The 236,864-nt window shown below is 36.2% G+C and overlaps 3 protein-coding genes across 20 annotated transcripts; 1 reads left to right on the top strand and 2 right to left on the bottom strand.

Annotated features, from left to right (window-relative positions):
• Positions 1-16,984: 16,984 nt before the first annotated feature.
• On the bottom strand, positions 16,985-141,158 carry jakmip3 (Janus kinase and microtubule interacting protein 3). Of its 18 annotated transcripts, none has more exons than XR_005635734.1 (24): positions 140,730-140,898; positions 131,091-131,173; positions 92,822-93,063; positions 79,944-80,429; positions 70,543-70,758; positions 68,316-68,435; positions 66,174-66,320; positions 65,577-65,708; positions 62,678-62,713; positions 61,683-61,742; positions 60,227-60,346; positions 58,194-58,322; positions 55,683-55,766; positions 41,917-41,979; positions 40,485-40,583; positions 38,947-39,045; positions 38,813-38,872; positions 38,621-38,686; positions 32,617-32,685; positions 32,452-32,529; positions 31,727-31,930; positions 30,912-30,977; positions 25,160-26,157; positions 16,985-17,043 (listed from the first exon to the last, which is right to left on the bottom strand). XR_005635734.1 is itself a non-coding variant. In XM_039770376.1 (24 exons), the coding sequence occupies exons 3-23, from the start codon at positions 92,954-92,956 to the stop codon at positions 29,672-29,674; spliced, it is 2,520 nt and encodes an 839-aa protein (XP_039626310.1). In that variant the 5' UTR covers positions 92,957-93,063; positions 131,091-131,173; positions 140,730-140,899; the 3' UTR covers positions 26,075-26,157; positions 29,650-29,671. The 18 variants fall into 18 exon arrangements, 17 of the variants coding, with proteins under 17 accessions (XP_039626246.1, XP_039626284.1, XP_039626278.1 ...); XM_039770376.1 differs by lacking the exon at positions 16,985-17,043 and adding an exon at positions 29,650-29,722 and having other exon boundaries at positions 26,075-26,157; positions 140,730-140,899; XM_039770383.1 differs by lacking the exon at positions 16,985-17,043 and adding an exon at positions 29,650-29,722 and having other exon boundaries at positions 26,075-26,157; positions 38,819-38,872; positions 140,730-140,899.
• An 11,833-nt stretch (positions 141,159-152,991) lies between these two features.
• bnip3 (BCL2 interacting protein 3) lies at positions 152,992-169,382 on the top strand. Its single transcript, XM_039770298.1, has 6 exons — positions 152,992-153,174; positions 158,846-159,017; positions 165,116-165,194; positions 167,171-167,277; positions 169,022-169,171; positions 169,293-169,382. Exons 1-6 carry the CDS (start codon positions 153,132-153,134, stop codon positions 169,336-169,338), a joined length of 597 nt encoding a protein of 198 aa, XP_039626232.1. The 5' UTR covers positions 152,992-153,131; the 3' UTR covers positions 169,339-169,382.
• An 11,602-nt stretch (positions 169,383-180,984) lies between these two features.
• Positions 180,985-236,645, bottom strand: ppp2r2d (protein phosphatase 2, regulatory subunit B, delta). Its single transcript, XM_039770285.1, has 10 exons — positions 236,456-236,645; positions 236,193-236,267; positions 210,737-210,834; positions 203,122-203,287; positions 196,065-196,177; positions 195,790-195,967; positions 191,848-192,012; positions 187,414-187,583; positions 185,696-185,787; positions 180,985-183,276 (listed from the first exon to the last, which is right to left on the bottom strand). The coding sequence occupies exons 1-10, from the start codon at positions 236,460-236,462 to the stop codon at positions 182,997-182,999; spliced, it is 1,344 nt and encodes a 447-aa protein (XP_039626219.1). The 5' UTR covers positions 236,463-236,645; the 3' UTR covers positions 180,985-182,996.
• Between the last annotated feature and the right edge of the window lie 219 nt (positions 236,646-236,864).

Here is a 236,864-nt window from a genome sequence, read left to right as displayed (position 1 = left end):
AAACCTCTCAGTAAATTATTAGATTTTTACAGACAAATGAAACAGTCTTCCATTTTAAAATATTGACAGAAGTTCCAAGTCAAATAATCGCGGAGATAAACATCATGAAGTGTTTCACACACACATTTTTTATAATCTTTTCATGGCCCTCTTTTTGTTTCCTCACAGAGCTTCATCATTGCTTATGAATTTATAAACTTCAGCCAATCTGGAGTGGAGCACACCAACCCTCAGAAGGGGGCTTGTGAACACGTGGAAGTCGTACCAGTTTAAGAATTCACTATAAATCCACCTTCAAGTGTGCCCGTCTGTTGGGTAGGAGAGGCAGTCCTAATCTGTACTTGGCTGGGGTGCTTGCTTTTAATATGACAATTCTTGCAAACTGCATATTTCATATGAAGCTCTTTCTTTGCTGTAATATTGTGAAAATTAAAATGAACCTAAACACACAACATAAAGGTGTCCAGATTGTTTGGTATTGAAAACTCTGCAGCAGTGTTCACATTTGTGGTACACCACCTGTAAGAATAAAAAACAAAACTTGCTGATGTGGTAGAGAATCTACTGGAAGGCATGTCGCTATGCATGTACTAGTAAAGTACATAGCAGAAATACAACATATGGCAAACGTTAGCCCTGCTGCACAGACTCCCATACCTATACATGGTGCATTAATGAAGAGGACAAAGGAATCCCAATACTTGTCTTCTATGTATTGATTAAAACAAAAAATATTGCAAAACTCAACTGTCCTGATTATTTTGCCCTCATCTCTAGTAATCAGTGCATGATACTCCATATGGTGTAGTGCTAAATTAATTTTTTTTCTGAGAGGAAATATCTTAGTAGGTTACAAAAAGAAAATATAACTAGAAATTAAGGCAATTTTTAAAAGCCTGCATAGTGCATTCAATGAGTTCAGTTAGTCCAAACACTGTTCGAGGATGTGCAAATGAGGAGGCAACCACAACCTTAAACTAAGCGCATCTGATATTAGAAATGAAGGGCAAAAGCAGACACCCACGTATATTAACATTAAATGTGGTACAAAAAATCAGCTAAGAAAAATGTAAAACGCAGGACGCTTAGAACACGTGTACAAGTTACTTGGATGTCCACTATAGCTCAATATATGTTTTCTCTTAGTGTAATTTAAGAGGCATTTTTTCCAGGCTGTTTTTATGAAATACTTGTTGCTTTAGAGTTCTTAGATGTTTGAGATGACCAGAGGGTTTCATCTCTGATGGCAAACATATCTTGCAGGTTTGGTTCTTCACCTAGCAGACCCATTCTTTATTCAGGATAACGGTGTTTTTGTTGCTGGTAATAAAAGGCATTAAATATAGTAGAATTAAATTGGCTCTCTCAGCAGTTCTTAAAAGCAAACTAGGATCGAGTGGGTTAGACTTCACTGTTCATAAAATAGCTGGCAGTTTTACACAGCTGGTATGAAAAAGCATGTCAGCAGGGAACTGGTATTTTCTTCCTGAAAAAGAAAAAAACAAATAATATTTTTGCAATATGATAACAGGAGAAATATATCTGCTATAATACTTATACCTGTCAATTCTAAAAAAGTAATTTACTTGCATTTATTTTTATTTTTATTTTTTTGTATTTCTTGGATATTGTTAAAATGAAATTCTTCTCAAATCCTCAAAACAATCCATTGTAGCAATAAGCTCCTATAAAACTGCATGATGAGCAAACTGATCCTCTTTATCTCTATACTATATATAAAAGGCAAAGTTGACTGATTGACTCACTCATCAACAAAAACACTATTTCCCGTTTAGTTAAAAAGCTGAAATTTGTCAGCATTGTACACCTAGTATAAAAACGTATTAAAAGTATAAAAACCTAAATAAACCAAAATATCAAAAATACATTGACCGATTTGATTGGAATCTGGTGACATTAAAGAAAAAATAAAATTAATTGACCAAATTTTTTATTTGTCGATACATTTTTTATTTGTTGATGTTTACTAATATTATGCTAACGTAATGCTCTGCCCTAAACTTCGCTGAGAAGGCTTTATGCAAATAAAGGACAGAGCAGAAGTAGTTTATGAGCCACATGAACAGCAGCAGTGCTAGCCAGTAGGCTGGTCAGATGACTGAAGGAAGGTTGCTGTCCTGGACAGGGAAAAGAGATGTTATGATGTTATGTTTGCCTTATACAGTCAGGTGTTAAATGGAAGGAGAAATTTCAGAAAAGCTCAAGGAAGACATGGTTAGCAAGCATAAAGCTTGAGTGCTGGTGCCAGGCACTGTGACTCTGTTGCTTTGCTAGAAGCAAAAAGGGAGGGAGAGAGAAATAGATAGATAGACAGATAGGTAGGGAGATAGAACTTTATTTTCCCCAGGGGGAATTTGGCTTTTTACAGAATCTCTTTAAATAAATAAACACATAAAAAGGTAAATAAAGATAATTAAACAACACATACACACTTTGGTCTGAACACACAACAGAATGAGTATAAAGCATGAGAATTAAAAAGAAAGAAACATTTTGACTTGGCTGTCACAGTTTCACTGAGATATTACGCAGATGTAGTGCTGTTGGTATAAAGGAATCCCAGGGGTATTTCTTGATACATTTATGCTCTATAATTCACTGGCTGAAAGTATTCAGTGTTAGTGAGTCAGACAGAAGGTGGGCAGCTATGTTCATAATGGCACTCAGTTTAGTTTTAATTCTCTCCTTCGCTACTACCTCAATGTGGGTTCAGAGTGTGTCCCATAACTGAGCTTGCTCTTTTAATCAGTTTGTTGATTCAGTGGGCCTCTGTTTATGTGATGTTACCAGCCCAGCAAACCACAGAATAGAAAATCGCACTGGCCACCATGTGTTATAGAACATGTGATGGATGTCACTTCCCACACTAAAGGAATACATTCTCCTAGGGAAAAGGAGCCCGCTCTGCCCTTTCTTATTTAGCTCCTCTGTGTTCCAAGAGCACTCCAACCTGTCATTGATGCGGACCCCAAGCACTTCTAGGAGTGGACCACCTCTACTAAGCAGAGGCAGAAGTGACATCCTTTGATCCAAGACAAACCTGGATCCATAACAACAGTTTAAACTTACTGGGTCCTCCATAAGCTTCCCCATTGTAATATACATTCACATTTATGGACTTTGAAAGGGGACCCCCCCCACCACCGATGTCCAAACTTGTTTACATTTACATGCACGCCTGCTTACTTTGAATGGGGATGCCCCACCCCCATGCTATCCAAAATTCTTTACTTTTATATTTGCGTCCGCAGACTTTAAAGGGGGAACACATACAAGTTAAAAAAACACAAAAAGAAATAATTAAGTGAACAATGTAAACAAATCTAATCTTCTTCAACTTCTTTTGGCTGCTCCCGTTAGGAATTGCGACAGCGGATCATCTTCTTCCATATCTTTCTGTCCTCTGCATCTTGTTCTGTTACACCCATCACCTGCATGTCCTCTCTCACCACATCCATAAACCTTCACTTAGGACTTCCTCTTTTCCTCTTCCCTGACAGCTCTATCCTTAGCATCCTTCTCCCAATATACCCAACATCTCTCCTCTGCATGTGTCCAAACCAACACAATCTCGCCTCTCTGACTTTGTTTCCCAACCGTCCAACTTGAGCTGACCCTCTTACATACTCATTTCTTATCCTATCCATCCTTGTCACACCCAGTGCAAATCTTAGCATCTTTAACTCTGCCACTTCCAGCTCTGTCTCCTGCTTTCTTGCCAGTGCCACCGTCTCCAACCCATATAACATAGCTGGTCTCACTACCATCCTGTAGAACTTCCCTTTCACTCTTGCTGATACTTTTCTGTCACAAATTACTCCTGACACTCTTCTCCACCCATTCCACCCTGCCAGAACTCTCTTCTTCACCTCTCTTCCACAATCCTCATTACTCTGTACTGTTGACCCCAAGGATTTAAACTCATCCACCTTTGCCAACTCTACTCCCTGCATCCTCGCCATTCCACTGACCTCCCTCTCATTTACACACATGTATTCTGTCTTGTTCCTACTGACCTTCATTCTTCTCCTCTCTACAGCATATCTCCATCTCTCCAAGGTCTCCTCAACCTGCTCCCTACTATCGCTACAGATCACAATGTCATCAGCAAACATCATAGTCCACAGGGACTCCTGTCTAACCTCGTCTGTCAACCTATCCATCACCATTGCAAATAAGAAAGGGCTCAGAGCCGATCCCTGATGTAATCCCACCTCCACGTTTAATGCATCCGCCAATCCTACTGCTAACCTCACCACTGTCACACTTCCCTCGTACATATCCTGTACAACTCTTATGTACTTCTCTGCTACTCCCGACTTCCTCATACAATACCACAGCTCCTCTCAAGGCACTCTGTCATTTGCTTTCTCCAGGTCCACAACAACGCAATGCAACTCCTTCTGGCCTTCTCTAAACTTCTCCATCAACATCCACAGAGCAAACATTGCATCTGTGGTGCTTTTTCATGGCATGAAACCATACTGCTGCTCACTAATCATCACCTCACTTCTTAACCTAACTTCCACTACTCTTTCCCATAACTTCATGCTGTGGGTCATCAATTTTATTCACCTGTAGTTACTGCAGTCCTGCACATCCTCCTTATTCTTAAATATCGGCACCAGTACACTTCTTCTCCACTCCTCAAGCATCCCCTCACTTTCCAAGTTTCCATTAAACAATCTGGGTAAAAACTCCACCACCATCTCTCCTAAACACCTCCATGCTTCCATTGGTATGTCATCAGGACCAACGGCCTTTCCATTTTTCGTCCTCTTCATAGCTGTCCTGCACTTCCTGAGTCACTATCTCCACATCATCCAAACTCTTCTCTCTCTCGTTCTCTTTATTCATCAGCCTCTCAAAGTACTCTTTCCATCTCCTCAACACACTCTCCTCGCTTGTGAGTTCGTTTCCATCTTTATCCTTTATCACCCTAACCTGCTGCACATCTTTCCCAGCTTGGTCCCTCTGTCTAGCCAATAGGTACAGGTCCTTTTCTCCCTTCTTAGTGTCCAATCTCTCATACAACTCATCATATGCCTTTTCTTTAGCCTTCGCCACCTCCCTCTTCACCTTGTGCCTTATCTCCTTGTACTCTTGTCTACTTGCTGCATCTTTCTGACTATCCCACTTCTTCTTTGCCATCCTCTTCCTCTGTATACTCTCCTGTATTTCCTCATTCCACCACCAGGTTTCCTTTTCCTCCTTCCTCTTTCCAGATGTCATGCCAAGCACCCTTCTTGCTGTCACCCTTATTATATCTGCTGTAGTTTCCCAGCTGTCTGGTAACTCTTCACTGCCACCCAGTGCCTGTCTCACCTCCTCCCTAAACTCAACCTTGCAGTCTTCTTCCACCATTTGATCCTTGGCTCTGCCCTCACTCTCTTCCTCTTCTTGATCTCCAACATCATCCTACAGACCACCATCCTATGCTGCTTAACTTCACTTTCCCCTGCCACCACTTTGCAGTCTTCAATCTCCTTCAGATCAACTCTTCTGCATAGGATATATCTACCTGTGTGCATCTTCCTCCACTCTTGTACATAACCCTATGTTCCTCCCTCTTCTTAAAATACGTATTCACCACAGGCATGTCCATCCTTTTGGCAAAATCCACTATCCTCTGACCTTCTTCATTCCTCTCCTTGACACCATACCTACCCATCACCTCCTCGTCTTCACTGTTCCCTTCAAAAACATGCCCATTGAAATCCACTCCAATCACCACTTTCTGTCCCTTGGGTACACTGTTCATCACTTCATCCAACTCACTCCAAAAATCTTCTTTCTCACCCATTGCACACCCAATTTGCGGTGCATATGCACTAACAACATTCATCATCACACCTCAAATTTCCAGCTTCATAATCATTACTCTGCCTAAAACTCTTTCTACCTCCAAAACACTCTTGACATACTGTTCCTTCAGAATAACTCCTACCCCATTCTTCCTCTTATCCACACCATGATAGAATAATTTGTAAACAAATCTAATAATGATAATATTTACTCAAATTTAACATTATTCCTATTGATTACCCATTTCATTACACTTTCCTGTAAAATTGTGCTTACCGATGACCATCAACAAAAGCCAAATCTCTAGGAAAAGCAGGAATTCAACTAATGCAAAAATGTTTCACTCATGGAAAATTGTGTATAGCATTTTCAAGAGTAAGCAGCTCCAGTGTTCTAATATTATTATTTATTATTTGACTGATGCCTTTATCTAAGGCAACCTACAACATATAAAATACACTTGGTTATATTTCTTTGGTTTTTACAATTAGAACACAGCTGCTGGATTTGAACATACATCCTTAGGAGTTACACCCTTAGGACTATGCCACATGTTACAGCCTTATGCTAAAGCATTAATTTGCCAATTTATTAAATTTTAAAAAACAAATATCACATTGACAAAAGTATTCAGACCCTTTACTCAGAACTTAGTTAAAGCCCCTTTGGCCGCAATTAAAGCGTGGAGTCTTCTTGGGTCTGACACAACAAGTTTTACACACCTATATTTGAGGATTTAGAGCCATTCTTCACTGCAGATTGGATAAAGACCATCAGTGGACATCTAGCTTCAAGTCTCTTCAGAGACATCTGATTAGGTTCAAGTCCAGGTTCTGTCTGGGTCACTCAAGTATACTCACAGAGTTGCCCCTAAGCCACTCCAGAGTTGTCTTTGTTTTGTTCTGTTTAGCCCAGAGCAATCTGGAGCTGTTTTTTTGTAAGGATATCTCTATACTATGCTCCATTCAACTTTCCCTTGAGCCTAATTAATTTCACAGTCCCTACCTCTGAAAAACAGGTATACTGGTATAATGCTGCTACCACCATGCTTCACCACTGGAATGGTATTGCGCAGATGATAAGCAGTGCCTGGTTTGCTTCAGACATCCTACTTAGATGTGAGGCCAAACAGCTGGTTTCATCATTCCAGAGAATCTTTCTTTTAACAGTCTGAGAGTACTTTAAGTGCATTTTTATAAACTCCACATGGGCTTTCATGCCTCTTGAAAAAGGCTTCTGTCTGGCCACAAAGCCAAGATAGGTGCAGTGTTTCAGTGATCCTTGTCCGTCTGGAAGATTCTCTCATTTCCACACTGTAACTATAGAGCTCAGCTAGAGAGACCAACGGGTTCTTGGTTACGTTTCTTACTAAGGTACTACTTCCCTATATGCACAGTTTGGCCAGGCAGCCAGATCTAGGAAGACTTGTAGTTGTTCTAGTCACCTGTGGGGCCTTATATAGATAGCTATTGGCCTTTCCTAATCATATCCAATCAATTGAATTGACAAAAGGTGGACTGTAAACAAGGTGCAGAAACATCTTAATGATGATCAATAGAATGGGATGCACCAGAGTTAAATTTCAAGTGTTATAACAAAGGGTCTGAATACTTATACTAATGTGGTATTTCAGTTTTTTAACAAATTTGCACAAAATCCAAAATGCTCTTTTTGCTTAGTTAATGTTGCTTGAAAAGGGAAAAATGATTTTAGTGCAAAGCTGCAACATAACAAAATGCATGTAAAAAGTGAAGGGTCTGAATACTTTCTGAATGCACTGTATATACCTCACCACCACCTCCTGTCTCCCCCGCCTCCTGCTTATCATTTATCTAAGAGCGGCCTCACTGTGCACATCCAGGCTTTCTCTGACCATCAAAGGGTTTACAAGGATTCACTATCTGCAGTGAAGAACACACATTATGGCAGAATAATAGAAAATGGCCATAATAACCCAAGGGTTTTGTTCTCTGTAGTTAATAAGCTACTTCAACCTGCATCTTGCCCAATAACCTCCTCTAATGAAGTCTTTTCCTTCAACTTTTCCATAATAAAATTTTATTTAAAGATTTTAATAATTCATCTAACATAAATCCATTATCTGTTTATATCTTTCCCTGTCTTCCCACTCCATCCAGCTCTTTTTTGAAATTTTCTCCAGTCACACATGCATATGTTAAGGACCTGCTTTGTAAGATGAGGCCCACTACATGTGTACTGGACCTCATCCCCCCATGGCTCTCATGCCATAATCCTAACAGTTACAACAGTAACAAATATATCCCTTGAAAATGGCTTTGTGCCAGCCACTTTTAAAACTACTTCTGTAACGCCTCTGTTAAAAAAGTCTGGTCTTATCTATTTGCTGACAGTCTTAACAATTTTCAGCCTATTTCTCACTTGCCTTTACTGTCAAAAGTTCTTGAGTGTGTTGTGGCCTCCCAACTCACCAATTACTTAACTTCTAATAATTTGATGGAACCCTTTCAGTCTGGTTTCAGGGCAGAGCACAGCTGTCACCAGATGCTTGACATAGAGGTTACTACAGTTTTATTTACTGTAGTAAGAAAACCTGAACATGTGGAGAAACATCCATGTAGTCAAGGGCAATTCTGCAAAAACAGTAACTCAAACCCAGTCTTCAAGAGCTGTGAAGCAAGGGCACCATGATGCTCTTCTTATACTCTCTCTAAACTTAAATATGAGTGTTACCCAGAATGTTATTTTTTTTGCTAGAATGTTATTGTAGTATGGTTTTAACATACTGATAGAACAACTATTGACTGTGTTTTGGTCTCTGGTTCAAAGTGATGAATCCATGTTTAGCCTGCAATAACAAACTATGAGGAAAAGATTTCTCCCTCTACTTTATAATGGGAGGGCAAATCTAAACACACCTCTTTCTTCACAGTTTTGTATTGAATAGGCTTCATAAAGCTCTTTCTGCATTTTGAGAAAGTTGCAGACATTTTTTGTAAGTTTCTCTTGACAAATAAAAAATGTCTTTTGATCAACCGTTGTATATCTCATAAAAAGTGTCCTTTTTTAGCCTTGGACAGTGATATGTCAGCTCCTTTTGAAAACGTCATTTTTGAGTATTACTGGAGAATCAGCCTTATCTACAGGACAGCTGCTACAACACACTGACAAAGAACAAATCTCCCTGTCAAAGAGATTACATTTCACTTAATGTTTCATGCATTATTCCACTACCAGTTGTTTGCCCCAGCAATTCCCTAGACATATTCACAGATGGGAATGAATTGCATTTGGTCCATCTGTCCCCACTGCTATAAAATGTATGGGTAGTCTGGACTTTGCTGCCATATGGCACCAAGCCACACAGAGAGGTAGCAAGCCTAACTGCCATTTCATGGGTTTATTAATGATGTTTGACGGAGAGGTTAACTTGAGCGCAGCAGTGTATTAAAACTCTAGAATCTTGGGCATTTAAATTAACAGCTTGCTGCTCTAGCCAAATGTGTCAGAATAATTTGAAATAGCAACAAAATATAAATGAAACCAATAAAAATGTCTAATGTACATGAAGATTTACAATGTTTTTCCAAAAGGCAATAAAACTGTAACTGAGTATGTGGCTTTACAAGATATACTGGCATTCATCTAACAGCATCAATATGAAGTCCTACAAAAGTGTAGGCGAAAAATAAGACTCAGCCTTGGATTACTGCCATGATTACATGGATTTGAATAATTCTGTTTAGTGCTAAATCTGATTGATGTCACTGAATCTTGAGAAAATCTGACTCCGCAGATCTTCATACAGTACACTGTGCTCATAACTGCTCCATTAGAAATACAAAATACTTTATTTTTATGTACTATTTTAGTCACTTTTTAAAATATTATTGACAATGTAAAATTATTTAGCTTTTAGTATTATGTATTACATACAAAATTATATTAGGTAACCAGTTTAACAGTTCAAGTAGGGGTTTAAATCTTATTTCTGACTTACTATGATACTCTGCACAAATTACTTATCCCTTTTCTTCAGAATACTGAAAAAAACCTGTAAGACATGTTCATGTCTTTGGCAATGAAAGTTTCTATATGACATAAACTTTATTAATGGTGAGTAGTAAAAATGGCCTAAGAACAGAAATATCAAGAGATAAACACAATCTCCTTTTACAATATTCGTAGAAGAAATGTTCAGGTACTTAAATATACTTGTATGAGTTATAGTTTATACTGTAAACCAGGTCATTTGACCTTTCTGGATAAGAAATCACGAATCATAAAAATATTGCCGTTGTATAAAAAATCACACTGAAAAACTTTTAAATAAGAAAGGGCAGCATCGGGAGTGTTTAGTGATGCTGACTGACTACCATGGTAGTTTGAATTCCTGGTCCAGTTACCTTCTGTTTCAATGGTCTCTCCATGTCTTTTCTCCAGGTACTCTTGCTTCCTGACACATTTTAAAGATGTGCATGTTAGGCTAACCCTAAAGTATTGGTCTGTGTATGTACTCTGCAGTGGAATAGTACCCCCAGTCAGCTACTGTTCTGGGTTGTAATGCTTGCCAGGAACAGGTATGGCTCCACACAACCCTATAAATGGGGAAAAGGATTAAACAAGTACATGAATGAATGAATGAATGAATGAAGCCATTGCAATTACATATGACTACACTATCAGAGACATAGATAGATAGATAGATAGATAGATAGATAGATAGATAGATAGATAGATAGATAGATAGATAGATAGATAGAGAAACTATAAAAAGGATCATCTTGTGATATTAAATATCAATTATGGTGGAAACATTAAATAGGAATACATTCAATAACAATTTTAGTGTAATCTACATGCTAAAAAAATGACATGCTAATTGTGCTAATTCTTTTTAAATCTTAATGAAGAGAATGGATGTGAAAATTGCAGGTTTACCACTGTAGGCAACAATAATGAACTGATTTCTGTACTTGTGCAGTCCAACAGAATGTCGCAGGGATATGTATCTTTGCAGAAGTTAGCTAAGTGAAAAATTCAAAAGAATTTGCAGGGAATACATAGAAACAGAGTCTGACTGATATAAGATTCATCTGCCAGAAACCCACTTAATGATGTACTTCTAAGAATATTGTATTATACATGTATTGTTATACTTGAGATATCTACTGTAGCTAATCTAGTGTTATGCTGCTTAATAGTGCACTTTATGCTTCAGATTTGTTTGAATCACAAAGTATCCCAGCCTCTTCCTAATTTGTGGCACTCTAGAAATGCAATAAACCACATGGTCTGGCCTTGAATATGCAAAAGGTCTAAATTATTTTTCCTACAAGTATATTATTGGTCGTCAAGGTGAGCATATTTGATCACATTTTTCGCAGTTGCTAAGTAAAGACCTTTAAAACCTGTGTTTTTTACTTTGAAAACTCTTCTGTAATTTTCTCTCTCTGTAATTTCTACAGAGGAGAGAAAGGTTGGGAATGTTTTAGGATTATCTGTTTTGCTATATTAATCTTACCTGAAATGTAATCTGATCTTCATTGAAGTCCTACTAACAGATAAAGACAATCTAAGTTAACTAATAATAATACATGCAGTATTGTAATTTTGAATGTGTTTAGGACATTTCCATCCAATGTTCACGATCTAAATGTGCAAACCCCTTTTAAGACAATAATATAATTTAGATGCTTAAATCCATATGAAGTCAAATAGATGAGACATTGTGAGGCAGTTCCATATAAAAAAAAAACACGAAGGCTGGCTGTTATCATCAATCTATTTGTCTTTACCATATAAAAAAAATGCTCATTTTGCTAAAAAGGGTTATAGAATTTTTTTTTAAGTTTTACGCCTTCATGCAGCAGCAATCAATTAAATGATATATGAATGAAGACAACTCAGCATCACTGCTACTTTTGGCTGGGGTAATTTTTGATAAATCTCATTGCTTGATTAAATTGTGAAGTATTGCAGGAAGAAGCAGACTGTATGGGCAATGGCAAAGAATTTGCAGGTCATTCATGTATATGGCTAATGTCAGTGAAAATGAGTCTACACTAAGGAAAAAAATAATTACAAGTACTATGAACAGCTGGATACCAGTAAAGAAAGCAATTATTTCCAAAAAAACTTTCCTTGTTTTAATAGAGGCCATTTTGGATGATCTTAAATTTGATTGGAAGAAAATTACACGGATACAAAGAACGAAAGTGGAACATTTTTAACAACAAAATCATGTTTAGTAAAAAGAAAAGCTATATTACAGTAAAGCATCCTCATCCTAGTCATGCCAATATACCTGTTTTTGCACTGAACAATAAAAGAATGTAGGCAGCATGATACTAATAAATACTCTTGAACTGACAAATCAATCTATGAAACACTCATGCATACACACATACTCAAACTAACAAACATTTAAAGATGACAATTAAGTTGCAGACCTTTAACATACAAACGAAAATGAGAGTATTCAAATACACACAGTGCATATGGGGTTGTGTAGACACAGATCTGTAAGAGTGCCAGTGCTGACTCCTGTCCACCGTTGAATGGACATGTAAGCATCTGGACCATGGAGTAATGGAAGAAGGTAGCCAGGTCTCATGAGTCACGTTTTCTTTTAGACCATGTGGCTGGCTGGGTGCGTGTGCGTCATTTAACTGAGGAAGAGATGGCAGCAGGAAGCAGTATGCGAAGAAGGCTAGCTGGCTGAGGCAGTGTGATACTCTGGGCAACATTCTGCTGGGAAAACTTAAGTCCTAGCATTCATGTGAATGTTACTTTGACACGTACCACCTACCTAAAGACTGTCAGGGACCATGTGCATCCTTTTATGGCAAAGGTATTTTCTCATAGCAGTGGCCTCTTTCAGCAGGACAATGGTTTGAGGAACACGACAATGAGTTAAATGTGTTGGTTTGGCCTCCAAATTCTCCAGATCTCAATCTGATCGAGCATCTGTGGGATGTGCAGAAAAAACAAGTCTGATCCTTGGAGGCCCCGCCTTGCAACTTACAGGACATAAAAGATCTGCTGCTAATGTCTTAGTACCAGATACCACAGGATACCTTCAGAGGCCTTGTGGAGTCTGTGGCTCAATGAGTCCTACACAGTATTAAGCAGGTGGTTTTAATTTTGTGGCTGATCAGTGTATATACATGCTTTACATAGTTATCTCTCTATTATAAAAAAAAATCCTGGCAGAGAAAGACTAGGAAGATGATGTAGAACATGAGACTCTTGCAAGACATGTCCTACTTACAACCAATATCAAATAAGACGACGGGCAGCTGTTGTGTTGTGTAAAGGCTTTGAGCACACACAGATCCAGGGCTCTCAGTGTATATAAAGTGTATAAGGACAATACATTACAGATTAAACGTCGACAACTAAGCGAAGAAGAAAGAGCAGCGCAAAGAAAAGAGACTCAAAAGCGTAGGAGAGAAAAAAATGCAAAAAATAATGTAGGTGCAAATTCAGAAAATAAGGTAATCAGCCCAGAACAAGTGGAATTGAAAAAAAGCAGGTCCAATTGGGCTCAGAATTAAAAGACAAAGAGTAAAAGGCAAAGCAGAACTTCATAAAGACGTTCAAAAACGTTGGCGCGATACACATGCAGAGCAGGTTAGAGATTATGAAAGCAGTGGAATTTGAAAGTCTCAAAAAAAACGTTGGCGCGATACAAATGCAGAGTTAAAGAATAAAGAATATGAAAGCAGGAAAATCAGAATGTATCAAAAAAAAAAAGTGAAGATCGAAGTAGTGCAAACAAACGGAAATTATTACTCGAAAAAAGGGAAAATAATAACCACGGACCAGATGTCACTGAAAAAAAAGTAGGACAAAGCAAGGTCAGAAAGAGAAGACAAAGAGTAGAAAGCAAAGTAAAACGTCATAAAGAGGTTAAAAAACAAGGGGGCCAAACACATGCAGAGCAGGTTACAGATAATGAAAACAGTGGAATTAAAAAGACAAAAAAAAACGTAGGCATGAAACACATGCAGAGCAAGATACAGAATATGAAAGCAGAAAAAAATGCGTGTCAAAACAAAGAAAGTAAACATCGCATTAGCGCAAACAAAAAAAAATTACTACTCGGATAAATAACGAAAAGGTGAATAGAGATCGAATATATGGACATAGGTTATATGTCAGAAGTATGTAAATATAGTAAGGCTTTGAAGTTTAAGTCAGAGAATTTCAAAAACGGGGTCTACCTCACATGCATTTATTGGTTACATCATTTTGTTTGTGCTGAAATTCCAAACAGAGAAACCTATCCTGAATTATAGTACAAAGTTATTAAACACATGTCTCACGGACCTCATTTAAAAGATTCAGCATGTTGGGACTCGAAAGATTCCAAATATAGTTTTTATCGAAGTTCTGAAATAAAAGTGAAACTAATGAAATAGCAACAATTCAAAGAAAAAAAAAATGTTAAAAGTGTGTATCCTGAAAACCAAACATGGGGATTGGCGAGCAAAGCGAGCAGGGGGTGAAGCCCCCTAGTATTCAAATACGTTAAACAAATGCTGGCATAATAAAGGCAACTTTTACGGATTATGTAAATAGTACCACTGCACACTTGTTTAATTATATATATACTCAGCAAAAAAAGAAACGTCCTCTGACTTTCAACTGTTTTTACTTTTAGTAAACTTAATGTGTAAATATTTGTATGAACACTAAAAGAATCAACACCATAAGACATAAACTAAAAATGTTTCACGATGTGTCCCTGAATGAAGGGAGGCTCAAAATCAAAAGTACCAGTCAGTATCTGGTGTGGCCACCAGTTGCTTAAAGTACTGCAGTGCATCTCCTCCTCATGGACTGGACCAGATTTGTCAGTTCTTGCTGTGAGATGTTACCCCACTCTTCCACCAAGGCACCTGCAAGTTTCTGGACATTTCTGGGGAATGGCCCTAGCCATCGATCCAAATCGATCCCGCTCCAGGGTACAGGCCTCGGTGTAACGCTCATTCCTTCGACGATAAACAAGAATCTGTCCATCACCCCTGGTGAGACAAAACCGTGACTCATCAGTGAAGAGCACTTTTTGCCACTCCTGTCTGGTCCAGCGAAGGTGGGTTTGTGCCCATAGGCGGCGTTGTTGCTGGTGATGTCTGGTAAGGACCTGCCTTACAACAGGCCTACAAGCCCTCAGTCCAGCCTCTCTCAGCCTATTGCGGACAGTCTGAGCACTGATGGAGGGATTGTGTGTTCCTGGTGTGACTCGGGAAGTTGTTGTGGCCATCCTGTACCTGTCACGCAGGTGTGATATTTGGATGTACCGATCCTGTGCAGGTGTTGTTACACGTGGTCTTCCACTGCGAGGATAATCAGCTGTCCTTCCTGTCTCACTGTAGCGCTGTCTTAGGCGTCTCACAGTGCGGACATGGCAATTTATTGCCCTAGCCACATCAGCAGTCCTCATGCCTCCCTGCAGCATGCCTAATGCACGTTCACACAGATGAGCAGAGACCCTGGGCATCTTTCTTTGGGTGTTTTTCACAGTCGGTAGACAAGTCTCTTTAGTGTCCTGCGTTTTTAGAACTATGACCTTAAATGCCTACTTTCTGTAAGCTGTTAAGGTCTTAACGACCATTCCACAGGTGCATGTTAATTAATTGATTATGGTTAATTGAACATGCATGGAAAACATTGTTTAAACCCTTTACAATGAAGATGAAGATCTGTAAAGTTATTTGGATTTTTAAAACATTATTGTTGAAATACACAGTCCTGAAAAAGGGACGTTTCTTTATTTGCTGAGTATATAATGCTATATATACATATATACAGTATGTCATTGTTGACTGCTTTTGATAAAAAAAACAGATAAATATCTCTGTAGAATATACATTCAACATGTCCTAGAAATATGCAGCACATCAATTAGAACAGTGGATGTATGAATTATATTGACAGTAAACCCAACTTGATCTGTTCTAACCTTCTGGCCTACACAACTTTACCCACTTTTGTATATTTTACTTCTGGGATTACTGTAACTAATTGCTCTGCATATTTTTAAGAAGGTAACATGTAATAACAGTTTGATAATTTCAAACATGCCTCTCTGATGCAGGACTTTTTTTGGTAATTCTGGGACATGATATTATCAGAGCAGCTACATACTGTATTTACAGTATATGTTTTTGTGTGTGGCTCAACAAGCTGTCTGTTTTGCCTTGTTTGACTTACCTATTATTCTGCTATCCTCTGGCACTTATATAATTAGCAAAATCACTTCTGGTGGTTCTTACCTCAGCACCAGTTGTTGAGCTTGCTTTCATGTACTTTTAAAAATGTGCAGGTGGCTGTGTGTTTAGTTGACGGGTAGCAGTTAGATGAAAAGGAGCTGTTTGCAAAGCAAGCTGTCAAGACTTCTGCAAATTTGGAAGGAAAAATAACAATGCCAGCAGCAGTGTTTTACAAGTGATTCTTGTTTTGCTTGTTATTATAGCTAGGGCTTCTGGTCATGCAATATTTTCTGCTATTTTGTTCTTTTGTTTCCTCACAGAAGTCAGTTAGTTGGTGTTCAAGTCGAGCAGTCATATGGCTGCTTAAGTAAAGCAATATGATGCAGATTAGGTTCCCATTTTCAGGCAGTTGATAGAAATGTGTTTTGTTTATTTGTTTTTTAACATCTTTGATGGAGAGGTTCCCTATTGGTCTTCCAAGTGATCTTACAACACTTGGTTTTGAAGCGCCATAATTTGGTAATTTGCTGTTACTTATGAATAGATAGGCCTTTTTTGGGGCTGTTTGTTGTGTTACAGGCTGCTGGTTTTGAATGTAGATGTTTGTATTTTAAAAATAGGATATAACTAACAAAGTGTACACAAGAAAAAAAGAAATATACATGTGCATGTTATTTATGATTTTATATTGAGCTATGTTTCTGATATCTGAGTTGACTCAGATCCCTCTCTGATTCCCTTTTTTGCTTCAGTTTTATCATTTCAAACAGTAATATAACATTTTTTATATTATATATATATTATTATATATTATATTATAACTGTTAATTATCATTTATTTGCTGAATTATTACCTATGCATAATTATGTATCATTACCATATGCTTATGTGTATAATGGGTATCATTACAGATTAATACTGTGCAAGCTAGGGAATAATTATGAGAAATATTAGCTTACCTATAATGATGTTCCTGTTACACAGTAAGTATATGCAATCAATATCCAGAGATTATCCCTGAAAATATATAAGAATTAGAGAGACGTAAAATTAAATGTTACCAATAGGAATTCAAGTAATTTACAAAAAAAGAAAACATATAATTACATTTTAACAACAGTATTTTGAAAAGAAATAAACAATTGTTATCGAATTTACCATTATAATTATTATTTTTATAAATATATAGCCTGATGATGTGTAATAGTATGATAAAGACGAATGCATACAAAGTTTAACTTATGGAACACAGTTACATAGAGACAAATATGCTTTGAAACTTTTTTATGAATGGAGATTAAATCATAAACAAATAAATTTGTCCGAATTTAAAACTGTGGAAGGCAAAACTTAACTGCACTAAGTACAGTATATCATAAGTACAGTAATCCCTCGTTTATCGCGGGAGATAGGTTCCAAGGCCGGCCGCAATAACTGAATTTCCACGAAGTAGGGACACCATATTTATTTAATAATTTAACGTGTATTTGGACATTTTTAAACCTTCCCTGTACTGTTTACAACCCAGCCTTTACTCTATTAATAACAGGGACAACTGTTAAGCAATATGAAATCGGTAGATAAGTTTACAGTTACTGTATAGCGAAGTACACGTACCTCATGGCATGACGTGATGATGGTGATAAATATGCTGTGCAGTAAAAATGATGACGATGAAAGTGATGATGACTTTTACTGCACAGCTGATAAATGTATTTTACGTCTCTTCAGACGGCGGTGCCATTTCCTGGGGCACCTCTTCCACGGTTTCCGAAGGTGTATCCGTAGTAGTAGTAGGAACTGGCTCTTTTTTGCGAGGATGCAAAAACATTGTGATTGGCAGCTGCTGCCGCGTCTTCTTTTTCTGGTTGAAGAGCAGCTTGTAGGCGGTCATGACGTCGTCGACCTTGTTGCAAAATTGGACCGATCGAACCATATCGTCATCCCATTCCTGTGACCGCTCTTGCAGATCCTTAGCCAGTCTGCAGCCACTGCCGCGAACGTTCTCCCTTCCTTCAACATATTCAGAAGTTTCACCTTCTCAGCGATCGTCATCATTCTTCCTTGGCGTTTAGGCTCAGCACCAGCCTTGGAAGAAGGAGCACGTTTGGGAGCCATTGCAAGGGGTGAAAATTGAAGCGAAGTTCAACACAAAGAAACCACAAAAAAATCACACACAGTACAGTGTAAAGTAAACCTCTCGGCGAAAGTTTAAGGCGAAATGGCTGCGACAGAGAGACAAGGGAAGGTGCTGTGGGATCTGGGCATTAGTCAAAGAACCAATCATGGGCCTGATTAGAAAGCGGGAAGCTGTGATTTGTCGTCTCCCTCCCATGTACCAATCGCAGCCCGTGTTACAACGCACTTAGTCACCAAACTTGTTTTGTTGTTCTTAGACTAGGAAATACTACTACTATATTTAAAAACCCGCAAAGTCGTGAATCCGTGAAAAATGAACCGCGAAGTAGCGAGGGATTACTGTATTTTGAAAAATGCTGCCATCTAGAGGAAGACCAATTGTGCAGCAGTGCATCTATCTATCTATCTATCTATCTATCTATCTATCTATCTATCTATCTATCTATCTATCTATCACATTACAGTGCAGTTAATATTACAATAAAATATGAATTGATTGGTGTACATATTGATTAGTGGTGTAAGAAGTGTCAATTTATAATTATAATATTACATCTTTAATGACAAAGATTTAAAATATAACAGCAGAGTCCAGAATCCTCATGATTTTAAATTAAACAGTGAAATACATAGTCATCTATATGAAATTAATTATTGCTGGATTCTGTTTTCAGGTCTTGAGAATTATGTAATGACAAGTATATTTTATGTAAATGCACAACTGGTTTATCTTGCTCACTTTGGAGAATTTCATGTGTCACAAGAAGCACTCACCATTAATAAATAGGTCTGTACGGCAGAGCACATTAAAGCCTTTCATAAATGTAAAAATCTATGGCAGTTTCCTAAATGTAAAATCACATCAATGATAACATTTACACATACATGACATCAATTTCAAGACATTATCAAAAATCAAGGGTCTATTTCTCGCCCCTTCATAACTCATGCCTCTGACATTCTACAAATTACACATTATTCCTTATTATTCCTTATAGTGTTGCATCTGTCATCAGATATTGACTCTTAGGCAAACTTAAAATACCACTCTTTGTGGCACATCCAGCAGATAAAATACCATGAACATGAATGTAAATGTTCTCAGCAAAGTTTTTTGGATTAGTTTCTTTTTGGAAGGCACAAAAGTTAATCAGAGCTGGGAGGATTTCCTATTGCTTTTGTGTTAAATGTAAAAAGGCTACCGTGTCCATTAGGGCTGCAATGATTAGTCGATATTATCGATGACGTCGACTACAAAAAATCGTCGATGCAGATTTTTTATTGTCGACGCGTCATAAACAGAACCTTTAATAGAGGCTCCAGTCACAAAGAACCACACTGGTTTTTGTAACTGCAATGCACTACATGAACGTCTGGGGACAGTATCGTTTGTTATTGTTTGTCAAGACTTCACACAGTCCTACCAACGAAGAACAACGTCTGAGGAGAAGAAGAATGTAGAGGAAAATAAACATGGTTGCAATGGCAAGTCGGATAGAGGAGGGGTAAGGAGATGGAAAAAAATGCAGATTATGTAAAGCGGAGCTTTCTTTTCACGGCAGCACCATCACGATGCATGAGCATCTGAAATGAAAGTATCATGTGATGCCGCCGTCTCTTGAGAATTTATGCTGGCGCTGTTAGTTAGTTAGTTAGTTAGTTAGGGTCAGATCGGGAGGGGAGGGAGAGTGTGAACGAGACTGAGAAAATAAAAGTAAAAAAGCTAACTTTTACAAGTAATAAATTTACACCCGATCTGTTCGTTTTCAAATAATATTGCATTATTGTGATGATGTTTTCTGATTAGTACTATTCAGGTCATACAATGATTTCTTCAAAATGTCACATATATTTGTCTCTTTCTTTTTTCCCCGCCCCAGTGCTGAGCTTATTAAGTGTTAGCAGCAACATGCAGGTGGCCGGTTGCTTGTGCTATAACAAGTTGACAAGGTGATCAAAGCACATGTACTGTACAAGGCATGTACGTGGTTCACTAAGAAAAGAACAGCGTTCATGGTACAACTTGCAGAGGAACATTCTTTCCTCTGCATGTCCTGGAGTCCTGTGCAGATTGGGCATGATCGGGGGAAAAAAAAACGCGGTCATTGAATACAACCGCAAGAAGGTACGCGAATGAATATGAATAATATTGCATCTGTGCCACAATGTTTTCTGAAATGTACTATAAGGTCATAAGTGAATAATTCCAAATATCATATATACCTATGTCTCTGTTTTTTTTGTCAGTGTGGCTTTGACATCACGGGCCTTAAGGCGCATACTAATTCAGCGTAAGCAGGAAAACTCAATAAAACTGAATAAAAAAAATCAACTGATAATGAGATACGAATAAGGCAGCTTTGCCAGCGTTTGTGTGTCAGCTTTTATCCATCCAGATCAAAGAATTTCCAGTTCGATTGTCTCAAAACACCATTCACATCTACAGTTATTCCCAGTTTCAGATTAAAAAGTAACAGCATCAGATCCCGGGTTGGCAGTAGTATGTATCATGATCGTGACTGACAGAATAAAAGTGAAAAAAAAAAATGGTAACTTTTACAAGTGCTATACATTTAATACTGTGGCTGTTACAGATGCAAACCAAATGTATGTGTTTATTGTATAATATTAACAATATTAGGAACTCACTACTCAAAATGGTAAATATATGAGGCAGCCAGGATCAAACCAGGGGACTCTTGATTATAAGTCAGCAATTCCTACCGCTGCACCACGGAAGTTATTGAATCATCCTTGAACCTTTTGTGAAAGTGTTTACTTGATCTTTGCACTTCAGGCTTTACACATTATATAGTTTATGCCTACATTTTGTCATTTATTACTAAAATATGAAAAATGTTTCAGTTTTAATGATGTATTTTTTGATTAAGTTAAATGCACTTTTTTTGTTTAAAGACTACGTGCACTTTAGTTTGTATTGTTTAATGTATTTCTTTTTTATTGTGATGGTCACACTTCATACAAAAACATCTGATTATTTTCAAATTCATATGTTTCACTGGTTATTTTAATTTGATCATTATTAATTTTAATCGTGTTAATGCAGAGACATCAGGGTGACATTCACAGGTTGACAGACGTGAGCAGATGAGGTAAGACATGCACTGGAGCCCAGAACAGGATGTGCAACCAGGTCGCAGGCATCAAAATAGTCAGGCATGAAATAATCATGACTATTCAACTAATCAAAAAATAAATTGAACAATTAGTTGACTACCAAAATAATCATTAGTTGCAGCCCTAATGTCCATAACACACCAACTAAACCCTGGTATACATAGATATATTTTGATTTGATTCACAGAATGCAATTTATACAGAATGAATAACCTGAAAATTATTATTCATCGATTTTCTTTATAATTATTTTTTTATTTGAACTCTGAGGAAGGCTTTAAATACAGGGTGAGTCAAAATTATGTTAACAGTAATGGTACTGCTATGTATACACTTATATACAATTTTTCTGGACAATTTATGTGCCACATATGGAACATATGTTGAACATGATTGCGAAAAGGTTGAGAGACATGCCTGTAAATCATCTTGCACATATGAAGTATGATTTGTAAATAAATTGTTTCCACCATTCAAATGTTAACATAATTTTGACTCGCCCTGTAATATCACAAAAACAAAATACATAGCTTACATAAAAAAAATGCAGAATGCACATTTTTAAAACCTCATTGGTGAGAAAAAAATTACAAAAACTTTCCATAACACATAACTGACAAGAAAGCAAGGAAGTATGACCTATTCTACTATGTAAAGAATGTGTGTGCTTATAATAAAATTAAACAATGTATTAAATAACATAACATGTGAGTATTTGCACATATTCATCTTACTCATTAATTTGCACAAATAAACAATAAATCACTTAGAACATGCGTATTTGCGAAAGACTGCAATGATGACATGAGTTCCTTTCAATCTGTAAGATGAGTAAAAGAAAATAAACATTTCTGTGATGCAGTTTTTAAAATTCTAACGCACAGTTGCCATGCCCATATATTTAATATTATGAATGATTTTATCAGCTGATGGTTCTTAACTCCAGACTTAAATTAATTTTAAGTTAATCACACTTTTAAACAGATTTTGCTTTGATCATATTATGCTTCCATAACAGATTACAAAAACAAAGCACAAATTATTCACATGGTGAACCTTCCTTAGGATTTATTCCTCATTATGCATCTTGTAGTCTTGTACTGTAATGGATATTAATTATTCATATTCTCGTAAGCTGCATGTCATGCCATCAAAATTTCTTGCAACTTCCTATGTCCATAATCTATTCAGTAAGGCATTAACAGTGATTTTTTTTTTAAATCATTTTGGGTCAGATGAAGTAAGACGAACTAACCATAGATTTCACAGCTTGGAAAGAAGTATGGTTAAAATGTAACAGCATGTTCACTTGTGATGACTGCAGTAAGAACACTATCACTGAACAACTTTCTAGTACATACAGTAGTACTAGGGGGCTTTGCCCCCTGCTCACTTCGCTTGACAGCCCCCAGGCCTGCGCTACGCGCTAGCCTCTTTGCTGTTCTGCCACACGCATATGGGGATGCGGATGTACAATTTAAAGAGATTTTTATTTTCATGGGAATTGTTACATATGCATAATAGAACTATTTTACATTACAGCGAGTAATAAACCGTACAAAATGGTAAAATGTAATAATTTGAAAGTAAAATATGTTTCATGTTGCGTTAGTTATTCGTTGAGTAATATGATTTCATTCTGTTTGGCTTTGAAATTAACACACAAATACTTTTTAAACTTACACTTTTTTTATTGAAAAACTTCAGTAAAAACAATTTCTTGAATTAAAATTTCGTCAATATCGCATTGAATTTTGATTCTGTGTTTGGACTTGCATTGTGACAATGCATTGTATAATTGCCTGTGACTGAATTTTGTTTCTTTCTCTTTATTAAATAAAATTACTTTTTTGAAAGTTTGGCTCTGAGATTTGTTAATTGTCTTTGCAAAAGTTATTCTAAAAGGAAACTGTTAACATATTAATGCAAATGGCATACCAAGATCTCCTTTGTTGTCTAATGTTGTCCACGGAAGATTTACTACATTACCTTCCTTGGATAAATCCTTCTTTCTACATTAATTTGTGCGGTGGAAGATATTGTAAGTTGATGTTTTCATGTTCTGCACGATCACCACCAACTGATTCAGCATAGTTTGTTTATTTATACGCATTTAACCAATTCGCTGTGTAACCGATTAATATTGTTGGCGTTAATTCATTTGTTTTTCTGGGCTAGGATTGCCCATGTACTCTGTTGATGACCCTTTATGATGAAATTCTTATATATATATATATATATATATATATATATATATATATATATATATATATATATATATATATATATATATATATATATATATATACCCTCTTACAAGAAATTAATTTTAAATCTCCAAAAATCACACCATCTTTGCTGTCCTCACTGGGCAGGGGTATGCCTATGTTCACTACAATGTTGAAGCAAGGCTTTCACTACAGTGAAGCAAGGCTGAGGTGAAAATCTGATGCCATTTGACAATTTGTGAACAAGACTGAAGTGCAGTTCTCATATAATTAATTGTACTCCACTATGCTGTGGGTTTTCTAATGTGCATTGTACTGTTCTCTAGCAGTCATCTGGAGATTATTTACAGATGTCAGCAGTTATGTCTGAAGGGTATTGCCACTATTACCCAGTAGCCCTCCATAAGCAAACTTCTTATGTCTTGCCTTCTGACACACTGCTTCATTGGCTCAGATAAAGGCATTGTGCATATTCCCATGCCACTTGCTACCATATCCATACAAGTCGTTACAGTTTGCAAATCCTGTACATTTCACACACAAAACCATTATGGCAAGTTTGACAATAGGTTGGCAATAGGTTTAAGAGAATGAATTGACATCAGCTGCAGTTCAGTGATTTAACTTAATTTTTAAGTGTTAGGATCTTGAGGTGGTGGACAGATACCCAAATATAGAATTTAATCGCTATTCTTCAAAGTAGGTTTTCTTTATATCAGCCATACTAAATATACACACACTCCTGAAACATATCATGCCCATAATTTCTGTCCTTCCCCTGTCTTTCTTCCTGCTTCTCTAAAAAAAGTAGCAGTACAGAAACATTATCATAAAGAGCATAAATTATAAATTATCAATGAACTTAATTGAAGAGTGTTATAGTGTACAAGAATGGATTTAATTAAAACTTAATCCAATTCAATGTCCAAACAGTATTCTAAGGGATCCATTATGGTCCACACCCAAATCCAAACTCACACTTTACAATTTCCAATTTCAAATTATCCAAGCATGCGTATCTTTGGATACAATTGTCAAAAGACAATTGTGCAATCTTTACACAATGACCAGGCATTTGAATTCATAACATAATAGTGTAATTATAGTAAATAGTAACCATTGAATGACCTTTTTGCTGTAGTTTTAAATTTTTCATTTACGTATTAAGTGATTATAACATATCATGAATGAAATATTTGAACTTACAGTAGACATGTACTATCATACATAGAAGTTGTGTAAACTAATAAAGGTAAGGTGAAAAAAAAGCTACAAACACATATTGTAGGGTAGATGACATGAGTTTATAAATTGATGGCCTTACTTAAAGGATTATTTGGTTTTTCAGAGCTAGTCTTTTTTCAAGAGCACAACTGAATTATACATATAATCTGATACCAACTGAAATTACTAAAGCTCCACTTTTGTTCTTTGACTGGTGAGTACAATGGAAGCTGGAAGGCCTACATTGGTCACTGCATTTTGGAAACTTTATTATTCTGCTTTTTTATTTTTACATTACATTTATTTTTAAAACTGAGATTATTTAACACAACACTGTACATTCTGTCAAGCTTCCAAAATAATGCCTGCATAGGGATAGGGTATACAAATTAGTTTCTTCTTACCTGTCTAATGAAGTATTTGACAGTCAATTGTTTTTGTTGTTCTTCACCAGATTCTCTTTTCTAAGTTTTGTGTCCATTATTTGGTCTTGTTACTCAGAGAGTCCAGATACAGCATGAGTTTTGACTGCTTCCTCTTTACTTCATCAGCTGTTATTCCTGCATTGGTAATAGACTCTCATTATCCCATGATCCCATTGCTTAATAGGCAAAAAATAGTATACTTAATAAAATGTTGATTCTGTGGATCTGCTGTAATTGAGGGATAATATAACATGTTGCGTTCTTTTTCTGTTGGGTCAAAGCACCACTTGATTGAGGTAAACATCTTCGTAAGAACGTGTTTCCTAAAAAAAATTATTCTTTCCATGATAAAAGTTCTTCCTGGGATTTTTTTTTTAAGCAGCATGCTTTATAAATGTCTTGAAATGACTTGTTTCTCATAGTCTTTTTCATAACATAAGTCTAGCTAATATAAATAAGGGTTCTCTTTATTATGAAATACATGAATACCATAAGGTAAAAAAATAAATAAAACAGACCCAAAGAAAAAGTCACCATTGCCTTTTTTCTCTTTTTCATTCATGCTCCTAAAAAAGAAGCAGTTCATAATACAACCTGCTCAGCAGGGAAAATGTATGTATATATCATTGGTTCTACACACTTAAATTTATTCAATCTCTCATCTTTAGATGTGTTATCCAAAAAATCACATTGCCTTGAAAAATCATCATCAGATACAAGTCCTGCCAGGATTGTTATTTTTCATTAAGTAATTGGTGTAGCGGTATTCAGAATACAACTTTAGCATTTCTTTCCAAAAAGATAAACACAGAGTTGGTTCTAGTTATCGTAGCTTCAGCTTTACAATTTCGTCCTAGTGGGCAGTTAAAAGCTTCACAGTATTCAGTACAAGCCCTGCAACAGACTGGTATCCTATCCAAGGTTTGTTCTTGCCTTTCACCTGATACAGCCAGAGTAGGTTCTGGACTCCAACAACCCTACAATGGAAAAAGATAGTTAATAGATGAAATTTAACAGATGATGAAGTCAGCTCTATATGTTTGTTTTTTACTCTCTGATTATTTACATTTATTATTCCATCCCGCTTTCTCTCACCAATTTTTTGATTCTGTTGTCTTGATTTCAATAAATACAAGTTTACATTTACCCGTTGACCTTAATAATAATTCTTTATATTGGTACTTTCAAGTAATCATAAATATAAAACTATTTTGTTGGCTAACAAAGCATTCATACTCTATAATAACACATACATACTCACATACAAAACCTATAGCCAGTATACACACCCTTTCAAAAAAAACATTTTTAAGTAAATCAAATGTTAGCTTTATATGTTTTGTTAGGTTGATATTTGTATTGATACAGTATGTGAACTTTCTTATGAAAAATCCTAGCCGTCAGATAAGATGTAAATGGACATTCTGTTGTCGGTCTGTCTGTGTCTGGGGGTACGCTTTTCACAATGGCGCCCAACGTGGGGGCCTCTGTCTGTTCCAAGACGGGGACCCCAAAACAAATATTTTGTGAACGGCCCGGAGCAGCAGGCACCCCCGCACACGTTTCGAGGGTGCGAAGTGCTCACGGCCCCGAGAAGACGAGAAATCCCACAGACCGCCACTAGAAAGCGGTCGGATTTCTACCTGGTGCGGCGATGCATCAACGGGTGTTGCAGGGGTGCAGCAGGTTACTGTGTGGGTGCTGCCAGCGAAGTCTTCCGGGACGGCGTGACGTATATGAAGACCATGCCGAGGCAGGCGACTCGGTCAGAAGGGATCCGGGACATAAGCTCTCTGCTTGCCGACAGCCAGCCCGGGAGGGCTGATTGTGTTTGTTATTCAGCAGGCAGGGGCTGCCCGGGTCCATACGGATGGCAAATGCATGCCAAACTGTGGCGCTTTGTGGACACGACAGCGGTGATGAGAGCCGCCATGGAGGAGACGCTGCAACACGAACAGCCAGAATGGCATCACACCAGGAGGAGAGGAGTGAAGATGGCCGCGGACCGGAAGTTTCTCCCTGAGACAGGCACGGGATTGGACGGTATATCTTGTGTGCCCGCCAATGACTGTATAGAGGCGGGACCAAGGAATGTCCATCTCGTGCCAAGGAGAGACCCGATTGGGCTAGAGGAGCCTCACAGAAAGCAGTCGGCCTAAATGACTGACAACCAGGTAGGTCAGTCGTCGACTGACTTTCTGTGCTTGTGTATGATGCAGGTGCTAGGTGCCATCCGTGTTGAACTGCAGAAACTGAAGGAGATGAAGGGCGCGTTAGTGACGTCAGAACGGCGCAATGCTGGAGTCTTTAGATGGACTGGTACCACGGAGACGGTGAGTAGAGCCGACTCCGTACAGCATAAAGGAGAACCCACCAAACTCGGCCATGATCAAAATAAACGGTATCAAGTAGGGGGTTCTCCGACACTGCATGCGACAGTGAGTTCTGTGTGCGAGGGGAGGGGAGAGACAGCGAGAGGGTTGGCAGGACGCGGGCTGATGAGTGCCCTGGGTCCTAGCACCCTATGCCCCAAGCCTGCAACAGGCTCACATCGCTCTATAGGGAAGCAAACCGGACAGGGTCTGTACCTTTCTCATAGGCAGACTCAAACCGTTATAGCGTCCCAGAATAAAAGGGGGATTACCAGGAAGACCCTAGACCTCGGCACTTCCGCCACACCAGGAAGTGCTGGGGGGGAAGAGAAATCAGGGACACCCAGAGTGCTTCTAGGGAGACAGCCGGCACTTCCGCCACACTGGGGCGTGTCAGTGGGAGATTGCCGGGAACACACCTGGAGCACATCCGGGTGCTTATTTAAAGGGGCCGCCTCCCTGCAGAAGGGACAAGAGTCGGGTGGAAGAGTGACAAGGTCTTTGGAGGAGGCAAGAGGCGGCCTGAAGAAGAGAAGAAGAGAGAGAAAAGGCATTGGATTGGCCTGGACTGAGGGGTATTGGGGATTGGTGAGCACGGAACTGTGAAAAAACAATGAAAAATAAAAGTGTGCTTGGTGACATGAGCGTGTCAGCCTGTCTGTGTCTGGGGCAATGTCCACAGCATCTTAAATATTTCGAAAGGCGACATGTTTCCCAAGAGTCAGTTGGGGATAACTTGTGCAGTTAATGGACTAAATTGTATTATAATGGTCTTTTGAGATACTGCCTTCAAAATCACCAGTAAATGTATGCCGAGATAAATTAGTAATTATTTAAAAAGAATGATCCATGACAGTTGGTTTGCTGTGATGAATAAAAGTTGCCAAATTAGTCTGTCTAATATATCATCCAAATCTCACCCTTTATGGGCTTGAACAAATTAATGTCTGACTACATTTCTACCTGACATTTATAGTTGTGCTCATCTACTCCATCTGCATTTACATGATAGTAAAATAAATTACCAGCTGTGGAAGTGCTGTGTGAGGAACATGAGGTCATATGTATAATTTATAATTTTTTCTGTATATTTTCTTTACTGCACACATGGTAGGTACATTAGTAGAGAACCCTTTAACATGAGCAACAATCTAATAATTATACTAGTGTTGCATCATTTTAGTATGTTAAACTTTCATTGTTTAAGTAAATATAATATATACTATATTATATATACTGTATATATATATATATATATACAGTATATTAAATATATTACAGCAACACATTAAGCATATCTAAAGATTTGTGGTAAAATATTTTACTCCTTAGATAAATGACAGCATAGAATGGTTCCTTGAACAATAGAAGTAGAACCAAGGCCAAATTTATTCAGTAATTTTCAGAATTTTATATTTACTCAAAGGTGGTGTGCTACAACACACTAAAACAAATAAAAATGTATCTCTCTTGGTATTAATTCAATATACCAATGAAGTGAAAATTTTGAAAGGATGTGTAGACTTTCTAAATGTGTATTCATTTAAAATAAATCCACAGGGCCTTTTGTGTGTTTTATGTCCAGACTGGGCATGCTAATAACAAAATATTGCATAATAGTATCACTTTTATAATTACATTTACTTGTTATTGAGTTGTATGCAATAATGCCAATAACTGTATGCCTAGAATGTAAAGGAAAAACTCATGAGAAAAGATTAAATTCTGACCCACCAGCACATTGTTTTAAAGGTTATATATATATATATATATATATATATATATATATATATTATATACTTTTCATTTTAATTTTAAGGCTAAGCTAAGAATATTTTCCCTTAAACAGAGAGAGACAGAGAGAGAGAGAGAGAGAGTTTACACAGATCATAGAGGAAATTAACTTTCTTTGACCTGTGGTTACAATTAAAAGGCAAACTCAGTCTTAGGACAAATGACCACCCACTTTCTAGATATTCAACAACACAAGTTAAGTTTCATGGTTTTAGTGGGCTACAAAGAAGATCGCATTCTGACATTGTGACTAATGATACTAACATCTTCCAGCCAATCTACAGAAAAAAGACAATAGCCCACCTTCTCCAGCTGCTTTGCAAAACTATGACCAAAGAATAAAAGCTAAAGAAAAAAACAAAAATAAAAATAAAAACTAAAAAATGGATTTGATAGACAGAAAAAGAGAAAACAGAAAGAGAGAAAGATTAATATATTAGACTGCAGAATGATACTCTGAAGTAAAATGTTTTTTTTTTACCATGAACAGTTTAAAACTATCTACATTTTAAATTAGCTGAATTTGAACAATATGTTTTAGAAATAAAATCCCTACGCACACCCTGTTAATAATTATGGACAATGAGAAACAAATAATGCCTAAACTTTTTATGTTCAAAGAGAAAACGACAATGTAAAATGATGATATCCCCCACTTCTCAGAATTATCGAAGGGGCTATACAGGCATTGATTAGATTTGGCAGTGTAATGCTAGACAGTGTAAGCAGAATGATAAAGTATTTTGTCAATTTAGATAGACAGACAGATATAACTTTATTCATCCCAAGGGAAAATTTAGCTTTTACAGAAGCTCAAGAAATATGGAACAAACAACAACAACAACCACCCTCAAAACACATGGAAGATTTACATAAAATAGGATGGACTGTGTAATTTAAAGTGGCTACCTTTCTGCTGACCCACATTTAAGAGTGGCTGGTATTTAAACTATTTTCACATAATCAGTATGTCACAATTCAGTAAAACATCTTAAAATAAATATTAAATAGACTTTAATAATTGAGTTAGAAGAAAATAGGAACTAATGCTTGATAATGTTTCCTTTTATTTCAATTTGAATGAATTAATTTCAATTACATCTCATAACTTTTTATTTGATGACAGTATTTTAGTAGCAGATTCACACGATAGTTATTGAGAGATAGGAAATTCTTAACTGCAGTAATGCCTAAAATGTAAATTGGTTACTAAGTCTAATGGTATGCCTAATGTTACTTCAAGGATTAATAATTTAAAAAAATGCACAAATGGTGCTGTGTTTCTTTTGTTCTACAGTACATTCCAGATACTGTGGCAGAACAGCCATACACTATAAAGAGTACAAAGATCAAAATATAACAAATGCTTTTTCTGTATTTCCAGTAAAATTTTGATATTTGTAAGCCAATCAATTTACATGGCATGTAATAATGGCCATAAGATACTGTATCAAATTCACTATTTCAATAAGGTTTTCAATTATACAAAATAAAAAATAATGACTAATTTGGACTGATATAACAACCTAGTACGTTGCAATATAGAATGTTATTTTAATGTTTACCTTCTCCTCCAGTTCTTTTATTTGCCGTTTTTGAGCTTCTATTTTTTCTTCTAGCTCTTTAATTCTCTAAAATATTAAGAAAAAGAAAGTATAACAGTCAACACACAAACTTGCCTGCTTTGATTCCTGTTTTTGATCATTTGTGACCCTGAGCAAACAGCTTAAGCTACCAATCCTTTAACCATAAAAATATATGTAAATAATTGCAATTTATTTTCTTTTTAGTCATGTTGGTTAAAGATGTCCAAAAAATAAACAGTAATAATAATAAAAAAGTATAGTGAGTGCAAGAAATATTCATTCATTAATCAAAACCACTGTCTCTCTTTCTGTGTTTTAATGAGCCAGCACCTGTCATGGTCAAATTAGATGCAAGGAAGGTACCATCACTGGAAGGGACACCCATCTTTTCTAGGGCACACTCAAATAATTGAGGCCAACGTAATGTGCATGTCCATGAGACAAAGGAGAAATAAAAAGTACCCACAGAAAACTCATGCAGGCCTCAGGTGGACATGTAACCCTTAAACATTCAATTAATGGCTATAAATTAATTAGGGAATCTAATATTTGTGCACTTTCATTATTTTTCCCAGTATGCAACAGTACCTATATTTAACATTAAAATTAAACTGTCATGAAAAGTCAATAATATATTCATCAAGGTTTTTCGGACTTGTAATACCTTTTTAGTATTTTTTTTTGGTCTTTGAATATGAGAATCAGCTCACAGGAAAAGAGACATCCTTTTTTAAAAGGATTATTATGCTCTGAGTGCCTGCTAAATAATTTTAAGAGCATTGTCTGATACATACCTGTTGTGCATGATGAACCAACTCCATCCGTTCCCTCAGTATCTGTGCATCACGTTCCCTTAGCTCACTCATGACTTGCCGTTTCCACTGCTCCACTGCACTTTTTAATGTTTCCCTTTCCTCCTCAGACAAAATCTCTGACATTTTTGCACCTGCTTCTTGCTGTAGGGCATCAAACAGCATAGCCTCCAATTCAAGAATCCTCTGACAATGTGTTCAGTGCAAAATGAAGAAAAAGAAAAGGTGTGAGTTTTAACATCTCTTCCCTGTTCCCTCTTCCCTCAACAAGCTACTATACAATGCATCTAAAGTATGACAAAAAATAAAAACATTCTAAACATTTGTGTATGTTTATGAATGTGCTGTTTTTAAATTAACTTCTGGAATGAATGATGAGTTTATTGAGTTTACATTATCTGATTCTTGAATGTGGAAAGCTTTATCTCTAATAAATAAACAACACTTTTATGTTGCTGAGCATTTCTTACATAACAGATTAAACTGATTAAAAAACATTGCAGAAAATAAAAAAATACATTTGAAACAAGTATCACAGTTACACAGTTTTAAATAAAGCTGAAATTGAATAAACTAAATGTATCAGTTACGCCGTCTGCTAATGACTACAAAGTAATTAATTCTGTGATAACCACATTACCAAGGAGAAATGTCTTACAAAGTGACTGTATCATTTTCCTCTTTCTCTCAAGCATTTTATAATTCACCTTGTGTGCCTGATCCATAGACTGCTTTCTGTAGTCCAGTTCCTCTTCCAGATAACCTTTCTGTTTACTGAAGAGATCCTAGCAAAGAATATGTAGACTATTGTTAGAATATAAAATATAATAAAAAAAACAAAATGCACAAAAATTTGAGAAATGCATTGTTACCTTTTCATTTTCTAGGTCAAGCATTTTTTGCTGTAAAGCAGATTTTGTGACTTCTATTTGTTGGAGCCACTGAAAAAAATTAATGAAGCAATAATAATAATAGGAAGCTGGAGAAATAGAAACATTTATATAATGCATAATAATACAAAAAGTAGTTATTTTAAAAATTAGTTGTTAACTAAAATATGCACTTAAAATGGGTGGCATGGTGGCGCAGTGGTAGCGCTGCTGCCTTATAATTAGGAGACCCGTGTTCGCTTCCCAGGTCCTCCCTGCGTGGAGTTTGCATGTTCTCCCTGTGTCTGCGTGGGTTTTCTCCAGGCTCTCCAGTTACCTCCCACAGTCTAAAGACATGCAGGTTATGTGCACTGGCAATTCTAAATTGTCCCTGGTGTGTGTGTGTGCACCCTGTGGTGGGCTGGCACCCTGCCTGGGGTTTGTTTCCTGCCTTGTGCCCTGTGTTGGCTGGGATTGGCTCCAGCAGACCCCTGTGACGTGTAGTTAAGATATAGCGGGTTGATAGATGGATGGATGAACTTAAAATGCCTAAAATATTATGCTTCTTAAAACACAAAACCCACAATGCAGTTGTGTACTGTAGTGTACTGAAGGTTGTTCATTCATTTTCTGAACAAAAGCTTATTCTCACCTGATTTATAGGTTTATCAGGTGACTCACATGCATGGCTGTGGTTCATCTTATTAGCTCAAATCAGATATCTGATGCCATTATGGGACAAGAGGGGGAACTGTCACTAACAGTCTTGACTCTTCCCTCCACAGCTCGGAGAAGATGCCCTTTGAGGGCGAATGATTTTGCCCTTCTTCCTCCCAGACACCCTGCCCCTTCCAATTCAGTCTTGACTTAAACCTACTGCAGGATGGAGCTCCCAAGACAGATGCTTAGCAAACTGCCATTAATGGCTACAACTTATATCTTTGTTTAGTGCTTACATCATCAAGGGCCTGTTTTGTTTTCTAAGAAAACCTGTTTTGTTGATTTATCATTAAGTTGGGTGTATGGCTTGGCACTGCACCATTTCTTTGGACTTCATCTGTCCTTTGCAGCATGACATGGGTTACTATTATCACATGTACTTCTTTGCAGGGAAGCAACCAAAACTAGAACATTGCTCAAAATATGCTGGATCTGTGAGTGCCTGTCTAAGTAGCACAAACACACTGATATGAAGTTAAACATGTTCATAAAAATTTTTGCTGGGTGCCATCATCCCATCTGCATTTCTTTTCAGCACCCAAATGCTGTGCTGTGTTTCCGTTTGACCATAAATAAACAGAAAACTTGAACTGTGATTAAAGCAAAATTTACTACTTTCACGTGAAACATTGACATAAATGCAAATTAAATTAAACTGTTATGAGCATTTTGAGCTACAATTAAATAGTATGATGCATAGGTCAGCTGGAATACAGGGACCTGGCTCTCTGTTGGTACCTGCTGATGCTCACACTATACTCATAGTACTGTACTGGGCTCTTTGCCAGTGTTGAATCTACTAACACATATGAGTATTGATCTTATAGTCTGACTCTGACTCCATACTAACACAACAAGCACAACAAAGAAAGTTTGTGTTTCCCCCCACCATAGAGGAAAATAAAGGGCAACTCCAGACCCATGCACATACGGAAATGAAAGAGAACATAGTGACTAGTATGAAACACCATGCCAAATGCCAACCATTCAAAGTATAAGTACCCATGCATGTGAAAAAGAAACAATATCTAAAGTGTAATAAAACTGGTGTTATGTTCCTAAAATGAAATGTTTTTTGGAAAGGGTGATGCCCATAGCAACACATTGTGAACTTATTTAAATACTCAAAAGTTTCAGTCAAGAGCAAATAGTTTTTTTTCTTTTCTTTTCATGGCTCCTGATAGATACCGCCATTAGGACGTTCTGTTCTGTGTTTTATGTATGGATAATAGGGACAAAAATTACCCTTGTCGTCATCCAAAAACAATTTTGATCCATGCCTTCTTGTCATGCTATTTGGTAATTTACTGTCTATAACAAGGTTAACTAAATAACAAATGACAATGTCATCGCAAAATTATCAGTATTAGGCCCCATACCGGCATTGATAAAAAATACATCTGAGAGATATATGAGAAAGAAATATCCAATCACGTTAGTGTGGAAAATCACACTCTTATTTTAAGAGATACATTATTCATAAGATAAATCCAAAGCTATAAAGAATGTATACATTTAGTGGAGTGATAGACTGCCTTGAATTGCTATTCAGCATCAGTGTCCTTTGAAAATTGTTCTTAAAAATTTGTTTTATTTTTAAGTTTCCATTTACAACCATTACATTTTACTGTCTATTTAAAATAACTCCATTAACTTGATCATTATATGTTTTAAAAATGTTTCAATATGAAAATAAAATGTCTGTTTTTATTTCTAAATTTCCATATTATGCATTTGTTTTCTGTTAAAAATGACCAAATTACAAATTATTTTCTCTTTCTTTTTCTGTTGTTACCCCTACCAGGAAGAACAATGGGGGTACTTTTTACTTTGCTTAACTTTTCAAACTGTGGTTGCTTCTTTTGTCTTAATATTTCATATTAGATGAGGTGTTTAATGAATTGGATTTTTTCCCATACTATTATGTGTGTGAATTTTTAACAAAAACTATTGTAGATGCCACATGGGCTGGACGAGCATCCCAGCCAGGAGAGGGGATATTCCCTTACCCGGATGGGAGACACCTAATAGGCAAATAAGCATCCTGGCTGAGAAGGAAAGAAGGAGCAGACCTGGAAGGATGGATCGGAAAGGATGGATGGACAACCCACTAAAAAGAAAAGATATCACTGGTGGTTTTTTATTCCCCCAGCATGCTAGATGGCAGCGGCACCGGATATCGTTGCCCAGTAGAAAGCCAGCAGGGTATTCAGGGAAATGTAGTCTGGCAGAGCAGCACTGCTGGAGTCACTGGGTGCCGCAAGAGGGTGTAACGGACTTCCATATGACTGGAAGTGGCACCAGAAGTGCTCTTGGGTCCTTAATAAAAAGGGCCGCACTCCCTTAACCAGGCGATTCGGAGATGGGAGGAAGAGAGGCAAAACTCGACTGGAGGAGGGCAGTGCGGTGGTGAGAGAATTGTGGTGAAGAGAAGAATTGTGGCAAGAGAAACCTGTGTTATTGTGCTTTTTTGCAACTTTGGAAAAGGATTTTGGTTAATAAACCACCCTTATTTTGAACCTGGGGCTGTCTTTGTGTTTGTGTTGGAGCTGGGCTTACTGACGCCCCGGTTTCCATAACACTATTTACTATTTGATAAAGGGATTAGTAATAAACATTATTATGTAAGGCTATCTATAAAAATAAGTGTCAATATTTAATGTCTAAAAAATCACTGTGGTTTGAAAAAGTGCTTTATAAAACAGTTGTTAATTTAAATACAGGACTGTAGGTGCTTCCTCTAATGACACAAAAGTGGTGAATGTACTGTAGATCAATGTATGTGCACTCAGGAATTTAATTAATATTCATAAGCATGAAAAATTACTGCTCCTGAAAAAATAAGTTATTCATAACCGTTCATTTTTTCTGTTTACGTAATGTCATTGCAGGGTCATTTTGTGAAAAGGTTTTACAATGTAATTAATGTTATTTGTAACTTGCAGAAATGAACTCACATACTGTCTGCATTAGTTAAGAATCAAAGAATGCACACATGATGAATCATATTGCAGTCAATAAAACAAACAGAAAAAAGTGGACAATTTTCAAAGTGAAAAAAAAAATTTAAGTTTAATTTAAGGCATGTGATATTTATCCTAGGCTAAAAATTGATCTCTCATTTATTGTGTTGCAATTTATGTTGATTTTTAAAATTGGTATTATGTATTTATTGTAGGCCCACTCACTTTGCAAATTCTGGCATCACCTTTGTGTTAAGAAATGTTTCTGGCTCTATACTGTGTGCTAAATGTGTGCTTAATTTGTTTATATCTTTCCTGAAGACAAATTGTGTATTTGCAATGATACCAACAATAAGTAGAACAATAAGTAGCCAATGTATTTGAAAAATGACATAATTAAGTACAGAAATAATTTTTCTGAAATAACTAGATCCATACATCTATTTGCTGGACCTAATTATGCATGTACAAATTGGCAAAAGCCAAACACTTTTCTTGACATAAAATGGGATGTATTATCTCAAATTTATCCTCACATGCTAACAGTCTTGCAGAGCAACATTCATTGGAGCTCCACTAAAACACAATGAGTCAAAATTATTCTTTTTTTAAAGTGATCATTCACAACAGCACTGGGTGCAAGGCAGAAACAACTGCTGTAAATTTTTAATTTAAAGAAGACATTGTTTTCAAAGGTTCATTATGAGGCATGGCGTGAAATGAAACATACTTAACATGTGTAAGTACAGTAAAGTGTAAAGGATGAGCATGGGAAATTTGGGCTTCCTACATATATTGGAAGTCGCAGAAATAGCGAGGAGGGGTTTCCCCTAAAGAAATGAAACCGCCAAAAAGAGAGGTTAGTTCCGAAAGTCCCTTATGGCATAATGGTGAGAACTGCCAAAAAGAAAATGTTGTTTTCAAAAGTTTGTTATGGGGTACGGCATGAAATGAAACATACTTAACGTTTGTAAGTACAGTGTAAAGGATGAGAAATTTGGGCTTCCTACATATATTGGAAGTCGCAGAAATAGTAAGGAGGGGTTTCCCCTATCTATATATACAGTTGAAGGGGTACATCTGTTACCAGCTTGGGTGTTGTAATAGGACATGAAACATACCTAACTTTTATAAGTAAAATGCAAGGAATGAGCACGTGAAATTTCAGCTTCCCACCTATATGGAAAGTGGGAGAATTAGCGATGAGTCAGTGAGGGCTTTGCCTTTTATATATATAGATAAGGTTTTGAAGTGCAGTATATGTGCCGCAATTTGCTCTACAATAGTTCTGCAGTTGATGCTGCTGACTCACTACCCCACCACTTCTAAGTTTAACGCTAACTCTGAAATGGACAAACACATGTTCAATATGATTTTTATTTTCACAATATAAAGTTAATCAACAACACCCTCCCTTTTCTCTGGCGATACCAATCACAAAATATACATGTACAACACCATGTGGGAAGGTGAGAATTGAAATGTGGTAACTTAAGAAATTATAGAACATGAATGCAGCAAATCACCAGGGGTTCTTTTCAAGAAATAACCTGCAATCGAGTAAGTCCTGCCTCACTGCCTCCATCTACTGGCAGAAAGACAGGGTGATCAAATGTATGTGCAAGTTTGCTATTGTTTTACTTTTATTTTACTGGTCTGTTTTAAGGCATTTGTTATTAAAAGATAATTTCAAAAGTACAGCTACAGGAATTTTATTAACTTTGTAAGGAACATACCTTTAATTGAAATATCTGCAGTGATTCTACTCAAGACTTTAAAGAGAAAACAAATTACATCCCTGGTCTTTTCTAGCATTATGAAATATGTACATAAAGTATTTTGTCAGTGGGTTACTTGGAGCTGTAGGAACCTGTCCCAAGGCATTCGACTAATGTTGTTGTAAACCAGGAAAAAAAAGACAATTCCAATATGACTTATTCATCAGTAAAAGGCTGAGCATAATATTTCAAATGATGTTTGGAATGTAATTTTATAAAACTATCCCAGGAGAAAGTAGGATGAAATGACTCCTTTTATTGGCTACCTAAATAGATTCACCCTACTTTCTCCTGTATCAACCTATGGCTAACATGGTACAACGCTCTACTGGTAAAACTATCACATTGATAGTTATGTTAGTAGAACAGTATGTAAATGAATATTGATAACAGAACTAGATGTACAACACATTTATAAATAAGGACTGTTATTGTATTTTGTTTTTAGTTCTTCAGACTCACAAAATTAACTGATATATGGATACCTCAAATAAAACATCTAACAATTGTACAATCAGTAGGTAGTATTGCTTAAAAAATACTTACTTTTTCTGCTAAAGCCAGAATAGTTCTTGCTTGTATAACAACAACTTGTTCATCATTTGTCAAGTTCTAAATGTGAAAATCAACACATTAAATATCACATTTCTAGCCTCTTTTAATTAAAACGTGTAAACTTTATAAAAAATACAAACATTGCCACATAAAATTCATGCACAATTTATAAATGCAACATACACTTACGCCGTTATCGCCTAAAATGTCCAATTGTTTCATAAGATCTGATATGATAATATCCTGACAGAATAAAAAAAATCTAATCAATTAAATGTTTATTTCACACATAACAGATTCATTTTAAATTGGCTTACCGTGACACCTTCTGCTTCACAATACACTTGGAGTGGACTTGTACCCTCTATGAATGGAATGTTTTGAAAATTAATTGCAGGAGATCTTCTTTCTCGCTCCTAAATTAAGATATTACATATCATAAAATGCAGTCTAAAACAGTCTAAAATTTACTTGCATAATCAAGTTTTAGAGAAAACAAAAGTTAATACAGTTAGAAATGCCAAAATACATATAGTATACTAGCTGTGTAAGCCTGTTCTGTAAAAAGCCCAGGCTTCTATAAACAATTGATTCTGGCACTTCAATCAATCAATCGCATCGGTTGTGCATTTCTGGTTAAGCAAGGTTCTCTTTTCAGCGGTTTCGTTTTGCCGACGTGCTTGCCTCCGTTGTCTATCAGCGGCTAAGCAAATTTCTCTCTCCTCAGAGGTTTAGTTTTGCCAATGTGCTCACCTTGCTTGTGTATTAGTGTCTAAGTGAGTATCTCTCTTTTCTCGGCGGTTTCACTTTGGCAACATAGTCGCTTTCTTTGAGCTTCATGCTGTAGCCTCACACTTATGGGCGGCCCTGAACTTTTGGGCCGGACAGACAGATACACACACTTCCATGTGTAGACAATTATATATAAGATACTATAGATGTACATTCATTTATTCTTAAGCTGACCTAATCCAATATAGAATCATATTGAACTGGTTGCAAGGTTGAAAACAGCTCTGGACAGAAATTCACATGTAAGACTCAGAAATAGATATAATTCACCATATAAAAAAATGCTAAATATATATAATATCTATTCTGAGACTACAAAATACATAAAGGCATGAGATGCACTATGTCATGTTTACAACAAATAATCATTTGTAATAAAATATTAGCCACTAAAAAAAAGGTAAAAGGTTTTGCTGTTATAATGATTTTTAAAAATCGTGTGTCATGATCATCTTGTAATATGTCAGAAACCACTACTTCAGACTTCCTAATAAATAGAAGAAGGTCAAATTTGCATGAAATTAACTATAAAGAAACATATTATAAAGGGGACTTGTTACTCACATAGTATATAGCACATTTTACATAATAGGTAATCAGAGAAAATAAATATAAAGGATATAGCATGTGATGTATGAAATATTACTAAATACCTTCCATCCATCCATTATTAAACTCACTTAATCCAGTTCAAGATTATGGAGAGCCTATCCACCAAGTCCTGGAAACCAACAACAGCTGGAGTATTACCCCATCAACTAACTCTTGCACCTATATTTGCTTAATGTAAAGTTGCTAATTATCCTAACTCAAACATGGGAGAATATTAAAGTACTCAGAGAAAAACTTACGTAGACAATGAAAATACAAACAAACTCCACACAGACAGTTGCTGAAGCAAAATTCAGACCAAAAATTCTGAAGCTTAGTGGCAGCAGCCCTAACCACTATGATACTTTACCTATTACCAACCTGTCATAATTACTTTTTGATAATATTTAATCAAAATAATACGAACATTCAGTAAAATAAAAAAATAATTTTAAAAAGCAAACATCCTCACCTCAAGTTCCAGGATGCGAAATTCTAACAGCTCATTTTGGTCTTTAACATCTTGGATGTCATGTTTTAACTTGCTTTCTTCTGACTCCATTTGCTTAATCTGAAAATCAAGAGGTAAAAAAATGAAAAATAAACAGTGCTGTTTATGTTGCCTTTGTGGATTTACAGTGAATATATTAAACAGATCTTGATTCAGCATAATTAAAACTCTGTAAATTATCTACATATGTGTTTAGGCTGCTCACAAAAATTATAAACACATAACGCTCATGCAACTTGGGCAGTAAAATAAGCAAACAATTTTTATTTATTGGACTTTATAGGAGTTTAAATTGTTTTTATAGAAAATAAAAAATGTTTCTGGTGCACAACTAATACAGTACTGTGATTTTTTTTTCTGTTATCTGGTATACATATAATATCTCACATCAAAAAAACCCACATGCAATAATTTTTGTCAAACAAATGCTTGTGAAATTTAAACTCTATTTTGTAAAGTTTATAAAAACACAACAGATGCTTTCCCTAAAGTAATTTGAAACCACGTAAGAATTATACATAATTGGACAATCTTGGTAAGCTTTATATAAAATGCACTATTAAGTGCATACTGTACTGTGTGTATCACTTCATTTATTGAACCTATTTGATTTAGTTCCTGTGCTGCAGGAAGTCCCAGCATCACTGGGTGCAAGGCAGCCCTGGACACTCACTAACACATGAATAAATTTGTTATATTATAGTTTTCCTCAAACATAATGATCTTCTTATTATTTAGTTATTGATGAATAGTGGTGTTCTAATGCATAAGTATGGTGTATCTCATAAAGATTTAGGTTCAAGCTTATCTTCAAGAACAATTAAGAAGTGAATCTCTGAATTCTTTATCTCTACTTTCATACTGTAAAATAAATGTTCTGCATGTAGACAATAAAAACTACTTGTAATGTAATTCACACCTCAAATAGACAAATTAAGGAGTGAAGGGTGGGAACTGTTTCATTCTATTGTATTAATTAATATACACATCTCTTTTGGGTTCACATCTAATCAAATGGAAAAAAAAATCATTTTCTGTGAGGCTTCTGTGTGCTTTATAATGAGTGGACAACTAATAGCCATGGTCCTAAAAAGTTAAAGAATAAGTAAGCAATCCACACTAGGAAAAAACTAGGCTCAGCATCAGTCAATTGTGAGTGTAACATGGATTATCTGTACTCTGGCATCATTCAAAATTTCCTTTAATACAGCTTAGAGAATAACTATAATCATAAAGGGTACAGGTACATGTACAGAAAAGCAACTGAACAAGCCATGTTAAATTTTGTTAACATTAAAACAGGTTGTCAAATGTGACTTTCCAAGCCACAGATATTTCAGATTGGAACTGCATATACAAAATAAACTACACAAAAAAATCCTTGGCAGAAGACCTTATCCACAAGTTCTTGGTTTCTTCGATAGAGTGCCTGCTTTTCTTCAATCCATTTCATATCCTAGAATTACAAGTTCAAAAACAGAGATTAATGATCCTTTCAGTACTATTTATTGTCTATTTAATGTAACTGGTTTCAAAAAAATGTAAACAATTTATTTACTGTTAATTAAATGAAACACATTAAAATAAAGCAGGTTAGAAAATTACTGACTGATTGACATATTAAAATACAGAGATACTATATAATATATTTTTCAATTAATTAATCTAGTACTTACTATCCTAAAATACTTTCTAAAACACACAAGAATACATATAAATATTTACCATCTTAACTAAGGACAGAAAGCTGTAGTTTCATCACAATAATTATGCATGTACGGTAATTACTGTATAGTTGTGGCCAAACGTTTTGAGAATGACACAAATATTAATTTCTACAGAACTTCACTTTGTGAAAACCAATATTTGTATTGTTCTCAAAACCTTTGGCCACGACTGTATACTGTAACTTAAAATTAATCAATTCATTTTATTTTGTTGCAAAAAGGATTTACTACAATATTTTGATATGCTTTTTCCATAAATGCACCTTTCTTACGTATTTGTTGATTCAGAAATTTCAAGCACAATGGGTTTTGCTGAGGATTTTTTAATACAATAGCCCATATGGAAAACTTTACTAAAAAGTAACCAAATTGTGATACCTAGATGCATGACAGATAATCAGTATAAGTTCTGTGGTGATTGCTGCATTGCTATACCTGGCATATGAAATTCCTTTACACTAAGGTTTAAAGTAAAAATGAATTCTCAAAAATGTGAAAAAGAGATCCTAAGAAAGTACAGAAAGTGTTGAGAAGGTATATTTTTGCAGTAGGAACAAGGTCAAGGTCACAAAGGAAGACAACTGTTGGTTAAATTCAAATTTTTGGGGTTTAAAATCCAATGCTTTAGCTAGGGCCACATCTCAGGCATCCAACTACTAAAGTATCAAGAAAATCTAACATACACTCTACATAAGTCATTAAAAAAGTCTTAAGATATTGCAGACTACATGACTGATAATATGTGACTTCTGATTCAAGTTAGCTTTCAATTATGTTGTACTAGCAAAATACCTGTGCTTCGCAGCGGAGAAGTAGTGTGTTAAAGAAGCAATAAAAAGAAAAGGAAACATTTTGAAAATAACGTAACCTGATTGTCAATGTAATTGTTTTGTCACTGTTGTGAGTGATGAGTGTTGTTGTCATATATATATATATATATATATATATATATATATATATATATATATATATATATATATATATACATATATATATATATACATACATACACACACACATATATAAACATATATATACATATACATACATATCTACATATATACACACACAGCTATTTCTATCAGTGCAATACGCTGTTTGTTAAAACGGTTGACTCCCGCTCTTACGTGCAATAACAAATCAAATAATTCAGTTGCCTTTGCTCATATGTCATTTTAGAGCTGGACGCCTGGCATCTTTTTTTGGCCACAAGTTCGTTTCTGTTTGGTGTGAGGTTCTGTGTTGTGGAGATTCTCAGGATGGATTGCAGGTGCTCATCAGTGAGGCGACTCCTGTGTGCTGTTTTGTTAGTCTTTATCACTGAGAAGAGCTTCTCACACAGATATGTGCTACCAAACATGCACAAGGTTCGAGCCGCATGTAGACGGACTTTTTTTGTTCTTCAAAGTCACCAAAGCGCCGTGCAAACTCAGTGCGCAATAACTCTAGCTTCGCAATAACTTGCAGCATCATAAGGTAGACTTGATTAACACGGTAAGTGTTCGGCAAGGCAGCTGAAGCGCTGCATTATGGGATCTGTAGTTTATTGTGTTACCAGCGCTTCATATACCCAGGCCATTAATAACAATAATACAGTATATAAAATGATCTCGGGGCGGATATAATTACACGCCGGGCCGGATGTGGCCCGCGCCCTTGAGTTTGACACATATGGACTAAATAGAACTTGAAAAGATATATTTTTTCAAATGTGATCGCGCAATTCAGATAGAGTTGACGCGCACTACAGCCTGCATGCCTCAATGAGTCATCCTCCCTCGCTCTTACTTTTTTACCGTTCATCTAATGAATACACTGAGTATGGCTTTACCAAAACAATCATTGATGGCGAATAAAGTATCCATTATTCGAGTATGTAGATCGGTATTTATATATACATATATATATACCCGCGTATCGCAGCGGAGAAGTAGTGTGTTAAAAAAGGTAGAAAAGAAAAGGGAACATTTTAAAAATAACGTAACATGACTGTCAATATACAGTATTTGTTTTGTGAGTGTTACTGAGTGTTGCTGTCATCAAGGATTTGATTATCATTATTTCTTTCAATCAGGTTCGTATTTGTAGGATGTGTTGTGTTCAACTTACATTCCGTGTTTGTCAATCGTTGTAAAGATGACAGGTTTCATTCATCGATTCGTTTCTATAGCATCAATAAACAGCTCGTCTTCTTCTTTATCTGAGACCTGACACACTGCATGCACGGGTTTTTTTTACACTGTCTTCCTTTAGCGGGACATTGACTTTTTCCACCGTGTGCTTTGTTTCCGCAGTAGCTGGATTTATGAATATGCTTATCAGACGCTTCATATTTTTGCTGCCTTTTCAATTGTGTAATTGGTTTTGTTCAGCTCTTTGGAACTGTTGCTTTTATCTGTGCACTGCGTCCAGTTCACGTGAGCCACTCGGTGTACATGCATCGAAGGTTCCCAGCTGTGCTGGTGCCATCTCGTGCTATGTCCATGGCTGTATTTAATGTTACCTTAGTCCTGGCACTTAAAACTTTCTCTCGCAGTTTCGCTGAGTTTGTGTCAAACACCACCCTGACCATCTCATCTTCCTCTCCATAAGCACAGTCCTTCACCCGTGAATATTTACCCGTGGCAGTTTGCTATTGGATTGCCGCTGACGGACGGCCTTATATGGGCAGGCACTAAATTACAAACGCCAGCGGCAGCCTGTCTATGAACTTAATTTAAAGTGTAGGTTTACATCGTGCTTTGTTTCAGTAGCAGAACTCATGAATATGGTTGTATATGTCACTCGCTCGCTTCTTATTGTTTCGCTGCCTTCTCAATTATATAATGCATGTTTTCTTAAGCGCTTTTTTGAGGTCTTCCTGGTTTTCTATGTACTGCGTGATTACGTGGAGGGCATGATGATGTCACACGAAACTCCGCCCCCACGGCGTTGAAGCTCATCTCCATTACAGTAAATGGAGAAAAACTGCTTCCAGTTATGACCATTACGCGTAGAATTTCGATATAAAACCTGCCCAACTTTTGTAAGGAAGCTGTAAGGAATCAACCTGCCAAATTTCAGCCTTCCACCCACACGGGAAGTTGGAGAATTAGTGATGAGTCAGTGAGTGAGTGAGTGAGTGAGGGAGTGAGTGAGTGAGGGCTTTGCCTTTTATTAGTATAGATACAGAGAGGGGTTGAAAAAGCCTGCATTACCAAAGCCCCAATATTTTGAAAAGGAGCAAGTTAATAAAACATTTTCTGTACAAGAATGTGCAGTATGTGCAATATTCTATAGTCATATTAGACAGTTCAACACAAATTAAAATGCAGAATGCACAGGAGGGGATGGAATGACATTTGGCGCAAATCTCCAGGGGCCTCATGTATAACGCCGTGCGTAGAACTCGCACTATAACATGGCGTAAGCTCAAAAAACGAAATGTGCTTACGCTACCTAAATCCCGATCAGCATGAAAAGTCACGCTCATGCACGCGCTTTATGTAATGCCCCAACTCCTCCCAGAATTACGTCTCTTTGAATATGCAAATCAATATAAATCGCCCTTAAGCTCAGCCTTCTGTGAAAAGACAATGGGAAAAGCACGGGGGAAAATATAAGAATTTCAGCGAATACCAAGTGGAGGCAAAGGAAAAACATACTATTTGTTCAAATAAACCGTGGTATAATCAACAAAAGGAAGTTGATCGAGTGACATAGCATGTTGGAGAATCTTGAAAGCTCACGTTAACAAAATCGCACAGTGTCGGAAATAAAAAAGAAGTCACATATCAAAGTCGCCGTGAAAAGGCGAGTTGTAGCCCACTGTTTGATTGTCATATGAAAGCTTTTTAGGGTACAGAGAAAAAAAGGCACACAGTGGGGAAAAAGCACGAAATGTCAACTTCAAACTCGACATTTCCACTTTAATCACGTAGTTTATTTTGTCATTAAAGTAGAACATCATAAAATCGTTTAATTAACCAGTTTCTCAAATCACATCGTAATTAAAGTAGCATGTTAAATGCTTTGTTTTGTATTTGATCTTCTATGTGCTCTATGTGTGTGAATCACTACTTGCTTCTTAAACCGGCTCTCTTCTCTTCCATTACATTCGTGATATTACAGCTCTCTGAATAACTAAAAAACTGAGATGTATACGTGATATCATTTTTATGATGATAGGAGTTAAAGCATGTTATTAAACATGAGTTTCACGGAGCAGTGATTGTGTGCGACCTTCGATTAAATAATTTATTGCAGCAGTACTCGTGGCAGCTCTAGGCTTGTGGTGGCACTGGGCAGAGGAAGAATCGGTGGCTCCTTCGCCCGCCAATGTCAGTAAGGTAGCTTATGCATGGTGGATGGCTACGTCCGTTGCAGACACTGCATAGCCGCCTCGTGCTCATGACACAAGCATTTCACTTTTGCCGAAATTTGTCGATGCGTTTTTAGTTGTGTTGTTATTTTCTCTTTCTGTTTTATATTCAACATATATTGGTGTAGCCGCCACTGCAGTCCTTGCTTTTCTTTCCCCAAATACCCAATCACCACACAATCAGCTCTGAAATAGAAGTTGAGCCATCTGTAAGCTTAGCGCCGATTCTTCAAAACGTTTAAGGAACATTAAAATATCTTCGTAGTACACGTTTAATTATTCTATCCTTCACGACACTCCCAGTGAAGAATATAGATTATTTAAATGAAGTTAAAGTTGTATCTGTGTAATATAATCAACATATTTTGCTGCATTTCATCTTAAAAATGATATCGTCATCATATGTAAATACGCGCTTTATAACGTGGCTCAGGTTGTGCGATATTATAACTGTAGTGTAAGTTTACAGTGAGGTGATTGTACTTATAAGTACAAACAGTTCTACAAGGAGCAATTGATTAAGTGCATTTAAAGTTCTTGGGATGAAACTGTTTCTGAACCGCGAGGTCAGGAAAGGCTCTGAAACGTTTTGCCATGGCTGAGGCAGCGTGTCCTTGAAGCTGTATACCGATAATTCTCTTTCCGATCAGCGCTGCTGTGATTCACACTCAGATACAGTGATATAAATACTCCGAGTGGTGCAGTGAGAGTAATATGGAAAAAGATGATCCGCTGTGGCAACTCCTAACGGGAGGAGCTGAAAGAAGAAGAAGAAGAAGAAGAAGAAGAAGAAGAAGGTGCAGTGAGAGGAACAACCCGAAAGCAGTTATGGTATTTGGAATACTATGGCTATTCCCTGGACAATTACATTGTTACAAGTTAATTACAATCAGATGCGTTACACTAATAAACAATATGCGGTTAGTTTCAGTGTATTTATAAAGCTGCGACAGGAAAATAAGGTGTAACCACACAGGAACAGTAGCATTGCTTTGACGCTGGGTGTCGCCAGTCTGCAAAACCGAGCAGAGAACTTGTGTACGACAAGGTATGAGGTTCCGTGGAAAAGTGCGTGGCTTTACACCAAGTGTAGGCTTTATACATCGCGATTTGAACGTGGAAAAGTTCTTATGCAACGCATCGGTGCATACGCACCGTTTATACATGAGGCCCCAGGACTGTGACTGTAGACTTCCCAGAGTTGTTTTTTTTCTCCAGGGATGCTGCTAACAGGAGTTTTTGTTTTCCTCTCATCCAATGTCAACTGGCTATATTGTAGGTCAACAATTATGTTAATGGACTGATACTGTTAGGTTGCAATTATGTTATGGGAACTATTTTTTTCTTCCTATGTGTTTAGACAAATTTGTGTCATTATGTGTATTCATTAACCAATTAGTATTATATAAAGCACTGTGATTCCACACTCAGGCGAAGTGTGCTATACAAAACTAAACTAATTTGAACTTGAACTGAGTACTTGGCGACGAATTGTGAATTTAAATCAAAAGTAAGATATCTGAAATTGAGTTTATTCACTGTGCAACCCTGGGACAAGTTACTGTGATATGTTGTAATCTAAAACTAGCTTCTTCAGTAGTAGTGATGAGTGAACCCTGCAGATTTCACTTTGCTGTAAGTTTGGTGAAATTGTGGAAATGTTCAGGAACTTAGCCAAACTCTTGAAAATGCATTGAATGGGAGAAGGAGGAACTTAATTAGTTTTGAATGGCTTATGATGTTGCAGTAGTTAAGTGTCCCTGAGGGCTAGAGAAGTACCTACCAACTATGCTGAACCAGTTATTGTGACCAAAAATGTAACCTGAGCAGTAAGGCAGCAGTGCTAACCAGTGTGCCACCCTGCCTCTAACAACAAAAGATGCAGCTAGAACAATAACCATAAACAAAATACAACAAATGGCCAAAAACTATCAGTAAGTAAAAAATATACATATCATTGCACTCACAGAGTTCTAATCTTGGGGTAAACACTGGCTGTGCCATGAAGCATCAGAGTGACACTGTCTCATTCGTTTATTTGAAATCACTGGATCAAGTTATGAAATCACACATGCACAAAGTAGATCAGCATGTGTTTTTTATATCACAACAAAATGGGCAAAAAAAATCAGGCAGAGCGTGCTCCTAAACTTGCCATAGATGTTAACCCTTCATACAGCAAGGGCTCCCTCAGGAAGAACACTATTGGCTGTAACATAAAGGGGGTGGCTGGGCTGTACTGGAAAATTGACACTGACTCAATAAATATGACATGAGCAGTGATTTTTAGATGTTTAAATTGACACAATCTGGAGAAAAGATCAGCAATTGTGGTTGGCAAATCTCACACACCCCTTGATTCGAAGTAGGGGAATGTGACATTGGCTTAAACCAGTCACAGGATGAATTTCCTGAAAAATATTCACTGAGCACAGCATATTCAATGAAAAAAAAATACTGGGAAAATGTTGATGATCAACACCATTCAGAAGGGGTGCAGGGTGTTTGGGTTGGGGGAGTATTACAGGGTTGTTGTGGGAGTTTATTGTTAATGGGGGTATGGAGGTGGGTGTTGAATTATGGCCTTGAATTTTTTTTTGGCAAGATTTGTCACTTGAATTTGGTGGCAGGAAGCTAGTACTATGCTCAACTTATGCTCCCTCATCCTATCAACCTTCTTTTCTTAATTTTTTAATCTTCTTCTTTTGGCTGCTCCCATTTGGGGTTGCCACAGTGGATCATCTTCTTACATATCTTTCTGTCCTCTGCATCTTACAAATTTAAATTTTTAATCAATTTTTAAATCTTGCTGGTTATGAATTAATTTTGAATATTGTTGGAAAAGCTTATATGAATGCTTTATTAGACAAATCACCTCCACCTTTACATCAGCATACTCCCAATTCCACCCAATTCTGCAAATTTATGTCTTCAAAGGAGTTTCCTTTTAACATTGGTAGAGACCATTCCCATTCTGCAACAGATTATATTTTTATCTCGTATTCACTTGCATCTTCCCTTTCAAATGCCTGGCTTGCATTACCATCACTCTCCAATCATAAGTCTGTTCTTTCTCAGCTTTATTTTTCAACAGCCCCGTCCCATGCAGCCCATTGGTGGGTTAACTCATTACTGCTGTGTCCGGAAGAGTTCATCAATATTAACTCTGGCTCTTTGGTAGACCCTGCTTATGTCTGGTTAGCAATTAAAGGGGCAATTAAAGGGGCAATTTGTGATTTATTATTATTATTATTATTATTATTACTAGTTATGCTTCTAGACTGGCAATGCCTGCCCCTGCATATTAAATCCTCATTATGAGTCGTTAATTTCTAATGTAAGAGCAGAGTTAAACTCCATTCTCTCACAGGAAGTGGAATTCGACATCCACTGGACACAAGCCAGATATTATGCTTCTGGGGCAGGCCAAATAATTGTTATAGCTTAGGCTTTGTAAGTGTGAAGCAACTGCTACTATTAGCTCATTATGTAATGCAGCTGGGCATCTTACTATAATCCAAGCAAGATCAACAGACACTTTTTTGAGTATTATTCTAATTTATTTTCTGCTCATACCAACCCCAACTACGCTGAAATCAACTCCTTCCTACCCAGTCTGTGACTTCCTAAACTTCCAGAAGATGATGCCTCCACTCTGGATGTACCTATTACTGTCGCTGAAATTAAAGAGGCTTTAAACTCCATGCACCCAGGGAAATCACCAGGGGCCTCATGTATAAACGGTGCGTACGCACAGAAATGTTGCGTAAGAACTTTTCCACGTTCAAATCGCGTTGTATTAAACCTACACTTGGCGTAAAGCCACGCACTTTTCCATGGTACCTCATGCCTTGTCATACGCAAGTTCTCCGCTCGGTTTTGCAGACTGGCGGCACCCAGCGTCAAAGCAGTGCTACTGTACCTGTGTGATTACTCCTTATTTTCATGACGCGGCTTTATAAATACACCAAAACTAACTGCATATTGTTTATTAGTGTAACGCATCTGATTGTAATTAACTTCTAACAATATAATGGTCCAGGGAACAGCCATAGTATTCCATATACCATAACTGATTTAGCGTTGTTACTCTCACTGTACCTTCCTCTTCTTATTTTTCTTCTTCTTCTTTCAGCTCCTCCCGTTAGGAGTTGCCACAGCTGATCATCTTTTTCCATATTACTCTCACTGCACCACTCGGAGTATTTATATCACTGCATCTGAGTGTGAATCACAGCAGCAGCTGATCGGAAAGAGAATTATATACAGCTTCATGGACACGCTGTCTCAGCCACTGCAGAACGTTTTAAAGCAATTCCTGTACGGACCTCGCGGTTCAGAAACAGTTTCATCCCAAGAACTTTAAATGCACTCAATCAATTGCACCTTGTGGAACTGTTTGTACTTATAAATACAATCACCCCACTGTTAACTTGCACTAATTATAATATCGCACAACCTGAGCCACTTTATAAAGCGCGTATTTACATATGATGACGATATCATTTTTAAGATGAAATGCAGCAAAATATGTTTATTAAATTATACAGATAAAACTTTAACTTCATTTAAATAATCTATATTCTTCACTGGGAGTGTTGTTAAGGATAGAATAATTAAACATGTACTACAAAGATATTTCAATGTTCTTCACACGTTTTGAAGAATCGGCGCTAAGCTTACAGATGGCTTAACGTCTATTACAGAGCTGATTGTATGGCGATCGGTTACTTTTGGAAAGAAAAGCACTGACTGCAGTGACGGCTACGCCAATATATATTGAATATAAATCAGAAAGAGAAAATAACAACACAGCTAAAAACGCAGCAACAAATTTCGGCAAAAGTTAAATGCTTGTGTCATGAGCACGAGGCGGCTAAGCAGTGTCTGCAACAGACATGGCCATCCACCGTGCATAAGCTACCTTACTGACGGGCAGGCGAAGGAGCCACCGATTCTTCCTCTGCCCAGTGCCTCCACAAGCCTAGAGCCGCCCCTGAGTACTGCTGCAATAAATTATTTCATCGAAGTGAAACACATGTTTAATAACATGCTTTAACTCCTATCATCATGAAAATGATATCACGTATACATCTCAGTGTTTGAGTTATTCAGAGAGCTGTAATATCATGAATGTAATTGATTCTGTGTCCAGTTGGAGGAAGAGAGCCGGTTTAAGAAGCAAGTAGTGATTCCCACACATAGGCACATAGAAGATCAAATACAAAACAAAGCATTTAACGTGCTACTTTAATTACGATGTGATTTGAGAAACTGGTTAATTAAACGATTTTAAGATGAAGTTTATGATGTTCTACTTTAATGACAAAATAAACTACGTGATTAAAGTGGAAATGTCGAGATTGAAGTTGACATTTCGTGCTTTTTCCCCACTGTGTGCCTTTTTTCTCTGTACCCTAATAAACTTTCATATGACACTCAGTCAGTGGGCTTCAACTCGGCTTTTCACGGCGACTTTGATATGTGACTTCTTTTTTATTTCCGGCACTGTGCGATTTTGTGAACGTGAGCTTTCAACTTTCTCCAACACGCTAAGTCACTCGATCAACTTCCTTTTGTTGATTATACTACGGTTTATTTGAACAAATAGTATGCTTTTCCTTTGCCTCCACTTGGTATTCGCTGAAATTCTTATATTTTCCCCCGTGCTTTTCCTATTGTCTTTTCACAGAAGGCTGCGCTTAAGGGCGATTTATATTGATTTGCATATTCAAAGAGGCGTAATTCTGGGAGGAGTAGGGGCGTTACATAAAGCGCGTGCACGAGCGTTAGTTTTCACGCTGATCGGGATTTATGTAGCGGAAGAACGTGGAAGTTGGAGTACGCACAGATTCCTGCATCTGAATTTTTCTGTGCGTAAGCACATTTCGCCTTTTGTGCTTACGCCATGTTATAGTGCGAGTTCTACGCACGGCGTTATACATGAGGCCCCAGGGCCGGAAGTGTTGCCCCCTGAGGGTTTTTCTATGTTTTGGAAGCAAATATCAGCTCCTTTTTTGCAAATGTTTGATTTTGCCACCTCCACTACCTGAATTAATTCTGTTAATACTGCTATGATCACACTCTTTTCTTAAAACTAGGTATAGAGCCAACTGATTGCTCAAGCTATCTGCCAATCTCTTTGATGAATTCTGATGCAAAGTTGTTTGCTAAACTCTTGGGATGCTGACTTCAGCTTGCAATCTCCAAGCTAATTCACCCTGACCAGACTGGCTTTATTCATTCTTGCCAGGCAGTGGAAAATATGAGGCGTCTTCTCCACATTATTGATGCAGCGCCCAAACTTCCACATGCTCCAGCTTTGCATTCTTTAGATGCTGAAAAGGCATTTGACCTCATGAATGGGGTCTTTTCTGTGGCAAGTCATGCATCATATGGGGTTTGGGGAGGCCTACATCAATATGATGAAGACATTTTACTCATCTCCTTCTGCTATTCTCACTAATTGAATTATTTCACAAACGTTTTGAATTTTGAAGGAGCAAGGCAGGGGTGCTACTTTCCCCTCTCCTCTTCAGTCTCTCTCTCAAGCCCCTAGGTACTGCTTTTCATGATTCACACCTAATCTCTCTCATAATCGTTCATGATACTCCTCACAAAGTTGCGTATGCTACCTCTTCTTCCTCCAAATAAATGTTGATCTGATGTCAGATCTCTTTTATCAAGATTTCTTTGGAATGGTAAAAAATCTTCCATTAGACATTCAACATTAATTTGTGATAGGTTGGCCAGGGGTGTTGCCTTGCCAGATTTGGAGTGCATCATTGGGCATTTCCACTTAGATCAGCTTGGTGCTCATTGGAACCCCCCTCCATCTTGGCTCCCAATTGAATTCAAATTGTTTTTTCCCAGATCTCTCTCATGTCTTCTTTTTGTTCTCTGAGACTGAGACAGCTGTCATTAAATTTGGTCCCAGTAATCGCTTATACTCTCACTATATGGCAAAGGTGGAGAAGCATTTAGACCCCTGGCCAAGATCACAATCCCTCCCTCACATTTTCCAAAATCCAGCCTTGCTCCTTGGCAGCAACCCTATTGCTTTTGCGACCTGGAGGCATTGTGGTATTTCCACGCTTGGCAACATTTTTGATGGCTCAGGGCATTGAATGTTCCAGTCACTAAGATCTGAGTTCTCTATTCCATCTTCTTCCTTTTTCTTTTATCTTCAAATTAGGACTGTTCTTAAATCTCAATGTGTTTTGTTGTTTTCTCCTTTGCCCTTTTCATCCTTTGCTGTCCTTTATTCAGTCTCTGTCTCCTAAAACAAAGCTTGTCTCTATATTATGTACAATCATGTGGAAAGATGCTTTTAAAACATTACCTTTGAATTTGGTTTGGGAACGTGACCATCTGTCTCTCACTATTCTTGATTGGAAGATGATTTCTAAGAATCTTACCTTAGCATCTAAAAACCTAATTATCAACATACTCAATTTAAATTTGTACTCTGTTTATATGTAATGCCCTGCAGACACTTTGCTCTGGGCTTACCAGCTGACCCATTGTGCTCCTTTTGTTTATGTATGTTCCAAGGTACCTTTCTACACATGTTCTGGGAGTGTCCCACAGTTATGGTTCACTGGGGTAATGTTTCAAAGTTTCTCTCAAAGGTTTAAAATACCTTTATTGATTAATTATTCCTTCTTTTGGACTTTTCAGCTGTATCTCTTTCTTCTTTCCAGAAAAGGTTATTCTCTATAGGCACAATTGCTGTTAAATTCTTCTTTGTCTCTTGCTGGAAGTCTTCTACTTTATTATCTTTTGATTTATGGAAAACCTCCTTTTTAAATCTTGTTTTGTTTGAATTATCTGTAGCATGGATTAATTGTTCATCTAGCCGTTGTATTGTGAAGTGGCAGAAAGCCATGCAACTTGTTCGTAATCAAACAGAGGGAAATAGCATTCCATGATCCACATAAGTTATTTACTTGTTTATTTACTTATTCTTCTCTCTATTCTCTCTTTTTCTTTGTTTTTCCATGTTTTAATTGTGCCTTCCACTCCAGGGGCCTCATGTATAGCACAGAATTACTCCGATTACATTTAGAAAACCGGATGTTGCTGCAAATTGTGCTTTTATGTTTTGCAGTTCAACCAGTGTAAAGAAATCTGGATGAGAAGCGGATAATACTATCCTATACAGCTGGAATGGCGCGACTTGGTGATGTTTGTGAAATACCAGATCGGTCAGCAAGTTCACCTTACAAAGGAGCAGGTACAGCACAATTCCTCAAAGTCTGCTTTTGTAAAGCTGGGCCCAGTTCAGCACATAGCTCCAAGAGAATGGCTCTTGGAAATAGAAATCGACTTAAAATAAGCCAGTCGTCATCATCTGTAAACATATGCACTCTCTTCCAATTCATCCATTTTTGATATCTTCTAACAATGCTAAAGCAGCTATGGTAGTTGGAATAGTTTGGCCATTCCATGCACCATTATATTGTGACAGAAAGATTACAATCAAGTGAATAAAATTTGTAAACGATATGTAATTAATTTTGTTGTATTTGATTAATCCCGCGTCATTGTTGGGAATATGAAAAAGAGAGGTAAATGACACAGCAAACAGTAGCACTGCTTTGACGCTATTTATACATGAGGCCCCAGCGCTATCATTGTTCATATAAGGCTAGGTGTGCGTAGAGTCTTGGGTGGGAGGTTGGCCCCATGGGGTGGGTTTTTTATTGCTATATTATAATGTACTTTTCTGTAAGCAGTTGTAATTGTTTACAATTTATACTTTGTTAATAAAAATGTGATCACGAAAAAAACACCATTCAATAGTATGGAACTTTAAAATGTATGTAAAAATAAACTGTAAAAGACCAATACAAACTTTGAACAAAAGATAATTCTTAAATAAAAAATCTGGATAGAATAATGGCATGACTGTGTACTGGGATTGCACGACAACATTCTGGGTTAAAGAGAAAGCTCTAAAACCTATGAGCTGGTGGTAGACTTTGAATAAACCAATTTGAAATTAATATTTTGATGCAGGTTTTATATATTTAGTGTATTTAGGAAAAAGGGAGAAAAAAAATGTCTTACCTGCCCCTGCTGTTCCAATGTTTTTTCCAGATCTTCTATCCTTGTTTGGTACCGACTAATTTCTGCCTGTAGTTGTTCACGAGTCTGTAATAAAAATCAAAAAACTAAATTACTACTAGCACTGCACATACATACACAAATGCATGTACTGTAAATATACTTAGCAAAGTGTTTCTGCTTTCCACACTTTACATTGCCTTTCGACTCTCGTGTTTTAAAACCAACAACCATCTGGTACTTATATTACTTTCTAGAAGTGCCTCTCCAGTACCCAGAGAGAAAGAAATTTTCTAGAACCACTGGAAACTGCCTACAGTCCCTACCAGTCATGTTGTTTGGGTATAATATGTAAAAGATTGGCCCCACATTACTAAATGTTCATTTAGATACCTTTTCCTGGAAATGCTGCTGATTTACAGAATTGGGACTGTATGATGATATTTGTTTGCTTGTACAGCATGCTTGAGATATCCTTGTACCAGCTCTTAAATTTATCTTAACATTTGTCCAACAAAATTAATTTTGTTCTTTCTTGTATGCACTGTGAAGAAAATCTTTTAGCACTTCTTTGTCTTTTTTATCTGCACATTAAGCTTCAAGAAAAAAAAATGTCATCAGACCTAGCTTGGTGAATCCGGATAAAGTGCTGCTCCCACCACTTCATGTCAAGCTTTGTTTAATAAGTCAATTTCTTAAAGCCCTATCAAAAGATGAAGTGTACCTTTTTGCCAAAAGCATATTGGTTTCTCTGATGTTAAACTGAAAAAGTGCATTTTTGCTGGACCTGGTATCAGAAAACTAATTGCTGATGCAGAATCTGATGATTCAAAGACATGAAATGAAAGGCTTGGGTATCATTCAAATAAGTACTTTTTTTAGGTAACAATAAATATCCAAACTATAAAGAAACTGAAAAGTTTAAAAAATTGGATTAAACCATGAGTTTCAAGGTTCTCTTTTTAGATTTGCATTCCCTCAGAATCTTAGAGTGGTAATTAAAGAGCAGGGTGAAAGAATCCATTTGGCTATCAAGGACATGGAAAAATGGTATCAGGGACGTTGGGATGTCAATATGATTATGGACTACTGCTGGATGGCTCATAGAGACACACCACAAAAATTATATAAACAATGGGCAAGCCAAACAAGTTTGGGATTTAAAAAAATGAAGAAGGGACAAAAACTAGACAAGTTATGTGTAAGTCGATGAATATGTACTATTGTTTTCTTTATACAGTATACATGTTTAAAAATATTACATTGACTAAATATTTTCCTGTAAAATTTATTAAGGACAATATTGTATACATTAACAAATTGTGTAATTTGTTCAATTTTAATTACACTTCTTTAAGAATAAGTAACAGATAAAAATGTAATTTTTGGGTGGAGTATTCGTTTACGGATCATACATCACAAGAATGTCTTTCAAGAATCAAATTTTCCTGATTTCTATGCACACCCGTAATGATTCTTCTCATTTCAATGACACCAGAACTGCAGAAACACTTACTGTATATTACGCTACTGCTGAAACAAACATGCTGACTCCAGAAATGTGTTTTAAAACAGCAGCAAACTCAAATGCAGAAACTAAACCCTATTTAGTGAGCCTGTTAGTTTAGTTTAGTTTCAACTCCACACTGATCATCTAACTATTATGTAAAGCATAGTATCTCTGGAGTCAGTGTGTGTTTGATGGGTAAGTTATACAAGGAGTTGTGCAAATGTGCCATTGTGAGAAGATACATTGCTGCATGGTATTTAGGAAAATATATGCTAAGATGGTAGCCTCATTGATAAGCTGCTGTTCAAGGGATAAATGAAACTTAAAGCAACCGCCTACATTATAAAGTAAAGTATTCAAGTGTTCTGCTATATTAAACAAACATTTTTTCTTACCCCACACAGCTTTTGAATAGGGTGCTGTGTATAAAGCATTGTTTGTATGAATATTTCGGCATGAACATTTTACTTTCTATGTATTTTACGTTGCACGTATACTGCCACAAATGCACAATGAAAGAGCTGACTGAGCATATAAACACTTTTTTATGTTACTTTCATAGTACTTTTTATAAATTAGATAAATTGCAAATGTACCTGCAATTCACTTAAATAATAAAAAAATATTTTTAAATGTGCAGGGGTTACTTATATATTTCTGAATATATTTGGAGGATACCTGTACAGTAATTCAATTTTAGACATTTTTAAATCATTTTAAGAAAACTTCTAAATGATAATGATTACAACATTTATATTATATCTTTTAAAGATTTCCTTAAATGATCATTTGGCTTGCCATACAATATTATTAATTGATAAATAAATAAGAGTTTTGCAGTATTAAGTTACAGTAAAACAACAACCAGCACTGAATTGATCAAAATATATTTGTTTCTTGGACAATGATCATAAAATAATGTATGTTTATGTTATCCAGTGCCATAACATACAATATATTATATTTCATTCTGTAGCTTTACAAAAGTCTTAAAAGAAGTATACCTTAACTTCTCTTTCAGCATCCAGTGTTCCTCCAACTTGTTCTTGTAATAGTGCATAGGCACGCTGAAGAGCCTGGTACTCCATAGTCAATTGACGAAAGCGTAGTTCAGTTTCTTCTTTGGCTAACCCCTATATTGCAAAAATCAATCTCACTGTTTACATAAATATATTAAATAATTTGCTCAAAACACCAACATAATATTATAAGCTTACAGGCAGAAGTTGCCAAGGGCCTTTTCCTATTGAATTTCAAAAATATCTAAACAATTTATTAAGGCAAAAAATAATGTGACATAATTTGTCTTGATTTTGTCTTTCACACCATGGAAAAACTGAAAATTAAATATAAGTGTGTGCACATTTTTGACGTATCTGTTTTATAGTGTACATTCACAAGAAAAACATTTCCATTTATTTTTAATTTCAATTGTTCCACGTGGGTTTGTTCTCAATTAAAATTAAGCAGAAGTGAATAAATAAAAAACAGTCTGAAATATATACGTGTTATGTTTTTGGGCCTTTTAATAAATTTCTCATGAATTTTTTTAATTCTGCGCTTCTGGGGTTTTTGAGCATGAGGAATCCACTTTCATAATTATTTTGCGAATTTCAGTGTGCTGAAAGTCCTAAAATATTTTACATCATGACATGTTGCCATGTTGTTTTTCACTCTGGACAACATTTTGTGGTTTTGTAGCTATGCCTGGTGACCTGATGCAAGGGGGTATGTTCATGAAGGTTGTGACCTGTGACAACACTAGCCTGACAGACCTCTCATTGTCCAGAATTTTGGATACATTCAGAATTACTTTGAACTGTATTAGCACACCTGTTCCAATACAATCAGGTTCTTTACACCACAAAACTATAATCTTTTTCATTATTCCAGTAAGGTATTTCTGGGTAAAATGTCACAATGTGGTATTCAATTGGGAAGTCAATGAAACTGTTGCCTATAGTTCTTCTTCTTCTGTATGACCTAATGTTACACAATGCAAAACAGTTGAGATGGTACCCTCATGTTATGAGGAATTTTAGAATATATTCAATAATCAGGAATCTACTGAATGACCTCATCCACTACTACTAGTATGACACTGCTGTTGAGTTTGTCTCAGATCCATGCAGAAAAGAAAATAATATCCTCTTTCTATACCAGAGAGTCAGGCTATGGACAAAGATATCCAGGAAAATTTAAAGACAGGGTTATTAAACTGTCTTCTACTCCAGTTGGACGTGGCATGCATTTTAAGTGTCACTGAATGAAAAGGAAATCTATAACAAGTATAGTGAAAATACACTGACAGCTGACCAAGATGAGTTTTTTTGGATTTAAATTGATTGCTGAGTTTCTAGATGATAGTTACAAATTTTTTTAAAAGGTTAACAGAAATAGAGTTGGAAGTAAAAACAAGAAAACATGAAATGATTACGAAATGTATGTACATACAGAAATTAGGTGGCCAAATACAAGAATCTTAAATATTATAATGACATTATTTTACATTCAATCCATAAATTGTTAGAGTTCATGTCAGTTCATTGTTTAATGCCTAGATTTTGGATGCCTTTCTGGATCACATATTATAACCCTAAGGGAGTATTTCAAGCAGGATAACTAGGAATTGCTTTTGGCCGCTATATGAATAAAATGTATTATTATTATTATTATTATTATTATTATTATTATTATTATGATTATTATTACTACTACTACTATTTTGATATAATATATTGCTCTAATTATTTCTGAAAAAAGTATCAATTTATTATTTGACTACTTTTTTTAAATACTAATTGTTATTAGCTAGTAGAAATTATATACTTTCATTTAAATGCTGATTACTTATTAAAATATGCTTTGCACATTTGAAAGTATTTAAATCTTACACGTAGAACACTATAGTACCTGTATTAAGGTGTAACATTATGTCAATTAAATGTATATACCATACAAGATATTCAGTATAACTAAGAATATCTATAGTATGTTTGTAAAATAGTTACATTTAAGAAAAAAAAAACATGCTCACATCTTCCAGATCATCATCAGGGGTGCAAGGAGTTCTGTCTGTTTGATATGATATTGAAGAGCCATCTGAATCCAGTGAGGCTTCTTCATCATATCCAAAAAATGTTTCCACCACTGGCTTCTGAGGACAAGGGAAAAGTATTAGTTTGACAGAAGAATTGAGATTTGTAAAGCATATAATCTGGAATGTGTTTCTACATTCTAGTTTAAGGCAAAAGACTAAACCTCTGATAGGTACTAAATAAGGGAAGGCTAGTTAGCCAATCATTATTATCGTATGAAAATGTGCCACTATGCCAGATATTTGCTCTATTACCTGTGACGATGGCAGCAAAGACCTAAATGTGAAGTAAAAGGAGTTCATTTAATTTACAGAGCTTTCATTAAATCTACTTTAGCTTTGAAATACAAATATGCTAAATGAAATATTTATTTTAACCAAAATTACATTGTTTTTATAAATATTTCTACTTGTATATATTATCTTTAGATGCTAAAATTTAATCAATTATTTTTCCAGTATATAACATATATAATTCAAAAAACGTCTTAATCCAGTTCAGGGTCTTGGGATGGCTCGAGTCTTTAATTTAATATATACATATAATAATATAGTACGGCAGTTTTAAGCAAATAATGACAAAATTCATCCATCTATTTTCAAGTACATTTGTCCAGTTTGGGGTTTTGGAGAGTAAATTCAAATCACAGCAGCACTATGCAGAGGTGGGATGCAAAATTGAGTAGGGCACCAGCCAATTTGTGGGCACAATTACAGACTTATCCACATGGGACCAATTTACAGTCATTACTTAACCTAATATGCATATCTTAGATGTGAAATCTGGAATACCAAACAAAACATTCAAACAGACTTAGGGAAAACATGCAAACTCCATGCAACAGATTCTATACCACGCTTAAATTAATTTTTTTTATGAAGTATTTTATATAAAGGTTAAATGGCTGAATGGCAAACAGAATAGCCCTGAAATATTCTGAGTGGAGTTTGCATGGTCTCATTGTATTCATGAATATTTTCTCAAGCATTTCAATTGTCTCTTGCACCATAATATGCTTATATAAGATATGCTGTCATGTTTCACCAATATGACTAATTGTGAGTGGGGGTGTGCCATAAATAAGTATAGCCTGTAGTGGAGTGCCATCCAGCATTGTTTCCCACCCTGTGTCCTATACTATAATGTGTCCTCATCATGAAAAATGTAGGATCCATACATACGTATCAGTAAATTCCAATATACTTTCAGATGTTTATTATACAGTATATGATTAAAATACTTGACATAACATGACATAACGTACTACATATATTACTTAGTTACAAAGTTTTCATTAATTTTGACAATTAATTGCTTTCTTAGGTTGGATATGTTTAGCTTCTGCCATATAGGGTACATTTAGAATAAAGCAAACCAAGTTGTTTTTCAACCTACCTTACAGGGCTTTACTATTTTTTTTCTCTGTATTCTGTATCTTAAAAGTTTGTCTCTTTCCTATATGATAAAAAAAACTGTTTATTACTAAACTTAGATACAGTTTAACATTTACAATACAGTTGATAAAGACTTTTCAGAAACTTGAATTATCTTTTTTATTAATAATGACTATATACTCAGTCTTAACTGTTATGGTATCTCATATAAATTAAGAATCACAGTAAATGTTGTGAATGTGATATTGTGGTGTTTGCTATTTTCTTTTCTAGCCACTCTTCCCTCAGCATATCTTGCTGCTGCTGCTACTGTGTCCGCATTGGTAATTAAGCCTAACATGATCCCTTATTGCTTAATTATTAAAAGTTTAGTGATTTCTTATATCAGCATTTCCGATTCTGGATTTTGATTCTGAATCTGTGCTTTGCCTATCACTCTTATTACTCTATCCATATGTGTCCAACTGTTACTTTGCTTTAACCACTCCCTCTACTTTCCCACAGCTACACATTCTTCTGCTTCTAGCACAACCTAACAATGCAAATATTAGCTTTATCTCTCCAACAGCGAAAACAATTTTACGTATCATAAGTTGTGAGTGTTGGGAAAACACTCTGGCACGGAGGAGATATATCTTGCCAAGCTGATGTACAGAACAACTGCTCAACTTTGCAAGGTTGTTTTAATCTTTACAAGTGTACGCAAAAAGTGTTTGTTATGAAGCAACTAAAATCTCATCTGTAAATTTCAACCATATCAACTTAAAAAAAAAAATAGTTGTAGTACTTAGATATATGCTCTTGGTCATTTATCAAGCAACAGCACTGCCTTACATCAGATAGTCTAAATTTGGATCATATTTAGTTATACTCCAATGAATTAGATCATATTTAGTTATAGTCCAATTAACATATACACCATTTCATAATCTGGTCATAAATTTACATAACAATAACATACCATGCAAGTCAATAGTATGATCTACAACTACTTACTATGACACTCTTTACATATCCGGCGGTCTCCAAAGCCTGCGAAAATGATTAAAGATTATTTTAAATTCTTAATCTTACAGTCATTAATAAGCCAATCTAAAACACAAAATGAGTAAATAACACCATCAGTCACAGTGCCTCATGTTTTCTGTATTTTTGTTTCACTTGTCTACCTGATAAGTGCTCCAATTAATGTCATTAATTTTGCAAGGACTGGGAGAAAACCAAGGTTAAAGTAAACACTTTTTTTCATTCAGTCTAGTTATATTCCCTGTATGCTTTTCCAGCTATTATTTTTTTTTCCTTTCCTTCCATATCAAGAAAGACAAGCTGCAAATACATGCCACAAAATGCAGTAAATGTACAGTTGATTATGTGGTAAAATGCTTGTGAAAAATTATGGTCATTTGGGCCATGCTGGTCTGAAAAACTTCAGATAACACAGTTTTCCTTAGCTTCTTCACAAATATCTTCTTAAATACTGTTGTATTTGGTAGGGACATCTAGTCACTTGTTGAACAAAAGGAGCAGAACATTCTGCAAATCCTAACCACAAACAGTAGAATTAACACAATCATATATTTTCAGAAAGTTTTGAAAATATTCTAAATAAAGCACCACACTAATTCTGAACTACTAGATATATTTATTGTGATACATTTCCAATTCAATATATTTTTGAAAAACAAATTACTTACAGTGCCTTCAGAAAATATTCAGATCCCATCACTTTTTTCACTTTTTCTTATGTTGTAGCCTTATATTAAAACCATTTAAATTCATTTTTCATGCATTGAACAACACTCAGTATCCAAGAATGACAAAGCAAAAATACGATTTTAGGAATTTTTGGTAGACTTTACAAAATATGAAATATATAAAATAATAAAAAAACTGAAATTTTGATATAAGTATTAAGTATTCTATTGATCACCAATGAGATGTTTCCACACTTTGTTTCAAGTCCACCTGTGTAAAGGGAAGGCACAAAAAATGTCTACAAACAGTTGGAGTTGGGGAAAATTTCCAGAAAGACAACCACCACAGTATTCAATTAACCTGAGCTTTATGGCAGAGTGGCCACACGACATATTACAAGTCTACTAGAAGTTTGCAAAAGGCACCTAAAAGACTCTTAGACTATGAGAAACAAGATTCTCTGGTCTGATGAAACCAAGATTGACCTGTCTCCCTCAATTCTAAACATCACGCGTGGAGAAAACCGGGCATGGCTCACTCCCTGCACAATAAAATTCCAAATAAGGCAGTGGTGGTGGCAGCATCATGCTGTGGGATTCTTTTTAAAGTGGCAGAGACTGGGAGATTAATAATGGTTGAGGGAGAGCTGAAAGGAGCAAAGTACAGAGATATCGTTAATCAAAATCTGCTCCAAAGCACTCTGGACCTTAGCCTGAGCCAAAGATTCAATCTGATCCTAAGCACAAAGCAAACATACTGTATAACACTTGGCTAAGGGTCAATTCTGTGAATGTTCTTAAGAGACTCAGCCAGAACCTGGACTTGAACCAAACTGAAATATCCCTGGAGAGACATGAAAATACCTGTTCACCGAATGTCTCCATCCAAGCATACAGAGCTTAAGAACGTAACATTGTGTAAAAAGTGAAGGGGTCTTGGTACTTTCTGAAGACAATGTATAATTGAAATAATGGTTATTCATTTCTGTGCAAACATATGTATTATTTAAAAAAATCTGTAGATAAGTTTCTTGAAGAATCCAAATGATAAATGAAGAAAGAAAAATGTTTTGGTACTTATGACTGGAAAACTATTTGTAGTATTTTGAAATTAACAATTTCAGTTCCTTTAAATAAGTTCAAATTCAGACAAACAAAGTTACCTCATTGACAGCACTGAATGGTAAATTTATCATTGCTGTATTCATTCAAAATTTATAACAACAGACAAAGTATTTTATACATTAATTGAATGTTATTTATGCATACCACTGTATACCTCAGTATACATTTCTTAGCTAGTAAATACAATTTAAAAAAAAAATGGAAATTCAATAAAATACTATTTAATATAATGTAAATGACTGCCTTGATGCTTGTATTTGTTGAGGAAATTGACACTTGTTTACTTATTTTATCATCACTCATGTTGGCATTTAATTTCACATTCTTGATATCAGTTTTATTAAAGACATTGCTTTCAAATTTGACACCAGCGTTTTATAATGTTTAACTAGAGATGAGTGAACCATGAGGAGATTGCTTCGCTGTGAGTTCAGCATAATCACAGAAATGTTAGTGAATCTCAACAAACTCATTGTTGGACTAGTTCTGAGTTGATTAAAATGGTGCAGTGGTCTTTTAAGTGTCCCTGAGGGCTAGGGAAGCATCTGTCAACTATGTTGAGCTGATTATTGTGGCCATTAATGTGATCTGAGCTGTGAGGTAGCAGTGCTAACCACTGTGCCACCGTGCCTCCATCAATAAAAGACGTAAACTGAATGATGACCACAAACAAAATACGTCCACAAACTAACAATACGTAAAAAAATATACATATACTGTACAGTACTGTATAATTTCACACACAGAGCTCCAAACTTGGGGCACACATTTGTCATGTGAAGAAGCAGGGTCATGAGACTGTCTCGTCCATTGTTTGAAGACACTGCACACATTATAAACAGTAATAAATCTTTTGTTATTATTTTATTTTATTATTTGATATTACTACATAAAAACAATGTCAGCAAAAACACTTTGAGTTGAAAATGTCCGTTTAGCATGACAAACAACTGCAGAGATAAATCTTAGGCTACACATGAAATCAGATGTAGAATAAGTTACATGTCTGAATTAAAATTCACAGATTATAGTACTGAATTCACCATTCACAAGTAATGCACAAACAATGAGCCTACCTTTGAAAGATCATCAATAATATTTTGCTGTTCAATAACTTGTAGCCTCAGAAATTCTATCTCCCTTTCTTCTTGACTTTGATCGAGGTCATTTAAGGAGCTGGGGCGTCTAATTGTTCCAACTCTTTCCCTCTGGACGAGTAATAAATCAAAGAAACTTAATTATACTTGATACACTACTGATTCACAGTTGTGAAAGAAAAGAAACGTAGACTTAAACCTGTAACTGTATGCTATAATCGTAGGTTTTATATGGTGGAAAATATATGTTAATTGACATATACTTTTTATACCGTACATTCAGAGTTACTAAAATAATGTTCAAACTAGCCATCTGTTTCTCCATATTAATAATTGTTCCATTCTAATTTTTGACTACTATGGCAAATACAATATAAAATTGGATAACATATTTGAAAGCTGATATTTTATAAATATACATATATTATTTTTTAATATTTCAGTTTAACATATTTAAAAGCCTACAGTAAAACTATACTTTGGCATTTAAAAATTTCTTGAAGATCTAGTCACATACAGAAGCATCTAAACGCTAGCCATTATAGGCATGCACAAAGAAGCAACATAAAAACTAACCATTTCCAAATTTTCCTGGGTGACAAATTTCAGTTTGTTATCCATTCGACGTAGAGAGTGATTCAGTTCTTCATTCTTTCTGCTGAGTCGCCTGTTTTTATCCAATAGGGGTTTATACTGACTCTCAGCTTCACGAAGACGTTTGAGCTAAACAGCGACAGAGAGGTTGAAATGAAAAACAGACAGCTGCTAAGAACAGAAAAAAACAAAAAAGAATAAGCTTATTACCGCTTGGGCATGCTCACTGTAATAAGTGTAGCTAATATAATTCATGTTTTATCCACAATTAATCATGCGAGATTCAACAAAGGTGACCTAGTTATTCACTTGAAGCAATGAATTTTAAGAATATGATATTACTTTATTAGTTTGAATTAGTTTGTATTTATTAGTCTTAATTGTATAATTAAAATGTAGGTGATGTAGGGTAAACTACACATACAGCTATACCAATGACTTTTAGTATATAACTGTCTATGATATTCTCAGGCTGATTTTACTGTGTTTTTTGTATTTAGGTCAGTGCCCTATGTGGTTTTTAGAGTAAGTGACATTAGAGTGGTTAGAGAAGATGCATCTTAAACTCTAAAGCTCAATTCCCAGGCACAGTCTATGTAGTTTCATATTGCTTCTTAATACTCAAGTTTTCTCATATTTCACAAGATGTGCACTGTATGTTAAATTCACAGTACACTCTAAACTGGTCTGATATGAGTGAAATGGAATTAAGGAGTTGTGGAAAATAAAAGAAGTCACTTTAGATATTAGGGCTTTCTTTTATCAGAGGTTCTTAATAACGATTTCATACATTCACATCAATTAAATAATCTGTCTTTTTACCTGACATACAAACCTGGAGTAGGCTGCTACATTATTCATTGCAATAATAACTAAAATCCAGAACAGTTATTTTAAGAACAAGAACAATATCATTTTAAAGAAAGATGAACAGCTTCCTTAAGTATTTCCAATTTTGTGAAATTAAACGTAAATTCTAAAGTATTTCTTGTTTTTAATTTCAAGGTCAATAAAGATAGCTCACTATTAATTTTATCAAAAATCATTGAGCATATTTAATTAGAAACATTTATTGGAAAAATATTTCAAAACATACCTTAATATTTTAAAAACTTGTGGTATAGTATACTGAAATAATATATACATTTATAGGTTCTACGTAACCTAATTTACTCAAACATTAACAAATTATATTTTAGGGTGTGAGCACTGGGAATGTTAATTTATCGTTGGTTATTTTCTAAATAAGAATCTTGACAATAATAAATGTCAAATATTATGCAAAAATTCTTTGCATTTGAAACTAAAGCTTCCAAGGCTAAACTAAAGGATTGTTATTGCTAAGGTGCAAGGCAAATAATTAAAAAAAAAAATTTTAAGTGGGAAGTTGTTACTAGAAAGTGTACAACACAAACAAACCTGCAAACTTTATACATCGTAGATAATAGTCTGGGATGCTCAAATAAACAGATATTAGGCCAATTATGATTTCAAATGATAACATATTTTTCAAAGATAAGATAAAACACAGCTGAAGATGGAAATAATTCATTATTTCTTGAAATTAAACTGATTTCCCATTTTGTATTTAAAGAACAGCCTCCATGAATTGTTTTGCATTTTTCTAATTTATGTTACATATATTTAATGCCATAAACTAAACAAAACCCAAGTAAATAAATAATTGCTTTAGATAATACAGTATAACTTGTTCAGAGTGTTACAAACAGAAATGCAGTGCTTTACAAAGACATCTTTATCATATGCCTCAACACTTTATGTAATCCAACTATTGATTAAGGAGAAGGCATAAGCTTGACCTGAATAAACTATTTAACAGTTAAGGCCAATAGCATATATATGAGCTGCATTCCCACATATACAAGGGGTCGCTGAACCAAGGGGGTAAGAGGCTTAACTGATGAACTGTGGCTTGTCTTTCTTCTTGAATCTACCTTATAAACAATCTATAAAAGATGACTGCCAGATTTCTTTAAAGCTATTGATTCATTTATTGGACAATCTTCATTTATTTGGTAACATTATACTTTTTTTTCTATTACTACATGTGTTTTCTAAATATGTGCATTGTATATACAGTACAGATATGTATATATTTCTTACCAGTTCATTTCTTTCTTCGGATAGGAGAGCATTACGGTCTTCTAATTTTCTAATAATTGCACTCATTTCAGCAATTTTAAGATGGAAGCGGCGGGCATCTTTTTCATCCAACTGCTGTTCCTAAAACAAAGAACAACTGCAAATAACTGAACATCACTGTGGTTAAATGTTTGCTGGTACTGCCCCACCACCTGCAAGAGCAAAAAAAAACACAAACACCTTGTGATTCATCTGTGCCCATTTCAAGAAAACAAAGCAAATGTTAACTATGCCTATGCCTGTATTTGTAGAAAGACGATTGAATAAAGAGAAGCAACAACAAAAAGTAAAGAATAATAAGCTAAAATAATTATATATAAAGTGCACAGCCACAATAAAAATGCATAATAATGATGGTAACATAATAAATATTTGTTTAGAGAAGCATGCAGATATTGATAGATAAATACGACCATTCAAATAACTGCTATCTGACACAACTTATTATTTTAGCTCAGGTAAACAGTGATACTAACCAAAAAAATTTACCAAACAAAATAAGTAAATAATAAACAAAAGAATGTACACAATAAATGTACTCACAGCTGTGAGCTGTAATAGATGATACAACCTATTCCCTTATAAATCCTGATTAGATTTTAGCCAGACTGCAATATCACAAATGCCTATATTTAGTCGACTGCTGACTTATGGCCATGAAGATGTAGTTTGTGAACTAATTATTTGCAAGAAAAATTTTAAATAATTAGGATTTAAACAATGGCATGTTTCTTGGAGGTCTTATTAAGCAAAAATACATTTCTATAGATTTTAATTTTCATCTTACTCTTCTTTTCTGCACGCTTTAATAACAGATACGAATTTATTTAAAAAAAAAAACTGCAAAAAACAGCTTCTTCATTTTGAGAATTCCATATACAGTAGGTGCAGGAGAGGCATCCTTTGCATACATAAGCTTGTTTTTTTGCCTATAACTTAACACACACACACACAAAACAGGCAATATTTTAAAATAAATCTTGATGAGAGCCAGCAATGAAAAATGTAGCATATGTCACAGACATATGAAAATTATTTAGAAACCAAAGCTCATTTAATATTTTAGCAACGTAAGGCAGAAGCAGCAATATGGCATAGTTATACACAGCATTTCCACACAGCAATAAGCGAAGTTCAGTATTAATAAAAAAGAAATACAAAAGCATTTTGCAAATTATTATGTTTATTATTTATTTTAAGTTGTAGCAATTCAATTCTTTGTGACTTCATACACATTGTAAGGCTTACAAAAATATATGGTATTTATTTGTCTCAGAGGATCTGGAAAGAAGTATATCAGGTCATGTGAACTTGATGCGCTTGCTAAATCCTTGAAAATTCTCCCAAAATATTCCCCTGGGCTTCTTCACTAAGTATTTTTCTAAAACTCATTGCCAAAGCAGCAGAATAACTACTATAAATGAAATACCAAATGAGTACTAACTGTTAAGTACATAATAATGCTGGATGAAAAAGGACAAATTTGCAAATTGTTAAGTTTGATTTCTTTTATAACTATAAAGAAATGTAAAATTAATCATGGTTTTTAAAGCTCTGAACTGGAAAGGTATATCATCTCAGAGTGAATTGTCAGATTGCAGTGCTGTACAAGATAATAAGATCATGGGTGAACATATCGAGCCTTTCGGTGAACTGTAGTAAATTATATAATCCTTTTCCAAATTCAGTTCAGGTCTTGTAGAGACAGAACAAATCAAACTGATGCTTTAAAAGATTTTTTTTAACTTGATATATGACCTTAAATTAAAAAGGTTAGCCTGTATTTGATAAGTTATTAATTTTGTCTGTTTTTTATTATTCTAAAGTGTTATTTCCCAGGTGCTACTGTCTAGAAACGTGGAAGCACCTTATGGACAGAATGACTAATGATTAGTGACCTTCACACCTGTCACTGCCACAACCTTTCTTCCTACAAAATACCTCAGCATAGTTTCTAAAACTTAAATTGTGAGTTGAGCTATTGAGGACTTTATCTCAGAACTCCACCCAACTGACACATTCTGTTCCACTCTTAAATAAAAACATTACTTTTAAAAATGGAAAAAAATTATTTTGACAAAGTGACCTTTGCAAAATGTTTTGAAAGGTGCTCTTTCTCTAAAACTACAGTCAGGTTTATCAAGATTTTGCTGATGGATTTAATATAAAATCAGTTGAAAGTGCTTACAGGGCTTCCTGAATGATCTGAAGCATCTCCTGCACCACTTGCAAATGGAAGCTCCCGTTTTGGGCTACCCAGATGTCGCTCAGCCTCTTTGAATTGGACAAGTTGTTCATCTAAAGCATCTTTTTGGAGCTGGAGTCTTTCAGCTTGCCCTGCCTGGACTCCCAACTCTCTTTCCAGTGTGCAGATTGTTCTGTCTTTTAATTTAATCTCATCCATCTATAAGGAGAATAGAACAGAATCACAAACCATGAACTGTACAAGTCTACTGTAATGATGGAAATCTATCAATTTCCCCACAACACAATACTGTACGATAGACTGTAACACTGGAAGTTGCTCTGGCATCAGCACACCAAGATAAGAAATGTATCTAAGCATCTGAAGTTCAAAGGAATCTTTTCTTCAGTTACAAAACTTCTAGTTACAAAACTAGAAAGAAGTCACATGTATCTCAAGGCAGTGATATGACTCTTTAGATATAGCAGATGTGTCTCAGTGTCATGAAAAAGTGGTATGAAAACTGGACACATGTTCAAAAGGATTACAGACCACAAAATATCAGCAAACACTTGGAAAAAGTCCCTAAAGCTTAATGATTATTATCATCCATCCACGGTAATATGGATATCCATTACAGCTCATAGAACAACTCATTCAAGTATACCACCAATGCAATTTTAGTGCTACTAAACCGAATATTCACAGCTCTTGTAAGTAGAAGGAATCCTGCAAAATCTGACGAAAACCCATTTCAAATCCTGAGAAACTTTACATAGCAAACACTACATAGCAACGATTTAACCAAGATTCAAACCTGGACCCCTGGACTTGTATTGAAGCGTCCCTATCCAATTCATCACCATGCCAGTATTGATCATTATCAGTTAATCTTCGTTTTTTATCATGACTATAACAATGAGAACAAACAGAAAACTTAAAAGCTGTTCTCACTACAGTAACATAAAAACTGGAAGAAGCTTTCAAATAACAAAAAGAACATGAAAGAATACCTTTAAAAATAATATGAATTTAAGGGAAAGTAGGTAAATTAATTGTAATGTTGTCTAGTTTATTTTGGTGGCTATCTTTATAAGCTTATTTTTATTTTGGGCAAAATCTTTACATTTTATATAGTGCTAGTGGATTATTCTAAAAATTACTATGATAATTCTTCTATGGAGTATACTTTATTTCCACACCCTAAAATCTGCTGCATCTAATCCAATCAATTACTCATCGGTCATAGCTCTACCTTCAGTCAGCACTGAAACATGCAGGAAAATGATTATGTTATTTCAGTTTTTATAAATTAGTAGGAAGAAGAAAGAAGTGGGTGACTCTGACGCCAAAGTAAAATCGCTGACGAAAGACAAACTCACTTAGCCGCTAATACACAACCAAGGTGAGCACATCAGCAAAACGAAACCTTCGAGGAGAGAGAAACTCGCCTAGCTGTAGGTAGACAAGGGGAGCGACCATATTTGCAAAATGAAGCCAACTGACTCTGCATTTCAATTTTTTTTCTGAGGATTTCAATAGCTTCTTGGAGCCTGAGCATTTTACAGCACGGGCTTACACAGCTAGCGGGCTTACACAGCTAGTGTATATATAATATATATATATATATTATCATTGCACACAGAGTTCCAATCTTGGGGCACACATTAGCTGTTAAACAAAGCAGCAGTGTGAGACTGGCTCATTCCATTAGCTACAAGTGCAGTTGGAATGTCTTTTTTGTTTCATGTCATTGTGCAGATGCTTTGCACTTTCCTCTTCCATGAAGGAGGTAGAAACACCTTGTAAACAGCAATTAATCATTCATTATTATTATTTCATAGGGTCAGAGTTTTTTATCTCTTGGGGAGGGGACCCCTTTAAGATTAGTTTTGGATTATAGCTGCAGCACATGACTACAGTAATTAAGTATGCAAATTTGCCAAGCAGCACTGCGGGGATTATGGTTATACATCCTATGGCAACACTCATAATATTCTCATTATAGTACTTCTTAAATGAAAATACTGCAAGTTTTTTTTTAAATGCATGTAAAGTGGAATGGGCTACAGTATTGATCAGGCTGTGACATTATGAATGCCCAAAACAGAACGGTAACAATCTTAAGAGTATGTATGTATAAAAGTTCTGCACATTGACTGCTACAGCTTTGTGGGATCATGCTGACCTCGCAAAAGCATCATGGTGCACAGGGGGAAAAAAAAATCTAAACCGAACCATATTGCAAATTTCCAGGAAAATATTCAGAGTAAAAGGTCATCAGCGAATACAGCATATTCACTGCAAAAAACACTTTGGTGATCAACGCTGCACCTGACATTAGCATGCAGGTACTAGTATTTGAATATTCATACTACTATGATTTCAAGTATTTCCTGAGATTAATTTAAATAAATACATTATATGTACAGTTCAGACCAGTATCTATCTATGACAATTGGTTATCTACATATAGCAGGAGGACATTCAGTTTCCCCAAAGTTTAAAGACATTCTGTTAACTTTGACAACAAAAGATAAAGAGACAAAGGAACTGTTCTAGTATAGGTAAACAGCAGAATAATAACCCACCAAAAGAACACTACATTAATATTTAGAAAACCATAAATCCATCTTCCAAACCTGTTTATCCAGAGAAGAATCATGTGGAAACTGGAGTTTATCCCAGCAGGCATCCATGTGCAAAGGAGAAATAATCCCTACACAGGCTCCAGTCCACAGACATAACACAAACACACACTTGGGCCAATTAAGCATTGCCAATCCACCTAACCTGTACAGCATGCCCAGAGAAAACCTACCTAGACATGGTAAGAACATAAAAACTGCGCCACTCATATTCAGAAAACCTCACATCAGAAATGAAAATAACAAATAAATGGATGGGTAGCTTTAGTATGTGGATGGATCACTGAGTTTAATCTAATATGCAGATCACTGGTATGTCAGAAGCCAGAGTATCTTGAGAAATTCAGCACAAACACAATAAAACATTCCATCTGCACACAGACAAAGGACGGCTATATCTTAATGCAGCAACACAAATGGCAGCATCAACTTTCTACCTGAAAAGATTTCTCCACTGACAGCTTCACCAGAATGATATATAAGTCCCTACTGTAAAAATGAGTGTCATGTTAATTTACCTGATGATTCAGCTAACCCAAATATACATAAGGCTGATCAGGAGGTCTGCTGACATCAGACTAGGATTACTGCCACAAATCTTGAAATAGGATACAGCTGAGATTTAATTGTCAATAGGATTTCATCCCTTTAACCCTATAAAGACGCAAACAACAACAACAGATTACTGAGCACATCCAACGACACTTGTTACCTGGGGAAATTCAGAGATGGATACCTAGTAATGCCTCCCGCCAATCTTAATTTAATTACTGTATTTTCACACTGCATATGTTACACCTTCCATATACTTTAAAATGTGTTTGTGCCTGTCACCAGGAAAAGCAAAAAGATAATAGTCTTATGCAAAAGATAATAATTAAAACAATCATAATTTAAACATAGTTCAGAATGTGTTTTGTAAACATTTCATTAATTGTAAAAAGCTTATCTTTAAAGTAGATCTAAATTTATACATTTTAAAACTATTTTTAAGAACTTTGGATGCAAATTCTACTTATTTTCTGCTTTTAATTTGCTCTCTGTTAAATTAATATTCAATTTCCCTCCTCCCCCAAAGAGGCTTGCATTATTATTCCGGTTCATTTTATTTTACGTGCTATTTCATGTACATGCAGCAGGATAATTACATTTGGAATTTTGCCCAGTGAATGGAGGTAACCAATTCCGACAGTTCATGGCCATGCAATATTTAAGCAACTGCAAGCAAAGCATATTTTAAAGGCACATTTCACTGTCTATAAATAAGCAAGGAAAGCATCTTCAGCTCCTGCTTAAAGTACTGTAACCCATATTTTTTTTGCAGGGAGATTTTTGCAATTTTATGCAGGGCAGCTTAATGAGATTAACAAAACAAACTGGCAAATAATTGAAAAAATGAGAAAAAATGATCAACATACAGTATATAAAAATTAATGAGTCTAATCGGAATCACAGCATTTTTTAAATTAATTTTAGTACAAAATATTAATAAAACAATATCTTGAAAAATTGAAACTGATGCACTGATAATCACTGAATATTCATCTTTAATAGAATAATTTAATTTGAATGTACATTTAAGTACTTACACAAGATTTAATTTAGCTTACAAATTATGTGACATATATATATTTGTGTCATTTTACTGCTGAACAGCAAAAATACAGATTTTCATACACAGCCATTGCTCTTTAGTTTCATTCATTGAAATAAACTAAAAAAAAGCTTACTTTTTTTCTTCTCACCTTTTACATAAATGCCAGAACCAGCAACTGTAAATGTCTCTCAGGGTTAAAGGAAGGAATGTATCACCCATTTCTAAATTTCATAAAATTCTTCATCTAATTTGTGTAAACGTGTATGCTCAGTGTGTTATCTAGCACACTTGAATGTGCTAATTGAAATGAATATTCATGCACATAGGTGACCAATCATCATTAGGAATGGCACCCTCCCTGTAACATTTGCTGCTCCCACTTCATTTCAAAGCAGTTTCATGTTACCTGCAAGTGACGAGACACCAACAAAATGTGAGAGAAGAAATCTGTAATTAGTGGTAGAGTACAAACTGTCTTTCTCTGAACCTATTTATTTACAAGTTATTTTCAAAAGGCTGTAACTACTGTACAGTGCATCCAGAAAGTATTCACAGCGCATCACTTTTTCCACATTTTGTTATGTTACAGCCTTATTCCAAAATGGATTAAATTCATTTTTTTCCTCAGAATTCTACACACAACACCCTATAAGGACAATGTGAAAAAAGTTTACCTGAGGTTTTTGCAAATTTATTAAAAATAAAAAAACTGAGAAATCCCATGTACATAAGTATTCACAGCCTTTGCTCAATACTTTGTCGATGCACCTTTGGCAGCAATTACAGCCTCAAGTCTTTTTGAATATGATGCCACAAGCTTGGCACACCTATTCTTGGCCAGTTTCGCCCATTCCTCTTTGCAGTACCTCTCAAGCTCCATCAGGTTGGATGGGAAGCATCGGTGCATAGCCATTTTAAGATCTCCCCAGAGATGTTCAATCGGAGTCAAGTCTGGGCTCTGGCTGGGTCACTCAGGGACATTCACAGAGTTGTCCTGAAGCCACTCCTTTGATAACTTGGCTGTGTGCTTAGGGTCGTTGTCCTGCTGAAAGATGAACCGTCGCCCCAATCTGAGGTCAAGAGCGCTCTGGAGCAGGTTTTCATCCAGGATGTCTCTGTACATTTCTGCAGTCATCTTTCCCTTTATCCTGACTAGTCTCCCAGTTCCTGCCGCTGAAAAACATCCCCACAGCATGATGCTGCCACCACCATCCTTCACTGTAGGGATGGTATTGGCCTGGTGATGAGCACTGCCTGGTTTCCTTCAAACATAACGCGTGGCATTCACACCAGAGAGTTCAATCTTTGTATGATCAGACCAGAGAATTTTGTTTCTCATGGTCTGAGAGTCCTTCAGGTGACTTTTGGCAAACTCCAGGCGGGCTGCCATGTGCCTTTTACTAAGGAGTGGCTTCCGCTGGCCACTCTACCATACAGATCTGATTGGTGGATTGCTGCAGAGATGGTTGTCCTTCTGGAAGGTTCTCCTCATTCCACAGAGGACCTCTGGAGCTCTGAGAGAGTGACCATCGGGTTCTTGGTCACCTCCCTGACTAAGGCCCTTCTCCCCCGATCGCTCAGTTTAGATGGCCGGCCAGCTCTAGGAAGAGTCCTGGTGGTTTCAAACTTCTTCCACTTATGGATGATGAAGGTCACTGTGCTCATTGGGACCTTCAAAGCAGCAGAAATTTTTCTGTAACCTTCCCCAGATTTGTGCCTCGAAACAATCCTGTCTCAGAGGTCTACAGACAATTCCTTTGACTTCATGCTTGGCTTGTGCTCTGACATGAACTGTCAACTGTGGGCCTTATATAGACAGGTGGACCACAGGTGGACTCCAATTAAGCTGAAGAAACTGATCAGGGGAAACAGGATGCACCGGAGCTCAATTTTGAGCTTCATGGCAAAGGCTGAGAATACTTATGTACATGTGCTTTCTCAGTTTTTTTATTTTTAATAAATCTGCAAAAACCTCAAGTAACCTTTTTTCACATTGTCATTATGGGGTGTTGTGTATAGAATTCTGAGGAAAAAAATGAATCTAATCCATTTTGGAATAAGGCTGTAACATAACAAAATGTGGAAAAAGTGATGCGCTGTGAATACTTTCTGGATGCACTATATTTCAAAGGCATGTGTGTTAGGTTAGGGTTAAGTGATAATTCTTAAATAGTCATATGAATGAGTGTAGGTGTGCCTGTAAGTGTGTTATTAGATCATCTTAGACTACGTTCAGCACTGGTCATTGTACCTGATGCAAAGATTAGATCTGCTACTTTAGAATGAGTGAAGTTCAAAATTAAATTAATTTTTTGTTTGGCTTCATTCTAAGAATATTATTCAAAAACTCAAGAATTTTATCACAGCACTCCTGATTAGGGCAGTAAGAAACAGAAAACCAGACATTTTTCCTCTTATTTAAGTAGAATGGTTTATTACTAAACTAATAAAAGATTTATCATCTTTAAAATGTAACCGATGTAATTCTTGTGATATTTTCTTAATATCCTTTGCTTAAACATTTTAGGTTTACAGTATACCAATTTTCTTACATTCATTAAACCTTTTAATATTTTTTTAAGTAGCTGATATATTTTTTCCAAAGTTACTATAATCTGTATATAAAACAAAAACACTCATATAGCAGATTAGGCTGTAATTGCAAAAAAGGCAAGTATTACCCAATATTGGGTACAAGTCTGGAATCAGCACTACATGGAATGTCAGTCCATCATAAGGATACCAGCCATCTCTCATAAAGGCCTAATATACAGCTTTCATTTAAACTAAGATACAGTACATAGACACATAGAAACCACACAAACTGCCAGGGCCAGATTAAGAATACAAAATTGTGGAGCAGAGCGCCAACAGTGCTAAGTACTGTGTCACTGTGCTAAAACACAATAACATATGATATAGTAAATCTTACAAATTGCTACAATTAAACATTATACATATGTTAGTACACCCTAACACCCTACTCAGGATTAAATAGGTTAAGAAAATTGCATGGTATTGTATGTTAATGTATAGTGGCAATAAGAAGGAGGAAAAGAAAAAACATTAAATACATTTATGCGTTAATTTTCTGAACTCACTTTGCCATTGGAAGGTTGCTAGGGCGCGAAGTCTATCCTGGTTGTATCAGGCTAGATAGGATACTAGTTCATTGCCAGGCACATTCAAGCAAATGCCAGTCTTATTCATATGGAAACTTAGAGTCAACAATCAACCAAAATATACATACTGTATTTGGGATGCACAGTCAAGTGTAGTGCTTGGAAGAAATCCACACCAGAGAATATGAAAAATATTCCATAAATATGGAAATATTGAGTTGAAAACCCAGATACATGGAACTATAAGAGACCATTTACAAATTCTAATGCCAAGACATCTGCTACTGTAACTCAAAGATAAAAATGCTTCTACCCATTTTCTAAAATACCTGCTAAAAACTGAGAATCACAAGATCCTGGGTCTACTTTAGCAACTTGAACCAGGTGTATAAATCGGTCCAGTATATCACGGATGATAAAGAGCACTCATGCACAACCAAATGTACTCACATCAGAGCCAATTTAAAGTCTTATGCATGTCTTTGGATGTGTGAATACAAAAATGTATATCTTTAGAAAAATCTGCTCAGATATGTGAAGATTATGAGATTAAACCATAGACAGAATATGAGCTTAGTCGCACTTACCAGGCCATTTCAGAGCTACTGATTATATTAATATGAAAATCTTTGGCATGTGGAAAACTAGAATGCCACAAAAAAACTAAAATGACAATTAGAAAAACATTCAAATTCCATAAAAGCATTGACAGTGGGATTGGGAGTCAATTCTACGCCACTGGAGTTATGAAACATTAGCCACACAACTTTACCACTGTGCTGCCCTTACATTTCAGATTTGTTAAGTAGTGAGAAGTCAAGCAAAATGACACCTTTTATTGGCTAACTAAAAAGATTACAATATGCAAGCTTTCGAGGCAACTTGGGGCCCTTCTTCAGGCAAGATGTAATCAATGTAATTACAGCAGTGTTAGTAGTGCTACCACTTCACAGGAAACATGCTCTGGTCTGAAACCTACATTTTCTAAGTGTTTCCTTGCCTTATATTTTAGGCATGACTAATTTTTCAGGGCAGTAACTTATGCACATTCTGAATTGTGCACACAAGCACCTTGCCTGCTTAGCTACTATGATAGGTTTTATTCAAAGCTGACAAAATGTAAACAATCATAATCGAGCCTCATAGTTTGCTTTTGTTCTTTACAAATGCTGCAAAACATTACTTCAAAAAAAAAATAAAAAATACAGCCACCAGAAAGACACTGATGAGGGAGAACTTTCAGATAGGAAAGAACATTTTAAAATTCTGTTTTTGAAAATTATAGCAGTAGTGCCTGTATAAAAAACATAATGTCCTTTTTGTTGTCTTTGTATTTTGAAATGTACGAGGTACTGACTATAGTGCCCTAATTATGTAGCCTATATGATTTGAGAGGCTGTGTAGGTGGTCGCCATCTACCATGGTAGTGTTACCATGGATGAAAGATATGAGTATGAATTCTAATAACAGCATTACAGTAGAGAATTTTAAAATATGCAAAAAATTGTAATTATAGAAATTAATCATTATAAGACACTCAACCAAGCAGTACACCTTGCACTTCCCAAATCAACCCAACACCCAACTTAGAACACTGAAAGTAGTTGATTAAAAAGAATATTTCTTAAAAACTGTCTTTCACACTGCAACATTCTAATATTTCCCTTAGCTAAAAAACAACAAATAACAATCATCAGGAGCCTAAAACTAAAATATCTCACATAATTCTCAGATAGGTTTTGACCTAAAATATCAGTAATCATTTTCAGTATTAAAAATGATACAATAGCATATTGCAGCATTAAAAAAGCTAATTGGTTTATACTGAATTCAATATTGCAAGGTCACTTAAATGATACAACTACTAATTTTGGTAAGAGAAAATCAAACACTTAAAAAACAAAACGAAGCAAGATAAAATATATAGAAAAAGAAATCCATAGTATATACAAGTTTTTATTTATGTACATTACAAGTGTATATTTTTAATAAGAAAAATAGGGCAAATATACTACCAAACAACAAATTAGCACATACCAATCTACGAATCTCTCTTTCACATTCCCTTTTGATTCTGTTGATTTCTTCTTGATGCAGGTGATAGACACTCCTGATCTCTGCAGCTTTAATTTTGTCCGCCTGTATTGCCAAAGTTAAAGCTTCTTCCATTTGTCTCTTTACTCCCTTCAGCTCATAAATCTCCTGCTGCATTCTAACCTTTTCAAACTCAAACACCTTTTTCGCTTCTTCCTTGGCTTCAGAGAAGAGAATGGTTTTCACCTTGTCTGTAGTTCCATCTCGCAAGGCATTCACGAGGGCCTGCAGCCTCTGGATCTCATTATCTTTAATTTTGATGACCCGCAGAAGCTCAGACTCATGTTGCCGGAGCATGTTCTCCCGAACTGAATGCAATTCTTTCATTTTCTCTTCATGAAGTTTAGTTTTAAGTTCTGTCAAAACTACAGTTGACTTGTATTGTTCATGCTTCAATTCGTGATTTTTTTCTCTCTCTAACTTGCTTACCTAAAAAAATAAAAAACAATTGCTTTTTTGAATATAAAGGAGAAAACTTCATTTTTGAACTGAAAGTTGTATCAAAATAAATATTATCAAGATGAAAAAATAAGTCATTTAAAACAATATAATAAAATATACATCAAATCTGGAGAAATACATAAATTATTTAATTTAATCATAAATGTATCAATTCAGGGCATTTTCAATGTAAAGTGTCTGAATTGTATTACGGACTTGACTGATTCCCTTGAATGACTATTTAATAATCAATCACATTTTTAAATATATTATGCAAAACTCATTTTTCATTTGCTTAAATTAGAATGCTCTGCCAAATCAGAATGAATACTTATTTGAGCTCCATATTACTGCAGTAAATGTCTTAGAAAATTCACATTGCCACCAGGTATAAAGGATTAAAATTATCTTGAAGAATCATTATGCACATAAAAAGATTTATGTATTTTTCTGAACTGATGTACATCATATTATGAATTTTCAGTAGGAGTTAGGACAGTATTTCATTAAAAACATTTGTCAGATGTATTTTGGTGAGGTTATGAGTCTTTAGTAATTTAAAACTAAACACATATCTTTAGGCTGTAGAAGTGAGGAAAAGATACAACCACTTTAATCAAATTTTACTGTATTTTCTGTGGTCCTCTAGTTGTTTTGTAAAACTCGCAGTAGCTATAGTGTATATAGTCACATCTTAGATCCAGAAGTAGCAAAATGGATTTATTTTTGTCAGTGGAGCCATACAACTTTTTCTTTAAACAGATATCAAACAGTTCACAAGGGGTTTATCAATCCTATTTTAATAGGTAATGTGGATCCATTCAAGCACATATGACCACATATATCAAATGATCCTGTGGTGCTGAAAAGTGAGTCAAAACTGCCTGTAGCCTAGCATTATAAGAGATAGGCTATGTGTATTCTGAGATAAGGAAGTATTATTATTTATACTTTGCACATAATCTTTCTAAATGGACAAAAACAGATACACAACGTTACATGCAATTGCAACCCATTAGTAATTGTGTCTTTTGATTTGTACATTATACATCTTTACTTTTGAGAAGATGTGCTTTTTTATCATTATTTCACAGTAGTGAATTCATTATACAACTTCTTTGCATGCCATTCTGTATGTTAATTTTCTTGGGCACTGCAATTGTGCCACCTTTTGCTGCTGTTACAGAATCCTTGCACTTCGTTTTCTCTAATCAAAATATTAAGTGAAAACAATATGTTAAATGCAAAAACACAACATATTTTTATAGGCTCATACAAGAATAAAAATACTCGATGATTGCTTTTAAACATTTTAAGTTCAATTCTCACACTTCGTTGTGTCTGCGTAGGTCTTCCACAGGCACTCTAGTTATCTTCAAACATCACAAAGATTTCTATGTGTGTTAGGATAATTGGTGACTATAAATTACACCCAGTGGGCATGCCCTGTGATGGACTGGCACCTTGTCCAGGTTTGTTGGCTTTAAACAGGTGCTCAAAGCAGCCAGCCCAGCAGGTCACAATTGCATCATCACACGCCCCAACAGATACTCTCCGAGGAACAGATTTGGATGTGTGTCCTATGTATGATGTTAAACTGTGTTCACCCTGCAAATGGTCCTCCAGCTTGTTGGGAAAACTTGGGGGTTGGTGGCAGGATTGGCACTCCAGCCACCGTAAAAAACTTTTTTTCGCAGCTCTGGAACAACGGACAGGACTTCTTTCTGCTCTCCACAGGAATAGCTCTGCTGTAGCTGCTCATAGGAAGGAGACGGGGGAAAGTTCTCAGGAGCCGCATCCCCAGAGAAGTCAAAACCACCAGAGAGCCAATCAGTTCAGGCCTGCTGGGGATCGGAACTGGTGTGGTAATGAGGCGTCACCCGCTTACAATATATGACATTTATTTATTTGTGCTCACATTTCACAGTACTCTTATTTATTTATTTTTTAATTTTGTCTGAAATATTCCTCTATATCACAGTTCTTACACCATGGTTGAAGAGTTCACATTTGTGCTCAGCATTTGCTGTAGTGTGTCTCCACAGATACAAATTTGTATGAATTTATCTGTGTTTTTCTTTAATTGACCAGAAGTTTATTTAATGCTTCTAACTGGAATTATTGTTTTTATCCATCTGTCAAATAGCCATATCTTATTTGTAATCTTAATGGGCTTTTTTCATTTTCTGTTTTACTGTGTGTAATACTGCTTGTGTGTTCATTTTTGGAAATGCTACATGGTATAACAATTTTCTGTTAAAGTACTGGAGTTGCTGATTTGTGCACATACACTGAGCCTGTACTCAGTAAAGAGTAATGCATTGAAAATAAATTGAGTTAAGTGATCTAACTTGCTCAGCTAAAGAAGAACTTAACAGGCAAGCATATTTAACATTGTCAGAATGCTAATTTACTTTGTTCCTGCAAAATTTTGATCGTTGTATTTCATACTGATTTCTCACATATGTTAAAACTGTTTAAAATAGTCTTGTTCAACAATAAGACACACATCAAAAGCGCAAAACTGTTCATGAGGAACTCATTCTCATTATTTTACCTAGTTTCACACACAACCTTTTATATTATATGGCAACCAAAGTTTAAAAAAAAACTTCTCATCAGAGCAATTTTAAATTTTCTCTAACAAAATTACCTTAATCCCATCAGGAGTCATTCATCTGCTGGTTTTAATCATTTTTAAAATGAACTGTGATAACACAAATTTTGTAGTTTTAATAAAGGAAACTTCCTTTGGAAGGATTTGGTACATAATCCCTTTTCATGCATTAGGATTAATTGCTTAATTATACTTAGGTGGCTTTACTTTTATGGAGGCTTTCCACTCAATACTCTCTCATTTTTTTTTCCTTCACTTTGTTTATATTCCTCACCTAAACCTTGACACAAAAGATAATATATGAGTTTAATTCCAGATGTTTCACACATTGGTCCCATTTCCACTCAGAACAAAATATTCCTATGCCAGGTATAAAATGCAATAAAATATCAACAGCAGAATACAAAGACATAAAAATAAAACACAATAGGCATCATAAGGATGGTTAGAAATATATTGAGCAAGTATGAAAGTTATTTACAGGGATACACTTTAGTAGAAAAACACCTTAATCAGTTCTTTTGTTTGCATATGTAGTAAAAGTATGTAGCTGAGATTAACTGATTTGTTAATCTCATTTTTTAAGATGACTGACAAAAGCAATGGTAGGTGCAATCATCCATTTTAGAATATAAGTGAAGCAAAACCTAGTCAAAAATTATCATAATTCATTCTAAAAATTATATCAAATGTTAGTTAAAACACTGTGAAAGGCAGCACTCCTGTAGGCTACTCTAATCCAGAGGAAAACACTGCCATAAAGTTCAACCAAATAATAACTTTAAAAATGCAGTAACAAAAGGGTTCTGGTGGAAATTGGACTACTGTTGGCCGAAGAAAGAGAAGAGGAGGGGAAAGGCATGTCCAGAGACAGGAGGAAAGGAGAAAGGTAAAGAGAGTTGAAGTGAGGGTTAGAACTTTGAATGCTGGCAGTATGACTGGTAAGGGGGGAGAAGTAGCTGATATGATGGACAGAAGGAAAGTTGATATATTGTGTCTGCAATAGACTAAATGGAAGGGAAGTAAGACTAGGTGTATTGGAGGTGGGTTCAAATTGTTCTATCATGGTGTGGATTGGAACAGAAATGAGGTAGGGGTTATTCTGAAGGTAAAATAGTGTCAGACAGAGTGATGATTATGAAGCAGAAAATTGAAGATGTGATGATGAATGTTGTTAGGGCATATGCTCCCCAAGTTGGATGTATGATGGATGAGAAAGATGATTTCTGGAGTGAGTTGGATGAAAAAGTGGAGAGTGTACCGAAGGGAGGGAGAGTGGTGATTGAAGCAGATTTCAATGGACATGTTGGTGAAGAGAACAGAGGAGATGAGGAGGTGATGGATAGGTATGGTGTCAAGGAGAGGAATGCAGAAGTTCAGATGGAAGTGGATTTTGTGAAAAGGATTGGCATGGCTGTGGTGAATATGTATTTGAAGAAGAGGAGGAACATAGGGTGACGTACAAGAGTAGAAGAAGATGCACACAGGTAGATTATAACCTATGCAGAAGGAACAGTCTAAAGGAGACTGTAGACTGCAAAGTGGTGGCAGGGGAAAGTGTAGTTAGGCAGCACAGGATGGTGGTCTGTAGGATGACACTGGGGATCAAGAAGAGGAGGAGAGTGAGATCAGAGCCAAGGATCACATGGTAAAAGTTAAAAAAGGAAGACTGAAAAGTTGACTTCAGGGAGGATTTAAGACAGGCATTGGGTGGCAATGAAGAATTAGCATGCAGCTGGGCAACTACAGCAGAAGTAGTAAGGGTGACAGCAAGAAGGGTGCTTGGTGTGACATCCGGACAGAGGAAGGAGGAAAAGGAAACCTGGTGGTGAAATGGGGAAGTACAGAAGAGTGCACAGAGGAAGTGTGTTGAGCAAATGGAAAGAGTACTTTGAGAGGCTGATGAATGAAGAGAATGAGAGAGAGAGAAGGTTGGATGATTTGGGGATAGTGAATCAGGAAGTGCAACAGATTATCAAGGATGAAGTAAGAACAGCTATTAAGAGGATGAAGAATGGAAAGGCCATTGGTCCAGATGACATACCTGTGGAAGCATGGAGGTGCTTAAGAGAGACGGCAGTGGAGTTTTTAGCCAGATTGTTTAATGCAATCTTGGAAAGTGAAAGGATACCTGAGGAGTGGAGAAGAAGTGTAGAGGTACAGATTTTTAAGAATAAAGGGATTGTGCAGAGCTATAGTAACTACAGGGGGATAAAACTGATGAGCCACAATATGAAGTTATGGGAAAGAGTAGTGGAAGTTAGATTAAGTGAGGTGATGATTAGCGAGCAGCAGTATGGATTTATGTCAAGAAAGAGCACCACAGATGCAATGTTTGCTCTGAGGGTGTTGATGGAGAAGTATAGAGAAGGCCAGAAGGAGTTGCATTACATGTTTGTAGATCTAGAGAAAGTATATGACAGGATGTTCAGACAGCAGTTGTGGTATTATATAAGGAAGTCAGAAGCGGCAGAGTAGTATGTAAGAGTTGTACAGGATATGTACGAGGGAAGTGTGACAATGATGAGGTCTACAGTTGGAGTGATGGATGCTTTCAAAGTGGAGGTGGGATTATATCAGGGATTGGCTCTGAGCCCTTTCTTATTTGCAATGGTGATGGACAGGTAGATAGGAGTCCCTGTGGACTATGATGTTTGCTGATGACATTGTGATCTGGAACGAGAGTGAGGAACCAGTTGAGGAGACCCTGGAGAGGTGGAGATATGCTCTAGAGAGAAGATAAATGAAGGTCAGTAGGAACAAGACGCAATACATGTGTGTAAATGAGAGGGAGGTCAGAAGAGTGGTGAGGATGCAGGGAGCAGAGTTGGTAAAGATGGATGAGTTTAAATGCCTGGGATCTACAGTATAAAGTAACAGGGAGCATGGAAGACAAGTGAAGAAGGGAGTGCAGGCAGGGTGGGATGGGTGGAGAAAAGTGTCAGGAGTTATTTCTAACAGATGGGTATCAGCAAGACTTAAAGGGAAGATCTATAAGACGGCAATGAGACCAGCTATGTTATATGGGTTGTAGATGGTGTCACTGACCAAAAACAGAAGACAGAGCTGGAAGTGGCAGAGTTGAAGATTTTAAGATTTGCACTGGGTGTGAGAAAGATGGACAGGATTAGAAATGAGTACATTTGAGGGTCAGCTCAGGTTTGGAGACAAAGCCAGAGAGGCAAGATTGTGCTGGTTTGGACAAGAGCAGAGGAGAAATGCTGGATATATAGGGAAATGGATGCTAAATATGGAGATGCCAGGTAAGAGGAAAAGAGGAAGGCCTAAGAGGAGGTTTATGGATGTGGTGAGAGAAGACATGCAGGTGGTGGGAGAAACAGAGCAAGATGCAGACAACAGGAGAATATGGAAAAAGATGATCAGCTGTGGTGACCCCTAACGGGAGCAGCCAAAAGAAGAAGAAGATCTGTCTGAAATTTACCCTTAACAAATTTCCAATAGTGTCTCTATGTTCTTGATGAAGAACCTAAGTCCCTTACTAAGGCTAGCACTGAACTCCCTGAACTTTGCCTAGCACTGCTATGACTTTCCTGTAATATGAAAACCAAAACTGTAGACACTACTTCAGAACTTTTTTCTAGGTCCCTTTATAATGATTCAGGTGATTCCAAATTATGTGCATTTCCTCAGTTTAATATCATCTGCAAACTTGACCAACTTGTTTAAATTCATACCCATATATTTTATGTATATTAAAAAGAGTACTGGCTCTAGCACTGATCCCTGAAGGATACCACTTTTAATATAACCTAAATATGAAAATGCTCACTATAACCTTCTGGCACTGATGCTTAAACTAATTTTATAACTACCTGTTATGATAGAACATCAAACTTGAAGCAAGAAGCTGTCCACAGTCATTGAAACATGTCTGGTTGCATTTTGTGAATCTTTATAAATTCTTTGTTCTAGCTGTTTGGGCAAGCCTTGATGTTATTGGGTTTTTACTGATCAGGATATTTAACTGTCCATTTCAAAAACACACCCTTTAAGCTTTCACACAAACACAAATTTTACTGATATGGAACACTTTTTTTAATTCAATTGATCGGTAATATTAATATTTTGCCTAAGGGGTTATGTGCTGGACATGTCATGTACCAACCTGGGCCATGTTATAAAAAGTTTCCTGTGACAGTCACAGAATAGGATTTGTGTGTTCATTGCATGTAAATCACCCTGCAGTTCTTTTTATTATTTTTAAATAAAAATGCTTGGCATTCTCTCACTTAAACTAAGAGTGAAGCTTGCATCTTCCACACTACATAATGACTACCCATTTCATTAATTTTTGGTAGCTAACTTCTCATATGGTACATTATCAAAAACCATCTGAAAATGAAGGTAAATAATATCACACACAGCTCTCTGATAATACAGATTTGTTGCTGTCTTACAGAATTCAATCATATTAGTGGAAAACAATGTTCCCCTCTGAAAACATAATTGCTAATACACCTTTTACTAATTTGTTTGAAGTTCTTTTTAATTGCTTTCATTAGTTTACCCATGAGCATGTTAAGCATATATTAACTTGGATATAGTAAATTGGATCACCCTGATTACCCTTTTGACATAATGTAATAATATTTTAAAGCTTCCAGTCCTAAGGAATTTCTGCAGTGTGCAGAGATTTTTTTAGAATATTTACCATTTATCAGGCCACCTTAAATTTACTAGCGCCAGTTCATCACTGCATGTGTCAATCGTCCACAGGCAGGCAGCCTGCTATCCCATCCCCCACCGAGGTAGCTAAAGTCAGACACAAAAGTTCTCACAGCTGAAGTCTGTACTGTATATCGTTTTTTGAAATATATACATTTCATGTGTGTTCTGTGTCTGCAACGATCTATGTAACTGTAAAGAGGCAAGAAATACTGAACACATAACTAAAACAGAAATATTTTTCATATGTTATAGTAATAACGACAAAATGTTGATGTGAGGTGTGTAATGTGTGAAGACTGAATTCCAAATAACAAACAAACACTTTCACAAAAGGTATAACAAAACAAGTGTGCTTTTATTCAAGAGTAAAATAAAAGAAAAAGAAATTGTTCAATTTACATGTTGCTGTCAATGTGTGAAAACTGAAACCCAAATATCAATCAATACGAAGTAAAGGCGTTTGCATGCATGTGTGTGTTTGACGGGAGCATGTTGAATAATACACAATAAGTGGCTGAAAGGTTATTTAAATGCACTCTTCACATCCGTCTTACAATCTTTCAACACAGAGATACATGTCCAATAAAAGACAGCTGGGTTTAAGTTTATTTATCTGCTAAGTACAAAACTGATGAACTGCTACAGTATTCATCACAAGGTTTAGAGATGTATAACAAACATTTAATGATGAAGCTTGACGTTGTTCATTATTTGCCATATTTAATATTCATCAAGAATTAGAAAGAGTTCTCTTAGAGAGGATGAAGTGTCAGATTCTTATTAAATAAACCACCATGTAGGAATATGATTATCTGAAAACTACTATGGACTTAACTTGTGTGAATCAATCAGACTGAATTACTAATATTATAAAATTGAAATCGAATAAAAATATAAGTTTTAAGTTTAATTTGCAAAATCAGCTCAGTAAAAGGCACACATGTATTTGGTAGCAGAATTATCAAGAAATAAAAAGGTTTCATATTTGTGCACTTATAATTCCATCGGATAGGTTCTTGAAAGTGTGAACATTACAAAAAATATAAGAAGTCTAGAACCTAAGTAATTAGAACATGTTTTTTAGTACAGCACAATGAAAACATAACAACAGAGCTACTGTAGATTTACAGATTAGTGCATTTTCAATAATAATCTCTCATTGTATATGTTTTGTTTATAATTGTGTAAATGTTTATGTTGGTGTACTTTTATTTTAAAAGAAAGCGATATTCTGTATTAAAAATTTCTGTGTTAATGTTTAGTGTTCTTTTCTTACTTAATGTTTATAAGCATCTGTGTAGGTTTGGATTATGAAATTACAAATGATGATCTTTATGGCCACATAATATCATCAAAGAAATATTTCCAAAAGCAATTAAGACATTTTCTGCCAGCTTCAAGGAGCTTTTTGGATTTTTATTTAATAAAAAGCTGAATTATTATGCTATCGTATTACTTAATGGGAGACTACCTAATAGGATTAATTTAAACCATAAAAGGAAATAGTTTAAGATTTACAAATCCTCAAGATTATCCTGTCAACTACCCAGCCCAATGGAAATTTGTTAATTCATGTAAGAAATGCAGGATGCCAAATATATGTGGATATAACCAACCACTTTGAAAATTATTTAAATTTTCATGTAAATGTGACAAGAAGAAATAAAATAATTATTTATATGTTACTAGTCAAAAGTTTTGGGTCACCTGGAATTGTCATGTTTTTTGATAGAAATTGATAGCACAATAGAACCCCATTATTCTTTTCACTTACTGTATATTGCAAGGCATTTCATTTACAGCATGTTGTTTTTGAAGCTACGTATAGATGCCAAAGACAAGAAAAACTGTATGGGCATGTACTGTAGGAAAACTGAGTAAAATCAACAGTCACTGACATAGTACTATTTCAACAGTGAAAAAAATGTGTTATACATATGTTGAAACAGTGCGATCAGACGGCATACCAGTGAATGTTCAGATCTTTGGGGGCTCAAGTCAGTGACGTAAAAAAGAAAGGATGTTATTTACTTTACAGCACATGAAGGACTAAATATATTTTAAAAACATAATAAAATTATCAAATTTGGCGGTATTTTTGGTCAGTTTCATGAAGGTTCATATATGGGCATAGAATTTAGTAACAAATGCCGGCCAGTCAAATGTGCAGGTTTTCATACAAAAGAAAAAAAAGCTAAATTCTAAAAATAAACAATAAAGCAACATTATTAAATGTAACGTGCCTTTTGTGACACATTACATTTTATAATTAGTAACTATATAACATATCTAGTTACTTTTTTGTAAGTAATAAGTAATGTAACTAAGTTACTTTTAAAAGTAATGCTCCCCACACTGCTTAGGAGACACAGGCTTCATGCTTGCTTATATATTAATAGTAGCCATTAATGATGTTTAATATTTTGTTTTACTGTATTTTTATGAGGGGCGGCACGGTGGCGCAGTGGTAGCGCTGCTGCCTCGCAGTAAGGAGACCTGGGTTCGCTTCCTGGGTCCTCCCTGCGTGGAGTTTGTATGTTCTCCCCGTGTCTGCGTGGGTTTCCTCCGGGCGCTCCGGTTTCCTCCCACAATCCAAAGACATGCAGGTTAGGTGGATTGGCAATTCTAAATTGGCCCTAGTGTGTGCTTGGTGTGTGGGTGTGTTTGTGTGTGTCCTGCGGTGGGTTGGCACCCTGCCCAGGATTGTTTCCTGCCTTGTGCCCTGTGTTGGCTGAGATTGGCTCCAGCAGACCCCCGTGACCCTATTCGGATTCAGCGGGTTAGATAATGGATGGATGGATGGATGGATGTATTTTTATGAAATTGGAGCGTTTGGCAAAGGGGAACTCCATAAGTGGACTTGCGCATATTAAATTGAGTTTTTAAGAAATGATGTTAAGAAATGTTTTGAAGTAAGGCTTGTTAAGTTATTACACCTGCAATTATGATTTTGTCTCTTTATGATCTTTCTGGAAAATGCTTTTTCAATCTTGCTTAACCTTGTGTGTACTGACAGCTCTTGCAAAGATCCTCAGAAATCTCTTTAACACAAATTATTATTCCCTTCTATACAAACTGAGTTCTGTGGAACAAACAGAGTGTCAGACATGATTTCCAATGTTTTAATTTGAGAACAGTGAATGCTAAAATGAAGACAGAAAAAACTTAAGTTGTGTTATTTGTTAAATCAGATTGTTATATATTGCTAAGTCTAAAACAAAAATCAAATCACATTGTGAACATTTTACTACCAAGTTGTAAATTTTGCTATTTCTTCTTGTTGTTTAATTTAATAATTTAACAAAAATGTATAAAACAAAAACATATTTAAATAATGGTAACATATAAGACTAGTAAAGGAAAATGGGGGTTGGGGGGATGGAGGATGTTTCCCATAAATGCCAGAGATTAACATTTTAATCTTGGCTGTTCTAGGTATCATCTGGAAGAAAGTGTTAAGAAGATTGCAATTCTTAATCTGTGTCATCCACTGCTGTTTTTGTATATACATAAGGAAACACCTCTTCATAAGAATTAGTGACGCAAATTCATTTAAGGAAAGCAAGTCCAGAAAGGCTTTAAAATCTTTCCAATCTTTTTAAATACTTGAAAAATATATAAATGTATTTTTTGCTTTGTTATACTTTAGCCTTGGACTTGCTTAGGAAAAAATCAACTATATATATAAGAATTCCAAATGTTTGTTAGAAAACATAATATAAACTATAGAAAATAAGCACACAATAATTACAAGTAAGCATCAAGGCTACCTCTACATAACCCAGCTAAACTTGAAATAGAACAATTACTATTGACCTGAAGAGTAATACAATACATACATATAAATTTAATATGTAGACCACCCTTTCAATACTGGAGCGTGTTAAAGAATACAATTTTCTAATGATGTTAGAAAATTCCCACCAGACTCTACATGCTCACTTTTAGAATACTAATATTAATTTCAACAGTCATTTTTGATTAGCAGATGACCTTTACAACTTGTCATCTCTAAAGGAAACAAATATAATTTATTTTCATAATGTGAATCAGTGCTTATAGAGGGTAAAGTGTAAACATTGTGTAAATGATCTCCATTATATTACCTGAACAATAATATTTTTGTAACATAATCATTTTAGTACTTGTGCCATATATTTGAAATTGATTTGCTTGATTAGCCTCAAAATACAATAAATCTAATTAATCATTATAATCAATGAACCTAACATTAAGACATCAGCCACTATGCAATAATTACTTAATGCAAAAATAATCTTCAGGTAATTAATTATATCAGCCTTTAGATAGAGACAATAACAATGCAATTATATTATTGTTATTATTTTTTACATTTATATAGTTCCTTTTCATTACTCAAAGTGCTTTACATATAGAGTTGGAGCCACTGCAACAGCCACCAATGTGCAGCATCCACCTGGTTGATGTGACGATGGCCATTTTGCACCAATACCATACATTAGCTATTAGATGGTTAAGGGGTGAGAGAGATAGCCAATTAGAGATGGAGGATGATTAAGGGGTCAGGATGACTACAGCATGGAAGACAGTTTAGCCTGGACATAGGGATGTACCCTGCTCATTAGAAAGGATTCCCAGGGATCTTTAATGTCCACAGAGAATCAGGACATCAGTTGTACATCTTATCTAAAGGAGTGCACCATTTTTACGGCACAGGGTACCTGTCATTAAAGTGGGACATTGAGATTCATGCACAGACCACAGGTTAAGTGTATCCTGTTGGCATCCCCAACACCTCTAGAAACTAATACTTTTCCTAGATGGACTCCCATCCCATCAGGCTGAACCCAAACATGCTTAGCTTTATCTGTTAACTACCTGTTAGTTGGTTAAAAACTAAAGAATAATATACTACAAAAATACAATAATATTTTCTAGGAACATTTTGTAGCATTATTAATTGTCATTTATACAGTTTCAAAATTATATCCAATCTTACAATATTCACCTAGTAATCCATACAAACATGCTAAAAATTAACAGTACCTTTGATCAAAACACCTGATAAAGTAGTAAAAGAATAGATGCATACCTTAGTCTTTTCTAGCTGAAGTTCAATTTGAATGTCAGTGAGTTTGGCCCTGAGCTCTTCATTGGCAGCTTGCAAAGCAGCCAGTGCATCAGGTTTTTCTCCCTTAGCTCGGCTGCCAGTAACCTTTTTTGACATTGTGAGATGGTATTTTCCAGAGGGTCAGATCCCAAGCAGAGAACCCTCTGGTTTGAGGCTTGAGGCTTCTTTTTCCTCTTGCCCTTCAGCTACATTTTCTTTCCCACCTAAAAACAGAGAGAAAACAATGAGATCTAATCTGTAATAAGTACTGCCTTGGATTTAAAGATGTGATCAATTCAGGAATAGACTGGTTACAGAATATAATGAAGACTTCTGTGTGACTTCTCTCTTATAGTGGAGAGATGCCACCTCTTAAAACTTTAGTACAGAAGTTTCTCAAGTTCACCAACTATTTAGTTTATTTTTCATGAGGTACACTCAATCTATGTAACAGTGAATTGTATTCTTTCCTAGTTTTAGTTTGTCAACAACTAACACTAGGAAAGCAGTGGCTCCAGGAAAGAAAAATTATGTCAGGCTGTCACATAACTCAGAACACGTGAACTTTGACAATCCAAAGCTAATCTTTAAGCTACTTGCACATCCATTTGTGCACATTTTGGTTTCATAAGGCATCTCATCCTTGCTGTTCTTTAAGAGAGATTTCTGTGATTTCACTTGTGATCTACTGCTTTGTTAATTGGTTTTAGTTTCATTTGGTTTTGGGAAGTAGCGGGTAGCCCCACTATCACTGCCTTGACCTGTGGATTAGCTGCATGACATGTGTAGTGTGTGGTCCCACGACTGCATGAGCACAACAGTAAGTTGTTTGAATGTAGGCATGGTGGAAAGGGTGGAAGAATGACTATGGAATGCTGTCTATTTCTTGCATTATCTGAGGGAGGGTCAAGGAGGGAATCACTGGGAGCTATTTTCAGTGCTTGTGTTTATGGTCAGATTCACAGGGACGTGACTGTGCCTTGGTACAGCATTCTTTTTCATTTCTCATCTTAGATTAAACTCATTTTTATGTGTTCATTATTTACATTCTGTTTTTGTTACATCCTGTTTTTTATGTGACATCATTATGTCACCATTTAATATATTTATTTTCCTATAGACACAGCACTTTTGAATCATTTTCTGCTGTTTATAGTTCCGCTATTCTGTGTGTGCTATTATTGATTTACCCCACACCTTCTCCCACTCTGCAACTCAAAGGGCTATTGTGTGCATGAACTGCATTTTCTATGTCAGATTTCATACTAGGTGGAATTTGTTACTTTAAAATTATCAAAACACTGTACATGGTGGTAGTTCTTAACAACTCTACAATCTCAAAACCCTTTTACATACATAAATATGCCAGGCTGGGCAATCATGTATCGCTCTTACTTCTTCACTTCAGCTCCTTGCCGTTGCTCTTTGTAATCTTGACTTGATCATTCTTATTGCTGATTATGGTTCTGATCCTGGAAATAAAACTAAGTGGTCCAATTCTGTTTCCCTTCTGTTAACTCATTTTGTCACTAGCCTGTTTTAACTTCATCAGTCACACTTCCTACTAATACATTTGTCTCCTACAGTTGGAAAACTCTGTTTTCCTGGTCAAGAATTCTCGAGGTCCAAATTCTTAAACATTATGGAATACAAGAAGCCCACAACAAAGCACAAACAACTTCCTTGAAGAGTAACACATCAAATTTGTGATTTGCTACCAAAACCTATATCCCAGCAAACATCGGTTCACTTAATGGCAGGTTTTTGAGGTGTCCCTCTTTAGCTCAGCACAGCTTGAATTCTTCTAAGAAAAGACTATGTAAGATATCAAATGCTTTCCTCTGGCTCTTTCGAAAGTGATTGTATTTCCAATGATTTTGTGCAGATGTCCACTGTAGACACATTGTAGCAACAGTCCCGCTCATGTCAGATGTTCCCAGGAAGACTTTGCCTTACAACATATTGGATTACCCTAAAAAAATCAACCATTGCCACACTGGAAAACAATACCTATGTACATATGCAATATCCTATTGCACTTAGATGTTGATCCATGCAGCTGCACAAGGATTACACCACCATCTGCAGAATATATGGTTGACTTCTTGAGTTGTCATGCATGTGTGTCAGAGGACCTTCTCGCAGGCTCAGTTGAGGTATGTGATAAGCCACCGCAACATGAGGGGGTGCTGCCACTAATGTTATCATCTCCTTCTTTTATCACAGTACCAAGGAACTGCCTGGTGAAGAGATTAAGATCAAGGAAGGAGGCATCATTACTGGCCAGAGCAACCCACTAGACAGAGCTCCACTAGAGTGATTGTAATTATTACCTTCCTTTGAAATTCCCGCTAAAGGGAAAAATGCAAGTGAACATTATTTTTGTTACCTTTGCTTGATTTTTTTTGTCTCTGGGAAATAAAAGAGAAGACCCGATTGGTGCCCCAAAATTTCCTAACTGCATTAAGGGACCGTCATTCAAGCACCCAGCCAATGAGTCTACATGAAGTTAACTGTCACTATACAAGACATTTTCCTCTTGCTATGTTTTTTTGCTTAACGAATCTTTTTAAATTAGGTGACAATAATAAAATCTAGTCATACTAAACCTCAAATTGGACAGGCTCCTATGGTTTGAATGTTCTTGCATGTTGCATGTATACCACTAATGTACTGCACTGTTGTTTACGTAACCCCATTTTGTTAGCTTGCAGAAATCTCCAACAGTCAGTTGTTTCTATTGACAGGATGACAATTGGATAGACGCTGCTTAGCTGTCAAGTTATTGCATTCTTGGCACAATCTAAACATTTTTATCTATGGAAACCACAACTGGGTGGCTGTGTTTGAGATGGTTCTAGTGCAGCATGTTGTGCTCAGTATCACCACACATTCAAAGTAACACATTTTGTGCTGTTTATACATTTTGTAATTTTAGATATACAGTACACACGCAATATGCCAATCTACATCTCCTGCATCCTTGTAAAGTCTGATCTGTACCATATGGTAGGCAGTAAAAGTTCAGGAACCTTTAAAAAAAAGAACTGTAATTTTAGAGAAAGTTGGTGAAAATTACTGAAAAGATGGCAAACGTTGTCGACCGTTATGACCATTACGTGTAGAATTTCTAAATGAAACCTCCTTAACTTTTGTAAGTAATCTGTAAGGAATGAGCCTGCCAAATTTCAGCCTTCTACCTACACGGGAAGTTGGAGAATTAGTGACGTTGGAAAGTTCAATATAGCGGCCGACAGTGGCGTCATACCAATGAAATAAGTACGTACATCAGTTTCGGTTAGCGCAGGGAAGCTGCCTACCAAATTTCGTGAAGATGGGGCCATAAATAAGAAAGTTCAACATGGCGGACTTTGTCGACTGTTATGACCGTTAGGTGTAGAATTTCAAAATGAAACCTGCTTAACTTTTGTAATTAAGCTGTAAGGAATAAGCCTGCCAAATTTCAGCCTTCTACCTACACAGGAAGTTGGAGAATTAGTGATGTCAGTGAGTGAGTGAGTGAGTGAGTGAGTGAGTGAGTGAGTCAGTCAGTCAGTCAGTCAGTCAGTCAGTCAGTCAGTCAGTCAGTCAGTGAGAGCTTTACCTTTTATTAGTATAGATTCTGGATTAGTGTGACAGCCTGATGTTGCCATGGCTGGCACTGCTGCCTCACAGCTCCAGGAGATTGGTCTGTACAATCAACAGATCATACCAATGACTGCATGTGTGTTTTTTTCAGTGCCCCAAAGTCCCAAAAGCATAAATAATACAATTTTAAATTTTATATACAGTATATGTGCAGTACATAACAAAACAATTGGATTGGGTTCAAAAATGAGTTGTTCAATATAATACTTTACAACTGTGGTTGCTGCAAATCTGACATGGATACAGTAAAACAGAGAAAATACATACAGTAGGATTCCAAAATCATTCCAATACCTCTAGCCATACCATAAGCACTTCAGTCTTGATATACTATATTGCACAAAATTTACATTATTACCTGAAGTTGTAAAAATAAAAAAAAACATTTTAAAAGGTTTGCACTCATTGTTCACCAGTTTATAAGCAACAGGCAAAGTGGCAACAATATCTGTAGATTACAGCTAAAGCATTAGCCTTAGTCAAACTAAGACACAAACTCAGTGTACCAGTCACTGTATCAGATGTCATTTGAAAAGTTTAAATCAATTAGCAAATAACACCAAGGACAGAAGCATTATTAGCCACTTCAACAAATAAGAACCACCAACAGCCAAGAAAAATTAACCCTGGTTCTAAAAGAGATGTCTGAATTAAACCTAATGTTTGCAAAAAAGTGATTATGAAGGTTATACTATTATGCTGAGATCTATAAGATACTCTGCTTTGCAAATTAAATTTAACCTGTAGTTGGAAAAATACATTTACAACAATAAGCCTTAAAATATTTTTATAAAAACAGGGGTGGGCAAAGTTGGCCCTGGAGAGCTGCAGTGGCTGCAGGTTTTTGTTCTAATTATTTTGTGCTAATTTACATTCTTCTATTTAGTTTTCTTTGCAGTAAAAACAAATCACAATAGCTAATATTTGTACATGTTTGAAAAACAGAATATATTAAACTTCACAATAATAAAAGGCAACAGATAGTCCACCTATAATCTTATATACAGTATAACATAATTTCAAAAACTATGTGATTATTAGAATGTTTTATTTTTGCACTTTCACTTTAGTAAAAGTCACCAGTCTGATGGTTGCCATCAGAAGTAAAGTGTGTGAACATATAGTTACATACTACTTCCCTACAGTTGCCAGACTGGGTAATTTAAATGGCTAATTTTGAAAATGTCAAACAAGAATGATAAAAAAAAACTTAAGCAGAATGCCTTTTCATATTTGCCTATAGTTTATTTTTTAATTAAAAGTAGTTGATTCATTAGTTGATTAGGACTTCACAGACACTTTAAAATACAAATGAGTGTAATCAGCATAAAATGAGACCTATTTACAATGCCAAATATGGGGAGAAAAGTTAATAAAACTTGGGAAATAAATGTAGATGGGTTAACCTATTTCTGCTGAGAGAGATGGATTTTGAGCTATTTATGTGCACTTACTTTAAAAAAAATGTTGAGCTTATAGTTTATTTTGAGCTGGTGCCAACCAAGTCTATCTAACACAGATCACCTACAGCTGCATAGCTGATGGCTGATGGAAGTCATTACTCAGAGAGTTGTACTGAGTGTTTAATCTGTGGTTTGTCATTTCTGTACAGTTCCATTTACAGCGTTTTTTTTTCTGACTTTAATGGCTGTGTGTTCTGACCATGCTTTCCTTCCTACATGGCTAGACAGAGTAAAAGCGAACATAAGGCACTCTTGCAACAGCCACTTCACCTTCCACGTTTTGACATAAATGCAATGCAAACCTTAGTTTTTCTTAACATCTCCAATTCAGTAGGACATTTCAAGCTAAATTTTATACTTTACAATGTGGAAACAATGCCTTTCTAAAGCCATCAGACAACACAACATACAACATTCTTAGACCCACTTATTCCAATTCAGAGTTACAGGGACTCAGTGCCCATCTGGGACCAATTTAGGACCACCAGTTAATTTAACATGTAGGTGAGGCAGGCAGATATATAAATCTGGTTTGATTTGCTAATGCTAGTGACATTATGATTCCCACAAGGACAAGCAGATGGACAGTGAAATGAACAATATGAGATTAAAGGTAACTTATGACAATACTATAAATGAATAAATTTAGGTAACATGATTACCAACTTTAAAATCTAGGCAGAATAAAATAGCAATTTAAATTTTTATATTAGAGTAAGATCAACCAAGATCTATTAAAACATTTTTAATACAGTTTTGAGCTTTTGCTCTTACTTATACCATATTCCTAAAATACAATCTTCCTGAATTGTACTGTATAAAATGTGATTTGCTGAAAAACTTTGTTAATTAAAAACATTGGATTTAAATGAATAATTATTATTACATTTATGCATATTGAATAGTTGGAGCACTTACAAGTTAGTCCAAATAAATACCCAGCAGACAAAAGTGTAAAATATATGAAAAAAATTTAATAAGGGAAGATGAAAAATTAACAAAGACCTAATACCTCACAAGGACTATAGTATAAATGCAGTCAGCTCCTTCATAACACCCTGGTCTTTCATCCTTTTGGCAGATGACCTCCCAAATCCAAGGTTAATGTTTACATAACCAAAAAGGGATTATAAGCCCCAGCCAGAAAGTACTTCTATATACATCTCAGGAACCACTTCCAGAGTTCTGGATGGAACAAGGATATAAGTATACTGATTGCTCTTCAACAACTTAGAGAAGCCACTTAAATTTCTCTCTAGTTCTTTCTTCAATGACCTGGGGAAGGAGGTCCTAATACATTAATATAATTCTCCACTATCCTACAGTACTTTGTCTAGAGCTCTGCAAGTCCCCATGTTCACCTGGTACTTCAACCCCTGTTTCAGATAATAAGTACCACTTTTAAATCAGACAACATTTATGTAAAGTTCTAATGAGATATAAAGTCACAGTGATGGTTAATTTTTTGCATTTTAAGTTGAATGATACAATATAAATGCCCATTTCAATTTATTCATAAATAATATTGTAATTAAATATACATAACTTAAATTTTTACCTGAAATGGTTTACTGCAGTCAAGCTAAGCCAACGCAGTAATTGCATGCTGTTTTCTACCTAAAGAGATCAATGTAGGCTGGCAATAAATCAAACTACTGAAGTGGAGTTTAGTGGAAGCCAGGCAGCTAACTGATTGAAAGCCAGAAAATTCCCAAACAGAAGAAATATTGCTACTAGTGCAATAATTCTATTTGATAATGTACACCTGCTTTTGCTTGCAGAATTCAATATAGAAAAGGATAAAAATATTTTCATGCATATAAATTATATTAATGAAATTCAGAAAAATATTTTGTACTACTTTAAACTCAAAATAATTTTAGCTTTAGTTTACTGAAACAGACATAGGGTTGTCAATAGGCAGTTTATTATTTTACTAGCACTAAAATTACATCAGATTTATGCAAATAAATACTGTATTCTGACAAAATAAAATGTTGTGATTGCATTAAGGGTATACAGTGAATTTTGTGTACATCAAGGAAAACAAAGACAAAATTAGAACTTTCAAGACAGGAATAAGTAAGTCCTGAAGTTATATAAAAATATATATGGTTATTAATACCATTCAGAAACTTTCTTCAACAGAAAAACCTGAATTAATTCACCCATTTTCCAAGCACATTACTTCAGATAAGATCAAAGAATGCAAGGCAGAAACTTGATCTGGATGAGACAACATTTACACACACACACATTCAGGTACTGTATATAGGGCAATATACAATCAGTCAGAAAGTAACAATTAGTACTCTTTTCCTATGATATGACAGAAAATGGTAGTATTCCAAATAAAATAAATAAGCACTTCAAGAACATGCAAACATAACACAGATCTGCCCAGGGCTCTAACCTAGTTTACAGGGGTTGTAAGACAGCGAACACTAAGGGACAATGCTGCACCATGAGCAATAATGTACTAATATTTGGAAGAAAAGTATTTTAGAAATAATCATTTTGCTACAGCTATGAAAATACATTATAATATTTGCCACTTAAAGTTTCATATAAAGACTACTAATGTTATAAATAATCGAAAGTTCCTATACAACTTTTATTAATTTCACATTTTTCATACAATGCACTAAGTCTGCATAGAGAGATCAAATTTTGAGATGTAGACTACACATGCTAAGCATGTTTGGCTCTCTACTTTACATTTCCATATCCTCTTCTTCTCTCAAGTCTGTAAGAAGCCAATCTAGAATTTCATAACACTATATGATTTGTCTTATAAAAATCTAGATATGTACAGCTTCTTATTTTATGTTTAAGATTTAAAAAGAACCAAAAGGTAAAACCAATGTTTTTGCTAATTAAATGTAACACACCGATAATTCCATTAATAAATAAATTTGGAAACGGAGCACATCTTTCCTATCCAGTTTTCTGCCTGTATAAGGCCCGCCCCCACTCAATTTTCTTGGATACTGCCTTGTCTAATGCTTAACACTTTTTCTTTCATTGGCCAGTACTTGCTACATATTCAGCCTTCCTATTGATTATGACTAAGGCTGACTTCTCTGCCAACCTGTGTATTTCGACTGATTATTTCAAAAGTAGAACTTAGCCTCTAATTAAAAAACTGGTTTCAGTGAAAATCTGCAGACATTATACATTACTGAATAGGACAGAGAGAGAAACAGCTGTTTATATTGTAATAAGTAAAGGATTTATTTAATATTACTATAAAATTATTTTATTATTCAGCACTGTCAGGTATAACATGACATAGGCCACATGGGTTTGTTTAGTGAAAACTGTATAAGCCAAAAAAAAATAAAATATTATTTAATTATTTATGAATTGGTCAGGGCGGCACGGTGGTATGCTTCAAAAGTATCATTCTAAAGGCTGGTGCCATCATTTCAAGACGATGTGGTAGCTGCAAAAGCATACACTTTGGATAGAAGATAGATGCTGTTAAAATTGTTTAGAGATTACATAATTTAAACCTACCTCTTAATGTCTTAATGTTTTCACAAAAAGAAAAAAAACAGAATAAAGCTAATTTTTTGAAAATGATTACTGAATGTTACTGTGTAACACCAGAATATTTTATACAATTACTACTAATTTAAGACTTACCAATGGATAGGCAAGGCCAAGCCATAATAAAGTTTAATAGTATTAGATATTATTGATCAATGTATCAATGATTAGAAACATAAAAGTCTACTCATTTTCATCATTTGACAAATACTGTATATTAGGGTCTAATGTTGGGGATTTATATTTGTTGCTTATGCAGTTTTATTTAACACTGATATATACCAATCCAAATTAACGTCAAATTTGTTTAGTGCAACTTAGGGTCACAGAAGGATGGGACCAATTTAGAATAAGAAATTGGCCTAACATTTATGGCTTTATGGGAGGTCATGCTAACAAGGAAGGAACAAGGGATTTTCCTGCCAAGAGTTCCTTAACATTCAATAAATAGTCTTATTGTTAATATTGCATTAATGTATTAACTAACCAGGCATACAAACTGTCTAGTTACAATGAATTGCCTCTCAGTATAGCCGTATATTTCAATATCTTGGGTTTCCATTGGTTTTATTTTATAAAATGAAATATTATGAATTATTTAATAACCCCACTGATCAGACCTCACGGACAATCTACATTTACCTGAAAATATCTACTATCCAATAAGAACATAGGTTTTCTGCTGAAATTCATATTAAATACAAAGTATGTAATTCATTGAGTGTAACAACCTTGGCGGATTTAGTAAGAAAAGGTAATTAAGGATATTTAATTTAACTATTTAATTCAAAATCAAGTGCATAGTACTGGCTTTCTCAGGTAAAAGGAAGCAGAGGCCAAAATATATTGGTTGGCCAAAACGCATTGGCATCTTAGTGTCACTGGCTCACATTTTTATTAGTAAATATTAAGGTATCAAAAAACAATAAATATTTATCTTGTTCTAGCTTACTAAGAAGATTAAGGATTTTAAAGCAGTAAGTTTTCATCTGATAAACAAAGAGAAAGGTCTGAGGTGTCAAAAGTGTTCCATTCAGAAGCCACTGGCTTTTTAGGAACATTATTTATCTGAAATCTGCATTCACACCTGATGCTAACATTCACAGTTTTTCTTTGGAAAGCAACCAGCTTATTCTATAGGTTAGCTCTCTTGACCCAGGTGTCTAAATAGTAACAGATCGCCCAGTGAGATTATCCCTGAATCACAGTATACAATATTTTTATATTCCATTCAATTAATCCAAATTGCAAAAATTTCAGTACAACAGCACCCATTACTTTAACTATTTTAAAATAATTGTTTAGCCCATTGTTTATTTTCTGCAACAACATATTCTGGTAAGGGCCATGACAGTTACAAGATGAGCAGCACAGACTAGATTCTCTCTTCTCAAGCAATCTTTTCTCCCAATTGTTTCCATTGATGGAAGAAGAAATAAAATCTCTATAGCATGTTCCTGGTTTAATTGGGTCTTGACTACTACACCTGTCATGGGTGACACCCAGGGTGCACCCATAGAAGATTATGAAGTCCTCTTCAAATGGCTTCTGTCAAGGTCATCCCAAGATGTCACACTGCTCTCCCTGTTATACTAAGTTCAGCTACCAGAGAAAGAACTGATTGTGAAATCATCCTTTTCAGTCACTAATCAAAACTGGTGAATTTAAACACAGAAGCATTGCTGAAGCTCAGTAAAACACGAACTTTATCTAACACAATCTTGAAAAATAATCATTTTTCCAGTATTTCCAGTCAATCACCGATCTCACAATCCATTCTTATCTTAGAACAAGAAAACAAATTTAATTGGGCAGTTGATCCTCTTTAAATTCAGCAAGCAAACTACTTTTTTCTTGCATGGACAAACATGACCTCAGATTGGCAAGTGCTGATTCTCATCCTACCACTGTCATACTCAAAAAGACAAAATCATCCAGAATTGCCATTTTAAACACCCCAGATTTTTGGCTGTCAAAAATATGGATGCACTTAAACATCTTGCCTTTAATATGATATGACATAAAATGTATTCAATTATAGAGCTCTATGCCCAATTTAAATCAGTTGAATTAATGCAAAAACTTAGGAAAAGTTTTTCTAGTGTCAAACCACATTGACACCAGAACCCTAGGCTCAGGTAGCCCTTTCTATGAGACACCCTAGAATGCATGATCATAAATCTTCTCCAAGGCTAAAAAACATGTAGAAAGGAAAGGCAATCTTCCATGCTTTTTCAAATACCTATGTTTGATGTTTGCAGCAATATAAGATTGCCTCAACCCCAAGGGCTCTTACCATTCACTCCAGCAGATCAAACTGTCACTTGAGCTAGAATCAGATATCCTAAGGAAAACATTACACACAGATCGAATGACCAATTTGCACATCAGGAACACTGCAGCCCTCTACTAGAGGTTCCACTGGCTTTACCTTGCTCAAACATACTTCACTGTCTTTTGTGTGCAATTCGGACTAGCTGAAAGCTTCAACAGGCTTGTTTAGAGCTGGCCACAATTCATTCTCCATGGCAAAATTATTTTATTCCCACCCTTTCACTACAACCATCTCACCTCTTGACACATTGGCAACTCTCACTCAAAACAATTCAAGCTACAGCTAGCACTGCTCAGAATGTTTTTTGTTCAAATTTGCATCTCAGTGTTGGATTAAAATAAAGTTTTTATTCACTAGTAAAGACTCCAAATTCACCAGCCCAAGGTATTTAATTATTCTTATGCTGGCCACGCTGTCTTCTACAAAATATCTCCAGACTAGGAGAAAAACCAAAACTGACCAGTACACAACTTTATAAATTATATAAATTAGAGATTTTTGTTTGGCAGCACAGTGTACCATAACTCATTCAGTCTTGGTGCTACTAATTTTTACTTGACAATCCAATTAATTTTGTCAATAAATCAATGACATTGAAGTCTTTTTGATCAACAATTATCAGTATGTAGAAAGCATGCAGCTTATAAAAAATGAGATCCAGGTGCATTCCTTGAACTGACTGCAAGGCACTCTTATTTTCAGAAAAATAACCTGCCATGTTGCCTTTTTAATCTGATCTTGGATCTTTGCCTGCTCAGTAAAGCTAATCATCTGAGTTAACAATCTTCTTGATGTGCTATTTCATTGGTTAGCGCAATGTTAAAGGACAGTTGTTCAGCATAATGCTTCTGTTGATGTGCCAGATGGAAAACACAATCTAGGTTTCTCTCAACTTTGCTGTTTAATTAACAATAATACAAAGATTATGAACTATTTCATGTTGATACTCAAACAAACACAATTTTATAACTAAAAAACCCTCAAGTAAAATTACAACAGCATAAAATTACACAATGTTAATACAGCCACTTTACCACAAAACATGTAAGGTTAAATAATGGCTGTCAAAAATTTTAATTGGTCATATCTTGAATTTGGTTGCAATTATTCATCATAATCATCATCATCATCAGTTTAATCGCCATTTTCCAGGTTCAACTAGGTTAGCCAGTTGCCCCCCAAATCATTTATCTCCACTGTACAAAGTCCTAGGCTTCCTTTTGGGTGAAACATATTCTTTTTATATTACCTGACCCCACCTTCAACCACAGTTTCTTTTGACTTTCTCCCTAATCTCCATTTGCTGCAACTGTTTCCCCATCTGCCTTTACCCTTTCCTCCAAAATTCCTTCTAATCAGCATAACACCTATCACTGCCATACACTGACATAAGTCTTTCTCTTAACTCAATATTCATCAGTCTTCCTGTGTGACACTGCACATATGCATCTAATCATTCTCATCTCTTTTCTTTCCATCTTTGCTTCATGTTCTGCTTTCTTCAGCTATGTTTCAGTCCCATAAACCACAATACTCTTCAAATAGCTTTCATAAACTTTCCCCTTCAGTTCCAGTGAGACTCCTTTAGAAATCTCCCAAGAATTTATTAAATTCCACCTCTCACCCTAGCTATCACTGTTGTGCCCTTACCCCTGTCTGAACTCAATATGTCACATAGGTACTGAACTTCCCTGCTTTCTCCAAAACTCAATTGCTGATACAGTATATAAATTTACATTTATTGCATCAGCATTTTGTACAATTTACAAATGCTTTTTACAAACATACATCACACTTGCTGAATACAGACTACCCTTAACAACACTACATTTTTATGCACCCACTTTTGATAAAGAGTGCATTACACTGACCTTTCCCAACGCATTTACCACACATGCCGTAAGTCCATGCACCCACATATTCCACTCCTCCAACCACCTCCACAACTCCAACCATCACATTGGTCTTTCCTACAATTACCTCAAGGCATTTCGCTTAAAAATTATAATTTTATTTTAGTCTTAGCATTATACTGGAGGAAAAGGAAACTTTTCTTTTGAATCTGCTTCAAGTTTCATCAAAATGAGATCACTGACGTACAAGACCTCCCACGGCAGTACTTCATGTGCTTCTTTTGTCACAATCACAAAAAGCAATGGACTCAGAAGGGATCCCTTGTCAGACCCTCCTTCTTTTCAGAACCTTTACTTTCCCTTTCTGTTGTCCTGACTACCATTAGTGTTCCCTCATACTTTAACATCACTGCACTAGATACTGTATTTATACAGAACAAACTTCCTCAGTTCCATCTCACCACCTTTCATATCTCCCTTCTCCAGATTTACAAATACATAATACAGTTTCTTTCTCTTTGCCATTTGCTTTTCCTGCAATAGCCTGACAACACAGACTGCATCTGCTGTTCTCTTCCCAAGCAAGAACCCTAGCTGCATTTCACTAACTTTCACTTGATCAAAGATTCTTTTCTTTAGCACTTTCAGCCCTTTCATTACCTTCTCCAAAAGCTTGATTGCTAAATAGGAACCACAATCCAAAGGATCACTCTTTCTTTGTTTACACTAGAATGAGTAAACTTATTTTTTATTCTTCAGGAATCTTCACAATCAATAACGATGAAAGGGTCGGTCAACCTTTCAAATCCAGGAGTTTCTGCTGCCTTCACTATTTTGAACACCATTTGGGCCCACTACTTTACCTATTTTCATGTTTCTTCTTTGCTTCTGATACCTTTTCTTTAGAAAATTTAGAGCTTGTTCCTTTTACTGTCTAACTACGAATATCATTATTCCATTTGTTCAACGCTATCTTCTTATCAATATACTTCTTCCATATATCCTTAATTCCATTTCAACCAATCATAATATTACGTCCAAAATTTTATAAGCAATTCACACATACTACATTTTGTGTTTCTTTTGCCATCTGCTTCGCAATTCTGAAAACATTTCTTTTTCTTTACCAATTCTGCCGCTCATTGCAAACCTCGTTTCTTAGCTTCTGGCAACCTCCCAACTGCTCTTCAAGCATTTAGCGTTGCTTCTTTACAGATCACTCTGTCATCTTTTTGGACAGTCATTATAGCACCTCCTCATTTCCTCAATTGTCATGTCTACCTCCAATCAGAGACTTATTCTGTTATTTTCAACCAAACATTTTTCAACACTTTCTCCTTGCAGATCACACATGATGATTCTAAAACCTTATTCACTCTTGCTAACAATGTTGCAGTTGTTCACACTTAGAACCTTCTGCCTTGGTACATGTTGTGTCTTACTTTTCTTCTTGCATATGACCAAAGTAATCTTCTTACAACCAAGCAATGTTGTGATATGCAACCTTCACCAAGTATCACCTTAAGATTTTTCACCATAACCTGATAAATTTTTCTTATAAACAGAGATTATCATGATCCTTACATTGCAAGATTCAAATGCAACCAAATTGCTTACTTCCTTCGCTTTCCTGTGTTGCACACAGCCATTTATTGGATCACCAAACATCTCTTACCCTCAGCATTCCTGTTTGAAAGCTGAAGCCCACATTGAATCCCTCATAACCATCAGTACTGCCTCCAACATGCCTCTTCATGCTGCCACCCAATATAATCGCCTCCCTCTGAGAAAGGGAACTTGTCTGAAAACTCATCATTCTCATCATTGCTTTTGTCAACCTGTTGAGCATATGATGAGACTATATTTATCAGTTGTTTACTAACAATAATTTTAACAACTATGACTTGCTCATTAACCCTCTTCAACTCCACCAGTTTGTCCATTTTTCAGATTCACATACACCAAATGCAGCACTGTCACCATATTTCCTCTGCCAGAAAAATTAGCACCTTTCATCGTTACTACTTAGCATCCTTGCATCTTAACCCTTCTACCTCTTCTGCTGTATGCAGCACATATCTGCTCTCCATTTACCAGTTCCACCACTTTGCCATATTTTCCCATCATACTCCAAAATATTCCAAGTAAAAATTCTTAATATCTCTCCTTTACATCTCCTACGCCAATGTCAATTTAAATGACTGAAAATTGCTGGGCATGTCTAATTTACAGATTGTGTACAAAATGTCCAGCACAGTCATGTTTGCCCCTTTTTGTGACAGCCAAAAGTGTATTTCCTGATGTAGTCAGTGCTGTAAGTAGTGTTAACAGCAACGTTTTTTTTTTTTACATTCTGTTGTGGTACATACTGTATAACACAAGACATCAAATAGACAAGGTACCGTTTGGTTTATGAGATCCAATGTACTTGTGTTCCTTATTCCTCGTCACTGTATGATGAATTATATGAATTGTAATGAACTGAGCATACATTGGTTGTCAATTCTCATGCACATAAGCTGAACCAACGGCTATAGACAAAAGCAAACTTGCAAGTTGTGGACTAGTTGGAGTGAGTCGCTGTGCATGTCACATTACAACTAGCTTCACAGGCTATTGCCTGCTTTTATTATATTGCGTTTCGATTATTGTAATTCACTTTATTCTGGAATCAGTAAAGCTCATCTTTCTCGGCTGCAGTTGGTTCAGAATGCTGTTGATCGTTTTCTTACTGGGTCTCAGGAAATTGTTTCCATTACTCCAATTCTGGCCTCTCTTTATTGGCTCCCAGTTGAATTTAAGATTCATTTTAAGGTTTTACTTTTAGTTTATAAGTCGCTAAATGGTGTTGCCCCATTCTATCTGGCCAAATTGCTGGTTCCATATATACCAGTTCGCTCTTTACGTTCCTCTCAACAGCAATTGTTGGTTGTGCCAAAGTCTGAAATGAAGACAAGGGGTGATCGTGCCTTTGTAGAACTAGCACCAAAGTTATGGAATGCTCTGCAGATTGAAATTAGGCCAGCACCATCAACTCAAATGTTTAAATCTAGACTTAATACACACTTGTTTTCGATTGCTTCTAATTGTATATGAGTAACTCTGGTATCATTTTTTTTAATAATTTATTAATTTTTTTCATATCCATTGTTTTTCTGAAAATTGTTCATCTTCTAATCGGTTCTTTTAACTTATTTGTTTTAGTATTTAGGTAATTTTTGTACTTTGTTTACTGATTTATTATTGATTTTACTGATTACTGATTATTTTGATTTTATTGTACAGCACATTGGTTTACACTTATGGTGTTTTAAAATTGTGCTTTATAAATAAACTCAGATTTTTTATTGATTTGACTCACTTCCTAGCGCATCATGTCTAATGCCATAATAAATCATGTTTATCTGTCTGTGGTTTGTCTAATTTCACCAACTTTCTCTTTGATGTAGGAAGGAAGACATGCCCATGGAATACTATACATGTTATCATTTTATCTCATCATCATGGGAGATATAAAGCAGACATTTTTAAGGCCAGATGCCTTTCAAAAGCCAACCTCCTCTACTAATCTTTAACAACATGCATGTTGCGCAGTGACCTTAGTCTAACACCAGGTTATGATTATTAAACATTTAACACTGACATTGTGTTTAATGACCTTCAGAACTGCCTTCACATAATGCCATTTATTACAATACAGAAAACAAGTATAATTTATCCATTGTGTGTCCTCAAATCAACCATATTTAAACACAGAAAAATAATAAATATACTGACTATAGTGTTAATGAGCCATTATTTAAAAAACAAAAAAAATCTTTTTACATACATTAGAATTATCATCTATTAAGATGCCATTCCTCAAATAAGTTTACTTTTAATGAGTTCTAGTCTGAAATAGATACTGATTTTCTTGAGATTTTCAGTTAGCCTATACAAACTAGGAAAATATAGATTTAACATTCAAAAGGCAAAAAAATATATTTCTCATAACCTGCTTACATCTTCATTAAATACATTACATATTCCAAATATCACTGAGAGATATTTTAATAGTTAATCACTGTCTTAATGTTTAATTAATTTTTTGCAGATTGTACTCAGTATTATTTTATTACATACATATACAGTACCATAATGTGAAAAACAAAATTTCATTAGTATCTATTATCACTCATTTTTCTCTAGAAATAATGGTTGACATTCATAAAGTTCTCTTTAATAGGTGTTCATCATAGTTAATCAAACAAGCCTAATTAACTGAATGTTTCAGTTTACTTTTCATACTTCTTATTTTATGGTTGCTCTAACACATGTTCCTTACACCAACCTAGGCCCTGTCACCTTCTCTTTCACCCTAGCTTATTTCCAGAACACTACCATAAAAATCAGTCACAACAATTTTTCAGTTTTAGATAAACTGTTATATATGTTATTTTTTCATGATTATACTTGAAAGCTAATATTAATACCTGAACCACCCTATGTTCATTGACAATTGTTCTAATAAATGAAGTTATTCTGTATACTAATGTGTTTCTCTGAATAAGGAATAAACTTTGTTTTTGAGCTATAATCTAACTTTGTTTTAAAAGAATGCTAACATAGCAGACTGCATTTCCAATTCATGTCATCAGTTAGAAGAACTGAAGTATTTATCTTAATAGAAGCACATAAAATCAATACAACTCACATAATGGAACATCCGCTGTGCTGTGAGTGCATTAAGATGTATCTTGTTTAATGCTTCAAGTCTTTGATCAACAAAATCACCAGTTAAAAGGAACAAAAAATCGTCCAAATAATATATTTTCTGAAAGAACTCATATGTGCTTCAGCAGTACAAACTACTCAGGTAGGTTAACCAGTTTATTAGTGTATAAATAAGCAACACTAAATGTAATACTGCCACTTTCCCCTTCCCTCAGACTTGCATTATTATAGGCGGGGATGGAAAATGAGTTGGTTTTTAAAGGATAGTAGTCTGAATGTCATCTGCTACATTAACAAGTAGGGCCTACAAGAGTGTACAACTTCCAAAGCTCAATTTGACCATTTTTGGAAATATTACATAAATATGAAACTGCAAATATTGAAGTTTTTGAAATGTTTGCATAAGAGACAAAAAAGGTTTTCTGGTATTTCAAAACACTATCTTTCTTATAGATAGTGTGAAATATTTGAACATTTAATGATCTACACTAATGGGTACTGGTGAGGTTTTATATTGGCAGCTTTATGATTAATGACACTGGAAGAGCATCGGCTTAACCACTCCACATTCTTAAAGCATTAACCAAACTCTTTGTTGTTCTTTGAATAACTTCCAGGAAAAGTGCTGAGTCTTCAAGAGGTGTCTTTCAATACTCTCCAGGTACAATTATTGTACATGCAAACATCAAATAACATTGAAAAGCATACATTTTCCTACACAACTAGTGAACTAGAACCTTCCAATCATTCCAGCCACCTCAATCTCTGCTGCCCTGATCATGTTTGGAGATGCTGGATTAGTCAGAGATCAAGGAACACCATGCCTTTCAAACACTGAATATGTGCTCGTGTCAAGGCCTTATAGGGTATCACATTAAAAATTAAGACTATATATATTTTTCCAAAAAATGCATGTTTTGATAATATTTAAAGAAAATAACATTTGGAAATTTCAGACTTTTTTATGATCCTTTACATAAACTTTGTTGTTGTATTAAGTGATTGCAACAATGAAAAATCCAGTGAAAAAAACCCTAGGATTGACAACATTGTTGCTGCACTCTTTAAATTTCAGCCAAAGCATCAAATAGAGCACTAAGAAACACCTTTTAAAATTTGACTGGTTCTAAGAAGTTATACTTCTTAACACATCAGGAACTGTCCTCATTATAATTTGTTGTTGCACCTTTAACAATAGTAAATTCATAATAGCTTCTTGCATTCAAGTGATAAAATGACTGTTTTAAATAAAACAGCAGACATGCTCTGGTAGACAGATACATGTAATAAAGCTCAAGGTTTCTTTATTTAGTCATGTTTACACAAGAAAACATGAAAATTGCCTTCTAAATTACATCTAATAACAGAAAAATAAAAAATTTTGGTTTGTCAGACTACTAAACTAGTAAGTAAAACTGAAAGTGATAACAAACTGGATTATATTGCGATAAAAGGGCAAAATGAGGTCTTTGTTTACTTGAAATAGTTTGAGTTTGTGGAAGAGAAATAAGAACTGATTACATTTTGAGAATATTTGTTTTGTATTTGTAATCCAATTAAAGTTATTATCTAGGTTAGTTAATAAATATTTATATTCAGTCACTATTTATACCTCTACCCCCTGAACAACAATGGGTGAACATACAGATTTCTGTCTCTTAAAATCAAATATCATTTCTTTGGTCTTTTTTTTCATTCAGAGCGAGATAGTTCTTATTGTACCAGTTTACCATACAGTCCACTTGGTTTAGATAGATCCAGACACTAAGTCAAGTTCACTGGAATTTGTAAATACTACAGTGAAATTCGTACTTGCTTGTCTCCTCGGAACAGCTGACAAAATACCAAGAAAGAGGAACTTTCCTTACCCAGATGGGAAACCCCAGGTGGATGGACAGGCATCCTGGATGGATGTTTTTTCAGTAGCTTTCCTGGCAGGGATAAAATGGGAAAACAAGGATTGTCCTGGGGGTTGATTGTTCCCCCAATGCGCTTGGTGGCAGCTTCTGTCTGACAGGACTCCCATTCATACTCCCACAGGGCACCTTGGGGCATGTAGTCTCAGAGAATAACCTTGTCGGGGTGTGCAAGTGCCGCCAGAAGGAGCTATAAGAAAGGTGCACACCTCTGAGAACTTTCTGCCTGACCTGGAAGTGCTGCCAGGCTGTAACCACTTGACATCGGAAGCACTCCTGGGCCCTGAGATAAATGGAACCTTTCAGCCTCATACAGTATATATATATACAGTAGGTGGAATCCCATTATAATGGAACTCACTGGACCATAAAAATATTTAGTTATAACGGAAATTTCGTTATAAAGAATTTGGGGAAAATACTTACATAGTACATAGCATTGTAAAATTTTGTTATAAAGAATTTGGGGAAAATACTTACATAGTACATATATTACACAGTCATGTGTAATGGCAGCAGTACAAGGACAGCTCCGTAGCTTCTCTGCTGCATCTGGTAAACAGTAAACCAAGGGCAGAGCAGCTGATTGTCCTCTGCAGGATCAGGGTCTCCGCATACCATGCTTGTCACACAGTGTTTAACATTTAACACCGGGTTTTGATCTGCTCTTCCTCACACTCTCCTGATCTGTCTTCTCCAGACCACATCTGCATCAGCAGTGATTCTAAACCACTGGTGTTCTTCTAATCTGAAGATGGAAGCTAAATCAGGACAATCACCGTGCTGTGGCTCCTAAAAGCTCCTATTCTGAATGAAGATTTGAGACTGTAGTTGTCTTTTCTATACAGTAATAAAGTACCTGTATTTTCCTTAAAAACTTCGACTCATTGTCTCTAGTGGAACACTGTGACCTAAGCTTGACAATACCTGTATTAAAAAACAGTGCTTCTTAAACTGCAAAAAATATCTGACCTGAAAATGAGAAGTCAGATGTAACTTTTTTTATAGAAATACAGGTATGAAAATACAGAACGAAAACAAGACGTTAAATGTAACTTTTTTAATAAAAATACTGGTATTAATACAAAATGAAAATGAGATATTAGAAATAACTTTTTTATAGAAATACAGGTATGAAAATACAGAATGAAAATGAAACATTAAATGTATTTCCTTTTTGTAAAACTATACGTACGAACACAGACTGAAAACGAGATGCAAAATTTATTTTTTTTAATAGAAATACAGGTATGAACAAATATTGAAAATGAGACCTTATAATTTTTTTGTAAATAGAAATACAGGTATGAATACAGAATGAAATCGAGACGTTAGATGTAACTTTTTTTAATAGAAATACAGGTACGCCATGTACACAGCTGGCAAGCAGAACGCACATAGCCATCCAGTGTGATGTGGTGAACTACACAATGTCACAGCTGGAATCGTCAAAGCCCACACCTGTGGAGTCGCAGCCAATCACCACACCCATTGTAGTCAGTCCAGGTTTTTTATCTCCTTTATACTTTCAGTTTAGGCAAACTCCATCTTCTTTTAAATGCGAACAGTGGAATGACAATTTCCTGAAGTTTGCCAAAAACACAGTGGTCAACAGCCAACACACATTCTATCCCATGCCTGCAGGGCCCCACTTCTATTATCTATAACTATCTATTATACTGGGTGGCTGAACATGAGGGGGAGGTGAGGTCACTGTTACTAGTACCATGGACCTACCGACAGCAGGTCTGTGAACTGGCTCATACCCATCTCCTGGGCACCCCATTGGGAGCCGACAAAACATTGGAGAGAATTAAACTCTTGTTTCTATTGGCCAGGAATCCATTAGGAGGTCTGCTGTTTCAGTGCTTCTTGTCCGGATTGTCAGCTACGGCAGATTCCTAGAAAGGACCGTGCTCCTCAGATTGCTCTTCCCTTAACTGACATTCCCTTTGAGCAAATAGGGGTTGACATCATGGAACTCCTTGATCCCTCAGCCCAAGGACATAAATATATTCTTGTCCTCATTGATTATGTCACCATTTAGAGTAGCCAATTCTAAGACAATAGAATGGGAACTACAGTAGTAGGGGTCTTTCTGCGAGTCAGTGACTTTAAAGAAGTCCTTACTGGCCAAGGGACACTCTTTACCTTATCGACGTTCAGGGAAGTTGCCAAGTAAATCAAACATTTAAAGACCACAGCATATCATCCTCAAACTGCTGGTCTTGTGGAGTGGTTTAACCAAACTCTCAAACAAAAGTTTTGTAAGGTGGTTAACGAGGATGGCAGGAACTGGGATCAGCTCCTCCCCCTCATACTTTTTGCCAATCAGGAGGTTCCATGGGACTCTACGGGTTTCTCCCCTTTTAAGTTACTCTGTAGGCATCAACCTCTTGGCCTATTGGATATTCTAAAAGAAGGATGGGAAGAAAAGGCCCTCTCTTCCACCAATATCTTGCACAATTACTCAATAGATTTGATAAAATCTGACCCTTATTTAAAGAAAATATGGAAAAAGCACAAGCAGTGCAGGGCTAGTGTTATAACCCATGCCTACCTCGCATTCCAAGTTAATGGCTCACAGGTAGGGTCCATACAAAGTTAAGGAACAAAAAGGTAGTGAACAAGAAAACTGGCCAGATGTCACTGGCTGAGCATGACATTATAACCAAACCCTTATCGCCTTCCAGAGGCAAAATGCACTGAAGTGGAACTTGAGATGAACCGTATGCTAGATTCAGGAGTAATTGAGGAAAGACATAGTCCCTGGTCCAGCCCAATTGTATTGGTCCCTAACCCTGATAGGAGTTGGAGATTTTGCAATGACTTCTGCAACCTTAATCAAGTTTCCCAATTTGACGCTCACCCGATGCTATGTATGGATGACCTCCTCGAGCAACTCGGAAAAACGAAGTACCTTACCACACTTGACATGACAAAGGGGTACCAGCAGTTTCCCTTAACGAACCCCACAAAGGCGAAGGCAGCGTTTAGTATCCCTAGTGATCAATGGTAGTATCGGGTTCTTCTACTTGGATTGCATGGAGCAACCGCTACTTTCCAACATCTGACAGATAAAGTGCTTTGCCCCCATAGTGCTTATAGTGCCACCTACCTGGCTAACATTGTCATCTGTTCTAACATATGGAAGAATCACTTACTGCAGGTTCGAGCTGTGTTCCTGGCACTTGGTAAGGCTGGTCTTCCGATTAATTCCAAGAACTGTTTCTTTGGGTTAATCATGGCCAAATATCTAGTCTACTAGGTGGGAGGAGGAACGGTCAGGCCTCAGTGCTCTAAAGTTGATGCCATCCTAAGGTGGCCCTGTCCGAAAACCAAGAGGCAGGTCCAAGCCTTTCTTGATATGGCCAGGTATTATCACTGTTTTGCACCCCAGTTATCCGAGAGAGTCGCACCATTGACAAATTTAACAAAGAAGAGGACCCCTAATATTTTGGTATGAGACAATACTGCAGAAGCTGCACTTCATGACCTAAGGCAGGCCCTTACATTGGAATCTGTATTAGTTGCTACTAACTTTTCTCTTTTTCGGAAACAGGACTTCTGCTGTGTTGAGCCAAAGCATCGATGGTGTCAAACACCCTGTGATGTACCTGTGCCAGAAACTGCAAGGCAAGGAAACCAGGAATGCACTGGTGGAATGGGAATGATTGACGATCAAAAGGGCAGTAACGCAGCTAAGATACTACCTCTTGGGCCATGAGTTTACCCTTGTCACCAACCATGCTGATTTACAGTAGATGGCTGTGAATAAAGAGTTAAATCCCTGTGTCACGAGGTGGTTCTTGGACCTCCAGCCTTACAAGTTTTTAGTCCTTTATCGTCAAAGCTCTCTTCAGCCCAACGCTGATGCTCTTTCCCATGTTCACAACCTCTTGGTTAGAGCCACCCGACCCGTTGGGTCTGGGCTGAGGGCGGGATGTGTCATACATGTGCATTTCAGGGAAGGTTGATAGGCTCAGATAATGTGGTTGCTCAGCCGGACCAAGGGGTGGCGCTGTCACCTAACTACCTCTCCTTTTGTCCTTCTGCAGACCAGCCGAAGAACAAACCAAACAATGACGTCACCATAAACCCACCTTCTAATGACGTCACTTCTGGTATTTCTTGATGACGACTTCCCTTCAAAAACCACCTACCAAAGACATCATTTCCTGTTCCACCCACCCTGGACCATCCCTTTCCTGTCTCTGCCATGTAAAAGCCTCTGTTCTATCTGCTGTATTCAGTTCTGTTTTGAGCTGGACTGTAAACTCATGTTTATTTTTCTGCTTTCTCAGTATACGGGGTGGCCATCCCCCAAACATATATATATATATGTTACATATTGTAGTTGTATATAGCATTCAATGAAGTTTTGTGAAACTCTGTTGCAGATCTTTATTTCAAGGATATAGATCATTTATTACATATAGTTTAATTAATAATTCTTAACATCCTTGCTCCTGTTCACAAATATTGCATATTGTTTAATGTAACTGTAGTAGGCAGTGAAAAAGAAAAAATATATGACAGATTGGTAAAAGTAAGTGAACCTGAATGAAATCAATCAGTGACAGGATTAAACAAATCAAAGAGGCAATCACCAGGACAAAGTTTGACAGAACCTCTCCTATATAAAAGTAAGAATCCTATTCAATTTGGTATTACCTGTGGAGGTTAGTGAAAAAACCCATGCCATCATAAAACATTTTACAAACTGAGAAAACTAGAAATCACAGTAATTTAACACTACAATGTTTACACTTCAAAACTGTCCCACTGTGTAACAAAACCAATACTGGATTTTCAAAGAAAGCACAGGACTACCTCAGGAGACCATCTAGCCTGTCTGTTATTGCCACTGAAAATATAAGCATTCAGGCGTCAACAATATGGCACAAGATAAATAATAGCAGAATTCAAAAGAGAGACACTAGGAGAAAATATTTTCTCTCAATAAAGGATATTTCAGTTTATAATAAGTTTACAAAAAATCATCTAGATCATAATCGAAAGGTATGGAACAATGTTCCCTGGATTAAGGACTCTAAAATCTAAAATACGCATTTTTTCATGAAAATCTACATAGTGTACCACTAAAAATAACTTAATCCTCATTCAAATGTGGTGGTGAGAGTATTACAGTTTGGACTTTTTATCTGGACGTGGTCATGCATGACTCGGTATTTTGATGGCACTGTGAACAACAAATTTTTTATAGAATGGAATGTATTTAAGATTAGATAAAGATGACAATAATATTAAAAAGACCAGCCAACCTACCAAAGAGTAGAATAACAGGAATAATTTTCACTTTTTCGAATAACCTGCAAAGTCCAGTCCCAGCCCAATATCAATGCTTTGACATGACCTGAAACTGGCTTTTCACACAACAGACCCAACATATCTTATGCCACATAATACATTTTATAAGGAATATGCAAAAATTCATTACATTTAAAAAATGTGCAACCACATAGGATTAAAGGTTCACTTTACTACACATTTTTATTTGTATTTCTGTTAAACAAACATGTTTACTTGAAATAAATATTTTGTATGTGTACCTATTTAGATTACCTTGTTTGAAAACTGGAATTTATATTAATTTTTGAAGTGTATATATAGAAAGCTGAAGTTTGACACATTAGATTTAAAAACCACAGAAACGGGCAACTTTGACCAAATAATTTTCAGAGGCAGTCTACTCAAAGCCTCTTTAACATACAAAACATGGAAAATCAACTGGTTAACCATTCCAGGAATGTACTGTCCAGTGATAATTGGAGTTACCACTTAGATAGAGTTCATCACTTAGATAGAGAGTTACCAAAAAACCTGCATAAAATGCAAAATACATACAGATAGCATACAAAATCAAATTTACAGTAAGCCCAGGTTGCCCAGTTGCTGGATGACTGTAGCAATACCCACCAAATCACTATTTTCAAGTACAAAGAACATTGACATCAGACAGTTTAATTTTTTTCAGAAGTGCAAAACATGGAAGAGAGCTTTTATGTTTAGTAATTACTAAAATAACTGTGAACCTACATAAGCTCTTTTGCATTTTGCTTTAATAAAGTGGATTGTTGTTATCTACTGCCAATCAAATCTTATGAATAATAGAATCATCCAGTAAAAGGTATAAATAAATAAAAATATTGACTTCAATGTTAAGTGCCTTCTAATTTGATATTCTGTGCAGAAGGTAAAATTTCCATCAAATTAGCTCCCCCATTACAAAAGAAACATTAAAAAAGGCAGTGTAACTGCAAACATAAGAGAAAGCAACAATAAAAAATGACTAAATGACAAACTGGTCTATCAGAAAAAGTATATTTTCACAATAAAGGCTGGATAAAGGCTTGTGAGATGCTCTAGAACAGGGGTAAGCAACGTTTTTGTTCCAACCCAATTGCTTAATTAGAAACCAATCCTTGCAAATCTCAGACCTTATTTAGTTTTATGGCTTGTTAGTCTGCAATGTTAGGTTCTTATATCATAGATTTTTTCCTTTCCAAGTGCATCTTCCAAATGGTTTGAAGTCTAAAACGGATAATATTCAGTCTGTCACATTTTTCTCTTAAGTGTATAATGAAACCACAGAGGTGTAAATGGAAACAAGTTACATGAAGAATTGCTGGCTCCTTTGTCATTTACATCTTACTGCTAAAAAGGAGCCATTAAAACAGTGAATGCAGTTGTTTAAGACTGAAATAAGCAGTTAAAGGTGGGTTACCCTAACAAATGCCGCCGCTAAAATGAAGCATCAAAATGTCACTTGAGCAATAAGTGCTTCATCAGCAATAATTGACTTCTCATTAAGAAACTGGGTTGGAACAAAAACCTGTAGCCACTGCAGTCATCCAAGACCAACACTGTCCACCCCTATCCTGTAAGAATCTCATAAAAGTGAAATTGTATGTTTTTTTCCATGATCAACAGTACAAAGAGGAGCTGAAATCTTCTGGCACTAATCAGGTTTATTGCTACTCCACACTCCTAGATAAACTACTCCAAAAAATTAAAGGAACACTCTGAAAACACATTAGATCTCAATGGGAAAAAAATCATGCTGGATATCTATACTGATATAGACTGGGAAATGTGTTAGGAATGAAAGGATGCCGCACCGTTTGATGGAAATGAAAATTATCAATCTACAGAGGGCCGAATTCAAAGACACCCTGAAAATCAAAGTGAAAAAGTGATGCAGCAGGCTAGTCCATTTTGCCAAAATTTCATTGCAGCAACTCAAAATCGTACTCAGTAATTTGTATGGCCCCCACGTGCTTGTATGCATGCCTGACAACGTCTGTCACATGTGCTCAGGGTGAACCTGCTCTCATCTGTGAAAAGCACAGGGCACCAGTGGTGGACCTGCCAATTCTGGTATTCCATGGCAAATGCCAATCGAGTTCCACGATGCCGGGCAGTGAGCACAGGGCCCACTAGAGGACATCGGGCCCTCAGGCCACCCTCATAAAGTCTCTTTCTGATTGTTTGGTCAGAGACATTCACACCAGTGGCCTGCTGGAGGCCATTTTGTAGGGCTCTAGCAGTGCACATCCTGTTCCTCCTTTCCCAAAGGAGCAGATACCGGTCCTGCTGATGGGTTAAGGATCTTCTACAGCTCTGTCCAGCTCTCCTAGACTAACTGCCAATCTCCTGGAATCTCCTCCTTGCCCTTGAGACTGTGCTGGGAGACACAGCAAACCTTCTGACAATGGCATGCATTGATGTGCCATCCTGGAGAAGTTGGACCAGCTGTACAACCTCTAAAGTGTCCAGGTATTGCCTCATGCTACCAGTAGTGACACTGACAGTAGCCAAATGCAAAACTAGTGAAAATACAGTCAAAAAAGAGGGGAAAATGCCAGTGGCCTCCACCTGTTAAACCATTCCTGTTTTGGGGGTCGTCTCATTGTTGAACCTCTAGTGTACCCGTTGTTATTTTCATTAACACCAAAGCAGCTGAAACTGATTAACAACCCTCTCTGCTACTTAACTGACCAGATACATATCCCAGAAGTTTCATTAACTTGATGCTATACTCTGATTAAAAAGTGTTCCTTTAATTTTTTTGAGCAGTATACATTTCCCAAGCCACCCGCCTGTGAGCACTGACAACCTAAAGTGTCTTGATCAGGAATTTAACAAATCTGTACCATATTTTGATTAGTATTACTTGCTACCAATTCTAAGGTTCAAATTCTAGCACAGACTTTGCCAGGATGGACTATACACTTTCTTCTCATGTCCTTAGGGGTCTTTCTGGGAACTCCAGTTTCAACACATCTCTAGAAAATTTCTTCTGATACTATTGCAGCTTGGTTAATTAATTGAATAATACTATTTTAGTATAAGTGAATGTCAGTGTGTACAGGAGTGTATGATAGATTTGCCTCCCTACCACAGCTTGTGGACATAGTCTGGGAAAAAGAAACATGTTAAGCAGTGAGTAGACAATAGTACATGTAGTTTTAAAAATAGAGGGATCAAGAAACTAGTTTAAGATAATTATGTGGTAGAAAGTATAGAGAGTATAGGGAGATAGGCATCATCCCAAATGACTGGAAAACGGGACCTGTCATCCTTATATGGAAAAGGAAGGGTGATAACACCGCTCTTGGTGCCGGGTAAGGTTCTTGCTAGGGTCATACTCAATAGGATCCGTGATCACTGGCGTACCTACCAGTAACCGGATCAGTCTGGTTTTACGCCTAAGAAGTAAGCGAATATTGGCACAGTTTCTTTGCAGTCTTTGTTGATTTTTGTAAGTGTTTGACTTGGTTGATTGAGCCGCCCTGTTGGACATCCTGAGACTTCACGGAATCACCTCAAAATTGATGGATATCATGGCCAGCCTGAACACTGGCACTGCAAGTGCTGTGCAGAGTGGAGGTAAAACCTTTGCATTTTTCCCAGTTGATCCTGGGGTTTCTCAGGGGTGTGTTCTAGCTCCTTTTCTGTTCAATGCTTGCATGGACTGGGTGTTGGGCAGGGTTGTGGGGTCCAGCAGCTGTGGGGCTGTTGGTGAAGAGAGAGTCACTGATCTTGACTTTGCCAATGATGCCGTGATCTTCACATAGTCAATGGAAACTCTGATAAGGGTCTTGAAAGACAGAATGAAGAATCTGTGGAGATCCAGGCCTTTAATGACCTCTTGGACACAGCCGTCAACAGTGTGTCTGCCTGTGGAGAGAGTGTTGACATTGTCGAGAGGTTTACTTACGTTGGCAGTGACATTCATGTCTCTGGTGACTCTACCTATGAAGTCAGTAGACAGATTGGGAGAGTATGGGGGATTATAAGTTTGCTGGAAAGGGGTGAGGGCTGCTCCAATTATCTTTGCTAAAGGACAAAGGTCCAAGTCTTAAGTCCTGGTGCTTCCTGTTTTGCTATATGTTTGAGAGACATGGACGCTATCCAGTGACCTGAGATGAAGACTGGACTCCTTCGGTACTGTGTCACTTAGGAGAAACCAAATTGGTTGAAATAGCTCATTAAGCCTTGAACTTCATAGACAGGTTTGTCAAATCATGAGAAAAAGGTAGTTAAGGTGGTCAATTGAAAGTTGTGCTTCCCTTTGACTCTCCTCTGAAGAGTGACAGCATGGGATCCTCAAAGCATCTCTCAAAAGATCTGAAAACAAAGATTGTTCAGTATCATGGTTTAGAGGAAGGCTACAAAAAGCTGTCTCAGAGGTTTAAACTGTCAGTTTCAACTGTAAGGAATGTAATCAGGAAATGGAAGGCCACAGGCACAGTTGCTGTTAAACCCAGGTCTGGCAGGCCAAGAAAAATACAGAAGCGGCATATGTGCAGGATTGTGAGAATGGTTACAGACAACCCACAGATCACCTTCAAAGACCTGCAAGAACATCTTGCTGCAGATGGTGTATCTGTACATCGTTCTACAATTCAGTGCAATTTGCACAAAGAACATCTGTATGGCAGGGTGATGAGAAAGAAGCCCTTTCTACACTCACGCCTCAAACAGAGTCGCTTGTATGCAAATGCTCATTTAGACAAGTCAGCTTCATTTTGGAACAAAGTGCTTTGGACTGATGAGACAAACATTTAGTTATTTGGTCAGAACAAAAAGCGCTTTGCATGGTGGAATAAGAACACCGCATTCCAAGAAAAACACCTGCTATCTACTATTAAATTTGGTGGAGGTTCCATCATGCGGTGGGTCTGTGTGGCTTTTTCAGGGACTGGGGCCATTGTTAAAGTCAAGGGTCGGATGAATTCAACCAAATATCAACAAATTCTTCAGGATAATGTTCAAGCATCAGTCACAAAGTTTAAGTTACATAGGGGTTGGATATTCCAACAAGACAATAAACCAAAACACAGTTCGAAGTCTACAAAGGCATTCATGCAGAGGGAGAAGTAAAATGTTCTGGAATGGCCGTCAAAGTCCCCTGACTTGAATATCATCGAAAATCTATGGGATGATTCGAAGCAGGCTGTCCATGCTCAGCAGCTATCAAATTTAACTGAACTGGAGGGATTTTGTATTGAAGAATGGTCAAAAATACCTCCATCCAGAATCTAGACACTCATCAAAGGGAACAGGAGGCGTCTAGAGGCTGTTATATTTGCAAAAAGAGGCTCAACAAAGTATTGATGTAATATCTCTGTTGAGGTACCCAAATTTATACACCTGTCTAATGTTGTTATGATGCATAGTGCATATTTTCTGTTAATCCAATTAACTTAATGTCACTGCTGAAATACTACTGTTTCCATAAGGCATGTCATATATTAAAAGGAAATTTCTACTTTGAAAGCTCAGCCAATGATAAACAAAAATCCAAAGAATTAAGAGGGGTTCTCAAACTTTTTCATATGACTGTATCTTTAAATATTACATTCATTATTGAAATCAAAACGATTATAAGAATATTCTAATTTTGTAATACATAAGCAATATATTTTGTAAAATTATTTATATTTAATTAAATGTATTTTTCCCAAGGCAAACTGCTACTAACATTTTCAAGTATATTAAGTACATTCTTATAAAAATGGATGTAAGGAATATTATATTATTTTATGCAGTCTTTAAAGCAATTTAAGTGATAATACCATATTCTATAAGTCTTGCTATGTGCATTAATGTATTACTTTTAAAATAATAAAAGGTGACTAGGAATATCTGCTTACAATGGAATCTTACAGGGTCACTGTAAATATTTATGTACTTTAATCTTTCCATTCTAAACGTACTTATTCCAATTTAGACTTATGAAAAGACAGAGACAGTGTAGTTTAGAGTCTTTCATTAGCCTAATCTGCATTCTTTAGCATATGAATGAAAACTGAATTTACCCATAGAAAGTCTATACAAGTACAGAGAGGAACTGCAAATTTCACACAGAAATCAAGAATTTGTAGTAGTGAATCAAACAATGCAATAGTAACATAAGACATAATAAAATGATTTTAAAAATATACTGAAATTTCACAAGAAATTCATTAGTGTAGAACAGTGGATAATGCCACTTACTCACAGCTAAAGGAGACCTAGTTAGAAAATTTTTCAGACATTTTTGGTTGATGGGCATCATTTGTGAATGTTGAAAAATATAACAATAACTGTTTAAATGAAATCTTGAATATTAAAAAAAGCACCCATCTAGCCACCCATTAGCAGACCAGCTTAGTTCATCTTAGGGTCATGAAGGACCAGAGCCTATTAATGGTGCACTCAGCACAAGGCAGTATATGACACTGCAACCTTACAGGACACTCACGTACATATTCACGCTCCCTATTAAGGAGCCCATTTAGAGTTGTCACTTAACCTCACTCACATGTTTTTGAGATTTGAGAAAAACAAAAACAAACAAAAAAAAACAATACAGTGAGTATTTGAACATTTCATGAAGTGAATGGGCCACAAGTCAAGGTCAGGGCCTAGTTTATTGTCAACTGAAATAGAATTGATATTACGCTTAATATTTTTACAAAATAAAAATTTATAAATTTAATAAAACAACAAGGCTTGTATACATGTATCTCGAGTTTAAACCTGACATAATGAAGCAGACATAAACAGTTTAATAGATGTTTTTTATATATAGAAGATTTGTTGACAGTTATCATCATTACATCTTCCAAACCTACATTTTCCATTTTAAGGTTGAAGAGGAAACCCAAAAAAAAACTCAAATCTACACAAAAAGCACTACAGTGTGGGATCAAACAATGATTTAATGGCTATAAAGCATGGTGCCACTATTTCACACCAGGAGGAATGAACTATGAATTGCAATAATAATAGCAATTTAAAAAAAAGAACTGTTTTGGAAACTCTTATATAATTAGAGGCATCTTTGCACACGAGGAAAGCTACTTTATGCATTTAACTGTTTCATTGGAATGTTTAGGAAAAGCTGAAGTATAGTACAAAATATATTGAATATATAGTATGGGGGTATAATGGTACAGCTGTAATAAAATTACTTGCTGTTAATTAAGCAAAATTCAATGTTTCTTTACCAAATGCTGTTTAAATTATAATCATTGTATTGATTTTTTTCATTTTTGTCACATTTGATTTTAAAACAATTCATCCATCCATCTATTATTAAACCCCCAGGTGAAAGTGGCAAGGGCTGAATCCTTTCCCAGCAGAATTAGTTCAGGTTAAGAACCAGCTCTAGATCCTCACCATAAAACTGTGGCAATTTAGAGGAGTAGTTCCGAAAAAGAGAATAACAACTCTTTGAGCAGTAACCTTTATAAGAAAATCTATTAGGCACTTACTAAACAAATACAAAAATATACAGTATGTCATACACTACATGTAGACAACTTGCAAACACAGAGCAAACAGAAGCCAAAAGAGTCAAAAAGTATCAGGTACTCTCTGGTGTTGGCTTCAGGATGTTTCCAGATAGAGACATAGGAAAAGGGATGTTAACCTTCAGAAGCAGATCATGCCATTATCTGGTAATGTCCCACGCCTTCATCCCACCGAACTGACACATTCCTTACTTGAAAAGCACCCTAGTCAGAAACTAAATATTTCTCATAAACTACTTACAAATTGCTTTTTATCAATAAGAAAGTGTGGCACTCTAAACAACCTATATAAATGCTCTTCCTTCTGTTCACTTACATTATTATGTGGATTTTTTCATGTATTAAAGTGTGCCTTGCACAGGCATCATTGTATAACAAAATCTAAGTTATTTCAGGCAATGCTTAATTAGCTTTTGTGTGCCCACATGCTACATCCTCCTCTGCCTTGAAATTTCACTCTCTATGCATTCCTGCTTGGATCTCACTGCATGATTTACAAAATGTTGCTTTTCAAAAGAAGTTCTATCAAAATGCAACGATTTCATCATTTTAATTATTTTATAATTCTTGTGGTCAATGTTCTCTACTTCATGAGTTAAACGTTAACAATGAATGGCTCAGCAGCTCCCAAAGCATCATAACCAACTGTTAAAAGTATAATAAAGGTTAGTTTATAGATCTGGCGGAATGGTAAGAAAAGCAGGGTCAAGACCTGAAGGCAAACAGGTTTATTATGACGATAAATGAAACACTTGATTAGTACACAGCATGAGACAGATTCTACATCACAAGCAAAAGGACACTTATAACACATGACAATTAGTGGTCAATACTTCAAAAACATGAATGGAGGCACTTTCAAAAAAAGCAGATGGCAGAAGCCACAAATAGCTCAGCACTGAAGGAAAAGAAGGGCAATTGTCAAAGGAGAATCTTGACACATTAAAAAAAGTCTTTGTGTTTGTAATGCTGAAAAGACTATCCTAGGATAACACTTGACTGTCAGCAGCTACAAAATGCAAAATCATACGGGACTGAGTTGAATATTTATATTACACAAAGAACATGGGTGTACCCATTATACACCACAGAGGTGAGAGAGTGTTTTATGACTAACCACCACTTGAATACAGTAAGTTGCCTCTATAGTGTGTGGTAACAGTAAAAGTCAAGCATTTTGCAATCACCTCCACTGAACCAAAGACAGGAGAGAGACTCAAAAAAGCAAAGGTCAGAAGACAATGAATCCTACAAATCAAAACAATGCACCTGAGCAACTATCATTGTTACTTGGCAAAATATGGGCTCTAAGCTAGGAATAAATAAATATAAGTGAAACATAAAAAAAATTACAAATGTCTTCTGTCCACGTATTGTAAAATATCATTTCAGTAGAATTTTTTTATTATTCATTCATTCCTTTTCCAAGTATAGATGTCTAACTCCGTGACCCTGTATTCGGATTCAGTGGGTTAGAAAATGGATAGATGGATGGATGTCTAACTGATATTATTGTGTTATGCACAAATGTAAATGAGATGTAAAAGAGAGACATTCATTAATTTAGCCAACCACCCTTGTTCTACCAGAAACAGGGAGCCAAAGCCTATACCAGCAGCACTTATGTCCAGTTTATAATAAACAACATTAAACCAGAAATACATCTGAAAAGTTAATGAGTATGTAACTTTCGAGATTTGTCCACTTCTGAATCAATCTCAACCATGCATTTTTGAGATTGCACTTTCATTACGGGGCAAATATGCATAACCCGTTGCAGTATATCAAAACCTAATCGAGTCTACATGCTGGCTTCTCAAAGGACAAACACACTCATGCTAACACTTACACATACTGGGATAATTTTCAGAAGTCAGTTAAGCCAAGGACATTCCCCTTATTGTAAATAATTCAATAAACATACAAATTTCTAGTTAAGATACTACACATTATTGGCTGACTCTCTCCCTCTCCCTCTTTCTCTGCCATGAAAATTCACACACAAACAAATATAACTATCAGAGGTTCAAATTAATATTATGTATGCTTTATATCACTTAATTTCAAAGTACAAAGAATCTATCAAAACGTTTACATGGTGATATGATAATTATGAAATGTAATTGAAAATAAACATGGAAGATAATAGTAACTCTCCACGAATCACCACCTTATATTGTTGAAGATGTCTGGGTGTTCTAATGATCCTAGGAACTATGTTGTCAGAGGCAATTTCCCCTAGAATAGTCACTAAAGGCAAATCGGTCTTGCGTGACAGGCCAGACTAATTGCCGTTCATATTTACCTCTATGAAAAGTCTCAACAAGGATTCAGTAACTTCACAACTTCACCTAGAAATGGAAAACTAGGGCCCCACCCTGAAACCAGGCCTGGGGGTGGAATTTGTCAGTGAGCGGCTGTTGGACAGGTCTTTACCTATGGGACCTGTCCACGTACAGCCAGAAGGAGCTACATGGGTCAGTCCTCCAGTGGGCCCACCACCTGCAGGAGGAGTCATAAGGATGTGGTACATTTTAACTTAGTTGGTGGTCACAGGCAAGCTACCAAACTAACTCTAGGGACATGGAAAGTGACCTCTCTGGTGGAAACAGAACCCAAGCTAGTGTGGTAGGTAGAGAAGTACCGTCCGCCTCACTTCAAAGCAAATCACAGGCTCTGGAAACAAACTCCCAAATCAGGCTGGAATCTATTCTACTCTGGAGTGGCCCTCTGGGGGGTGAGAGGCGTCGGGTAGGTGTGGGTCTGCTCATAGCCCCCTGGCTCACTGCATATACATTGAAGTTTACCCCAGTGGATGAGGAACAGCTTACACAATCTGAACCTGAGCGGTGCTTTGCTTTTGGATTTCTAGGCTAGTCAAAGTTTGTCCACAACAGACACCATGTTTGACCATAACTGTCTTTGTAAGTGACACCAAAGCGCCCAAGGCCGTAAGTAAATGATCAGTTTTGTAGTCATGTCATCAGAACTATGACCTTGTCTGACAGATCTTCAACTTGCACTTCCAGACATCTTGCATTCCAAGGGAGGTGGGAAATATTGAACCTGATTGGGCCATGTTCTATGATTCTATTGTGGAGGTGGCTGAATATACAGTAGCTGCAAATGTAAGGTCATTGGTGGTAACTGAGGTGGTTAAAAAGACCTTGGTGGCAAGGCTCTGGGGTTTTTTTTTGAGTTTTTATGGGCTCTGAATGTTGTTGGGTTCTCCTGGCTGATAGGTCTCTTTAACACTGTATGGAGGTCAGGGACAATGTCTCTGTATTGGCAAACTGGGATGGCAGCTCCCTTCTTTATGAAAGGAGACCAGAGGGTGTTTTCAACTTAAATGGGATCACATTCCTCAGCCTCCTTGGGAAGGGCTAAGCCAGGGTTCTGGAAAGGAGAATTTAGTTGCTAGTCAAGCCTTGGATTAATGGGAGTATGCCCAACCAGTCTACATGTGTTTTGTGGACCTTGAAAAGGTATATGATCGTGTTCCTCAGGGTGTCCTGTTTGGGGTGCTTCTGGAGTATGTGGTACTGAGCCAGCTGTTGAGGGCTATTCTGTCCCTGTACAACCAGAGCAAAAGCTTGGTTTGCATTGCCGGTGGTACTCCACCAGGGCTGCCCTTTATCATTGAGTTTGTCCATAGTTTTTATGGACAGAATTTCTAGGTGTAACCAAGTAGAGGAGGGGTCCAGTTCTATAGCCTTAGGATTGCATCTCTTCTTTTTGCAGAAAACGTAGTCCTGTTGCCTTCATCAGGATATATCTTTAGACACGCACTGGGGTAGTTTGTAGTCAACTATTAAGCGTCTAGGATGAGGATCAGAACCTCCAAGTCTGAGGTCATGGTTTTCATCCAGAAAGAGGTGGAGTGCCTTCTCCAGGTTGGAGATGAGGTGCTGTCTCATGCAGAGGAGTTTAAAAATCTCAGGATTTTGTTCATAAGTGAGGAAAGAAGGGAGCTGGAGATTGATGGCTTGAGCTTTGTGTAGTGAAACAACTAGATTGTAGATACAAGCAGCAGAAATAAGTGTCCTTCACACGGTGTCTAGGCTCATTATTAAAGATAGGGTGAGAAGTGTAGACATTTGGAAGGAGTACAAAATAGAGCTGCTGCTCCTCCACATCAGAATGAGCCTGTTGAGGTGGTTTGGGCATCTGATAAAGATACCTCCTAGACGCCTCCCTGGGGCGATATATTGGGCATGCCCAACTGGGAGGACACCTTAGGCCTGGAGAGATTCAGACTCTAAGCTAGCCAGGGAACCCCTCAGTATCCCCCTAGAGGAGTTAAAAGGAGATGACAGACAAAAAGGGATGACTGGGCATCATTGATTATACTGCTAAACCCACGACCTGAATCCAGATAAGTGGAAGAAAATGGATGGAAGATAATAATAAAAAGGAATGAGGTTTCAGTTTTATTGTCAGATCTATAACAAATTTAATAACTCAAAGCCTCTACTACAATAACTAAAGAAGGTTCTTCTTCAAGCCATCTAGTAGAATTAACAGTCGAAGGTGGCACAAATATTATTATTCAGATTCTTTCCTAAGCAGCCATATTTAATACCTTTCAGTAACAGGCTGCACCAATTTCAACATTACTTGAACACAAGATAATAAACCACACATTCATAATAAGATAATTAATGCTTAAAACCTTCATGATGATTTGTATGGACAAAAAGCTCCATAAAAGTACTATAAAAAGATCTGTTACACTGTCCTTCAATATTTTTGACTCTTAACTCTACTGGTGAAAGCCAGTAAAGGCGGTTTACATGGCAAAAATAGAATAAAAAAATGTAGTGCTTGTTAAAAGGTGCTGAAGGGTAACAGGCACTGTGTTGTTTAGGGCAGATGAATAAGCTTATTCAGTTTGCATTTGATTTATGGGTTTGTGGGGGATTTCATGTCACTAATGTCACCATTGTACCGCCATCTCTTTTCATTATGGGTTCTTCAATCACCAGTTTCTTATTTTACCTACTACATTATCAAGTATTCAGTCAAGCAAATAATAACTGATGATAGGCAATACATTTTCTGTATTACAATAAATAAAAATGACTCTAATGTAACACACAAGTGTCTAATAAAAATGCTTTATATTCTTTAAAGAACTTTATATTTGCAACAGAATCATAATAATATAGCTTTTATTAAGATCAATTTTACAGCCAAGCCAGCAGGATTCTTTAAGCATAATGTTTACACATGTTACTAATTGTGCAGCAGGAATTCTGAATGGCTTGAACTGGATCTTATTAAATATTTAATGCTTTTATGCCCTGGAAACATTATTTTTTTTAATAAGCTGAGCAAAAGAAAAAGCTAGATCCTATATATTTTTATATGTTCAATAAAGAAAATCTTTTAGCCAGCTGAAACATTTGTGAATGTAAATTAAAAACAATTAAGTTACACTCACAATAGCCATGCAGAATTTATAAAATATTTATTCATTGATTTCCTGAACCCACTTAATTCAGGTTTGTGGTGACCCAGATCCTATCTCAGAAAGCAGCACAGGACTGGGCAAAAGGTAAAAAACCAACACAGAAAACATAAATATATACTCAAACACAAACTAATTCATAGTGCAACAGAATTAGGTATGTCAACACTAAAATTTTTCTTATATGTTTATAGATTTATGGTATAAACATTTTTTCCCTGTTGTTCTGTACACTTTACATTAGTTTAACTATCAACTCTAAATTGACCCTGTATGAGTCAAATTGGCAATGTGAGTGAGTGTGCTCTTCAATAGACTAGTGTTAAAAGCCAAGACTAGTTCTTAAATTGTGTCCAATGCCGTCAAGATAGATTCCGTGTCCCTGAGATGCTGTAACATAAAATATGACAATGACTAAAACAAAAAACTAATTCTCAAAAAACACAAAAACAGCTTGACAAAGCAAAATTTTACCTGCTTATTAACTTGAATTCTTTCTGCTTTTCTCTTGTAAGTTCGGCAGCAGCCTCTACTTTCATATTTTGCAATTTGATACTCTGAAAAAGTAATTGGTTTTGTATTTATGATGTTAATTGGGAACAAACTGTATTCAGATGCTTGTATAACAGAAATGACAAAAATAGTAATATAGTTAATTATGTTTATGCATTTAAAATATAAAAGTAAATAATGAAACTCATTTTCAAGAAAAGAAGAATGTAAATTAGACTGGGGTGACTATTCAAAATCAATTGAACTGGAAGCTACCTGTTCTATAATGTAATTATTTACAGTATTTACTGTATTTTAATACAGATAAGCTTCCAGCAGGGTACCTACCACTTCCCAGAATGTGGTCACCAGATAGATTTGCCAGGGGAAAAAAAGACCCTAACCAAAATTTCATGGACTAAGCTGACCATGGGGAGTAACTATGCATACCCGTGCCTAAGAATGTGTACTTCAAGATGGACGTCCCTAATAAAGCATAGGCGCACTTACTAAAAAAAAGTTCCCTAAGGGAAAGAAAGCATTTTGGAGCAAAACATAACCTTTTGTCTGCCCCTATACAAATATGGAATCTGTGCAAAATGTGCTAGAGAGAAATTTAACAATGTGTATTTGCATACCAGACAAGCACACATTCAGCTTTTTATATCTAAATAAATAAAACAGTAAGCTGTTTATATGTATATTTGTTTGTGTGTTTTCTCGCCAATCACACTAAAACCAATCAAATGGTTTTTACAAACTTTTTCATGTGTGTTGCTGTTGGTCCAACTTAAAATAAAGCCTAAATGGTGTATTGGGAAGAGGGGACATAATGTATGGGGGCAACCCAAAAAAGAGTGCTGACACTGGGACCACAATTCCCATCAGGCAGCAGGAGTGCAATAGAGCTGGTGGGAAGATATTGACATCATCATGTGCAATAGTTTCTACCACCCAAAGCAGGATCTCATCTAAAACTACAGGCATAGCATTTTCTTCTCAACTAATCTGGATAATAATTTGTTTAAGAGTATGTCTTTTTGTGGACTGTGTTTAGACATGTTGAATTTTAAAAGGACAGGCAATGCTTGTCACTTTGGGTATTTTTGAAATCTCTCTATTATAAAAAAAAATCGTGAAGAGAAACACAAGGGCATTGAGATGTGATCTTCACGTTAAGATCACGGAAGACGTTTAAAAGAAACCGATGAAAGAGATTGGCCACAGAGTGTCTTGCAGGGACCTTAAAAATGAGACTTTGAGCCAAGAGATTGACCCAGGACCGTCTCGCGATGACGTGGAACATGAGATTCTTGCAAGACACACCCTACTGAAAATCAATATCAAATAAGCCAAGAGGCAGCAAAACATTCAGTCATCTAAAGGATTTGAGCACACACAGATCCAGGGCTCTCAGCGCATATAAAATAAGGACAGTACGATATAAATGAAACATTGACGAGTAAGCGAAGAAGAAAGCAGCCCGGTGAAAAGAGACTTAAAAGCGTTGGAGAGAAAAAAGAGCAAAAAAGAAAAAGAATAATCTAGGTACAAATTCAGAAAATAAGGAAAGTAATTATCAGCCCGGAACAAGTGGAACTGAAAAAAAAGCACATCCAATCCAGCTCAGAATTAAAAGAGCAAAAGACAAAGTAAAACATCATAAAGACGTTCACAAACGTTGGTGCTAAACACATGCAGAGCAGGTTAGAGATTATGAAAGCAGTGGAATTCGAAAGGCTCAAAAAAAAAAAAAAAAAAGGTTGGCGCAATACACATGTAGAGAAAGTTAAAGGATATGAAAGTAGGAAAATTAGAAAGTATAAAAAAAGAATGTAAAGATCATAGTAGTGCAAACAAACAAACTGCCTCATTTAACTATGCACCTGTCTAATTTTGGTTTTGCACAATAATCACTGCACTATTGCACCTTAACACTTAATTCTACTTCATTCACATAATTTTCCTTATTTATTATGTTCTACTATACTGTTATCTTTCAATCTATGACTTTTTGTTAATCTAACTGATATGCTTCTAACTTTGCACAGTTTTTGATAAGGAGATCAGGATGCATTTCACTGCGTGTTGTCCTGTATAACTATGCATGTGACAAATAAAGAATCTTGAATCTTGAGAATTTCAAAAACGGAGTTTACCACACATGCATTTATTGGTTACTTTGTAAAAAAAATTATTAACTGCTGATGATATAGATTGTTTTGTCTGTGCTGAAATTCCAAACAGAGAAACATATCCTGAATTATGGTACAAAGTCATTAAACACATGTCTCACTGACCTCATTTCAAAGCTTCAGCATGTTGGGACTCGCAAGATTCCAAATATTGTTTTTACGGAAGTTCTGTAATAAAAGTGAAACTAATGAAATAGCAACAATTCGAAGAAAAAAAAATCTTAAAAGTGTGTATCCGTAAACCAAACACGGGGGTTGGCGAGCAAAGCGAGCAGGGGGCAAAGCCCCCAGTGCATATATATATATATATATACGGTGCATCTGGAAAGTATTCACAGCGCATCACTTTTTCCACATTTTATGTTACAGCCTTATTCCAAAATTGATTAAATTCATTTTTTCCTCAGAATTCTACACACAACACCCCATAATGACAACGTGAAAAAAGTTTACTTGAGGTTTTTGCAAATTTATTAAAAATAAAAACATTGAGAAAGCACATGTACATAAGTATTCACAGCCTTTGCCATTAGGCTCAAAATTGAGCTCCGGTGCATCCTGTTTCCCCTGATCATCCTTGAGATGTTTCTGCAGCTTAATTGGAGTCCACCTGTGTTAAATTCAGTTGATTGGACATGATTTGGAAGGGCACACACCTGTCTATATAAGGTCCCACAGTTGACAGTTCATGTCAGAGCACAAACCAAGCATGAAGTCAAAGGAATTGTCTGTAGACCTTCAAGACAGGATTATCTCGAGGCACAAATCTGGGGAAGGTTACAGAAAAATTTCTGCTACTTTGAAGTTCCCAATGAGCACAGTTGCCTCCATCATCCATAAGTGGAAGAAGTTCGAAACCACCAGGACTCTTCCTAGAGCTGGCCGGCCATCGAAACTGAGCGAATGGGGAGAAGGGCCTTAGTCAGGGAGGTGACCAAGAACCTGATGGTCACTCTGTCAGAGTTCCAGAGGTCCTCTGTGGAGAGAGGAGAACCTTCCAAAGGACAACCATCTCTGCAGCAATCCACCAATCAGGCCTGCATGGCAGAGTGGCCAGACAGAAGCAATTCCTTAGTAAAAGGCACATGGCAGCCTGCCTGGAGTTTGCCAAAAGGCACCTGAAGGACTCTCAGACCATGAGAAACAAAATTCTCTGATGAGACAAAGATTGAACTCTTTGGTGTGAATGCCAGGCGTCACATTTGGAGGAAACCAGGTACCGCTCATCACCAGGCCAATACCATCCCTACAGTGAAGCATGGTGGTGGCAGCATCATGCTGTGGGGATGTTTTTTAGCAGCAGGAACTGGGAGACTAGTCAGAATAAAGGGAAAGATGACTGCAGCAATGTACGGAGACATCCTGGATGAAAACCTGCTCCACAGCGCTCTTGACCTCAGACTGGGGCGACGGTTCATCTTTCAGCAGAACAACGACCCTAAGCACACAGCCAAGATATCAAAGGAGTGGCTTCAGGACAACTCTGTGAATGTCCTTGAGTGGCCCAACCAGAGCCCAGACTGGAATCCGATTGAACATCTCTGGAGAGATCTTCAAATGGCTGTGCACCGACGCTTTCCATCCAACCTGATGGAGCTTGAGAGGTGCTGCAAAGAGGAATGGGCGAAACTGGCCAAGGATAGGTGTGCCAAGCTTGTGGCATCATATTCAAAAACACTTGAGGCTGTAATTGCTGCCAAAGGTGCATCGACAAAGTATTGAGCAAAGGCTGTGAATACTTATGTACTTGGGATTTCTCAGTTTTTTATTTTTAATAAATTTGCAAAAACCTCAAGTAAACTTTTTCACGTTGTCATTATGGGGTGTTGTGTGTAGAATTCTGAGGAAAAAAATGAATAAGGCTGTAAGATAACAAAATGTGGAAAAAGTGATGCGCTGTGAATATATATATATATATATAGTATAACTTTCAGGCATATTTTCACTCAAATATTTTAATTATATATTTCTGTGCTGTGACTGTATGGTGGTTAAGACTTGATGAAAATGGGAAAGTTTACATAATGTAGTACCCTGATTTTCATATATTTATTTACAGTATTATGTTGAAGTTATGAGGTGAAAACAAAATTATCTGCAATACTTTCCTCACAAACACAAATGAATTTGACAGATTTTGAAAATCTATTAAATGCTTAATAAAATAGTACTTTCTAAGTAAAGAATATGTTTTGTATATATCATAAGCTATCTTTAAGTCAGCTGGGGCCTCATGTATAACGGCGTGCGTAGAACTCGCACTATAACATGGCGTAAGCACAAAAGCCGAAATGTGCTTACGCACAGAGAAATCCAGATGCAGCACTTAAAAGTTTCTCTCGCAGTTTCGCTGAGTTTGTGCCAAACACCACCCTGACCATCTCATCTTCCTCTACATAAGCACAGTCCTTCACACGTGAATATTTACCGGCAGTGTTTGTATTGGATTGCCGCTGACGGACGGCCTTATATGGGCAGGCACTAAATTACGTGGGAGGTGTAACTCCGCCTCCCACGGGCATCGAGCAGAAGTCTATTATAGTATATGAACAAAAAAATAGGTTCCATTTATGACCATTGCGCGTAGAATTTTGAAATGAAACCTGCCCAACTTTTGTAAGTAAGCTGTAAGGAATGAGCCTGCCAAATTTCAGCCTTCTACCTACACGGGAAGTTGGAGAATTAGTGATGAGTCAGTGAGTCAGTGAGTCGGTCAGTGAGGGCTTTGCCTTTTATTAGTATAGATATATATTGGCGTAGCCGTCACTGCAGTCAGTGCTTTTCTTTCCCCAAGTAACCGATCGCTACACAATCAGCTCTGTAATAGAAGTTAAGCCATCTGTAAGCTTAGCGCCGATTCTTCAAAACGTTTAAGGAACAATAAAATATCTTCGTAGTACATGTTTAATTATTCTATCCTTAACGACACTCCCAGTGAAGAATATAGATTATTTACATGAAGTTAAAGTTTTATCTGTATAATTTAATAAACATATTTTGCTGCATTTCACCATTTAAAAATGATATCGTCATCATATGTAAATACGCGCTTTATAAAGTGGCTCAGGTTGTGCGATATTATAACTATAGTGCAAGTTTACAGTGGGGTGATTGTACCTATAAGTACAACCAGTTCTACAAGGTGCAATTGATTGAGTGCATTTAAAGTTCTTGGGATGAAACTGTTTCTGAACCGTGAAGTCTGTACAGGAAAGGCTTTAAAACGTTTTGCAGTGGCTGAGACAGCGTGTCCTTAAAGCTGTATACTGATAATTCTCTTTACGATCAGCTGCTGCTGTGATTCACACTCAGATACAGTGATATAAATACTCCGAGTGGTGCAGTGAGAGTAATATGGAAAAAGATGATCCGCTGTGGCAACTCCTAACAGGAGGAGCTGAAAGAAGAAGAAGAAGGTGCAGTGAGAGTAACAACACTAAAGCAGTTATGGTATTTGGAATACTATGGCTGTTCCCTGGACAATTATATTGTTACAAGTTAATTACAATCAGATGCGTTACACTAATAAACAATATGCGGTTAGTTTCAGTGTATTTATAAAGCCGCGTCATGAAAATAATGAGTAACCACACAGGAACAGTACCATTGCTTTGACGCTGGGTGCCGCCAGTCTGCAAAACCGAGCGGAGAACTTGTGTACGACAAGGCATGAGGTACCGTGGAAAAGTGCGTGGCTTTACGCCAAGTGTAGGTTTTATACATCGCGATTTGAACATGGAAAAGTTCTTACGCACCATTTATACATGAGGCCCCAGGTGTTCAGTGTGTGTCAAAAACAATCATTTAATGCAGTCAGTTTGAGGGGAACATTTAAAGACTTTCTAACATCGCTGTAAATTCTAAGTTGAAGTATACTCTTTTTGGAAGCCTTGAAAGGAAGCAATGTTTGAAAACAAACTCCAAAACAAATATTTACTACAGAATGATTCATGTTGCATTTCCAAGAGCTGACTAACGCTTTAGAAGAAACAAACTCACATCACAGAAAAACAGTTTAACATGATATTTATCAACTACTTTCACTCAAACAAGGTCAATTAAAGTTCTCAATTAATTACAGACATAATGGTAGAATAGTCAGCAATGCTGCCTCAAATTCCAGAATCATAGGTTCAAATCTCTGGCTTTGTGGAGCTTTCAGTATTCCCTGTGTCCCCGAGGACTTTTCTCCAGGTTTTCCTCCAGTTTTAAAAACATTGCAAGCTCAATGAAATGACACCAATAAATTATATGAATGGGTGTAGGTGTATAAGCAGCCCCCACCCTGGGTTATTCCCTGCCTTGCATTCAGTGCTGCAGTGATAAGCAGCAGCTCTTGGCAACTTAAACAGATCAGGCAGTTAGAAAATGGTTGGTAAAAACCAAATTGCATCTTTGGAATGTATGAAGTAACTGTGAACCTGGGTACTGATGTAATTCTGTACACAAACATTGACTGTATTGGGTCTGGAAGCTGTAAAGCAGCACTGTTAATCAATGTACCTTGGTAATAACCTAAATTAACAGACTAGTTTAAATGACACATCATTGTGCAGGACATGAAGAAAACATCACACTACTGATCTACTGTTTAGGTATGCCATATTATAAAAAGAAAACACCTTGGTTTTATCACATATCATCTTTGCTACTCCTTATTACGTTTCTTTAAAAGAAACTTTTAAATGAACTACAGCCCAGTGTCTCTCAACCATTATCAGCTAAACAGTTAACATCAGCAGTTTAAATTAAGACGAAGCTTTCTGCTATTAGGTTTGCCTTCCGGCTTTACTACTCTACAACTACAACTACACTGCCCCTGAAATGATATTCCTCTTGGAAGGGGTCATTCAGGTGGACATCACATTCCCCCTTTACAGAAAAGAAGTATTTGCTAATATGTGTATTTTAAGTCAAATCCATATGAAATACATGAATTACTGAAACATCAGAGAAGCAGAATATATTTCTTTAATAACATTAACCTTTACTACAACTCAATCACAGAAACGTTTTGACAAATATTATTGCTTTCATATGAATATGACCTTTGCACTTTGACAAGCATTAATAATATTGCCCATATTCTGATTACACTTATTCTCTGCATACCTGCAGTTGAGTATATACTTGCAAACAACAATAATAAACAGTAACACTTTATATTCTCCTAGAAAATAGTTTGGAACTTTACTTTGATTACATATAATGTGAGTGAAAAATATGAGGGTAACTGAAAAACATAAAATTTAAGAATAATATTTTGTACACTCTTCTCAAGTCTTATAAGCAAGCAGGTATGAATTTTACCTCCTTTAGACACTTAATGTCTTAAAACTTTAATTTACTATTTTTAGGCCTTGAATTACATAATACTATAATAATTTACTCTGCAATTAGTTCCATAATGATGTCAGTAGCTTGTTTCAATTGGACTGAAACCTCCAATTTGTTTTTTAAAGCAGTGATATTTACTGTATACCCTATGAACTCAACTATACCATTCCTCAAATTAAACTCCAAATGTCTATATTAGGTGGATATTAAAAGACTATTCATTACCAGTCAATAATATATGTAAAACAATCATGCAGTATATTTGTGTATACAACAGCAGTACTGAACTTTTAGCTCAATTTATTACTTTCAATTGCACCTTTTTCTTGCCTTATTGTCAAGAGGTCTTCATATTTTGGGATACATGTCTTTATCAATATCCATAAAATAAATCAGACTGCTGCTTTTGTAAATTAACAATGTTGATTTTCCTATTCATTACTAGTACAGTGTATGGCTGCTTCTACTTGGAATTTGTGTGTGTTTTCCCTTTATAGCTCAAGCATGGCATATCACATTTATTGTAACAGACAGTGTGCAGTGCATTCCCTACTTGCCACTAGTCATCTTTCCAGTTCACTATTTTTGAAGAGCAGTATGCTCCCTGGAGATATCTCATATTCTCTGAGATGATCTCTAGTGGGTCTGACATGCACAGCCTCACACAACCTTTTTTTTGGTACAAAAGGATAAACCAACTATCACACATACAATAAAAACAAAAACACTTGATAGTCAAAGCTGAATAGCTTTACTTGGGACTGTCCTTGAAACTTTTCTAACTTTTTTTTGACAGTAACTGTAAATTGTGAATGCTGTATAGCAATGGTATCTACCACTGTTAGCATGAGATGTTAATAACTTTTTTTTTGTCTAAACACTTGGTTCCAAACAGTTTGAATCTGATACGAAGTGTGAGCATGAGTTTATTCATGGCTCTTTCTTGAAATTTATATTTTCCTGATATTTAGCTTATATTTACAAGTAAAAAAAATATCCAGCCCTAAAAAGTGCAATTATTTACATTTTTCCTAATTCAATATCAAAATGACTGTCTATTATATGAACTCTACACAAACCATTTCATTATCTTAATTTAAGATAGATAGATAGATAGATAGATAGATAAAGGCACTATATGAAAGATACATAAATATGGTAATAAAGTGTGCAAGTGTACAAAGTGTTCATTTCACATACTTAATTTTCTAAAATCTGCAATTGGAAAAGCTTCAAATGGTTAATACTTTAATGCCTTAAACATAAGAAGCATATTTTGGTGACTACTGAAAGCGTGTAAACATCAAGTGTACATAATACCGGACAAACTTGATATGTCATGATTATTGCCGCATAAATGCATACTACGAGAATAATGATCTGTATTCCAAGAAAAATCAATGACATTTCTTATTTTAATGGTGCTTTCTGCTATATTACTTCACCGAAGCGATTTCCCGAAGCGGAGCACTCGGTGATGTGTATCAGAACAACGCATTCTTTCATGATTGCACTGTGAATTTTAATCAGGCTGCACTTCATCATGAACCCCTATAAATTAGAAAGAAAACGACCTTAATGGACGTAAATGGCATTCACTGGATGACATGGAAGCAGATAACCACAAGACTGAAAAGTTCTCGGCTAACGTAACAGGTTAAAGCTTGACAAACTCCTATCCAAATACACAAATTCTATTAAATTGCCGTTTTTTTTTCCCACATAGCGCTCGCTTCCCGTTAAAGATGTGCAGATATTCCTAGCGTGTAACTAATTAAAGTATTTCTAATTGTGCAGTCACGTCGTTCCGAATCATGACACGTATCTCATATCAATAGTATAATCTATACAATAATTTTAATTCAATCTGCAGAACGTAATTGTCATTTAATTAGATATAATTTCACTCGAGTATAATTCGAGGAAAGGCCTGTCTCTCCGACTCATTTCCCGTTGCATTGCAGATACACAGACACATAACGTTTCATTAGCGATTTGTCAAGTCTTTTTTTAACAAACCATATACAACCTCATGCATGCAAAATCTATCTGTCAAAAAATGACAAACAAGTCACAAATGAACACCAACCTCACGAATAAGATCCTTTTTTAGGCTGAGTGCTGTCTGCCTGCTTTACCTGGGAGCTGCTCTAGTATCTCAAGTAGGACCATTTACTGTATGCAGTAATGTGAAACCTTAACAAAAATCAGTAGGCTCAGCCCTCTCGATATATAAAAGGGGCTTTACCATTCCTGACACATCATATAGCAATAGAAACCAATACATTGCCGATGCACTGAATCCAGGGCTGTGCTCTAGTTTGGCTGAAGGATGAAAGCGCTGAATAATGATTCATCAAAAATAAATCCCTGGGACGCAATAAAAATCAAGCAAAGCTGATAATCTTCTTACCATGAACACACCCCCCAAAAAGTAAAGATGAGGCCAGCTGAAGCAGGGGCAGGCTAAGGACGTATTTCGCGCAAAAAACCTGCAGTTTCCCAGTGATGCGCTGTGAGCTCGTCTCCCTCCTGGGAGTATGAGCTCATTGCTCGCCTCAAACAGCCGCCCCTCAGCCATTGCGGTGTCACTGCAGCGAGCGGCCGGGTGCACGCACGTCATCAGGAGAGCCGGGGATCCACCCTGACAGGAGAGCAGCGGCGGCACGGATTATGGCAATGTCATGCAAGGGCTTATCGGTTTCTCACATCGAATAGTCGTCTGGGACCTGGTTTTTGAATGGCTGCACATTAAACATCTGCATATATAGCATATGCAGTATTTCTATCTATCTATACATACTATATTGCAAATACACTATATATATGTACAGTACCTAACCTACAGGACATGTGTTCCAGCGTTAATGAAACTATAAAGGGTTCCTTCAGTAAGAACACTTCTTATTGCTGCATCTATCATTTTTTTGCATTCATTTTATAAGTAGCATTGATGCCAACTTTATTCCTTTGGGGACATGGTAAATGGGCACCATAACTATCAAATAGCCAACCCACACAACAATAACATTTATTTATATAGCACATTTTCATACAAATTATGCAGCTCAAAGTGCTTTACATGATGAAGAAAGAGAAAAAAGACAAAATAAATACAAATTAAAATAAGGAAACACTAATTAACCAGGGCCAGGGAGGACAGAAAAAACAAAAAAAAACTCCAGATGGCTAGAGAAAATAATAAAATCTGCAGGGGTTCCAGGCCACGAGACCACCCAGCCCCCTCTAGGCATTCTACCTCACATAAATGACCTCAATCAGTCCTCATGGTATTCAGGGTTCTCATGGAAGAACTTGATGATGACGGTCATGTGGACTTCTGGCCTTTAATCCATCAATGTAGGGACATCACAGTGCTTTGATCAGGTGGTGGTGGCACCGGTCGCCACCCCAGATAACTGGAAAAAGAACAGAAGAGAAAGTAGGGGTTAGTACGGATTTTGGAGCCACCATGAATAATCATGATAATTAATTGAATATAAAGAGCATCAGGATTAAACTAAGATGGAGCTATGAGAAAGCCATGTTAAAGTAATGTGTTTTCAGCAGTGTTTTAAAGTGCTCCACTGTATTAGCCTGGCGTATTCCTATTGGCAAGCTATTCCAGATTTTAGGTACATAACAGCAGAAGGCCGCCTCACCACCTCTTTTAAGTTTAGCTCTTGGAATTCTAAACAGACACTCATTTGAAGATCTAAGGTTACGATTTGGAGTGTAAGGTGTAAGACATTCCAAAATATAAGATGGAGCAAGATTATTTAAGGCTTTCTAAACTATAAGCAGGATTTTAAAGTCAATTCTAAATGACACAGGTAACCAATGTACTATAGTGACATCAAAACTGGAGAGATGTGTTCGGATTTTCTTTTCCTAGTTAGGATTATAGCAGCTGCATTCTGCACTAGTTGCAAATGATTTATATCTTTTTTGGGTAGTCCTGAGAGGAGAGCATTACAGTAATCTAGTCGACTGAAAACAAAAGCGTGGATTAATTTCTCAGCATTTTGCAATGTAATAAGGGGTCTAACATTTGCTATATTTCTTAAGTAGGAAAATGCTGTCCTAGTAATCTGATTAATATCTGATTTAAAATTCAGGTCAGAGTCAATAGTTACCCCTAAATTCCTTACCTTTGTTTTGACTTTTAATCCTAATGCATCAAGTTTATTTCTAATAACCTCATTATATCCATTATTGACAATCACTGAAATTTCTGTTTTGTCTTTATTTAGTTTGAGAAAATTACTACTCATCCATTCAGAAACACAAGTAAGACATTGTGTCAGTGAATCAAGAGAGTCGGGGTCGTCAGGCGCTATTGATAAGTACAGTTGTGTGTCATCAGCATAGCTATGGTAGCTCACATTATGCCTTGAGGTAATCTGACCTAACGGAAGCATGTAAATCAAAAAGAACAGCAGACCCAGGATAGAGCCTTGTGGAACAACATATAGAATATAATGTGTCTTTGAAGTATAATTACAACTTACAAAGAATTTTCTACCTCCCAGGTAGGATTCAAACCAATTTAAGTCACTGCCAGAGAGTCCCATCCATTGACTAAGGCGACCCACACACCCACACACCCCCAACTTTGACAAACGTTTGAAAACGATAAAATGTAAAAATCTAAAATTGACAAAGATAGACAAGCCTTAAATTAAAGTCTATGCATAATTATTTTACAACTATCAATATTTCAAACTTTCTAAGCTTGTCATTTTTCAAATTATTAAAAATATTTTCAAATTGATGTCTATATCCTTTTGTTGATAGTAATAGCACTTTAAACACTTCAAATGAAGCAAACTATGACCATGAGTTTGAGAGCCACATGTGCTAGTTTTGCTCCCACATCCCTAAAGATTTGCACATCAGGCATCATGGTGATTCTTAATTGGCCCATGTTTTGGTGTTACTGTAGGTCTGCGCATGAATGGGTCCTGTGATGGACTGGTGCCCTGTTGGGGGCTGTGTCCTGCCATGCGCCAAATGCTGCCAGAATAGACATTGGTTTCTTAGAATTCTGAAATAAAGTGAGTTTTAGAAATGAAATTAACTTCATTGCCTGGCGACACAGTTGCTAGGAACTTGTATTGATGTAGAGACATAGATATTACAATAGTAAAATGTTATTGGCAGTAATAATACAGTATAATCACATTACAACAGCAGCAAATAATACTATATTGCATAAAAACACAATACATAAAATACCAATGTAAAGGACGCTCTCATTTCCCATTCACAGTCAAATCTTTAAAAGTATACATTTATTTGGTTAGATGAAGAAGTCTGGAGATGGAGATACACAGGAAAATCAAACGTTGTGATTACCCAGCAAGACAACAATAATCCTGAATGAAGGGTAATGTTTCTGGGATGGTAATAATTGAAACAGATGGTTACCCATGTGACTGTGACCTTTTAATTATATTGCATACACAGTTCCTTTCCAGAATAGGGACCAAATTCAGACATGCATTTTAAATTTTGAATAAGTTAATTATCAACTAAAGCAGACCAGAAAAACTGAAGATGCTTTCCTTGACACCACTAGATGAGCACTGTTTGGAACAGGTTAAACTTTTTTAAGTTTCAGAGCAAAAACATATGCTATTGAACGTCTTGATAACCGAAGTTTTGTTTTCATTCCATTTTAGAAGATGAGTAATTGTGGTATCAATAAATTTAAATGATTTCACCAGAAATTGAAATGATTCCACCACTTAGGGTAGATCAGGATGCCTTACAGATTATCATTTCTCATAATTTCTCCTATGCTGTTGTCTCCCCTTTGGTAACGTTTTTGTTGGTTCCATTTATACCTTCAAGTACACTCTTAAAAAATACTGGTTCTATAATGGCACTACGTATATGGTTCGTTAATGAGCTGTATGGTTCCATGTAGCTCCATTGCTTGATAAAGCACCATTTCATTCTGGGAAGAGTCCTTTGCATATAAAGTTTGCTCTTTGTGCTTTGAAAACATCCTAATATGTAGAAAAAACTGAAATGTTTAATGTACGGTAATAAAGACACTAAGAGATTAAGAAAACCTGAACATAGCTTTTGTTATTGTATGTAGCAAGAATCCTTTTAAAATAATGATTCATTGGTATTTCAGAAATTTGTTATAATCTATTCACGATTATTTATGAAGCCTGTTACTGATCTAAATAAGTAAAGGTTCTTTCTATAGCCCTCACATGGATAGGTCTTTTGAAAATCAAATAAGATTCCCCTATAGCACTGCTCTGGAGGACTACTCTGGTACCTTTTTTTAAAGAGTGTGGTCTGTGCCCCTAAAGCAGAATTATACCATATTTAGAGTATACTTGTTTTTCTCCAGGTATTGCAGTTTTCCTCCCAGATCTCAAAGATGCATTTTAGGTCACTTGGAAACTTTGAATTAGCTAGGTGAGAGTGAGTGTAAGCATACTCATTACTGTCACTTACAACTCAAAAGGGGACTGGTTCCAAAATCTGAAACAGAACAAATGGATTCGAAAATGGATGGATGGCTATGCTTTCTCAGCAGTATCCTTTATTTACTTCCCTATATTTTCAATTTATAAATGACATAGTGGCAGAGTGGTTTGAACAGCTGCCTAATACTTTCAGAAGGTTAGGTTTGAATGTCATCTTCTTCATATCTATGTGGGATTTCTTCCTGGTATTCCAGTTTCTATCCTCCACCCAAAAGATGTGCATGTTAGGTTAATTGGTGACCCTAAACTTTTTTCTACAACTCTGAACTGTGTTGGATGAATGCACAAGTAAGTGAGTGTGTGTTGTTTTATGAGCATACCCCCTATATGGACTGACTCTTGCCTTATGTGCAATGTTGCAGTTACATCCCTACCAGTTTTGAACTAAGCATATCAGAAAATGGGAATAAGAAACAAGTAGATACAGATTTTACTCTTCTGGAATAAGAATATCTGAAAGACAAGCCATTTGCCTTCATCCATCTAAAAATGCCAAAACCCTCCATATATCTGTTACAATCCTTCTATCCTACATTATCTTGGTAAATCAGAGGGGAAGTGTGCCTACTAGTTGCAGACATGAGGTAGACTCTCTTCCACAGATAAAAATGTTTTTTACTAAGTCATCTCTTCCACATCCAATTCCTGTAACCAACCAAGGGACATTCAAACTGGACACATTTGTAGACTTTTTTTTATTATTTTATTGATTTTATTTAAAACATTCCATACAAATAAATCAATTTTTACAAAGATAGGGTCGAAAACAAATCAACCCACACCCCTGAGAAAGAGAGCTAGGCCAGCAGAGTAAAACTTAAAGCTAGTAAAAATAAATAAATAGATGAATTAATAAGTGAATAAAGATAAATGGAAAAAAGGGAGAGAATCTGCTTTCTCAGTGCTTTAAATGCTTATTTAAAAACGTTATTGATTAGATCCTGCCAGGTTTTGAAAAAGTTCTGCACAGATTCTGATTTTTTTCAGTTTCAAATAGTATATAACATCAGTTACCCACTTACTTAAAAGAGGAGAGATAGGATTCTTCCAGTTGAGCAAGTGAGGTCTACGTGCCAATAGTGTAGTAAATGCAATTACAGTTTGTTTGTCTTTCTCCACTTTAAGCCCATCTAGGAGTTCACCGAACACAGCTGTTAATGTATAAGGAGTGATTGTGACACCAAGGCTGTCTGATAGGCATTTAAATATTTTGGTCCAGAATGATGTTAATTTGGCGCAGGCCTAAAACATTGGGCCAATGAGGCTGGAACTTGATTGCAATGTTCACAGGTTGGATCTTGCCCTGGAAACATTTTGGACAATTTTAAGTGAGACAAATGTGCTCGATATATAATTTTGAGTTGAATAATTGTATGCTTTGTGCATATGGAGCTCAAGTGGATTCTCTGCATTGCTACCTTCCACTCCCTTTTTTCCAGCATAGAGGTGGGTGGGAGGTGAGGAAAATTGAGCAGGTTCTATTTAACACAGTTTCTAATTTGAAGGTAGGGAAAGAAATGTGTTCCTGGAAAGTTAAATTTGGAATGTAATTGTTCGTAGGATGCAAAGACGTTGTCTATGTACAGATCTCTAAGTGATTTAATCCGAAATGTTTTCCAGACATTAAAAACTGCATATGTTTGAGAGGGTGGAAAAATGTGGTTCTCGTGCAGAGGTGCCACAGATAAAAGCTTCTTTATCTTGTGGATTTTATTCTTCCAAAAGAAATACTCATCCCTTTTTAATCTGAAGTACTGTTGACTTTGTCAAACACAGATTAAAATTTAAATTTTTTACATTATAAGCTTTTTCCATCTACCCATATTCTGTTATTTCAGTACAAAATCAAAGCAAGTAACTGCCTTTTTGCAGAATAGAATTTATTTCAAAATGTCTTTTGAGATTCTTTTCCTTAAAAGTTGCTTTACCAGCCTTAGATAACAATATACCATACCAGTCAGGTTTACCAATTCTAACAAAGCCTTTACCACCCAGTATTTTCTTTTTGGAAATTATAGTCATCTGGTCCATTGTGCCCTTCTGTCTTCTCTGTTATTCTTTTGAACCCATAGCCATACAATCACATTCAAAGAGCTGTGGCCTATAGTTTGGGATTTAAAAAGCTAGACAACTCTTTCTGAACATGACTTCGCTATCATATGTAAGGATGGCTAAAATTTCCAGAACAATTTATTTAAGTTAATGTGACTGTTTCTGTTTATGCAACAAAATAAACATCCAACCAGTAAAAAAGTAATTCATTATTTTGCCAAGCTTTACATTATTTACGTATCTGTTACACATTGGACATTGGTAGTCTCTTCATGGGAAAACTGAATGACACAATGTTCAGTCATATTGGGAAAATTCATTGAAATTTCTGTGGAATAATGTTTCATTTATATTAATGTACGTATTGACTCATTTTGTATTACTTGAACATGTCCTTTTGCAGTTCTGTGAGTACAGAGTCACATCAAGAAACCAGTGCTATAAAGTCTGCTCTTGGCACATTGCTATTTTGAAGGGTTAATTTTTGCATCACTGGCTTTCTTGTCCACTTACTGACATTCGAAATCTGCATGCAATCACACTTATCCATCCATCCATTATCCAACCCGCTATATCCCAACTACATGGTCACGGGGGTCTGCTGGCACCAATCCCAACCAACACAAGGCGCAAGGCAGGAAACAAACCCCGGGCAGGGCGCCAGCCCACCGCAGAACACTTATCCACTCCATGTGATTATACATCACAGTAAACCCAGGTGGATGACCCTTTGTTTACAGGATCATTTTGAACGCAGTTTTAAGGCTGTATGCCATATTTCAGTAACGTAAAAGGGATATTCTGGGTGTTGCTCTTTCACACTTGTTCTACAGTCTAACCTAGTTAAGCAGTCACATTGTAAATTACAAGGTTGCCAGTTGAGCCCTATTTAGTAAAACACTGTCTGACCCTTGCAATAAATCCCATAATATGCCAGTGCTTCATTTTCCAAAATATGTTAAGAAATCAACCATACTGCAAAGGCACTATGTGAAACAAGGTTGATATGCTATGCTCATCACACACTCTTCCCCTGTGTTTCATTACCTTCAATAAAGCATTTATGTTGTTATTTGCAGCTAAAAGCTACACTGATGGTCATTTTGCATGTGCTAAATATGTGAGATATGGGTACTTTTGAGTAATTTGCCCATTACATTTTGATCCACTAAAAACAAAACAGGCTGTAAACAATTGATTTCTTTCTACCAATTATTCAGACATTTTCCAAAAATCCAAATTTCTTATTGTTACTTGTAATATTTTATGCATTTAAAAACTTTACCATTAGTATTCTTAGCTCAGGTTGTCACTTTTTACCAAAATGTGTAATTACAAGGTTTTTAGTGAAATGTATTAGTCTAAATATAAATTTTAAGTTTAATGTGGAAAGCCAAACCCATTTAAGGAAAGACACAATGGCTACAGATTATCATTACAGTTAACGAGTTAATGAAAGGTCAACTCCTGCTTTTAACTGAACTCCTTGTTTAGTCAATATGTTTTGTGTTCAATCAATGTGTGCAGTAACAAAGGAGCCTGACTTTAAACAACATATGTACAGTTATTATGGCACACACAAAAAACAAAAAGGATACATACAAAGTGAATGATTACAAGTACAAATTTCACAAGCAATAGAGTTCAAAGCAGAGTGCAGTTGTGTAAGGCTAGATAAAAAAAACTAAACTTTAGACAAACTCAAAGTTGTTTAATGATCTATTGCCACTAACTCTTCCTCTAAATATGAATATCATTAGTTGTTTTATTATTTGCTCATCTACACAAATTTTATACTGATTGATCATAAAATAAGAACTGCTTCTAACATGGGTACAAATAAGTAGACATTCTAGTTGTCTCAGGAAGCAGCTAAAACAGTAAGCAAAAATTGTGATTGACATCTGATGGTTATGTTTGAAGACCAACAGTAGCAAGATAAGAGGCTGATGCCATGTTATTCTGTAGTACTTTCACAAGGCAGCAGTAGTCAGTGTTGTTTTACAGCTCATAACCTACTGTATGTATTTTGCAGGTCAGAGATGTATTGTTTTAGACAGGGCAGGGAGAGGGTATTCTGCAAAGAAATACATAAGCATGTGAAAAGCATATTTCAGATACCTACAGTTAGGTCCATAAATATTTGGACAGAGACAACTTTTTTCTAATTTTGGTTCTGTACATTACCATAATGAATTTTAAATGAAACAACTCAGATGCAGTTGAAGTGCAGACGTTCAGCTTTAATTCAGTGGGTGAACAAAAAGATTGCATAAACATGTGAGGCAACTAAAGCATTTTTTAACACAATCCCTTCATTTCAGGGGCTCAAAAGTAATTGGACAATTGACTCAAAGGCTATTTCATGGGCAGGTGTGGGCAAGTCTGTCTTTATGTCATTATCAATTAAGCAGATAAAAGGCCTGGAGTTGATTTGAGGTGTGGTGCTTGCATGTGGAAGATTTTTCTGTGAACAGACAATATGCGGTCAAAGGAGCTCTCCATGCAGGTGAAAGAAGCCATCTTTAAGCTGCGAAAACAGAAAAAACCCATTTGAGAAATTGCTACAATGTTACGAGTGGCAAAATCTACAGTTCGTTACATCCTGAGAAAGAAAGCAAGCACTGGTGAACTCAGCAACGCAAAAAGACCTGGTTGTCCACTGAAGAAAACAGTGGTGGATGATTGCAGAATCATTTCCATGGTGAAGAGAAACCCCTTCACAACAGCCAACCAAGTGAACAACACTCTCCAGAGGGTAGGCGTATCGATATCCAAGTTTACCATAAAGAGAAGACTGCATGAAAGTAAATACAGAGGGTGCACTGCAAGGTGCAAGCCACTCATAAGCCTCAAGAATAGAAAGGCTAGATTGGACTTTGCTAAAGAACATCTAAAAAAGCCAGCACAGTTCTGGAAAAACATTCTTTGGACAGATGAAACCAAGATCAACCTCTACCAGAATGATGGCAAGAAAAGTATGGAGAAGGCGTGGAACAGCTCATTATCCAAAGCATACCACATCATCTGTAAAACACGGTGGAGGCAGTGTGATGGCTTGGGCGTGCATGGCTGCCAGTGGCACTGGGACACTAGTGTTTATTGATGATGTGACACAGGACAGAGGCAGCCGAATGAATTCTGAGGTGTTTAGAGACATACTGTCTGCTCAAACCCAGCTAAATGCAGTCAAATTGATTGGGTGGCATTTCATGATACAGATGGACAATGACCCAAAACATACAGCCAAAGCAACCCAGGAGTTTATTAAAGCAAAGAAGTGGAAAATTCTTGAATGGCCGGGTCAGTCACCTGATCTTAACCCAATTTCACTTGTTGAAGACTAAACTTCGGACAGAAAGACCCACAAACAAACAGCAACTGAAAGCCGCTGCAGTAAAGGCCTGGCAGAGCATTGAAAAGGAGGAAACCCAGCATCTGGTGATGTCCATGAGTTCAAGACTTCAGGCTGGCATTGCCAGCAAAGGGTTTTCAACCAAGTATTAGAAATGAACATTTTATTTCCAGTAGTTTAATTTGTCCAATTACTTTTGAGCCCCTGAAATAAAGGATTGTGTTAAAAAAAATGCATCAGTTGCCTCACATTTTTATGCAATCGTTTTGTTCACCCCACTGAATTAAAGCTGAAAGTCTGCACTTCAACTGCATCTGAGTTGTTTCATTTAAAATTCATTATGGTAATGTACAGAACCAAAATTAGAAAAAAGTTGTCTCTGTCCAAATATTCATGGACCTAACTGTATATGAAACTGACCAGCAAAAGTTTTTTCTTTAAATATTGGATGATAACTGTGGTAGGTTAACTACCTCTGAGTATTGGATTTCATTTCAGATATTTTATTAATGCAAAGTCAGTAACTGTAGTTAATTGAACATATTGATCAATAAGATGCATTGGTTTTATTTTATGATATACATTGCAAACAAGAAAACAAGTTTTCTTCAAGTTGCCAAAATGTAAACACATATTACACTGTTAATTACACTCTTTTCAAATATTGTCTAAAAGGAAGGAAAGAAAGTTCACAAATTACTGTATATCCAACATCCAAATACAAGACTGTGTTTAAGGCACAGTTGATTAATTAAAAATTAAAAGAAAACAAAAATCATACCTCAGCATCAATGAATTTAAATAATGTTACTAAACAGGGATTAATATCAATCGACTTTCATCTTCTGCACCTTGCGTTCATAATACTTGAAGTGACATAATTAAATAATGAACAATTTCATAAGCTGCATTTTCATACTCCAAGCTGATTGAATCTTTATACTTTGCAATTAATGTCTTTCTCAGAATTTGGCAACACTTCCATGCAGAAAGAAAAGTATCAACAAGCACATCAGAGAGAGAGAGAGATAATGTACAGATGTGTACACTAAAGGTACTGAAGGATGCTTTATCCAATCATTCATCGATTTCCTCAACTCATTAATTTAAACTCTGGCATGCCAGAAGACTGCATTCAATGATGTGCCAGTTTATCATGATAATTAACCTAGAACACATTATTTTAGTGTTGGGGAGGAAAGTGGTCCATCTAATTTGCAAAATCCACACAGACAGTGATCGAACACAATGTCTTTGAGCTGTGATACAGCAGCACTAGTTATAACTCTTTAAAATTTAATGTATACTTTAGTGAATTTATTAAAACCGTAATACATTGTGGGCATTAAAGACGATTTGAGTATAAAATATATGTATGAATGGCGTGAATAATTAGATCACTAAGAAGAAAAAATAAGCAGAATGTACAGTATTTATAACAAAACAGTGATGAACCTCAAAACCAATTGCATTGAAAATGTGTATACTATGTGGTTTCCATAATATAATCTAATGCCTCGGTTAACAAATCCCCTGAAAACGTAGCTTCTTTAGATAGATAGATAGATAGATAGATAGATAGATAGATAGATAGATAGATAGATAGATAGTGTAAAAACGCCGCACAGGACTGTAAGTTACCGGAATTTCTATGGCTTAAATTTAAATATGACTTCTGCAGCAATCGGTGCCATGCCCTCCACTTCGTTTCAGACTTATAGAAAACATCCCAAAATAATACAAAACAGCTTCCCTCCATGAATGTGCCATATCAAACACAGGTTCCCACGTCCTCTTAAACACTTGTCACCTGTTCTTCGCTCCGGACCTTCCTTCTGTCACTCATTACCTAAGAGGTGTATTCGCCCCAGTTAAACATAATGAAGTATATCTGCAGCCGCAGCCTCCACACAGGAGCTCCAAGTAGGTGGATTTGACTCGAATGAGCACCAATAGAAAGACACCCCCGCCCCCATTCAGCTTTATCCCTTCAAGTGCTCCGCCTTTTTTGTTCCCTCCAAGTCCACAGCTGCTGTCTACATGTCACAAAACACAGTACTGCGTAATGGAATTGTAATTTTCAGATGCAATCTGTGCATAAAATGTGCTATAAATAATACGCTTCCGTAATTATGCGATCGAAACAAATGAGCAGAAAAAAATGAGCTGAATCAATACATGCTCTATTACTGTTCCTTCATTTCAAAGTTGTTTTTATTTTTTTTTACACCTTGTCCTTTGGAAATTGAGGAGATTTTTAATAATTATTTACTCTACCTAATCCATACCGAGGTCAGTTTTCATTTTTTAAATGTCATGTCACTTTAAAAACATTAGAGAACAATTGCTGCCTCTCAACGCCACCCCCCACCCCCGCCCCCTTATTTATATTGGTACGGCTAATTGTCAGACCAATCACAAGGCGCTCTGCAGGGTGTCAGCACAGACGTCACTGTGTTTATGTCTCGTGCTGCAGTTCTTCATCATAACAAAACAAGTAGGTTGCGAAAGACGTGTTTGGTAGCAGGTTTTTATTAATTTGTAGGCGTAAGAAAGAATATCAAAGAGAAGAATGATGACAAACCGAGAAATTAACCCAGACGAGAATTTACAAGGTAAGTTAAGCGATTAGTTGCCTCATGTTAATAGCACCTTTAGTCTCCCAACGAAGAGGCCGTTGTTCTGGTAGCACGAGTGTATTCCAGTAAAAAGAAAATGCGTTATTTTTTCACAAGGACAAGGGGCGACACTTTTCAGTTAACGTTAATATCCATTATTTTGTTTTTCTTTCTTTAACGCTAGTATCTCTTTATTTGTGTACCCTTTCTTTATTTGCGATTTCATGAGTAGCTCAAGTGTCCAGCTTTTTATTGCGCAGCATAAAAGAATACAAAAATCAAATCTGTACCGCTTTTTCACCTGCATCAATGTTTGCTCCATCGTACCTGAGATTATAATGTATTCTTTGACGGAAGCATAATTATTTATCCAATGTAAATTAAAATGTAGATCGTAATAATGGTGAATGTGACCAAGAAATGGTATTGGTAACAATAAGCAACGACCTTAGTATTCGGGGCAAAAGGGAAAAATATTTGCAAATTAGGGTAGATCTGTGTTTTGTGGCCTTTATAATATTTTCCTCTCAGACTTGCTTTTAAAATCATGAGATGAATGTCTGTATGCAGTGTTTTATCCTTTATTTTACATTGCAGTACAAAATAGTTTTACAGTTTAAAACCTCGATATTTACTTTTAAATTGTGGGAAATTGTAATAGATTTAGCTTCTTTAGGTAAATATTTGTTATAAGGCTTTCGTATGTAGTGTTTATTGAAATTCGGTTTTGTAAATTGATATATTAACCTTGATATATACTTTACATTCTGGCAAATTGTAAGAAATTTAATAAGGATATATTTGTTATAAAGCATTCGTATGTGGTGTTAATTAGAATTCGGTTCTGTAAAGCGTATTGACTTCGTAAGAATATAACTTGAAACACTACATACACTGTAATATTTCACAGTTTACAGTGTACTTGTTCTGCCGATAATGTTTATAGTGTTCTGGCAATGTATTATTAAGTTATTTAAAGGCTGTAAGAAGACTCAAATAATTATTGCATATGACACTTTCATAATTTAGGCTGATTACATTATAAATAAAAGTTTTTATAATGGCTTTTAGTATTTACAATTTATAGATTATACTTGGATTATTTGGGTTATTCTGCCCTTTTAGAGTACCCAGCGTTTTTGTCTTTTTTAGTGGTTCTATGCATGTGCATCCTATTCTTTAAATCCTCAATCTCCGAGGTTGTTTTGTTGACCCTGAAAACCGTTCAGCAGCCCATGATACCACTTCAGGCAGATGACTGATTAGTGAAGCGTGCTTTTTATAGTCATGCTTACCGACATAATGGATCACAAAAATAACAAGGGGGGGGCGACTGTATTCATAAGATTTTAGGCCTTGTCGGCAGGAATTCTTTCTATGGTCACTTTAGAAATCAGAAAATTGTTGAAAATAAGCCGTGGGAGCTATCACGTGATTGGAAAATATGCCAGAGTGCAGGATCCTTGGCAAATTATTTACTGGGCATTTAGCACAGCTATGTAGACCACAGATTGTTACTAGAAAAGTCAGTTGTTTAATTTATAAGGGTTTTATATATTTATATGCTAAACAAGTAGCTGTTTAATGATTTGTCTTTAGTTTGTAACCTGAATTATAAATCCTTGCTTTGTTCTTTCTTAATATAGGTGGATGTACAGTATGTTGACTTCATAGAGATAAAAATATGTTCTTCAGGATATTTATGTTGGTTGTCATAGTGATACAGTGGTTTTTGCCTAATTGCTCCAGCAGACTGAGTTCTAATTCCGGCCTGACTACTTACTGTCTATGTGAGGTTTATGCTGCCTTCCTCTTCACATCCTGAAGACCTTCAGGTGATGTTGAATGGTGACATTAAGTCGGCCATGTTTGAGTGTCTACGTGTGTAAGTAAGTGTGCTCTGTGACAGAGTGCCAATCAATCCCTTGACCAGACCTGCCTTGCACCCAATCACAACAGTCACCCTGAATTGGATAATTAGATTCAGAAAATGGATGGGTGAAAAAAATGTGTTGTTTAAAACCCAGACAAGTTTTAATATGAGGGTCAATTCAAGGTCTTCAAAACACAGAACATCTTTATATTTATACATTAATTTGTATTAATCAACAGTTGTCTGTTCAGATTAAATAAATTTAACAAATTATTTGGTGCCTGGTCCCAGGACTTTGGCCTGATGCTACCAAGATCCTTATGTGACAATTAATTGCATTAAGCAGGTTTATAAATGCTATGCGGTGTAACAAAATATTCCAATACGGTTTCAGTTGTTTCATACTTTTTGAGTTCTTTCATAACATAACTTTTATTTTTGAAGATTTTTGTTCTGGGAGATGGTCTTGAAAAAGAAAAAAAGATTATCGAAAGTACACATTTTGTACACTTATTTAACTTCTGTTTTTTTTATTCACTGTTAAGAAAAGCCAGAATAAGTAGGGGTTTTATTGTGCAAGAATGGTAAAAATGTAGCTTCCTTGTAAACAAATGCCAGGATTTGAAAGAGCTCTGCAAGGGTTACCTTTGCAAATCAAATTTTGCTGAAGTCCACAAAAGAATACATGTGGTAAAGTAACTAATGAAAAGATAGTTATGAATGAATAGTATTCTGGTTGTATATTTTGGGTTAGAAAATTCACTCTGGTTAACTCAAAAGCAACTAAAAGTGTAGTTCAGTACAGTGGCAGTTGTCTCATGACTTAACTACAGCAGGTGTTATCTGGGATTTTGCCACTTTCGCACTACATTCATTCCTCATGTTTAACTCTTCTGTCTCTGTGTGTGTTTCTTAAACACGTGCTCCATTTCATCTGCCTTGCTTACTAGAAGTTAAAGTATAAATTGTGAATTTCGCCTTGGGGATTAATAAAGTATCTATCTATCTACTAGTAATGTGGGTATAGTTTTACATTTGTCACAGTCAATATCAATTGTTAGCTGTACTGTTAGGTAATGGAAAGATGCTATATAAATCAAATATATTATTATTGTACAAAATGGCATACAAGATAAAGAGTATTAAAGGTAATTGAGGGATATTCGTCAAGAAGAGTATGTGGGAAAAAAAAACACACAGCAACACTGCATGCTCATATTATCTTGGGCTTCTTTGTATTAATTGAATGAGATTATACAAAGAGATGATCAGTCTGTTTTTATAGTGAATAAAATGACCAGAAATCTAAAAGCCACACTGGACACAAATATACTTAACAGCGCAACATTAGTTGAGTCCAGGCATACACCCCATGAACATACATGTTGAGTACATTGTTTCATTTTTCTGAAGTGTTGATTAATAGATGGCCACTTGTGTACTGCTCTATATTTACTTGGGGAAAAAAAGTTGAATCAGTAACTTGACAGCTTGGGCATTTCTTCTAAGTTGAACATTTATGGAACTTAGAACTATTAGAACATAAATCACAACCACATAAAAAAAACAGTCAATTAGGTGCTGTTTTTCAGTCTATGGGCAGTAGACACACATGAAATTAAACACTATAAGTGCATGATGTAACTAATTAATAGTGTCAATATTTGCAAAATGTTTTTGGCAGCGAAATTCTTCAGTTTTGTGCTTGCATTTTGCCATAAAATAATAATAATAATCACACTTAAAATCCTCACACTAAAGAAGTTCTCTCATGGTTTTAGTGTTGCTAAGTATTGCTAAGGTAAGTTTTGCCCAACATTTACCAGTTTAAAAGCAAACTACTCAGTTTGGTTGCAGATGAGAATAAGAGCAAGTGTGTAGTGTAAAAGGGTATTTGCAATACAAATCTGCTAACCAGTAAATTATTGTGGTGAATAAATTACACCACTGTATACTGCATATGCTTTTAAGTTGCTTTTTCATTTTAGGGTTGTGGGGCGGTGGCTTGTATTCTGGTAGCATTAGGCTAAGGCAGGAGCCAGCGTTAAATCTCTACTTTGATTAATACTGGTACAGTGTGTTAACCAGTTGATTTAACATTACTTTTTTTGGATGCAAGATAAAGTTTACTTGCATGTGGGAAGAATCTGCAAATGACAAGAGAGAGCAGCATTTCTCCATTTAGCTTATTTACATTTACACCTGTGTGTATTTATCTGCACTATTGGGTTTAATTAAATACTTGGAAGAAAAATGAAGAGAAAAAAGTGAAGGACTGAGAATTACTCGTCCATTTTAGCCTTCAAATCATTTGCATGATAGAAAGGGAAAGAAAATCTAGGATATGAGAATGACCTGACATAGCAGAGTTAATTTAATTTCATAGCTTGTTAGTGCTTTATTGGCAAGAATTGCTTTCTAATTAAGCAACCAGGTCAGAACAAAAACCTGCAGCCACTGCGGCTCTCCAGGACTGGGATTGAGGACCCCTGGGATAGGGTAATAGAATTCATATGCTAGATACACTTTCAAAGTTTTAAGATTGCAAAAGCCAGAGCAGACTTTACATGCTAGGAGCCTCATAATGGAAAACCCACCACCAGAAAATAGACAAATACTGTAAAATCACTTGGGAAAGTACAGTAATTAGTCCTGAAAGCTCATATGTCCAATAGCCCTGGATTATATTCCCACCTAATTATCATCTATTTGTCATTTGCAGATTCTTCCCACATGCAAGTAAACTTTATCTTACATCCAAAAAAAGTAATGTTAAATCAACTGGTTAACACACTGTGCCAGTATTAATCAAAGTAGAGATTTAACGCTGGCTCCTGCCTTGGCCTAATGCTATGTTATTGATAATAAGGAGCAATTAAAATAGCTGTTTAAGACAAAATTAAGCAATAAGGGCTCAAAATCACTAAAGTGAAGCAGAAATGTTACTTTAGCAATAAGTGCTTTTTATTAAGCAACTGGGTTGGAGCAAAAACCTGCAGCCACTGTGGCTCTCCAGGACCGTGATTGAGGACCCCTGCGCTATCCTACACAGAGCGTCTAAAAATAGCATTAATTTTATATTGATTTTTGCAAAAAAATGTAAAACTTTCCCCTTGCACAACTTTACACCTTTGTTCCCCATCATCTGCAATAAGTTATACCTCTAGAAATATTGTGATGTATCTTTTTCATTTTTTTCACCATTCTTTCTTAATTTTCTATATGTGCCAGTTTTTTCCACCTTTTGCATGTTCTATTATAACTCTTACGAACTGGGTAGCTTATTTGACTTTGTAAAACTCTTTTTTTCAATATTGGTTACATAAATAATTATATAATAATAATAAAATAATAGAATTTTTGAGGGAAAAATAAATTAATATTAAAAGGTCTTTTATTGTTAATGCAGAGATACATAGAGATTTTTGTTTTTCTACATTTACTTTTGCAGCTTAAGACAGGTAAGGTGGTTATGCCAGATGGATCCAGTTAATCGCAAGTGGCATTTTTACATTAAAAGCAGCTTTGCAAAAAAAAACCTCTTGATTAACTGAATAATTCCCCTGGAAGAGCATTAGGGTCAGAAGGTCACTTTCCCTAAAAGGAAAACCTTTTACAAGATGTATTTGTTTTATGGCAATATGCCCAGAAACATATTCAACAATGTGTGTCTCTTAAAGGATGCATAATTTTGATAAGTCTGTGTTTATTTTAAGTTTTAATACAATGTATACATAAGTATTATTATGCGGTTATTTACACATTAGATTGCTTTAACTCTTTATGTTGAGACAGGTTCTTGGGTGGAGCTTCACTTTAGTAACAATGGGAATGACTTTGCTCCACAAAATGGAAGCCAAGAACAACCCCCAGCTTCAAATGACAGTGGAGATATGGAAAAAATGCTTCTTGATGCCCAGCATGAATCTGGCAGAAGTAGCTCCAGAGGAAGCTCTCACTGTGACAGGTGTTATTTTACATTTAAAATATAAATTTATTAATGTGTTAGGTTGTTTACAAGTTGCAACAAAAGTCTGCTAAAGTTAGGTGTTATGATGGTAAAAAAAATGTATAAGAAACAATCTTTGACTCAAAATAACTCTGCTACATTTGCCCAAGACCTACTTACACCAGAGGACTAAGAACAGGTCCTTTCTTTACTATTACAATCATTTTCTATAAATTAATGTAACGGTATATTCCCATATTTTAAAAAATTTCTTTCAGCACACAAAATTGTTGGTTTGTTGCTTTGCAAAAGTATTTAACCTCAAAAAACTTTGCTGTAGTACAAAAATACACATCTTTTAGCAATATTTTCAAATGGCAATTTTAAAGGCAAAGTTAATTATTTGTCCGCAGACAATTTATACAAAGTTGTAAACTTCTTTGAGTATCTAGACACCTGTGCTTCAGTAGCACTAGATTTTAAAATGTGAAATGAAATTTCCCCGATTAGGATATTTTTGCCTTACCATTGACCTCTGCCTTTGCAGCTTTAAATGCAATATTGCATCTTCTGAAAAAAGAATAAAGTCTGTTTGGGAATCATTTAGTCATACAGTGAATCCTAAGAAATTGTGTGACCTTGAAGACTAAGAGGTAAAGTTGTAGGAAAGTCCAAAGGAATAAAAGCGCAGAATTGCTTGTGATATGCCAAACCTGTTTTATACAGTAATTTCTACTTGGTACTGATAGAGGCTGGAACAGTGCACAATTTTCAGTTATTATTAAACCCACTTAATTCAGTTCAGGGGAGTAGGTAGCCAAAGTATAGTGTAACAAATGGGGAAAGGCAGGAGTAGTATCTATTTTGTAATGGGGAGAAAACATTTAGCCGAATGTTCTCCAGTTGGTCTGGGAAATCCCTCAACTACTCTTTGAGGGCCAGACGTTTAATTCTAATTTAGTTTATCAATGGTTTAGAGACCATAAAAGCAGTTCATGAAGTACTTATCAGTAAGCAACTCTTTTTCTATTTTTAAATTTTTGGGGATTTTACAAAGTATCTGGTTCTGCTTGTTAGAAAATGGCATGTGCATGAAAAAATATAAAGAAAGCTGTCAACTAAAGCTTTACTCGTATTGGAAAAGTAGATTCACTGTATTGGCATATGCTTATTTGACAGTCACACCTGCCTTCATTTGCTGAGTGTGTTCATTTGGGTTGAGACACAACGTAACTAAGGTTACAATGGAAATCATGTCCCATGCAGCAAGTGTTTATTTACGTCTCCTAAGACGTGTGTTAGTGTCTCCTTTTAGAGGCTCATTACGTGCCACCATGCCTGGGACCAAGACCTGTAGGTATACTTTGCTTATGATTCATCTTATACTGTATGGTCAAACTATGACTTAAAGGTAATTCATGAGCTTGGATGGTTAGGAAGCCTATTTTAAGAAAAATAGAAATCTGTGTGCTCTGTAGAAATTTCATGTCATATCTCACACTATAACTACCCAAGAAAGATTCATATGATGTGAACTACACATCACAGCAGGAGTTGGACTTTCCCAAAAACTGCAAAGTTTTTGCACAGAGTTTACAAACCATTTTTACACTTCTTATATATATAATCATCAAAATTAAAAGAAATAAACATTTGAAATACATCAGTCTGTGTGTAATGAATGCATCTAATATACAAGTTTCACTTTTTGAATGGAATTACTGAAATAAATCAACTTTGTCATGATATTCTAATTTTATGACCGGTCCCTGTATTTTGTATACTAGTGTACTGCAACCCAAAGGCTGGTACAGGCACAATCCAGAACCAGTACCAAGAATGTTTTGAGGAGGTAGGTCAGCATGCTAAGTCATCGATGCTGTGTTCCAGGGCAGGAAAGTCTGAATATGTATGTTTGTTCTCAAACCAAAGCGATATTACATCAGTGTATTTTTTTTTTGTTACACTAGGTGAGTGTGCAAATTTAAATTGCCTAAAGAAGTGTGTCCACCTAGCTGGTCCACTACTCATCTTCTTAGAATTTTGTAAATTAGAAAAAAAAAACAGTTTTTACAAATCTCACAGTAGTGGTTCCACTATTAGGCTAAGTGACTTCCACATTTCCCCTGACACGGACAGCAGTTGCTGCATTGTGAACAGTGCTTGGAGGGCAAACATTTTTCTTGCCGTTCCACTTTAATCATTTTGACACGCACTTACTCGCATCACAGCAAACCTTCAAGTGACTAAATTCACCAGGCATGTCATGGCAGTTCAGTCGTACGGTGCCGTATGCATCAGTTTCGCTATCAATGTCAATGTCTGTTGACTAATTCACATAGTTCTCACTATTACTTGATTCAACTAATGGTTCAGCTTCAGTTTATTCTAAAACTGGCTTTACACGTTATCATTATGTTTTGGTTGAGGGCTCTAACCAAATACTGATGAATTGCTTTAGAGTTGCAAAATGCATAGAAATACTCATGATTTTTTTGCAGCACAATGTTATTTTATCTGACAGAAGAACACAGTCCTAAAAGTTATTTAGGATTTACACTGTTAAGTGGACTATTGAATGTCATCCACAATCTGATTTGGGCTTAACACTAGAATTACCAGAGGCAATGAAAAAACTCGTAGATCCGTCACACCTTAAATCGCTTCTTAAAACCGTTCTCACCTTTCCGCCAGAGTCTTTTGTTCATCTAAATGTGCTGATAAACACGGGCTGCAAGCAGCCGGCTATTCCATCCCCCCACCAACTTAGAACGTGCACGAACTTCTCCCAGCTCATGCCTTGATTGATTATCTGGGAGTGAAGTGGAGTTTTAGAGTGGAAATAATAGATCGTTATTTGGAACACACGCATTTCACGTGTGTTCCGTTTCTACAGTAATCTGTGTAAACATTGTTAAAACAGAAACTTTTTCATATTTTAGTAATAAATTTTACACAATGTAGGCATAAACTATAAAATGTGTGAAGTCTGAAGGCCAAAGATCAAATAAACACTTTCACAAAAGGTTCAAGAATGTCACAACAGCTTCTGTGGCGTACTGGTAAGATTTCGTCACTTAGAGCGCAGTAGACTTGCTGTACCTCTGAGACCCAAGTTCGATACCCCACTGGGGAGAAAATTTTTTTTTTTTCTTTTAAACCTTCGCCATTCTGCCTGCCTTAACTCCCTGTCTATCTATATAGTAATAACAGTAATTTTATTATTATATAGCAACTTCCCTGTCTGCCTATCATAGTGCCTTTCCTATCTATCTATCTATCTATCTATCCCCTTAGCTGTTTTTTTTTATATATCTATTATACAGTGCCCTATGGGGTGCCAAACAGGCAATTACAATGATTGTCGGAATATATAAAGTCATTCCTGAATATATAAAGTCAGTGTTGGAATATAATAGTCATTACTGAATATATAAAATTTCTGTGCCTGTCATTTCACTCGTACTAGTGAAAGGTAAACTTCAACAGAAGCCACTCAGAGTCGATCGGGCTTGTGAGGTTCGTCCAAAAATGCGACCATACAAAACGAATAAATAAATATAGTGTTCAAAATGCCGGGCACATACATCATTTTGAATGAATTAACTGAAGTGGTGTTTTTTTTTTTTTTTTAATATTTTTCTGAAGATGTTTTTGTTAACTTAGTTCATTACGTTGTAGTAGGAACTCATTGAGTTTACTAAAATGTGCTTGAGTCGTTTCAATCAATTATAATCTGACTTTAAATTTATATATTCAGGAATGAGGTTATATATTCTGGCGCTGACTTTATATAATCAGGCTTTGACCTTACATATTCGGGAGTGACTTTATATATTCTAACTCTGACTTTATATATTCAGGAATGACTTTATATATTCTGATGGCGACTTTATATATTCCGAAAATCATTGTAATTGCCTATTTGGCACCCCATAGGGCACTGTATAATAGATATACAGTATAAAAAAAAACAGCTAAGGGGATAGATATATAGATAGATAGGAAGGAAAGGCACTATATGATAGGAAGACAGGGAAGCTGCTATATAATAATAAAATTACTGTTATTACTATATAGACATTATTTATTTATTTACTTACTTCCTACAGCGTAAAGCCATGAGTGAAGAGCTTCCCATGTACATATACAAAGTACAGCGATGGCAAAAGGCATTCTTGATCCGATGTAGAACTGTCGTCATGTAAGTAAATAACTCAAAGGAAAATAACATTAGATCTGGCTTTTATGTAAGTAACATATAAATGTTAATGTTTTGGGCGCATGCACCGACATTTGTATGTAAGAGCCAGATCTAATGTTATTACCTTTATTTATTTACTTCCTACAGCGTAAAGTCATTAGTGCAGTGCTTCCCAAGTACAGCAATGGCAAAAGTACATTCTTGATCCGATGTAGAACAGTCATCATGATTTGAGTTTGCCTCTGTTATAGCGCGTCTGAGAAAACAGCAGTGTCAAATGCGGTTCGGGTGGGTTTCGGTTTGGGTGGTTGGGGTGTGAAGGAGATGGTTTGAGTTGGGATCGTGAATGCGGCTGAGAGAATAACAGAATAAAAAAAAAAGTTAACCTTTACAAGTATCATAAATTACACCGGCTGTTACAGACTGGAATCAAATGTATGTTTTTATTTTAAAATAGTAAGAATACGTACAGCACACTTTTCAAAACGGACTCATCTGGAATTGAACCCGTAAAGTTCAGACTACCAGTCAAGAGCTGATACCATTGCACCACCACAGCACTCTTGGCAAATGTGTGTCAATATCGCATTCTAACGCGGGTTGTTATTCTGTAGTTATATTTTTGAATAAAAGCACACTTGTTCTATTATACTGTATTTGTACTTTTTTGAAACTGTTTCTTTGATATTTGGACTTCAGGCTTCACACATTATAAACTTGTCTACATTTTGTCAATTATGACTAAAACATGAAAGATGTTTCTTTTTTTAACGATGTGTGTACATAGATCTATGTAGACATGGAACACACATGAAATGCAAGTGTTCCAGATAACGATAGTGTTTATAAAAGGTGTCATTTTGCTTGACTTCTCACTCTATACAACTGCAAGCAAGTGACATGCAGGTAAACAGACTTGAGCTGAGAAAACTGTGCGCCGGTGGGGGATGCTTGCTTGCTTGCTGTTTGCTGCTTAGCCACAAATTTAGAAGACAAAAGGCCTGACAGAGAGGTGTGAAGCGTTTTAAGGTGGGACGGATCTACAAGTTTTTTCGTAGGCTCTGGTAATTCTAGTGTTAACTGTATTTACGCAGAAGTCAAGGAGGTTAATTATGTGGAGTATTACTGCACCTTAATTAACAAGATGAAATAGTATTAATTACAATGTGACCTGTTCATACTGTATTAGATAGACATCAGACCCCGATAGGTTTAAACCTACAACAAAATTAAATCTTATGCATAAAATAAGATTAGCACTTAACAGACTGCAGAGTGCTAAGATTTTCTGTGTTACAAAATCTGAACAGATAAATCCAAGAAAGTTTGGACAGTGTTTAATACACCTGGAAAAAAAATAAAGGTATAGAGGTACAGTAAAGTGTGTCTTTTAAGGTGATAAGGTTAGATAGTATACAAAAAATGTGAAAAAAACGGTATGTTGATTATTCCTTTTAAGGAGAATTATTTTATCTGGAATAATTAAAAGAAAGGCAGTTAAAATTTCAGCAGATTTCAATAAAATGGTAAACTAGATAAAAATTATGAAGTCTGAATTTGAGAACAAACCCAAAAATGGAAGTGAGCATATCTAGTACCACATACAGTTAAGATCTAATCCTGAGTAGATGTTGGAGAGTCTGAGTTTAAAGAGGCATATATATATGCTGGTAAGGTTTTCATTGTAGAACTTTGAGTGATATTTTCTCGGTATTGAATTAAAACTGGTTATTTTTTTGAGAATAAGCTTATCTTTTTTTGATAGGGAAGTTAAGGTAAATACAGTGTAAACAAAGTGTTTTGAGAATGGAAAAAATAATTATTTTTGTTATTTTAAAAATGAATTTCTTCTTAAAATCACTGTATATACTTCATTATTATTAATAAATTAATATTCTTTCTTTTAATTCAGTCCACCAAGATCACAAACTCCACTTCATCTCCGCAGAGGTTCAGAAGTTCCCAGCAGTGGTGAGAAAAACAGCTCTCAGGTAGAAGAAATTTTGCCTAAGAAAGCATGTCTGTGTTTGTGTATTGGCATATAAATGCATGCAAGTAAGTGAAAATGTCAAATTACAGTAATTATAATGTCTACAGTGGCAAGATTAGTGTACACAAATGTGAAAAGCGCCAGTAGATTACAGTAGTAGTCTTTGAGGACAATTGTTTAATCTGGAATATTTTCAAAAGAGGTGTATTTCTCTCTATTATAATAAAAAAAAAATCCTGCGACGTGACAAGACTTTTTGGAAGATTTTTTTCAAATCCCACAACTTGAGACCTTGGCCATGACATTTTTTCATGTCACGCCCTCCTCTTAACCATTTTCAACAATGCACATGGTAATCTCACCTCTCATTCGTAAGAATGGTTTTGACAGACACATTTTCTGTTCTCTCAGATCTTATAAATTTTAACGTTTTCCTCACTTTAAGATCCTGTGAAAAAAGACGTATTATGTCCAAATCGTATTAATGAATTTAATCACGAAGGGTTATCAACAGAAAAAATGAGTACACAGGCAATCCTAGCAGTGAGAAACGATGAAGTTAAACAAATTAACACCAAAAATGACGATCAGTTATACAGCAAATTGGTTAAAGGCGTATCAATTAATTATGCTGAAATAGTTGGTGGTGATCATGCAGGAGATGAAAACGGCAACTTGGAATATCCCGAAAAATGTCTACAACCTTTAACGCCAGCTGGTCTTCCACCACACAAAGTACTGTACAAAGTTGGATGTATCCAAGAAAGGTATGTAGTATATCTTCCACGGATAACATTACACAACAAAGGAGAACTTGATATGGTTCAGAGGGGACTGGGCAGTCTAATGGTCTGGAATCCCTACAGATTTTATTTTTTTTCCAGCCGTCTGGAGTTTTTGTTTTTTCTGTCCCCCCTGGCCATTGAACCTTACTCTTATTCGATATTAATTAATGTTGATTTATTTTGTTTTCTTATTGTGTCTTTTATTTTTCTATTCTTTATTATGTAAAGCACTTTGAGCTACTGTTTGTATGAAAATGTGCTATATAAATAAATGTTGTTGTTGTTGTTGATATGCCATTCATATTAAAACCTTAACAGTTTCCCGTTAGAATGGCTTTTGCAAAAACAATTAACAAATCTCAGAGCCAAACATGCGAAATAGTCATTTTATTTAATAGAGGGAAAGAAACGAAATTCATCATGGGCAGTTATATGTTGCGTTGTCACGATCAAAGTCCAGACACATAATCAAAATTCAGTGCGATTATATTTTGATAAAAACTTAATAAAAAAAATTTTATACTCAAGTTTTACAGTAAAAGTGCAAGTTTAAAAAGTATTTGAGTGTTAATTTCAAAGCCAAACAGAATGAAATCGTATTATCAACGAATAACTCTCATGCAACATGAAACAATTTACTATCAAATTATTACGTTTTACTTTTTTTAACATGGTTAATTACTCACTGTAATGTAAAATAGTTAAATTATGCATATTTAACAATTCCCATGAAAATAAAAAACTGTTTAAATTCTACAACCGCATCCCCATGCGCGAGCGACAGAACTGCAGAGAGGCTAGCTTGTAATGCAGACACGGGGGTTGGCAAGCGAAGCGAGCAGGCGGCAAAGCCCCCTAGTATTAATTTAAAAAAACAACTATCTAAGTTGTCTGAATTTATTTCTGGGTCATGTGAGGCTGGAGCCCATCTTGGCAGCCCTGGACAAGCACTTTTTCCATTGCCAGTTCACTCACACAAGTGTGCACACAATCACACACTGCCAGTTTGCAGTCATCAGCACCTGTGTTTTATTATATGTTCTTGCCCAAGACAAAGTAACAAATGCACTTTGTAATATCCTTTGAATTAGAATTGTTGTAAATAGACATTGATATGTTTGTATTTGTTACATGGTGAATTGTAATTCTTGTTTTTTTTTAATTGAGACTTGTTGGTTTATTACTTGTTTAGTCCGAGGAAGATTATCTTGAAAGAAGAAAAGAAGTGGAACATTTAATGAAAAGCAATTCTGATTGGATTTGGGACTGGTCAAGTCGTCCAGAAAATGTTCCACCAAAGTCAGTATCTTTACTTAATTTGGTTCTTAATACATTTTGTAAATGTATTAAAATTATCCTAGATACAGTATTACATTTTAGAATTAATTAAATAAAATTTTTAAAACTGAGTAAAAATAAAATGTATTTTTACCGTTGTAAAGGTTTTAAATGCTAGCTGTAAGGGTACTTGTTGTTTTCATTGTGAACTGTTGCAGTGTAAGCTTATAGGCTCATTATCCTCACATGAACAGAGTACAATGAAATAAATTCTTATGGGCAGGCAGGGTCTCCACGTTGTAAAAATGTCAATATGAAGTACAGTATAGGGAACCTGAAATCGATAGAATTATTAGATAGACCGACTTCATTCTTAAAGAATCAAGTTGTGCTGCTTTCTTTAGGACTCCTCATTCGGAGATAACATTACAGTTTTACATTTTCTTATGTTTACTAGTTCTGTACAAAACATGATGCTGTGAAAGCCTGCTAATTACAATGTCAATATACAGTGGATTCGGAAAGTATTCAGACCTCTTCACTTTCTGCACACTCTGTTGTAGTTTTAATTTTAAATTGATAACATTTATCATTTTTGCTCATCAATCTATACTCTGTAACCCATATTGACAAACTGAAAACATGCTGTCAGAATGGTTTGCAATTTTTTATTTTTATTTTTTTACATATCAAAACCTGAAAATTTTCATTCAGGTATTCAGACAAAGCCCCTTTGGCAGAAATTACAGGTTCCAGTCTTCTTGGGTTAATTTCTCCAAGACTTGCAAGCCTCTGTGCCTGCCACTGAGAAGCACCCCCATTGCATTGTGCTGCCACCACCATGCTTTGCTGTAGGAATGGTAGTATTAGATGGGTGATGAGCAGTGCCCTGTCTTCACAAGACATTGTGCTTGGATTTCTGCCACAAGAGTTAAATTTTTTTCTCATCAAGTCAGAGTCCTTTAAATGCTATTTGGCAAACACCAAGCTGGCTGTTGATTGCCTTTTACTCAGGAGTGGCTTCCATCTAGCCACACTACCATAAGTGCTTAAATGATGGTAGTGCTACCAAGAGGGTCATCCTTCTGACAGGATCTTCCATCTCAGCAGTGGACTTCTAAAGTTCTGTTTTTGGGTTCATGGTCACCCCTCGGACCAGGGCCCTTTTTGCATGGTTACTCAGTTTGGCCAGTCAGCCAGCATTAGGAAGAGCATTGGCGATTCCAAATTTCTTCAGCATCACACTTATTTAAGCAATTGTGCTCCTGGTAACAGACAAAGCTTTATTTTGGTGTTATTCCCTTGCTTTGACCTATGCCTCACCACAATTTGATCGCAGAGTTCTCAGACTTCATGGCTTCGTTTTTGCCCTGACATACAGCGTGAATTGTGAGATTTTAAATAAACAGATGGGTGCCATCTAAATTATGTCAAGTCAGTTCAATTTGTTTACAGGTGGAATGCAGCCAAGTTCTAGACACCTCTCAAAGATTATTAAGGCAAGCAAGATGCATCTCACCATAACTTGGAGTGCCACAGCAAAGGGTCTGAATGAGATATTCGCTTTTGATTTTTAAAAATTTGCAAACTTTTCAGCAAATATGTCTTTACTTTCTCATTATGGGTTATCGAGTAGATCGATTGGGAAATGTATCCTTCTGAAATTAAATCTGCAGAAAGTTAATGGGTCTGAATATTTTGAGTCCGTAAGTGTTTTAACAGTTGCATGGTATGAAGATATTTTATCATTTTTCCTCCCCCGCAGAGAATTTCTGCTTAGGCACCCAAAACGGTCAGCATCCCTTAGCATGAGGAATACAGGTGTTATGAAGAAAGGTGGTGTGTTTTCAGCTGAATTTTTGAAAGTGTTTCTTCCATCTTTACTCATTTCTCATATACTTGCTGTCGGCTTGGGGTAAGTTAATGTAGTTCTGAAATGTAACTGTTATTAATACTGTTTAATAAAATAAGCATTATGTTAGAGATCTGACAAGCTAGGGCTGTAATAGAAAACATGATTGCATTTCTTCTTCAAGGATCTATATTGGAAGACGTCTTACAACATCAGCCAGCACTTTCTGAATAGTCTTTCATCGCATTATTATATAATCTTGGCCGGCCTCCAACCACAGTCCTTGCTAGACATGGGCTAGCCTGAAAGTGCTCAGTGCTGCATAACTGGATCGCAAGGAAGGGCTTTCTGTTAGTCGTTATACCTGAGCTAAACAATGATTTAATGTAAGTACTAAAATGTAAATTTTTCATTTTGTTTCAAATACAACTGTGCATCTCTTATAGTGTATTTTCTGGTAGTTAGGTGTAGTACCACCATAAAATGTGAAGGACTTTAATGAAACCAGTTGTTCTTTAGTAAGTACGCATTAAGCTGTGATGTGATTGTTATAACTGGAGCTTGAATAAAATCTGTCTGTAACCTTTAATTTTGAAGCTGAAGTAAAGTAAAAAATAAACTGTATATATAAACATCTAGTGAATGTTTAAGTATTACATATTATTATTGATCTTGTTAAACAGGATTTAAAAAATAATTTCAATCTCATTGTTTCAAAGAATTTATTTCTGGACAATATGGATGTATTCTTTTTATATTTAGATTTTTTTATGATGATTTACTGATGATATTGTTAGTATTGCATGTATAATTTAAACTTGGAAAATAAATAATTTGACTATCTATGTGTGTCATTTTTGGAATGATTCTGTACTATTTGAACTTGTTACTTAATTTCAGTTTTATTTTTAAGTGAATATTATGCGGCATCTTAAGTAAATAAAATCACTTTATTTATATTTAGATACACTATCAGTTTATAGTTTTAGAACAACCCTTTTCCCTGCTTTTATTGAATAAGTTGAAATGGTGCAAAAGTAAGCAGTGAACTGCCAGATTTAGCAACACGCAAAACCTGCAGAGCTCCCTGTGACCCCTAAACTGGGAGGGTAACGAGATTTGGGCAGTTGAGAGTGCTTATTGATACACTTTCTAATATCCAGCTGTAAAACGAGTGATCTTCTGCAGTTCGCACCACCAGCCAGCCCCTGTGCAACTGGGAGGAACCGGCAAACTCCATACAGACTCTGAGCAGGTTAGCAAGCAAATGTGAGCTCATGGCCCAGTGTGATGGGAACACTGGCTGTGCATTCTGCCAATATTAAAACATCAGTATTGATAAACAGATTAAAACTAAATGTATACGTGCGACGCTAGCTTGTTTGACAGCACTGATTGCGTGTATGTGTCTGCGTCGTCTACGATAATTTACCCATGTATCTATATCTGTGTGAAATACAGCAGATCCTCCAACCAGCATGGCGAGAGTAAACATCTGTCACATTGTGAACAAACACACTTACAAAGTCAGGGATCAGTTTAAGCTGATCTGAATGCCAGATATTACTATGTATTAATAATAATAATAATAATGCATTTAAAACATCAAAGTCTGACTTCAAAACGTAACTTTTTTTTGCATATATCAGAGGTAGTGAGCAACTATAGGCACAAGTTTTAATAAACAGGAAGCGTGGAATTACATTTGCATATTTTTAATAGCTTCTTCTTGAAGTTTGGTAAAAACTGCCGCTCACTCACTGACTGACTGACTGACTGACTGACAATTTTGAGCAGTAAAATCCTCAGAAGTCGTTGCTGGCAAATGACGAGGCTTCAGTATTCATTCTCGGCTCTGACAGATGCCAGAAAATGACCAGTTGAGTCCCCAGAATAGACCAACAGACTCCGACAGCAGGAGTGAAGGCACTTAATCGCACAAATTGGTGTTCTTTTCTAAAATAGTTACTGCCGTGAGACTCATAATGAGTATACCCGCAACTGCGCGCACAAATCAAACTTAAAACTTCTTATATTCATTTAGTTCTGGTATTTTTAGACTTTTTTTTTTTTTCATTTTTATTTTAGTTTTAGTAAACAGAATTATTTTTTCATGAACGGGATGTTTCATTTTAGTTCTTGTTCAAAGGAAAACAAAGAGCTGTTAATACATATGCATCTTCCCGGGGTAGATGTCTTTTTATATTGTAGTAACTCAGCTGCTTGCCTTGGACTTCAGAATGTAACAAAAACATCATAATAGCAAATAACTAGAAATACATGACCAGGAAGTGATTTTAATTTATAAAGATACTTCTCTGTCTAAACATTGTGAGGCATAAATAGCAACTAGAAACACCTGCAAGTACAGTCCTCATCGCAGCACCTCTCATGAAACACAGCACTCCAGGTCCCCTCATTACAGGTCAGTGTGACATGTTCATGTGTGGTGCGTGTGCAGCTGTTATTTTTTTTGGGAATCATGGTGGGGAAGAAGCCTGCACCGCCAAGTCTTTGCTTGTATACGACTAGTGGAGCTTCAAGTGAATGACTTGCGTTTTCGATGCTCGTGTCATGTGGTTAACGTCTTATTTTAGCTTGTGCACTTTGGTGACCAGAGTGTAGGACTTTCAGTTATCAGTCAGCCTTTACAGGGCACTTCACTGTCAGCGCTGCATGCTTGTGTGGCAGTTGTTTTCCTAATCGGTATTGCGTACTGCCTTGTGTTACCATGCAATGGATGCGCACGTTTGCGTCAAACAATCACGCAGCTTGTGAAATGTTATTACCTGTTGGAATGCATGGACAGCAGTTGTTTCCCTGGTAGTCCTGGCACGTGCCCACGCCTTTGGGTCCTTCTCATGGCAAGCAAAGCCCCATAATATGGGCGAGGAAAGCCTACATCTCCAATTGTAGGCTTTCATTACACATATCACATTGAAAGCTCTCACTTAAGAGCATAATTTAAGGGTCAAAGTCCAGTGGTTCATGTGTTTTTGTGTGAAAGATGACATCGACTACCATTTACATAAGCCTTAACCATGCCGTTTAAATATGAAATCATATCAAACGACGTCGAGTTGTACTTGTTACTGTTCTAATTTTAACAATTCAACACCTTTGGTTGAAAGGATTCTCACAGGGCTTAACTATTTTTTGTGAACAATTTTTTTTTATAATAATACCTAATAAATTACCAAGTATGAAAAGCAATACAACCTTGGGTGGAGGGAAAAAGTTAAACCTAAGTTTGCCCCAAATTCTCCTGCCTACAAATGCAAATCTCAAAACAAAACTGGGATCAAAGACAGACTAAGAGAGACAAATGAGTGAAAACAAAGAGAAGAGAAAAATTCTCCTGGGTGAGTTTTGTATATGAAAATAAGTATATAAATTAATATAGTTGACTTTTAGGATGTTGACTGCCCTCCTCCACAATTCTAGGCAGTTGCCTCTCTCAAGAAGATCAACTATGTCACCAAGATGCAGATTTCCTGTAATTTGAGAGTGGCTCCAGGGTGATTTGCTTTTTGTCACACAAATCTTTTGCGTATACGGTGAAGGAGTCTCTGGTGGTGTCTTTGTTGTTTTTAAAACCGGTGCACGCAGGAGCAAAGCCAAGCAGCCCCAGGGTGTTTGTCTGATGGGCAAATTGGCTGACCGAGCATTCCTGTGCAGACATAATCACTTCAGCCAGTTTCCTCATTAACAAACTGGGTCATTGTCAAGGCACCTATACCTGTAAGGAATAAAGAGCCTGGTTGGGTAGCATGAATGGAAAGGAAAGAAACGGAGTAAGAGCGAGCAGAGAGAAAAGAATCAGTGGGGAGCCAGTGGTGAGGTGTTCATTGTCAAGAGCAGGAGTGATCAAAAGGCTCTAAGAAAAGTTCATCATGGGGCCAACAGGTAGCTCATACCACTGTTGATGTCGCACTGCATGAGACTACCATTAGAAAGCCTGTGCAAATTAGATCTACATGGGAGGTGTGCAAAGAGTTTGCCCATGACCACACGGGCAAAGACCAAGACATCTGGAACAATATGCTTTAGAAAGATGAGGCAAAGAAAGTATTTGGCCACTGTACCAGAATACATGTTTGGCAAACACCAAAGACAGCATTTGACTAGAAGAACCTAATCCCAACCTCAGTGTGCAGAGGAAATGTTACAGTCTGGGACTGTTTTGCTACATCAGAGCCTAGGCAGCTCATCACAGAATCCACTATGAATTCTTCGTTGTACCAGAAGGCACTTGAGGATAATGTGAAACAATGAAGCTCAAATGAAAGTCAACCTTGCAACCCAACAATAACCCTAAACATACCAGTAAAGCCACCAAATAAATGGAGGGTTCTGGAATGGCAACCCAAATCCCAGATCCAAACCTCCTCAAGATGCTATGGGGAGGGGGATTTGAAATGGGTTGTGCACACAAGACAGCCCCAAGGGGTTGGAAAACTTGCTCACAGAGACTCCTAGACAGGTAATTGAAATGCCTACTTAAGGAGCACAAAAGTGGACATTTCCTACAGATAGTAATGGCACTGCTGTTCTTTTAATGGAATACATAATTGCAAAATCAATTTTCTCCCCATCACATCACCTTTACCTAAAGATACTGTTAAAATAAAGAGCAGCTCTTCATCTGTCCACATATAGGGGTTGGGTGTTGACAGTTCATGGTGTGTATTTGCTTCTTCACTACTGTATGTGAGTGTGGCATGCACATCTTGTCCTATATCTCTTATTGCCAAAAGGCTCTGCTTCCACTCATCGCCACAGCGAATGTGAGCTAATAGGATCATGACCAACATCTCTGTCTACGGTTGATCATGACTACCATAGGTCTTGTTTTGCATTTGCTGCTGCAGGAACAGACCCTTAATTGGAAAGTGAATGGTACAAGAAAATGGCTAAATGTATGAATGAAGAAAGCAAATAGAAAAATGTCATGTTTAATATGGACAAAGGATTTGGGTTTTGTAACAAACGTCAGTTACTGCTGTTGCTAGTCAGTTGTTCCACAGCAACACAATCTAAACAGGACTGGCATCTCTTCCAGATTGCCTCCTGATTTGAATTGTGCTCAAAGGATTGATGGATGCCTCTGCTTAGAGAAATGATTAGAGTGCACTTTTCAGTAAAAGATTAAATAAAAACCTCATCATGGAAGGACATTGAGGAGTAAAGTCCTGGGGCCTCATGTATAAGGCCGTGCGTAGAACTCGCACTATAACATGGCGTAAGCACAAAAGCCGAAATGTGCTTACGCACAGAAAAATCCAGATGCAGGAATCTGTGCGTACTCCAACTTCCACGTTCTTCCGCTACATAAATCCCGATCAGCGTGAAAACTAACGCTCGTGCACGCGCATTATGTAACGCCCCAAATCCTCCCAGAATTACGCCTATTTGAATATGCAAATCAATATAAATCGCCCTTAAACGCAGCCTTCTGTGAAAAGACAATGGGAAAAGCACGGGGAAAATATAAGAATTTCAGCGAATACCAAGTGGAGGCAAAGGAAAAACATACTATTTGTTCAAATAAGCCGTGGTATAATCAACAAAAGGAAGTTGATCGAGTGATATAGCGTGTTGGAGAAACATGAAAGCTCACATCCACAAAATCGCACAGTGCCGGAAATAAAAAAGAAGTCACATATCAAAGTCGCCGTGGTAAGCCGAGTTGTAAGCCCACTGTCTGAGTGTCATATGAAAGCTTATTAGGGTACAGAGAAAAAAGCCATACGGTGGGGAAAAAGCACGAAATGTCAACTTCAATCTCGACATTTCCACTTTAATCACGTAGTTTATTTTGTCATTAAAGTAGAACATCATAAACTTCATCTTAAAATCGTTTAATTAACCAGTTTCTCAAATCACATCGTAATTAAAGTAGCACGTTAAATGCTTTGTTTTGTATTTGATCTTCTATGTGCTCTGTGTGTGTGAATCACTACTTGTTTCTTAAACCGGCTCTCTTCCTCCAACTGGACACAGAATCCATTACATTCATGATATTACAGCTCTCTGAATAACTAAAATACTGAGATGTATACGTGATGTCATTTTCATGATGATAGGAGTTAAAGCACGTTATTAAACATGTGTTTCACTTGATGAAATAATTTATTGCAGCAGTACTCAGGGGGCTCTAGGCTTGTGGTGGCACTGGGCAGAGGAAGAATCGGTGGCTCCTTCGTCGGCCAATGTCAGTAAGGTAGCTTATCACGGTGGATGGCCACGTATGTTGCAGACACTAGCCGCCTCGTGCTCATGACACAAGCATTTAACTTTTGCCGAAATTTGTCGCTGCGTTTTTAGCTGTGTTATTTTCTCTTTCTGTTTTATATTCAATATATATTGGCGTAGCCGTCACTGCAGTCAGTGCTTTTCTTTCCCCAAGTAACCGATCGCCATACAATCAGCTCTGTAATAGGCGTTAAGCCATCTGTAAGCTTACCCGATTCTTCAAAACGTTTAAAGAACATTGAAATATCTTCGTAGTACATGTTTAATTATTCTATCCTTAAAGACACTCCCAGTGAAGAATATAGATTATTTAAATGAAGTTAAAGTTTTATCTGTATAATTTAACAAACATATTTTGCTGCATTTCACCTTAAAAATGATATCGTCATCATATGTAAATACACGCTTTATAAAGTGGCTCAGGTTGTGCGATATTATAACTATAGTGCAAGTTTACAGTGGGGTGATTGTACTTATAAGTACAAACAGTTCCACAAGGTGCAATTGATTGAGTGCATTTAAAGTTCTTGGGATTAAACTGTTTTGAACAGCGAGGTCCGTACAGGAAAGGCTTTGAAACGTTTTGCCGTGGCAGAGACAGCGTGTGCTTAATGCCGTATACCGATAATTCTCTTTCCGATCAGCTGCTGCTGTGATTCACACTCAGATACAGTGATATAAATACTCCGAGTCGTGCAGTGAGAGAAATATGGAAAAAGATGATCCGCTGTGGCAACTCCTAACGGGAGGAGCTGAAAGAAGAAGAAGAAGTGAGAGTAACAACGCTAAAGCAGTTATGGCATTTGGAATACTATGGCTGTTCCCTGGACCATTATATTGTTACGAGTTAATTACAATCAGATGCATTACACTAATAAACAATATGCGGTTAGTTTCTGTGTATTTATAAAGCCGCGTCATGAAAATAATGATTAATCACACAAGAACAGTAGCACTGCTTTGACGCTGGGTGCCGCCAGTTTGCAAAACCGAGCGGAGAACTTGCGTCACGACAAGGCATGAGGTACCGTGGAAAAGTGCGTGGCTTTACGCCAAGTGTAGGTTTTATACATCGCGATTTGAACGTGGAAAAGTTCTTACGCAACATTTCTGTGCGTACGCACCGTTTATACATGAGGCCCCTGATCAGTAAGGGCATGACTTAATGGGGTGTCTAGACGAAGTCAGCAGTGGGACTGTGCAGCCATCATGTGAAATGCTGTGGCTGTGCCGTTGACCACAAGTGTAGAAGTAGTTTTCTTTGACCTAAAAAATTAAAAATTATATTTCATATCAGCCATTGTCCAAATAGAACCAAAAGAAACAAAATAGTTATTTTCTCAGTCCTGTGGCATATTATTTATTTTGTTAGGAATGGCAAGAAGTCAAACCATCATAAAAAGATATTTATTTCAAACATTGACTTATCACATTAGGAAGCAAACCAAGTATAAATTTGCCGAAGTGGGGGTTTAGAGAAACTTGACCTACATCTGTCGTCCCTCCATTCTTCATTGAACCCACTAGATCAAGTCCAGAGTCATAGCAACATGAAGCAAGTCCAAAAGGTACCAACTGGGTAGCATGCAAGTGTCCTGAGTAAAAGTAAGTTAGCGGGAGCAGCTACTGCACCATACAAGTCACAGGCTTAGACGGGGAGAGGGAGGGGGATTTGGTTTTACCAATATGCTCCAATTTCATGAGGAAGTAGCAAAACCATTTGTCCTCAGACACACATACAAGGCTATTTGTCATTATTTTCAAAATGTTTTTGATTTATATATATATATAAAAAAAAAAACACAGCACATGGCAGGCTAGTGATAAAACTAAAGATGTGGGAGTTCAAGGTGCAAATTATGGATGCGTGAAAAACTGGGTCAAACACAAAGTAAAGGGTATTATGTAGTTTTAAAAGTGGGGTCCTCCCTGGGTGGAGTACTGGGGCCACCACTCCCTAAATGAAAAGGAAACCCCTTTACAACATTTGCAGATTACACCAAACTAGGTGGAACAGAAGATACTCAATACCCGTAAATGGCCAGTGTGTTCATGTTATTACTCTGCATAAAGCCACTCCAGTCAAGGCTTACTATGTGTCGTGATTGAAAAAAAAGTCACAAAGAAAGAAAGACTATGATGGGGGAATAAAAAGAAAACCACTATAATAGTGTCCGAAAAGTTATTTTGCCAAAGTTTTTTGTTTGGTGGTGCTAGGTGGCAAAATAATTTTGCTTATGAATGAAAAGCTTGGCAGGAATTGGCTGTTAATTTAGCATCAGATAAACTGTTCAAGTCAAACACATGATTCAATGTGCTCCACAGCAACTAAAGCTTGAAGGTACGGTAATACTTTTGAGATTAGACCCAAGCAGAATAAACACAAACAGTATTATGGATTCTGGAAATTAAAGAAGCAGACAGGAGTGATGTCATCTCTTAGCCTAGCAATCACATTAGTAAATGATGTCAAGTGGACACTCTCTCTTGGTCTGCTTAAACCACCAGTATTTACACTATGAGGAACTAACATCAAGACATTTTTGTCACACATTTGTAAAGAAAAACCATCTTGGAACAGTTCAACAGAATACAGGCTCAGTGTACAATAGAATGACAGTAAAGTATTAAACCTTACAGTATTTGTATGCATAAACACCAATCATTAAACATAAAATCATAACTTCATTAGTCTCTGTAATTAAGACAAACTTACTGATGCAAAGAATAACATGGGAGACATAGTCAGCTTTACACAAAAAGCCAACTAAGGAATTGTTTGAGAACTACGGTTGCCACTTGGTGCTTACTTCTTCAAACAACTCTAAAGAGGGCAAGGAGCATTAAGGTCTAAACAAAAAAGTGAACAAAACGAACACTTTATAATAGCCGAGAGTTCCACAAATACCCAGTAAATTATGTAAACTGTGATCTTAAATTGCCCATGTTCACCAAGTGCTATTCATCATTGCAAATATAAAAAATACAAAAGCAAATGCTACAAAGAGTTCGGAAGAAACAAGAATATATGCCACGTGAACAAACTTTCACACAAGATTTAACAAAATTAATTTATAATTATTACAAAATATTTATCTGGCAGAAATACACTTCATATTTCTGAGACATTTTTAAGGTCACATCCAAAGTTAAATTAGAAAATTAAAAATCTCTCTACTGTTAGTGATCGTTGTACCAAAGACCCTGAAGTGTGTCATTATATATGTGTAAAATGAGAAAGCCTATATAATATTCTATTAGGCATGAGAAGCTTCTCAAATAAGAAAGGAATTTCTAAAGATTTGTAAACAGTAATATTTTATGAATTTTGGGAAAATAATGAAAAGAACACAAAAATGACAACTGAAAAAAACGTATTGATGTGTACCATATAACGCTGACCTATGGATACATTTTAAAACATTTTTCCTGCCAAGCAACATGCAAAAATAATCAAAACGTGGAGCCCAGGCAATACTTTAAATTCTGGAAAACAGAATGATCAACTACTAACAATGATAGATTTAAAAAAATAACCAATGAGCGCATAGGTAGTAAAACATCCCCATAAACTTTCTAAACCTACAAAACTCCACAAATACTTGTAAATGTAAACTCTTGAAATTAACACATTTTGGTTCCATTTGTTGGGAGGAGCAAGTCTGTTAAACATTATACAAACTTCTACGTAAAAGTATGGGCTCTGCCACTAGATTATAGCAAAACAGGCCTTGATACTGTATGGTCATTTTGTTTCTTGGCACTGATTCTAATTAAACAGATGTTAAATATTGAATAATCCATCCATGTATAGGGCTTCTGGGGTTCAAGGTTTACCTCAGAGTTTCAGGAATAAAGTACTAATCCCCAGTATGTGTTTCCAGTATAGATCACATTTACACTCGCATGAACCTATGGACCCCCATACACATTTAGCATTTAGTTTTGAGTTACCAAACAACCTAAATGTATATCTTTGGGATAAGGGAGGAAAATCAATGCAGCCTCATGTAGAATGGCTAAAGTCCACACACTTGAATTCAAACCCCAGACGTACGAGGTAGCAGCTCTAACCACTGCGTTGCCTGGCATTTATTTTGCACTAAAAGAGAATATATATTCCTCTGCCAACATTCATTGTTAAAATGGATCATACATTTGCAAATTCCTCTTAAAAATTGGATAAAATGGAAGACATACAAGCACAACAAAATATTTGATCAGATTAGGTATGCCTGTACCTCCAAACTGTACTACTCTGCAAAAATGAAACTGAACAATAACATCTCACTACCAGAGCTATTAAGATTTTTCAGGCAACAGGCCTTCCACAATTATGGACTGTATATATATATATATATATATATATATATATATATATACACATACACACACACACGTGGAAGTGAATCTGTCCAGCCCGGAAATAAGAGGTGGAGTTGGGGTAAGGGCTCCACCTCTGAGGAAACAGAAAACTCACTTAGCCGCTAAGAACACAAGCGGAGCCAGCACACCAGCAAAACGAAACCTCAGAAGAAATACACAGTTGCTTATACCTTTTACTTTTCCTCCCACCACTAATACACAAGCGATGTGAGCAGGTTGGCAAAATGAATACTCTTAGGAGAGAGATGCCCAGAGTAGTTCCTTACAATTACTTGACATCTCTACATTTCAGTTTTTTCTGACAATTTCAATAGTTATATAAAAGTTTTCAAAAAAAACAATTCTTTTATCAGACAATGGGATGTAGAAAATACCCACTTATCCAAATGCTTTAATAATTTTCTTAATTCCAACACATTTAAATCAGACTTTTTTTCCCCCATGGTTAAAACAAAATATACTTTACATTTCCCTGAACACAACTAACTTTATTACAAATGTATTACTTTTATGAAAAGCATTCATCCCCAAAGCATTTACCATTGTTAACTGATCTCAACACCAAGTTCTAAGTGTGGCATAAAAAAAGAGCTCAACTCACTGCTTACTCATGCCATAACAATATCGAAGTATAGTAATGGTAAAATTTCAATTGAGGTGCTTTTAATCAGCAAGGACTGGAAGACTTGCCAAAATGGGACAGAGCAAAATCTTTTACAGTCCGAAAAAAAGACCTGAAACTAAAAGAAAAATTCACATGTCGATACACTAAGGATTCTAAACTAAAGACACTCTTGAATGACTTCAATAGGCAAAACTTCTTTGACCCAGCCAAAGTCCTGACTTAAATTCCACAAAAAAACCTGCTGCATAAATTCAGATGTGCTGCACACCACCCCTTCCCAAACAATGTGCAACAGCTGCAGGTATTTTACAAGGAAAAGTGAGCAAATATGAACCTGCCAAGTGTGAACACTATTAAATGGCTCAAGGGGCGAGTATTTTTCAAAGCTGGATTTTTTAAAAAATTAATAAAAGTGAATATTGCCCATCAGAATATTTTATTAACTGAAGAGAAAAAAAATCTCATTTGAATGTGTTGTAATACAGGAAATTATGGTATCGGTTTGCTGGGGTAGAGTGAAATATACAGAGTATGAACTAGCAAAAATTAGCACTGTGTGAACAATGTTTTTTAAAGGCATTTATTAACAAATCAAGAGAGACACACAAACTAACCAAAGAGCTTTAATTTAAATTTAATAACTACCGTTTGAACATATTGGTAAAAATTCAACAAATAGTATTAATTTCAACTTTATATATTATGATCTTTTTAGATCACTAATTTGAATAAAAATTTGGCAGAACACCCATAACTGGCCTGTAAGTGAAGTTCACAATGTTAAATTTTACATATATGCAAATGGACCCTAAGATAATGCTTATGGTAACGACACAGGATGCAAACCAATTAACAATATGTCAAAATATGTGTACCCAGCTTTAACAATAACTACTTTCACAGCATTGTATTAGCTTTTAGGCCATTTAAGCATTGCGCCTCCCATCCCCATGCACCTTTCTCACATATTACCTCCATGTAACATTAAAATGTAGCATAAAAAACAAAATTTGTATCAAAATTATAAAATTCTTCCAGCAGATATACATGGACATACTAGTAAAATAAACTGCTCTTTTTCAGGTAAACACAATTAAAATTTATTTAACTTTGGTCAAAATAATCAAAACATTTGTATACAATCCCATAATATTAGCAACATTATTTAGCAGGAAACAAGGTCAACATCGATATGTGACCTTTGTTTCCCAAATATATACCTGAAAAATGTGTCACATTCAATATACATCGTTTTCTTAAACTTTTAAAATTTTACCAATTGCCAAGCACAACATTAACCAAAGTGACACACCATCTGAACTCATTTAAGGGAAAATTATAATAATTAGCCAGTAACTGTAAATCACCTGCCTTTATTTTGGTACTTTAATAAATTAATAAGTAATCCCATTGATAAAGTACTCAACACTTTTCTTCAAATTCAAAATTAAGGGGTTAAGATAACCATTGCTTGTTGTATAAACAAAAATTGTGACTTGTACAATTTATCAGCACCTATCATAAGCAACTTAATGTTCAATGGATGGGGAGTGAAAATATAAAAATTAATGCACAAAAGGTATGATACCCGTGACACATTTAAATGACAGAGTAAACCATAAAAGTAAATAGTATAAATACATATTACTGTGTTAGTTTAAAAAAAAATGTAGTGCAGGCTTTAAGGTTGCAGATTCCCTTTTTGTGAACACCTATTGCTTAAAGCTCAACCACCACCGACCTACAGTATAACAGAAAGGAGCAAATATAAATGCTGACTGCATACTGTCAGCTGGTTTGAAATGATGCTACCATGGCATCACATACTTCAAAAGAACATTACTTTTTAAAGGTTGCATAAACTGAAACTGCTGGGTAACATTACTGTTTTAAGCATTTGTTCCTCCATTGTTATTTGCATCCACATGCATGCAAAAAACTGAACAGAAAACAAGAAATGTATTTTTTAAATTTAAAAACACCTCTTTATCTGTTATTTTTTATTAAGTGTTTGACACCAGAAGGTGTGGACTTTAAATACAGTCAGTGAATAAATGTAATTATACAAGAAATGTAACCTTTATCACATCCAATCCCAAAGCAATCCCCACCCCACAAAACAAAAATATGTATCACTGACCAAACTTCAGACGTGATCAAGTGCTTAAAGGATAAAACACAGTCCATTTAACTGACGCTAGCAGAGGAATGTTAATATGTATTCATGTTTTAGAAAGGCCGGAAAAATAACATGTTTACTGGGTTTTCCATAATTTGGTCTTGAAAAAAGGAAAAAGAAAAAATGCTCAGACTTGAATAAATACACATTTTTATTTTGTTTTGACATTTGTGGTACTGAAAATGTTCATTAGTTCTGGTGGTTCTCTCTGGTTTGGAGAATGTGTACTTATGTCATCAGCCTTCCATCATACCCCCTTCCCCCTAACCCACCCCAAAAAAAAAACCCACAACTGACGCAAAGAAACAAGCCAGCTTTTCTGTTTCCTAAAGGAGATGGGTGTGTTGTGTTCCCTTGGACGACAATGTGGCCTTTTTCTTTAACAGAAAAACAACTAGGCTTAACTATGTAAGAACATAACCTTGCCATCAAATGAGCCAATTTTAATTAATTTTGTCCTGAAATATATACAGATTGTTGGTGGCCGCTACAGCAATGATGTTTTCTTTAGGGTGCCAGGCTGTATGCAGTATCTTCTTATTGAAGTCCAGACTATCAACACTTATCTCATCTTTCTTCCTCTTGCCACCAGTACAAACCTTTCTGGGCTTTAAGATGGCACGAGGTTTGCTGCTTTCTCTTGATGCTTCAAGTGTAATATCTCTCCTAGTGTTTCTGTCAAACATCCTGAAGAAATTATTGTACGATCCAGTCATAATAGCACTAAAGAAAGTTAAATAGGGACAGAAAGTGAGAAAATACAAAGATTTTAACCATAGTATTTGTAAATAATTATACTTTATACTATACATTAAGCCCGTTACAATAACAGGCGCTAGAACAGTAGTGCATAAACATTAGTAGGAACAGTCTATATTAAATGGCAAGGACCTTGACCTCATTCTGTTTCTTGTCTTAATTTTTTTTTTTTTGTCAAAAATATTTTTTCAAGAAGCCTAAAGTAAAATAATAATAAAAATAAAATAGAAACGTACATGACAATACAGTAAGTATAATTAATATTGCCTTAGTGTAAAACTTTGTAACAATCTGTAAGACACAATATCTGAAGAAGATATTTAGGTAAAATTTTCAATTTTTTTTACCTCATGAAATTTTTCTGTACAATTTCATTATAGACAACATTTCGTAAATATTCTGTCTGAGTTTGGGAACAGTTTGCCTTGTTCAGGAATCTCTACAACCTTGACAACATCATCTGGAAAACTCTTGACTTTTGATAATGCAACATAAAACTGACCATGGGTGAATACTGGTTCTGGCAAGTAAATGCCAACCTTTTCTAAAGTTTGCTCTTCTGAGTCTCTCTCTTTTAACGTTTTTCTGATAGTCATTTTCTTTTTCTTCAATCGATCTATTTGCTCAAATATTTCTTTGTCTTTCAGCCTTTCTTTTGTTGAGGTTTACTTGTTGAGCTGACCGTTCTTCCAGGAGATGTTGCTTATATAGGATTTGGTTGTCTGTGTCTTTTGTCCTACTTGACGTGTCCTTTTTTTTGGGTTGCATGTTGTTTGTTAGTAGATACGTCCGTAATATTTTCTCCTACAGTAATACTGGCTTGTATGTGGCTGTAATATGCATCATTTAATATGTCTTTAATTTTCTCTCACATTAATACTGGTTTGTATTTCCATAAAATGCCTGTAATTTTCTCTGACAGTAATACTGGCTTTGATGTCCGTAATATGACTTTAATTTTCTGTCACAACAGTGGGCAATCAGCAGAGTGTCCCCAGCAACTGATGTAATGTGTGGCGTGCTGCTTATAATCGTTCCTGTAGCGTTTCCCCAGCAAGTATTTTAATCTGTGGGGGTGTGCAACGTCTCCCCAACATAGGATTTTATGTGCGCTGCCGCGACTACCCAATCCGCACTCTCCCCACCAATGGTGTCCTTCATATCTTATCATGCGCGGCCGTGGCATGGCCATTCACTGTGTGCCCAGCTTCCAGTGTGTGTGCGCTTTATTTGCTCATTGTGAGCGGCGGCTAGGCCATTCACTGCGCGCCCAGCTTCCAGTGTGTGTGCGTCCACGTGCCGAGCGCATGGGCGGGGCACGGTACAATGTGCGGCGCGGCGCGCGCATGCGCACTTCACCAGAAGACACATACACACGGACACTGGACACACACAAGGGTTTTATTAAAGAGGATGCTATTACAGTACAGTAGAACCTCAACTTACTTGAAGCCAACTTTTCAACTAATGGCAAAAGTACATAGAATAAAATGGAAGGGAAAGAGCCAAAAAATAGCACTGCACAAGGTGTTTTAGGTATTTTCAATTTGAAACATGAGCCTCTCATCATGTTGATCTTTCTAAGTCACTATGGCATTAGTATCTCTATTTGTCTTGAGGCTTTCAAGAGGCAATTCAAGAAAGAAGGAAACACCTACCTGGAACTGTTGTCACCTCTTATTAACACCCAGTACAAAAAGAATCCCACACACTGTTGTTCTGATTCACTCACAGTGGTGTGCAACTGCAGGAGAATGTTCTGCAGCACTCTCATTCAATCACACACATCACAGCCCATGGGGACAGAAGAAAAAGTCAGATGCGCCCTACTGAAAGCTCATTAAATGCCATCCACAGCAGGAGGACGTGGAGGTGGAGAAGGGAGACATGCTCCTTTGCATACTCTCATAGTGTCTTGGTCAACCTGGCCTGCAGTGGTGTGAAAACTAGGCAGTCAAGAGTCCACTGTATTCTGATCATCACTCTTTGAAGAGCAAGGTGCAGCGATCTCATGCCTTCACTATCTCACTCAAAGTAGTACTCTGCTTTACTCGCCACATTTATTTTTTTATATCTTGATGTGAATTGCCCGTCATTTTTTTTTTATATAAAACAATGCCCTCTGTTCTAGCCAGGCTGTACTGAACTGAAACAAGAGGTTGCGTCTGATTTGGTAAACATATAATCCAAATTTGTAGAGGATAAAACAACGCTTTTAGTTATTTTGGGGGCAATGAAACGGGTTATCCATGAGCATTTCATGATATGTGAATTTCCAAAATACATGATGCTTGGGAACATTCACATGAGATGAGATTGTACTGTATATTAAACTTTATATTATAACACACAAGCTAACAGGCTATAAAGGAGAATTTCTTACTTATCAGAACCATTCCAGCAACATTCAAATTTGTCAAAAATGCAGTCATTTTCATACAAGGAACACAGTTTACTGCGAAGATATTCATGGACCTAGAGCAAAAAGAATAGAATAAGTTATAGTTCTTATTATAGTGTGGAAATGATGGACTTTAAAATAAGATCTAGCACAAACAATACACACAAAATTACACAATCATGTTAATTAATAATTTCATTAAGTCAGACTTTGTTTAATTTTATATAATTAAGTGAAAAAATATATAATTAAGGTCATGTGTACTTTTGTATGTATAGACAAAAATAGCATTTCCAAATGGTTATTCAAATTTCACTTCCCCCAGTAAAAGATTTAAAACATAAGTTCAATGCACTTTCTAAGCAAAAAGGTTAATTCAAATACACCATGTCTATATAATCAATTTTAAAGAGAAGTTCCTCAGCACACTATACTGAAAAACAGCAATGAAGTTCCTACATCCAACTAATTCCTTCTGACATATCCAAATGGCATATAGAGAGCAATAGATCTTTTCAAACCATTACCATTTTCCTTTATTTTGCTACCTCCAGATACGCAACTTCTAAAACACATTTGATATGGAATATTTAAGATCATATCCAGAAGAAATAACCGAATTAAGTGTACAAGCGAGTGATATTGAAGTATATACAAACTTTATGTTAGGGTTGAGCATAAAATGCAAAAGTTCACCCTGGCTATATATGTGGTTGGGAAGTGCGAGGCTGGGAGTTGTTTATTGGAAGAATAATGGAAAATTGTAATTTCTGCTAAGTTAATCTGAAACCAAAGTAATAAAGTATATACATAACATAGCAAACAATATAGTCCTGTAAGACAAGTTAAAATGAAAACAAAGATACAAAAAATCAAGCACTTTAGCAAAACCAAAAAGAATTATTCCTAGGTGAATATTGTTATATCTGAGGGAATAGACAATAACAAACAGCTATGACATCAATAAATTAGGGTGTTTCTATGCAGAAGGTTACACACATAAATAATCTTAACTGAAGTATGCTACCAATTGGACTATGTAACAGAATGACCTCAACACTCCCAATCATTAATCTATACCATATACTTTGATGTGAAACATGGATCACTGGAAGGAACAGAAGGGGTAGTATAAGCTCATGTTTTCGTAGAAGTAACAGTTTGAAATATTAATTTTGGTTACTACTTGTGCTTTGATCAGAAATGTTTTGACTTTACAGTTTACAATTAGGGGAAGATGACTTAAAACTTCAACACCAAACAATCCAGCTACTAATCTTTCTATCATTATTAACTCTTCCAATAATGTTAATTCTTCCTTTTAGTCAAAATGTCAGCCATTGATAATGGCAATCTTTTTCTTCCCTCTCTCTTTAATTCATTCAGTCCATATCACCATGTGGTCTGTTAATAAAGCATTTATTTCAAACTGTATGTTTAAAAAACACTTAATTCTCTGTTAATTGGGCACATTAAACAATCAAAGAGGCTTATGTCAATTGGTATTTATTACAAGATTATGATTAGAAATTAGGTGGTGTTAAAAACTACAATAAAAAGACAACATCTATAAAGACAAAACTGTAAATGTTGATATTCCTGATAAATGTAGAAATCTGTCTACATTATGTAGACGGAGAATTTTATTGAAATGCATAAAACACAGTGACTTAAGTTTACACAACAAATAATAAGCGCACCTGGTATGTTTCGACTGGTCTGCTTTCCATATTCAAATCCCACACCTTTACCGAGAGATAGTCTCTTGTCATCATGTATCTACCACTGTGACTGAATTTAACATCTGATATTGATGAGATGATTTCCGAAAAGAATGACCTACTGCTTGGATCTTCAGGTTCCTCAAAAACTTTAATTCCAGGATTGCAAAAGAAAAATATTGAAAATTAAAAAAACATTTTCAAAAATTACACTAATATTCACACACAAACGCATAGATACAGTACACACACACCATTCAAATGGAAATGTGCCTCGTCGCTGCACACGACGATGGCATCTCGAACGGTTTGCAAAATGTTAACGCACAACTTTCTATGGCTCTCCCAGTGAATTCCTGCACTACTATCATTTTGTATGGATGGAAATTAAGGTCCTCATGGAAAATCCTCCTCAAAGACGTGCTGGAAATACCTAAGACAGAAGCATGTTTGTGCACTAAATGTCTAGGACACTGCCAAATTGATGCCCTTACAGCTTGGAGATTTTCAGGCGTTCGTACAGTCCAAGGACGGCCTGTAGATTTTCTGTTCAATGTTGTACCCATCTGTCTAAATGTAACCACCCACTGAAGCATTGTTTTCCGATCTGGAACATCACCAATAGGAGGAATGCTGAAGTGCATTCAGAAGGCACGTTGTGTAGTGATGATGGATTTGTTGTTTTTGAACACTAGGACAGCAAAAGCATGGTGTGCACTGGACCAAGGCATGCTGCTGACTGAAAACTACAAGGGATCGCCTACCAATGGACCATTGTGCAATGACCTTGAGAAATTGTCAATCAGTGATCCACTTCTTATACTATTTTGTGTGTACACATTACTGATATTGTGTTGTAGACAGCATTGTAATCTTGTTAGTTTTGAAAAGCTCCCTCTGATACTGGATACTGTTAATCATATATTATACATGGTGTTTTTGTACATATCCTGGACTACACGTTACATATTGATTTTCTTTACTTACTGTATCTTCAAAATGCACAAACCCCCCTTGATCAAAATCAATGGCAAGATAAATGTTAATATTTATTAGTAAAAGGTAATAATTTGTTAATTGTTATTTGTTAATATTTATTAGTAAAAGGTAATAATCTTTGTTTAACCTATGTTTGAGTTAACAGAATTTTAAGAAAAAGAAGAAAATAACCTAAAAGTAGTGAAAACATATGCATTTACTAAATCAACAAAAAGTTAAAAAAGGGACATGTACCCAGTGTTGTTTGTAGTAATTGCTTAGTAAAATTTTTAATCTCATTTTTTTTTATAGGCTCCAACGGGGAACAACACGGAAAAAAAAGAGTAACCAATATCAAAAAGTCCACAAGGGGAAAAAATAAAATCTAATATTACCTGTGTCACATAATCCGTGTCACACATAACCAGTCATATGCTCAACATATCCTAAATACATACACTGTATTTTTTGCTCAATATTATAATATTGTATATTAAATGAGGCACGTTTTCAAAATTTCCTTTTGTGAATGACTAAGTGAGAATGATCTTTTGAAATCAAGGCCTGCATTTCTCAAATAAATAGATTTTGTCATTTTGCTGCTGTTTGCAGTTTTAGTATTTTTTGTGATCTTTTTTTTTTTTTTTTCCATTAAAGCCAAAATAAAAAACAGAAGATGCTGTATAGCAAACAATCATGAAAAAGAACAAACCCACAGTATCCCAACACTGAGCTAAGGGAAGTAAATAATTTGGGATAAATAAGTCACAAAAGGAGAAGAGAGATAAAAGGAACAAAATCAAATCCTATTAAGAAAGTGAAAAACATCAGATAACATAAGAGTCAGGGAGCTGTAACAAATCGGAATTTACACAACTGGGCAGCAGTAGTCCATATTTCAAATGAATTGCTCAAGGCATCATTAATCAATGATGCAGGTAACTCAAGATGGATTAAACTGTAAGACTGCCAACTGACCACAGTAGCACACTCAGGTTCCATCTAGTGGGAGGTAGGAATTAATCAGGCTGCAAGACTAGCAAGGGAGAAAATTGTGCATTGAGAGGGTTTAAGAAAAAGCATAGCAAGATCTAAAAGTAGGAATATTTAAGGAGATTGATCAGATGGAGCTTTTGGGTAGCAGAATATAATCTATGCAATATACTGAATTGGGTATTTTGATAGCTGGGATTTCTGGAGCAATTCCTGTCACTGCAGAATATAGTGTCTCAAGAAAGGGTAACGTTCCCTGGACCAAAGAGAAAAGGTTTTAATGAAGCTCAACAAAGTTTATATGGGAAAAAAAAAAAAAAAGAGGGTGGAAACAGTTTTTTCAAGGGAGAGAATGAACAAGATAAGAGTGTACAGAGAGCATGTTGCTGGATGTGCAGTTAAAGAAACTCCACACACTCTAAACACTGATCAAAGTTATAGGTAGAAAAAGAAAGTTGAACTAATAAAATTAAACAAGTGGAATGTAATGTGTCAAGAACTCTCAAACAATTCCTCCAGAACACTAATCCCAGTATCCTGTCAAGAACGAAAGGCACAGGGTGAGCCATCTAAAGAGAGGGCAGGGTTGTGAAATATGGGACTGAGAGTATGCCATCTTTCAGAGGATGCAAGTAGCTTTTCAACACAATGTCAGGTGATATTATGGGTTCCAGGGAAAGCCTGGAGAGTTTATTCATTTGGGAGATGAACAGAACACTCTGAAGAAAAAACAGAGAATCAAGGCAAGATTATATAGGGTGCCATGGAGAAGGGTGAGGAAGAGAATATACCTATGATTAAATAGGGTGGAGGGTGAAAGTCCAATGGAATAAATTCCTGATCAGGCAGAGATGCACCAGGTTTTAATCTGTCTTTGACTAAAGCTGAATGCCTGAGACTTGGTCTGGTCTCTTGCCATTTCACAAAAACCTTGAAATCAGTGACCTGACTTCAGCCCAATATTTAGATATTTATTGGCAGGGGAAGTGACAGCACATAATTACTGAAATTAAAACAAGGTACACTATTCATTTTGATAAAGGCAAGATGATAAAGACAAAAGATTTAAAAAAAATGTTTTTAACAAAGGCTCTCATATCTGTAAATAAATATTCAATGATAGTTGTTATAGGAAATATCCTAAAAATCTGAGACTATTAGAATGAAGGGATAACAGAAGGAATGGTAGCCCGGCAACACATAATGCTAAATTTCGGTTGGAAATCGGGGGTTTGGGGGGTGGTATTGTCAGTATAACAATTATGCAGGGAATATCGGAAGGGGTATTACTTGAACAGAGGAGGACATGATGAGCGTATAAAGATATTATATAACTTGAGTTTGAAATTGAGATGGGTGTTTAGAAGCAGCTGGGAATTAGAAATTGCAAAAAGTTCAGGCCTGCATAGCTCCTCTACTGAAGGGGTCGATACATGATGTGTTAAAATTAGACAGGAGGACTGAAGAGGGAGAACAAATAAGTTTTAACTACATTTTCAAAACACATACTGAACATCATTCCATCTACGACTTGCCATAAGAATTGCCAATTCATGCATAAGAAAGCCTTCTCTGCAACAATGGAAAGAGCAGCAGCAGGGCTCTTGGGGGCAAAGTCTGAGAAATTTAGGAACCACTTGGGCAAGAAAAGATACCTGAATGGTGTTCTTGGTACTCTTTTTAAGGCCAACAATTTTTAGATTGACTCCTTGAGCCCAGTTCTCTTAACTGACAAGTTTAAAAGTCTGCAACTTTTTTTTCTTTTAAAAACAAAGAGTATTAATTTCTGAGTCAAGGGGGATACGGTGGGTTGTAGAGGTCCTATGTATATGGCTGTTCAGTTCTGCCTTCTCTTCAAAAGCCTTTAGCGTGGCACATATATAAGTTTGTCTTCTCATAACAATTAACGTGGTAGTATGTTTGAGAAGCAAGATTTTTTTTCCAAGGCCCAGCAGGTGTCAATGTTATCACTGGATTCCAGTGATGGGTGCTGCTGCTTCTTGGTGAGTTAAAAGGTGCTTAATGGTATCTCTGACATGAACATAACATTTACTTTCATTGACAGTAAGTAGCACTTTGCATGTTACCCATTAAATATTACAAACAGGATGGGGCAGAGTCAAATAGTTTTTGTTTGGTGAGGCAGGATGTAGTGTGGATTCCTGTCAGCCATCACAGTAAAGCACCATGTGACATTTGTTTAGCATTAGTAACATTGAAGTCTATTATGTCAGGCACTTTATCTCGGTTCTCCATAAAAAAATAAGAAAAAAAATTATTCTCAGCTCTTACTACAAACACTGGGAAATTAATAAATACAAAGTTAGCATTTTTAGGTGGAGTATTCCTTTAAGCAACTGTAAATAACTTTCTTCTAAAACATGGCACTTAAAAAATATAGTACTATAGAAACAAACTACTTGAAGAGCAAGGAACACTTACATTTTGAATGCCTGTCACAGAGGGCAGATGCACGCATATCACAAAGACGTATAGTTCCTTTGCTACTGCTATAGACAAAAACATTGCATTGATTTGGATGACACTCTGCTGCTGTAATGACTTCTGTTAATTCTTCCATATTGGCAGGTTTAATGTCTACAATATCTAAGTTTTTACTGTAAAGGATCCAAACTACACACTTCAAACATTTTCAAAATATTTGTCAATTATCTGGTGGTATACTTAAAAAAATGAATTGGTCATAAATCATACTAAGTCTTGCACAGGGTTTTTCATGGTGTGTGTTTTACACATATGGTTAAAGTATACCAACAGGAATATCAGTCTGTAACTGAAGTAGAAAAAAATGCATCTAAAAATGCATATACACTTTATATGTATCATATACATCATTTTCATTGTTATCTTCAAAACCCAATTAATGGCCAATTTCTAAGTTTAACCAGATGCTCACCAAATGCTTTATTCCACTCTCCACAGATGTAAGCATCCTCAGAAACCCAATATTTTTAAATCATGCAACTTCATCACCAATCGCATCATTATTTTACTCCTTAGTAGATTCATCCTCTCCATCTACATCCTGATGTTCCTCTTGACCCAATCATACTTTGTTGCACTCCACATGCCCAAACAGTCTGTTTCTCCTCAGTATACCACTACTCATACCCATACCAAATCTTTCTCTTAATTTGTCATTCATCTTCTTTTAACTCCATGCCAGTTGATGAATTCATTTATTTCATTACAGTCTGTATTCATTCAAGCTTTGCTTCAAGTTCCCCATCCCAAAAGTAATTTGTCCATAAATCACTCCCACAGAGCACACTTCTTTTTATACAGGTTTCATTAACTTTATCCTTCAATGCCAAGTAGACTCTTTTATAAATCAGAAAATGGGGGATGGGGACAACTCCCACAATTTCTTCCTTCCACTTCTCACCCTGGCTATCATTGCAGGGCCAGCTCCTCTGTCTGCAGTCAACAGGTCAACTAAGTAGTAGATCTTCCATACCTTCTTCATAACACCTCCAATGCCAGTATCAGTTTATTCAGAACAAATTCCAGGTGCCGCCCCATATTCACCTTAGATCTTTCAAAACCCCTTTCTCCCAACATCAAAACCATTCATGCTTTCTTGTGCATAAAACATTGACATCACTGCTGACTTCATCCATATTTAAGAATGTTAACCTCGCCACTTCTCATGGCATACTGTCAAATGTTTTCTCCAGATGACAAATGCATAATGCTCTGTTTTCTCTTCATTAGATGTTTCACCTGCATCTGCTTGACAAAGACTGCCTCTGTTGTTCCCTTGCCAGGCATGAAACCAAGTTGAATTTTGCTAACTTTCACCTAATTGCCAATTCTTTCCTCTAGCACTCTCTCAACTCAACTTCCCCTACTTTCTCCAACTGCTAAATCACTTGATATGTCCCACCATCCAGTGGAATGCCTTTCCTTTGTATACTGGAACAAGATCACTTCTTTTGCAGCTTTCAGGACTGCACCCGTCCCATAATCATATTGCAGCAACAACTGATGTTTTACCTATCTTCATCTTTTTCAATGCCTTGGCAATCTTTTCTTTTAAAAGCTTACAGCCTTGTCCAATTTTCACACAATAAACACCATTTTCCTATTTTTTATCCACATTATGAAACATCTCCATATACCTCTTTCAGGTATCTTTAATTCCATTACCTTACCATCAGAGACAATGTTCCCTTCTGAATTTTTCAACAACTAACTCCTTACTTTCTTTACCATCAAAAAGATCTCATATGTCTAAGTGATGTTATGATACATAACTTTCTCCAGCGGTCTCCTTCATGCTTTTAGTTTAATTTTGCTCACCAACAAATAGTCTATTATGTATTCTATGCTAACGGATTCATATATCACAAATATTGCATCCTCCATTAACATATTTTATTCACAATAGAACATAGAAAGCCTATCAAATGTTTAAACTGAGAAAATGTATTATTTTAAGAAAAGAATAAGGTCATTTTGAATTTGATGGCAGCAACACGTCTCAAAAAAGTTGGGAAAGGGCCATATTTACCACTGTGTAGCAACCCCCTCCTTTTAACAAAAGTCCTAAAACACATCAGAACTGAGGAGACCAGTTGCTGGACTTTTGAGAGAGGAATGATGTTCATTTCTTGTCTGATATAATATTCTATCTGCTCAACAGTCCTGGGGCTTCATTGTGATAATTTTCATTTCATGATGCGCCAAATGTTTTAAATTGGTGAAAAGTCTGAACTGCAGGCAGGCCAGTTCAGCACTTGAACTCTACTACTACGAAGCCTTGCTGTTGTAATACATGCAGTATGTGGTTTACCATTGTCTTGCTGAAATATGCAAGGCCTTCTCTGAAAAAAAAAATATCATCTGGATGGAAGCATCTGTTCCTTTAAAACTTGTATATACCTTTAAGCATTGTTGGTGCCAACTCCATAGGCACTAATGCACCCCCATACCATTAGAGAGGCAGGGGTTTGAAATGAGTGCAGATAACAAGCAGGATGGTTCCTCTCCTCTTTAGTTCAGAGAACGTGGCATTCATGTTTTTCAAAAAGAATTTCAAATTTTGATTTGTTTTGACCACAGAACAGTTTTCCACTTTGCCTCAGTCCTGACTCCGTCTTTGCATTATAGAGCTTCAACTTCCTTTTGTGGATGGCACGCAAACTGTGCTAACAGATAATGATTTTTGAAAGTGTTCCTGAGCCCATGCAGTGATTTCCATAATAGAATCATGCCTGTTTTTAATGCAGTGCCACCTAGAGGCCCGAAAATCATGGACATCTGATATTGTTCTTCAGCCTTGTCCCTTGCGCACAGAGACTGCTCCATATTCTCGGAATCTTTTGAAGATGTTGTTTACTCCAGATTCAAAGTCTTTGTAATTTTACATTCAGGAATATTACTCTGAAACTGTTCCACAACTTTTTATACCTAATCATGTTACTGGCCTGTTGCCAATTAACCTAATTAGCTGTTGCATTTTAGTATCATTTTTCCAGCCTTTTGTTGCTCCATCCCAACTTTTTAAAGATGTGTTGCCACCATCAAATTCAAAGTAAGCTAATATTTTTCATGAAATAGTAAAATGTCTCACTTTCAACATTTGATTTGTTTTATATGTTCTATTGTGAATAAAATATGGGTTAATGAGATTTATAAATTATTGCATTCTGTTTTTATTTTATTTACATTTAGCACAGAGTCCTAACTTTTTTGGAAATGGGCTCCATTTTTATTGGATGATGAAACCCCAGAATCCTCTAACCTTCAACATTTTCCGATACTGAGGCTTAAAGGTACAAGCTAAAACAAGCCCATTTATATCCCCCCCATTACAATCGGCTTCCCCCGAGGTACCCCAAATATCACCTCTATCACTTCTGCCAGGTTGTGGGGCTTCTACAGCACACTCATTGATCCCCTTTGCCTCCATCATTTTAAACTATTTTTCAGAATAATGTGTACCACATCTAGCTATGCCATTCATTTTGAAACAAGGTTCATTCAGGATTGTTCTGATGGCAAATCAAGCAGGGTAGACCTGAACTCCTTTCCATACAGCAGATTTCACCTAATCAATCTGTCCCATATCTGCCCTGTGACCTTCTACTAATGAATTCAAAACCATAAAAAGATATTTTAAAATGCAAAAACAAATGTAAAAGATTTAATTTCCAGGCATAAACTACCTCCTGATCAACACATTACACTTAAATCTGTAACCACTACAGTTCAATGGGTCCGAGTTTACTTATTCTTGAAACGCACACCACAAAAAGAAAATCTCATTATTATACTGTATTAAGGCACATTTTATTATGAATTCTCTACGGAACAAAACTTGTCACTGAAAATTATAATTACAAATGCAAAAAAGGATACTAAAGCTTCTATCTGTGATTTCTAAATGCCACAAGTTTATTCTTAGGTCATCTGCTGAAAGGTATGTTTCATGATCACTATTTACTGAGATTGAGTTGATGTGATACGTATGTGCATTGGCAAATATTCTTCTAGGACTTGCCTCTACCATTAAATCCATTGGCTTCAAAACAGGCACCTGCAAAAAACAAAAAAAAAAAAAACAATTGGGGAAAAAATAGGCAATAAATTACTCTTATATTAATAATATCAGAGGAATATGAAGGAAAACATACCCTCAATGACGTAATTCTAAAAGGATCTCTAAGTCTTCCATTTTCATCTTTAAGATTATATCCTTCTGCTCTTTTGTCTCGTTCACTTATTTTCCACAATTTAATAGTTTTATCTGTTAAAAAAAAGTACATATTTTTTCAAATTTGCAGTAATGTTTGTAACTGCTGCTTAGAAATTACGATTCATTATAAATTACATAATTTGGCTAATTACACTGAAATGCAAACATTGCTTTTTATGATATGTAAAGAATGTCACTCGATCTTTGTACAAATAATTCTATGCCACATGTTTCAGTTTACTGTATCATGTGGCAAGAATGAAACAGACACTGCTTTTAACAATTTTATTACAGTTTTTCTCAAATGCTAAAACACAAAAGCCAATCCTCTAAACCAAATGACCAGTTGTCTAAACACATTTACTAAATCCAGCCATCATTTTCCAATATCATAAACACATTTCACATGAAGACAATTCACAAAACACAATCCTCCGTTCTCATAAATCTAAACACATTTTTACTTGCTAAAACACAAGTTGCAAAAGAACTCTGCTCATATTCTCAAATGAAAGCTCATGTGATGCAAAATGCTTGCCACAGTCAACAATATTTGAACACAATGAACACACCTGGCATCATTCATTACACACTACGACTCAAAATTGAAGACACTTGTTGCTAATGCTGTGACCACATGTATAAAAGCTAGTTCAGAGTGCACAGTTTGCTGAAGATTCCAAACAAACACAATGGATGAAGTCAGGGGAAGAGGAATTTGAGTCAAAGGAGGGAGAAGAGTTGGCCATGGAAGAAGAGGAGCAGGCCAACGAGGAAGAGGAGGAAGCCAACAAGGGAGAGGAGCAGGTCCAGGAGGGAGAGCAAGACAACCTCGCACCATCATTACGGATGAGATGCGAGTAACAGTCATTGACCATTTCATTGTCCATGACATGACAATGGCTGAAGCAGGACTAAGAGTCCGTCCAAACCTGAGTAGGTTCACTGTGGCCACCATTATCAGGGCATTCAGACAACACAACAGGTATTGCACTCTATTGCTTTCTTTGTCACAATACAGTTTTACAAGCCTGTGAAAGTAGTCTATTGGTTTCAAATCAGTTGTTATTGTAAAACATATCAATTGACAACACATATTTCTTTCTTTAGATTTGAAAGAATGCCACATAGAGGTGGGAGGGTTGCCATATTTGCAGTGGCACAAGAAACCCTCATTGTGGGTATGGTTCGTGAGAACAACCTCATCAGGATATACATATACACCTTGTGGACTATCTTACAGACAGACCTCAATATGTGCGTCTTGGGAACTGCAGGTCTGACATCGTGTGCAGCAATACAGGGGCGCCGTAGGGGACTGTACTTTCTCCGGTCCTGTTCAGTCTATATACATCAGACTTCCAATATGACTCGGAGTCCTGCCACGTGCAAAAGTTCGCTGATGACACTGCTATTGTGGGCTGCATCAGGAGTGGGCAGGAGGAGGAGTACAGAAAGTTAATCAAAGACTTTGTTAAATGGTGCGACTCAAACCACTTACACCTTAACACCAGCAAGACCAAGGAGCTGGTGGTGGATTTTAGGAGGCCCAGGCCCCTCATGGACCCTGTGATCATCAGAGGTGACTGTGTGCAGAGGGTGCATACCTATAAATATCTGGGAGTGCAGCTGGATGACAAACTGGACTGGACTGCCAATACTGATGCTCTATGTAAGAAAGCTCAGAGCAGAATATACTTTCTGAGAAGGTTGGCATCCTTCAACATCTGCAGTAAGATGCTGCAGATGTTCTACCAGACGGTTGTGGTGAGTGCCCTCTTCTACGCGGTGGTGTGCTAGGGTGGCAGCATAAAGATGAAAGACGCCTCACGCCTGGACAAACTTGTTAAGAAGGCAGGCTCCATTGTAGGATTAAAGTTGGACAGTTTAACATCTGTGGCAGAGCGACGGGCACTAAGCAAACTCCTGTCAATCATGAAGAATCCACTGCATCCACTTAACAGTGTCATCTCCAGACAGAGGAGTAGCTTCAGTGACAGACTTTTGTCACTGTCCTGTTCCACTGTCTTCAATTCCACCCGGGGGAGTAAATGCGAACATTAATTTTATTTTAATTCTTTTCATTTTTATTACTATTTAATTTAATATTGTTTCTTTGTATCAGTATACTGCTGCTGGATTATGTGAATTTCCCCTTGGGATTAATAAAGTATCTATCTATCTATACATCCATGTTCACAGTACAGTTAGCGGACATACTGTGTTGCTCAGTGGCCTACATTACTTCTGGAAAATACTGTGCTACCTGATTGACTGTTGTTCTGAACACCTGTGCACTTTCGCATTTTCACAGAGGATATTACAGTTGGACGCGATGGCCAGACCTCATGAGTACCTCTTCCTGGATGAGGCTGGCTTCGACCTGCAGAAACGAAGGCAAAGAGGCCGTAACATCATTGGCCAACGAGCCATCACTGAAGTTCCTTGCCAACGGCGGGTAATATTGCTCTCTGTGTGGCCATAGGTTCGGAGGGGCTTGTCCACCGGCATGCCGTCCTTGGGTCTTACAACACCCAACGTCTCCTCACCTTCCTAGAGGACCTAAAAGACATCCTCCTGGACCGCCAACAACACCATCCTGGGCCCGCACATCACATTTATGTGATCATTTGGGACAATGTCCACTTCCACAGAACAAACCAAATCAGAGAGTGGTTCACCACCAACAGTAACCACTTTTTAAACGTCTGCCAGCCACCCTACTCCCCTTTACAACCCTATAGAGGAGTTCTTCTCATCGTGGAGATGGAAGGTTTATGACAGACAACCATACACTAGAGAGAACCTCCTAAAGGCAATGGAGCTGGCCTGTGTTGACACCCCAGTGGAGGCCTTCCAAGGATGGATTGCCATTCCAGGGCGTTTTTCCCGCGGTGCCTGGCAAGAGACAATATAGCCTGCGATGTGGATGAGGTGATGTGTCCCGATGCAGCTCAGCAACATGATGCCGCACAGTGATTGTGGTGTGTATGTGGTGTGAATAAAGTAAATAAAAAAAACTTCACACCCTGATCATGTTTTCAAGAGTACTGTTGTGTGCAATAGATTCTGTTTTTGCATTGAGTTGTGTTACAGTAGTGTACATGCAGAATTCTCTATAGATTTATACTCTTCATATGAAACTCACAAATCTAAATGCCTAATCCTCTGCAGAGATCTAAGAAGATCCGTTACTGTAAAGTTTCTAAAAATATGCATTGGCAGTTAAGAAACAAAGAACCTTCTCACAAATTGAGCATTGTGTTTTCAATTGTTTTGCTGTAGTGTGTAATGATGTGTATAGTGTTTACATTTTTGAAAGCTTCGAGCTGCTCTTTTGGTGTGAAAGTTTGAGTTTTGAAGTGAGAAGGTGTGGTTGTGTTTATGTAGCTTTAGAAAAGGGTGTTGTGTTTAGACATTGGGGAACATGGAAAAAACATTTGTGAAATGTGTTTTAGCATTTGAGAAAAACTGTAAATACTGTATTAAGAAAATAACAGTTATTAATTAATATATTTAACAGAAAATTAACCTGAAGTTGCCATTTTATTAGTAAAGTTATAAAAAATAAAACATTGTTTTTGAAAGCAATTTAAGAATTGAATAGCACAGTGAAGTAGCAGGCAGCCCTGTTAACTCATTAATCCAGCATCATGGGTTTGAATCTTAAACCTGATTGTTGAATACAGGGAGACAAGTGCTTTTCTCTTCCATATCCCCAAAGCAGCTATGGCTAGATTAAGTTGCAATTAAAAAAGGAACATATGAAAGTGTTACTATTAGTGCAAGTTGCACTTTAACCAAAGCTATTTCCTGTTTAGTGGCCACTAATGCTTCTATAGGATCCAAGCCCTTTGTGCCCTTAAATTGGATTAGGCAGGTTTGAGAAGTATATGGTAGGATTTTTTTTTTTTTTTTAATTATTATTTTGCACAGGTACTCTCAAAGCAGACATTTGCATTGGATTGTTGTAATAGTTAATGATACTATCCAGATTCAGTTTCAGGATCAGTCGCATCTTACATTCACCATTTTAGCCTCAATATTCAAGAAAGGGTGTCACAATTAACAGCTACCAAAGAACAATTTAATTAGAGTTACCTGTTTGACTGTTTACAGTCACCTAAACAATTACTACAACATAATTAATTGAGAATACATTAAATTAGGGCAGCAACTATTAACTATACTGAAAATCAAGGAGGTTATTATAAATGATCAATTAAGCTTGATTTTAAAAAAAGAAATGCAAGAAGTTTCTAAAAGTAAGCACATTTCATAAAGAAATTTAAACAATACTCTCCTTCATAACAATAATTATGCTCTAAAATTACATTTGCCTAAAAAGGTACAGCAACAAGTCTTGCTACTCAGTTTATAGTCAAGATTTAACACTTTCAAGGTTGTTGACAATATGAAGGGGTGAAAAACCGAAACCACAGTTAAGCAATAACAAAATCTGCTCTAAGAATATAGTTTTACTTTATCCATGAAATGAACAGAGTTTTGCCTATTTCAAGCCTGTATTTCTTTACAGTACAACATCAAATGCCAGCCATCACCATCATCAAGAGAGTTACACTGAAAATGAAGAGACCAGCAAAATTCCAAACTGTCTGATAAAGATTTTGAGCTGCCAGAAGAAACTGACATTGAGTGCACTGCTGTATTACGGCCCAGGTGTGCGAGACTGATTACCATTACTCTGACTGGCTTTCTGTTCTGTACATCATGGTCGTGCCACCATGCCAAGTGAGCTCATTTTTGCAGATCTTGCAAAAAAGACGTAAAAGGCTTGAATTTCATGTGTGACAGTTAGGAGGAACAAACAATTGTGGGGTGAGGGGATAATTAACAATTTGCATTATCTATTTAAAAAGAAAACTTTAAAGCAAGAAAATCTGCTGAAAATTGCATGTTAATAGTCTACATCTATCTCATAGAAGCAAACATATCTTACTTCAACATTTTTAAATGCATATTTGTAGTACTAGGGTGTTGTACCATGTTAGCCATTATGGATGTAATGAGAGGTCAAGCAAAATGACACCTTTTATTGGCCAGCTAAAAAGATTACAATGTGCAAGCTTTCAAGGCAACTCAGGCCCCTTCTTTATCTTGCCTGAAGAAGGTCTCAAGTTGCCTCGAAAGCTTGCATATTGTAATCTTTTTAGTCAGCCAATAAAAGGTGTCATTTTGCTTAACTACTCATTAAATGCATATATCCATATATTTAAACAATAGGCATTGCTTATGCAACGTTATTTATACATGAGTGCCTACTTATTTCACAAGTACTATAATTATTTTAATATTTCTATGAAGCAATAATCTGTGCAGTATATGAGAAAAGCAAAGCAATGTGTCTGAAAACTAAAATGATGAATGCATATCCTAAAGAGGGTAGGAGCTCAAGAAAAAAAGATGCCGCATCGCAAAATCACTAGGGTTACTACCTAGTCATGAAAGAAACGCATAAAGAGTGCTGAAGAAGGGTGCAGACAGACAAAATTTGGGGAAGCAGCCTTGGTGTCACAATCCCTCCAAATCCATTAACAGCTGTGTTTGGAGTAATTCCAGATAAGCTTACAGTAGAGAAGGACAAACTGTAATTGCCTTTACTACACTATTGGCACATACAGGGTGGTCCAGATCTAATTATGCAGATCCAGATTGTTTGGATGAGTTTGATTTATGCAGGGACGATTCCAGGTCGGCGCAAAGACGATTCTTCATGTTGTCAGTTCGCACACTTCAATGGTCCGGGATTTTTCGGGTGATTTTCTATGTAATAAACTTATTAACTTATAGCATAATGAAAATTGCATAATTAGATCTGGACCACCCTATAGACTTATCTTGCTCAACTGGAAGAATCCTAACTCACCTATTTCAAGTAAGTAGGTAACTAATGTTATGTACTATTTGAAATTGGAAAAAAACAAATTCTCACTTAGTGAATCTGTACAAAACTTTTTCAAAACCTGGCAGGATTTATTCAATAACATTTTAGAATAAGCATTTAAATTGAGGAAGCAGACTCTCTCCCATCTTTTTTAATTCTATTTATTTTTACTCATTTATTAATTTATCTATTTACTTATTTTTAAATAGTTTAAAGTTTTACTCTGCTGACCTAGCTCTCTTTCTCATGGGTGGGAATTGATTGGTTTCAAACCTAGTTTTGTTAACCTTGACTTGCTTGTATGGAATGTTTTCCGATTTTAATAATATCAATAAAATGCAAAAAAAAAAAAAAAAAAAAAACACGAACTTCGCACTGCTAATATCCAATGGCCGGGGGTACAACTCTTGCTTGGATCAACTCACAAAGGTGAGGAAAGAACGGCAGATGGTTTGCCTCTGGCCCTAAAGTAAGGTACAAGGTGGAGTCCTTGTCATGAATGTGCAGGCTGTGGATGAGGTAGATTAAAGCACTTGAAACCGTGAAGTACAGGAGCATTGGCAAAGGCAATGGTGATCAGATGAGGTAGAAGACAGTAGTTCTGACCATAGAATAAGCAACAACCACCTCCAGGCATTAGAATATTTATCAATATTAGTCCTATGGTATGTCAACCTCTGAAAGTTTCTCATAACAACGTATTTTAAATAGGAATCATTCATTTACAGTCCTACCACACAAGTAACGATCTTCTTACGGCTCACCCAGTGTCAAGGTCACATTATGTAACAATACGCATACAATATATAGTGTAACTGAATACTCCTAGTGTTAATGTAGAGAATGTAGAGATAAATTTCATCGGATTACAAGTGGCAATAACAGATTAACATTTTCATTTAGATGTATGCGATTTCAACTTCAACTTCCTGTACAGTTAATTATTTAAATCTTATGTTGTAGGATTCTACCAGCTTTGCACACTGGAAAGCTAAACAAAATTAAATGCCAAAATAATGCCACTGAAGTGTTAAAATCAAGCAGACAAAGAAACTAACATTAAAAGCTGGTAAAGAAAGATTAGACTTACCATTTGTAGAAAGAAGGAAATGAGCTGCATTTTGCTGGGGCAACCACCTAATTTTATTGATTTTTTCTTCAATTTCTAGACTTTTCAAATAATCAAATTCAGGTTCATGACTCTGAAAAGTGCTATAAACATTGTATTCACCCCGGGAATGACTTCTGTTATTACCCTGAAAAACAAAAGAAAACTTTCATGAAACTAATTAAATACAAGCAACTATATTAAATCACATCAAATAGTAAAATCACAATATTTAATTCTTAATTTTTCTGCAATTCTTTTATATTTATAACTTTAAATGAAAGCCAGAAAGGTAGTCAATTCTCTCTTCATTTTCTGAGACATGATGGAATCAGTGATATGCAAGGAAGGTTGCAGATGTTTCATCTTTGCCGCTTCTCAAATAATTTACAGGCCACACAAGTTTTCTCAACCTATTTCTACAAATCTACAAATGCCCTGACTCTATAAAACTGTCAACTAGTTCACATTAGTTTCCATATCAAACTAAAGTTCATTACTATAAACCATACAACCTGTTAAATATGGTGAACGCCACATATTTTGAATAGTATAGGAGCAAATGGAAAACAGCATTCAGTTAGGAGTCATTATTGCCATGCAATTCAGTAGTAAATTCTGCATTTGTACAGAGGCACAAGTAATAGCAAAGTGTGATCATTTAAGGTAGAAAGTAACAGAACAAAAAAGTTGTTTTACAGGACTTCAGAAATTATATTAAATTGATTATCAATTATTATTACTAAACGGATATTAAGTGATAATAATACATTTTACTCAAAAAGGTAGCCGTGAAGCTGTGACAAATCTAAAGGGGAAAAAGTTTTAGAAAATTGAAGCATCAGGAATGTGTGACATTTAGAATTTGAATTAATTTGACTTGTTCATTAAATATTACTCTACCACAAGTATTATTAACCAGCAGAACTCTTCTCAGCAAATATGCCGTATTAGCCGGTAACGGACTTTAGCGCATTTCTTGTAGTTCGGCCAAGTGTTTCAATGATTTTGCCAAACTCATGGCGAAGCAAACACTGCACGGTTTGCTTGTCTCTGTTGAAAAGTTAATGATTCTTTCAATCACTAATGAATTCTCACAACATCAAATGGTTAAAAAAAAAGAAAAGATTTTTAATGATTTTCTGACAAACTTGATTGGACAAGTATGTTCTTATAAAAGCAGCTTTAAAGAGCTTGTGTAAATGAAAATGTCCAGAGTTATTTTGGTATTCTCTAATATGCATTACAATTAAATGAATTTTGAATATTTTTATAATTACAAAAAGGTAAGAAATCCAGTCATCAAAGATTCTCATATTGTTTAAAAAACTAACGTTGACATATTCTAAAGCCATTTGTAAATTTAAAGGGCAGAAATTTTAGGCTTCTTAAATATGACTTTATTTCAAGCCAAGCTATTATTTATACATTACAAAAAAAAGGCCTTCATAAAAAAAAAAAAATAATTTCCAAAAACTATCTGTAACAAATTGTTAAAACAAACATCCCACTTGGTTTAATCTAATAATAAGCCTAAATTAAAATTTTCAATAATTTACTTTTAATTTCAATAATTGGAGGAAATAAAGTGAATACTGTCCTGTCAAGTAAAGACTCTACCAAGAAATGTGTCTTTTTCTGCTAATCACTACATTTTATGATTGATTTTTTTCAAATTACTTTCGATAAAGATGTTTGCCAAATAATAATGAAATAATAATTCACTCATGACTATAATTTAATATTTGCTTGAAATGTAGAAAGTGTCCTGCCTTTCTCAATATCATATAAGTATATATTATATTGATATTATTCATATCAATAAGTGCAAACGGAACATATATAGTAAATTTGCATCTGCTTAAAGCCTACAAGTGCCATCCCTCCCTGCAGTTTAGATTGATCATTGTGCCACATTTCAACGGAGGAGCAGACCTAAATCATCAAAGAGCTTCACAGAGCACCATTTTCATCTGAAAAGGAAAATGATTGCTGTCAATGGACAGAAAGCTGCGAATTTCATCGTCCTAAAGCCACAAACAGGTTATCACTGGAAATTATATACAAATACAATGTGGCAATCTTATAAACCCAGGGTTATTTAGTGACAGACAGCGGAACACTATACTGATGATTTGAGACAAATGTAAGTGTAATTCACATTCAAATGTCATTCACATTAAGTAATACACTGCAAAACAAGTACACTTCAAATCATGAAGCACAGGCCTCATGTTTGGTTCTTTGCTGGAGTGTCTTTTGTTTATAATGTTTTTGCTCTGTCCTTCAATATTACCATCTACAACTGACAAAAATTTATAAAAAAACAAAAAAAACAAAAAACAAAACACAATTGTATTGGGTGGACTTATGGCATAATTTAGGCACATTTAGAGAACTTCAATATTAACAGAGAAACCTTCACAGCTATCTAGGATAAAGACTTCTGTGAGACACTAACTAAATACCCCTTTTCAACTTTTTACTTTACATTAGACATTCCTATACACATATAAAACACTAGAATCCCTGAAGCCTCCGAAAAAAGTCGTAATGCCGGGCCACCTTAAATTCCTTCGCACCACTTCATCAGCATCTTTGTTTTGCAAATGTATCAATCAGCACAAGCAGCCTGCTATCCCATCCAACACAAATGCAGTGATGTTCTCACAGCTCAAGTGTTTTTATCTGGGTGTGAGGTGCCTAGAGATGAATAGGGTAAATAATATATTGTTATTTGGAATACATTCATTTCATGTGTATTCCGTGTCTTCAATGATTTGGGAAAATATTGAGATGACAGGAAATGCGAGGCAAGAAATGTTGAACTTTTTTCAGGTTATAGTAATAATGACTTGAAGTGTATAATGTGTGAAGACTTTAATCCAAATATCAAATAAACACATTCACAAAAGGTGTAACTAAACAAGTGCACTTTTATCCAAGAATATAACCAAAGAAAAAGAAATCAGTTTACATGTTGCTGTCAATGAGTAAAAACCCAAGCCCAAATATCATTTGACAGAAAATCAACATGTCTGCTTAGCTGGTGCAGAGGTAAAAACTGCTGTCACACAATCAAGAGGTTGTGCGTTCGACTTGAGCTCTCACTGAGTTGGTGGCATTTATCTCCATTCTTTCCCCAAGAGCAGTGATGACCACAGTTGTTGCTGTGGTTGATGCCTGCTCAGAACCATTTCTTGTACCGCCAATCAAATATACCATGCCCAGTAACCGCCATCAGACTATCACGCAGCCTTTGCACTTTGACAACAAAAATTCGCATGCAGAAAGGATTTGCTGCGATCTTGTCTGGAAACGTTTTGTCAAGAATTGTGTTTTGAGTTACAACCCAGGGCAACATATTGTTGATAAGCAGCTGTTTCCAACCAAGGTCCATTGTCCTTTATTGCAATACATCTCAACCAAGCCTGATAAATTTGGCACAAATTTTGGAATGAAGCAGATCTGGAGACAAAGTACATATGTAATGCCTCATGTAATGCCTCCTTATTTAGGAAAAGATCCCAGTCCCAAGGGAGAAAGACTTTCTGAGACTGTGGTCATAAAGCTTATGGAGCCAATCCAAGACAAAGGCAGAACATAACAAAAGACAACTTCATGTTGCGTTTGTTGGCTAATAGACTGCTGCACCACAACACAACTCTGCTTGGCACCTTAAATAAAATGGGACAGGAACTTCCACCTGCAGCTAAAGTCACTATAGTACGCAAGCAATTTTCTACGGTAGTGTTTAGATCTGGCAGGGCTAAGGCGACGGTGAATGCGCAAAAAAAGAATAAGACTGTCTACATTCTCAGTACCATGCACCATGACGTGGAGTACAGGCAAGGTCAAAAAAAAAAACCTCATGTTCAAATGACATAGCATTATCATGCATGTATGAGTGTGTGTGTGTGTGTGTGTGTGCATGTGTGAGAGACAGATTTGCTCTCATTCAAGTGGTTACTGGAATATAAAATAAACACTTTTGCAAACATATAACAAAACAAGTGTGCTTTTATTCAAGAATAAAACTGAACAACAAAAAATTCAAGTAACAGATACCTAGAAGACATGATTCACCAGAGTTTGTGTGCCTGCTTATGTCCTTTCGGCGATATCTTTTAGATTCAAATCAAATGTATGTTTTTATTATATTACAGTAATAATAGCAGCTCACTACTCAAAAAGGAACACCCAGACTCAAACCAGCAATTTTTTGGTTATAATGCAGCAGTTCTTACTTCTGCACCATCCAAGAAGACATGTCAACTTTCTGTTGATTGACATTTGAGCTTAGATTTTTAACTCATTGACAGCAACATGTAAATTAAATGATTTTTATTTTTTGTTATATTCGTGAATAAAAGCGATAAAGTCTTCACACATTATACACTTCATGTCATTTTTTTCTATAAAATGGAAAAAGTTTCTGTTTTAGTTATGTGTTCAGTAGTTTTTACCTTGCATTTTCTGTCATCCAACATTTACCCAGATCATTGTAGACATGAAACACACATGAAATGTATGTATTCCAAACAACAATATATATTTTTTACCCTATATAACTCCAGGCACCTGTTTCCTTAGGAGGCATTAGCTTCCTATGCTTAGTCCTATGCTTGGCTGTCAATTCTAAATGCTGAGCCTTAAACAAGTATATATAATGCCATGATCAACAGAAATTTCTGAAAAGATCAGAATAAAAGCTGCTGATATCTGTTAAACTAGAAAGGCATATAAAACTACTTCTGAGGTTATCGGCCTTCAAATGGAAAAATACTTGAAACAGTAATTAATTTTAATCCCGAAGTGACCAGCCTGCTAAACTGAGTCTAAGAGCACATTCAGGAAGTCGCAAAAGATCATTCAGCAACGCAACAGCAGCAGTCTTATTATGGCTCAGGAAAGGTCTGCATCTTTATGACATCACAATTAGAAAGTTACTGAGCATATACGGACTTAACAGGAGAGTAGCAAAGTTGATACCACTGCTGAAAAGACGACCATCAAAGGTCATCCCTTATTTGCCAGGTAGAATCTACATAACCTCCAAAAATTCTAGGAGAATGTCATATAACCAGACAAGGAAAAAGTGATATCTATTAGGACAACATGTGTCCTGATAGGTAATGTGTAAAGCAAACACAGCATTCCACAGTAAGATCATCATACCAACAGTCAAACATGATGATGGTAGTGTGACGATGTGGGGATGCTTGACGTCTTAGGCCCAGGATGACTTGCCATAACTGAAGGAACAATCAGTTTTTCTGCTCTATAGCAGAAAATCCTTAAAGACAATGTCCAGTCATCCAGCCATCTGCTGAAGAGTACTTGGGTCAGGCAGCAAGACAATGATCGAAAACACAAAAGCAAGACCACATAAGAATGGCTGAAATGAAGCAAAATAAAAGCTTTGGACAAGCCTTATCAAAGTCCAAATATAAACGTAATCGAAATGCTGACAGGATGTGAAATGAGAAGATCATTGTTGAAAACCTATCAAATTTTTCAGAATTAAAAACACTTTCCAAAAAATAGGCCAAAATTGCAACTCAGAAATGTAAATAATGAATATTAAATTAAGCTACGGATGAAATGTTTAAGAACACTTCAGTTTTTTTAGCTTTTATGGAAATGCAGTTTAATGTCTTAATGTTTGATGAAATCAAGGCATACAGAAAAAGCAACTGCAAATAAAAAAAAAGTTCAAGGAATCATTAAGTATACAAAATATTATTCAAATCTTTGATTCAAAGTAGCCATCAGGGACAGACATATTATGCAAAAGGTACAGGGACTGGACTGCTGAGGACTGGGGTAAAGTCATTTTCTCTGATGAATCCCCTTTCCGATTTTTTGGGGCACCCAGAGAAAAGATTGTCCAGAGAAGAAAAGGTGAGCACTACCATCAGTCCTGTGTCATGCCAACTAAAGCATCCTGAGACCATTCATGTGTGAGGTTGCTTCTCAGCCAAGGGAGTGGGCTCACTCACAATTTTGCCTAAAAACACAGCCATTAATAAAGAAAGGTACCAAAACATCCTCAGAGAGCAACATCTCCCAACCATCCAAGAACAGTTTGGTGACAAACAATGCCTTTACCAGCAAGATATAGCACCGTGCCATAAGGCGAAAGAAATAACTAAATGGCTCGAGAATAAAGTGTCAATGGCCAGGAAACTCCCCAGTCCTTAATTCCATTGAGAACTTGTGGTCAATCCTCAAGTGGCGGGTGGACAAACAAAAAAAAAAAAAAAAACACAAATTGTGACAAACTCCAAGCATTGATTATGCAAGAATGGGCTGCCATCACTCAGGATTTGCTCCAGAAGTTGATTGACAGCATGCCAAGGCGATTTGGAAAGGTCTTGAAAAGACCAACACTGCAAATATTGACTCTGCATAAACCTCATGTAATTGTCAATAAAAGCCTTTGAAACATATGAAATGCTTGTAATTTTACTTCAGTATACCATAGAAACATCTGAAAAAAGATCTAAAACATTGAACTTGCACACTTTGTGAAAACCAATATGTATGTCATTCTCAAAACTTCTGGCCATGACTGTACAAACACCCTGTGTAATCAACCGAAGATTTCAAATTTTGATTCATTAGTCCATAAGCCTTTCTTCCAGACTGTAGTAGTCCACAGGTGGTGTTTCAAGGCCCTATTTTGTCCTTTAAGGAATTGCTCCCTTACTACCACTCGCCCTGTCAAACCTGGAGCACAAAGTCTCCTTTACAATGGTAGAAACAGAGACTTGCTTTCTCAACCACTGTTTAGCTGTGCTTGAAACTGTTGTGCTGTGAGAAGCCTATACCACAAACTGATGAACATCAGAAACTTCTGATTGGGTTGTGACTTTGGGTCTGCCACATCTCGTCCTATCAGAGTTTCTTCTAATTTCCAATTGCCTTTGGATTGTGTAGGACACCATACTCATTGACAGATATTCTTTTTTTGGCAATTTCTATAAATGAAAGGCCTACAGTTCTAAGGGTAATAATGCTCTGTCTCATTTCATTTGTTAATTGCCATTTTCTTGCCACTATCACTGAAATTTACAGCTTTCTAGGGTGTGAGGGTGTAGTAACACAGTGTATTCCACTCTGCTTTAAGAGAAACGGAGGGTAATCAACAGAAGTTGGGACACCTGTGCAAATTGTTTGCTTCAACTTGTAAGGCGTCCTGCAGCAATTAAAGTAGGTTGTAACATATTAGTTGTCCCATGAAGAAGTCCGATTTGCAATATCCTCAAATTTCCTTTTTTTAGTTTTTGCTAACTTACGGCTTACCTTTTCACCATTTTAGGTTATTCATTGCATTTCAACTGGTCAAATTTGTTTTAAAACTATGGCTGGTAGAGTGTATGAGTATGTATATTTCAAGTATGTGTATGTAATTTTCCCTCACAGTTCACTACTTTTATGCAAAAAATATCTTAACTTGCAGCTAAGCTATAATCTTGGACAGTGCTCAATAGGACATTTTCACATGGATATCATTACCTTATTGTACAGACTGTAGCAGCATTCCTATGATGGCACTTTAGAAAATAAATGTGATAAAATAAAACAAACTAACCTCTTGTTCTCTTTGAAATATAACAACTCTTCCCCCTTTATCCCCAGTGGCTAGCAGGTCTCCGGAGTAGTTGAATTCTACTGTTGAAATAATATCAGCTAAGTGGAAAGAAAACAAAATCCAAATATTAGATTGCGGCACACACTGACATAATTATCTCATTTGATACAGAAAGGGAAAAACTGCATAATTTGCTACAGCATAGAAAACAATAAGGATCTTTTCTTAATTAGGGTATTTTCAGAGCAGGGAGCAGTGTTGGGTATGTTGCACTTCAACTTACATTTTCAGACAGAAATTTAAAAAGAAATCATTTCATTTTAATCAAGATCAGAATAAACCACTGTTTGGAACAACAATTCACAAATGGACAAACTCGTACATATTTTCTCGAATAGCAGAACAATTTAATATTAAGAATTAACAAGGACAAGAAGCATGAAAATGTAAGCATACGATGAACCCGCAAATTACACAAGCTTATTAAGCAGGTTGGAAAATATAACCCCAACTCCAAAAAAGTTGGGAAACTGTGCAAAATGTAAATAAAAACAGAATGCAATGATTTGCAAAATCTCACAAACCTATATTTTTTTCACAATAGAACATATAAAACATATCAGATGTTGAAAGTGAGATATTTTACTATTTCATGAAAAATATTAGCCTATTTTAAATTTGATTGCAACACCATCAAAAGAAAAATGGGGCAACAGAAGGCTGGAAAAGTGGTACTAAAAAAGAAACATTTTGCAACTAAATAGATTGGCAACAGGCCAGAAACATGATTAGGTATTTAAAAAAAAAAAAAAAAAAAGCAGTATCTTAGACAGGGAGAGTCTCTCGGAAGTAAAGATAGGCAGAGGTTCACCAATCTGCAAAACACTGCATCTACAAATTGTGGAACAATTTCAAAATGCTCACCAACGTACAACTGCAATGACTGAATATCTCATCATCTTCAGTACAACTGCAATGACTGAATATCTCATCATCTTCAGTACACAACCCTATCAGCTGTTAATATTCTTCAATTTTGGAAATTCCATGTTTGTAATTTTAAATTATCAAGGACAATATTATGCAGTACAGTGCACTTATGCACGTGCTGTAATGGTAGCTCTGCTGACTGGCAATAAAGAGATCATGGGTTTGCGTCCCAGGTCCTTCCTGTGTGGAGTTTGCAAAGCACTCAAGAGTTGTAAGTAAAGCACTATATAAATATAAAGAACTAGCAAAATACCCGCGCTTCGCAGCGGTGAAATACTGTCTGAATATTTTTATTAATAAAAAAGTAAACATTTTTAGACTGAACGAAAATATGTCAAAAATTAATTGTTAAGGATCTCTCTGTATACCACGTTGTCAGTTCGGCCCTCTGGTTGTAATATGACTAAGCTGTGTGCTGAGCTCACTCTTGAGCATGCAACATACAGTTGGCCATGTGAAAAGCAATCCCGCCTCAAATAAATGCCAACCTTTTGTAGTGTTTGTCCCTGAGACTTATTAATTGTCATTGCAAAGCAGAGCCTTACTGGAAATTGAACGCGTTTGAATTAAAATGGGAGATTAGATGGTATAACGGGGATGCGAGAAATAAAACTGTGTCACTGAGGCACTGCCAGTAAATATAGTTGCTTCAATTAGGTTGTTTTATAGAGATGTGACCTGAAGTCTTGTGCCGTTACAAAGTTTCGGTGGTTGTAAGTTTCTGCTTCCTTGGCGAAGGTCATAAGCGAAAGAAGACACCGCAGTGACACACAGAAGAGAACCCGTGGATTAAATAAAACCTACACAATAACTGTAACAATCGTAACAAATGAACAATAAAATAGAAGAGAACCCGTGAATTAAATAAAAAGGTTGCTTCGTTGGTGAAGCAAGGAAAAAGCACTTTCTTATATGTCGTTCGTTTTTAAAACAGTGCAGAAGCTGTGAGAAGCTGCTTCCTTGGCAAGCTCGTAAACGAAAGAAGACACCGCAGTGAACACAGAAGAGAACCCGTGGATTAAATAAAACCTACACAATAACTATAAAAATCGTAATAAATGAACAATGAAACAGCGGAGAACCCGTGGATTAAATAAAAGGCTGCTTCGTTGGCAAGCAAGGAAAAAGGACTTTCTTATATATCGTTCGTTTATAAAACAGTGCAGAAGCTCTGAAAAAGCTGCTTCCTTCGCAAAGTAAGGAAACGACTGAAGAGACGGCGGTGACGCGGTGTTCGGCAAGGCAGCTGAAGCCCTGCATTATGGGATCTGTAGTTTATTGTGTTACCAGTGCTTGATATCCCCGGGCCATTAATAACAATAATACAGTATATAAAATGATCTCGGGCGGATATAATTACACGCCGGGCCAGATGTTGCCTGCGGGCCTTGAGTTTGACACATATGGAGTAAATAGAACTTGAAAAGATGTATTTTTTCGTACATCGAGCCAGCGTGCTATTGTGGTTTTGCTTGCATGCCTCAATAAGTCATCCTCCCCTCGCTCTTACTTTTTTACCGTTCATCTAATGAATACACTGAGTATGGCTTTACCAAAACAATCATTGATGGCGAATAAAGTATCCATTATTGGAGTATGTAGATCGGGTTATATATATACATATATATATACCCGCGTATCGCAGCGGAGAAGTAGTGTGTTTAAAAAGCTAGAAAAAGAAAAGGGAACATTTTAAAAATAACGTAACATGACTGTCAATATACAGTATTTGTTTTGTGAGTGTTACTGAGTGTTGCTGTCATCAAGGATTTGATTATCATTATTTCTTTCAATCAGGTTCGTATTTGTAGGATGTGTTGTGTTCAAGTTACATTCCGTGTTTGTCAATCGTTGTAAAGATGACAGGTTTCTTTCATTGATTCGTTTCTTACTGCATCAATAAACAGCTCGTCTTCTTCTTTATCTGAGACCTGACACACTGCATGCACGGGTTTTTTTAAACACTGTCTTCCTTTAGCGGGACATTGACTTTTTCCACCGTGTGCTTTGTTTCCGCAGTAGCTGGATTTATGAATATGCTTATCAGACGCTTCATATTTTTGCTGCCTTTTCAATTGTGTAATTCGGTTTTGTTCAGCTCTTTGGAACTGTTGTTTTTATCTGTGCACTGCGTCAGTTCACGTGAGCCACTCGGTGTACATGCATCGAAGGTTCCCAGCTGTGCTGGTGCCATCTCGTGCTATGTCCATAGCTTTATTTAATGTTACCTTAGTCCTGGCACTTAAAACTATCTCTCGCAGTTTCGCTGAGTTTGTGTCAAACACCACCCTGACCATCTCATCTTTCTCTCCATAAGCACAGTCCTTCACCCGTGAATATTTACCCGTGGCAGTTTGCTATTGGATTGCCGCTAACGGACGGCCTTATATGGGCAGGCACTAAATTACAAACGCCAGCGGCAGCCTGTCTATGAACTTAATTTAAAGTGTAGGTTTACATCGTGCTTTGTTTCCGAAGTAGCAGAACTCATGAATATGGTTGTATATGTCACTCGCTCGCTTCTTATTGTTTCGCTGCCTTCTCAATTATATAATGCATGTTTTCTTCAGCGCTTTTTTGAGGTCTTCCTGGTTTTCTATGTACTGCGTGATTACGTGGGAGGCGTGATGATGTCACACGAAACTCCGCCCCCACGGCGTTGAAGCTCATCTCCATTACAGTAAATGGAGAAAAACAGCTTCCAGTTATGACCATTACGCGTAGAATTTCGATATAAAACCTGCCCAACTTTTGTAAGGAAGCTGTAAGGAATAAACCTGCCAAATTTCAGCCTTCCACCCACACGGGAAGTTGGAGAATTAGTGATGAGTCAGTGAGTGAGTGAGTGAGGGCTTTGCCTTTTATTAGTATAGATTACTATACTTGACGATTTGTCAATTTCAAATTTTAAATGTTATTTCATCAAATAAACAAAACTTGTAGCACTAAGACTCTCTGCCTCTATATACCTTTTACAATACCTCAAAATTGACCCCAACGCAACATATGCATACTGCTACATTTTTGTTTACAAGAAAGGCACCGCTAATAACACATGCAGTGACTTAAAACAAACCTATGTTCCCTCAGTGTGCAATAGAAGTTGCATTCAAGTGTGTTAGCTACTGTTATCACTTGTTATGGGGTCTGTGCACCGATAGCTTTGACAGTACTGATAGTTCTTTTTTTAATTCTGTTAAATGCACTTTGTGAGGTTCCTGGGTCATATATGACCAAAATATTAATTTTATTTCAAAAGAAAAAAAAAAAAGATTGCTAATACTATACACTTTTTTCTGATTATATGCACCTGGAGATGTGCCTGGGTCAGATGTGAGCAAAATGTTTATTTTATTTGAAAGGGGAAACATGTTATTGCTAATTCTGTGAACCACTTTGTTTTTATGCATGATAAGAAGTGCCTAGGTCAAATATGACCAAACTATTTCCTTTTATTTTATTTCAAAGACAGTTTCTGATGTAACTGTGCCAGTATCACCAAATTTAAAAGGGAAACAATGAATAAACATCACTTGTTTTTCAATACATTAATTTGTGTGGATTTAAAATTTATTACCACCTGCTGCTTACCAGCTGCTGAAAATGCCTGACTCCGCTAAATTTCTTGGTTTGAAAAATCTGTCCCAATTTGTAAGTGAATCAACCAGACTTATTTTGTGGATTTTATTGGCCAAAATTGACTGTCAATTACAGATGTTCTGTTGTCAGTGAATGGCAGGCAACTTTTACTAAACTTTAATGAAGAGGCACTGAAATCAAAACATGCCACATGTTTATTTGGAAGATACAGCTAAATAGTTTAACAATTAGAGACTTGGAGAATTTGTCAAGTTCGAATAGCCACCCACTTGTTATCTTTATATCCCAAAGTAGGTAGGAATTTCAGCCATTTAATCGTACTACCCACAGATACTACTTGTTTATTGATGGTTCCTTTGCAGCAACAGACTGGGAAGATGCATATTATGCAGTGCTTGTAACCAAGCCAATGTTACACGTATACGTTTAGTCTTAATTAATAATACTGATGTTTCAATGTGGGTGGTGCAGTGTTGCAGAGCACATTCCCGACACACCATTGTGATGATCTTTTATTGCTTGCTTTCATTTCTACTGAAATCCTTTGACTATTTGTAAAGCGCTTGAGCATAAAAATTATTAATATTATTTTTACTACTACACTATGCCATGAGTTCAGGTTTGATTGCTAGCCTGGTCTACGCAAGTATGGAGTTTGCATGTTTTCCCATGTGCAAGCAGACTGACTGTGATTAACTGCAAATATTGTTTTAAACCTGCCAAAATCTATTGATTCTACATGTTTTCTTAAATTACATCATTACATCTAAATTTCATCAGTTTAGGCTCTCAGGCAGCTCCCCAGGTGTTTATTGCATGTTGCTTATTAAGTGAATGAATGGAGATGCTGCTATAACAGATGTTCAGTATTTAATGTAATAGTGTACATGTAGAAATGTAGTATTATACATGGAAAATTTTTCATTTTGATTTCTGCTATTAAAATGAACACAGTTCATGTAGTGACTTCAACAGTATTTCAAAAAATAAACAAAGCATTAATTCCCTGAAAAAATGCAAAATGTTTCAATACGGGTAGATGTCAAAAATATACATAAAATAAAGAGTTAAATTAAAACAAAGCGAATCTTAAACTAAAATGAAAGCATTTCTAAAATTAAAGAACTATTTGCTTAAACTTGTTGCAGGTTAAGCTGACAAATAACATTACAGCACACTTCTTATTTAATACCTGTATTTTTTTTTTTTTTAACTATACTGGAAGCCATGAACAGTCACATTATCAGAATAAAATGGAGTTCTGTCACAGGTAATGAAATCGTAATAAACTGACAGGTATAATATGAAATGATCTACAATTTGACAACTGTAAAGAAAAAAAACTGTTTTTATAATTGCTTACTTACTGTTTCCTAGTGGAGATTTTTGGTGAATAATACAAAACCAATAAAATGTAACAAAAAAATGAAGTGCTAAAAAACTAAAACTAAATAAAAACAAAAAGAACAAGAAACTAAAAAACAAAAAAAAAAAACAAAAACTTAAAAATATCTTAAAAGTAGAAAAGCCCTTAATTCAAGAACTTCAAATTAAATGAGCACTGCACTCTGCACTAATGTGACACAAGTGTTTTAGCATGATCACTGCACTAAAGCAGGTGTTGTTGGGATCATGTCTAGCAGCATGCTAAGCAGGCAAAAATTAAAAAGAATGGACAGTTGGCATTTTTTCATCTATTTATAATCTCACCATTGTGGACAAAAAGTTTCAACATTTTAATCAATGTGTGAAATACTGAATTTTAGGATTATCCTGATCTGAACTGTTCTTGTGATCACTGATTCAAAATTGGCAAATGCAGTCAGATAAAAAAGGCAAAAGTGTAAAAGTGAAATTTCTTAGGTAATTAAAAGCTTAGCTTTCCTGTTGCACATGCAAAATAATAATGTGCAAAATTCTAGTCTATTTCATCACTCTGTCATCTAAAACAGTGCCAATAACTAATCTTTGTCGACCAAGACGACCAAATCCATGGACCTATTTTGTTAATGAAAAGTTTGAAAAGCTGTTTGTATCACTAAAGAAAAAAGTGAGTTAACTGATAACTACCATTCACTATGTGTGTGTACACATATATATGTGTGTGTGTGTGTGTGTAAATTGAGGCATCAAGAATCTTCATGTGCTTTAATAATGAAATAACTGAATAAAGAGGTTACATTCTTATTTCTTCCTTATTATGAGGGTAAATCAAAAAGTAAAAGCAATTTAAAAATTATGCAGTAACCACAATGGATAGAAGCTGACCCAATACAACACACCTGTGATGGTTTATGGATAGTTTGAACCTGAACAGCACAGTGCTCTACCATTTGTCTTGTTGAAGCCAAGGCCAGATGAACACAGATGCAGGATTGCACCATTCTTGAACAATGTGCCATAGTGAGATTTCTTTGGGCAGAGAGAGAGAAAACTGCTGAATTTCACTAAAGGATATTGGCTCAATAAGAAAGTGAAAAGAGCTTGTCTCAACAAAAAGTTTACGAATGGATAGAAATGTTTAAAACAGTAAGAATACCTATAACCAACAAAGCTCATTTTGGTTTACTAACAACATTGTGCATACAAGCCCATTTCAACATGGTGAATGCCTTCATCAGAGATGACATGCTTGAACATTTGGATATCAGATATGGATCTGGCCATGCCATAGTGTGCGATGACTTGGGGTACAGAAAAGTTTGTGCAAGATGAGTACTCAAACAGCTTACTGATATACACAAGCCAACATCATTATTTATAACTGTTAAAGATAACCATTTAAAAATGTGAACAGGCTTCATTTAGAACTGATGAGTCTTTATAATGGATGTAAAATTTATACAAGGTTTGGGGTTGACATGCAAAATTCCAAGCAGCAGTAAATCAGTGTGTATAGGTTATATGTAAAATGAAAGATCTCTAACTATGATGCTCCCTTCACCATACATCACTGGCATGAAGTTTTCACATAACATGGTACCCTCTTTTATGACATACTAGCTGCTGTGTATTCCCTTTCACAGTAGCAAAGTGGAGTGGTAAAGTGGCCTTTGGCAAACTTCTGGAATAAAGCAATTTTTATATTGGAAAGCTGAGGCTTCCTCCTTGGTGTCCTGCCATGGACACTATGCATGTTCAATGTTTTGCGTATGGTACACTCTCGACTCAAACAGAGATGTTAACAAGTTCCAAGCCTTTTACATGTTACTCCCGAGTTCATTTTTTTACATCATTGAGCATTCTGCATTGTGTCTTTTGAGTGATCTTGGTTGGTCACCCTCTTGTACTGAAAGTCACCACAGTACTAAATCATGTCCATTAATACACAATTTGAAGGAGTGATGAATACCTAATCTTTAAAATTATTTTGTAACCCTTTCCAGCTTTATGCAAATCAACCATTTTTGATCGTACATCACCTGAGATCCTTTATACTTGTCCCATTTCACATCAACAGATGGTTCTTGTGAACAGCAAAAATAAACAACAGGTGCAAGTCTTTATATATACAAAAAAATACAAAAATCAGTCAAATTAGCTTCTAGACCACACTTCCAATCTTGTTTGACTAGTTGGACTCCGGGCTTGCTAACTCCTGAATCCATTTAGCTCTCGTTGAGGTCCTCAGCCTAGCAATTCACATACTTTTTCCAACCTCTACAGGGCTCAACATTAATAGTTTCCAGGTTGCCACTGGCCACCATTTCAAGACACCTGAAAAAAACTTTTTGGTCACTGGTTGTCAAGAATCTCAACCACTTTAGTGATGCTCCAGTATTTGTTCATTATATGTAATTGGCAGACAGATATAATCTGCCAATTGCCAGCAGTTTTTAAGATAAAAATAAAATGTAAGCTGTGCACATGTGTACTGCACTTCCTGGCTTTGAGTTATGCAGACAAAGCAAGTTAAAAAAAACAACAACATAACAACTGGCAGTTGTGCATGTGTGTGTGAGGCAAAAAGGGCTTAATTATTCCACAGAACTTGCAGCCACTACAATGTCTGTTGTGTTGATGTTAAAAAGTATGTGAAGCCAAAAGAAGCACCATGTTAGTCCATGCTGGCACTATAAATTCGATAACACGTTTAAGATTAAGCCGCATGGCAAAACACACACACTTTCATTTCAAATTAGTAAAAATGTAACAACATTTCATGCCACAAAATTTTACGATTCAAAAATACGACGATATGCATCGTGGATATATAGATGTTAATCACAATGACATGGAATTGGTTTCTCTAATCTCTAATAAAAAGTTAGGGGTTCTCTCTTTTTCTTAAAAGTTTTTTAACAATAGAGGGCGCAGTCAGCATCATACATGCAATAACCTGGCCTTAGTCTTGAGTGTGTGTGTGACTATGTGCAGAGTAACCTAAATAAAGATGGAGTCAGACGAAGTAGAAATTGAGGATGCCCCATTGTCTTAAGTCTGCTGTCTGGCTAAAACAAAAACCATTTGCAAGCACTGCATTTTGACATACGTTACAGCAAACACTACAAACATAATGATCTATATACAATGCCATCACTGTGACAAATACAAATCATCACCTGCAAAATAGCAATTACATAAGGGCCAAGCATCTCTGGCAAAATTATTTACACCACTTCCACAGTTGAGTGCGAAAACCAAAGAAATAACAAGGTGTATTGGAGTTAATATTGTGAAGGACAGGAGACCGTTTTCAGTCACTGAGAATGAGGTGTTTCAACTGTTCATGAACACGCTGGAGCTGAAGTACAGCATTCCCTCATGCTTGCATTTTAGTGGCACTATATTGCTGGCCCTGAACAAATAGGCTAAAAGGAGTGTGAAGGGATCCCTGAAAGATCCACAGAGCATCACAATAACTACAGGCAGATGGACCTCAACAACAAACCAAATATATCACACAATCACATCCCATGCCACCACCAGCAACAGGGAAATGGTGAGTTTTGTGCTTCAAACTTGGCCTCTTCTTGAAACTCACTCTGGATGCAACATTTCTCAGGTGCTGAAATCGAAATGAGAGCTTGAAAGAGCTAATCAAAACATCACTGTTACAAATAATGCACATAAAATGGATGTAGCAGTCAGAGAGGCTGGGCTTTGCCTTCATCAGGTGCATAATCTGAATATGGCTATCCAGGCAGGCTTTGGTATACCACGTGTTAGTCATCTGCTTGGTTGAGTGAAATGGGTCATTGCTTTTTTTCCCACCTCAGCCCCATTCATGCCAAAACAAAAACAAAAAAAAAAAAAAAATACTGGGCTCTTTATCACATACACCGATAGTCGACATTACAACGTACAGTGGAACCTCGGTTTGCGAGCATAATTCGTTCCAGAAACGTGCTCGCAGTCCAAAGCACTTGTATATCAAAGTTAATTTCCTCATAAGAAATAATGGAAACTCAGATGATTCGTTCCACAACAATACAAAATATAAAGTAAAAATACATAAAACAAATTAACCTGCACTTCACCTTTAAAAAGAATCATGGCTGGTGCGAGTGAATTTCTAAACTCTTGTTGGATTCCACCCAACGGGACGACACGCGGAACAGCGTCTCAAAGCAATCGCAGTCTCCCAGTGGTGTAGCAGAGAGACACACACACTCACACGCGAGAACCACTATCAGCTCAGTTATGATCACATGACGCTCAGCAGACAGAGAGTATCCATACTACTCGTATTGCAAGACGTCGCTCGTTTATCAAGTCAAAATTTATTAAAAAATTTTAGCTCATCTTGCAAAACACTCGTAAACCAAGTTACTCGCAAACCAAGGTTCCACTGTAATAGAATTGTACACTCTAAATGCTCAATTGTTATTCTGAGCAGCAAGCCGAAGCCCTCATAAACACAGATAAGGCAAAATGCTCATGAAATCAACAAGCTGGATAGCCCTAATATTAGTGACACAGAAGACATCGTAAAACTGCTTAAACCCATCAAGTCAGCCACCACAGTGCTATGCAATTAACATATCGCCACTGTGTCTCTCATTGTGCCACAAAAGTATGACTTGAGCAAAGCATGGCCCAAAATGAGAAAGATTCAACCACTGTTTCAAGCATAAAGAGTGAAGTTCTGAAAGACCTAAGAGGCAGATAGAGTGGGGGCTATGGTTTTCTTATGGAGAGCACCACGATGGGTGCGATTTTTAAACTCTGTAGCATCTGGAACCAAGATAGTCATTTTTTTTAGATTAAAAAAATTTTGTAACATCTGCTATCTGTAGACCCAGAAAACAGATGAAACAGGAGATAGGGGAGTAGAACAACAAGATGCTGAATTGAAACAACCACCTCCCAAAACTCTGGAAGATCTGCTCGAGATTATTTCACTGAATCAGTGGCAAGAAATTGGCATGTACAAAAAAAAGAGTCCCTTCCTGCACTCGTGTGCTCTCCATTGAAATGGTGGAGTGAACAATTCTCCAAAGTACCCAGTTCTTTCCCCACTGGCCAAAATATGCAGTATGTCTCAACTCCAGCAACCTCTGCTCCAAGTGAATTCTTTTTTTTGACTGCAGGAGGTATTATGAATGCTCAAAGGTCACAGTTGCTGCCTGAAAATGTGCTTGTGTTCCTTAGAAAAAAAAAAATGTGGATATCCTAGACTAAGAAAGATTATTAAGCTCTGCTCTCTGCTAAGTTTATATTCAGTACAGTTATTAGATTAATAATTTGTGCTATTTTTGCCAATACACTTATTATCCTGGAAAGAAAAAACTTTTAATATAGTTTTATTTTAAGTAGAATATTAACTCTTTCAGTGCGGATGTCAACTTGTTGAAATTCAGGGGTAGAGAACAGGAATTAGCTGTAAACTGCGACTAAACTCACTGTTCTATTTTAGTTTGACTCTCTTTGCTAGAAGGAAAGTTAGCTTCAGTGATCTGACCTTGACTCCCTGCGCATGCATGAGTAGCGAAGAGAGCTGGTGAGAGACAAAAGTGAATGGGAAAAGCAAAATTCTTTGTGGATGATGTTTTGCGTACTATCGTTGAATCAGACTTCTCAGACTCCGATTTTGATATCAGTGATCTGGAGTTGGAGATCGAAAACGAAAGTGAGGCACCAGCATCAGCTGATCATGGTGCTGAACATGTCTGTGTCGCTGATGCGCTTACAGTAACGTTCGCCCAGGAGGACCGCCACTTACGATGACACAAAATACAAACAACATTGTGTCGCATTGCGACTTCCACCACTGGCCCCACACAACTGCTGCTGCCAGAAGTCATGAACAGACACCGATATCAATTACAGCATGCACAGCAAGAGATGTTTTATGTTGATTTACTGTATGTATGAAACAATTTCAGAAAACTGAGATCTTTAAAAAAATATTCAGCACTCAAAGAGTTAAGCATAATACTAAAAGTGCATTGTGCTTTTTTTATATATTGTACAGGAGACTTTGCATTACCATATTGTTTACATAGTGGAAAAGAAAATGAATTTTTGATTCTGAAATACACAGAATTTTCTCAGAAATAAAAGCTTTTCAATCATTGGTTTTCTTCATTTAGATTTTTTTTGTCATGAATCAAACCAAATTGTGAACAAGGTGGATTGTTATATCCTTACAAACAAGTAAAAACAGCGTTCTGTTGACACATTTGTTCTCTTCTTTTGATGGTTTCTTCAAAATACTAAACTGTTAATTAAACAATATATTTTAGTAGTAATAATTACTTCTTTTTATCAGAATACAAGGATCGGTATTTTAAAAACCCAATAAAGGAACATGCAAGAAAACTGCCATTGAATATTTTAGAACAAAGGACATAAACCAGAACATAAGCAGGCATGGATAACACACACAAGCATCTGCCGTTTGATTTATGAAATCAAGATTAAAAAGTGGATTGTAGTATGGAAACATTAAGTTCAGGTAGTCCCTAAGTTACGGACATTCTGACATACGACTGTTGAATGAGGCCACAGCTGCTCCATTATCTGTCTGGGGGACGTGACGTAGGCTCCTCAGTAACTGCCGTTCCGTCATCTTCGGCCTAGGGACGCTGCAAGCGGTGGCTGGATGGAGGCTGGAGGGGGGCAGTTTCACTGCTCACGCATTGTAGTGTCTCTCGGGTGGCTCTGGTTGATGAATGGGGCGGTGGGGACTGCACCCCATTCATTTTCAGTGGGGGGCTGGGTGCGTGGCAAGCAGTGACCCGGGGCCCATAGTCACTGGAGCCACAGCTACCGCTTGTGTGCAGGACGGAGGCTTGATGGGGCAGAGGGGGGCGGTTCCCTGCCTGCCCAACACCGCACAGCTACTGCTCCTGACTGGACAGAGGCTGGATGGGGTGGAGGGGTGCGTTTCACTGGCCGCCCACCACACAGCCTTGCAGTGTCCCTCAAATGGCTGCCCTGTTTGTTCTCGGTGGGCGGCTGGTAATGCTGCAAGCAATGACCCAGTTGAGGCTGAACGGAGACCACTGAGGATGAATGGGGCGGCAGGGGGCAGCACTGTAGTGTGCCTTGGGTGGCTGCCTGTTGAATGGGGGTGGTGGTGGTGGGCGATTCACTACCCACCTTTGCCCGCACCCTGTTCGTTCTCGGTGGGCGGACGCTGCAGGCAGCATACAGTATGTAAGTGGAGCTGACTGTGTGGTGGGCAGGTGGTAAACTGCCCCTCGCTGCCCCCATTCATTCTCAATAGCAAGCCTGCTTGTACTATTACATACATAGCAGGAAGTTGTCGCTCATTAGTACATCAGACATGCTGACGTGGGGTGCCTTCCTGCTGTGATAGCGTGTACAGTGCTGTGCAGAAGACCTCATCTTAACCTTTTGTAGTCATCCTTCAACAATGTCCCTGAAACACAAATCTGATGCAAGTGCTGGTGATACAGTAAAGAATAGAAAAAACATCACCATGGAAAATAACGGAAAAATAATAAAAAGGTCAGAGAGAGATGAAACTCCATTATTCATTGGCAGAGCACTTGGTTACAGTCGGTCAACAATAGAATTTATTAAAATAATGTACCTGTTCCAACTTGCATACAAATTCAATTTAAGAACAAACCTAAAGTCCCTATCTCGTACGCAACCTGGGGACTGCCTGTACAGTTAATGAAGTGTATATTCTGTAGCATCTTATTTATCTTTTGAAAATGTCATCTTGCACTTTATACTTAAACTGCTAAATAAGAACTGTTTGAACAATATAAACTGAATTATGCAACACCAATAATAATAGGCTAGGTTGAAACAAACTTTGCGACTTGATGAATACGCATGCACAGAGCCAGAATTCTGACATAAGTAATACCACTTCAGACTGAAATGTTATAAAGCAGCTGCAAGCTGACATAAAATTGCATCACATTTTACTTACTCCAAATACAGGCTGTTAAAAATGGAAACAGTATTATCAGTTTTGGCAACCAATACTTCATACCCAATTATCAAGCCTGGGAAACACTTTTAAAGGTTACTTTTGAGCATTGCTATGTTTGAATGAAGTGCTCGATATAATCAAAAACAAAAAAAATAATTTGAGCATCATTAGTTGAAACTGACTATGTTCATTATCTAACTTAAACAGACCATATTTTAAGGCAAATTTATAAAAACAAAAGCGTTGATCTAAATTGGCCAATTTTCCCTGGAGGGGTGGGAAACTGGACTGGTGATTAGTAAATTGGCTGAACACAAACAATCTTTTCAGCCACTGCTTTTCTAGGCTTTATGGTAATTTAGTTGCAGCGCTCCTTTACGTGAAGTATTACAGTAATTGAGCCAGGCCTTTATTTTCCCGAACCTCCTTTTGGGTAAACAAAGCAAGTCAGGGCTTGGTTTATAAGAGAGACATAGACAGTTTGAATATTAGCCTTTACGTTAAAGAAAGTGGAGTAATAAATTGAGAAAAAGGAATAGGAAAAGTCATCCTGTGCAGTAAAATGACTGGCAAGAAAAGCTATTTTAACGAATTCAGACCTTTATTAATTTAATAATTTATTTTAATTAAAATGGATACTAAAACTAATCAATTAATTAAAACAGATTTGGACTGCAAGCTTGTTTTAAGTACTTCAACTTTTCAGTTCGAAAAAGAAAAGAAAGATGAATTTGAGACTGAATTTTACATTGCTGGCTAGTTAACAATAGTCTTCTTAGCTTAACAGCAAAACGTCTTTTACTTATAAGCCTGTTAACCATGCTAGTCTCTTGGGTCTTTTTGATAAACAACTTATGAACATTTGATACATTTGCGTCTTTTTTAAAGATTTGTATTGTGTTTATTAATTGTTGCTGTGTGTCATACAGTATTAAGTTTTGTTAAAAAACAAGTACTACACTGTAAAAACGGTAATCCACATTCATAATTACAACTCAAAAATTACGAATGTCTAGAAGCGGATACACTGAAGAAAAAAAAAAAAAACACTTGTATAAATACAGTAAATATATACTTCAAAAGTAAAAACTTGTACTGCAATTAATGATTAAAAATGATTAAAACCCATACGTACAGGTATATTAATATTAAAGCAGTGTTTATATATAGTTTTTCATTACAGAAAAAAAACAATTACAGCTTGTAATTATGAGAAGCATTTTATTTTCTTTTAATTTATAGAATTTTGTGGTGTTAATAAAAAATGAACAGTTAACACCTAGGGTCTGTAGTTTAATTATAAAAATACACTTTAATTTAGGAAATAAGTCTTCTATGTAGGGAGGGGATTGGAATTGGCCAATCGAGTAACATGAAAAAGATGTCTGGTATTGGCTGTAAAAAAACATAGCGCATCCCTAATAAGCGTGGTTATTTCTAAAGGGTACACAGACTTTTTCTTGCCACTGTAACCGGTCGTCCACATGGTGCAACAGAAAATGGAATTCATCTTACCAGGCAATCTTCCTCCATTGATTCCAGATTAAGATCCGACAATCGTGTGACCACTGCACACATCTTTCAAAAGTAAACAGGGGTTAGCATGTGCAATCTATCTGGCACATGGCTACAATGTCCATATGCAGCACAGTTGGATGCAATGCGTGTCATAACACATTACTCCTGTAACAGTCATTAAAGTCATCTGTGATTTGTCCCACAGTAATTTTTTCTGTTGGTTTGTAGCAGATGGTATAGCTTTTGTTGACCTCTCACATAGATGGATCTTGATTACTTAACACTGTCAGCAATTTGTGTTTTCTCCCCTCATTGGATCACTGTCAATAGGTATTCGCCACGACTGACTATGAACACCACATAAGCTTTGTTGTTTCAGAAATGCTGTGACCCATTTATCTAGCCCCTTAAAGTCACTCAGGTCTTTACACATACTTATATGTACCGAATTCAACATGTCAACTATGAGTAAGTAATGTCAGCTTACCATCTTAATATATTCCTAACCTTGACATTACCCATTGTTACAAGATAATTTTAAGGTTATTAATTCATATGGGGCAGGACATCATATTTTGTCTCATATGTATGTTGTGTGTGTACACATCCTGATTTTGTTAAAAATTTATTGTAAGTGTATCTGTCTTTCTTTACACTGGTCATATGGAACTGAAACTGCTATTGCTTTGGCAAAACATGCAATCTACTTATAATGTTAAAAGCTCTTCTAAAAAGACCTCTATTGAAGACATCCCTTTGAGAAACAGCTCCCAAATCCTGAGAAGTGAATATCATTAACCTTTCATTAAACTACAGATGTTATGCTTAATTGTGTTTCTAAATGATTATAGAGCAACTAAGAGTGTTAGAAATCACATCAGAAACTACAAAGAGAATTGCTTTGTGGATCTAGATCCCTGCCCCCCTATTCTTACTGTGAAACAAAGTGAAGCATCCTTCCACCCCATAATATAGCTCCAAAATTATCAATATACAGTTGTGTTTCCAGGAGAATATATATAACTGGCTTCATTATCCAGGAACAGCATCCATTTCCTTTTTATTTCTAATGCTGTACATAAATAATCAAGAAGAATTCGATTTCAAGTTAAGAGGCTATCCAGAAATATCAGATCTTCAAGTCTAGGGGTCAAATTTGCAAGTAACACAGGGTCATAATAAATCAATGCAATTACATAATAAAAAAAAAACCAAATTGGGAGTGGTCTCCCCTAGACTTTCTCATATACTCAAATATGGGGATAGATAGTTGAGGAATAAACCACAAGACAATGATTATATTTTATATTACTAGGGGGGCTTCGCTCGCCAAACCCCGTGTTTGGTTTTCCGGATACACACTTTTAAGATTTTTTTTCTCTTTGAATTGCTGCTATTTCATTATTTTCACTTTTATTTCAGAACTTCGGTAAAAACCATATTTGGAATCTTTCGAGTCCCAACATGCTGAATCTTTTAAACGAGGTCCATGAGACATATTTTTAATGACTTTGTACCATAATTCAGGATAGGTTTCTCCGTTTGGAATTTCAGCACAGACAAAATGATGTACATCATCATCAGTTAATAATATTTTTTGCAAAGTAACCAATAAATGCATGCGAGGTAAACCCCGTTTTTGAAATTCTCTGACTTAAACTTCAAAGCCTTACAATATTAACATACTTCTGACATATCACCTGTGTCCATATATTAAATCTCTATTCGCCTTTTCGTTATTTCTCTTAGTAATAATTTCTCTTTGTTTGCGCTAATGCGATGTTTACTTTCTTTGTTTTGACACTTTCGTTTTTTTTTTCCTGCTTTTATATTCTGTATCTTGCTCTGCATGTGTTTCACGCCTACGTTTTTTCTGAGTCTTTTGAATTCCATTGTTTTCATTATCTTTAACCTGCTCTGCATGTGTTTGGCCCCCTTGTTTTTTAACTTCTTTGTGACGTTTCACTTTGTTTTCTACTCTGTCTTATTTCTGACCTCGCTTTGTCCTGCTTTTTTTCCCCAATGACACCTGGTCCGTGGTGATTATTTTCCATTTTTTCGAGTAATTTTCATTTTTTGCGCTACTGCGACCATTACTTTCTTTTTGTTCATACTTTAATTTTCCTGCTTTGATATTCTAACTTTCTCTGCATTTGTATCGCGCCAACACTTTTTTGAGCCTTTTGAATTTCACTGCTTTCATAATCTCTAACCTATTCTGCATGTGCATAGCGTCAACATTTTTGAACGTCTTTATGAAGTTCTACTTTGTCTTTTACTCTTTATCTTTTAATTCTGATTGGACCTGCTTTGTTTTCCAATTCCACTTGTTCTGGGCTGATTACCTTATTTTCTGAATTTGCACCTAGATTATTCTTTTTCTTTGTTGTACTTTTTCTCTCCTACGCTTTTGATTCTCTTTTCTCCATACTGCTCTTTCTTCCTCGCTTAGTCATCGACGAAACGTTTCATCAATAACATATTGTCCTTATACGTTTTTTATGTGCTGAGAGTCCTGGATCTGTGTGTGCTCAAAGCCTTTACACGACTGAGTGTTTTGCTGCCCGTGGTCTTATTTGATATTGGTTGTAAGTAGGGCATGTCTTGCAAGAATTACATGTTCTACGTCCCGCGAGACGGTCCTGGGTCAATCTCTTGGCACAAAGTCTCATGTTTAAGGTCCCCGCGAGACGAAAGAGATTGGCCACGGAGCGTCTCGCGTCTTTTAAGTGTCTTCCGTCTCGTCTCCCTAGTCTTTCTCTCCCAAGAACCATCAACCATAAATCAAATCAAATTAATAATATACTGAACAATTATTATAAAAGTAAAGTTGAACAAATAAGACTCTGCAGCTCCATGAATAAAGGGTAAGTACCACTACCAGTTAACAGAAATAGCCCAGAAGTATGTTTTGTACCTAATACTTGTATGCAAAAGTTGGTTGACCTAAGTGAATGCGTACTCAAGTTATCGTGTTTACACACACACACAAACAAACATAATTCCAAAATTGGTATTTTTGAACTCAGGGAGGTCTAAAACATCGAGACTTGTCAACATCTCTAAATGGAATTTTTGGAGGATTCCAATACTTTCCCTATACTTCGTATACAAGAAAGTCAGAGATCTAAAACATCAAGATTCATCAAAATCTTGACACAATCTTTGGACGATTACAATACTTTCCATATACTTCTTATATGAGAAAGTAAAAAGGTTTATTACCATTATAGAGTAACTCACCAAATGACTGGCAAAGGGGTCACACAAAATTTACTGAACACAGGGCTGTCACAATTGTATTCAAAATTTCCAACATATCTGAATTGTGCATTTTTATTTGAATAAAAACTGAACAGAAAATGTCCAATGCCTTTATAGTCTGTGTTCTAGTATGTTGTCTTAATGCAACAATACATAATTTTTCAGATCACCATCTTTTATTCAGACATCATATCCAGGAGGAGCCGATTTATATTTTTGAATGAAAACTTATTGCTTTCAATTGAATAAACAGCTATATGCTGAATAGGAAAAATCAGTATATTCCTTTTCAAATGGTGGATGTTCTGGAAAGTGATCTTCACTGTAATTCAATAGCACACTCTCTGCCAACTGGACAACTAGCTAGTATGGCTAGAGGCATAATAGCAGCAATCCTTGCGACAAACAAGAAGAATCCCCAAATTTCATTCAGAAGCTAAAATTGTAGCCCTAAGCAAACATAAAATTGTGACCCCAAGCAAGTGTTCATCATTCACACAATGCAGTTTGGGAACACATACAAACTCTCCAAACCTGATTGAGGATTACAAGCAGAGTTGCTCGAGTACATGAGACACTTATTACAATGATTCAGTTTTTCCATTTGTGAAAGATGAACAAGCAAATTTATACAAAAACTTACTAACCTGGCTTTATACAGCATCTCGCTCTGCAATCCTAAAGCGTTTAACAACTGTGTAACAGCATTGCTCAATTTTGGGATCACCAGTCCAGTAATTTATGACAAATGATGAATGTTGTGCTTTTTCAGGATGTTCCAGCAGTCCCAATATATGTGACAGCACAAATTTTACCTTTTTTTCTTTTGTTATTAACTGAAACATTATCACACAAAGGAAACAAAAGAAAATACAAAGCTAACAAAAAACTAACAGGATGTCACTTTGTGTGCAAACAGGCCAATGTTTTTCTCTATGAGAAATATAAATTGGCTTTTATCCATAACAAATTTCACAGAACAAAAGAACAAAGGTTTAAAAAAAAAAATGAAAGTGGAACATCGCATATGAATTTTGGGATAAATTATTAAAATGAAAGCTTTACTGATACTGAGAAGTAATCTTTTCTACATGTTGATTGTTTAAGTTTCCGAACTTGGTGAATATCAGTATAGTTACTACTTTTTTTTACTCTGTTCACTTCAGAGTTGTATAAAGATGATGTCTTGTGCCCAATGTTGCTCGAACAAATAAGAACCAGCACTAGACAGAACCCAGTCTATCGCAGGCCTCAACAAAACATACAGCCACAACAAATTTATATTGGGCCAGTTAAAAATAAACACATCACTACTCCTACACAGGCTTTAAAGAAAATAATCCTAAATGCATGCAAGAACAAAAAAATAACTACACATATGAAATGAACGCAAATGTAGGCCTATATAGCTTAATAGACTTCAAAAATGTTAACAAGATTTAAAAAGATTAAACAAGAAATATTTAATAATGCCAGCCATATTGCTTCCCTAAACAAGGTAAAGACTATGCAAAGCACTGACCCAGTGATCAAAACACTACCTAGCAAATCAAACTAATAAACATTAGTTGTGTTCAAAGATGCACACTAGACACTGAACCAAAACCATAACAAAACTTTATGAAATAAAATATATTAAAATTGCACACTGAAAAAAAAATACACTCTCTCTCTCTGTTCATTACGCTGTATGGTATGGATGGAAAGCAGAAAAATTTATTTTTTCCCCCTCAAACACCAGGAAAACTTTCTTAAAGGGTCACGTTTAGATAAACAATGATATGCCACCCAAGTCAAGACAGGAACGAGAGTACTCCAGACAAGATTAGAAAATTAAATTTAGAGGAACTAAAAGGAAACTGCACAAAAAACAGTAGCACATGAGGTATGCATTCCACTTAAGTTTGTCTCAATCTGATACATTAAAAAAGAGCTTTGAATCCAGTATAAACATTCTACAGGCAAAATCTTATGACAATCTACTGTTTGTGAGTAGCTTCAAAAACAAGTTTAAACAAAATACAACTAAAAAGAATGAAGGTAAAAAGACAGCCAATATCTACTAATCAAAAGTTTTGTATTATGGAAAAACAGCAAAGGATAAGAGGAGGAAGATACTTGTGAGATGAAGGGAAGGGCATTCTGCAAAGAATTACTGCCCATTCAAACTTGATCTGTAAATTTACATTAATTTTTGACAGGAATACATGAAGACTGGAAATCAGAGAAGAGTTAAAATGCTGTAAAGAGAAAGTCTATCCAATGCAAAACTAAAGATTCCATGAGTAAAAAGTGCCTTTTTTGCAGCAGCATGCAAGACAAAAGTAAGCTGCAATATAGTAGTGGTTCTGTTCAAATTGTACTGCACTTCTCATTGTGATTTTCCTTTAAGTATCACTGCAACGAAATAAAGACCAATTACAACATGATCAGGTATTGCCGAAGACTATACTATCACATTATCTTTCCCATAAGTTTCATTAACTCCAGTACTGAACAGGTTTGCATTTGTAATAAAAGGACTAATGGGAACAAACAACTCATTTTGTTTACTAGCAAACTCACATTTCAGTCTTACTGATATCTTTAGCATTTAAAATGAAACTAATAAACATTTTTCATCTCATTGTGAATATATATATATATATATATATACTGTATATATATATATATATATATATTACATACATACACATACACACACACATAAACACCTTCATCTTTTCAAGTGACATAGAAAACAACTTTTTCTGTCAGGCATATTTATCATTCAAGGTAAAAGTAGTGATTATGAGCTTCTCACAGAAACTAGCATAATCATAAAACTGATAAAGTATTTGCTTTAAAGCCAGTACATACAGACCTATGATGTGGCTATAGGTAGAACATTTTATTCTGCTTAGTTCTGAATGCACAACAATATAAAACAAAATAAACTGATAAGTACCACTGGTAACTAACAACACAACAGATTTAAAACATGCTCAAAAAGCAAGTAAAGACAAAGTGCTGTTCATACAGCAGAAATGTAAAATGAAATATTACAGTTTAGCCAGCTTATTATAAAGTATTGTCTCACTACATTATACAATATAGTGAATCATTGCATCTCCGAGTTTACTACTGATTTAAAGCAGCAGAGTAAAATCTCTGCATATGACTTCTAATTTCATAGGATGATCAACAATCAGGTTTTTGAATTTCTGATAAATGATGCATTGATCCATAACTTTTTGGCTCACATCTGCCTGAGTAAATTTAAACATCTACAGCTACACCCAAAATCCTTAATTGCACATACACCCAATAAATGTGTAATAACACTGTGTAAAAACACACACTAGGCTGAAATATTCAAATATTATAAAGTAAAACACTAGCTGATTATCTGGTCCCAATGTTCATGAAAATGTATTTACAAGCATACAACGAGAGTGTAGCAACTTTTCTAATAATCTACCGTAAAGTAACTTTTCTAATCTACCATAATCAAACATGGACAATCACTTCTGGCAAAATGCACTGATGCAGTTGTGTTCTTAGTTCCCTAAACGTTTAAGAATATGAATTTATTACTTGGGCTTTCTAAGAGAAAGAGCTTACTTAGCAAGATTAAGAAAAAAAGCAGGAAGTCAGACTATTACAGGGCTCACAGTCACACAGGCTAATTTACAGTAGTCAAAACAGAATATATGCATGCCTTTAGCCTACACCAAAATTCACAACAGGAGTCCACCCAAACAAGAGTACCAAGGACATGCAAAAAAGACTGGTTACAGAGCCTCAAGCACATTTCTTTACCCAGACAGCCCCAGTGGCCGTATTTTCCCCATGGTAGGATTATATACAACCATCTTGTAATAATGGAGGAAAAAAGACAATAAGCATTAAACATTATAGGCTGGGTAGGCCAATATTTGCTATCCCATATGCAAATACAGTATGGTCTTTAATAACAGGGAGAGCGCCACACTGAGGCACGTTTTTGAAAAGTGATATTCCCAGTCCAGACATGAAGCTGAAACTTGATTATATGCTGCAGACAGACACACCCACTGAAGCACAGACACTCAGCTTCCATGGATTTCTAAGGAGTTTCACGTACTACAACAAAGTTTTCATTGGTCAGCAGCCTTCATACACAATTTTTACTCACTTCCAAAAGAAAGGTATCAATAGTTGAGTTGATACTAAAAGTACCCGACTGATCATTACTGGAAGTTATTCTTTGAAACCCCTTTCTTTTTTTGTGTGAAACCCTAATAAATTAGTGGATACGTATTGATTAAATGAGGCAGCTGTAGAAACTGATCAAGTAAGGTTACAATCTGACCACAAAGTTAAGAACATCTGGCTTAAAAGGTCCAAACAAAATGATTGTATTGTTGCTGTTACAGCTGGAGTTCTATATGAGATCAAAGTTGAGGTTAATTTATTTATATGGCAAGTAGATGAGACAACAGACATTTCATAGACTGTACAGTTGTCACTCATAACGAGTTGCATGCATACTGGTTGCTTAATTTAGGAGTGTTTTATATTTTTATTAATCGGGAGGATAGGACAAGATTATACAAGTACTTCTTCATATTAAATAGAAAGGTTTAGATGTAGATTTGGCTTGGTGTTATAGATGTTTTCTTTTCATTAAATGGCAGCTATATAGAGGGCTTGGACATGGAGGGTTTAGTTATTTGCTAAAGTGCACAGTAACAGAAGAATCGTCTTGGCATAATATGGCATAAATATTCTACAATAATGCACTTCTGAAATATTGTGAAGTCCAGGGTCAAGTGTGGTAGAATCATACAATGATGGAATTTCAGAACATTGTAGTCATTCTCCCTTCAAGTTAAAAATCATGCAGTATAAAATGAAATTGTTTATACATGGTATTTATGTTATTCTGAGATGCTATGATGTGAACTCTCACCATTTATGTACATTTGGTACTTCATCTAAATACATGGAATTCTTTTAATTCTTTTTCATCTTAAGTTATATTACATGTGCATCAAGTATATGCATAATAGAGGGTGTTTTGTCTTTTTTAATGATTACAGCAGATTATCCATTATGGACAATAATTTTTGCTAAGATGGTGGCTATTGTAATGCCCTTGATGTTGCATCCAAATGTTCAGTAAAACTAAAAACACAGCAATACAAGTGGGCAGTGACTTGTGCCCAGAAATAAAATTTAACAAATCCTGTAGTGGTTTGTTGTCTGGTGGGTGTGGCAACGCACTGTATCAGTACAGGCTCCCAACCTCTGCATTGGCAATTGTCTCCTCTCACTGCCCACCAAAAGGTCTGTGCACGTCACTTAAGAGAATGTAAATTCTCACCAATTAAACAAATCAAGACCCAAGCAGACACCAATACATCCAGGATGTGAATTGATTTTAAAGAATAAATTTGTGAGGCAGCAACACCAAGCATAAGAGGTACCATGGCAATTCATTGCAAGTTTTAATAAAATGATCAAGTATTATCTTATCAAGTGCAACAAACAACCTCCTGTTATCACCATTATGCCCCCACCCCGTATCTACCTGGGTGTAAGTACGGACTTCACAAGAACAGAATGGCCATGAATCATTAAAATGATTTATAAATTCTTCTAGACAAATTAAAAAAAATAAATATTACCATACCAATGCCAGATTTATTTTAAATACATGAAGAGCACTTCCATGTATTCACTTACTCATTAGTTCATTCATTCTCGGACTCAGTTAATTATAATTAGTGTTTGAGAGCCTACATCAGCAACACTGGGGTAAATCAGGATCGAACGTCCACTGGAAGGCTCATTCAGTACCTTTGTGTTTTTCCTTATTTTTCCCTTTTTCTTACTGAACTACAATTATCGACTCTGCCTACAGAAACCACTTGTACATGTTCAAGCAAGTTAAAGGAGTAACGATGAAACATACTAATGATATTTCACAATAACAGTTTCATAAAATGTGGATAATCTACCAAACAGTGTCGTCATTGTTCAGCGACCACGTGATTCAAACTTAGGTGGGGTTATACATGGAAGACCTTTCAAAATAATTTATGACTTGAATATGATGATGCTTCTGTACTACTTTAACTCGACTACAGCAAGTGACAATTCCATCCAAAAACGTTGTCGTTTTACAATAAGGCACAAAATGCTTAAAAATCGCATTCCTGTAGATGGCAGAAAAAACGATAATGCACTCCTGTCGAGCAACCCGGCAGGGAAAATGGACGGAACCTCAGTGAAGAACAACATTCTTCATATGTCACGCCTTAAAACGAAAGAGCATCATATATGCATTTTACTGCAAAGAAATGCTCGTAGATGCAGACGCGCACGCACACACCCTTCAAAGTAATGTCAGTCGAGCAAAAGCAGCTCTTAACCAGTTTCCGCTTTCATGTATCAATATTTAATACTCTTCATGCTGTACAACCCGGACGCAGAACATAAACGTCACTACAATCTGAAGAAACGTGCCCCCTTGCTTGGGAAAATAAAATGGCAAAAAGCGCGCACACACACACAGTCCGATCGAAGGCCATTCATTTTTGGGCTGCACCACGTTTACAAATAATGTTCATTTATAGCTCCTTTCCGGTAGTTTATTTCCAGATATCGCCCCCAAGCCCCCCACAGTACACTGTTAACAAGACGCCTACCAAATCGTTTTATATCGCGCGCGTGCTCTTAAGACACACACAGTAAACTTACCTTCCGCCACATCTTCGTCTATGGCACCTTTTACTTGAGAGAAACACCATTGGAAATCGTTCCCTCCTCCGACTCCTAAAACAAGCATACAATATTAACGTTATAAATAACATTTACATTGTAGGATTTTTTTAAACTTGTTCATATGTTTCGCATTACAACAGCCCGCTCTCGCCTGTAATTACGACGCCGCTAGGCCCTGCTTGCACTCCCGGCACCAGAGGCCTGCATTTCCCGCTCCGGGTTTAAAGTTAATTGCTTACCTGCCATGGCTTCCTTCGGGAGCGGTTTGGCTTCGCTGGGGCGGGGAGGGGAATCCGGTGCACTATAGTTTGGTGTTTACTTAAAACTCACGAAACGGGTTAAAGCTGCAGGTGACAGGGATTAAAGCGCCGGGAATCAGAGCCGCCGGAGCCCTCCGTGATTTTTTTTTTCCAAAATGGCGCACATCGCCCGTCGACATGATATAATGACGTCATTTAATAGACGCTTTTTTTAAAGGTTGCTTTCAATGAATCATCTTCATTTTTCCCTCATCTGGAGGAGGAAAGCGATCTGATATTAAAGTAGCAAGAGAAGAGCAAACAAAAAGCTAGTAGTTTTACAATGATGAGAGGTAAACGTAATAATTGCATTTTGTGAAGTTGTAAATTCCAATCTCTTCTGCTTCAG

Source organism: Polypterus senegalus, chromosome 1 (genome assembly GCF_016835505.1).
Source record: "Polypterus senegalus isolate Bchr_013 chromosome 1, ASM1683550v1, whole genome shotgun sequence".
NCBI classification, from domain to species: Eukaryota; Metazoa; Chordata; class Cladistia; order Polypteriformes; family Polypteridae; genus Polypterus; species Polypterus senegalus.
Note: the sequence above shows the minus strand (reverse complement) of the source record. Positions and strands in the feature narration are given on the sequence as shown.

Coding starts and splice junctions, on each gene's coding strand:
- jakmip3 (XM_039770312.1), bottom strand. CDS start 92,956: ATGTCAAAAAAGGTTACTGGCAGCCGAGCTAAGGGAGAAAAACCTGAT. Junction 62,714..65,576: donor TTATTGATGATCTTTCAAAG/GTAGGCTCATTG, acceptor TCATTTTCGCAG/GCTTTGGAGACCGCCGGATA. Junction 32,686..38,620: donor TTCTGGCTTTAGCAGAAAAA/GTAAGTATTTTT, acceptor AATTTTTTTCAG/TGGCTCCAACAAATAGAAGT.
- bnip3 (XM_039770298.1), top strand. CDS start 153,132: ATGATGACAAACCGAGAAATTAACCCAGACGAGAATTTACAAG. Junction 153,175..158,845: donor CCCAGACGAGAATTTACAAG/GTAAGTTAAGCG, acceptor ATGTTGAGACAG/GTTCTTGGGTGGAGCTTCAC. Junction 167,278..169,021: donor CCAGAAAATGTTCCACCAAA/GTCAGTATCTTT, acceptor CCTCCCCCGCAG/AGAATTTCTGCTTAGGCACC.
- ppp2r2d (XM_039770285.1), bottom strand. Junction 203,288..210,736: donor TATTTCAAAGAGAACAAGAG/GTTAGTTTGTTT, acceptor TTTGTTTTTCAG/GGTAATAACAGAAGTCATTC. Junction 183,277..185,695: donor TGCTGGAATGGTTCTGATAA/GTAAGAAATTCT, acceptor AACTTTCTTTAG/TGCTATTATGACTGGATCGT.